At 39.8% G+C, this 288358-nt stretch overlaps 2 protein-coding genes and 1 pseudogene across 2 annotated transcripts in view; 1 reads left to right on the top strand and 2 right to left on the bottom strand.

Moving 5' to 3' along the window:
• Positions 1-10009, bottom strand: part of LOC124620367 (molybdenum cofactor biosynthesis protein 1-like) — an 83104-nt gene extending 73095 nt beyond the window's left edge. The window contains exon 1 of the mRNA XM_047147037.1: positions 9998-10009. Coding sequence (XP_047002993.1) covers positions 9998-10009 — 12 coding nt within the window. The remainder of the gene's footprint in view (positions 1-9997) is intronic.
• Positions 10010-40598: 30589 nt separating this feature from the next.
• On the top strand, positions 40599-41033 carry LOC124620366 (molybdenum cofactor biosynthesis protein 1-like). Its single transcript, XM_047147035.1, has one exon. The coding sequence runs from the start codon at positions 40599-40601 to the stop codon at positions 41031-41033; it is 435 nt and encodes a 144-aa protein (XP_047002991.1).
• Positions 41034-64006: 22973 nt separating this feature from the next.
• Positions 64007-187529, bottom strand: LOC124620365 (annotated as a pseudogene).
• Between the last annotated feature and the right edge of the window lie 100829 nt (positions 187530-288358).

Here is a 288358-nt window from a genome sequence, read left to right as displayed (position 1 = left end):
GCAAAACGGTAGCAAGGACCGGGTCAGCAGCTGTGGCTGTAGCTACACGACGAAAATCAATCGGAAACGATTTGACCACGTAATCGGTTTCCGAATCAATGAGCATACAAGCAAGTTCAGAAGAGTCGAATGCTCTATCCTCAGCAACAGGCAAACGGGACAAGGCATCGGCGTTTCCGTGCTTAGCAGTGGACCGATAAAAGATATCGTAGCGGTAATGCGAGAGGAAAATAGACCAGCGAATGAATTTCTGCGCTGTACACGGAGGTACAGGCTGGTTCACTGATAGGTCCTGATTTACTATAGACATGTTAAACAACCGAAATAAATCTAAACCAAACAAGTTCACTGCAGTAGAAGAACGAAGAACGTAAAATGACACAAGTTTTGTTTGTCCCTTGTATGTTGCAAGAAGGGTGCACTGTCCTAACACAGGGATATTCTGACCTGAATAACTATTTAACTTAACATTTGCGGCACGCAACAGAGGTTTGCCCAGTTGTTTGTACGTGTCATGATTGAGCAATGAAACTGCAGCTCCGGTATCAAGCTGGAATGGTATGACCTTGCCATTTAAGTCCAAATCTACAAAAAGTTTATTGTCCTGGTGACGACATGAGCGACTGTCTCATGCAATTTGAACTGACACTGGTACAGAAGCACTTGCGACTTGACGCGAGTTCCGGCAACGTCGACGCACAGCATTTGTGGAACGAACACAGTCACTGTTAGAGACAGTGGCACTGGACGAAGTGGAATTAACTACATGAATGTCCATGGGCGAAGGTACACGAGCCTGAGTATTCTTGGTTCGATTCCGGCGCGAAGCAAAGGGCTTGGAATGATTAAGAGTGTCTGATCTGAGCTTTTTCTGGCAAACACTTTGAACATGTCCTTTCTTATTACAGTAAAAACAAATAGCTTGGCGTGACGGGCAATTTTCACGCAAATGTCTAGTAGCACACCGCGGGCATGATTTCACTGCAGTTGTATGCTGTCACGGCACACCTGGTTTAGAGCGAGGCGGCAGCTGCGCGGACGCGTGCGAGGGCAGTTTACTGGGCCGTGCAGTGCGCCCGGCGGACGGGGTAAATACTTTTCGAAGTTGGACCTAGCAGATGCGTACTTGCAAATCCCAGTGGACGCCGAATCCCAGCGCGTCTTGGTGGTTAACACGCATCTTGGCTTGTACCGATTCAAAAGACTGCCATTCGGGTGTGCATCCACCCCTGCATTGTTTCAGCAATATTTACAAACTGTTTGTGCGTCGGTGATGATGGTAAAGTGACGACCATACAAGAAATCATGGAACTTAGTAACACCAACCACGAGAGCCAAAGCTTCTTAATGTGGTATCACCGCCAGACACCACACTTGCTAGTCCCTAGCTACGTCGTCCGTACAACTGGGGCGAGTGCTAGTCCGCATCTCGAGACCTGCCTTGTGGTGGCGCTCGGTCTGCGATCCCTGACAGTGGCAACACGCGGGTCCGACATGTACTAATGGACCACGGCTGATTTAAAGCTACCACCTAGCAAGTGTGGTGTCTGGCGGTGACACCACATATTCCTGGTATTTCATTACTCTACATAAATTATTATTTGGTGTTGCAAATTTTTCCATCAGTGTACCTGGCCTTTCTTTAACCATCCCTGGTGCACTGCAGAACTCTCTTCCCAGTAGCGAGAAAATGCCGATATTCCAATTTTGAAATCAGATAAATTGCCTCTTCAAACGGACAGCTGTCGTCCAGATTGTTTACTCAGTGTCCTGCAAGTTACTTGAACATGTGGTTAGTCGAAGGCTGTATTGTGTCCTTGAATCCCCGGATCTTTTGGCTTCGATCCAGGGTGCTTTTCGCCAAGGGTGCTCTACTGAAGATAATTTAGTCCACTTGAAGTGTGCTATCTGAACAGCTTTTGCTCAGCATCAGTTCCTTGTTGCAGTTTTCATTGATCTGCGTGTATATCTTATGATACCACATGGTGCCATAACGTCCTTGCCACCTTAAAGGAGTGGGGCCTCCATGGCCCACTCCTGATTTTTATCCAGAACTTTCTTCCATGTCACACTTTTTGGGAACAGGTTGGTGCCTCCTGTAGAATCCCCCCCCCCCCCCCCCCCCCCTGCAGGAGAAGGGGCTTTCACAAGGTTCTGTTTTGAGTGTCACTCTCCTTTTTGTGGCTATCAATGATCTGGCGACAGCTGCATGACATATGGTGTCCCCATCTTTTCTGTTCGTCCGCGACGGCTATTGCTGGAGGCAGAATGCAGGGAGCAATACACTAAGCACAATCCTGGGCTTTCACTCATAGCATCCATTTCTTGGCTGCCATGACCTACGTTATGCATTTCTGTCATTGTGTTTTTTAGGACCGGTCTTTGATGCCTAGTTGACATGGCTTCCCCGTCTATGTCAACCAAAGCAGACATGTATGTCACACCTGAATGCTCTTCTATGCCTCAGCGACACCGACCACGGTGTGGTCCACTCTACTTTGATATGGCTGTATGCAGCACTGGTGCAGTCACACCTAGATTACAGGAATCTCTCATATGACTTTTTATCAGCTTCGACATTACATCTGGATTCGATACACTATTGTGGGGTAAGACTGGTAACAGGTGCCTTTGGACTAGGCAGCAGTTCCACTATTGTGGGTTCTGCACCATCAAAAATTGATGGCAGCTGCTCACCCATAGTACCCTAACTGTCATCTCCTCTTTCCAGATACGAGATCTACCTCCCAAAATGGCAACACAGGTCTGTGTTTACGATCGCCATGTTTGAGTCTTGGTCCAGCACACAGTTTTAATCTGCCAGGAAGTTTCAAATCAGTGCACACTATGCTGCAGAGTGAAAATCTCATTCTAGAAAACGCTTTATCTGTAATTCTCTTTACATATTGGCTATTTTCTTCACATATGGGGGACATGGTCTCATCTGAAAAGTGAAAGCAAGCCTGTAAAAGAAAAGGGGGGGGGGGGGGGCAGTTCTCAATTCTTGAGCAGTGACCCCCTTGTTTTTTTTTTTTTTTTTAACCTTTGCAATTTGGGTGAGTTTATGTTCAATCCTTGCACCCAATTTACTCTTTCATCTACCTACTTTTTGTCTCGCCAAGCAGAACGATATTTATGCACAGTGCTTAATACCTGTTTGTATCACTTACAATGCTGGTATTTATGAATTTTTTAGCATTTGACTCCGGAAAGACCATTCTTCTTTGTAGTGAGGTCTTGCCAACAGCAAATTTTCTGGATGGAAAGTCGCTCAATCTGCTCATATACTTTAAAATTTAAAAGTAAATCTAGCAATGCTAGAATGTATACAAAATACTGATATACCCATTTTCAAGTTGTTGTTTAAAGATTCGCGACTTTTAAAACTTACGTAGATTATCTTTTTGATGATAGAACTTTACATAAGAAGTTATTAAGAACATTGCGAATATCAAATGATGAACAATTGAATGACTAAAGCAATGTTATCAACCCTCATTCATTGACACATGTAATAAATTCATCGAAACAGTGAAGTTCAGAACTGTTGTAAAAATTTCTGAAATTAAAAGTATACATTGCCTAATGAATGTATTATTTTGGGGTGAAAGAACACAATAATTATTATTTTTGGAATGTTATAATTCACTATGGCTTCATTTTAATTCTAATAAGTTTCACACTGTAATGAAACATTGTCTAAATGCCTCATTCTCTCTCTCTCTCTCTCTCTCTCTCTCTCTCTCTCTCTCTCTCTCTCATTTGTTATAACTTACCGCTGTTATTTTGTATTTGTATTGCAGTCATTACATTAAAATTGGCTATATTGATTCTGCAATTTATACTATTATATTATTGCTAAGAATTGATATAAAGAATAAACGTATATATTTAATTGTAAGATATTGTAAATTTATACCACTGGAACTCTTTCAAAATATCTGATTGCGTAAAACTGCCAATAAATACAATGACTTTCTTTCATCTGTTTGTAATTGTGATAGATGTTGGACACTTTGACTCCAAGTATGTTATACAGAAACGCAGTGATTTTTTACAAAAGGCAAAACTATGTGTTCGAAGAATTGTGGAGAGGAGGGTACATGATGTATTTTAAGTAGGTTATAAAGAGTAACTATAACAACAAAAACAATAAATTATTGATAAATTTATTTAATTGAATAGATAAAAAATCTACTCACCAAGCGGCAGCAGAACATACACATAAAAGACAGTGGCTCTTCCAGACAGAAGCGTTGAAGGGGAAGGAAGAAGGGTAAAGGAAAAGGCCTGGAGAGTTCCATGAAAAGGTGTAGATTTTGGGAAAGTCACACAGAACTGCGGATCAGGCGAGAAATAGAAACGACACATGTCATATACCAGCTATTATGTAAACACTGTTCAGCTTTCTACATCTGCATGACTACCACCAAATTATCAGTTAGGATAAATTGGCGTAGTCATAGTGTATATACTGGGAACTCGCAATATCCTGTTGCAGAGCATGCTCTACAACATGGCATACATGACTTCGGCACTTGTTTCACCACACATGCCACCTGTATTCTTCCGCCAGACGCCAGTTTCTCAGAACTCCGCAGGTGGGAACTAACACTAAAACATGTCCTTGGTTCTCACCACCCACCTCGCCTCAATTTACGTTAATTTCTTCTGTCTCAGCTTTTCTTCACTGTAATTACTCTTTGCTTCACTCCGTTTTAGCTTTCTACATCTTTCATTGTCTTTCCCGTCTATTTTCACTGCCCCCTCCCACAACTGTTGCATACAATACACTTACCTTCTCACTCTTATTAACCATATACAGTTTTAGTAGTAATCTCTGTCTTGCATATTACCCTGTCTTCCACCTTTAAGCTCTCAGGTTTCCGAATCTTGCCCGATGCAGTCTCCAACAATTAGTCTTTCCTTCTCATCCTGTACGGTAAGTCACCCATGAGCCATGGTTCTGGGTAACTTTTCCCAAAATCTACCCCTTTTTTTAGACCTCTCCAGTCCTTTTCCTTCACCCTTCTTGCTTCCCCTGCAACCATTCAGCCTGAAGAAGGAGTCACTGGTTCCAAACGCTTGCCTATCACAACAGTCTTTTATGTGTGTGTTCTGCCACTGCTTGGTGAGTAGATTTTTTATCTATCCAATTAAATAATTTTATAAAGAGTATCTGTGTGTGATGTTTCTATTGGTATACAACTTGTTATAAACAAAACTTATTTTTACCATTTAATATGTTTCCAGATATTTACCAGTGGTAAAGATGATATTGGGTTGATTGTACTTGGTTCTGACAAGACACAGAATCCACTTGATTACCCAAATGTGAGTGTGGAATTTCCTCTTGCACTGCCTACATGGCAGATGACATCCTTTGTGGAGAAATCTTAACATGAAAGTGAAATAAAAACAGATTGGATAGATGGTGTTGTTGTTGGCATGCAAGTCTTGAAAGATGAGCTAGAGTAAGTATTTAAAGCTGTCTGTTTCATGACATTCCTGGAACATGTTCCAGAATGTGTGTTACACAAATCACAGTGACATAGTTGTGACTCTATAAACTTGAATCAATAGGTTTTTGTAATGAAAAAGAAACAGAAGGCACAATACCTGCGGAAATAGGAAATTTTTTTGTGCAATTTTACTGTATGAATGTTTTTTACAGTTTTTCAGCTCAATAATTAAGGAGGTATTGATACAAGGCTTTGCCAAAAATCCATCTGTCACCTACAAATCCAGCCCAGTCACTGGCATTCCCTACCCCACAATATGACTGGGCCACAATGAAAGCAGCCACATCATTGTCAAATTCACTGAAACTACTGCATAGCAATTTGCTTGAGTATGGCTGCTGTTGTGGTCTTCAGTTTGGTTTAAGCACCTTCTCTTCATAGCACACGGAGGTCGTTATCTGCGACAGTTTTTACAAATGGCAACAGAACTTTTCCTCTAGTTGCTTGTTTCTCACTGAAAGATGCAAATATTTTAGAATGTAGTGCCCTATGTATATCTGTTAGAATAGCCACAAGGTCTGAAAGTTATTTTCAAATGATTGAGCTCTTCTACAGAGTATTGAAATTCACAGATTCTTCCAACCTGGTCCACCAATGTCTTACATACTCCTCTTCCTCCATGGATTGTTTCCAGTATTTGGAGATGAAACATTAGGCAGCAAAACGTGCCTTATAACCAAAATCTAATGAACATATAATTAAATTAACCAAAGATGTAATGTTGCACTCTCAGGTAAGACTGATCTTGAATGCAAAGCCAAAGTGGAAATTAAATGTACGCTGCAACATTCATCTCACTTTTTGTTATTGAAATTATTCACAGTGACATAGGGAGAACTGCGTTTATGTGTTTTATAGAGTCAGATACAAGCTGTGGCACAAGGTGCTATCCGTTATTCTCCTGACTATGATGTCCAGGAATGGTAGTCTTCCCTCTTCTTTGGTCTCCATTGTGAATTTGATTTTGTGGCGTGTGGAGTTCAGATGTACAAAGAAGTCAAGAAGTTTGTCTCTTCCATGAGGCCAGATGACAAGTGTGTTATCCACATAACAGAAGAAGAAGAAGAAGATGGATTTCCATTTGGATGACATCAGGGCCTCTTCTTCGAAGCGCACCGTAAACATATTCACAATCTCTGGTCAGAGTGGGCTGCCTATTGCGACACCATCTGTTTGCAGGAGGGAGGTGTGCCACAAGTCAGTGAAGTGGGAAAGTTGACCAAGTAATATGCGTGATGTGTCATACCTCGACCGATATTGAGAACAGAATAAAAAATTCAGAGGCATTACTTTTCAGCACTCCCATGCATACTCTGTATGCAAGAAAAGCTTATGGAGCAGGTTTCTCATTCAGAAATTCTATTTCAGTGTTGGTTGTTTACACGATGACCGTGTTAAGCATAATGGAAGAAGGAGAAATGTTTATCAGCATTCCAGATTTGGCAGTTGCAGGCTCATGGTCTGGTGAGACTCTGGTTTATTGTTTCACTATATTGCTGCTTGCATTGCTCAGAATCTCAATTTGTGTGAACATAGAATTGGTAGGTTCAGGAGGGCCATGCTAAATGCCTTGCAGGGCCTCCGTAGTGCCATCCAACTAGCACCTGAGAGGGCAGACAAGTGTTCGCTCATGCGTACATGATCCTGCAGTGAAGTTGTGTACATTTAGTCAGGAAGTGGGCTTGTATACAGTGAGACAAGTATCCACACATACAATGTGATGGCATCTGGAGCAGCACAGACTGTCAAGCCATTAATGCGTCTCTAGAGAGAGTTGAACTGACAGCAGTGCAACTGACAACAATGCCAGACACAGGAATGGCACTGTGTCATCGTATCAGATGAGTCTCGGTTCTGCAACATCGTCACAATTGATGTACTTGTGTGTGGAGGCTCTGATGCTAACAGACCTGGCCAGATTGTACCTGTCATTCTCATGCGGGTCCAGCATGTGATGTGATGGTATGGGGTGCAACTGGATACATGTCACAACCTCGGGTTCACATAGCCAGTAATTTGGACAGCAGCCATTGCATTTGTGTTTTGTTAAGGCCTATTGCTGTGCCCTATTTTCAAGGGCTCCGTGATGTTATCTTTTAACAAGATAATGCAAGACTACACATCACCTGAGCTGTACTGAGCTACCTCGATACAGAGAGTGTTCCACTGTTGCCGCATCCAGCATTTTCTTCAAATCTGTCACCTGTGGAGAACGTCTGTTCACAGGATGCCAAGAGATGGGTATGCCACCAGTCGCCAGCCACCAGTCGCCAGCCACTACAGTTGAAGAACTCTGACATATGACATACAGTTGAGTAGCATGAAATGATGTACCCATGGCTGTAATCCAACCTCGATTTGATATCCAGTGTGATGAGAACTGTTCTGCTGTTCCAGTTTCAATACTGAAATTCATATATTATTTTTATGCTGTCCTAACCAGACTGGACTGTGGTGTCATACAGCATAAAATATCTTACAACGTGTTGAATCAATGATGAGAAGTGTAGAACAGCCAGCAGGGGAAAGATGTTGGCAATGAGACAGCTTTTATGTAGAACAGCAGTACAGTGTTTCACAGTGCATAATGCTTCCGCAGATTGAGAACAAAATGTGTGGTTTGCTTTCATCCATTTTCACAAACATAGCCTTGAAAAATAATGTTGACATTACTGTGCATTTCACTCTGAGGCATATTGCACTCTGAGAATGTTCATCAAATTCAGTTACTTTGTATTATATTTCAGTAACAGTGACATAATAGCAAATTGGACTGTATGAGTTTTTACGGATTTTTTTTCCAGACACACACTACCATTTCTTCAGATTTATTTAATTTGGGTATAAATCCTTTCCAGCATATATGCTGTACACAAAATGTTGAACATAAAATGTAGCTATCTGCTGATTTAACATCTTGCTGAGTATACCGGTACAATATTTTGTTGTAACAAATAGTTCAATGTATTTTACACACTTATAAACTTACTTATACAGTTATAGTAATTTATACCATTACATTTATGTTGTAACTTAATGTTCTGGAAGACGATATTATAAGGAACCTCATACTTTTCCTGGATGATAGAGTTGTCTATAATGAACTATTGCCTGAAAAAAATCTGCACAAATTTGAGTCAGATCATAACATTTCAGTTTGGTCCAAAGATAGGCAACTGAGTTTAAGTTTTCAGAAATGTAAATTGGAGCACATCACAAAACAAAAAAAAGACAGTATTGTATGACTACATTATCAAATAATCACAGTTTTAATTGGTCAACTAATACAAATATCTGGATGAAATGAAATGGTGACATAGACTCACTTGTAGGCAAAGCAGAATGCAGACTTCAATTCATTGGTAAGATACTGGAAAATGCAATCAGTCTATAGAGGACATTGCTTACAAAATACTTGTGTGGCCCATTCTAGAATATTGCTTAAGTACGACCCATAACAAATAAGGCTAATGGCAGACATTGAATGTATACAAAATAGTGTAGCACGATTGATCATAGATTTATTTGATGCATGGGAGAGCATCAAGAAGCTACTAAAAATTGGAAATGCCAGACAAGTGAAGATAGACGCCAAATATATGACAAAACCTAACTTATGAAATTTCAGGAACCTGTATTAAGTGAGGTATTTAGGGATTATGCAATAACCGCATATGTATCACTCCTATAGGGACCATGAAGGCAAGATTAATTACAGCATGCACAGAACCATTTAAAGAATCATTCTTCCCACACTCCACATGAGCATTGAATGGGGAAAAACCGTAATGTGTGGTACAACAATGTACTTTGTCGTACAACCCACAGTGGTTTATACAGTGTGCATGGAGACATGGAATGAGTTGACAGTAGATGGGTAATGGTTCATATTGATTCCCATTTCCCTGTTGCAGTAGGTGATCTTATGCCTCTAATTATTTTTTCATTGCTATCTTAACTTGCATTCTTCACTTCAGTTTATTTACCCTTCATATCTCTTGGTATTAGGGCAAATGTACAGTTAACTTTTAAGGAATTTGTATTTTCAATTTATCAACTGGAGTTTTGTTTCATATGCAGCAGCAATGTTACAAATTATTTGTTTCAGTTTCTTTAGAATAATTTGCTGTTTCACAGGTGCCTTGAAGGAAATGAAAGATCTCAAAAGTGTCTTAATGACAAACGATGGCCTCATGTTGACAAGACAGCTGGTTGCCTTGCAGAGGGCAGGGCTTGACGGTCTGAACATCAGCTTAGACACCCTGCAGACCCGACGCTACAACCAGATCATGAGGAGGAAAGGCTGGGAGCGTGTCATGGCTGGCATAGATATAGCCTTGCAACTTGAATACAACCCTGTGAAGGTATTACTAGTGCGGCTGTCATCGCATGCAGACTTTCATAAGCAAAAGATATAAATCTGTTGTTAAGAATATCAATACAATAATCACCATTTTAAAGCAGTACGCCCTCACCCTCACCCCCATCCCTGCTCCCACCCTCACCCCTGTCTCCACACTGCAGCTGTAGGTGAAGGAAGGTATATTAAGACAGAAGAAGTAAATTTTAGCTGACGATGCTAACAGTTTCATAGTTTATACAACATAAAAAAGTATGCCTTGCAAGTTTACCAATTAAATATCTTATATTTTCCTCCCAGGAGAGTCTTATGAGACTCAAGATCTTTACAGTTTCTCTTTTTTTCTTTTGTGTCTTTAGTTTAAAATAAGTTTCCTCTATTGTGGTTCTGATTTGAAAAAAATACTCCATAGTTTGGAAAAATTATTCTTAATTCTGTAGTCACATTTTTGTTGTGTCTAAGTACTACTGGTTTCAGTAGCGAGTACCAGCATCAGTTCATCTTATTATCAAAAATTTCTTTGCAAAATAAAAGCTGACCACTGTGGCCAAGCGGTTCTAGGCACTTCAGTCCGGAACCGTGCTGCTGCTACGGTCGCGGGTTCGAATCCTAACTCAAGCAGGGATGTCCTTAGGTTAGTTAGGTTTAAGTAGTTCTACGACTGGGGGACTGATGACCTCAGATGTTAAGTCCCATAGTGCTTAGAGCCATTTGAACCATTTTGCAAAATAAAAAGCTTCTGTACAACTGCAAACTAGACATACCATTTTCAGGGTGCAGTTCACATCTATTGAAAGCACAACAGTGACCTTTACTTTTAGTAGATAAGACACCTACTGGGGTAAGAGACTAGATGACTGCACACAAGAAGTTGTCATTTATTCCATATGTAGCTACCATGCAGACTCATATTTTGTATTAGTTTGTCCTTACTCTTCCAAAAGGTTAAACCTTGTCTCTGCAGCCACAGCTCCCTCTCTCCAGCAGTTGTCTTCATCTCCATGAGTGATGAAAATACCATTCATTGATCATATTGTTTAAGTAGGATGTTCTCAGTCATCCCCTTGTTTTCTTACCTACAATCTTGCCTTCAGAAATGTTTTTTAAAAGATTATCATCTCCAGTTAAGTGTTCAGTGTATTTTGCTTTGCCCTGGATTATAACTTTCTTCTCTCCTATTTCCTTTGATTTTTCTGTCAATGCAGCTAGTTCTTGTATTTCTCCTCCAGAACCACATTTCAGCAGGTTTGAGGCGAGCTTCCTTTGGCTTTTCTAATGTACAGATTTTGCATCTGTGTGTCAGAACACTCCACACAAAGGTCTTTACAAATATTTTGTTAATGTGGAAGCTGATATGTTTATTCAGTTGCAGATTCTTCTTATTTTGGAAGGAACTCTTCACCTGTGCTATTCTTTTCTTGAATGCTTTGAAATATTGATTGTTTTCTTGCAAAATGCTACTGAGATACTGAATTTCAGTTCCTTTCTTGAGTTGCTCATTGCCTGTTCTTGTGTCAGTTCTACTTCCACCTCCTTTCTTGTCCGTAGCCATAACTTTTGTCTTCTTTGTATTCATTTTTAGCTTTAGTTTTACCACTTCTTGATTTAAGGCCTGAAACATTTTATTTAGTTCCTACTTTGATTTACTATTGTGATGTCATCAATCTGCAGTGTATATGCATGCAATTAAATTTCCATATCGACATCATGCTCCAAAAACCACCTAACTGTGTGTGGCAGGGGGTACGTCTCATGCCACCAACTGAACCCCTCTGCCTTGTTCCACTTGTGAACAGTGCTTGGGAAGAATGACTGTCAGTACGCTTCTGTATTATCTCTAACTTCTCAAATTTTCTTCTCGTGATCATTTCGTGAATTGTATATGAGAGAAACTATTATGTTGTCAGACTCTTCTCAGAAACTACTCTCTCAAAATTTGGGTAGTAAATCTTTCCGTGATGCACAACTGCTCTCTTATGGCATCTACCACTGGAGTTTGCTGAGCATCTCTGTAATGATCTCACAGTGACTAAATGATCCTGTGACTAAACACTCCGCACTTCATTGGATCTTCTTTCTCTCTTCTGTCAGTCCTACTGGGTAAGGACACGGGGGTAATTTACATTCACTTAAGATTCTTCCTGAGAATCTTAGTCTGGCATCTGCTTTTCTATTGCTGTTTTATGTCGTCATTCCACTTTAAGGTTGCTCTGGATAGTTACTTCTAGATATTTTATGGTAGATTCTGTTTCCAGCAAATTGTCATTAATAGTGTAGTTGTACAGTATTGGATTTCTTTTCCTGTGTGTGTGTGTGTGTGTGTGTGTGTGTGTGTGTGTGTGTGTGATATGTTACATTTATTTATGTGAAGGGTCAACTGCCAGAGCCTGCATCATTCACCAATCCTCTGCAGGTCATTGTGCTAATTGATACTGCCATCTGTTGTTGCTACTTTCTGATGTACCTGTGAACAATATTAAGGAGCCTCTGACACTTTCTACTGGATCATTTATATACATTGTAAATGTAATGATCCTATCACATTTCCTTGGCGTATTCCAGAAATTACCTTTTGATTCTGGTCATCTTTTCTTTGTTGTTGTTATTACTTCCTTGATGAAAATATTAAGGAAGTAAGGTGATAGAAGGCACCCGTCTCTCACTGCCCTTCTGATGTTCCTTCTTTCATATCCGGTTCAGTACTCTGACTTTTGTATATACTCAAAATTAATCATCTGTCCTTCCACTTTGGACATTACTTTAAGGAATGATGATATAATGGTAATCTGTTTAATAAACAATATTTTAACGATACACTTTGCTTTCCAATCATATAGTGGCTTGATGATGGAATTTGATACTGAAATTAGTAATCATTAGACAAAATAAAAGTGAAGCTATAATAAAAGAAAGTAATATTTTGGATCATGTCAGTTGTTGTTCCAAACAACAGCACGTCAGGAATAGGTTCGAATGGCTCTGAGCACTATGCGACTTCTGAGGTAATCAGTCGCCTAGAACTTAGAACTAATTAAACCTAACTAACCTAAGGACATCACACACATCCATGCCCGAGGCAGGATTCAAACCTGCGAACGTAGTGGTCACTCGGTTCCAGACTGTAGCGCCTAGAACCGCACGGTCACTATGGCTGTCCAGGAATAAGTACTAAATTATTTGTCCACTGATGACCTCACAGCTTAGAACACTAAAACACAAATGTTAATTGTTTGTTATGTGCCCTGGTAGAGTTTACAACTGTTTACAGTTCACGATTGGTTGTTGGAGATTGGGCGTTACTCACATAGTGTATTTAGTGCACAGTGCAGAAAAAGGCAGTGTCCAGAAAAAAAAACAAGTGTAAAGGCAAAAGTTTCATGACAGGATGTTGTGTCACCATACTTGGAAGACAATTATAGCCAAAGACAGAAATTTAAAAGAAACTGGCTCATTTGAGCTGCGGAGACCTAGTTGAGGATTCTCAGTAGATAATTGTTAGCACAGTAGAATTTATAAAGAGACAATGTCAGTTCATGTGAGGGAAGGTTGATTGGTAAGTACCTATCAGCTTTCTCATAAAACTCACAATTTGAAGAATACACATCAAGGAAAAGGTATAAGTCCAACAGTGTCAAATCTAGACAATAATATCGATCATCCAGCAGTTTTGCAAAATCCCCAGTTGTACTTACTTTACTTACTTACTTACTTACTTACTAACTTACTCAGATTTGCTGTGTACCATACAAGGAACTGGTTTCACAGAGTTCACTCGATCAGCTGCCAAGTTCTCACCTTCCTCCAAGTTTGTGTCCATGCATTGAAGATTCATTGCAAAAGTTCCAGGTGTTAAAAGGTCTTCCTGTACATCTGTATCTGTCCATTGATTTCCACAACAGTGTTGATTTTGGGATTCTTCCACCTTACATGCGTAGAACATAACCTGCAATCTTCAGTCTTCTTTCAACAATAATTACGTGCAGGCTGTGTAGACCTCGTATTCTCAGCACTTCATCGTTTGTAACTTGGTTGGGTTAACATCTTCAGAATTCATCTATAGCATTGTTGGTGAAAAATATGGAGACTGTGTGCTGATTTTACTGACATTTTCCAAGTCTCACACATATAAATGATAAAGGAGTACAGTCAAAGCTTTGTTGACATATTACAGACCTAATTGCCATATGGACCGATTTTCCAGTTCTGCTGGTGATTTCTGCATCTGTGACCTCATTATTACATATAAAGCTACCGAGATATGGCAATCTGTCAACATCTTGTAATATCTTCTATTGCACTGTAATCGGGGAAGAGACGAGTAATTTCCACTTACTTTGCACATTCTGTTTGCCTTATCTCTATTAATTTCCAGCCCTACACAATAAGGCATTTAATGAGAAAGCAGATAAAAATTAACTTGATGCCTTCCAAGAAGACGGTCTCTACTAAGTCTCTACTCCTTCAAGTCTGACTATGTAAGTGTAGACCAGAGATGGTTTAAATTCAGAGAAATAGTATCGACATCAATTAAGAGATGTATACCAAATAAATTGAAAGGATACCAAATAAATTAAAAGGGTGGTGCACAAAATATGTCAAAACTCAGCTGCAGAAGCAATGAAAAACAGCATGTCAAAATTTAAAAGAATGCAAAATCTCCAAGATTAGCAATGTTTTACTGAAGCTCGAAACTTAGGGTGGGTTTCAGTGCAAGATGTGTTTAATAGTTCCCATAGTGAAACTTCGTTTTGAAATCTGGAAGAAAATCCAAAGAGGTTCAGGTTGAATGTGTAGTACACCAATGTCAAGACACAACCAATACCATCACTGTGCAATAGCTGTGGTAATGTTACTGATGGCAGTGCTACTAAAGCAGGGTTACTAAACACGGATTTCTGAAATTTCTTCACCAAAGACAACAAAGTAAATATTGCAGTATTCAAATCAAGAACAACTGCAACTGTGAGTAACTTAGTAGTAGCTCTCCTCAGTGTCATAAAGCAATTATGTTTCTTTCAGAGAATGCTGTTACAATAGCTCCATTAGAAATCATATATAGCCGCTCATTTGATAAAGATCCATACCTAGAGACTGAAAAGTTGCTCAGGTCACACCAATGCTCAAGAAAGAAAAGAGGAGTAATCTACTAAATAACAGACTCATATCACTAATGTTGATTTGCATTAGGATTTTGGAACATATATTGTGTTTGAATATTTTGAATTATCTCAAAGATAATGATTCATTGATAAATAGCCAAGATAGATTCAGAAATATCGACCTTTTAAAGCACAGCTAGCTCTTTAGTCACACAAAGTAATAAGTGCTGTCGACTGGGGATCTCAAATTGATTCCATATTTGTAGATTTCCAGAAGACTTTTTGAAACAGTTCCTCACAAGCATTTTCTAATCATATTGTGTGCCTATGGTGTATTGTCTCAGTTGTGCAACTGGATGTGTGGTTTCCTGTCAGAAAGGTCACAGTTCATATTAATTGATGGAAAATCGTCAAGTAAAACAGAAGTGATATCTGACATTCCTCAAGGAAGTGTTATAGACCACCTGCTGTTGCTGATATTCATTAACAATTTAAGAGAGAATCTGAGCAGTCCTCTTAGATGATGCTATCATTTACAGTCTTGCAAATCATTTACTGTCTTGTAAAGCGATCAGATGATCAAAATGAACTGCAAAATGATTTAGGCTACCTATCCATATGATGCAAAAAGTGGTAACTGACCTTAAATAATAAAAATTGTTATGTCATCCCCATGAGTAGTAAAAGGCATCTACTAAATTTTCACTAATGTTGATTTGCATTAGGATTTTGGAACATATATTGTGTTTGAATATTTTGAATTATCTCAAAGATAATGATTCATTGATAAATAGCCAAGATAGATTCAGAAATATCGACCTTTTAAAGCACAGCTAGCTCTTTAGTCACACAAAGTAATAAGTGCTGTCGACTGGGGATCTCAAATTGATTCCATATTTGTAGATTTCCAGAAGACTTTTTGAAACTGTTCCTCACAAGCATTTTATAATCATATTGTGTGCCTATGGTGTATTGTCTCAGTTGTGCAACTGGATGTGTGGTTTCCTGTCAGAAAGGTCACAGTTCATATTAATTGATGGAAAATCGTCAAGTAAAACAGAAGTGATATCTGACATTCCTCAAGGAAGTGTTATAGACCACCTGCTGTTGCTGATATTCATTAACAATTTAAGAGAGAATCTGAGCAGTCCTCTTAGATGATGCTATCATTTACAGTCTTGCAAATCATTTACTGTCTTGTAAAGCGATCAGATGATCAAAATGAACTGCAAAATGATTTAGGCTACCTATCCATATGATGCAAAAAGTGGTAACTGACCTTAAATAATAAAAATTGTTATGTCATCCGCATGAGTAGTAAAAGGCATCTACTAAATTTTGGTTACACGATAATTCACGCAGATCTAAAGGCTGTGAAGTCTACTGAATACTTAGGAATTACATTTACAAATAACTTAAATTGGAATGCTCACATAGATAATGAGGTGGGAAAGCAAACAAAAGACTGTGATTTAATAGTAAAACATTTAGAAGATTAGGATTACTAAAGAGACTATCTACAACTATACTTGTCAGTCCTCTTTTGGAGTATTCTGCATGGTGTGGGATCCTTACCAGATAGGACTGACAGAGGACATCATTTAAAAGTTCAAAGAAGGGCAGCTCATTTTGTATTATTAGCAAACAGGAAAGTGCATGCCACAGATATCGCATGTGAATTAGGGTGGCAGTCAATAAAGCAAAAGCATTTTGCTGGAGCAGGTTCTTAAAATTTCAATCATCAACTTTCTTTGTTTGGCACGGCACTTGGAGGGCGACGGTTCAGTCTACACCCATCTGTCTCTTTTGTCCCATGTCCTGATTATTTTCTCCTCATGCCTCACTCCTGTCTTTACTTTGAACAGTTCATAGATCTCTCCCATGAACTTCACTTTCGATATTGCATTTTTCATGTTTCTTGTCATATTAACATCAAAGATAATGATAATGTGCCAGAATAATGTAAGGCTAGCATCTTTTTAGTCACATATTTCTGCTGATACAGCTTATATTGTACACCTGGAAATACAATGTCAATTTTGTTCCGATGACAACGTATGTCACCTGGGAGTAGTAGATGTACTGGCAATGGTTTCAGTGTCATCCGCCAACAGATAGTGTAATGGCATAGCTATCAGAGTGCTATATGTGTCTACCCTTTAATAGGAAATGCTCACAGCCAGTGTGATGCAGACATGTGAAGCAAGCAGGCAACCATGCCAGGAAGGCACACTCGTGATTCTTATAGCCAACGAGTGAGTTTAAAAAGGGGTAAAATTGTGGGTTTCCGAGTGGCAGGATGGTCCTTTCGGGGGAATTTCCACACAAGTTGGATGTGCTGCATCAGTTATTCTCACACACGTAATCGAGGTTCTGGACATCCACACAGCACAGATGCTCACTAGGATTGTTGTACTGAAAGGGCAGCAGTTGCAGATCGTACGGCTACCACAGCACAGATAAAAGGTCTTGTGAGCCCCAGATGTGTCAACACAAACTGTTGCGAAGCAGTTATTGCCAGTTGCGTTACGGACGTGCACACATCTATCCTGTCTTCCAATCGTGCCTCAGCACTGACATGCATGGTTCGAGTGGTGCCATTAGACGATCTCTTTGAGGATGGCATGGCACGCCATGGTTGTAAGTGATGAAAGCAGATTCCGCTCACACACAAGTGATGGTCGTATCAGCAAATGACATAAATCTGGTGAGCACTCTCTTGTAGAGTGCATTTGCCCAAGATACAGTGGCCCCACCCCAGGCCTTATGGTCTGTGGTGCGATAAACTACAACTCTCATTCATCTGTGGTGTTTCTGCACTTGGTACATGCAGAATGATGTTACACCTGTTATTTTTGCATTCTTGTAACTGGAAGGTAATGTACTGTTCCAACAGTATAGTGAGGACCCACACGCTGCCCATGAAACTCAGTGTTCTCAGAAAGATTAGCAGTGACTTCCCGGTCCAGCATGTTCTACGAGTTTGTCTCCAACCGAGCACATGTGGGAACATGGGATGAGAAGTGACTCGTGCAACTTGTCAACCAACAACTCTTACATAACTATCTGAACAGATTGAGCATGTGTGACATAATTTATCTCAGGACAGTTTTTGCCATCTGTACTATCGACTGAATGCCGTAGTCAGTGCCTGCATTGTCACCAGTGAGGCCTACACCACGTACTAATGTGTGTGTTTTGGCACGGGTCGATACATGCTAGCTGAGAAGCATTTGCAGTATTGATCTGTAAATGTGATCATTTCATGTACTCCATATGCACTGTTGCAACATTAAATCTAGAGTGAATTTTCTTCTGGCAGTGGGCACAGACTTTTACCTCACAACTTTGATACATTTTACTTTTTCTTTTTCTTAGTCTTTATCCCCTGCTATCACAGTCTCAGCATGTTAATGTGGATTTGGCAGTATTAGTGGTAAATTGTGGCCAGATGCCCTTTCCATGCCACCTCCCCCCCCCCCCCTCCCCCCCTTCCAACCCACACCAGAGTGAAAGTTATGTACCCTGTATCTGTATGTATCTAATATTATCGTGTGTGAAAGTGTGAGAATGTTTTCAAAATGTTTGAGGATCATGTAACTGATGTGGGGTGTGCATACCAGTCTGCTATTCATCTAGTCGGATGTGGACAACAGCCTAAAAACCATGTCCACACTGGCTCTAGCTGCATGCTAACGTTGGCATCTACCCAGGAGTATTACAATTTCGATAGAGTACAGTAGAGTTTTAATGATTTATACAATACTTTTATGTCATGAATTTTAGAGAATTGATTGAAGATGTCTTTCTGCTGTTGTTTAATTTATGATATAGCCACAACAGAAAATCCAACAGAATATGTTAATTATTCTGGTCTTGTTCATTTCCGTATTTGTTCTGTGTTAAAGTAATTGTTCAGATGCATACAACATAAAAGTAAAAGTAAGGTCTATGATGACAGGCAGTGACTGGGCTGTTGTCCTGACAGCAGGTAGGGTGCAGCCTTTGTTCACTGTGGCACTAGGAGGGAGAGGGTTAATGGCCTATCACCCCAGCTTCCTTTTACCCCTGGGAAATATCCCCAGGAGTCACCTGATAGCAGGTTGGCGTCACCTGGGGGCCATCCTGCAGTCACTGGAACAAGGAAAATTCCCCACCTTATATGTTTTATGGGGAATCGAGCCCAGGACCTCCTGATTGGAGTCTAGTGCGCTACCCACTAGACCTCCACAACCACCGTGCTTATGGGATATGAAATGTCTGCATCTATATGACTACTCTGCATTTCACAGCTCAGTGCCTGACAGAGGATTTATCAAACCACTTCCATACTGTTTCTCTACCGTTCCACTCTTGAACAATGTGTGGGGAAAAGTAACACTTAAATCGCTCTGTGTGATCTCTGATTTCTTGTGTTTTATTATAACGATCATTTTTCCCTATGAAGGTGAGTGCTATGAAAATTAAAATGTTTTTGCATTTGGAGGATGAAGTTGGAGACTGGAATTTTGTGAAAAGATCTTGCCACAGCAAAAAAGTATTTCTTTTTGTGATTACCATCTCAACTCGCATATCATGTCTGTGACTCTCTCTCTCCTAATATTTTACAATAATACAGACTGAGCTGCCCTCATTTTGACTTTGATTTCCTCCATCATTCGTATCCCATGGTGTACTTGTGCATTGTCATCTTGAAACACAACCAATGATCATCCAAATGTCGACTATATGACAGGACAGTAGGTTCGAGGATCCTATCATCATATTGCACAGCCCTCAAATAGCCTTATTAGAAATGAGATGTGTCAGACATCTGTATACCATACTGGCCCAAAACATGACCGATCCATCTGCCTGCTAAACTTAAAAGACTGGACTGCAGGTCTGAAACACATTTTTCACTGGAGCGGACACAAATGAACAAGAATTATCTATGGCTCTGAACAGTAGCTGAGCACAAGCAGACACCATTCTGTTGCATTTGGTTAGCATTCACAGGTGTTCACTCATGTTCTGCCCATTATCAGTCCTTCGATGAACTGTCAAACGAAGTCTCCATCATCTCTGCATTGGTGAGAGCAGGAGAGAAAGAGCTAAATTCTGGTGTTTCATCAGTGAACTTTTGTCTTCAACTCAAGATCTTTGAGCAGCAGAATGGTCTGAAGAGAATGTAATGTTTCTGATAACAGAATAGATGCTCGTGAATTCCAAGATGTCCACGCCATAAATGCCAAATAAAAAGAAATACAATTGACAGAGAGTTTCCGAGGTACTGGGAACATGAGAAAGATGATAATTACATTAGATACTTTCATCAGCCAGGAATGGAGTGAATAAGCACGAGCTTTGTATTTGTTTTTATTAAAAAAGAACAGCACAACAAAGTTCCTTGAAAGTAAACATGTACAAAAATGCATCTATCATGCTGATTAAAATTATGTACATACCCCACACGAGCTTTGTATTTGTTTTTATTAAAAAAGAACAGCACAACAAAGTTCCTTGAAAGTAAACATGTACAAAAATGTATCTATCATGCTGATTAAAATTACGTACATACCCCACAAGCCACCTTAGTAATTTCTTGTCCTGTTCCACTGACAAATAGTGCTAGGAAAAGCAATAGTCTATATGCCTCTGTACAAGCCCTAATTTCTCTTGTCCTTGTGGCCTTTACATTAATTGTAAATTGGTGGCTGTAGGATCATCCTGCAGTCAACCTCAAGTATGAGGTACCTAAATAGTTAAATAGTGTTTTGTGAAATGAATATCATCTTCCCTCCAGGGGTTCCTATTTGAGTTCATGAAGCATCTCTATAATACTTATGTGCTGATCAAACTTACTGGTGATAAATCTCTGAATTGGTTCAATGTCTTCCTTTAATCCAATGTCATGCAGATCCCAAACACTCAAGCGATGTTAAAGAATGGGTCACACTAGTGTTGTGTCCTTTACAGATAAGCTACACTTTCCTAAAATTCTTGCAATAAAGCTATTTGGCCATTTGCCTTCCCTACAACCAATTTTGCTTGTTTCATGTCTTACTGCTTTGCAACATTATGCCTAGGTATTTAATTGACGTGACTGTCAAGCAGCATACTACTGATGCTGTATTCAAACATCATGGGATTTTTTTTCCTTCTCATCTGCATTAACCTACATTTTTTTATATTTACAGTAAGCTTCCATTCATCTCACCAATCACAAATTTTGTCTAAGTCATCTTATATCCTCCTATAGTCACTCAATGGCGACATTTGCTCATACACAATAGCGTCATCAGCAAACAGCCTCATAGTGCTGGCCACATTGGCTGTCAGATCCTTAATGTACACTTATTAGCCAAAACATTATGACCACTGCCCACTGCAAGTTGGATGCTGCCTGGTGGCATTGCGGGCATGTGATGCGGTAACAAAAATATGTAAATAGAGCAGAGGGGGGTGGGGGCTCACTTAGGTAAGATATGGGCTGCAAATGGGGAAATCAGTTGAGATAAGTGATTTTGATATATGGCAGATTATTATTATGCTAAGCCTGTGACACACATCTCAAAAGCGGCAATGCTGGTCAAATGTTCATGTGCTATCTATCACTAGGTGCTAAATGGTTAGACATCCATGACTCTTCACAGTACTTGGGGTTTGGCGGCATGTCTGGCTGCAATGTAGGATAGACGGTGATTTGTAGCAACTCTGCTGAAAGAGCACACTGCTAGTGCACGCACAAGTGTTCCATAGCACACTGTTCATTGTAAATTCTGGAACACGGATCTCCGCACCAGACCACTCCTACATGTTCACATGTCTACCCAACAACATCATCAGTTGTGATTGCAGTGGGCACAGGACCATTCGGATTAAACCATCAATCAATGGAAATGTTGGCTCTTTGGGTGAATCCCATTTTGCTACACTAGGTTGATAGGTGTCTCCACAAAAACCATCATTGAGGTGAATGGCAGCTCCAAATGTGCAGCACACCACGGATGCTGGCTGGTGGGAGCAGCATTATGCTTGGGAGACATTCTCCTGCACTTGCATGTAGTAATCAAAGACATGCCGACAGCTGTGAATCACCTGTGTCCCTTCATGCTTGATGTCTTCCCCGACAGCGATGTCATCTTTCAGCAGTGTAAATGTCTGTGTCTCAGAGCCAGAATCATGCTACAGAGGTTTGAAAAGCATTATAGTGACGTCACGTTGATGTCTTGGTGGCCAAATTTGCCTGATGTAAACCTAAAAAACCCATCTGGATCACTATCGGGCATCATTACCACGTATGCAAATCAGTGAATTACAAGACCTGTGTGTAGACATCTAATGCTTCATACCTCCTCAAACCTAACAACAAGCTGTCTGATCCCTGATACGCAGAATCAGTGATGTATTTTGTCCCAAAGATGGACAAACAAGCTATTAAGCAGGTCATAATGTTTTGGACCACCAGTCTATACAGGATGTTACAAAAAGGTACTGCCAAACTTTCAGGAAACATTCCTCACACACGAAGAAAGAAAATATGTTATGTGGACATGTGTCCGAAAACGCTTACTTTCCATGTTAGAGCTTATTTTATTACTTTTCTTCAAATCACATTAATCATGGAATGGAAACACACACCAACAGAATGTACCAGCATGACTTCAAACACTTTGTTACAGGAAATATTCAAAATGTCCTCCGTTAGCGAGGATACATGCATCCACCCTTCGTCGCTTGGAATCCCTGATGCGCTGTTGCAGCCCTGGAGAATGGCGTATTGCATCACAGCCATCCACAATATGAGCACGAAGAGTCTCTACATTTGGTACCGGGGTTACGTAGACAAGAGCATTCAAATGCCCCCATAAATGAAAGTCAAGAGGGTTGAGGTTAGGAGTGTGTGGAGGCCATGGTATTGGTCAGCCTCTACCAATCCATCGGTCACCGAATCTGTTGTTGAGAAGCGTACGAACACTTCAACTGAAATGTGCAGGAGCTCCATCGTGCATGAACCACATGTTGTGTTGTACTTGTAAAGGCACATGTTCTAGCAGCACAGGTATGAAATCATGACAACATGCTCCATAGAGCGTAGGTGGAAGAACATGGGGCCCAATCAAGACATCACCAACAATGCCTGCCCAAACGTTCACAGAAAATATGTGTCAATGACGTGATTGCACAATTGCGTGCAGATTCTCATCAGCCCACTCATGTTGACTGTGAAAATTTACAATTTGATCACGTTGGAATGAAACCTCATCCGTAAAGAGAACACTTGCACTGAAATGAGGATTGACACAATGTTGGAGAACCATTCGCAGAAGTGTGCCTGTGGAGACCAATCAGCTGCTGATAGTGCCTGCACACGCTGTACATGGTACGGAAACTACTGGTTCTCCCGTAGTACTCTCCATACAGTGACGTGGTCAACGTTACCTTGTACAGCAGCAACTTCTCTGACGCTGACATTAGGGTTATCGTCAACTGCACGAAGAATTGCCTCGTCCATTGCAGGTGTCCTCGTCATTCTAGGTCTTCCCCAGTCGCTTAGTCATAGGCTGGAATGTTCCGTGCTCCATAAGATGCCGATCAATTTCTTCAAACGTCTTCCTGTCGGGACACCTTCGTTTTGGAAATTTGTCTCGATACAAACGTACCGCACCATGGCTATTGCCCAGTGCTAATCCATACATCAAATGGGCATCTGCCAACTCTGCATTTGTAAACATTGCACTGACTGCAAAACCACTTCCTGACGAACACTAACCTGTTGATGCTACGTATTGATGTGCTTGATGCTATTACTGTAGAGCAATGAGACGCATGTCAACACAAGCACCGAAGTCAACATTACCTTCCTTCAATTGGGCCAACTGGCGGTGAATCGAGGAAGTACAGTACATACTGACGAAACTAAAATGAGCTCTAACATGGAAATTAAGCATTTCCAGACACATGTCCACATAACGTATTTTCTTTATTTGTGTGTGAGGAATGTTTCCTGAAAGTTTGGCCGTACCTTTTTGTAACACCCTGTATAGAGAATGAGAGTGGTGCTATCATACTTCCCCGGGGCACTCCTGAGAATAACCCCAATACCCCTGCCTCTGATGAACACTCACCATCAAGGACGACATTCTGGCTTCTGCTACACAAGAAGTCATCTCGAGCCATTTACATATCTTGAAACCTAATCTGTAATTTCAGACCTTAATCAACAGTATGCAACTGTGGCAAACACTTTCTGGAAACAGCAATGTGGAATCTGCCTGTTCCCTTCATTGCTGATTTGCAGGATATCTTGTGAGAAAGGAGCAAGTCGAGTTTCACACGAACGATGATTTCTAAATCTGTGCTGATTTGTGAACAGAAGCTTTTCTGCCTCGTGGAAATCAAAGTGAAAATACATTCAAGAATTCTGCAGCAAACCAATGTTAAGGATATTGGTTTGTAATGTTGTGGGTCCATTTTTTTACTCTTCTTATATACAGGAATTACCATGCTTTTTTCCAATTGCTTATGACTTTGCATTAAGCAGGAAATTACAATAAATGCATGCTAAGAACAGGACCTATGCCATAGTGCACTATTTGTCGAGAGATCCATTGCTGAAATTTTGACATTTTGTTGGCTAAACAGTAGGTTGGAGGATTCAGTTCTGATACTGCACAGCTCTCAAATTATACTTACTAGTTATTAGAGGCATTTGATATCCATAGGTGACACAAGACCAAAACCAGACTGACTCAACTATGTGCTGAATCTGTGGGTCTTCACACTTGAGACATGCATTGGTACCTGGCCATTTCCGCACCCTTCTACAAGGATCATCAGGTATCAAAGAAATGCTTCACTTATTGTGAAAGGAATACAATACCACTGATCCAAGTTCCGCTGGAGGACACCCTGTATCACCACTAGTAATCTCCTTTCCTGTTGCACCACAAACAGAGTGAGGGCAAAATGACTTGTCTATATGCCTCTGAATGAGCCCTAATCTCTCTAAACTTGTCTTCATGGCCCTTACATGGAATGTACATTAGTCACAGTAGATTGTTCTGCAGTCAGCGTCAACAGCCATTTCTCTAAATTTTCTCACTAGTGCTCCTTAAAAAGATTGTCGCTTGCCATCCACCGGTTTCCATGTACACCACGATTCTTTGTGCACTACATTCCCTGGGGGTTTGTACTGTAGTACATAATGGACACCTAGAGACCCCACTGAATGTGTCGAGATGGTTGTGTACCGTGTGAGTCAACACAGCTCTCCCCATTATCTGCAAAAAAGTCACAGTGCAGTTACAGTAAGTTCCTGAGGTACTACCTGTCAGCTATAATTTGAAGTTAGCAGTCGTCAGTCGTTGTTGGCTCTGAGCAATCTCTGTAGTGCCGATTTTTAACATTTTGTTACTGCAAAGGCTGTGGAATGTTCATATGACGTCGCTGTAGCTTTTGCCAATTGTGTGGTAACTTTGCATGCTGACAAACATTCTCACTGTAAAGTAACAATGCTTGGGCAGTCTTTAAGCATTAACGCTTTAATCCCATTGCAAAGTCAAATTTTTTGATGTTATATTTGACATGTGATCAGTTTGTTTATTTATTTATTTTTGTAATTTTATTTTTGTGGTTTAGTACAAAAACTGTAGTGGTAGTGTATTTCTCCTAGAGCCCTTTTGTGGGCTGCTATTTTCCACTGTGAAAATGAGGCAATTTTTTTTTTCCAACTACACAAGTGACGATAGTAGTGATCTGACAACAAACAAAAACTGTTTGTTGTAGCAATTTTTATGCATCTGGTACAGTGTACTATCACAAGATACCAGGTACATCAACAGATGGTAATATATATTCCCAAAAGCTTTGTAAAACCACTAAGTGGTTGGCAAGTGTGCTTCCCGAGATTCACAAAAGACATAATTGTGTAATACCGTATTTACTCAAATCTAAGCTGCACTTTTTTCCGGTTTTTGTAATCCAAAACACCACCTGCAGCTTAGAATCAAGTGCAAAGTAAGCGGAAGTTCTGAAAAATGTTGGTAGGTGCCGCCACAACTAACTTCTGCCGTCGAATATATGTAGCACTACACAGGCATGCTTTGCAGGCACAAAGATAAATACTGGCGCCAAAACCTCTGCGTCAGTAAACAAATTAAAAAAAAAACGGTGGAGGGTGGTGGGGGGGGGGGGGGGGGGGGGGGTGGAAGACGAGCTTTTTTCTCTGCCCCGAGTTTCGACCACTGCATTTTCATACTTTATCCAACAAAGTAAATACAAATTCCATATTCTTCATCTCTGAATGTTGCAGCCTTTCAATGTACTATGAAAATCCGACTGGAAGACTGTTTGGGATGTTTGTCAATATGGCCAAGTCTACGTTCTGAATTTTTGTCCTACCTCTGACAAGAGATGGTTGTTAATAGCAACTTTTATGAATTGTGAATCACATGCAGTATTCTCTTCACCATAGGAATAATACGAATGTAAACATTTTGCCATGTATTCCTATGTGATTCCTGCTATCTCATTTAAATCCTGTCTTCCTAATAAACTATGAAACTAGAGTGAGACAACAGCAAACGCGGAAGAATATATATATCATGTCATGTTTATATTCGTATTATTCCTATGCTGAATAGTGATACAGTCAGAAATGAAGCACGGCAACTGACTAGATTTTTAAACCTAAGATGGCTCTAATTTCTGTGCAGAATGTAATGCACTAAAGAGGCGTCTGCAAAAATTTTCAAACGGAGAAAATTTTTCGCTAAACTTTCGTTTGGAACATCTATCATATGCAGTCTATTATATGGTTCTTGTTGATCATTATCAAAGAAACCAGCAGTGTAAGTAACAACAAATAGCAGTCTCTTGCCATTGTCTCACTGATGAGGCGATTCCTCTCTCTTTTTTTTTTTTTTTAATTGTAAGCGGCAGTAGCGTGCGCAAAAGCAAGCCATCCCGCGAGCGGCGACAGGCCGTAAACACGCATAATCAAAATGCGACAAACAATGCATGGCACAGTCCTATAATGCATTTTGAGCTTAGAGTGATGGAAACACCTATACATCTACATCTACATCTACATTGATACTCCGCAAGCCACCCAATGGTGTGTGGCAGAGGGCACTTTACGTGCCACTGTCATAACCTCCCTTTCTTGTTCCAGTCGCGTATGGTTCGCGGGAAGAACGACTGTCTGAAAGCCTCCGTGCGCGCTCTAATCTCTCTAATTTTACATTCGTGATCCCCTCGGGGGGTATAAGTAGGGGGGAGCAATATATTTGATACCTCATCCAGAAACACACCCTCTCGAAACCTGGCGAGCAAGCTACACCGCGATGCAGAGCACCTCTCTTGCAGAGTCTGCCACTTGAGTTTATTAAACATCTCCGTAACGCTATCACGGTTACCAAATAAGCCTGTGACGAAACGCGCCGCTCTTCTTTGGATCTTCTCTATCTCCTCCGTCAGACCGATCTGGTACGGATCCCACACTGATGAGCAATACTCAAGTATAGGTTGAACGAGTGTTTTGTAAGCCACCTCCTTTGTTGATGGACTACATTTTCTAAGCACTCTCCCAATGAATCTCAACCTAGTACCCGCCTTACCAACAATTAATTTTATATGATCATTCCACTTCAAATCGTTCCGCACGCATACTCCCAGATATTTTACAGAAGTAACTGCTGCCAGTGTTTGTTCCGCTATCATATAATCATACAATAAAGGATCCTTCTTTCTATATATTCGCAATACATTACATTTGTAATGTAACAAAGAGAACGGCACTTATCAGATCAAAGAAAAATAAGCAATCAATTCAAACCAGACGAAGCACTTGAAAAAGACTCTCTAGTATAAATGCGGACGGAGAGCCTGACGCATAGCAATGACTACGTGGTAAAGCTTAACTGCTAAGTTCACCACACGCACCAAACTACTGTAGCTGTATCGTCATTCATTCGACCTAAATGGACCAACTTTGTTTCGGTTTGGAGATGTGGTCTAAAACGTTTCTCCCCCTTGAATTTCGAGTCACAAATTTCAAGTGGGGCTTAGATTCGGGAAAAATTTTTTTCCTTGATTTCGAGTCTCATTTTTCAGGTGCGGCTTAGATTCCAGTGTGGCTTAGATTCGGGTAAATACAGTAAGTGTACTTCCCAAACCATTTTGAGAAACTATTTTGATGGAAAGCATATTTTCCAAGAGCCATTAAAACACTGTTATTTGGTGGGCTGTATACTTCTCACAGCCCTAAAAGCTATATTTCATAACAAAAAGAAAGTAAACTGGTGCAGCGGACTATCACTGGATGCCAGGAGCATGCAGAAGTGGTTCAATGTATTCCCATAAATGCAGTAAAGAAACACAGCTACTGCTAAGTATATCTCTCATGACCAGTAAAAGCCTTAAGTGACTCTTTGCAGCAGGTCGACAGACTGTACAGCCCACGTGAGTCACACTGTCCCATTAACGAATGGAGACACAGTGCACTCTGCTAAAGTAAATGAGAGTGCAGGTTCGCTTTCACCTACATTACACAGTCAGTTGTACTTAGTGATTTCTGGTGGACAAAAGAATATTGAGAAAGGAGAAATGAAGGAAGATAAGTGTTTAATGTCCCATAAACACTGAGGTCTTTAGTGTCTGAGCACAAACTCTGATTGTTTCAAGGATGGGAAGGCTATTTATTGTGCCCTTTCAGAGAAACCATCTCGGCATTTGCCTGTACTGATTTAGAGAAAGCTCAGGAATCCCAAGTCTGGGTGGACTAGATGGAGCTGTAGAGAGCAAAAACTGTAGAGGAAAACAGAGATTGGAATACATCCAGCAGATAATTGAGGCTGTAGGTTGAAAGGGCTACTCTGAGATGAACAGGTTGCCACAGGAGAGTAATGCATGGACTTTAACTGTTAGTCGCCCTGAATGTGAGTCCAGTGAGCTCACCACTGTGCCACCTCGCTCGATATATTTTGAGAGAAGTTCCTGATTTTACCATTTCACAGGATGTGGGACATGTACTTACCATCAACTGTATTTCTTTACTGTATTCCTGAGAACACATCATACGAGCTCTGTATGCACCTGGCACCTGATGTTAGTTTGCTGCACCAGCTGAACTTTCTGTCTGTTATGAAATGTAGCTTTTAATTGTCATTAAATGTCACTTGTTCCTTTCAGAAGCAGTTGCAAATATATGTGCCACCAAATAATGTTGTTTTGAAGGCCACTGGGAAGTATGCTTACTACCAAAGTAATTTTTCCATGATACAAGAAGAATATACTTACCACAAAATTAATTTCTTTTTTGGACTGCAGAAAAGATACTTACCACCAACTGACCATACTTACCACTAATTTAGTTGTTTTACTATGCTCTTGGGAAAATGTTGTACCTCCTCTGGACGTGGTTGATCTTTTGTGATAATATGCTAAACCACTGGTGCCTGTTTGTCATGACATCAGTGCTGTTGTCACTTGTTACAACAGAACACATTGTTTCATTCTGCAATATATGCTATTGTGACTTGCCTCAGCTCGTTTCTTTAAGTAGTGTTAAATGAAGTTTCTAGGATTGTAAAATAGATAGTCAAATAAAATCAGAAAATTCCTTTTTTTCACATGTAGTAGTAACTCATAACAGCTTACTAAAGACAGTGGGAAGTATACTTACTACTATAGTTTTTTGCTCCTAAATCACAAAAATAAAATAATCAAAAATTAAATTTAGTTGAAACTTCTAAAATGATACCAAAACAATTAACTTTACAGGGCTGCTACAAAAAATGTGCCCACAAATGGGTTAAAAACAAAGTTTGCAAGCTGTGGGGGCAGTGTGAAACTTTTTTAAGCACTGTATTTGAAAAATATTATTCATTTTGTTCCACTTCTAGAATGTTAGGTTTTGTGGATTTTTGCCTGTACATTAATGGGTGTGGATGCGTTCAGTGGAAGCAAGTGTGTCGTGTATGATTTTTCTCAGTAAATATGTCTTACTGACTTTGCAGTATATCTCCAATGTTCTGGATGCATCAAATGAAGTTTAAAAGACAGCTAAATGCTGTTGCTGGTATGTCTCTTCATGTAAATGTCAGAGTTACTATTATTATTCAATACAGAAAGGAAGATTACCAGCTTAGCAATTTGCTGAAAATGGGTTCAATAAAGGGAATATTACAATTAACATCCTGTTAACGACAAATTAATTAGAGATGGGAAGCAGCCTCAGATTGGAGAAGGAAATTGGACGGATAGCTGACTCCATAAAAATTAATACATTTCATACTGTGCTCGAGCACAGGCAATAAAAAACAGTGAGCAAACATGATGCGTGTACTTGTTGCCTCAGGGTCTCCTGCGAAACTGAGGTCCTTGAATAAGCTACATCACACTGCTTCATTGTGTACTTGTTGTCAAGCCAGTTTATGAAGTACACATCCCTCTTCATTTTAAATAACTTTGTTTTGAATGCACTGTACAAGAATATTGAATACCTTGAAAATTATCGAGTTCAGCCATTCATTCACATGTAATATTCCAACAGCTCCATCACCGATGAGAGCCTTCAGGGGTGTAAAACGAGTAAGTGAGAAGTGCCACTGAACTACTAACAACCATTTTCATCTACTACTAATCTGCTCACATTAATCATTATTCAAGGGGATCAGTTCTACATCATTTTATTTTTATAAATATACAGAGAAGCAACTACTTGAAAAAAGCCAATGCTCTGCTACTTAAACTGCTCTGCCACTATTTTGATTTAATACTTCATGCTAAATGGGCATTTAATTTTACACAGGACACTGTCATCTAAACTTATTCTGATAAATTCATATACTTCCTTCTTGTGCAATGCCCTTTATGCTGTCAATGCCACGTTGGGACCGGTACAGTAGTTTCTGTTCCGTGGAGGACCAACCGTACCTGCACATAGGCTATTATCATGATGTAATCACCACTTCAAAAGGCATTCCTGTCTGCTCCTAGAGAATATGTTGCATGGCTAAATATGGTCTTCTGTTAGAAAGTGTTTGTGTGTTGTGTATTTGAGGTGGGACAGGTAGGTAAATTCACATATCCAGGTAAATTATTGGTGTACTGGCTAATAAAACATTTTTTACTTTAATTTTGAATATTTGGGGATTTCCCGACTGCTCCTAATGTCGGCTGGCAGATGTTAAAAGGGTGTTGCACCTGAATATAAAACAGTTTTCTTAACCCTAAGCTTCAATGCATATTCTCTATGGAAATTATTTATATTGTGATTGTTATGGTTGCAAACTTTGCAATTAATGCTAAATTCTCTCTTGTCCATTTCAGCAGCTCAAGGTCAGCATATCTTGCTGCTATGTGGAGGACCCAGGTCCAATTCGTGGTAATGCCTTTTTTTTTAAGGGGCGAAGCTACTCCACACCCACACTGACATGGTGACCATCACCAAAGTTCTACCATCACCTCCGTTTGCTTCGTTACAATTGAGAAGTGCACAGGATGTGGGGTCATGATGTTGTCCGTAGGATTACCCACTAATACAGGCACTTTGAGGCGATAGAAGTGGTCGAGAAGTGAGCAGAACATAGCAGTTTTAAGGGCAGAGGGAGAAAAGTGCCGAGGCAAGCACCAAAGGAAAAGAACTTCTGCAATAGTCTGGACAGATAGTAAGAGCAGTAACAGTTTCTTTCTGTCTGCAAGGGTGAGGTTGTCGTTAGTTTTGGGTATCATGCGATGCTCGATACCATTGTCGCAGCTTAAAACACTCTTTACGAGTGTCAGTCCTATTGAGGAGGGGTACTCCTGGGCTGTGCACCTCAGTGTCTCCTGGGCCACCTGCAGCATCTGTACTTGTAACATGCCAAGGTCGTTATACGAGTGGTCAATTGGCCATAAAGAGGTTTGGTTGGATATGTTTATGTTTAGTGTGCAATACTGCTTTCCCGTATTGCCAGTTGGTCAGCTAGATATTTGCAGCTGGCAATGCCATTTAGTTTTGCTGTAATGCAGGGATTCACCAGTGTTTATTTTGTCTGTGAGCTTGTGCTGTCCACAGGTGATTAATTGTCCCTAGATAGAAGTGTTTTTCAGCAGTTGTGTTTTCACCCATGGTTGTGGTCGTAGTTTCCCAGGTTAAGAATGAAATAATTGTCAGAGTGTCTCAAGTTCCTTTACAGTCGTGTGGTGAGTTTTTTGAATATCTGTGTGTGAGTCTCAAGGCAGTATTCTCTGTGAAGATCGACAGTGTGTGTGGACTGTGGTGCACTTCGTTGTGTATCACCTGTAGGCGGCACAGGCGGTCAGAGCCACATAACCCCAGACTGCAGCTGCATGTATCATCATGGATCTAATCAGTATCATGTACACAGACCTCGATACCCTCCTATTCAGTGTGCTTTACCTGTTGAGCTTAGAGTAACACTGTTTGAGCCTTGCATTTGCTCAGTTGGCCAGTCACTGAAGTATTTGACTTTCACACTGAAACGTATTGGGCGTGTGTGTAGCGTTATTTGTCTTCAGTCTTAATGTGGGGTCCTGCCCACTCATCTCATATAGGGTGCCTAAAGGATGCTGCATTCTCAAAATGCTATACAACAATTCAAGCAAACAACATTAATAGTTTTTATTACAAATAAGAAGTTTGACAATGCTTAACCTGGAATTTACAATGGTGTCGCAAGCAATAGGCGACATGCAGTATAAATCCGAGTCCTTTGCTATATACAATGTTCGTGCAAGTTTGACACACAGTTTGTGGATCACTAATAACTGTTATTGTAGCATTCAGCGCTAGGCCTGTCCGTATACTGTCCTAATCCTGTCCAAATACTGAGTGGCCGAGGCTGGCAGGAGCGGCACTTATATTCTCTTTGTCTAGGGGCCTGCTCCCGTCGTGGTGTGGTCCTTGCCAGTGGGCTATTGGCTGACGGTGTGTTCACTGCCTTCTTAGCTCTTGCAATCTTAATTTTCATTCCAGAGCTTGTGGGTATGCCAGAACACTTAATGTTTGTGCAGTTGTTATGGTTTGTCAGTGAACAGAACTGATTCACACTTGTCAGCATTTGCTTTAACACACTGTCGTTCCAGCTAGGCAGTTTTGTTTGCAGTTGCGAATTATGCCTGATGGTTTCCAGTCTTGCACTAGGATGGTAATGTCGTCTGCGTAGATGGTTGCCATTGTGTTTTGTTCAGTTGGAAAGTCATTGACGTAGAGATTAAACAAGAGGGGCCCTTGGATGCTGCCTTGGGGTACTCCCACTTGTATACTGTGTTGTGTTGACTGTTTGCCCTGAACGTCGGTGTTGAAGCTTCTGTGGGTGAGATTGAGTGTGTAAGATGCATGAACTCGTTGGAGAGACTAGCAGTGCAGAGTTTGCGAATGAGACGATTGTGCCGTAGATGACTGAAGACCAAGAACAGCACTCCTGTAGCTTTGTTGGTGTTGGGGGTGTGTGTAATATGTTCTACTACACCGAGGAGTTGTTGTGTTGTGGAGTGGTGATTGCAGAATCCAAATTGCTCCAGTCTCAGCGAGTGATTGGTGTTGCAGTGCATAGTAAGATGTTTGAGAATCATCTTCTCAACAATCTTATTCAGGGAGCTCAGCAGGCTGATGGCTCCATAATTTTGTGGTAGGGAGTGGTATTTCCCTGGCTTCCTGAACATCAGGACAGGGAAGTGTTGATGTTGTAGAATGGTATTCGTCATATGTGTGAGATGCTCTATAGCTTTATTTGTGAACTCCTGGGTGACATGGTTTTGAAAGTGATTGGGACCAGGAGCTTTTCTAGCTGTTTTGTGCTTAATAACCTGTGTAATTTCATGTGTAGCAGTATGTATTGTTACATTGCACGTGGGCTGGGTTACAAGCCATGTAACCTCCTGGTTCATTTCAAGTAGCAGTGCTGGATTGGAAGGAGCCAGATTCAGTGTGAATGATGTTGCTAGTGTTCTGGTCATCAGCTCATGCTTCTCCTCCATGGAGTATGCTGGTCTGTAAGGCGGTGGTAAGGGCTTTGACAGCTTCAACAAGTTTCCTGCTTTGTGTAATTTTGGGAATTTGTGGGATATGACTTTTCAAGCATTTCCTTGAACAATGCCCAATTCACACGCTTGTAGCTCAGTATCCTGTGAGATTCATCATACTGCTGTGTTTCTTCCAAGTAAAGTATTACAGGTGTTTGGTGAGGCCAAATCATGTATAATTTCAATGTTGATTGTGACTATAATGCCAATCACATCTAATGTCTATCACATTTAGTCTCTGTTCCCTGTTTTAAGTGTCACCTCAGCTGGCACTAGTGTAATGTAGTTTGGGCGCAGTGCATGTTCGCATAGTTTTTTTGCTAATGGTGTTTGATCTTTGTTAGTTCCAAGCAGAGTGTTTAGCATTAAGATCACCAGTGGCTATTAGTCACTATGCTATGTTGAGTATTGTGCTGATATCGCTTGTTATGATATTACCAGATCAATTGTATATCGATATCAATGTAGTGTTCACTCAGTTGACTTGACCCTAACAGCTGTGGCTTCTAGTCTTGCAGGTTCAGGGATCTTAATATTTGTGTATTCTTTGTCTCAATATATGATGATTGCTTTTCCACCCACAGTTGTGCCTTCAGGTGGTCAGTTCAGTAGATGTAATATCTTGGGAAGAGTAGTTGTTCGTGTGACTGGAGTTAAGCTTTGTTCATGAGAGCATTCCAGATTCCCTTCTCCTCCATAAATGCAGCTAGCTCTGCCCTTTTGTTGCCAATCCCATCTGCATTCCAGAATAGCATCTGAGTCAAAGTACTGTTGTTTGTGTTTTGTGGTGTATTATCTATGGAAGAGTGTGGGCGGTGTGGTGATAGCAGTTTGTATAGCAGCCATGCAATGGCTGGGTGTAGCCGTCATGAGTTTGTGCATGCGTTATGATGAAGAGCCTCAAGAGGATCTTAAGCCACGTGAGTGGGGAATAGTGTCTCCACTATGCCTCTGATTGTGGTGAGAATGTTTGTTATGTCAGCCAAAGTGTTGGCGGTGGTGTTGGTGGCTGGTGGTCCTTATGTTGGTGTACTGGATGGGCTGGCTTGTGTGTTATTCATGGTTTGTATTTCATCTGGGGTCACCTGTGTTATTGCTGTGGTGAGGGGGGCAAGAGTGTGAGTTACGGTTACATTGTTCCTTTTAATGTGTTCCTATGTTTGTCTGGTCTGTTGTTGGTGTATTTGTTGTGGTGTGATAGTGTCCCCTCTTTTGTTTTTTGGGTACCTCTGTTTCATTTCGTGTGTTTGTGGTTGCCCTAGTTTGGGTGTGTCTTCTGTGATATCACGAGTGTCACAATGTGGCCTAGACAGAGTTGACTTGGTGTTGTCTGGGACCGGCAGTGTTGTCATCAGTACAGGGGCAGTTTCTAGCATTGCAGGTGTGGGTTGTGGTTCTGTTGTTGTGCGAGTGTGCCATGAGTTTGTGGAGCTCTGTGCATCCTCAGTTCATCCACTTCCACTGACAATGCTAGTAAAAGAGATTCCACACCTTACTGGTTGGGGGGTGGGGAGTGTCTTGGAGCTGTTCTGGTTACCACTTGTCTGTCTTTGGCACTTTTGCACCTTAGAGCTTCTTTGTATGCTGCACACCATCTGTAGTTTGCACATGGACCCCTCCACATTTGGTACATTTGATAGTTGTACCAAGTTTAAAGTGTCGTGCTACATGGTTACCAGTGCATTTGCAGCACTGTGTGCCAGTTCACATCGGGTGCCGCACGGCCAATCTGCTGGCAGTGGTGGCACTGTTGGGGGACACACGGAAGTGTGTATATTTCTACTACGACCATGTGAAGCAGGAGCATCTGCGTCAGAAAGTTGCATGAGTAAGCTGTGTCGTCCAAATCCACTAAATAGTTTGGCTGCAGTCTGTGTGTCACGAATCCCAGAATTCATCTCATGCTCTCACAGTCCCAGCTGAGAGCTGTGATTATACCATGAAGAATGTCATTGAGGGTTGTGGTGTCAACTCCTTTCATGATGTACATTCGAGTTTTTCCCCCTTGGGTGCTATATTTATGATACTCAATTCCCCCAGCTTTGACGAATTTCAGGAGATTTGTGCAATCTGTTTTGTTGCATACATACAGTGATACATGGTCCCTTGTGAGTTTTGTGTTTGGTATATGGTGGGGAGTGACATTCTACAAATGTCTTGTTTAGCTTGCCGAGGCAAGTGTAATTGTGTATTATGACCAGTGGGAAGCCAGTCGGTGTAGTGTTCTGCGTAGCGGCTGGGTTAGTGTTGTGTAGTTGAGGTGCTGCAAAATTGTTTGTATGGGCGCTCGTATTACCGATGCTCAGAACTGCTGTTGGTGAAAGCACGCTGCATTTGCCATGTGAGTCAGTAGGCTCAGTTGTTCGTGTATGTTGCTGCTGATTCCATTTTGGACCCACCAGCTTCGAAGGTCCATCTTTGTTCCACGGAGCTGTCACTTCCAGCTCGAGGACTCCTGCGGTGATATTGAGGGCCTCTCTAGTATATTCACTGGTGGTGTGACTGGTGTTGGTGTTGCTGTTGCTGTTGCGTTGCTTCCACCCGTCAGTTGGACAATGAGCTCATGCTGTCTCCGAGCCATTGCTTCTTGATTTGTGGCAGCAAAGTCCAGATTTAGCTGGTTCATCACTTACTGATAGGTGGCAAAGCAAGACAGAAACATTGAAGGGAACAGATGGCACTCCTGCCTCTTGTGCTGCAGTCTTGCTACGGGTCGTTGGGTGGGATCTGCTCGGTGGATCTGCCGTCTCCCAGACATAAGGATACTTTTAAGGATAGAATGTGGATATGAGACAATTTTACTTTTTCGTCTGAAAAGACAATTTTGCTTTTTTAGTGTACATACAGAAGAGGGGAGTCCTTATGACTCACTTGTGCAAGATGCAATGCACAGTGCAAGAGAGCACGGGTGGTAGACAGCAGGCCTGTACTGGAAAGTGTTGTCCAATGTGAACGTGCCCCGGACACTGAAATACCCTATTAAAGAATGGGAGAGTCACACTGGGGAAGTTCCAACCACAGTTGCAGGAACTTTGAGCCAGAACTCTTGGCCACCTAGCACTGTCAAGTGTGTAGCAGCGTGTGCTTATTAGTGACACTCCAAAGAGTGTCCTGTGGCATCTATGCCAGTTTTAGCGTATATGTAACACAAATATCCTCTCGCAGCTACTGCAGGTACAGAGGGAAGGCAGCTGCTCAGCTGCGACTCACCCGTAGTACTGCCCGTGGTTTTCCTTGGTGGGAGGACTGGAACGAGGTGCACCAAGCCTTGTGATGCCCATTGAGGAACTGTTGGACTGAGGCGTAGTGACTCTGAGGTCAAGAAAGCTGGCAGTGACCAGAACAGGGTGTGCTGACTCACCCCCCCCCCCTCCCCCCCACTATACTGATTTCAGTGATGCCATTGCAGAGGATTACACTGTGGTTGGTCATCTGGTTTTGATGTGGGCCAGAACATGAAGCTTTCCTTTGCCTTTTTTTGCTAAATTGACTCTTACTTCTGGGCACAAACACCTATACAGAGCAAATGTATTGGCACCCAGGGTTTGGTTATTTGGGGGGGGGGGGGGGGGTTGGGGGAGTGATGGTTTGTTATTGTTTCCACCCCCCTCACCCAGCTTCCCTCAAAAATGCAACTCGCTAGCAACCTCACTGTTAGCATATGACAGACATCTACAATTTTAATAATAATAATAAACACACAAAAATATATTAAATTATTCAATATAATAGTAACAATACAAATAGGTGGATCAAAGAAGGAAGAAAACATAGGACAAACAAAAGAACTTCAGAAAGTGTACAAACTGACATGGACACACTATAATAAAAGAAACATTTCAGTACAAGGCAAACACATGCGCTACAATACAGTTATAGTATCAGAAGCACTCTTCGCATCAGAAATGACCACAATCTGAGGACCAGGCACCACAAAGCAGAAAGAATGCAATGCAAAATCCTCAGAAAATTTTTTGGAGCAGTGTACAGAGATGGCATATGGATGAAGAGATCAACCAGAGAATTATAAGAACACAGAGGCAGACTCAGTCACAATCAGAAAACACCGACTAACATTCTGTGGACACATACACACAATGAACAGCAACAGATTCACAAAGGGATTTAGGATGTAGTAAATGCCTAAATCAAAAAAAACCAGTTGGTTTCAAGAAATAGAAGAAGGCTAAAACGAGCAGGAATCAGAATGGAAATGATGAATGAAAGAGACAAATTCAGAATCAAAATTATGAACATAAAACTTGAAGTAAAGGGAAGGAAGAAAACAGAGAAAATATGTACATATCAAAGGAAACAAGAACACAGTCAATGAATGAAACGATTTTGGGAAGAGAAAAGGGAGGAGGAAATAAGGAAAAATCTGAACAATCACGTAACAACCAAGTTGAACTCTGTCAAAGTGTGTGCTCACCATCATCATTTCAATAAACATTATGACTGAACAGAGGTCTGCAAACACATGTGAATGAGGGGAATACTGTTTCTATCAATGATTTCCAACTGTGTTCGGGAAGTCATTCTTTCTGTTGTTGTTGTACCGGATCTGTTGTTGACACCTGGTATGTTCAACCCAGTGGTGTGCAGCTTTACCCGGCTGGAATGTTGTCAATCAGACCAAAAGCATGTCCTTGTGGGCAGACCCTAGCACGAGCAACTGAAAAGTGTCCTTTATTACATGTAGCTTGTCATTGCTGGAAGAACTTGGCATTTTTGACACACTTCTGTTTCCATGCTACCTCCTTCTCCAAAAGTTATGTGTGCATTTGGAAATTGGTGAAGTAAAAAATATAAAGACATCGTGTTGTTCTGCCACATCTGTCTGTAGTGTGCATTTTGGGGTGCGTGTACGATACAAGGCATTTAGGTATGGTGAGGTTACTTAGCCATTAGTGTTCACAATGGCTGGCATAAAGGAAACATGACAAGTATTACATTAGAAAGCAACAGCGATAGCTTTCCGACCGCATAAATTCTACTAGGCAGAGTCAGAAGCAGACACAGTGGCCTGTGCCAGATACGAGGGTTGGAAGTGGCTGAAATGTGAGTCGTGGGACAGAGAGAAAGAGAGAGAGAGAGAGAACACACAGACAGCACCATAAAGCATTCCCCATCTCTTTCTGCACGGAATGAACCACACTGCTGCCTTCTTAAGGGCACCCCAGTATAATATGTTGTTTGGGAAGTGGGTGGTAGTTATCATCATTGCAATGACCTCCCCTTATATCCACTCCTGCAAGATTGTGAAATCTACAGCCACTGAGGAGATTTATGTGAGATGTTCCTATCAACTTTGTGTAACATTCATATTGCACACTTCTGCAGACAAAACAGATTTTCGACCTTAGCTTAGGAAAGAAAAGAATCATCACAGATCATTAAGGTTCAAAGAACTTGTCTTGAACACTGTAAGGGATCCGTGATCCCACAAACATAGATTCTAGTATCTGACGCCCAGGTCGATAGCGGACAGGAGTCGATTGTCGAGCACTGCAGTAGGCAGTGAGACTAGTGCTGAGTGCGCAGTAGTATGGTAGAGTGTCGAGTGAGAAGTAGAGTGGGAAAGACGGCCAAGAATGGTGGTCTAGTGAGTTGTAAACGGTAAAATTCACTGGAGTATGACGAGTGAGCACGTCCCCCTGATCGTCGTGGGGTTGACTCTCACTAATGCCGATTCGCGAGTGATATGAAACAGAAAGTGACAAGTGCCAAATTACGTGTTTCGTGTCAACCGCGTCAGCCAGCAACAACCATGGATTGCAGTGAGGATTGTTGTGAATGTTAACCATCAGCATTGCCTGTGACAAAGTGCTGAAAATCAGCAATCAATAAAAAGAGATAACCACAATTAGACGTGTAAGGCAAAGGTAGCAACAGCCTCAGAATTTGTGTGTTAGTAGGAAATATATATCAGTTGTACATCGCAACCTTTGTGATACTTAATAATAGACAAACTTTCAATCATTAGCTATTCCGTCTCAGAACAGCCGCATTCGGTTGAAATACTCCCTAAACCACAGCAGAACAACGCAGAACAACCAATAGCCTTTCATGCAGTAAGCACACGGTCATATATCATAATAATTAACTGTTTTGTGGCTTTGGTAAATTACCCAAAATCCAGTAAAGGAATTAATCGGGGGTGTTTCAACACGAATCCTTAAAAATTCTTTTGTAGTTAACCTATTTTCAGATTATGAAGAGTTCTTTGTTACAGCTTGTATTTTTATTCCAGGTGGCACTGAACTTGATGGCTGTAGTGATGTTGTGAAGGCACAAAGTCGGAAGTTGTTAAACCTTCAGAAACAAGATTTTCAAAAGTACTTCTTCTCAGATACCAATATTTCGCCCCTGTTTGTGTTGGATACACAGATGTCTCAGTTGTTGTCACATAATTTGAGTGTAGTGACTGAATCTAGAAAACAGTTTCTTTTGCTTCCCTGTACCCCAAGCATTATGTGCAATACAGGACTCCTAACAAGACAAACACACAGAGCACTGCCCTCTGTCTTCTCTTGCCGTTTCTGCAGTTTGGGAGCACAGTCCGGAAGTCTGACTCATGTTGACCGGACCAGCAGGGCGAAAATGGTCGACGTGGGTTCGAAGCTGGTGACAGAACGGACTGCTGCAGCACAAGCAAAGGTTTTTGTGGGACCCGAACTGATGAAACTCGTACGAGAAAATGGCCTGAAGAAAGGTGACGTACTTAGCGTTGCTCGCCTGGCGGGAATTGTGGGGTCCAAGCAGACGTCCAGCCTTATCCCTCTGTGTCATAACATATCTTTATCCTCTGTGGCTGTGGACATTGAACTGGACTCTGCTCTCAACTGTGTGATTGTAACTGGCACAGCAAAGTGTAGAGGACAGACGGGTGTGGAGATGGAAGCTCTCACTGCTGTATCGGTGTCTGCCTTAACAGTGTACGATATGTGCAAAGCTGTGAGTCATGACATTGTGATATCTGAAATAATGCTTCTGGCCAAAAGTGGGGGAACTAGAGGAGACTTCCACCGGACATGAGCATCTGTGTGGGGCAGTGAAATAAGTTAAGTATACCTGGTGTGATGTAGGCAAATTTCAAAGTCTGTTCATAGTTATCATAAATTATATACACATCGAATTGGCCTGAATATAAGTTGCACCTTTAATTTCGAAAAAGAGAGAAACTTAATTAAAAATAATTTGTCAAGTTGCCCATTTACAAAAGCTTTTCAAAATGTGATTTACCCTTAACCAGTTTTTTTGTAGTACACTGTAGATAAATTACACACAAAAACAAAGCTTTCAGTTGCAGTTTTCATGTAAGACACTCTTAACTTCACTAACATTCATTGTTTTGTCACTGTCAGTATTTTTGTCACTCTCCTCCCAAAGTACAGTGGCGTCGCTACAATCCTGGGCATTGCATGTGCAGCATTTCTTGAACCGTACCTTTAAAAAGCACATCTGTTAGATGAATAACTGTGAGTTTGAAATTTGCAACGTAACTGTACCGAATTCCAAATCTCTCTCTCTCTCTCTGTGCCCTCCCCCAGCTGTGTGGTAGTGTCCTCTGTGTTGCTCTATTGTTTCAATTTTTGATGGTCCCATGCTGTGAAAGTTGAGGTGAAGTGTTCATTCTTAAATAAATAGTGTGTATCAGCTCTTTTCTCCTAGGATCAGGTTGTCATTGCTGTGTTCATTGATGTAAAATGACACTTTTTTAACAGTTCCTAAAAGGTGCACCACTTCATTGACACTTTTGCTCAGGTGTAGAGCATATTGGCCAGACTAATTTACATGTTTCAGCTTTACACTGTATGGTATCCTCTTTTTTAAAGGCCTATTATCTTTCTTGTGTGTGACTTGTCCAGAGATTGAAAATGTTTTATTTTGTAAGTTACCAATCCAGAACAGATTTCTGTCAATTTAATTCTTCAGGTTTTTCCAGAAGTTTGCTGAAATTCCCGAGTTGTCCTTTGCACAGTCGGACATCATTGTCTTCCTCGCATATTTCGGTGACATTAGTTGTTGCTTTCACAAAGTGCTACTTGAGACTGACCGTCAGATGGAGCAGGTCTGTAATTTGTTCCCTCTGCCTTCGTGCTTCATCTGCAATCTGCTCTGACAGACATCATCCTCGGGTATCCGTGTTGCGTGATATTCCGAGTGTCATCTACACTCACGGGCACGATTCTTGTGTGTTATGTTTTCAGTCCAAGCTGGTTGGTAGAATTCTGTTTGCGGGCTGTACCTGTTTGGGGACAAGGATCGGCAGGGCATGAAACCCTAATCTTTCATCTTTCAGTTAACTCAAATGTCGAGTGTCACTTTTTTCATGTACTGCGGTTACAAATATAAGAAAATACAAAATGAAAATTTCTCAACATAGTCATGTTTCTTTTCAGTATGTTTCTCAGATCAGTACACTGCAATGTAAATATTCCATTAAAAGAATATATTTTTGATTGTTTCTTCAGTCAGAGATGCATTGCCTTTTTGACTTAACAATCAATGTCAAATCATTGTCCCTCAAACAATCCTGCAGGGGTTTGACAATGTGAGACCATGGCTTTATGGAGGATCACCTAGAATTAGCTGCCGTCTTTTCTGACATGATTTTAAATCAATGCTATCATCACTGTTTCTTTTGCTTAGGGTTTTGAGTCTAGGAATGATGCAAACAATCAGCAGTTTATTTCTTTGTTATGTGATCTTTTTTCTCCTCCCTAGCCCCCTTTCTTCCTTCATTTGGTAGCCTTGAGCAAATTGAATATTCCTGCTTTTGTTTGTATTTATTAATCTGTTTGTGCCTCTAATTCTTAAAAGACTTCATTATGACACTAATAATCTGAAGCAGCAAATTTGGGGAAAAAGAGCTGCATTCATTTATGCTGTTGTAAAATGGAGGAATTGGTTGTAGTTGGAAAAAAATCTGCCTTTTACAGCTGCTGAATTTTGTCATTTATTTTACGTAGCCCACCCATGATCTACAATCAGGTCTTCTTCTTTATGTTGTATTTTTTATGAGAATGTTGAAACATAGATGATTGTTATGCATCTTTGCAGCACCTAAACTTGAATATTGTACTTAAAAATGTTATTTGTTATCTTTTTTAAATTAAATTGTTATGTTAAAGAAGTGAATTAAATGATTGTTGCCTGTGACATAATTTTGTAGCAGCTAAAATTAAATGCTGGTCTTCAATATTTTAATTGTTATAGTTTGGGGTATGATTGTTGTAATTAGAAAATGAATATGTGCCTTGTGCACTATGTTGTTACAGTAATTTGGAGTTTATTTTGTACATCATCTGGTGTAAATTATAAGAATTTAAGCAAAAACTTCTGTCTCTCAACAGATTTCTTAATAACACTATTCCAGTAACTGGATATGCATATTGAAATATTTGTGTTGTATATTAGATTCTATGACCTGTACCGAGGCAATATTTTGCGGTTGCAAATTTTCTTGACTATTATTAAGTGTGTGTGTGTGTGTGTGTGTGTGTGTGTGTGTGTGTGTGTGTTGCTTATGCCCTACATACGAGTCCTCCAAGGTTCTTATGATCTGACCAATGTACGACATGCCAAAATGCTACAGCTGCATGGGGAGATACAATTAAATCCCATCCCCCCTCTCCCTCTCTCTCTCTCTCTCTGTCTCTCTCCCTCTCTCTCTCTCTCTCAAAGATCGGCAGGTTCAGGAATCTAACACAGAAAGAATTTAATCACAGTTTCTTTTTCATCTCTATCATACAATGTAGTCCAATTTTTTGCTAATACAGATATATCATTTTGTGATTTATGTTGTGTACTCTTCAAAAGATCTAATGATGTCCTCATTCCTTTCTTATAAACAAAACAAAAAGAAACTAACAATAATTGTCATTAAAGTAAAACACAGAACAGTGTCTCCATAGCATCAATGAGCACATCCTTTCAGCACCTTTGACCCAGGCAGTGAACACAGCAGCGGTCAGTCTATGACTTGCAGCAGGTGAATCCCAGTCAGCTGCATTGCTCATGCACCCCACGTAAATAATAATAAACAAAATCTAACAATACACATAACCAAGTCTTGATTTGTGACAGTATACCGCTGATGACGAAAAAAATTAGACCCAAAGATTTTGAGATGTGGTACAATAGAACTATTGCTCTAGTTGAAGCGGTAAGACACAAATGTTGTATTCACACTTTTAAAAAGCTCAGAAAAGTGTTATAACTTTTTCAGAAGTCTAAATCAAACTATGGAAACTCTCGGTAGGAACTTAGAAATATAGGAAATGATAGAGTGCTACTTACCATAAATACATGTTAAGAAGTCTATTTTTTTTTTCTTTTAACAAATCTAGCACTGCATGTTACTGCCAAATTAGTCATTACCTATGATTGCCCCAGTGGCAGAAATATGTATAATAATGTCAAAACGTTTGTGACACTACACACTAGGACAAGCTCAAGTTTCAGATACACGTTGATTGCGTTCTGGATGATGCTATCTACATGTTCATCCACACTCTGCAAACCACTATGAAGAGTATGACAGAGGGTACATCTCACTGTACCAGATATTAAAGCTTGTTCATGTTTCAAGACCATTTAAATCTTTCTCTGCATGCTGTAATTAATCTAATATTGTCCTCACGGTCCCTATGGGAGCAATAGTTACAAGGTTGTAACATATTCTAGAGTCGTCTTTTGGTAAGCATACTTTCTTAGGATAGTGTACATCTTATCTTGAGGCGTCTGCCAATTCAGTTATTTCAGCATCTCTGTGACACTCTCCCTTGGGTCAAACAAACCTGTGACCATTTGATCTGCCCTTCTCTGCATGCGTTCAAATCACCCATTAATCCATTTTGATACGGGTCCCACACATTTGAGCAAATGATTTGTAGAATGACTGCATTTCTATGGTATTCTAGAGTGCTACTTACCATAAATACATGTTAAGAAGTCTATTTTTTTTTTCTTTTAACAAATCTAGCACTGCATATTACTGCCAAATTAGTCATTACCTATGATTGCCCCAGTGGCAGAAGTATGTATAATAATGTCAAAACGTTTGTGACACTACACACTAGGACAAGCTCAAGTTTCAGATACACGTTGATTGCGTTCTGGATGATGCTATCTACATGTTCATCCACACTCTGCAAACCACTATGAAGAGTATGACAGAGGGTACATCTCACTGTACCAGATATTAAAACTTGTTCATGTTTCAAGACCATTTAAATCTCTCTCTGCATGCTGTAATTAATCTAATATTGTCCTCACGGTCCCTATGGGAGCAATAGTTACAAGGTTGTAACATATTCTAGAGTCGTCTTTTGGTAAGCATACTTTCTTAGGATAGTGTACATCTTATCTTGAGGCGTCTGCCAATTCAGTTATTTCAGCATCTCTGTGACACTCTCCCTTGGGTCAAACAAACCTGTGACCATTTGATCTGCCCTTCTCTGCATGCGTTCAAATCACCCATTAATCCATTTTGATATGGGTCCCACACATTTGAGCAAATGATTTGTAGAATGACTGCATTTCTATGGTATTCTACCAAAAAAAATCTAAGTCTTTCGCCTGCCTTAGCCTGAGTGGGCCTATATGACTGTTCCATTTCATATCCCTACAAAGTGCTCCACCCAGGTAATTGTATGAATAGACTTAATCCAAGCAAGACACCCTGATACTGTAGTCATACCACACTGCGTTTTCTTCATTTTGCAAAATGCACGATTTTACATGTCTGAACATTTAAAAGAAAGTTTGAAATTATCAAGATCTGACGAATGTTTGTACAATTTCTTTCAGACTGTGCTTTATTCTAGATAAATGCACTATCTGTGAAAAGAGTGCTTTACTATTAATATTGTCTGCAAAGTCATTAATGTACATGAACATGAACAGCAATGGTCACAACATACCTCTCTATGACACATCTGAGGTTACTTCTACATCAGATGATGACTCCCCAGCCAAGATAACATGCAAGTCATTCCTACCAAAATATCCTCAATTCCAGTGACAAATTTCACTCGATACCCCTCACAGTAGCAATTTTGATAATAAGCATCAATCTGGCACTAAGTCAAAAGCTGTTCAAAAATCGAGAAATACTGCCTGCACCAGTCGAGCCAGGAAGACGAAAGTTTGAAGGTCAGGTTGACAAAACAGATTTTTAATACTCTTGGTAACAACCTTTAAGTTTCTGACGTAGTTCAGGGGAATGACAAAGGGATCTTTGACAGGCTGGATTAAATCTAGGCGGCGTCTCAGACCGACCAGAGTTACAACTTTAAAGGCTTCTACGCTGAGCAAATACAACGGGCTGTTGGAGGAAGAATGCAAAGGCAGCTTCTAGTAATGTGCAATTGCTATTCTGCATGGTCTTTAATGGCCATTATCAAATTTTAAAAAATTAAGAATAACAATAACACAGTACACAACAGGAAGGGTACAGCAGACTTTCCCTGATTGTTCCTTACATTATCTTTCCTTGATTTTTTTTTTTTTTAATGATAATGTTTCTAAGTCTTTCCTGGTTTCCATTGAAAGGTTTGGATTGTTTCAAAGATTAATTTACACATTTTTTAATATTTTAATGTATTCTAGGACAGGAACTCAAAGAGCACAAGTATAAAATAACTGCATGTAGGACATTCATGTAAAGCTTCCCATTTTTAACTGCAAGGTAATGGCAATCTATTTTGTTACAAGAAAATGAATTGGGACTTAGTTCTCCAGAGCTGATACTATTATAAGGAGTTGTGATGGAAGAACATGAGTTCCAAACAATGGATGCCTTGGATCTGTTTGCTGCTGCTTCTTTTTAATCTCTGCTGCTAATCCCATGAGTGAAAGATCTCTACCAATGAAAAAGTAGATTTGAATGACATTAAGTTTCTTCTCTTGTCAATAGTTGTTTCTACTGAAGAGAAATGAGTCTGGTCATCTTTGTCCATTTGCAGTAATTCAAAGGTGTCGTAGCACCTGACATGTATGCTTGAAAATAACAAACGATCAAAAATGTAATTAACAGAAGTATTGACAGCAGTAAGCTGTATTTATCACATTCAAAAAGTTTGTAATAGCTGTGGACCCTTGTTTTATCATGTCAATCCATTTGTGCCAATGGCTAACAGAGTACCATTCATCATCATGTCAAGTGGCAATAACAGTTTGCTTGCATCATAAATATTGAGTGTCAAAAGATAATTCTAACAATATGAAATAGGACAGATTGCTACTCACCAGTTAGAGCAGGCAATGGGCAGCAGACAAGCATACTGAAAAAAAAAGAAACTGTCAGGTACTATATACTCAAAAAAACACTTAGGTACTGAAGGAATTATCGAAATACCAAATAGGGCTGAAATCAGTAAATGTGACATACATGTGAAGACGGAAAAATAATTACAGTTTCAGAAAAAACTGGATGATTTATTCAAGAGAAAGAACATCACAAATTGGATGAGATGGTCCACCTCTGGCCCTTATACAAGCTTGGCTCTGGCTGATAGAGTTGTTGGATGTCCAACAGAGGGACATCATGAAAAATTCTATTCAAATGTCACTGTAGATAGTCAAAATCCCGAGGTGGTCTAACGGCCCTGCCCATAATGCTCCTTACATTCTCAATTGGGGAGAGATCCAGCAACTTTGCTGGCCAAGGTAGGGTTTGGCAAGCATGAGGACAAGCTGTGTGCAGACAGGCATTATCTTGCTGAAATGTAAGCAATGTATGGCTTGCCAAGAAGGGAAACAAAATAGGATGTACAGTATTGTCAACAGACAACTATGCTGTAGGGGTGACATCCATGTCACCCTTACAGCATAGTTGTCTGTTGACCAAAAGTGATCTGTTACGAAAAGAAATCGCACCCCAGATCATCAGTCCTGGTAGTTGGACCGTATGGGATGTGTCATTCACGGTGGTATCCCACCGTCTGGGGCATCTTCAGACGCATCTGTGATGATCATTGAGGCTCAGTTCATAGTGGGACTCATCACTGAAGCCAATTATATTCCAGTCAATGCAATTCCAGACCAGGGACGTGCCTGGGGACACACCAGATAGCAGTGCGATACCAACCCGGCTGCTGGCTGCCATACAGCCAAACGAGGACTGATGGTCTACTGTGCCATTTCTTTTCATAACAGGACCTCTTTGGTTGTCATCTGTGTCACCATTACAACACAGACATCTGTTGACGATATTATAAACCCCATTTTGTTTCTCGTCATGACAAGCCATCATTTGCTTACATTTCAGCAAGATAATGCCTGCCCACACGCAATTTGTCTTCATACTTGCCACACTTTATCTTCGCCAGCTAGGTCACGGGATCTCTCCCCAACTGAGTATGTCTGCGGCATTATGGGCAGGGCCACCCAACCAGCTCATGATTTAGACAATACAATGTGCCACTTGGATAGAATTTGGCTTGATGTCCCTCAGTAGGACATCCAACAAATCTATCAATGCCAAAGTTGCTCAAGAGTCAGAGGTGGACCAACTTGCTCAATTTGTGAAGCTCTTTCTCTTGAATAAATCATTCAATTTTTCTGACATTGTAATTTTTATTTTATTTATTTATTTTATTTTTTTTTTTGTCTGTGCACGTACATCACATCTACATATTTCCATCCCACACAGATAATTCTTTCATGCTGCATAATGTTTATTTTCATCTTACGAGTGTAATCTAATGGACAGAGCCCACCTCAGCATAGGGAGTCTCTGCTGGTTGGGAGTGTGGAGGTGGACAGACAGAGAGAAGTGTACTAGGGGGACGTAATAGTGTGTGAGATTGGAATGGGAGCAGGGGAGGGCATTGAGGTGTGGGGCCACAGGAACGAAGCCTAGAAACTCTAGCTGCGACATATTCTTCACTCCTGTAAACCCCGTTACCTAAACCTTTGCTAGTCTCTCTGTCTCACATATCTAGGCCTTTACCTGCTCCCACCCCGGCCTCACACCACCACACCTGCTAGATGAGGACTGTCCCATACTTTCTAATATCTAAAAATCTTCCTTCAATGTGCCAGTCTGCCACTCAGTGTCTCCTCTAGGTGGGGAGCAGAAAGCTATCCTATTCCATATTATTGTTATTCCATCCCAGATATCCCAATGCTTAAAAATTAATTTTAGGCTTGCCGTAAAGTATTACACAAACACTAATTGGTTATTTTTTCTGATATTCAAATTATATTTTGCTCTCATTTTTGTCCCTTTATCTAATCAACTTTGCATTGTGACATTTCTGACGAAAGTACGAGTTATTTAGAAATTAGGTAAAAAGTAGTGAATTCTTCCTTTGAATCACTCTCACTTTGTCTCAGGCACGAGCAAATGTGTGTACCCGTATATGCATTTAGCTGTATCAAATTATCTTCCCCAACACACAAAATGGGGGTCATTATTCAATTTATCTTGAAAGTATGTGTGAAATGCACTTTCCACAAAAATGCTCAGATGCATAACTCTCAAAATATGTGTTTGAACAATAGGTCTGGAATTTTTAAAGACAAGGTGAAGAAACCATTGGATTGTATAATTTTTTTATTAATCACAAAGAAACAACATGATTCAAAGACATCAACAACAGCAATGGAAGTTCAAGTGAATTGTCTGCCTCCAATTCTGATCACAGAGAAACACTCCAATAGGAAAGAGGGCACAACATCCTGCTCCATTTTTAAAAGCTGCAATGTCAAATATTACAACCTGTAACAAAAAAAGGTCATGTGATAAATATTGTTTACATATCGATTACAGTAACAGAGGCATATATGGTCTAATAGGAAGGGTGAACACAAGGGCAGGACATGGGGAACAATGAACAGATGAGATGTGAAACCACGGTAAGTTAATAGTGGTGATAATGCCAGTTAATTACATGGGTGGGAAAAGCAACCACTCTTGCAACTCAGAGCTACTCTTTTTTCTGCAACTGATCTTCCGTTCCTTCATTGTTCCTATTTTTCTCATATTAATAATTCTAGTTATAGAAGGTTTTCTAACTAAAAGCTTATTAGCATTTTGTAATGAAACCGATAAACAATACAGTCTCATTCTCTAATGGAAGAACACAGTACATCGCGTTCGTAAATAACTTGATCCAACAAAACAGTGGACATTCATTACATGACATTTAATTTTAAGTATCAATACAAACACTTACATAAAACATTATTTACACTCAAAACCCATTATTCAAAACTGATGTCCATATGTGTAACTGTTTACAGTAGCAATTATTAATATAGTTACTATTGCTAGCTTTAATATGGATTGTTAAAAAGTTTAGAAATGTTAACTTAAAAATGAACTGTAAGCAAAATCTTTTCTGTTAAAAAGTTAATGTTGAAACCACTGGAGAAACATTATAATGTATTATTGTAGTCATCATGTACACTGAAAAAAAAAAAAAAAATTTGCAACACCAAAAAGTAATTAACGTAGAGTAATGAAATTTCAGGAACATATATGTCTAAGTAACTTATTTAAGTGATTAACATTGCAAGATCACAGGATAATATAAGTGCGAGATACACCATTGCAAATGTGATACACTAATGCATTGAAATCCAGTGTAACTGCCCGAATGTAAGCATGCAAACGTGCATGCATTGTGCTGGTTATGAGTTTGTGGGATGAAGTTCCATGCCTGTTTCACATTGTCATCAAAACAGGGATGGTTAATGCTGTTTTTGGGAGACACTGGAGTTGTTCGATGATGTCCCGTGTGCACTAAATTGGAGCCAGACCTGGTTATCAAACAGGTCAAGGCAACATGTTGACATACTGTAGAGTATACACCCATGCCTCCATCTTTGCTACCCTCCCTGTTTACCTCTACCCTGTTGCTTCATAACCTGGTTTGTGAGTAACTGAATCCACTTTCTCTTCTTCCCCTTCTTTCCCCTCTCTCCTCCCTGACGAAGGAACAAAGTTCCAAAAGCTAGGATACGTAAATTTTCTGTTATGTTTTGTGTATCTATTGGCTGTACTGGCCAGCCCCTCTATCTCTTTGTTAGTATTTGTTTCACGTCTTTATATGAGATTTTCCATCATCACAGTAATGTTAGTTTATAATTTACGGACAGCCTAATCCATTATTTCCTGTCAAGGTTTGAAACTTTAGAAAATCATAAATTTTGTCTTGGTAAAATAAAGGTGATTAGATGTTTCCCTTATGCACATGTAAAAGACTGTCAGTTCACATCTACGTTTATAATCTGCAATCCACCAGGAGGTGCATGGTACAGGGTAAGTCCCATTGTACCAGTTATCAGGGTTTCTTGCTGTTTCATTCATGTATGGAGCATGGAAGAATGATTGTCTGAATTTGTCTGAATGCCTCCGTGTGAGCAGTAATCATTCTAATCTTATCTTCACGACCCCTGTGAGAGCAATATGTGGTGGCGGGGGGGGGGGGGGGGGGGGGGGGGGGGGTTGTGGTATATCCCTAGAGTAATCATTTAAAGACAGTTCTTGAAACTTTGCTAATACACTTTCTTGGGATAGTTTACACCTGTCTTCAACAGTCTGCATTTCAGTTCCTTCAGTATCTCTGTGACACTCTCCCATGGATTAAGCAAACCTGTGACCATGCTGCCTTTCTTTGTATACATTCAATGTCTCCTGCTAGTCTCATCTGGTACAAGTCCCACACACTTTAGCAATAGTCTAGGGGGGGTGGGAGGGGGGGGGGTCACACGAATGACTTGTAAGCATCTCTTTAGTAGACTGATTGCACTTCCCCATTATTATACCAATACACCAAGGTCTACAACCTGCTTTACCCACAACTGAACCTATGTGATCATGCCATTTCATATTCCTACAAAGTGTTACACACAGGTATTTGTACGAGTTGGCAGATTCCGACAGTGACTCACCAATATTATAGTCACAGGATACTAAGTTTATACATTTCTAAACATTCAGAGCAAGTTGCCAATCACTGCACCATGTTGCAATCTCATCAAGATCTGACTGAATATTTATGCAGCTTCTCTGAAATAGCACTTCATTACAGATAGCTGCATCATCTGCAAAAATCCTGATTTACAGCAAGGTCATTAATGGACAAGAACTGCAAGGTCCCCAACACACTTCCCTGGGGCACACCTGAAGTTACTTCTACATCTGATGATGACTCTCCATCCAAGGTAACATGCTGTGTCCTTCTTATCAAAAAGTCCTCAATCCAGTCACGTATTTCACTTGATACCCCATATGATCGTACTTTTCACAGTAAGTGTAGGTGTGGAACAGAATCAAATACTGTTAGGAAATCAAGAAACACAATCTACCTGTTGCCTTGATCCAACGCTTTCAGCAAGTTATGTGAGAAAAGTGAGAGTTGGATTACATATCATCTATATTTTTGAAAACCATGCTGGTTGATTCGAGAAGGTAGTTCCGTTCGAGATACCTCATTATGTTTGAGCTCAAAATATTTTCTAAGAATCTACAACAAATTGATGTCATGGCTACTGGATGGTAGTTTTGTCACTCCTACAACCCTTCTTGTAGATGGGTGTGATCTGTAACTTTTTCCAAAAACTAGGTAAGGTTTTCTGGATAGATTACAGTGAGAAGAGAGGATAACTCAGCCACAAATTCAATATAGAATCTGACTGTGATTCCATCGGGGTCTGGAGCTTTGTTTAATGATTTCAACTGTTTCTCAACACAACTGACACTAATACCTATTTCGTTCATTTTTTCAGTGTACGAGTATTGAATTGGGGCAGTTCTCCTGGGTTTTTATTTGCAAAGGAACATTTGAAAATCGAGTTCAGAATTTCAGCTTTTACTTTGCTACCCTCAATTTCAGTTCCTGTCTCACTTGCTAGGGACTGGACACTAACTTTTTTGCCACTAACAGCCCTTACATACGACCAGAATTTATTTGGATTTTGTGAAATGTTATTTGACAATATTCTGCTACAGTAGTCATTGAAGGCTTCATGCATTGCTCTCTTGACAGCCAAACATGTTTCATCCAGCGTCTCTCAATCTATAATCCTACACTTTGTTTTACACCTATTATGCAGTAATCTCTGTTCCTTTAAAAGTTTTCTTTACAGTGACTGTATACCACGGAGGTTCCATCCCATTATGAACTGTTCTACTAGGAACCTATCTACTCAGTGCGTGGTCAACTGTTCTTTTCAAGTAGAGGAAGAGCACCTCTACATGCTCCTGACCTGTGCTGAAAGTTTCAAGTTCCTCACTGAGATAAGATATTACTGATTTCTACTTAGTTAACTGAACGCATAATAAGAGGGAAACATTCCATGCAGGAAAATATATCTAAAAACAAAAATGATGTGACTTACCATACGAAAGCACTGGCAGGTCGATAGACACACAAACAAACACAATCATACACACAAAATTCTAGCTTTCGCAACCAACGGTTGCTTCATCAGGAAAGAGGGAAAGACGAAAGGATGTGGGTTTTAAGGGAGAGGGTAAGGAGTCATTCCAATCCCGGGAGCGGAAAGACTTACCTTAGGGGGAAAAAAGAACAGGTATACACTTGCACACACACCCATATCCAACCACACATACACAGACACAAGCAGACATTTGTAAAGGCAAAGAGATTCGGCAGAGATGTCAGTCGAGGCAGAAGTACAGAGGCAAAGATGTTGTTGAAAGACAGGTGAGCTATGAGCAGTGGCAACTTGAAATTAGCAGAGGTTGAGGCCTGGCGGATAACGAGAAGAGAGGATATACTGAAGGGCAAGTTCCCATCTCCGGAGTTCTGCCAACGCAGAAAATCTTTTTGGTTTCAATGCCTTTCGCGTTTTTGGGTTCTCCATAGTTGACTCTGTCAATATTGTCTCTGACGCTATTCCTTATGCTCAACTGGATTCCTTGTCGACTACATTTTCGTCCCTTTTTTCTCCCCGTTTAGGCTGTGCGAACGACTTTGAAGCTCATATCATGCTCAAACCCACGGCTCGGCCTACGTTTTTTCGGGCTCTGCCCATTCCTGTGGCCCTTCGAGATCGGGTAAAACGGGAGTTGGATCGTCTCACTGCGTCAGGGGTCTTACTTCCTGTCACTTCCTGTGATTGGTCCTCCCCTGTTGTTGTAGTTGCTAAGGCCAATGGTGATATTTGTCTCTGTGGCGATTTCAAAGCCACTGTAAATGCTCAATGCCTCATTGACACTTACCCTATGCCCCGTCCTGAAGAACTGTTCACTAAACTCGCTGGAGGACAGTATTTTTCTAAAATTGACCTGTCAGAAGCTTATCATCAACTTCCTCTCGATGCTGCTTCCTGGCAGTTTCTGGTCCTTAACACGCCTTTCGGCCTCTATCAATACCAACGCTTGCCATTCGGGGTTGCTAGTGCCCCTGCTCTCTTTCAGCGATTCTTGGAACAATTATTGCTCCCTGTCCCTGGGTGTATCAATTACATGGACGACATTGTTGTCACTGCCTCCACCACTGACGAACATCTTCAAAATCTCCGCACACTTTTTAATGTCTTACAGACTGCCAGTTTTAAATGTAATCTAAAGAAATCACAATTTTTTCAGGCATCTATAACGTACTTTGGGTTCCAACTCTCTCGCGATGGTATTCAACTGTTTCAACACACTGTCGCTGTGATCGATGCCCTTCCTCGCCCTACATCTGTTAAGGAACTGCAGGCCTTCTTGGGGAAAATAGCATACTATCACAAGTTTTTACCATCTGCGGCGTCGGTGGCTCAGCCGTTGCATCCCCTGTTGCATAAAAACGTGCCTTTTCACTGGTCCGCGTCATGTGACGCGGCTTTCCAGAAATTAAAGACTATGCCTGGCTACTTATTGACCTGGCCAACATCTTGTTCTTGCCACAGATGCCTCTCAATACGGGGTCGGTGCAGTCCTTGCACACCATTTTTCTGACGGTTCAGAACAACCCATCGCTTATGCCTCCAAAACGCTCACGGATGCCCAACAAAGGTATTCCCAAATTGAGAAAGAAGCTTTGGCCATTATTTATGCTCTTCATAAGTTTGGTGTTTTTCTCTATGGCTCAAAATTTCATCTTGTTACAGATCACAAACCACTTGTTTCCTTGTTCCATCCATCAACGTCACTTCCCGACAAGGCTGCACACCGCCTCCAGCGTTGGGCTCTTTACTTGTCCCGTTTCAATTATGAGATTCATTTCTGGCCAATGGCTCAACATGCGAATGCTGATGCTTTGTCTCGCCTTCCCATGGGTCCTGATCAGGCATTCAATAGGGACGAACTTTTGTGTTTCCACCTGGATGTTGCCGAGCAGCGGGTTGTGGACGGGTTCCCCATCACTGGGGACAGGCTGGCAGCTGCTACGGGTTCTGACCCTACCCTCTCCCGGGTTTTACGCCGTATTCAGGAGGGTTGGCCAGATCGCCCGTCCGCTAAGACTTCTGATCCGTTGCGGAACTACTACACTTTGCGCTACCGCCTTACGGCTAGGGATGGTATTATCCTCCTCTCCACTGACAATGCTTCACCGCGTGTAGTGGTACCTGCATCTATGCGTGTTGCGGTCTTGCGCCTCCTTCACCAGGGGCACTGGGGTGTGTCTCGCACAAAATCTCTGGCGCACCGTCATGTGTACTGGCCTGGCGCTGACTCTGAAATTGCACACATGGTGGCTGCCTGCGGCCCTTGTGCGTCACAGGCCGCTGCCCCGAAGTCATCTTTGTCACCGTGGCCTTCACCTGAGAAGCCCTGGGAGTGCATTCATGCTGACTTTGCGGGACCTTTTTTAGGTACTTATTGGCTCCTTGTAATTGACGCCTACCCTAACTTTCCTTTCATTGTCCGTTGCACGTCACCTACCACCGCGGCAATCACCAGTGCTCTCACCCGCATTTTTTCTTTGGAAGGCCTCCCCTCTACTCTTGTTACTGATAATGGTCCGCAATTTGCCTCTTCCGACTTTGCAGATTTTTGTGCTCGTCACGGCGTTACTCATGTCACGGCCCCGCCGTTCCATCCACAATCCAACGGTGAGGCTGAACGGCTGGTCCGCACATTTAAGGCTCAGATGCGGAAACTTCTGACTTCTTCTGCTGATGATGATGCGCTTCTCCAGTTCCTGGCGTCTTACCGTTTCACCCCCATGGGCGATCACAGCCTGGCTGAGCTCTTACATGGTGACAGCCCCGCACGCTACTTCATCTTCTGCGGCCTCCCTCCTCATGGCCGCGGGTGCCTTCCCTTGGCCGGTTCACCGCCGCCGACCTTGTCTGGGTACGCGGATATGGCAGGCGGCCAAAAAGGAGCCCGGGCCGCATCTTACGACACCGTGGTAGACGCCTGTATGAAATCCAGATGGACACGGGTGTTGCAGTGCGTCATTCGGACCAGCTTCGGCCTCGGGTGCCAGCAACGCTTGTTCCGAATGCTGCCACACCACTTTTGGCTCTACCTGATGCCCGGGATCTTGGCATCTCTCAATACTCACAACGCAGCCCTCTCACCGTCATCGCGATGCCAGCACCAGAACGGACGCCACCAGGAGACGTGCCCATGCAGGAACCGGAGGATCATCCTCTGTCAGAGTACATCTACTCGCCTCCTCCTTCAATGGATGCCGACACATCACCCACGTCTCCTGTCATCTCGACCCGTTATCATCGGGGACACTTCCGTCCGTACGGGAAGCCTCCTCCTCGAGACTTTACATTAGCCATCTCCAGGACACCTCCATCAAGACCAGTGCAACAATTTCAAAGGGGGGAAAAATGTTGTGACTCGCCGATTATTCAAAGTGCTGCCGCGCAATTACACGTGTCCTCTACGTGCGGCGCTGTCTGCCAGCCATGCAGCAGCTGCGACACCTAAGCGGCCAGCCGAGCAGCGGCCGCTAGACTGAGACTCAGTGTTGAATCGAATGCCGACTTGTACACAGGTCAACTTACTCAGTGACTTATATGTGTTGTTGTGTTGTTCCTAAATATATGTGTTAAACTTGAAGTTCTAACACTTCTCTTTGGCAGTAATCTTTTATACAATTCTATTCTACTAGAATGATCCTGCAGTTAATGAGGTCCCAAATGTTTCATTGTATCCTCAATTGACTGCTCTCTTTCTTGATTTTAGTTTCAATATTACATTTCTCCCCCCCCCCCCCCCCCCCCCCCTCTACCCCTCTCCACCCTCACTCCATCATTTTCTATGCCGATCACTTCTGCTTTGCAGTCAATATTAGAGGCGAAACTGGTGACAGAAGACATGCAGAAAATGCAAGTCTTTATGTCTGTCAGTTTCAATATTTTACAATAAAATACGAGCCTAAAGTATGCTTTGTGAGAAAAAGCTATCAGAAACATAATAGTATGTAAAATAACTACCTCTATGTTATTTATATGAAATCAAATAACAACACCAAAACATTTGATGATGAGCACTGTAAACAGAAATTGTAAATGGAAACCACTGAAATTGTAAGGTACCAAAAATGTTGTCTTACACTTGGGACTAAGAGAACTATGTCTACTCTAAGTGACGTTAAAAGGGCAATATCACAGCCCTTGACAATTTGGTACCTCAAAGATTTCCAGTTCTTTGCCCACATTCTCTGCCAACTGAGAACATGAAGGGTGGATTTCACTTCATGGTCTTCTTTCCTGCATTTAGCTTCCAAACATCAACTCTCACATATAATTTCAAATCAACAGTACAGGATGTCAACAGCATAGAAACAAAACCAAATACACACAATTATAATGTTGTTTTCAGACTTAGGCCTGTAAGTTCAATATTATATTCTCTTACTTTTTTGTTCTTTTCGAGGGTTTTGAATGGATTTAAGAACACTAGAAACACACGATTCTATGCCTTTAGCAAACTCAAGTGGTCCACTTTTAACTAAATTTGAGTTTTCTTTTACACTGAATAAGATGCTGCACATTGTTCCCAATTTATTTCTTGGGTTGGTAATAAAATATTTAACCAATGGTGGTCCAAAATTTCTATACAGTTATTTTCTAGTTTCTGTTTTTAGGACTTTTCCAATTTAGGAACACAATAAGGATCTGTTGAACCACATGCTGAAAACTATAAATTTCTACATCAATTCTTTAAGTCTGAAGACAACATAACCATACCATTAAACAGAGACTCACATTACACAGGACTGAAAGAATATGCACATAAAAACACACATCACTAAAAATAAAAATAAAATTATATTTATACACAGGTACTACTCAGGACAGTAAAATGTTATCATAAATGAATCAACCAAAAAGAAGACATCAGGGGTAACATGAGAAACTAAAAAGGTTTTCAGCTAGTGAAGGAGGCAAGTTGAAAGTATATTTTACAACAACAAGCATTTTTGGTTACATTCAAAACATTAGTGGTACATTCAAAACATAAATAAATAATGAAGCTAGTTGTTTATCTCACCATTTTTTCAAGTTGTGTGAAAATTGCACAAAAGTAGGGAACACCATTTGTGCCGTAACAAAGAGCAGAGCAGCATTAAATGAAATATAAAATAATCCATTAACTGTTCAATAAAAAATATTAGATATTTATGGCAACTGAGTTTAAATTCACACTAACCACAAAAGCAAATCAGAGTAGTTAGAAACAGGATAAGTTTAAGGAAGAAAAGTTGAAGTACAAGATGGAGGAAAGGAAACATGAACAAGCTTTAATATCTGGTAGAGTGAGATGTACCCTCTGTCATACTCTTCATAGTGGTTTGCAGAGTGTGGATGAACATGTAGATAGCATCATCAAGAACGCAATCAACGTGTATCTGAAACTTGAGCTTCTCCTAGTGTGTAGTGTCACAAACGTTTTGACATTATTATACATACTTCTGCCACTGGGGCAATCATAGGTAATGACTAATTTGGCAGTAATATGCAGTGCTAGATTTGTTAAAAGAAAAAAAATAGACTTCTTAACATGTATTTATGGTAAGTAGCACTCTATCATTTCCTATATTTCTAAGTTCCTACCGAGAGTTTCCATAGTTTGATTTAGACTTCTGAAAAAGTTATAACACTTTTCTGAGCTTTTTAACAGTGTGAATACAACATTTGTATCTTACCGCTTCAACTAGAGCAAAAGTTCTATTGTATCACATCTCAAAATCTTTGGGTCTAATTTTTTTCGTCATCAGCGGTATACTGTCACAAATCAAGCCTTGGTTATGTGTATTGTTAGATTTTGTTTATTATTATTTATGTGGGGTGTATCAGCAATGCAGCTGACTGGGATTCACCTGCTGCAAGTCATAGACTGACCGCTGCTGTGTTCACTGCCTGGGTCAAAGGTGCTGCAAGGATGTGCTCATTGATGCTATGGAGACACTGTTCTGTGTTTTATTTTAATGACAATTATTGTCAGTTTCTTCTTGTTTTGTTTATAAGAAAGGAATGAGGACATCATTAGATCTTTTGAAGAGTACACTACATAAATCACAAAATGTTATTTCTGTATTAGCAAAAAATTGGACTACATTGTATGATAGAGATGAAAAAGAAACCGTGATTAAATTCTTTCTGTGTTAGATTCCTGAACCTGCTGATCTTTGAGAGAGAGAGAGAGAGAGAGAGAGTGAGAGAGACAGAGAGACAGAGAGAGAGAGAGAGGGGGGGGGGGGGGGATGGGATTTAATTGTATCTCCCCATGCAGCTGTAGCATTTTGGCATGTCGTACATTGGTCAGATCATCAGTAGCTTGGAGGACTCGTATGTAGGGCATAAGCAACACACACACACACACACACACACACACACACACACACACACACACACTTAATAATAGTCAAGAAAATTTGCAACCGCAAAATATTGCCTCGGTACAGGTCATAGAATCTAATATACAACACAGATTTTTCAATATGCATATCCAGTTACTGGAATAGTGTTATTAAGAAAGCTGTTGAGAGACAGAAGTTTTTGCTTAAATTCTTATAATTTACACCAGATGATGTACAAAATAAACTCCAAATTACTGTAACAACATAGTGCACAAAGCACTCATTCATTTTCTAATTACAACAATCATACCCCAAACTATAAAAATTAAAATATTGAAGACCAGAATCAAAGTTTAGCTGCTACAAAATTATGTCACAGGTAACAATTATTTAATTCACTTCTTAAACATAACAATTTAATTTAAAAAAGACAACAAATAACATTTTTAAGTACAATATTCAAGTTTAGGTGCTGCAAAGATGCATAACAATCATCTATGTTTCAACATTCTTATAAAAAATACAACATAAAAAGGAAGACCTGATTGTAGATCATGGGTGGGCTATGTAAAATAAATGACAAAAATCAGCAGCTGTAAAAGGCAGATTTTTTTCCAACTACAACCAATTCCTCCATTTTACAACAGCATAAATGAATGCAGCTCTTTTTCCCCAAATTTGCTGCTTCAGATTATTAGTGTCATAATGAAGTCTTTTAAGAATTAGAGGCACAAACAGATTAATAAATACAAACAAAAGCAGGAATATTCAATTTGCTCGAGGCTACCAAATGAAAGAAGAAAGGGGGCTAGGGAGGAGAAAACAAGATCACGTAAGAAAGAAATAAACTGCTGATTGTTTGCATCATTCCTAGACTCAAAACCCTAAGCAAAAGAAACAGTGATGATAGCATTGATTTAAAATCATGTCAGAAAAGACGACAGCTAATTCTAGGTGATCCTCCATAAAGCCATGGTCTCACGTTGTCAAACCCCTGCAGGATTGTTTGAGGGACAATGATTTGACATTGATTGTTAAGTCAAAAAAGCAATGCATCTTTGACTGAAGAAACAATCAAAAATATATTCTTTTAATGGAATATTTACATTGCAGTGTACTGATCTGAGAAACATACTGAAAAGAAACATGACTATGTTGAGAAATTTTCATTTTGTATTTTCTTATATTTGTAACCGCAGTACATGAAAAAAGTGACACTCGACATTTGAGTTAACTGAAAGATGAAAGATTAGGGTTTCATGCCCTGCCGATCATTGTCCCCAAACGGGGATGGCCCGCAAACAGAATTCTACCAACCAGCTCGGACTGAAAACATAACACACAAGAATCGTGCCCGTGAGTGTAGATGACACTCGGAATATCATGCAACACGGATACCCGAGGATGGTGTCTGTCAGAGCAGATTGCAGATGAAGCACGAAGGCAGAGGGAACAAATTACAGACCTGCTCCATCTGACGGTCAGTCTCAAGTAGCACTTTGTAAAAGCAACAACTAATGTCACCAAAATATGCGAGGAAGACAATGATGTCCGACTGCGCAAAGGACAACTCAGGAATTTCAGCAAACTTCTGGAAAAACCTGAAGAATTAAATTGACAGAAACCTGTTCTGGATTGGTAACTTACAAAATAAAACATTTTCAATCTCTGGACTAGTCACACACAAGAAAGATAATAGGCCTTTAAAAAAGAGGATACCATACAGTGTAAAGCTGAAACATGTAAATTAGTCTGGCCAATATGCTCTACACCTGAGCAAAAGTGTCAATGAAGTGGTGCACCTTTTAGGAACTGTTAAAAAAGTGTCATTTTACATCAATGAACACAGCAATGACAACCTGATCCTAGGAGAAAAGAGCTGATACACACTATTTATTTAAGAATGAACACTTCACCTCAACTTTTCACAGCACGGGACCATCAAAAATTGAAACAATAGAGCAACACAGAGGACACTACCACACAGCTGGGGAAGGGGAAAAAAAAGAGAGAGAGTTTAATGACCTACTTACTCACTTTTTACTGGCAACAAGATAAGAGTGCAGGTGGTGTCATATCAAAATTGTAGAGAACATGCACGAGAAAAAGTTTTAACAATAGCAAATTAACGTACTTGCTAGTGCTTATTTTTTTTTTTTAAATATCTCTCTCAAACTGATCAGGTATTGGAAAAAGAAAGATAAATATTTTGAATTAAGACTTAAAACAGGATGGAAACGGGTACCATATTGGCCTGAATATAAGATACACCATTTCTACAAAAAATCTCCCATAAAAACTGGGACTTTTATGAATCATAGAAACCTCAACTCTAGTGCTTTTTCTTAAGTTTGAAATGAAACAAAAATATCACTACAGTTTGTAAATCAATTGTTGTGTATGAGGTAGCAATGCAAACATTCTCTTTGTTGCTATCCCATTTAGGTAGTGACTACAGAGGGATCCAGAAAAATGTAGACATTCTCTGATAGTTATTACCTTTGGAACAAAGTGTTATATGGCTGCAATTTTGAGTAGTAGCATAAACCACTGTTTTCCCAACAGATCTTGTCGTGTGGGTTTCCAGCAGATGACAATGCAGCACTGGATGAAGTACAACTATTGTTTGAGCAATGCAAGGCTGTACTGAAACAACAATTTATTGTATTTGGTATAAATTTTAAGCCGACAATGCTGTTTAAAATGTGCACAAGGAAACGTCCTCTGAACAACAACATCAACCTCCAGGTTCCAGCACTGCTGTATTGCAACATTTTTCTAGATCATCTCAAAAATCTATGAAGCATTGTGTATGGGGAAGTGGGATAAGCTGATCAAGTGCATGATAAATTCTGAAGACTGCAAAGTGGAAAGTGTACATTCCAAGATTGTTTCACACTATGAATGAGGACAACTCGAATCGAAGGATGGAGCACTTCGAGTGGTCTGAAGGCATGCTTCACGAAGATGAATGGTTTGCAGGGAAGGTTATCTGGCCTAATGAGGCACAATTCAACCTGAATGGTAATGTAAACTGTCATAGCTGCGTGTATTGGGCTGCTGAAAATCCTCATGTTCACATGGACAAACATGTTACTTCACTTGGTGATAATGTGTGGTGTGGTCCGTCATAGTATTGTTTCTCTGACCCATTCTTCTTTGAAGGTACATAACTGGTGAGGTGTATCATATACTGCAAACATTGATTTTATTAGCCATCCAAGTGGTGTTTGGAAACAAAAGATTTTTACCTACAAGACTGTACTCCGCCTCACCACCACAGAGATATCAGATTCTACTTAGATGAAAATATACCTGGACGACAGATAGGACGAAGAGGAACTGTCAAGTGCCCACCAAGTTCATGGGACCTTACAATTCTCGACTTCTACCAATGGGGGACCTCGACAAACAAAGTTTACCAACAGAACCCAGCTACACTGAATGAGATATGAGAAACCATCAAGACATCCTGTGCAGCTACCACACTGGCAACATTGACAGCTGTATTTCAGTCAACAATTCAGCAACATTGATGTTGCTTGGCTGCTAACAGGTGTCACTTTGAACACACAAAATGATCTTCCTCCCATGCAAGAATTTTGACACTATGCCATTTTGTTCCATCAATATTGACTATCAAAGAGAGTCTACATTTTTCTGGACCCCTCTGTATTCCCATTCTCACAGTTTCACTATTTTAGACAGTGGAACAGGCACAGTTTTTCTCTAACTAAAGAATATAATTTATTCTTCACCAATGAAGCACAACATTGAGAGAAAATTTTGGAATTCGGTACAGTTATGTTGCAAATTTCAAACTCACAGTTATTCATCTAACAGATGTGCTTTTTAAAGGTACGGTTCAAGAAATGCTGCACATGCAATGCCCGGGATTGTAGCGACGCCACTGTACTTTGGGAGGAGAGTGACAAAAATACTGACAGTGACAAAACAATGAATGTTAGTGAAGTTAAGAGTGTCTTACATGAAAACTGCAACTGAAAGCTTTGTTTTTGTGTGTAATTTATCTATAGTGTACTACAAAAAAACTGGTTAAGGGTAAATCACATTTTGAAAAGCTTTTGTAAATGGGCAACTTGACAAATTATTTTTAATTAAGTTTCTCTCTTTTTCGAAATTAAAGGTGCAACTTATATTCAGGCCAATTCGATGTGTATATAATTTATGATAACTATGAACAGACTTTGAAATTTGCCTACATCACACCAGGTATACTCAACTTATTTCACTGCCCCACACAGATGCTCATGTCCGGTGGAAGTCTCCTCTAGTTCCCCCACTTTTGGCCAGAAGCATTATTTCAGATATCACAATGTCATGACTCACAGCTTTGCACATATCGTACACTGTTAAGGCAGACACCGATACAGCAGCGAGAGCTTCCATCTCCATGCCCGTCTGCCCTCTACACTTTGCCGTGCCAGTTATAATCACACAGTTGAGAGCAGAGTCCAGTTCAATGTCCACAGCCACAGAGGCTAAAGATATGTTATGACACAGAGGGATAAGGCTGGACATCTGCTTGGACCCCACAATTCCCGCCAGGCGAGCAACGCTAAGTACCTTCAGGCCATTTTCTCGTATGAGTTTCATCAGTTCGGCTCCCACAAAAACCTTTGCTCATGCTGTAGCAGTCCGTTCTGTCACCATCTTCGAACCCACGTTGACCATTTTCGCCCTGCCAGACCGGTCAACATGAGTCCGACTTTCGGACTGTGCTCCCAAACTGCAGAAACGGTAAGAGAAGACAGAGGGCTGTGCTCTGTGTGTTTGTTTTGTTAGGAGTCCTGCATTGCACATAATGCTTGGGGCACAGGGAAGCAAAAGAAACTGTTTTCTAGATTCAGTCACTACACTCAAATTACGTGACAACAACTGAGACATCTGTGTATCCGACACAAACAGGGGCGAAATATTGGTATCTGAGAAGAAGTACTTTTGAAAATCTTGTTTCTGAAGGTTTAACAACTTCCGACTTTGTGCCTTCACAACATCACTACAGCCATCAAGTTCAGGGCCACCTGGAACAAAAATACAAGCTGTAACAAACAACTCTTCATAATCTGAAAATAGGTTAACTACAAAAGAATTTTTAAGCATTCGTGTTGAAACACCCCCGATTAATTCCTTTACTGGATTTTGGGTAATTTACCGAAGCCACCAAACAGTTAATTATTGTGATATATGACCGTGTGCTTAATGGATGAAAGGCTATTGGTTGTTCTGCTGTGGTTTCAGGAGTATTTCAACCGAATGCGGCTGTTCTGGGACGGAATAGCTAATGATTGAAAGTTTGTCTATTGTTAAGAATCACAAAGGTTGTGATGTACAACTGATGTATATTTCCTACTAACACACAAATTCTGAGGCAGTTGCTACCTTTGCCTTACACGTCTAATTGTGGTTATCTCTTTTTATTGATTGCTGATTTTCAGTACTTTGTCACACGCAATGCTGATGGTTAACATTCACAACAATCCTCACTGCAATCCATGGTTGTTGCTGGCCGACACGGTTGACGTGAAACACGTAATTCGGCACTTGTCACTTTCTGTTTCTTATCACTTGCGAATCGGCATTAGTGAGAGTCAACCCCACGACGATCAGGGGGACGTGCTCACTCGTCATACTCCAGTGAATTTTACCATTTACAACTCACTCGACCACCATTCTTCCCCGTCTTTCCTGCTCTACTGCTCACTTGACACTCTACCATACTACTGCGCACTCAGCACTAGTCTCACTGCCTACTGCAGCGCTCGACAATCTACTCCTGTCCGCTATCGACCTGGGCGTCAGATACTAGCATCTTTGTTTGTGGAATCAGGGATCCCTTACAGTGTTCAAGACAAGTTCTTTGAACCTTAATGATCTGTGATGATTCTTTTCTTTCCTAAGCTAAGGTCGAAAATCTGTTTTGTCTGCAGAAGTGTGCAATATGAATATTACACAAAGTTGATAGGAACATCTCACATAAATCTCCTCAGTGGCTGTAGTTTTCACAATCTTGCAGGAGTGGATATAAGGGGAGGTCGTGGCAATGGTGAAAACTACCACCCACTTCCCAAACAACATATTATACTGGGGTGCACTTAAGAAGGCAGCAGTGTGGTGCATTCTGTGCAGAAAGAGATGGGGAATGCTTTATGGTGCTGTCTGTGTGTTCTCTCTCTCTCTCTCTTTCTCTTTGTCCCACGACTCACATTTCAGCCACTTCCAACCCTCGTATCTGGCACAGGCCACTGTGTCTGCTTCTGACTCTGCCTAGTAGAATTTATGCGGTCGGAAAGCTATCGCTGTTGCTTTCTAATGTAATACTTGTCATGTTTCCTTTATGCCAGCCATTGTGAACATTAATGGCTAAGTAACCTCATCATACCTAAATGCCTTGTATCGTACACGCACCCCAAAATGCACACTACAGACAGATGTGGCAGAATGACACGATGTCTTTATATTTTTTACTTCACCAATTTCCAAATGCACACATAACTTTTGGAGAAGGAGGTAGCATGGAAACAGAAGTGTGTCAAAAATGCCAAGTTCTTCCAGCAATGACAAGCTACATGTAATAAAGGACACTTTTCAGATGCTCGTGCTAGGGTCTGCCCACAAGGACATGCTTTTGGTCTGATTGACAACATTCCAGCCGGGTAAAGCTGCACACCACTGGGTTGAACATACCAGCTGTCAACAGATCCGATACAACAACAACAGAAAGAATGACTTCCCGAACACAGTTGGAAATCACTGATAGAAACAGTATTCCCCTCATTCACATGTGTTTGCAGACCTCTGCTCAGTCATAATGTTTATTGAAATAATGATGGTGAGCACACACTCTGACAGAGTTCAACTTCGTTGTTACATGGTTGTTCAGCTTTTTCCTTCTTTCCTCCTCCCTTTTCTCTTCCCAAAATCTTTTCATTCTTTGACTGTGTTCCTGTTTCCTTTGATATGTACATATTTTCTCTGTTGTCTTCCTTCCCTTTACTTCAAGTTTTATGTTCATAATTTTGATTCTGAATTTGTCTCTTTCATTCATCATTTCCATTCTGATTCCTGCTCGTTTTGGCATTCTTCTATCTCTTTAAACCAACTGGTTTTTTTGATTAAGGCATTTACTACATCCTAAATCCCTTTGTGAATCTGTCGCTGTTCATTGTGTGTATGTGTCCACAGAATGTTAGTCGGTGTTTTCTGATTGTGACTGAATCTGCCTCTGTGTTCTTATAATTCTCTGGTTGATCTCTTCATCCATATGCCATCTCTGTGCACTGCTCCAAAAAATTTTCTGAGGATTTTGCATTGTATTCTTTCTGCTTTGTGGTGCCTGGTCCACAGATTGTGGTCATTTCTGATGCGAAGAGTGCTTCTGATACTATAACTGTGTTATAGCGCATGTGTTTGCCTTGTACTGAAATGTTTCTTTTATTACAGTGTGTCCATGTCAGTTTGTACACTTTATGAAGTTCTTTTGTTTGTTCTATGTTTTCTTCATTCTTTGATCCACCTATTTGTATTGTTACTATTATATTGAATAATTTAATATATTTTTGTGTGCTTATTATTGTTATTAAAATTGTAGATGTCTGTCGTATGCTAACAGCGACGTTGCTAGCGAGTTGCATTTTTGAGGGAAGCTGGGTGAGGGGGGGCGGAAACAATAACAAACTGTCACTCCCCCCCCCAAATAACCCAACCCTGGATACCAATACATTTGCTCTGTATAGGTGTTTGTGTCCAGAAGTATGAGTCAATTTAGCAAAAAAAAGCAAAGGAAAGCTTCATGTTCTGGCCCACATAAAAACCAGATGACCAACCACAGTGTAATCCTCTGCAATGGCATCACTGAAAGCAGTATGGTGGGAGGGGGAGGGGGGGGAGTCAGCACACCCTGTTCTGGTCACTGCCAGCTTTCTTGACCTCAGAGTCACTACGTCTCACTCCAACAGTTCCTCAATGGGCATCACAAGGCTTGGTGCACCTCGTTCCAGTCCTCCCACCAAGGAAAACCTCGGGCAGTACTACGGGTGAGTCGCAGCTGAGCAGCTGCCTTCCCCCTGTACCTGCAGTAGCTGCGAGAGGATATTTGTGTTACACATACGCTAAAACTGGTGTAGATGCCACAGGACACTCTTTGGAGTGTCACCTACAAGCACACGCTGCTACACACTTGACAGTGCTAGGTGGCCATGAGTTCTGGCTCAAAGTTCCTGCAACTGTGGTTGGAACTTCCCCAGTGTGACTCTCCCATTCTTTAATAGGGTATTTCAGTGTCCGGGGAACGTTCACATTGGACAACACTGTCCAGTACAGGCTGCTGTCTTCCACCCGTGCTCTCTTGCACTGAGCATTGCATCTTGCACAAGTGAGTCATAAGGACTCCCCTCTTCTGTATGTACACTAAAAAAGCAAAATCGTCTTTTCAGACGAAAAAGTAAAATTGTCTCATATCCACATTCTATCCTTAAAAGTATCCTTATGTCTGGGAGACGCAGATCCACCGAGCAGATCCCACCCGACGACCCGTAGCAAGACTGCAGCACAAGAGGCAGGAGTGCCATCTGTTCCCTTTGACGTTTCTGTCTTGCTTTGTCACCTATCAGTAAGTGATGAACCAGCTAAATCTGGACTTTGCTGCCACAAATCAAGAAGCAATGGCTCGGTGACAGCATGAGCTCATTGTCCAACTGACGGGTGGAAGCAACGCAACAGCAACAGCAACACCAACAAAAGTCACACCACCAGTGAATATACTAGAGAGGCCCTCAATACCACCGCAGTAGTCCTCGAGCTGGAAGTGACAGCTCCGTGGAACAAAGATGGACCTTCGAAGCTGGTGGGTCCAAAATGCAATCAGCAGCAACATACACGAACAACTGAGCCTACTGACTCACACGGCAAATGCAGCATGCTTTTACCAATACCAGTTCTGAGCATCGGTAATATGAGGGACCATACAAACAATTCTGCAGCACCTCAACTACACAACACTACCCCAGCCGCTACGCAGAACACTACACCGACTGGCTTCCCACTGGTCATAATACACAATTACACTTGCCTCGGCAAGCTAAAAAAGACATTTGTAGAATGTCACTCCCCACAATATACCAAACACAAAACTCACAAGGGACCATGTATCACTGTATGTATGCAACAAAACAGATTGCACAAATCTCCTGAAAATCGTCAAAGCTGGGGGAATTGAGTATCATAAATATAGCACCCAAGGGGGGAAAACTCGAATGTACATCATGAAAGGAGTTGACACCACAACCCTCAATGACATTCTTCATGGTATAATCACAGCTCTCAGCTGGGACTGTGAGAGCATGAGATGAATTCTTGGATTCGTGACACACAGATTGCAGCCAAACTATTTAGTGGAGTTCGATGACACAGCTTACTCCTGCAACTTTCTGACGCAGATGCTCCTGCTTCACATGGTCGTAGTAGAAATATACACACTTCCGTGTGTCCCCCAACAGTGCCACCACTGCCAGCAGTTTGGCCATGCGGCACCCGATGTGATCTGGCACACGGTGCCGCAAATGCACTGGTAACCGTGTAGCACGACACTTTAAACTTGGTACAACTATCAAATGTACCAAATGTGGAGGGGTCCATGTGCAAACTACAGATGGTGTGCAGCATACAAAGAAGCTCTAAGGTGCAAAAGTGCCAAAGACAGACAAGTGGTAACCAGAACAGCTCCAAGACACTCCCCACCCCCCAACCAGTAAGGTGTGGAATCTCTTTTACTGGCATTGTCAGTGGAAGTGGATGAACTGAGGATGCACAGAGCTCCACAAACTCACGGCACACTCCCACAACAACAGAACCACAACCCACACCTGCAATGCTAGAAACTGCCCCTGTACTGATGACAACACTGCCGGTCCCAGACAACACCAAGTCAACTCTGTCTAGGCCAGATTGTGACACTTGTGATATCACAGAAGACACACCCAAACTAGGGCAACCACAAACACACGAAATAAAACAGAGGTACCCAAAAAACAAAAGAGGGGACACTATCACACCACAACAAATACACCAACAACAGACCAGACAAACATAGGAACACATTAAAAGGAACAATGTAACTGTAACTCACACTCTTGCCCCCCTCACCACAGCAATAACACAGGTGACCCCAGATGAAATACGAACCATGAATAACACACAAGCCAGCCCATCCAGTACACCAACATAAGGACCACCAGCCACCAACACCACCGCCAGCACCTTGGCTGACATAACAAACATTCTCACCACAATCAGAGGCATAGTGGAGACACTATACCCCACTCACATGGCTTAAGATCCTCTTGAGGCTCTTCATCGTAACACATGCACAAACTCATGACGGCTACACACAGCCAGTGCATGGCTGCTATACAAACTGCTATCACCACACTGCCCACACACTTCCATAGGTAATACACCACAAAACACAAACAACAGTACCTTGACCTAGATGCTGTTCTGGAATGCAGATGGGATTGGGAACAAAAGGGCAGAGCTAGCTGCATTTATGGAGGAGAAGGGAATCTGGAATGTTCTCATGAACGAAGCTGAGCTCCAGTCACACAAACAACTACTCTTCTCAAGATATTACATCTACTGTACTGACCACCTGAAGGCACAACTGTGGATGGAACAGCAATCTTCATATATTGAGACAAAGAATACACAAATATTAAGATCCCTGAACCTGAAAGACTAGAAGCCACAGCTGTTAGGGTCAAGTCAATTGAGTGAACACTACATTGATATCGATATACAATTGATCTGGTAATATCATAACAAGCGATATCAGCACAATACTCAACATAGCATAGTGACTAATAGCCACTGGTGATCTTAATGCTAAACACTCTGCTTGGAACTAACAAAGATCAAACACCAATAGCAAAAAAACTATGCGAACATGCACTGCGCCCAAACTACATTACACTAGTGCCAGCTGAGGTGACACTTAAAACAGGGAACAGAGACTAAATGTGATAGACATTAGATGTGATAGGCATTATAGTCACAATCAACATTGAAATTATACATGATTTGGCCTCATCAAACACCTGTAATACTTTACTCGCAAGAAACACAGCAGTATGATGAATCTCACAGGATACTGAGCTACAAGCGTGTGAATTGGGTATTGTTCAAGGAAATGCTTGAAAAGTCATATCCCACAAATTCCCAAAATTACACAAAGCAGGAAACTTGTTGAAGCTGTCAAAGCCCTTACCACCGCAGTTCAGGATGCAATAGCAGGTACCATTACAGTACTTATACCACAAGAATGCTCAATGGCCCTGCTCCCAGAAATACAGGGGCCAATGTCAATGAGAGATCATCTCGGGAGATACTGGATGTACAAACAGCATATTAGCAGGCTCCAGGGGATCATACAGGCTAAATTAAAACTTTTAAAACCACAAACTGGGACAATAGACTCGCAGGGCTGCACACCACATGACCTGGAGTGTGGCAAATAGCTGTCCACTCCACCAAGAAGAAATACTACACACCAAGTTTACAAATACCTTACAGACCAGCATACTCCATGGAGGGGAAGCATGAGCTGATGACCAGAACACTAGCAACATCATTCACACTGAATCTGACTCCTTCCAATCCAGCACTGCTACTTGAAATGGACCAGGAGGTTACATGGCCTGTAACCCAGCCCAAGTGCAATGTAACAATACATACTGCTACACATGAAATTACACAGGTTATTAAGCACAAAACAACTAGAAAAGCTCCTGGTCCCAATCACTTTCAAAACCATGTCACCCAGGAGTTTACGAATAAAGCTATAGAGCATCTCGCACATATGATGAATACCATTCTACAACATCAACACTTCCCTGTCCTGATGTTCAGGAAGCCAGGGAAATACCACTCCCTACCACAAAATTATGGAGCCATCAGCCTGCTGAGCTCCCTGAATAAGATTGTTGAGAAGATGATTCTCAAACATCTTACTATGCACTGCAACACCAATGACTCGCTGAGACTGGAGCAATTTGGATTCAGCAATCACCACTCCACAACACAACAACTCCTCCGTGTAGTAGAACATATTACACACACCCCCAACACCATAAAGCTACAGGAGCACTATTCCTGGTCTTCAGTCATTTACGGAACAATCGTCTCATTCGCAAACTCTGCACTGCTAGTCTCTCCGACGAGCTCGTACACCTTACACACTCATATCTCACTCACAGAAGCTTCAACACCGACATTCAGGGCAAACAGTCAACACAACACAGTATACAAGTGAGAGTACTCCAAGGCAGCATCCAAGGGCCCCTCTTGTTTAATCTCTACGTCAATGACTTTCCAACTGAACAAAACACAATGGCAACCATCTACGCAGATGACACTACCATCCTAGTGCAAGACTGGAAACCATCAGGCATAATTCGCAACTGCAAACAAAACTGCCTAGCTGGAACGACAGTGTGTTAAAGCAAATGCTGACAAGTGTGAAGCAGTTCTGTTCACTGACAAACCATAACAACTGCACAATCATTAAGTGTTCTGGCATACCCACAAGCACTGGAATGAAAATTAAGATCGCAAGAGCAAAGAAGGCAGTGAACACACCGTCAGCGAATAGCCCACTGGCAAGGACCACACCACAATGGGACCAGGCCCCTAGACAAAGAGAATATAAGTGCCACTCCTGCCAGCCTCGGCCACTCAGTATTTGGACAGGATTAGGACAGTATACGGACAGGCCTAGCGCAGAATGCTACAATAACAGTTATTAGTGATCCACAAGCTGTGTGTGAAACTTGCACGAACATTGTATATAGCAAAGGACTCGGATTTATACTGCATGTCGCCTATTGCTTGCGACACCATTGTAAATTCCAGGTCAAGCATTGTCAAGCTTCTTATTTGTAATAAAAACTATTAATGTTGTTTGCTTGAATTGTTGTATAGCATTTTGAGAATGCAGCATCCTTTAGGCACCCTATATGAGATGAGTGGGTAGGACCCCACATTAAGACTGCAGACAAATAACACTACACACACGCCCAATACGTTTCAGTGTGAAAGTCAAATACTTCAGTGACAGGCCAACTGAGCAAATGCAAGGCTCAAACAGTGTTCCTCTAAGCTCAACAGGTAAAGCACACTGAATAGGAGGATATCGAGGTCCGTGTACATGATACTGATTAGACCCATGATGATACATGCAGCTGCAGTCTGGGGTTACGTGGCTCTGACCGCCTGTGCCGCCTACAGGTGATACACAACGAAGTGCACCACAGTCCACACAGACTGTCGACCTTCACAGAGAATACTGCCTTGAGACTCACACACAGATATTCAAAAAACTCACCACACTACTGTACAGGAACTTGAGACACTCTGACAATCACTTCATTCTTAACCTGGGAAACTACGACCACAACCACGGGTGAAAACACAACTGCTGAAAAACACTTCTATCTAGGGACAATTAATCACCTGTGGACAGCACAAACTCACAGACAAAATAAACACTGGTGAATCCCTGCATTACAGCAAAACTAAATGGCATTGCCAGCTGCAAATATCTAGCTGACCAACTGGCAATACGGGAAAGCAGTATTGCACACTAAACATAAACATATCCAACCAAACCTCTTTATGGCCAATTGACCACTCGTATAATGACCTAGGCATGTTACAAGTACAGATGCTGCAGGTGGCCCAGGAGAAACTCAGGTGCACAGCCCAGGAGTACCCCTCCTCAATAGGACTGACACCCGTAAAGAGCTTAGGGTTAAGAAAACTGTTTTATATTCAGGTGCAACACCCTTTTAACATCTCCCAGCCAAAATTAGGAGCAATCTGGAAATCCCCAAATATTCAAATGTAAAGTAAAAAATGTTTTATTAGCCAGTCCACCAATAATTTACCTGGATATGTGAATTTACCTACCTGTCCCATCTCAGATACACAACGCACAAACACTTTCTAACAGAAAACCATATTTAGCCATGCAACATATTCTCTAGGAGCAGACAGGAATGGTAGATGGTTTACTCCACAGAGGGAAGCTGGCAGCAGCTTTGGAATGCCTTTTGAAGTGGTGATTCCATCATAATAATAGCCTATGTGCAGGTACGGTTGGTTCTCCACGGAACAGAAACTACTGTACTGTTCCCAACGTGGCATTGACAGCATAAAGGACATTGCACAGGAAGGAAGTATATGAATTTATCAGAATAAGTTTAGATGACAGTGTCCTGTGTAGAATTAAATGCCCATTTAGCATGAAGTATTAAATCAAAATAGTGGCAGAGCAGTTTAAGTAGCAGAGCATTGGCTTTTTTCAAGTAGTTGCTTCTCTGCATATTTATAAAAATAAAATGATGTAGAACTGATCCCCTTGAATAATGATTAATGTGAGCAGATTAGTAGTAGATGAAAATGGTTGTTAGTAGTTCAGTGGCACTTCTCACTTACTCGTTTTACACCCCTGAAGTCTCTCATCGGTGATGGAGCTGTTGGAATATTACATGTGAATGAATGGCTGAACTCGATAATTTTCAAAGTATTCAATATTCTTGTACAGTGCATTCAAAACAAAGTTATATAAAAATGAAGAGGGATGTGTACTTCATAAACTGGCTTGACAACAAGCACACAACGAAGCAGTGTGATGTAGCTTACTCAAGCACCTCAGTTTCGCAGGAGACCCTGAGGCAACAAGTACACGCATCATGTTTGCTCACTGTTTTTTATTGCCTGTGCTCGAGCACAGTATGAAATGTATTAATTTCCTTCTCCAATCTGTGGCTGCTTCCCATCTCTAATTAATTTGTCGTTAACAGGATGTTAATTGTAATATTCCCTTTAATGAACTCATTTTCAGCAAATTGCTAAGCTGGTAATCTTCCTTTTTGTATTGAATAATAATAGTAACTCTGACATTTACATGAAGAGGCATACCAGCAGCAGCAGTTAGCTGTCTTTTAAACTTCATTTGATGCATCCAGAACATTGGAGATATACTGCAACGTCAGTAGGACATATTTACTGAGAAAAATCATACATGACACACTTGCCTCCACTGAACGCATCCACACCCATTAATGTACAGGCAAAAATCCACAAAACCTAACATTCTAGAACTGGAACAAAATGAATAATATTTTTCAAATACAGTGCTTAAAAAAGTTTCACACTGCCCCCACAGCTTGCATACTTTGTCTTTAACCCATTTGTAGGCACATTTTTTGTAGCAGCCCTGTAAAGTTAATTGTTTTGGTATCATTTTAGAAGTTTCAACTAAATTTAATTTTTGATTATTTTATTTTTGTGATTTAGGAGCAAAAAACTATAGTAGTAAGTATACTTCCCACTGTCTTTAGTAAGCTGTTATGAGTTACTACTACATGTGAAAAAAAGGAATTTTCTGTTTTTATTTGACTATCTATTTTACAATCCTAGAAACTTCATTTAACACTGCTTAAAGAAACGAGCTGAGACAAGTCACAATAGCATATATTGCAGAATGAAACAATGTGTTCTGTTGTAACAAGTGACAACAGCACTGATGTCATGACAAACAGACACCAGTTGTTTAGCATATTATCACAAAAGGTCAACCACATCCAGAGGAGGTACAACATTTTCCCAAGAGCATAGTAAAACAACTAAATTAGTGGTAAGTATGGTCAGTTGGTGGTAAGTATCTTTTCTGCAGTCCAAAAAAGAAATTAATTTTGTGGTAAGTATATTCCCCTTGTATCACGGAAAAATTACTTTGGTAGTAAGCATACTTCCCAGTGGCCTTCAAAACAACATTATTTGGTGGCACGTATATTTGCAACTGCTTCTGAAAGGAACAAGTGACATTTAATGACAATTAAAAGCTACATTTCATAACAGACAGAAAGTTCAGCTGGTGCAGCAAACTAACATCAGGTGCCAGGTGCATACAGAGCTCGTATGATGTGTTCTCAGGAATACAGTAAAGAAATACAGTTGATGGGAAGTACACTTCCCACATCCTGTGAAATGGTTAAATCAGGAACTTCTCTCAAAATATATCGAGCGAGGTGGCACAGTGGTGAGCTCACTGGACTCACATTCAGGGCAACTAACAGTTAAAGTCCATGCATTACTCTCCTGTGGCAACCTGTTCATCTCAGAGTAGCCCTTTCAACCTGAGACAATGTAGGTCGAATGAATGACGATACAGCTACAGTAGTTTGGTGCGTGTGGTAAACTTAGCAGTTAAGCTTTACCACGTAGTCATTGCTATGCGTTAGGCTCTCCATCCATATTTATACTAGAGAGCCTTTTTCACGTGCGTCGTCTGGTTTGAATTGATTGCTTATTTTTCTTTGATCTGATAAGTGCCGTTCTCTTTGTTATAGGTGTTTCCGTCACTCTAAGCTCAAAACGCATTATCATACTGTGCCGTGCATTGTTTGTCGCATTCTGATTATGCGTGTTTATGGCCTGTCGCCGCTCGCGGGATGGCTTGCTTTTGCGCACGCTACTGCCGCTTACAATTAAAAAAAAAAAAAAGAGAGAGGAATCATCTCATCAGTGAAACAATGGCAAGAGACTGCTATTTGTTGTTACTTACACTGCTGGTTTCTTTGATAATGATCAGCAAGAACCATATAATAGACTGCATATGATAGATGTTCCAACGAAAGTTTAGCAAAAAATTTTCTCCGTTTGAAAATTTTTGGAGACGCCTCTTTAGTGCATTACATTCTGCACAGAAATTAGAGCCATCTTAGGTTTAAAAATCTAGTCAGTTGCCGTGCTTCATTTCTGACTATATCACTATTCAGCATAGGAATAATACGAATATAAACATGACATGATATATATATTCTTCCGCGTTTGCTGTTGTCTCACTCTAGTTTCATAGTTTATTAGGAAGACAGGATTTAAATGAGATAGCAGGAAACATGTAGGAATACATGGCAAAATGTTTACATTCGAATTATTCTTATGGTGAAGAGAATACTGGATGTGATTCACAATTCATAAAAGTTGCTATTAACAACCATCTCTTGTCACAGGTAGGACAAAAATTCAGAACGTAGACTTGGCCATATTGACAAACATCCCAAACAGTCTTCCAGTCGGATTTTCATAGTACATTGAAAGGCTGCAACATTCGGAGATGAAGAATACGGAATTTGTATTTACTTCGTTGGATAAAGTATGGAAATACAGTGGTTGAACCTTGGGGCAGAGAAAAAAGCTCATCTTCCACCCCCACCCCTGTTTTTTTTCAGTTTGTTTACTGACGCATAGGTTTTGGCGCCAGTATTTATCTTTGTGCCTGCAAAGCATGCCTGTGTAGTGCTACATATATTCGACGGCAGAAGTTAGTTGTGGCGGCACCTACCAACATCTTTCAGAACTTCCGCTTACTTTGCACTTGATTCTAAGCCGCAGGCAGTGTTTTGGATTACAAAAACCGGAAAAAAGTGCAGCTTAGATTCAAGTAAACACAATATGTCTTTTGTGAATCTCGGGAAGCATACTTGCCAACCACTTAGTGGTTTTACAAAGCTTTTGGGAATATATATTACCATCTGTAGATGTACCTGGTATCTTGTAATAGTACACTGTACCAGATGCATAAAAATTGCTACAACAAACAGTTTTTGTTTATTGTCAGATCACTACTATCGTCACTTGTGTAGTTGGAAAAAAAAATTGCCTCATTTTCACAGAGGAAAATACCAGCTCACAAAAGGGCTCTAGGAGAAATACACTACCACTACAGTTTTTGTACTAAACCACAAAAATAAAATTACAAAAATAAATAAATAAACAAACTGATCACATGTCCAATATAACATCAAAAAATTTGACGTTGCAAAGGGATTAAAGCGTTAATGCTTAAAGACTGCCCAGGCATTGTTACTTTACAGTAAGAATGCTTGTCAGCATGGAAAGTTACCACACAATTGGCAAACGCTACAGCGACATCAAATGAACATTCCACAGCCTTTGCAGTAACAAAATGTTAAAAATCAGCACTACAGAGATTGCTCAGAGCCAACAACAACTGATGACTGCTAACTTCAAATTATAGCTGACAGGTAATACCTCGGGAACTTACTGTAACTGCACTGTGACTTTTTTTGCAGATAATGGGGAGAGCTGTGTTGACTCACACGGTACACAACCATCTCAACACATTCAGTGGGGTCTCTAGGTGTCCATTATGTACTACAGTACAAACCCCCGAGGAATGTAGTGCACAAAGAATCGTGGTGTACATGAAAACCGGTGGATGGCAAGCGACAATCTTGTTAAGGAGCACTAGTGAGAAAATTTAGAGAAATGGCTGTTGACGCTGACTGCAGAACAATCTACTGCGACTAATAGGCATATAGACAAGTCATTTTGCCCTCACTCTGTTTGTGGTGCAATAGGAAAGGAAATTACTAGTGGTATTGTATTCCTTTCACAATAAGTGAAGCATTTCTTTGATACCTGATGATCCTTGTAGAAGGGTGCGGAAATGGCCAGGTACCAATGCATGTCTCAAGTGTGAAGACCCACAGATTCAGCACATAGTTGAGTCAGTCTGGTTTTGGTCTGGTGTCACCTATGGATATCAAATGCCTCTAACAACTAGTAAGTATAATTTGAGAGCTGTGCAGTATCAGAACTGAATCCTCCAACCTACTGTCTAGCCAACATAATGTCAAAATTTCAGCAATGGGTCTCTCGACTAATAGTGCACTATGGCATAGGTCCTGTTCTTAGCATGCATTTATTGTAATTTCCTGCTTAATGCAAAGTCCTAAGCAATTGGAAAAAAGCACGGTAATTCCTGTATATAAGAAGAGTAAAAAAATGGACCCACAACATTACAATCCAATATCCTTAACAATGGTTTGCTGCAGAATTCTTGAATGTATTTTCACTTTGATTTCCATGAGACAGAAAAGCTTCTGTTCACAAATCAGCACAGATTTAGAAATCATCGTTCATGTGAAACTCGACTTGCTCCTTTCTCACAAGATATCCTGCAAATCAGCGATGAAGGGAACAGGCAGATTCCACATTGCTGTTTCCAGAAAGTGTTTGCCACAGTGCGCCACTGCAGACTGTTGATGAAGGTCTGAAATTACAGATTAGGTTTCAAGATATGTGAATGGCTCGAGATGACTTCTTGTGTAGTAGAAGCCAGAATGTCGTCCTTGATGGTGAGTGTTCATCAGAGGCAGGGGTATTGGGGTTATTCTCAGGAGTGCCCCGGGGAAGTATGATAGGATCACTCTCATTCTCTATACAGGATGTTACAAAAAGGTACGGCCAAACTTTCAGGAAACATTCCTCACACACAAATAAAGAAAATACGTTATGTGGACATGTGTCCGGAAATGCTTAATTTCCATGTTAGAGCTCATTTTAGTTTCGTCAGTATGTACTGTACTTCCTCGATTCACCGCCAGTTGGCCCAATTGAAGGAAGGTAATGTTGACTTCGGTGCTTGTGTTGACATGCGACTCATTGCTCTACAGTAACAGCATCAAGCACATCACTACGTAGCATCAACAGGTTAGTGTTTGTCAGGAACGTGGTTTTGCAGTCAGTGCAATGTTTACAAATGCAGAGTTGGCAGATGCCCATTTGATGTATGGATTAGCACTGGGCAATAGCCATGGCGCGGTACGTTTGTATCGAGACAAATTTCCAGAACGAAGGTGTCCCGACAGGAAGACGTTCGAAGAAATTGATCGGCATCTTATGGAGCACGGAACATTCCAGCCAGACCTAGAATGACGAGGACACCTGCAATGGACGAGGCAATTCTTCGTGCAGTTGACGATAACCCTAACGTCAGTGTCAGAGAAGTTACTGCTGTACAAGATAACATTGACCACGTCACTGTATGGAGAGTGCTACGGGAGAACCAGTTGTTTCCATACCATGTACAGCGTGTGCAGGCACTATCAGCAGCTGATTGGCCTCCACGGGTACACTTGTGCAAATGGTTCTCCAACATTGTGTCAATCCTCATTTCAGTGCAAATGTTCTCTTTATGGATGAGGTTTCATTCCAACGTGATCAAATTGTAAATTTTCACTGTCAACTTGAGTGGGCTGACGAGAATCTGCACGCAATTGTGCAATCACGTCATCGACACATATTTTCTGTGAACGTTTGGGCAGGCATTGTTGGTGATGTCTTGATTGGGCCCCATGTTCTTCCACCTACACTCTATGGAACATGTTATCATGATTTCATACCTGTGCTGCTAGAACATGTGCCTTTACAAGTACAACACAACATGTGGTTCATGCACGATGGAGCTCCTGCACATTTCAGTCGAAGTGTTTGTACGCTTCTCAACAACAGATTCAGTGACCGATGGATTGGTAGAGGCCGACCAATAGCATGGCCTCCACACACTCCCAACCTCAACCCTCTTGACTTTCATTTATGGGGGCATTTGAATACTGTTGTCTACGCAACCCCGGTACCAAATGTAGAGACTCTTCATGCTCATATTGTGGACGGCTGTGATACAATACGCCATTCTCCAGGGCTGCATCAGCGCATCAGGGATTCCATGCGACGGAGGGTGGATGCATGTATCCTCACTAATGGAAGACATTTTGAACATTTCCTGTAACAAAGTGTTTGAAGTCATGCTGGTACATTCTGTTCCTGTGTGTTTCCATTCCATGATTAATGTGATTTGAAGAAAAGTAATAAAATAAGCTCTAACATGGAAAGTAAGCGTTTTCGGACACATGTCCACATAACATATTTTCTTTCTTCGTGTGTGAGGAATGTTTCCTGAAAGTTTGGCAGTACCTTTTTGTAACATCCTGTATAGACTGGTGGTCCAAAACATTATGACCTGCTTAATAGCTTGTTTGTCCATCTTTGGGACAAAATACATCACTGATTCTGCGTATCAGGGATCAGACAGCTTGTTGTTAGGTTTGAGGAGGTATGAAACATTAGATGTCTACACACAGGTCTTGTAATTCACGTAAATAACATATCACTGATTTGCATACGTGGTAATGATGCTTGATAGCGATCCAGATGGGTTCTTTAGGTTTACATCAGGCAAATTTGTCCACCAAGACATCAACATGACGTCACTATAATGCTTTTCAAACCTCTGTAGCATGATTCTGGCTCTGAGACACAGACATTTACACTGCTGAAAGATTACATCGCTGTCGGGGAAGACATCAAGCATGAATCAGAGGCTGAGACGGTTCTGCGACCGTGTGGGCTGCAGATTCCTCGACTTGCGCCATAGGGTGGTGGGGTTTCGGGTTCCGCTGGATAGGTCAGGAGTCCACTACACGCAACAAGCGGCTACACGGGTAGCAGGGGTTGTGTGGCGTGGGCTGGGCGGTTTTTTAGGTTAGATGGCCTTGGGCAAGTACAGAAAGGGCAACAGCCTCAACGGGTGCGGGGCAAAGTCAGGACATGCGGGGACCAAGCAGCAATCGGTATTGTAATTGTCAACTGTCGAAGCTGCGTTGGTAAAGTACCGGAACTTCAAGCGCTGATAGAAAGCACCGAAGCTGAAATCGTTATAGGTACAGAAAGCTGGCTTAAGCCAGAGATAAATTATGCCGAAATTTTTACAAAGGTACACACGGTATTTAGAAAGGATAGATTGCATGCAACCGGTGGTGGAGTGTTCATCGCTGTTAGTAGTAGTTCATCCTGTAGTGAAGTAGAAGTGGATAGTTCCTGTGAATTATTATGGGTGGAGGTTACACTAAACAACCGAACTAGGTTAATAATTGGCTCCTTTTACCGACCTCCCGACTCAGCAGCATTAGTGGCAGAACAACTGAGAGAAAATTTGGAATACATTTCACATAAATTTTCTCAGCATGTTATAGTCTTAGGTGGAGATTTCAATTTACCAGATATAGACTGGGACACTCAGATGTTTAGGACGGGTGGTAGGGACAGAGCATCGAGTGACATTATACTGAGTGCACTATCCGAAAATTACCTCGAGCAATTAAACAGAGAACCGACTCGTGGAGATAACATCTTGGACCTACTGATAACAAACAGACCCGAACTTTTCGAATCTGTATGTACAGAACAGGGAATCAGTGATCATAAGGCCGTTGCAGCATCCCTGAATATGGAAGTTAATAGGAATATAAAAAAAGGGAGGAAGGTTTATCTGTTTAGCAAGAGTAATAGAAGGCAGATTTCAGACTACCTAACAGATCAAAACGAAAATTTCTGTTCCGACACTGACAATGTTGAGTGTTTATGGAAAAAGTTCAAGGCAATCGTAAAATGCGTTTTAGACAGGTACGTGCCGAGTAAAACTGTGAGGGACGGGAAAAACCCACCGTGGTACAACAACAAAGTTAGGAAACTACTGCGAAAGCAAAGAGAGCTCCACTCCAAGTTTAAACGCAGCCAAAACCTCTCAGACAAACTGAAGCTAAACGATGTCAAAGTTAGCGTAAGGAGGGCTATGCGTGAAGCGTTCATTGAATTCGAAAGTAAAATTCTATGTACCGACTTGACAGAAAATCCTAGGAAGTTCTGGTCTTACGTTAAATCAGTAAGTGGCTCGAAACAGCATATCCAGAGACTACGGGATGATGATGGCATTGAAACAGAGGATGACACGCGTAAAGCTGAAATACTAAACACCTTTTTCCAAAGCTGTTTCACAGAGGAAGACCGCACTGCAGTTCCTTCTCTAAATCCTCGCACAAACGAAAAAATGGCTGACATCGAAATAAGTGTCCAAGGAATAGAAAAGCAACTGGAATCACTCAATAGAGGAAAGTCCACTGGACCTGACGGGATACCAATTCGATTCTACACAGAGTACGCGAAAGAACTTGCCCCCCTTCTAACAGCCGTGTACCGCAAGTCTCTAGAGGAACGGAGGGTTCCAAATGATTGGAAAAGAGCACAGATAGTCCCAGTCTTCAAGAAGGGTCGTCGAGCAGATGCGCAAAACTATAGACCTATATCTCTTACGTCGATCTCTTGTAGAATTTTAGAACATGTTTTTTGCTCGCGTATCATGTCATTTCTGGAAACCCAGAATCTACTATGTAGGAATCAACATGGATTCCGGAAACAGCGATCGTGTGAGACCCAACTCGCCTTATTTGTTCATGAGACCCAGAAAATATTAGATACAGGCTCCCAGGTAGATGCTATTTTTCTTGACTTCCGGAAGGCGTTCGATACAGTTCCGCACTGTCGCCTGATAAACAAAATAAGAGCCTACGGAATATCAGACCAGCTGTGTGGCTGGATTGAAGAGTTTTTAGCAAACAGAACACAGCATGTTGTTATCAATGGAGAGACGTCTACAGACGTTAAAGTAACCTCTGGCGTGCCACAGGGGAGTGTTATGGGACCATTGCTTTTCACAACATATATAAATGACTTAGTAGATAGTGTCGGAAGTTCCATGCGGCTTTTCGCGGATGATGCTGTAGTATACAGAGAAGTTGCTGCATTAGAAAATTGTAGCGAAATACAGGAAGATCTGCAGCGGATAGGCACTTGGTGCAGGGAGTGGCAACTGACCCTTAACATAGACAAATGTAATGTATTGCGAATACATAGAAAGAAGGATCCTTTATTGTATGATTATATGATAGCGGAACAAACACTGGTAGCAGTTACTTCTGTAAAATATCTGGGAGTATGCGTACGGAACGATTTGAAGTGGAATGATCATATAAAACTAATTGTTGGTAAGGCGGGTACCAGGTTGAGATTCATTGGGAGAGTGCTTAGAAAATGTAGTCCATCAACAAAGGAGGTGGCTTACAAAACACTCGTTCGACCTATACTTGAGTATTGCTCATCAGTGTGGGATCCGTACCAGGTCGGGTTGACGGAGGAGATAGAGAAGATCCAAAGAAGAGCGGCGCGTTTCATCACTGGGTTATTTGGTAACCGTGATAGCGTTACGGAGATGTTTAATAAACTCAAGTGGCAGACTCTGCAAGAGAGGCGCTCTGCATCGCGGTGTAGCTTGCTCGCAAGGTTTCGAGAAGGTGCGTTTCTGGATGAGGTATCGAATATATTGCTTCCCCCTACTTATACTTCCCGAGGAGATCACGAATGCAAAATTAGAGAGATTAGAGCGCGCGCGGAGGCTTTCAGACAGTCGTTCTTCCCGCGAACCATACGCGACTGGAACAGGAAAGGGAGGTAATGACAGTGGCACGTAAAGTGCCCTCCGCCACACACCGTTGGGTGGCTTGCGGAGTATCAATGTAGATGTAGATGTAGATGAAGGGACATAGGTGATTCACAGCTGTCAGCATGTCTTCGATTACTACATGCAAGTGCAGGAGAATGTCTCCCAAGCATAATGCTGCTCCCACCAGCCAGCATCCGTGGTGTGCTGCACATTTGGAGCTGCCATTCACCCCGATGATGGTTTTTGTGGAGACACCTACCAACCTAGTGTAGCAAAAATGGGATTCACCCAAAGAGCCAACATTTCCATTGATTGATGGTTTAATCCGAATGGTCCTGTGCCCACTGCAATCACAACTGATGATGTTGTTGGGTAGACATGTGAACATGTAGGAGTGGTCTGCTGCGGAGCTCCGTGTTCCAGAATTTACAATGAACAGTGTGCTATGGAACACTTGTGCGTGCACCAGCATTGTGCTACAAATCACCATCTATCCACATTGCAGCCAGACATGCCTCCAAACCCCAAGTACTGTGAAGAGTCATGTATGTCTAACCATTTAGCACCTAGTGATAGATAGCTCATGAACATTTGACCAGCACTGCCGCTTTTGAGATGTGTGTCACAGGCTCAGCATAATAATAATCTGCCATTTATCAAAATCACTTATCTCAACTGATTTCCCCATTTGCAGCCCATATCTTCCCTAAAGTGAGCCCCCATCTGCGTCTGCTCTATTTACATATTTTTGTTACTGCATCACATGCCCCCAATGCCACCAGGCAGCATCCAACTCGCAGTGGGCAGTGGTCATAATGTTTTGGCTAATAAGTGTACATTAAGGATCTGACAGCCAACGTGGCCAGCACTATGAGGCTGTTTGCTGATGACGCTATTGTGTATGAGCAAATGTCGCCATTGAGTGACTATAGGAGGCTATAAGATGACTTGGACAAAATTTGTGATTGGTGAGATGAATGGAAGCTTACTGTAAATATAAAAAAATGTAGGTTAATGCAGATGAGAAGGAAAAAAAAAATCCCATGATGTTTGAATACAGCATCAGTAGTATGCTGCTTGACAGTCATGTCAATTAAATACCTAGGCATAATGTTCCAAAGCAGTAAAACATGAAACAAGCAAAATTGGTTGTAGGGAAGGCAAATGGACAAATTGGTTTATTGCAAGAATTTTAGGAAAGTGTAGCTTATCTCTAAAGGACACAACACTAGTGTGACCCATTCTTTAGCATTGCTTGAGTGTTTGGAATCTGCACGACATTGGATTAAAGGAAGACATTGAACCAATTCAGAGATTTGTCACCAGTAAGTTTGACCAGCACATAAGTATTATAGAGATGCTTCATGAACTCAAATAGCAACCCCTGGAGGGAAGATGATATTCTTTTCACAAAACACTATTAAACTATTTAGGTACCTCGCACTTGAAGCTGACTTTAGGTCGATCCTACAGCGACCAATTTACAATTCATGTAAAGGCCACAAAGACAAGAGAAATTAGGGCTTGTACAGAGGTATATAGACTATCATTTTTCCTAGCACTATTTGTCAGTGGAACAGGGCAAGAAATTACTAAGGTGGCTTGTGGGGTATGTACGTAATTTTAATCAGCATGATAGATACATTTTTGTACATGTTTACTTTCAAGGAACTTTGTTGTGCTGTTCTTTTTTAATAAAAACAAATACAAAGCTCGTGTGGGGTATGTACGTAATTTTAATCAGCATGATGGATACATTTTGTACATGTTTACTTTCAAGGAACTTTGTTGTGCTGTTCTTTTTTAATAAAAACAAATACGAAGCTCGTGCTTATTCACTCCATTCCTGGCTGATGAAAGTATCTATTGTAATTATCATCTTTCTCATGTTCCCAGTACCTCGGAAACTCTCTGTCAATTGCATTTCTTTTTATTTGGCATTTATGGTGTGGACATCTTGGAATTCACGAGCATCTATTCTGTTATCAGAAACATTACATTCTCTTCAGACCATTCTGCTGCTCAAAGATCTTGAGTTGAAGACAAAAGTTCACTGATGAAACACCAGAATTTAGCTCTTTCTCTCCTGCTCTCACCAATGCAGAGATGATGGAGACTTCGTTTGACAGTTCATCGAAGGACTGATAATGGGCAGAACACGAGTGAACACCTGTGAATGCTAACCAAATGCAACAGAATGGTGTCTGCTTGTGCTCAGCTACTGTTCAGAGCCACAGAGAATTCTTGTTCATTTGTGTCCGCTCCAGTGAAAAATGAGTTTCAGACCTGCAGTCCAGTCTTTTAAGTTTAGTAGGCAGATGGATCAGTCATGTTTTGGGCCAGTATGGTATACAGATGTCTGACACATATCATTTCTAATGAGGCTATTTGAGGGCTGTGCAATTTGATGACAGGATCCTCGAAACTACTGACCTGTCATATAGTCGACATTTGGATGATCATTGGTTGTGTTTCAAGATGACAATGCACAAGTACACCATGGGATATGAATGATGGAGGAAATCAAAGTCAAAATGAGGGCAGCTCAGTCTGTATTATTGTAAAATATTAGGAGAGAGAGAGTCACGGACATGATATGCAAGTTGAGATGGTAATCACAAAAAGAAATACTTTTTTGCTGTGGCAAGATCTTTTCACAAAATTCCAGTCTCCAACTTCATCCTCCAAATGCAAAAACATTTTAATTTTCATAGCACTCACCTTCATAGGGAAAAATGATCGTTATAATAAAACACAACAAATCAGAGATCACACAAAGCAATTTAAGTGTTACTTTTCCCCACACATTGTTCAAGAGTGGAACGGTAGAGAAACAGTATGAAAGTGGTTTGATAAATCCTCTGTCAGGCACTGATTTGTGAAATGCAGAGTAGTCATATAGATGCAGACATTTCATATCCCATAAGCACGGTGGTTGTGGTGGTCTAGTGGGTAGCGCACTAGACTCCAATCAGGAGGTCCTGGGCTCGATTCCCCATAAAACATAAAAGTGGGGATTTTTCCTTGTTCCAGTGACTGCAGGATCGCCCCAGGTGACACCAACCTGCTATCAGATGACTCCTGGGGATGTTTCCCAGGGGTAGAAGGAAGCTGGGGTGATAGGCCATAACCCTCTCCCTCCTAGTGCCACGGTGAACAAAGGCTGCACCCTACCTGCTGTCAGGACAACAGCCCAGTCACTGCCTGCCATCATAGACCTTACTTTAACTTTTATGTTGTATGCGTCTGAACAATTACTTTAACACAGTACAAATACAGAAATGAACAAGACCAGAATAATTAACATATTCTGTTGGATTTTCTGTTGCGGCTATATCATAAATTAAACAACAACAGAAAGACATCTTCAATCAATTTTCTAAAATTCATGACATAAAAGTATTGTATAAATCATTAAAACTCTACTGTACTCTATCGAAATTGTAATACTCCTGGGTAGACGCCAACGTTAGCATGCAGCTAGAGCCAGTGTTGACATGATTTTTAGGCTGTTGTCCACATCCAACTAGATGAATAGCAGACTGGTATGCACACCCCACATCAGTTACATGATCCTCAAACATTTTGAAAACATTGTCACACTTTCACACACGATAATATTAGATACATACAGATACAGGGTACATACCTTTCACCCTGGTGTGGGTTGGAAGGTTGGGGGGGAGGGGGGAGGTGGCATGGAAAGGGCATCTGGCCACAATTTACCACTAATACTGCCAAATCCACATTAACATGCTGAGACTGTGATAGCAGGGGATAAAGACTAAGAAAAAGAAAAAGTAAAATGTATCAAAGTTGTGAGGTAAAAGTTTGTGCCCACTGCCAGAAGAAAATTCACTCCAGATTTAATGTTGCAACAGTGCATATGGAGTACATGAAATGATCACATTTACAGATCAATACTGCAAATGCTTCTCAGCTAGCATGTATCGACCCATGCCAAAACACACACATTAGTATGTGGTGTAGCCCTCACTGGTGACAATGCAGGCACTGACTATAGCATTCAGTCGATAGTACAGATGGCAAAAACTGTCCTGAGATAAATTATGTCACACATGCTCAATCTGTTCAGATAGTTATGTAAGAGTTGTTGGTTGACAAGTTGCACGAGTCACTTCTCATCCCATGTTCCCACATGTGCTCGGTTGGAGACAAACTCGTAGAACATGGTGGCCCGGGAAGTCACTGTTCATCTTTCTGAGAACACTGAGTTTCGTGGGCAGTGTGTGGGTCAACACTGTACTGTTGGAACAGTACATTACCTTCCAGTTGCAAGAATGCAAAAATAACGGGTGTAACATCTTTCTGTATGTACCAAGTGCAGAAACACCACAGACGAATGAGAGTTGTAGTTTATCGCACCCCAGACCATAAGGCCTGGGGTGGGGCCACTGTATCTTGGACTAATGCACTCTACAAGAGAGTGCTCACCAGATTTATGTCATTTGCTGATACGACCATCACTTGTCTGCGAGCGGAATCTGCTTTCATCACTTACAACCATGGCGTGCCATGCCATCCTCAAAGAGATCCTCTGATGGCACCACTCGAACCATGCATGTCAGTGCTGAGGCACGATTGGAAGACGGGATAGATGTGTGCACGTCCGTAATGCAACTGGCAATAACTGCTTCGCAACAGTTTGTGTTGACACATCTGGGCCTCACAAGACCTTTTATCTGTGCTGTGGTAGCCGTATGATCTGCAACTGCTGCCCTTTCAGTACAACAATCCTAGTGAGCATCTGTGCTGTGTGGATGTCCAGAACCTCGACTACGTGTGTGAGAATGTTCACGTGACTACTGATACTAGCAATGTTGCATAACTGACGCAGCACATCCAACTTGTGTGGCAATTCCCCCGAAAGGACCATCCTGCCACTCGGAAGCCCACAATTTTACCCCTTTTTAAACTCACTCGTTGGCCATAAGAATCACGAGTGTGCCTTCCTGGCATGGTTGCCTGCTTGCTTCACATGTCTGCATCACACTGGCTGTGAGCATTTCCTATTAAAGGGTAGACACATATAGCACTCTGATAGCTATGCCATTACACTATCTGTTGGCGGATGACACTGAAACCATTGCCAGTACATCTACTATTCCCAGGTGACATGTGTTGTCATCAGAACAAAATTGACATTGTGTTTCCAGGTGTACAATATAAGCTGTATCAGCAGAAACATGTGACTAAAAAGATGCTAGCCTTACATTATTCTTGCACATTATCATTATCTTTGATGTTAATATGACAAGAAACATGAAAAATGCAATATTGAAAGTGAAGTTCATGGGAGAGATCTATGAACCGTTCAAAGTAAAGACAGGAGTGAGGCATGAGGATGGCCATCACCCACTCTATTTAACTCAGTTTTGGAGAAAATAATCAGGACATGGGACAAAAGAGACAGATGGGTGAAGACTGAACTGTCGCCCTCCAAGTGCCGTGCCAAACAAAGACTGCACTCTACGTGTAGTCAGATCATGTCACACACCACACCATGACTTTCGAAATATATATGCACATGTAGATAAAATGTCTGGCCTTTGCTGATGATATAGCCATCATAACAAATAACAGAAAAGAAGACAAAAAAGCTCTACAAACTCTTTATCAAATCTCAATCAAAACGGGACTACAAATCTCAAATGAAAAAAACTTGTACATTGACACAATGTAAAGAGACAGACACCCACTGGTAACAAAGTATGGGAAGATATCACATGAAGAAAGTTTCCAGTGCATGGAAGAGATTACACAGAAAATAAGACTGAACTCAACATCCAATGAAAAAAGAATCACAAAACTACATAAGGTATTCAGACTTATATGGAACAATTATAACAAAAGAAGTTTTTCCATCAATGCCAAATTAAGACACTGTAGTACAGTAGTTACCACAGGCCTTGTACACCTCAGAACAACAGCCATGAAGGGAAGAACAAAAATCAAAGAGATGGAAAAACAGAAGGAAAGATCTACAGGCCAGTTCAGAGAGAGGGGATCTGGATAAACATATTGACAAAAGAACTGTACAAATACAAACAGAGGATTAAAAACAGCACCAGGTAAAGAAGGACAAGGTTCTAGAGACACATACAAATTATGCACAAAAACAGACTTACCAAGAATATTTTTTATATAGTTATGACTAATAAAGTGAAAACCAACTGGGTATAGGAAACCATGGAGGACCTCAAGAAACAAAACATCTCCACAGAAGACATCACAGACAGGAAAAAATACAGAGTAAAAAACTGGAAAACAGAGATTTCAGCAGATATTGAAAGAGAAGAAAATGGGGAAGAACGGTACAGAAGAGAGGAAGAGGAATCACAATGAATATATGAGAAGTTTTTGAAAGACAAATGAAATAGACAAAAAAAAAGCCTTGAAAATTGATGGTGCTCTCCTTAAGGGGGTATTAATTAACAATAATTCAATATAATAATAATAATAATAATAATAACAATAACAATAATAAGAAGAACTAAAAGAAAAATATAGACAAAGACTAACAGAAATACTGAAAACAGAATTGACAGCAAGAAACAAGACAAAAGCTATAAATACTTATGCCATACCAATATTGACCTACTCATTTGTAGTAGTGAAATGGAGTAACACAGACCTAGAAGCACTCAATACACTTACACGATCACAATGCCACAAATATAGAATACATCACATACATTCAGCAACAGAAAGATTCACATTAAGCAGAAAGAAAGCAGGAAGGGGATTTATCGACAGAAAAAAACTACATTATGGACAGGTAGACAATTTAAGAAATTTCTTTCTAGAATGAGCAGAAACTAGCAAAATACACAAAGCAATCACTCATATAAATACATCGGCTACACCACTGCAACTTCATAACCACTTCTACAACCCTTTAGATCACATAACATCAACAGATACGAAGAAAGTAAATTGGAAAAAGAAAACACTTCATGGCAAGCACCCGTATCATCTAACACAGCCACACATCGATCAAGACGCATCCAACACATGGCTAAGAAAAGGCAATATATACAGTGAGACAGAAGGATTCATGATTGCAATACAGGATCAAACAATAAACACCAGGTATTACAGCAAGCATATTATTAAAGATCCCAATACCACAACGGATAAATGCAGACTTTGTAAACAACAAATAGAAACAGTAGATCACATCACAAGCAGATGTACAATACTAGCAAATACAGAATACCCCAGAAGACATGACAATGTCGCAAAAATAATACATCAACAGCTTGCCTTACAACATAAACTTTTAAAACAACATGTTCCTACATACAAGTATACACCACAAAATGTACTGGAGAATGATGAATACAAATTATACTGGAACAGAACCATTATAACAGATAAAACAACGCCACATAACAAACCTGACATCATACTCACCAATAAAAAGAAGAAATTAACACAACTAATCGAAATATCCATACCCAATACAACAAATATACAAAAGAAAATAGGAGAAAAAATTGAAAAATACATCCAACTGGCTGAGGAAGTCAAAGACATGTGGCATCAGGATAAAGTTGACATTATACCAATTATACTATCAACTACAGGAGTCATACCACACAATATCCACCAGTACATCAATGCAATACAGCTACATCCAAACATATATATACAACTACAGAAATCAGTAATTATTGATACATGTTCAATTACCCGAAAGTTCCTAAATGCAATATAACACATACCATACAGTTGAAAGGAAGTGACGCTTTATCAAGGTCCACGTCACTTTCCATTTTTAACCAGACTTAACGTCTGAGGAAGTAAAGAATAACAATAATAATAATGACACTGTCTCTGTCTCAAGAAATTGATCTTCGAAGATCAGCTGAAGTTATCTCCCATGTCTTACTCTGCCTCTGTCCATGTGAATAATAGTAAAATTTAGGCTTATTTGGGAAAACAGCATCAAAGAAATTGTTTATTACAAATGGAACAACAGTATTATAGATTGCACATGACAAAGATTTATTGTCACAAATTGATGTTATCACCACTCTTGATAAATCCTGTTAATACAGTACAATAAAAATAACAACACCCGATAAATCTCTGTACACACGCCACATTACCACAAGTGAAAACTACATGGAGTGGAAACAGGGAGATACTACGATGCAAAATTGTTTCCATCTTATGACCTTTTTGTTGTTGCTGTGGTAGTCTGAAGATTGGATTGCTGCAGCTCTCAATACTAATCTATCCTGTGCAAACCTCATCACCTCCACCTCTACATATCTATTACAACACCCACCCGTTTAAACCTGCTAGTTGTCGTGAAGTCTTGATCTATTTCTACAGTTTTTATACCCCTTCCCTTCCAACACACACACACACACACACACACACACACACACACACACACTAGCCACCAAGGAAGAGCCTACAGCTTTGATTCAACCCCCCCCCCCCCTCCCCGTCGTACCCTCATACCTCCCTAACTATGCTTTGTTCGATACTCCATCTTCCACCATCGCAACGAATTCCTCCATCCTCCATGAGATATATACATCCTAAGCACCAATCCTGTAAAACTGTTGTCAACCTTTCTGCCACAACTCTTAGCCCTGCAGACGTCTTGGTACTTTCTAAAGGCCTCACCTTTAGCCCAAAACCTAAATTCAAGTGTGCTGGACTTGTAAAGGACCTTCTTTCCTTACCTAATCTCTGCAGCTGAAATTTCTTCAATGTGCGTTACGGAGGTATGAGGGTATGACTGGAAGAGGCGGGGGGGGGGGGGGGGGGGGGGGGGTTGAATCATAGTTGTAGGCTCTTCCTTGGTGGCTAGTGTGTGTGTGTTGGAAGGGAAGGGGTATAAAAACTGTTGAAATAGATCAAGACTATGCTCCAGACTGAATGCGGAAAGGCATAATCAGTCTTAAATGATGATGATGATGCATCCCACTAATAACAGCCAACAAAAACCTCACATAGAACCTTGCTTAAAACAGTTCCAGCCTCCCTCCCACCCTGAACCTCCCATTCCAGCCAGTCATCTCTTGGTTATCTTTCAGGAATTCATCACTTCTAACCCGGCCTTACTTTCCTTTCCTAAATCCTCCCTAGTGAGACCAACATCACTCCTATCTAACACACAGCTACCCATATCCTTAAAATCAATCCGTGCCTTATCATCTTTCCTACAGATAAAAGCTTCATCACAGTGTTCATGAATCATAGTGACTATGTGGCTGAGAGTCTTCACCAACTTTCTAACACCTCTGCATACAAACCTTACAACCATGATCACATCCGTGAATTCCAACAAGACTCCAGCAGGTCTCCAAGACCTTAAGTCCATCCCATAACCTGACTCCTGGATCTATCTCCCTCCTCACACCACTCCTTCCTTTTTACCTATTCGCCAACCCAACTACACAGGTCTCTCCACTTGCCCAACTGTGGCTGGGTACAATCCTCCCACTGAACATCACATGCAAACCATTGTCTGTAACCTCCCATCCTACAGTGAAGACAATGCTTACTTCCTTCACCGCCTTTCTGCAGTTCTTGTTTTGCTACCACATGACTCCTTGCTGGTTACTATGGATGCAACATCATTTTACAACATCCCCCATGCCCATGGCCTCACTTTCCAAACATCCTCCTGATACCAAACCCACCACCTCTTTCCAAATCCCCTTCCCCAAACACATCCTGACTCACAATTATTTCACTTTCATAGACCAAGTCACAGGGTGAAATGCCTAAAGCTCGCACCACAAGTATGAAGTGCTATTGATTTGCGGCTTTGACTGAATGGATTGGTAGACAGGGACTCATTACTGTTACCCAATCAACAGATTGTAAAAATCCTTTCTTGTGCAGATGTACACTTTTTAAATGAAACTGTGCTTACTGACATTAACAAACTAAAAATATGGTAAATCAGAATGTCAGTGGGGTTTGTTGCAGGATTCTAGTACAGGTTGTCAATGAGATACAGTATTTTTAAAAGTTTCCACACCAATACTAGTTTGTGCCACTCAATCTGGGTAGTTGCTAGGTATGATGTTGTTTGCTTACAGTGTGTTTGTGTGTGTGTGTGGGTAGTTGCTAGGTATGATGTTGTTTGCTTACAGTGTGTTTGTGTGTGTGGGTAGTTGCTAGGCAACCTCTTCAACCAGTTATGTGGAAGTCATAGCCTAACTCTTAGCAACATAACAGATGAAACAAGTAGTTGATCCACATGTTACCTCTTGCACAATCGCATGTGGAAATGGCATTAATCGGGCAAGTGTCCTATGCATTCTCCATTGATATAGGTGTATCCCTTTCTATAAAGAGCTGCATGGAATTGATCAAGAGAATTGTGTTAACTTCCATACATGGGCATTAAGACAGGATACTCCAGATGTATCATGTATCTTGTTTAGCGGTGAAGGAAATTTTAACAATCGTGGCCTGGTAAAGTGCTGAAATAAGCACAATTGGTCTGTTAACAATTGTCTTTGGCTGTGGCAGGTGGAATCTCAGCATCTTTGGAGTGTAAATGTGTGGTGTGAGGCAGTGAACCATCAGCTCATAGGCCCGTTTTTCTTAGAAAGAACACTGAATGCGCACAAGTATCACAGCCTCCTAACAAATCATCTTCCACGGATGCTAGAAGAGATTCCTCTGCAGACTAGGAGCAACTTGTGGTACCAATACGATGGCTGTACAACTCACAGTGCACGAAGTACAACATGGCTTCACAAACTGTTTACAAATCATTAGATTGGATGCAGAGGACCTGTATCTCGGTTGATCCATTCGCCAAATTTCATGCCTGGAGACTTTTTTTCTATGGGGAAAGCTGAAAGACTGTCTACAAGGGCATACCAACTACATCTGATGATATGCAATGATGTATTACTGCAGCCTGTCAGATTGTCCCTGCTGAAATACTGGTATGTGTGCAGCAGTCTTTCCATACCAGAATGGGAGCATATACTGGTGCTGCCAGTGGTCATTTTGAACACAGCCTGTGATGATCAATTGTCTCATTACTGGTCACAATCCACATAACTAGTGTATGGACTTGGACTGTTCTTTGGTGTGTGCTACCGCAGCTAATGTACAAGTGTTGGTGTGGGAACTTTACAGCTAATGTACAAGTGTTGGCGTGGGACCTTTTCAAAATATGATATCTCATGAATGGCTCACACTAGACTCCTGCAACAAACACCGCTGATAGACTAATTTACCCTACTTTTAGTTAATACCGATAGGCATAGTTTCATTTAAAAAAGTTTATGTTTGCACAAAAAATGCACTTTCTAATATCACTACAACCTGTTGGTTGGTTACTAGCATAAGCCCCCAACTACCAATCCATTCTGTGAAAACCACACATCAATAGCACTTTCCATTTCTGCAATGTTTGTGGTGCAGGTTTTAAGTGATTATCCCTGTATAAACAAATCTGTAGTACTGCCATGGGTACTCGCATGGTGCCATCCTATACCAGCTTTTATATTGGCCATCAGGAGAAGTCCTTCCTATCCTGTCAACACCTAAAACCCATTGTCTGATTCAGAGTAATTGAGACATTTTCATGATCTGGACTCATGGTATAGACTGCTTCTTCCATAACCTAAAAACCTACTCCCAAATCATCTTAACCTGATTATTCTCAACTCAATGCGCCATATCACTAGACATCGATATCCATAAATACATGTCAAGTGGACCAACCACCAACAGTACCTCCCTCCACTTTGACAGCCGTCACCCATTCCATGTCAAAAAGGCTCTTCCATGCAGCCTTGTCACACGTGGACTCACTATCCCCAGTGGAAAGCAGGAGTTGTCTAAATATGGCAATAGCACTACCAGAGCCACAGTATCCTATCCGTCTCATTCATAAATAGACCTCCCGTGCCATCTCCTCATTTCACACCTGTAACCCTGCTAACCAGACAATGGTCAGCACTCATCTAATCACCCAGGCCTTGAAAAGCTCAACCACATCCTTCACTGGGGCTTTGGCTATCTCAGATGGGGTATACTGTACTCAAGATACTACCCTATTCCTGCAAAGTAATGTTCCACTGCCCACACAATCTAGAGAACATCCTTGTCCGCCCCTAATCCTGTGAGTGACCCAGGTGCAAGACCTGTCCCACAGATCCACCCACCACCTCCTACAGCAGTCCAGTCGCAGGAATCTCCCACCATATAAAAGGCACGATCATGTGCAAAAGCAACCTGTTAAAAATCAGCTATGCTGCAATTACCATACAATTTTCCATGTAGGGATGACAAGTAACCAACTGTTCACTCGCAGTAATGTCTAGCACCAAACTGTGGCAAACCACAGACTTGACATTGCAGTTGCCAAGAGGCTGTACACCACTTCAACAACTGCTTCACTAGACATACCATTTGGATATTCCCTTCCAGTGCAAGTTTCTCTGACCTACGCAGGTGGAAATTGTCTCTCCAGCACATCTAGTGCCATCCACCTGACCTAAACCTCTGCTAATTTGTTTCCCACTGTATCACTTCACCTCTTCCCTTCTCTCTTCTGTACCCACCAATCTTTTCCCATTCAGACAATGTACTGTCTTCTCCAATCACTCTGCCCCCCCCCCCTCCCCCCCCCCCCCCCCCAACCCCCCCACCCCACCCCGTGCAGCTACTGCGGGTGTGTACATTTGGGTGTTTGTGTGGTTTCCAAACTAAACCATGTGCATTTTAGATATGTTAGATCCATATACTTTACCTGAAACTAATTCTCTGAGGTACTGAGACTACTGCTTCCTGGCTCTATTTTCAGCTAACACAGAAGTATTGTCTACAAACAAAAGTGTATGGGACAGGATATTTACCAGTGAATCATTTACACGGGACACCAAAAAGACTGTTGTGTGGCATGTAGACAACCCCCGAGATGGTCCACCAAGGCAGTGTGACTGCAGGAGCATACAGCAAAAACTCTACACAAAAGATGGTCCAGCACTTCTCAGAGCTTACAGTCAAAACTTATCAGGCAAGGTGTCCATATTATGCAAATAAACGTAGGATTAACAAGTGACAAATGCAGTTACCAAAGCAAATTAGATGATGAGCATGCCATCAGTATTATAGCTCTATAGGAAATGCATTTAGGTGATAATTCAGAAGCTACTTGCAAGATTACGCAATATAAAGCAATATCAATACTCCTCTCAATTGTTAGGTGCTACCACAATAAATGAAAAAAGAAACAGCTCTTGGATTATGCTGGCTTAAGCTGTCAGAAAATTAGTGATGTAGAAGTAATTAGAATAAAACTCAAAGGCCTGGTTATTACATCAGTCCACAAATCACCTAACGGAAAGTGTCTGACACTAGTCTTACACACAGCAACTAGACAGCACGTATATGTTTAAGATTTTAATTCCAAAACACAACCCGGAGATACATAAATAGAGACAAACATAGAGAACCATTGTTCGAATGGATCAACACACAAGAAATTATCTAAGTTTGATGCCAAGGAATTTAAAACGTTTTGGGCAGGCAGATGGAAACTGATACAAAACCTTACCCATCCATCTTTTCCACTGATGAGAACAAATTACCACTGAATCACTCAATAGTGGGTACTGAAACATTTTTCAAGGAGTGTACATTGGCTCACAAAAGTTATCATTGGTGCTGAAATATCAGTTACAAAATACATTGATAAACCCACATGGAAATTTGAAAAAGCTAACTCGATACAATACACCCAGGAAGTGGCGTCGAGTATGCAAGCAGTAGTAAATCGTGCCGTAGAAAATCGTACTACATTTAGTTTAAAGTGCATAGTCTGCCAAAACAGTATTCATAGCGGTATTTGTTTGTGCTCTTTTTCACATATATGGATCCATCTATCGTGTATGAACAACAGAAAAGTGATAAATCCGAATTGTGTATGTGGCTTTGTTAAGTGCAGTGGTCGAAAAAGTGCAGTCAAGATGTATAATGCTGGTACTGAAGAACTCATCTCTGATGTGCTGAAAGAAGAACTTGCAATAGCTAAAAAATATATGAATGACATCGAATCATTAATTAATTCTTTGAATGTCGATTTTAATCCTTTTGTGAAAAATGTACAAAGTGAAAACTACAACACTCTCAAAGAAACCGTTACTGAAATTCAAAGTGCTCCAATATCTGCTATAGTTACGAAAAACTCGTTTGCGCCCATTGCACAAGAGAAACACCGACAAATGAAATTATTGAGAGAAGACGAGACAAAACCAAAAGTTTATATCTTTGCAGACAGCCATGGACGAGATTTAGCCACTATTCTTACGAATATGCAATCTAAATTTTCCGTTACTGCCACAGTAAAACCCGGGGCTCCTTTCCAGCAAATAATTAAAGATTTAAGCCCTCAACCAAACGATGTTTGTGTAATTATTGCTGGAGCTAACGATGTTTATAAAAATGAGTCGAAAAATGCAATCACAGCATTGCGAAATGCACTGGAAAGAATCTCGCCAAGAAAAACAATCATCGTTAGCATCCCATATAGACATGACCTAATAAACAGTTCATGTGTAAATAATGAAATCAAATTCACAAACAGAATGTTTCAAAAGGTATGCAAAGCATTCAAGGACGTGAAGTTTTTGGACAGTAATTCCGAAGAGAGAAACCATTTTACTCGGCATGGAATGCACAGGAACTGGCTAGGAAAACGTGTACTCGCTAAAGCATTATTAGCAGAAACATTCAAACTATTTGAAAACACCACTCCTCCAATCATTCTAAAAGCACCTGTGCCCATTGAAACTGTACCATTGGAAGAAACACATACAGTGTCGTCAAAATACTCCTTCAAACCTAATGGAACAGCTGAAGGGAAGACTTCATATGCAGCAGCACCTGTATGTGAATCAACACAAACAGGTCCTTTATACAAAAGCAAGACAGCACCATCAGTTACAACTCAAGTGGGAAACGTTAGTCCACCGCCAACTTGTGAAGCAGCAGCATTTAAGGAGGAAGAACAGTCATCAATAGCAGAAACAGCAACACCAACCCCCACAGGATCAAGTGTACAAGCCGACAGTGTAGAAACCTCACCAACAGGAGATCCACCCTCTATGGCAAAAAGGAGCACAGTAGTGACTGCAGCTGCTCCACATAGGATGTGCCTGAGATCAAGAAAGTCCTCAGCTGCAAATGGGGATTTTTTATGGTACTGGGGCAGAAGGGGGAAGGTTCCAATCAGAATGTAAGTAATGTAGTTAATAACAACAAATGTGGGTGTTACCAGCACAACAGCTCCCTCTTCCCTGCAGAAAACTGTTCCTGTAATACTGGTATGTCAAAAGTAATAAAACTCAGTCCTAGCAATGGTAACACCACAACTAATCATGTAATTAAAAATGAGCTCAAAATTTTTCACCAAAATATTCAAAGCCTGCTCTGTAAGTTAGACCAATTTATTGTAAATATTGATGAACCAACAGGCGCAAATTGTGCTCATATTCTCTGTCTGACAGAACACCATATCACTTTTGGCATTGAAATGCTCAATATACCAAATTATGGTTTAGCTACCTCATTTTGTAGAAAGCATATGTGCAAAGGTGGGGCAGTTATTTATGTGAAAAACAGCCTGTCCTTTGATACAATAGATGTAGAGAAATATTGTGTAGAGAAAGACTTTGAGGCATGTGTCACAGAAATAGTAGAAGGTAACAAGAAACTGGTAATCGTAGCAGTATACAGGGCTCCATCTGGTAATTTTAAAGTATTCATGAAACAATTAGATTCTGTGCTATTGTATCTCACAAGAAAAAATAGGGACATTATAGTGACTGGAGATTTTAATATAGATTTCCTAGGAAGCTCATCTTCTAAGACAGAGTTTGCAAACTTAATGCATACCTACAACCTTGTCTCCACTGCCAGTTTTCCCACAAGAACTACTGACACTTCCAGCACTCTAATAGACAATATCTTTGTAGATATGAGTAAAACTAATCACATCAAAGTTGAAAAAGTCATAAATGGACTCTCTGATCATGATGGGCAAATACTCACAATTGACAACTTTAATACAAATCAGAACAAAGCTAGTGCACAGTGGAAAACCATTAGTAACATGAATGAGGAAAATATCCAAAAATTCAAATTATGCATTCGGGAGACTGACTGGAGGTATGTTTATCTTGCAAATGATGTTAATACAAAATATAATTTATTTACTGATGAATTATCAGATATATTTGAAAATGTCTTTCCAAAAAAGGTCTGTAGACTACAGAACAGGCAATCAAGCAAAAAACCATGGCTCACCAAGGGCATGCCAGAGAAAAAGGGAACTGTATATAATATCTAGACAATCCAATAATCCCCTGCAGATGAAATATTATAGGACATACTGCAAAATCTTAACTAAAGTCATTAAAAAATCTAAAAGTATGTGCATGCAATCTAAAATTAACTGTTCAAACAATAAAATCAGAACGATTTGGAATGTAATAAAGAGGGAAACAGGTACTTCACCATCTGACAATGAAAAATCTGCTGTCCTAAAAATTAACGATTTGGAAATAACTGATAGTAAACAGATAGCAGACACATTTAACAACCACTTTCTAAGTGTCACCTCTCAAATAGGTTCAGTGGTGACCTAAGAGAAGCTTTAGATATTCTGAAACTTAACCTCCCACAATGTTTTAATGATACAAATGTAACACCCATAACTGTTAATGAAATAAAAAAAATAATTCACTCATTGAAAAGTAAAGGATCTTCAGGTATAGATAACATCTCTAATAAACTGTTGAAAGCCTGCAGTAATTATATAAGTGTAGTACTTGCTCACATTTGCAACATGTCTCTTTATGAGGGAGTTGTTCCAGAGAGAATGAAATATGCCACTGTGAGACCTCTTTTCAAGTCTGGCGATGCTACAGTTGTAAAAAATTATCGTCCTGTCTCTCTCTTAACAACATTCTCAAAGGTTCTTGAAAAGGCAGTGTATAACAGGATTGTGGCACATCTTGATAAACTTAATATTATTAACCACAGACAGTTTGGTTTTCAAAAAGGGGTTTCCACAGAGTGTGCCATATATTCACTCACAAATGATGTCTTGGAGTCTATTAATAGTAAGAAGTCACCAGTTAGTGTCTTCTGTGATATTTCCAAGGCCTTTGATTGTGTAAACCACAAGATACTCTTGGAGAAGGTCTATCATTACGGAATCAAAGGGCCTATAGGTAACTGGCTAAAATCATATCTTCAAGACAGGAAACAAAAGGTGGTTCTACATGGCTGCAACAAAGGATCTCCTAATCTAGTGGATTCTGAATGGGGCAAAATTCAGCATGGAGTTCCCCAGGGATCTGTCCTTGGACCCTTGCTGTTTTTAATATATGTTAATGATTTACCCCTGTCCATTAGTAAAAATTGTGAATTCACAATGTTTGCTGATGATACAAGCATTGTCGTTGATGGTCAGTCTACTGCTGATATGGAGACTGATGTTAATGATATACTCAGAGAAGTTACAGCTTGGTTTTCAATTAATTCTCTTTCAGTTAATATTAAAAAAACTAATTTTATACAGTTCCACACAAAAATAAAACTCTAGAAAGTATAGTAATTGCTCATGACAACCAGGAACTAGAACAGGTGCAATCCACTAAATTCCTGGGGGTTCACATTGACAGTAGGCTCAACTGGGAACAGCATGTGTCCCTTACTCTAAAAAGGCTTTCATCAGCAACTTTTGCTCTAAGAATAATTACTCATTTTGGGGACATCAACATTTTAAAATCGTCTTACTTTGGGTACTTTCACTCATTAATGAGTTACGGAATAATATTCTGGGGTAATTCACCAGCCTCAAAAAAAATCTTAAATGCTCAGAAGAGAGCAGTCAGAATCATGTGTGGGGTTCCTCCACGAACCTCATGTAGAAAACTTTTTATACAGTTAGGTATTCTGACCACAACATGTCAGTACATATACTCTCTGATGAATGTAGTTAATAAAGACTATGCTCAGTATGAAACAAATTGTTCGTACTATAACTACAATACTAGAGGTAAAGATGATCTACATGTTGAACTAAAAAATTTAACACTTGTACAGAAGGGAGTAAAAAATGCGGCTATAAAGACTTTTAATGCATTGCCTAATTATATTAAATGTACAATAGAAAATGAAACGCTGTTCAAAGGTATGTTAAAAAAATACCTGCTCGACCATCCACTGTACTCGTTAGATGAATTCTTTTCCAGAAGTAATGCCCTCCCTTAATAATAGATGTATTTAGTCTCTTAGTTATTAGATGGATGATACAATATTATGTTAATGTTATAGTGTTAATGTTATAGTTATAATGTTATGTTGAGAATTGCTATACTAGTTTAATGACAGCTTTTAATATCTATATCATTGAATTATATTACTATTCTGTAGCATTAATTGTATTTGTACAATTGTATTGACACGTTCCACATCCAGGCGAATCACTCGCATGTATGGATCTATGGAATACGCATATCAAATAAAAAATAAAAACAACCCGCACTGGACACCTCAAAAGGCAGAACATTGGGAATTATTGTAGATGTAGCTAAATGGAATATCTGAAGGGAGGTAACAAAATAATGTGTACTAGGATGGGACAAACCTGCCCAAGTCCTCTACAAAGGATACCAAGGGTCTAAATAATGTTTTGATAACATTTTGTATTTAAAAATATTTGTGTGTATAAATTGTTCATGTTGATGTAAATTTGACAATTTAAGAAATGGTCATGCTTAGGAACAATGTAAGAAATAGGTGTTATGTAAAAGCCAGTGTGCTTTTGTTTGAACGATGTGGGGAGTGGAAAAGGTGCGAAAGGCGAATTGGCGTGCTACCTTGAGCAAGTGTGGGAAGTAAGTCACACAGTCTGTAGGCAGCAGTGATTGAGGTAACTCCTTTGTGGAGCAGAAGCTTTGCCTGCAAATTTTCATAAAAATGCCTTGGTTGAAGACTGCAAACAGCCTACAGCATAGCTGCGAGTTGTTGAGCTACTTTATGTAAAACTGAATGAAGCCAAGAAGAGAAATTGAGCCCATACAGCAAGAAACTTGCAGGCCATAGTGTGGGTAGTGTAGCCGTCATAACTGTTCGCCAAACCCAAGCCTATAGCCACCAGATAAGATTTTTTTCTATTTTTACCTTTGTACAGCATGAACCATTAATTTAAACTGTGATTTAATAATCATTCTTGAAATTTACAGAAACTGGCTCACCCTGTCATTTCATCCTAATCATACATCTGTATAGGGTTCCTTCCTGGTGTTTGATTGATCCGAGTGTCCTGTTTTACGGACTTATGAAGTGCCAAGTTAATATAAAGAGGAACCATTTAAATTGCTTTAGTGTAAATAATAAAAATGTTTTCTTAACTATTGCAAAGTGTTATAGTTTGCTTACATAAAATTCAATCAGAGTGAAGTGCCAAGTTAATATAAAGAGGCACCATTTAAATTGCTTTAGTGTAAATAATAAAAATGTTTTCTTAACTATTGCAAAGTGTTATAGTTTGCTTACATAAAATTCAATCAGAGTGAAGCCAAGTTACTAGAACCTGTTAGATGGCTATACAGAATTAGTTCAAAGAATAATAGCTTTTGAAAGTAAATTCCACCAAGAAAGAGGTTTTCTTTAAGTGAAATGTTCAGTTAAAAAGTGTGTGCTTTAGTGTCTAAGTATTTAAGTTTCTTGATTATGGAAAGTGCTTTTCTAAAGGTTGTTCCCCCCATCCCCGGCTAATTTTTTTTACCTTCCTTGAAGTTATCTACTGGGCTTTTTCTTTTTTTAAATCATAATGTATAAAGATGTAGCCCAAAATTGTTTAAGTGGGGTAATTTATTCGAAGAGCCAAACTAAACAGTAGCAAGAAAGTAGGCAAAATTCACATTCCTGCTTCTCCAATACTTCACTATTTCATTGCCAGGATAGGTTGGTGACCATTAAGTACATGTTTTAAACCACTAAATGAACTTGGAAATGAGTTGTCCTAGCTTCAGTATATTATTATTCATACTGTGTTTCTATCTAGCCACTGGGTAAGATCTTAGGAAAAGAAGTGAATAGTCCAATTTACTTATCCATTAGATGCAACACACGGTAAATCCTGTAAGAAGGATAACTCTATTGATTATCTTTTCCTATAAACAGGACTATCCGTCCACAGTGTATTTTATTTGGAAACTAAACTAAATTTTAGTAAGAGGGTTATACGTGGCAACATAGGGACAGGGTTTCTGTTATTTACATAAAAGCATACTAATATCATAATGGTAGTGTTACAAGGTCCTATTAATGTGTGGTCATCACATTTGTTAAATGTCTCACCACATTCCTATTGAAACTATTTACTCTTCTTGTAAATAACACCTATGACAAATTTATACAAATGTCCACTAAGACTTTGCTCGTCAACTTTCATTTAGGTAACAGCGATCTTTTAGATGTATTTAAATCAGTACTGTTAAGAAATACTGACTAGCTTTATTTTCAAGAATCTCAAGTTTAAGTTATACATACTGTTACCCTCCAATAAGAATCATTGGCCGATTCTTCATCTTTGACAGGTTCAGCATGCCTGCAATGCAAAACATTACCTTTTGTATTAACACATGAAATCCAATTTTTAAATTTAATAAATGCTTATACAAACATAAAGTTTCTTCAAAAAATGTATTTCTGACAACTTCCTGTCACAGATAATTTTCACTGAATGTTTCAACCCAGTTATATTGCTGATGAGAAGCAAATGTTGATCTTTTCCCTCTCTTCCTTCACCATCTCCTGTTTTGTTCACCTTGACATATTTCTACCAAAAAGACTACCCCAATGGATCCACTGCTTATATTTAACACACAGTAAATTCAGTGCAAATATTTCCTTAACACAGGATGTGCATTGACGAGCTTGAATTAATCAGAAAAATATAAACAGATACTAACCATTCCACAGCTCTTACAAAATACTTGCATTAAGTAATCATCAAAGCTACTTTTTGTACAGCAAGAGGACTAACAGTCAAAATGGTGCTACATGCTACAGGCAGTGCAATACAATTTATTTTACTCATTGCTACAGCAATAAATGTACTTATAAAAATATTCAGACTTAGACTATAATCAAATACAGAGAGAGAAAATATTCTAACTAAAGAGATATAGCAGCCATAGGCAGAAACAAATAAAAAAAGTGATACTAATCTTAGCTTTGAGGACCAAAAGTTTCTTCATCTGGAAAATGTAAAAAGAGAAATGAGACTGTTCAAGAAATAAGGATGAAAATTTAGGATCTTGAGTCATGGAAGATGGATGGTTAAATGAATGAAAAAACTAGACTGGACATGATGAAATTCAGATGCGAAAGAGCAGCAGATGATGTAATTTTAAATGCTGAGAAATAAGATCTCTTCAAGAGGAGCCACCAAAAGGTCAAATAAGTGAAGAACAAGCTGAAAATACCGGTAAATGGGCTAAAATGGCGGCAAATAGATAAACGAAACAGAAAGATAGTGCTGAAGAACAGGCAACCAAACAACAACAACAACAACAACAATAACAATAACAGCACATTGTAGCAATATATAATAGCAGTCCCACAACATCTGGAGGAAGATTTTCCACTAACAGAACAATAAATTCATGAAGCCATCAAATCATTCCAAAACTTCAAAGCAACAAATGAAGACTCCACTACAGCAAAATTATTGAAATAGTCAGAACACACAAATGATCTACAACTGCTGTTTGAGAACATTTGGAAAGCTGAAGAGATTATTGAAAGCATTAATCCACAGCTATGAAAAAAAGGGGACACACAAAATGTCAACAATTGCAGAGATGCCTGACTTCTGCCAGTGGTATACAAAATATTATCAAAAATTCTCTGGACAGAGTTGTAGAAACTTTAGACAAATAACTGGGAGAATCTCAAGGAGCTCTAGAAAGGGAAGACCCTGCACAGAACAGATGTTTATTAGAAAATTGATAATTCTCCACAGACTGTTAATCACCAAACCAATAATAGTATCACGTATTGGTTTCAAGAAAACATTTGATTTGGTAGGCAGAGAAATTATGGGTAAAATCATCAAAGAATTTTGTGTTAAAGCAAACATAATCCTCAAAACACTAGCAAATAGGGTGACTGAAGCTAAATTTATGGGAGAAGTATCTCAACCATTTGAAATAAAAACTGGTGTTAGACAAGGGGACAGTTTATCACCTTTACTGTAACACTACATTCTAGAAAAAATAGAAAGTTATTGGAATTTGGAGAAAAAAAATCACAAAATTGAACCAATAGTTTTAGGACGAAAAACAAATGGAATTAAGGTAAACTGCCTGGCTTCTGCAGATGATTCTGATATACTTTCAAAAAATCTGACAGACAGTTATTAAAAGAAATCTTTTGGAAGAAATAGCAAAGAGAGCTGGTCCCAAAATTTCAGACGAAAAAACAACATTGATGACAATTTCAAACAATGCATCAACATTCTTAGAAAAACAAAAATGTAAAATAGCATTAGTAAGTAAATTTAAATATATTGGACAAACTGTACAACAAAATGGACTAGAAGAATTAACAGTAGATGCAAGAGTCAGCAAACTGGACAGAGCAAATCGTTTGACAAAGGATATTTACAACAAGAAATGTACAACTAAAAAAAACAAATTTAAACACTATCCCACAGTGGTATGACCAGGATGCTTACATGGATGAGGATGCCTAATGATGAACTATAAGCTGGACAGAACAGAGGTTCCACAAAGGAGCATTATTAGAAAATAATGGTTGCAATACAAGCTACAGATGGCTGGAAAATGAGAAGTAATGAGGAGATATACAAAAATTTTGAGAAAATATCAGAAGTAATGGCTAAATTTTTAGAGACCTCTACTGAATGAGTAGTTCTGGAAGAAGGAATCAATGATAGCATGGATTACAGAAATAAGAAAGAAACAACATCAAACAATCAGAAATAATAGAAAGAAACCTTTTTACAGATAACATACTGAATGTAAAAGGATCATCACCTCTCCAAGATCAAAATTAATTTCATCCCTCTCAATAAGACTGTGAAAACCGGAAATAAATTTCATAAATATGATACTGCGAAGCTCAAAATCAATCAAAACGTAATGGAACAATGCCACCAGTAACTCACAGTTGAATCCCATAAATGGGCAGACATTGCCTCCATGATCCAACAAGCAGCTAATACTACAATCCTGACAGCTAAAAAGAGGAATCATACATGGTGGAATGAGGTTTGTGGTGAGGTGGTGGCCCAAACAGCAAGTGCATGGAAATAGTGGAACTCTACCAGGAGACCTGATGATTTTGATGTATTCCATGAAGTTCAAAAATATGCAGCCAGAACTCTACTGCATGAGAAACAGCAGTTAGAACAGATCGATCAGCGTATCCAGATAAACAATGTCAGAGACTTCTATCAGACGTTCAAATCGAATTTGAAAGGATACCAAGCCCCTAGTTTTTGTTTTAGAGACGAAAATGGAAAGCTCAGTGTTGTGTACATAGTTCCGCGTATTCAGCGCGTACACAAATTTCCCACTAGAGTGCGCCCCGCTAAGCACAACAGCGCAGGCGCAGCACTCGTCCATCTCCCCACTACGAGATGGCGCTGCCATAGAGACGGACCAAATTCTGCTTCCGCCGATCCGCGTATTAATATGTAACGCAGCCAATGAGATTGCTGCTAACATAGAACACTTTCTCCTCGCGCATCACACTCACGCAGTGATACATGAACGTGCGAGGTATTATAACGGGTGTAAAGACCTTCGATCAGTCAGTCTGCATTTGTCTGCACCAGTCTGCATTAGTCTGTACCAGTCTGCATTAGTCTGTACCAGTCTGTACGAGTTCTACAATTGTCTGTGCCAGTCCATAGTCAAGATCCAGTCTGCGCCTAATAAGATTACCATATTCCTGTACATAGCCATGAAGATAAATGTATAGACACTTTTGTCAAGTATCCGAGATATATGTAAGAATAAGATTAACGTACCAATACCAAAGGAACTTCAGATTGTCAATTGTAAATAGCATCCAGAACCAAGTTAAATAATTTTTATATTTGTTATTATTTTAATAAATGTGTGTGAAAATTAATCAAGTTCTATTTAAAGTTGGTCACCATCAATCTGCTACTCTAAGTGTGCAAGTGGCATTTCTATCGTCTGACCTAATGGCAGAAGATAAACATGCCATGATAAGACCACGAGACATATTGCTGACACTCGCTTACTTCGTTAGAGCAACAAGTCAAATAATCTGATGGTGTGTGTACTGAAGGTCTTACAGTACGCACACCACACTCGGCCTGACCAACAAAGAGAACTGCAAGATAATGTCTCGTTACTTTGAAAACCTACTTAATTGTGATGAACCGAAAGAAAGATTCCCTGTATGTGCCCCAATCCACAAACTACCCCTCATCTCCATCTGGTAAAGAGGAGACCAAAGAGATCATCAACAACTTTAAGAATAATAAGGCAGCTGGAGAGGATTCAATAGTGGTGGAACTACTGAAGCTGGCAAATAATGAAACTCTAGATATACTAGTCCAACTTTTTGAGGAGATCTGGAGAGCTGGGATGATACCAACTGAATGGCAGTCAGCTTTAATCCATCGTATACACAAAAAAGGTGATAAATAGAATGTCAATAACTATAAGGGTACCTCATTAGTATCTGTTACATATAAGATTCTCTCCAAAGTGATACAGAATAGAATAGAAGATCATTGTAACCAACTGATTGGGGACTATCAAGCTGGTTTCCGAAAGGGCGATTCTTGCGCAGAACAGATCTTTAACCTGAAGAGCATGATCAGGTACAAAAAAAATTGGAAAAATAACTATGTGGTCATATTTGTTGATTTTCAGAAAGTATATGACTCCATCGACTGACAGGCAGTAATGAATATTTTGGAAAAGAAAGCTGATCAAACAAACTCTTACTAACACAGTGTCAAAAATTAAATTTATGGGTGAGGTATCTGAACCTTTTCAATTGTGTCTTGGAAAAGGTCATTCAAGAGTGGAGAAAGTTATTAGCCCAAGGAGAAACAAATGAAGAGTGGTTCAGACTTGGTCCTAAGAACAAAGGGGTGTGCATTGGCTGCTTAGATTTTGCGGCTGACCTAGCCATTTTTGCTAACAACATAGAGTCAGCAGTCAACAAGATAAATAGGCTGTCAGAAATTGCTGAAAAAAGTTAGACTCCAGATCTCTATTCAAAAGACAAAACATATGACGAACATCTGTGATGGACCTGAATGGATGATAACCAACCTCGGAAAAAATTGGATGAGTTAAGAATTTCAGGTATCTTGGTGAAGTCATCCACCTGGAGAATGGATTAAAAGAAGAAGCAATTGTCGGGATGAGGAAGTTAGACCAAGCATACCAACTGACAAAGAATACTTATAACAAAAAGTCTATGAGTATATGGGCCAAGTTCCAACATTATAATACAGTTGTAAAACCTGAGGGCTTATAAGCATCCAAATCTTTGACCACGAATAGACAAGGTAAGCTGAGCGGCTGGAAAAGCGTGAGTGTAGGATATTAAGGAAAATCCTAAGGTAATAGATGGGTCGATGGACAATGGCGAATGAGAGCAAATGAGGACTCGTGCAGCAAGACAGAACCTATCACAGCATCCATTACGAAGAAATGATTGTTATTTTATGGTATCTCATGAAAATGGACGGTGATCGACTAACAAAAAGAATATGGAGTTTCATCCCATCTAAGAAAACGAGGCCGAGATGGTTCAAAGAATGTGAAAAAGATCTTAAGCAGATTGGTATCTCAGAGAGAAATTCCTGAAAGGAACAAATTTAGAAGATTGGTGACCAACTACCAAGGTTTTAACATGGCATCAACATCCGAAAGACAGTGAGGACCATTATCTGAAGAGCATAAAAAGGCACTTCTTGCAGGGGCTCAGAAGATACTGGCAGGAAGTCAAAGCTGGAGCAAGAACAAGACCTGGACACTAGAGTGAAGTCGGTTGTTACCACACAGTCCGTAGAGACTCACCTCAATAAAAAAAAATAAGTAAATAAAAATAAAAGGCTTTCAATGCAGAAGAAATAGGGGATTGAGAACAACACGAATAGAATAAAGGGGGAAAAACATGAGGAGGAGATGGACGAGTACTGGAAAAACAGGAGACGACAAGGGAAGAAGAAGAAGTGAAGTTATTACATGATGAGAGATGGTGATTGGATTTGATTTGATTCAGTTTTCATTACATACACCGAAAAAATGAGATGATTCTCGAGGGTGTGGAACATGTCAGAATGTATAACACAAAACATTTTAATATAATGAATACTACCCTGATCATTTGTCATGAGATTGTCAAAATAGGTGAATACAATACAATAAACTGGAAAAGCTAATATTTACAGAATTAATACGCTGTCAGAATGAAACATTGTTATGCACTATTAATAAATTTATCATACACAAAATACCTAATTTTGACTGTTGCAACCAAGTGCTGTCAAAACTTATATCTAACATATTTTTACTTAAGCTGGCCTAACAGTCTCTGTTAGGATATTCATCTATAGAGTAGAAGGCATTGCCTATCAAAAAGTCATTCAAACTCTGTTTAAACTGTGCTTTATCTGAAACCAAGTTTTTAATGGTTGCTGGTAATTTATTGAAAATGTGTGTTCCTGAATATTGGACCCCCTTTTGGACCAGCATAAGTGATTTTAGGTCTTTATGTAGATTTTTCTTATTCCTAGTATTGATAATATGTATTGAGCTACTTGTTGGAAATATAGATATATAACTTGCAACAAATTTCATTAAGGAGTAAGTATACTGAGAAGCAATGGTTGGAATTCAAAGTTCCTCGAATAGGTTCTACACGATGTTCTTCAAAGACTGGTCCCAGATACTCCATTGCACCATTCACCGAACCTGATAACCACGAGCCGTCAGTAACAAAAATTAAGTCTTGCTTAAGAGATTTACAACACTACATGCACTTGTTACCAAAGTCTCATTTACTTTTAGAGCTATCTGTTCCACTTCCTTTTTGGCCCCACTTCTCTCTGTCTTCACTATATCTGAAACAGTTCTTATTTTGTTGCCCGATACAATTATCATTTTCTCTTAATAAAGCTACTTCGATTTCTGGATTACTTGATTCAATATTTTGCAGTATTCTTTGTAATGCATTACAATTCTAATATCAGAAACGTTCCTAGATAGTAGATACAGTCTCCTTTTTGCCCCACATGATATCTTTATTCCTTGTATAATCCATGGTTTATCTTTTGACTTCTGTGTGATCTGAGTTACCTTTAGGGGAAAACAATTTTCAAAAGAGGAGGTAACTTTATTAATAAATGCTTTGCATTTTCCATTTGAGTCAGGTAAACATCTCTCCAGTTCATGTCTTTGAGCAATTTCCTGAATTCCTCAATTTCTGGCTTATTTATTATCCTCCTGTACTCAGATTTAATATTTTTTTATCCTGACAAGTTTCAACATTTAACACAAGATGCTGCACGTCGTGATCAGATAGTCCATTTACTATTGGTTTTGTGATATGATGTTTTTCCCCTAGATTTGTTCATAAAGATATTATCAATAGCAGTCTCAGAGCATTTACATATCCTAGCTGCAAAGTTCACAATAGGAACTAAATTGAATGATAGTGTTAAAAACACCAGCAACCACTATTTCCCCTTCTTTTGTTTTTTACACAAGCTATTCCTTTCGCTTTGTGAAATGAAGCACTGCCTAGTTCCAAAACACAGGACTACTATGACAAGGTGAAATGTTCTCAGAGTGCTACATGTATGATAGTAAATGTAATCAGCACTATAGTTGTTTTCTGAGTAGTTATGCTGTGTGTGTTTCATTCAATCAGATGAAATGGAATAAAATCATCAATTTATTTATTTGGGCTCTTTATCACCAAGATACATTCAATGTTGGTTGAGGTTTATCTTTTGAATTCACTCCAGTGTAGATTGTCAAAATTTTATCAGTTGTCAATGTACTTGTAACACAGTTTCCGAATTTACTGCCATCCAGGAAAGTATCGCACTCAAATTATTCTCAGAGACTGAGAGATGGCTGAAACCGAGAGCAGAAAGCTCTGACATATTTAGTGATTAATGGAATATATATCAGAAAGGCAGGTTAGACACTGTAGGAGAGGGAGTGTCCATTGTCTCTATTGAGGTCAAAGCTGATTGTGACAGTGAAGTTATCTGGTTGCGTATAACAAGTCTAGGTGAAATCACGTTAATTAATGGATAATCAGCCACCCAGTTCTGCTATGACAGTTTTGGAGCCATTCACAGAAAGTCTACAGACAGTAGCACATAAATACCTAGATCATGCAATACTAGTTGGAGGTGAATTTAGCCTACTGAGTATAGATGGTAGCCTATGGCTTCATCGCAGGGGGTGCAGTCAATCTTGTGAAGCACTTTTGAATGTGGTTTTCGAAAATTGTCTTGAGCACCTAGTTTGCCATGCCACATGCAATGGAAATATCTTAGACCTTGTAGTTACAAACAGGCCAGATATCATCAATGACTTCAGCATAGAGATGGGGATTAATAATCATGATAACATAATAACAACTAAGGTTACAAAAATTAATAAATCAGTCAAGAAGGCTAGGAAAATGTTCATGCCAGAAAGAGCAGATAAGCAGATGTTAGCATCTTACTTAGACAGAACTGACATCACTTAGTTCCATTAAGATGGACGTAGAGAGATTATGGTCAAAGCTTAAACAGATCGTGAATTGCACTCTCAACAAGTCTGTACCTAGTAAACGAATTAAGGATGCAAAAGAGCCACTGCGGTTTAACAATGAAATTTGGAAAATACTGAGGAAGGAAAAGCTACTGCACTCTTGGTTCAAAAGAGAATGCCAAATGGCAACAAGGAAAGGTTACTACCACTGTCATACCTCAGCAAAAGATCTGGCTGAGAAGCAGGGGAATTTATTGTCCTATGTAAAATCACTAAGTGAGTCAAAGAATTCCATCAAGTCACTTGACCAGTCTGGTGTGGCAGTAGGAGATAAATGTTTTAAATTTTGCATTTAAGAAATCATTCATGCAAGAGAATCATATAAACATACCGTCATTTGACAATAGCACAAAGACACCTAACAACAATCACCACAAGAGGCCAGCACTAGCACAAGTTGTTCACATGATATTCGTTGGACTGTTGCCTGTAAACCCGTCCCATGTCAGTGCTCTTGGAAGAGAGCTGTGGCAGTGACACGGCTCTGTTGTTGTTCCTGTGCAGTGATCTGCAAAGACGCGACGGTACGGGACGGGGGGTCGGGTCGAGATTCAAGCAGTGATTAAATACTTCATAAAGAAAGGTATGAAAGTGAAGGACATTCATGCCGATTTCCAGAAAACACCAGGGGACTCTGCTCCTTTGTCTTCAACTGTTGCCAAGTGGATAAATGAATTTCAATTTGGTCAGGAGAGCTTAGATGATGATCATCCATGAATAGGTCAGCCAAAACGTGTCACTACTCTAGAAATCATTGCAAAAGTCCGCATAATGATCAAGGAGGATCACCAATTTAGAGTGCATGAAATTGCTCACGCTTGCCAGATGTCATCTGAAAGGTATTCACAAGATGGGTGCCGCGACTCTTGACGCTGTGTCAAAAACGAATGAGAATGGACATATCACAACAATGTTTGGCCTGTTTTAGGAGAAACAAACAAGATCTTTTGTGCTGGTTTGTGACCACGAGGAAACTTTGGTTTACTACTATACCCCAGAGACAAAGCAACAATCAAGGCAGTGGAAACATGCTGAATCTCCGCCGCCAAACTCCTTCAGCGGGGAAGGACATGGCGTCAGTGTTCTGGGATGCGCCACCAAATTCCTTCAGCGGGGAAGAGCATGGCATCAGTGTTCTGGGATGAGAAGGGGATTCTGTTTGTACATTATCTCCCCACTGGGCAAACAATTACTGGAGAATACTATGCTAACCTTCTGGACAAATTGCAACAAATGATATGCGAAAAAGGCCAGGTTTAATAAGGAAGAAAGTCGTCTAGCATCAAGCAAATGCACGCTCGCATGCATGTACCATCGCCATGGTAAAATTACACAAACTAAGGTATGAATTGTTGCCACACGTGCCTCTTCCCTAAACTTAAAATTTTTCTTTGCGGATGAAGATTCACTTAAATGAAGAATTGATAGCCTGAGTTGACAACTATTTTATAGGCCTGGAGGAAAATCATTGTCGAGATGGGATCGAGGTATTGGAACACTGTTGGACCAAGTGAATTAATCTACAAGCAGGGTACATTGAAAAACAAAAAAGTTTCAGTGACATAAGTACATTTTTTCTATTCTGTTTCAAGAACTTTTCAAACCACCCTCGTAAGCATCCCCGACGCCTGAAATAATTAAAAACAAATAAGTCGCCAGTTGCAGATGGAATCTCAATTTGGTTTTACAAAGAGTGCTATATGGCACTGGACCCTTACTTAGCTTGTATTTATTGTGAATCTCTCACCCAGCAGAAAGACCTAGCAACTGGGGAAAAAAATACAGAGGCGTCTCCTGTATATACGAAGGGCGAAAGAACAGACCCTCGAAATTACAGACCAATACCCGTAACATCAGTTTGCTGCAGAATTCTTGAACATATTCTGGGTTTGAATCTAATCAGTTTCATAGAGACCAATAAGTTTATGTCCACAAATCAGTACAAAGCATCGCTCATGGGCAACTCAGCATGCCCTTTTGTCATACGACGTCTGTTCAAAAAATTCCAAAACTTTGTCCACAAAATTTTCTATGCTTATCTTTTAATTACTATGGATTGTCTCCTTCGAAATACTCTCCTCCACAATTGATACACTGCTCCCAATATCATTTCCACTTCCAGGAGCAGTCTTGACACACATCTTGCTGGGTCGCATAAAGTGCCGTCTGCGAATTTTCTTTTATCTCATCTACCATTGCAAAACTTCATCCTTTTCAACTTTGGAAATAAAAAGAAGTCTGCAGGGGTCATACTATTCTCGCAAGGAACATCTCATTCTCATTTGTGAGATCCAAAAGTTTTTTTGGTCTTGACTCATGAGCCGTGGAATGAACTTGGCGGCAACACAATGCATTCCAAGATGCTGTGTCATTTCATAACATGATCCAATTGAAATGTTACATTCTTCTACAATCTCTCAGACAGTGTATCTTCGACTGCCACACACAATTTCTTTGACGTTCCTGACACAAGCGTCATCAGGGGACATCTAAGAGCATCCTGAACAAGGATTATTTTTGACTTTTGTAAAGCCATTTTAAAACGTGTGAATAATACATAACACCAAGTATGGCTTAAGCACTCATCGCTATAGGCTCCCTGCATCATTTGGTGTGTCTGTGTAAAGGTTTTCTTGAGTTTCACGCAAAATTTAATGCAGATGCATTGCTCCTCTAACTTTGCCATCACAAAATTCACAAACCCAGATTCCATATTTCTTGATTTCCGAGAAGCATTTGACATAGTGCCTCACTGCAGACTTTTAACAAAGGTACAAGCACATGGAATAGGTTCCCAGACATGTGAGTGGCTCAAAGACTTCTGAAGTAATAGAACCCACTACATTATCCCGACGGTGAGTGTCCATCAGTGACTAGGGTATCATTAGGATCATTCCAGGGATGTGTGATAGGAGCGCTATTACTCATATTTTCTATGTGCATAACTGATCTGATGGACAAAGTGGACAGTAATCTGTGGTTGTTTGCTGATGATGTTGTGGTGTATGGAAGGTGTCATCGTTGAGTGATTTAGGAGGATAAAAGATGACTTGGGCAAAGTTCCCAGTTGGTGTGATAAATGACAGCTAACCCTAAATGTAGAAAAATATAAGTTACTGCAGATGAGTTGGAAAAACTAATCCATAATGCCAGAATCCAGCATTAGTAGTGTCATGAATGAAGTCACATTGTTTCAATATCTGGACATAACGTTGCAATGTGATATAAAATGGAACAAACTTGTGAGGGTCATGGTAGGGAGGGCGAATAATCATCTTTCGTTTGTTGGGTGGATTTTACTACAGTGTGGCTCAGCTGTGATGGACATCACATATAGGATGCTAGTGTCTGGGATCCACAAGGGGTCGAATTAAAGCAGACATTGGGGTAATTCAGAGGCAGGATACTAGATTTGTTAACAGTAGGTCGAAACAACAACATACAAGTATTATGGAGATGTTTCTGGAACTCAAATGGGAATCCCTGGAGGGATTTTGAGGAACACTGTGCTGACTGCAGAACAATTCTGATTGCACCAACATACATTATGCGTAAGGACCACGAAGATAAGAGACGACAAATTAGGACTCATAGAGAGGCATATAGACATTCACTTTTTCCTCAATCGATTGGCAGATGGAACGGAAAAGGAACTGACTACAGTTGAAATAAAATTACTTGATAGTTGGCACTTCAAACGCCAATAAGAGTAGTCAGCGTCACACTTGAACTGTCTGCTGTTGCCAAACTCCACCAAAATTGGCCAGTCACTTCCAATTCCTGGTTCAGCATTCTTTCTTGATGTATTTGTATCCCAAATTACGAGCCCGACACTTTTATTATGTATTTCATGACACGCGATAGCTACACCAAAAACAACACACATTAACAATGCTAATGAAAGACACACATTTCATTCATAGCACTAACCAAACACTACCGAATAACTCAGCACAAGGTGTAATTCAGTATCATACATATAGTTATCATATTCACAGAGATCATCTTACATTAGATAAGCTTTTCACTACATTGTGTGAAACTGAAATTTTTAAGGTTGCAGTTCATAGTTGCAACTGGGTCACTACATTCACATATATAAATACTTCATGCAGTGCTGTGGCATAGCACAATGGTTGGCAGATTAATCTAATGTGTAGCATGTCGTAGGTTTGAATCTCATCAATGTAGCAAAATTTTTATTTCTAAATCTAACCAAAAGAGTGTGATTATTATTTTCATTCAATTAATTGGTTTAAATGTATTTTTTTATTTTTAATACTTTGCTGCATCATTTTTCATCATTGTTTTGACTGTTCTATTTGGTCTTATTTTTCTTCCTGTCACTATTTCTTCATTTGGAATCTGCCTCAGTCATCTATAATCCACGAACAAGTGCCCACATGGACTGTTCACTGGTTTCTAACATGGCAGCATGTGCAGCTAGAGTAAGGATAGTTACAGGTAACAAATGAAACGGAGAAATTTTAATTTGCTTTCAGCCCTGAAATTGAGTTTTTGTTGTCTTGAGTTTACCCTTAAGCGTTAGCTTTAATCGCCATGAACAAAGCGATCATGATATTAGTACTGCTGCAGACTGTTGACCACAATTTTCTCGGCTGGGTTAGGACACAAGTTTACAGTCAGGGATACAAAACGGGTCGTCTTCCCCAGTTCAGTCACTGGTCACTTTAAATCAATAGTCGACAGAGTATCCAACATTTCTGACATACCTTGCACCAGCCACTAGAAAAATTGCTCTGTGTTAAACGTTTAACATAATTTGTGAAGTGAGCCGCTTGTTTGTTGTCACCTGTAACCAAACGGTAGCTGGTAGCCATTGTGGCAACATTGTTGCGGCAAGTGATTGATGTCAACTATCAAGTAATTTTATTCAGACTATTGTAGTGAGACAGGGTACCTTCTGCCATGCACCATATGGTGGCTAGTGGAGTATGTATGTAGATGTGGAATCAGTCTTTCCTTCTCATCCCATCTGGAAAGTCTCCCCTGATCTGCAGTTCTGGGTAACTTTCTCAAAATCTACAATTTTTCCTAGACCTATCCTTCACCCCTCTTCCTTCCACTTCAACCCTTCTGCCTGAAGAATGAGCTACTGGCTCTGAAAGCTTGCCTAATTATAATCTTCTTTTATGTGTGTGTTCTGCCGCCACTTAGCAAGTAGATTGTTTATCTATCCAATTCAATTATCATGTAACCAAAAGCTGCATTTAACACACCAAGTCTCTTTTACCAATCACTTTTAATATGTCCTACAGAATGTACTGTCTATCCTGTCCTTTTTTGAGATTACTGTTTTGTTGTACTTTTCTACAGGCATCGTCTTACTTATTAGGAGTCAGTTCCTTCATGTTGTTGTTGTTGTGGTCTTCAGTCCTGAGACTGGTTTGATGCAGCTCTCCATGCTACTCTATCCTGTGCAAGCTTCTTCATCTCCCAGTACCTACTGCAACCTACATCCTTCTGAATCTGCTTAGTGTATTCATCTCTTGGTCTCCCTCTACGATTTTTACCCTCCACGCTGCCCTCCAATGCTAAATTTGTGATCCCTTGATGCCTCAAAACATGTCCTACCAACCGATCTCTTCTTCTAGTCAAGTTGTAGAGCTGCATGTACTCGGGAAAAATTACGGCTGTAGTTTCCCCTTGCTTTCAGCCGTTCGCAGTACCAGCACAGCAAGGCCGTTTTGGTTAATGTTACAAGGCCAGATCAGTCAATCATCCAGACTGTTGCCCCTGCAACTACTGAAAAGGCTGCTGCCCCTCTTCAGGAACCACATGTTTGTCTGGCCTCTCAACAGATACCCCTCCGTTGTGGTTGCACCTACGGTACGGCCATCTGTCTCGCTGAGGCACGCAAGCCTCCCCACCAATGGCAAGGTCCATGGTTCATGGGGGGAGTTCCTTCATAGTCAACAGTTAAGGAATGGGTGGCTGAATTCATATGTGGCATATGTCTCTGTAAGATGACTCATGAACTACTTCCTAGAATTACAATCAAATATGAAAATGCTGAGAAAGAACACAGTGTGATATTGCAAGATCAGTAATTAAAAAGATGTGCAAAACAGTTGATGCCGTGGCCATACCAGAAAGTGAGTGGCATGTCTGTTGAAGCCTGACTACAACCTAATGTGAAAAACAATTTGGGACAATCTGACACACAACTGATTCTATGCACCAATCTGTTCCCGTGGATGAAATGAAACAGCAGTTGCACAAAAATAGCCAAGGTGACTTAATCGGAGAGAAAGAGTGGTCATTGTTTTCTAGGATGCAAAAGGGATTTCTATTTTAGATTAGCTTGCAAGACTGAAACAATACCTCACAAATACAATGCAAGTATTCTGACTCAACTGGATGAAAAAATATGGAGCCAAGACCCAGGGGGAAAAAAAAAGTTTATTGTCAGTGAAATGCATATGGTCACAAAGGCACTTTCACAATAGGAAAACTGGGAGTTTCAAGTGTGAAGTCTTCAAATATCTATTCCATTCTCCAATTTTTTCACATTCTGACTTTAGCTTCTTCTTCTTTTCTTTTTGTATGAATGATTCACTTAAGACTACATGCGTCACAGCTCAAAACCGTTTTGTGAGTCAACAACTGGATATGTTTTCACTGGTCTGTCTCTTGTAACTCCGTTGGACATGGAGGTAGCAAATGAGGATGTAGGATGTCCATGACATACTGCTGTGCTGTCAGAGTGACCTAAAGTCATATCCGATGCTGCCCCACACGCCCTCTCCCTATGTCGTTGTCATACTCACTGACAACTGTCATCGCGGGTCTTGCAGAATGTCTCACTGCTGGTCACATGACAGGTGCAGGTGTGAAAGGGTTACTATGTGCTCGGCGTACATTACAGCAATTCTCCCATGGGCTCGTCAGACACGGTAAACCGGAAGCTTGCTGACAAGCACACCACCCTTACGTTCCCAAGCAGTCCAACATGGGGCCACTACCACATCTGAATGACTCACAAATCTGCATATTGCATAATTCAATCAGCCTGGCAAATGGAGACACCCAATTAGGCCCCTTCAAATTTTGTTGCGTGCTGATAATGCTGACTCACAGAAGTACAGGGCATCTGTGTCCTTCACAGGGATCACTCAACATCTTACACTCTTCACATCTCTTATAGCTCCTACCATTCTTGGTAACAATCCGAGACACAAACAAAGCTAATGCAATCTGGTGGCCTTTGTATCCATTTCAGAGAGTTGCGACTCTCATAATTTACCACTGGTATGCACACTCGTGAAACTACGTTGCTTCAGGGAGCTTCCCTTTTTTTTCTTCAAGCTGTTTAGTTCTTTGAATCCATTTTTCTTGTAGCTCAGAATAATTATTTTATTGTGTAGCAAACTTACAGACTAGCATTCTGGTCTGAGCTGTCGGAGTTGGCGGTCATGTGTGTGTGAGGTGTGCTTGCTTGTGTGAATGAATGGTGTGTATTTCTATTTCTTTTTCTGATGAAGGTTGTGGCCAAAAGCTTATGTGTAAGTGTCTTAACTGTGCCTGTCTGCATTTTAACGTGCCATCTTTATGGTAATTAACACTCTATCTTTTCCTACACTGCTGATATTCCAACCTGGAGTTTCCATTGTTTGAACTTACGGTCTACTGTTTTATGTTGCAGTGCACTTCTACAAGTGTAATACACAAATGTTGCCTTAGGAAAGAGTCACAATAACATCCATGTCTACCGTTTGCTATTTTTTACGAAATAGCACATCACACTCGAAATTTAACTTAGCCAATGAAATAAGTTTGAAGATTTATTGTGTGTAAGAGACACGAGGGCCCACTGTGTGGGAAATGTGGGAAGTTCTGTGCAGAGATGGAGTTATCCACAGACGCAGTAAGTCTTGGCAGCTATACGGGTGTTTAAACATCGACACCTGCTGGGATGAGGGGCCACTTACTCTGAGGTGGCGCTGTGCCAGCAACGAGCTCGACCCATTGATTAGCACCACACATGACAATGAGCAACCAGCTGCTTCTCTGTGCAGAGATATAAAATTTATCGATTTTGGACATCGGGTGACAATCTGTCACATGGAGAACAATGTTTACTCTGGCAATTTTAACACTAATCTAGTGCTCTGCAACATATTAATGTGAAATGTTGTCTATGATGTTGAAGAGTTTAAGTTAAACTGATATCTGAGAATTTGTTGTTTTTGTGGCACTATCCGGAAAATGGCCTCTCTTGCAGCTCCAAGCATAAATGTATAGTGAAGAAGAATAATTAGCACAGCACACTGGAACCGAGTAGGGATCCGGTTTACTGCTCGGCCACTAAATTAGCATATCGTGAGTACACCAGAAGAGACGCTGTACACACTTGCATATACTACATACACAAGTACAAGCATCGATCAAGCTACTGCGAAACTGCACTCTGTGTGACTCATCACTACATCATAATACTGTAAATGTGGTGATTCCAATTTCTTAAGGTCTCTTCCTGTTTGTTTTCATCAGTAGGATCTTATTTTTCAAGTATGTGGGAATCCAATGAGCTGCCTGTTTGGATACATTCTTTCTGTATGTCCCTCAAGTTGGATTCCTTGGAGACACATTGTAACAAGAGCTTTTAGGAATTTGCCTGGAGATTTCACACTGGGTTCTGTGTGATGTATCCCATCCTTTATTCTTGGACCTAAGATTTTTACTACAATTTTACATTCTTCTAATTCAGTTTGCTGTTTTCATGTCTTGTGTTGGACAAAGAGTCTCTCTCATGCATAAAGAAATTCTAATTTGATCACTGTTGTACAATGTTAGATTTTAGAGTTCCAGGAAAAATACTTTTAGTTAACTGAGAGACAGTTTGTACTTTCTGAAGTCTGGATTCTATGGCCTTCTTTTCATTATGATGTTCAGTGGTCTTTTTCACCAAATTATTTAAACTATTTAACACCGAATACTATGTCATTGCCTATATAAGTTCACCCAGTGCCATTTTGGTATCAGCCAAGAATTTTTTCTCCAGGTGAAATTAGTAGTCCAATTTTCCTAGCTTGCTCCCTTAATATTTCAAATTGCTTTAGCATATCAGTGATGTTTTTGTCAATTAGTATTATGTCATCGGTATAGGTTACACAATATAATTCTATCTTTAAGTTTACGTTCTAGTCAGTGTAATAGTGCACCTGCTCTTCTCCATTATCTTACAATTTTCTTCGGGGCATAGTTGAATAGCAATGTGATATGCCATCCCATTTTCATATTCTTATGTCTGTCTTAAATTACACTGCTTGAAAAAAAGTGAGACACTCAGAAGGTGGGGAGAAAACAAATTGAAACATAGCTAATTTAGAGGGTATGTGATGTTATTTCAGTGATAACAAAACAGAGTCAAATTTACACAGAACTTATCAGTTTGAGCCCACTTATCAATACAGCAATGCACCCTGTCTGGCCTGGACAGTGCGGGAGGATGTCGTAAAGCTGCTGCATACCCTCCTGAGAAAGGTGATCCACAACTGTTGTAACTGGACATTGCAATCATGGATACAGGCAGTGGGATGGAGTTGACGTCCATGTTGGTCCCATAATGTTATATCGGGGACAGATATGGGGATTTTACTGGCCACAGGAGTATATCAACATCACACAGACAATTTAAAGAGACACATACTACATGTGGACAAGCACCGGCCTGTTGAAAAATAGCACCACAATACTATTACACACTGCTGTACCATCAGCGTTCCCACGGCCATTACAAGCCGTGACCTGAAGTCATACCCAATGGCTCCCCACACCATGGGACTCCTTTGTGACCCACCCCCCCCCCCCCCCCCAAAATGTGGAAGAATGGGACCTCTCCCCATCTCCCCGGGTCACTGTCAAACTTCTCCACGATAGTCATTTGGAGCAGTGCAGGACTGGGACTCATCAGTGAACATAATGTGACGCCATTCATTAGCAGTCCATACTTCTTGATCATGGCACCACTTCACATGCAGTCATTTGCTTGGGTGTTAATGGCAGCCTATGCGCAGGACGGCAATTCCATAGTCTGGCTGCTCCTAGCTGTATGACACAGCATGTTGCAAGGAGACTATTACAGTGAACTCCTGTTTATCCGAAATGATCAGGACGGTGGTCAGTTCCGATAACGAAAATTCCAGATAAATCAAAGTCCCCCTGTTTTCACATGTGAACACTCCAAATTGCGTCAATATTGCGAAATACGATCGTAAAACGTGCGTAGGGTATGTAAAACATTACTGATATGGTTGCAAATAACCCTACACTTTTTTACTGAAAAAATTGTGTTGACATGTTAAAAAGGCACCAAACTATGATTGAAAACTCAAAGTTTTTAAATGCTGTATAACAAAGCTCGTTTATTTTGCATTCTTACAGAAAAAATCTCCCTTATTTGGCAGCAGGAAAAAACAGGAGTTTTAATTTTATTACCTACTCTTTTGAATAAAAAATAAACTACTGAACAAAATTATGAAACAAATCTAGAGATTACTCAAAGGAATGAAAAGTCTGTCCAGAGGAACTTTCAAGAAAAGTAAAAAAAAAAAAAAAAACTTTTTAAGTTATGGACATAGAAGTTCTAGGATGCTTCATTAGAGTTTATTTTTTGGTAACGAAGTCACGAATGTCTTTTTTTCTTTTTTTTTTTTTGCTTGAGAAACTATTGCTGCAACAATACATCTCCAACGTTGAAATCAAACTATTTCAGGATAAATCGTCTCCTCCTGTTGGCTGATGTACTCCAGGGCAGTTTGGATCACTTCGTAACAGAATGTGTGAGGAATATTTTTCTCTGATTCATCATCAGAAACATAGTCTTCTAACGCTTTATGATCGGTCACAATTTGGACGATTTCATCCTCAGTCACATGAAAAAATGCCATTTTCCATCCACTCTTCAATGTCTTCGAAGTGTGTGTCTTTACAACCAGCTTCTCCAGTAAATTCACCAAAATTATGTCAGCTTGAGTTTCGGTGTTGTCTCCTCCTTCCCACCACTTAGGTTGCCTTACGATCTAAGAGTTTTTTCCAAGACCTAACAAGAGGAACTGGAGGAATTAGATTCCAAGCTTCAGCAATCAATGAATGACACTTAAAACATCAATTTTTTTAAGAGCTTCCACAAAATCATCTGCAGCATCAATCACACCTATTAAGTATTCCAGCATCTTGTGTCTGTAATGTTTTTCCATCGCCTCAAGAATACCTTGGTCCATCGGTTGACATAGAGATGTGACATTTTGTGGAAGAAATACAACTTTGATATCCCCATCTTGCAGATCACCTGGGTGAGAAGGAGCATTGTCCACAAGAAGTAGCGCTTTTCAAGGAAGTCCTTTTCCTTCCATGTAATTTACTACAGCTGAAACAAACTCTGCCTGGAACCACTCTCTGAAGATGGCACGGCACTGTTCATACATGCCTTAAGACTGATTCGTGTACCTCAGTGGGAAAGCTGGTTGGTTGGTGTCTAAATGCTCTTGGTGTTTTGGATTTGCCAATTAAAGTAAGACACAGTTTATGATTGCCAGTGGCATTACTGCAAGCGAGGACAGTAAATCTTTCTTTGATTTTTTTGTATCTGGAAGCCATTTCTTCTTCTTTAGAGGCAAGGGTTTTCGTTGGCAGCATTTTGTAATTCAACCCAGTTTCATCACATTTGTAAAGTTGATTGTCAGTATAACCTCCTTTGTCAATGATTGTGTGCAGTTTCTTCTTAAAATCAGCATAGCAGCTTCATCCCCAGATAATGATTTGGCACTGATGGCAATTTCATGGATGCCATGCTGCTTCTTGAAATGATCCTGCCAGCCATTACTTCCGAGGAATTCTTGCTTCTTTCCTTCTATCAGCTCATTAGCTCATTTTGACAAATTAGAGGACCTGAAACTGACACACCTTTGGCTCTTATTTATTCGTGCCACAAAAATAATGCCTCTTCTAACTGAGGATGTGCACCTTTTCTCATTGTTTTTCAAGATTTCACTGCGCTGCCCAATGCTTGGATGGAACAAAAATTTTTCAATTCCTGATCGATTTGTCTTCCGATCAGTAATTGTACTCCTACTCTGCAGCAACTTTTGTGGGTGGCTCACCAGCATCAATTCTCTGCAAAGTGTGATGATCTTTTTCCAACAAGATCACATTCATTTTATGTTACGTGCCCGTAGTCACGTTCAGTGTTCTTTTTACAGACACTCGACTGAGTCCTTTATGGTTTTTGGCCCCTTTTATCTCTGGACACTTTAAGGCACATAGTGGGAGCACAAAACCTCAAATCAGAAACACACAAATGCACAACTTGACAACACTCGAGATGCACTTGACAAACTTTTGATTTTTGAAACCAGGCTGTGGCAGCCATCAAATGAAAGCATTCGATACATCTATGCCATTTCCTCTGTTCTACCCAAGCCCACGTGGCAACACAACAGGGTGTTGTACGTTCACTGTTAAACACTCAGCTTTGATGTACCGACAACAAGTGGAAAGTGTTAGGTGGCGCACTCTAATTGTCAGTTTCGACAGGCCTACGTTGCGCTCCATAGAACAATACTGTATGTACTGTACTTCCAAGGAGTTCCAATAGATGGCAGTGGCATGAAACCATGCAATACGAATAAGAAACGCACTAGAGCTTCAACCAACACACGCACGAATTGACGATACTTGGACTTTTGACACGCACCAGTGCACTGATTAGCAGTAGATTGCCAAAAAACACCAGCAAATGCTTGGCTCCAGGTGCACGCAAATTGAAACTTGTCAAGTGTCAATCTAGCTAGCCAAAAGTGTAGCTGCACGAGAGTTTACTGTACTTGTTCTCAGATGGCAGTCACAGACGTGAACAGGTTACAATGTACTCAGTACACTACACAGTGATGCTCCCTTGTAGTGGTCTGATGTAGTCAACTGGAACATTGATGATGAGTAAGCCCTTACTTTCCAACATCAGGCCACTGTCAGATCCAAATACTCCAAAAATACAGATGTTGCAAGGTTTAACCAGGGGACCAAATGGACATCCACAATGAGGTTTCTTTCAAACTCTCATCAGATAATGCTGTCTCACACCAATATGCAGCACCTTCATATCCTCCAGAGTGATGATTCAACATCTGACGCTATTCACATCCCTTATATACCACACGATGCTTGCTAAACAGCAATAAAAAAAAAGAACACTAATGAATAATGAAGGAAAAGACAGACTGTTACTTACCATAAAGAAGATACCTTAGGCTGCAGATGGGCAGAATTAAAAGACACTTACATAAAGCTTTCAGCCACAGCCTTCATCAGTAAGTAGTAATCTGTCTTTTCCAACATTGTTGATATTCCTACTGGAGTTTCCATTGTTTCAAGGACACTGATGCTTTTCTGTGAGTGTTTGCTTTATGATGTTTTCTGCATTTTAGCTTTTTTTAAAAAAAGAAAAAAAAAGAAAGAAAGAAAGAAAAAAAAAAAAAAGATTTGTTGCTGGAAAACTTCTGAAGTCCAATAAAGGAGTTACAACAGCCATATATGGTTATCTGGTGGACCTTGCAGAACCAAATTCTAGGGCTGAAATATACTGTTGACCAATGGGCATTAATCAGAATGAATACTAAATAAAAAATTAAATCCAAGTTTACACAAAAAACACAGGTTCTATCACTGTTGCTTTTCATTCTATTTTGCTCTTATGTTTGCTATGACTTGTTAAGCAGAAATTTTCTTTCTATCTACAGAGTTACATTTGCTGTAATGTATCTTACCTCCATGTTGTTTCTTCTTTCTTCTCACTGCTGCCCCAATCATGGCAAGCAAGTCATCCTCACTGCATTTGCTTCGTATTGCATCTCTGAAACAACAGTTAAAACACCCGTTAAACAGTACCAGGCAATTACCACACAGTGAAATGTTGGTACACTAAAACGGAAGAAAAACTTTGCAGAAATCTTCAACAGTAATCTTGTAGTCTGCAGTAGGCAACAGCAGGATAACAAACCCACTGGACAAGAATGGGAAAGTCATGATAGAAGTTACTTTCATTTTTATAAATAAACAGGTATCTTACACAAATGCTCAAGAGTATACATAGGATCTCGGGCTGAAGAGGTGGAGCAGAAACTGACATTAGTTTTGTTGAAGAGGGAGTACTGGAACACAGCACAATTTCTTGCAAAATGAAGCCAAATTTATTGATAAACTCTTAATTAATTGCCAAGCTCACTAATGTGACCATTTTATAACAGGTACTTACTGCTTGGAGTATATGTGACTTTTCAGGCTTGCCTAATAGATCTGTTGCAAAAACACTTTGGGTTTCCCACCAGATAACATTATGCAAGTCCCTCCCTCAATATTTCAGTGACACAACGTTTTGGCATCTTCAGGTGGTGGTGATTTCCACCATCACTGCTGCAAGATGCAACTGGCAATTTCCACGTGACAGCTTTGAAATTTATCATGTGGATGACTATGACCATCATATTTAGAATTCAGAGGATTTCATAGAATACCTGAAGATGCTTAAACTAGAACTTTCAGATCTTTTAGTTAGCTCAAATGTTATATCATTACTTACAAAAGTGCCCCTGCAGCCCTCATTAGAGGTTATTAGCAGCAAGTTTGAGAAAGAAATTGTGATGCTGTTTAAACATGTGCATACCTCATCCTATTTCTTATGTAACACCAACTACTTTAATCAAGTGGACAGTGTTCCCATGGGAGATCCTCTATTTCCCTTAGTAAATATCCAACATTCCTCCTTCTGGCAGAATGCTGAAGAGACATTTGTGGTGTGGCCCACATAATACAGACACTACCTATGTCCCTGCAGCATTTGCACTCGCTCCATCTGAATATTCAGTTCACTGTGGAAGTACAAAAAGATAGCAGCTTACCATTCCTGGATGTCACGGTTAGAAGAAAAGCTGACATAGCACTGGGGCTTAGTCTCTACTGCAAACTGATACACGCAGAGTTATATTTGGGGTCCAAAAGTTGCCGTCACCCTGCACAATGTGGTAGTGTCTTACACTCCCTGGCACATAGAGCACACGTGATTTCAGATACCGACAGTCGGCCTGGTGAACTGTAACACCTAAGAACAGTGTTCCAGCAGAATGTTTATTCTTGTAAACAGATTTGCAATGTGTTCTGAGCAAAGCAAGTTCAGTGTAGGGATGTAAATGAAGATACTTAGACAAGCACTGCAAATGGCTTTCTTGCCATATTTCAGTGGCATGTTTTCAAAATTAAAAGAATCGCTAAGAGAAACAGAATCAAGTGTGTTTTTCGTCTACCAGCAAAACTAAGGAATTGTTTGTGTTCAGTTAAAGACAATCTTGACCTTAGAAAACACAGATCATATATAAGATCTGATGCCATTATGGGAAACCTTATATAGGGCAGACACCTCACATTGTGCAAGAACACTGTGTTCAACAGCGCTGACAAAAATGCCACCCAGTAAATTAATGGTAGCAGAGCACTGCCTGAATACAGGGCACCACACGTTTCCCAAGAGGACTGAAATTTTATCCTCAGCATCATCACTCTAGGACTGTGTTTTTAAGAATGAGGCATGTATCCATACGGTGGGCAATCTTACCAACAGGAATATGGAATTTTGACTAAGCACTGCCCAGAATCCAGCACTGACTGCCATGAAATTAAAACAGTAGAAACCAGATCCTCCGATGTATGACCTGATGCAGTACCTTGCAGAGAGTTAATTCAGCTCTTAACCACACGAGTGTCCAGAAGTGCAGTCATTGCCCACAACACATAAGCAGAAGGCTACTATGAATGGCATTTACATCCAACTGGGAGTGCCTGTCCACACATTCGTACTCCTGCTTCTAGCCTGACAAATTTCAATTCTGCTGTGCGAATATCACCAGCCACATCTTGCAGCAGTGATGACAGGACCCACCACTACCTGAAGATGACGAACAGTTGTGTTGGTGAAATATTGTGAGGCTTGGACAAAGTTATTCAGTGGCAAATCTGAGAAGATTTGTATACATTATTTTTCTGTGACGCAGGTAATGTGCAGCAAAATGTGATAACTTTCTGCATTTTCCTTTTTGTACATTTCAAAATACCCCAAAAATTGGTGAGAAACACTGAACATATGACATAACCAGATGACACACCCCACAGCACGTGCAGCAGTCGGGGTTGAGTGTAAATGAATTATTGAGCAGTGCAATACATTCATTTGAGCAAACAGAGCAAATTTCGAAAACATTTTGTAAATATGATCTGTTGTAAATGTAGATGTTAAAAATTATTGTCCCTGCTGTAATCAAGCAAAAGCAGTTCTGATTTTGTGTTTATTGCTTCTGTCCCTTCTCTTGTTAGTAAAGAAAACATAGGTCATTTAATGGCGATGATGCTATTCTGAAGTTTATACTCATCTACTTGTTATGCAATATGGTAGGTTTTCATTGTACTGTACTTTGCAAGAAATCAAGGAAACTGCAAGACCGGTAAATAAAATAATAAACTTCTATATATAAAAATAAAGATGAGGTGACTTACCGAACGAAAGCGCTGGCAGGTCGATAGACACACAAACAAACACAAACATACACACAAAATTCAAGCTTTCGCAACAAACTGTTGCCTCATCAGGAAAGAGGGAAGGAGAGGGGAAGACGAAAGGAAGTGGGTTTTAAGGGAGAGGGTAAGGAGTCATTCCAATCCCGGGAGTGGAAAGACTTACCTTAAGGGGAAAAAAGGACAGGTATACACTCGCACACACGCACATATCCATCCACACATAAAGACACAAGCAGACATATATATATCTGCTTGTGTCTGTATGTGTGGATGGATATGTGCGTGTGTGCGAGTGTATACCTGTCCTTTTTCCCCCTAAGGTAAGTCTTTCCGCTCCCGGGATTGGAATTTTACTATCATTACTTTTTTTTTTTTTTTTTTTTTACTTGTACCACACATATTCCACACGGTTCATGCTCACTCCTTCAATGATACTGCCCATCCTTCTCTAGTGTGTGAGTTGTCCATGCTTTCCTGCGTGTTTGTTGGTTTAAACACCCTTGTTTCAAAAGAGAGTGACAGCTTAGATACAGTCTTGTCAACATTTTGTATTTTTATTTAGCAATTATTGTTTGAGCCTTATAGGTGAATGTCACAAGATATTGTCAACCACTGCATTCACTAGATGGGAATGGGGTTCATGGGGTTCATTTTTTAAGTTGCTGTTATCTTTTTCATCCTATCTTGGACTAGCTTTTCCATACTCCCACTCTATTTTACGTAGCCAAACAGTTATCTGCCCTTGCAAACTTGCTCCTTTACTACCAAGTCAACTAATACTGGGCAGCATAACAGAAGTTCCAATATCCAGTCTTTCACCACAGTTCACCTACACACACTTTTCACTCACTGATTTTCTTTTTTCAATGTCATAAATATTTTGCTTTCACAGGCTGCTGTGCTTTGAACATAAAATTGTAGGAACATCTGCCTCACATGTCTTTTTTTTTTCTTAATTAAAGAATATGTTCCTTGCTTATTCCTATTTTCTTCTGATACATTTCCATTCTCACTTTTATTTTGTTTTGATCCATTTCTTTTTTCTTTGATAGACAAGTCAAACAACAATGGCAATATGTTGCAGCCCCCTGTGTTTCACCCCAACTTACTATGAACTTACTTTTCTTAGCTTCCAATTTTATTAGTCATTTGGTTTTTAAGATACTTAAATTAATTGTTTGACCCTGTATTTTTATATCTTATTTTACCTTCGGTTGATAAAGGATTTCTGGTATGCTCACAAAGAGAGAGCTGATTCTTCCCACCCCTCACCCCCCTTACCATGTCCTGAAACAAACTTATCGCCAAGTCTTCGTCTAGTCATCAATTTAAAAGTGTCAGTTGTTGGTCCCATTGTCTAATAATTTGTACATTTATACACATGAAGTTCCAATTTTTATTTGGAACATATAGACTCTGATAATCATGAATCACAGTTCAAATGGCTCTGGGCACTATGGGACTTAACATCTGAGCCAAGGCAGGATTCAAACCTGCGACCGTAGCAGTCGCGCAGTTCTGGACTGAAGCACCTAGAACCGCTCGGCAACGGTGGCTGGCGAATCATAGTTACCATCACATGGACAGAAATACTATGTTAACTTTAATACAACACAGGGACATAGCCAAAAATGTCTTTACATAATTTCCAGTTCTGATTACTTTCCTTTAATTTAATCTCACAAATAGGTTAGTGTAACATGATGTTGACAGAGGCAAATTATATATACTCACAAATTATTTAGCTAGAGGTATCTGGTTTGTATGTCTGGGAGGGAGGAGGGTGCAAGCTGAAAACTTCGAGAAAAGATTACTCATTTCATACCTGCTGGATTTAACTGCAGTTTATCTCTTCCATATACCAACCACATACCTAATGTGCATGGCAAACAGTTTGAAAGTATTATTCTATACTCAGCATTTGGAACTATCAGTTCCTTCATGAGAGAGGAAAGAGGGATAAGTTTCTGAAGGTCTCAAAGGTCACTCAGACTCCATGACTAACGTGAGGACAAGAGGAACGAATGTGTCTATAAGAAGTTTTGGAATTTCACCTCCTGAAGGTAAAATACTGATCAGTCTGTCAGTCTTCTAGTAATTTTATGGTTTCCTCGCATGAATTTTCACTTGGACATGATTATTCTATGTTTCATCACTCACCTGAGAGATATCTCTGAATACCCAAAGAGTCACACCTCCAAATTGCCATCAGCTGTTATCTGTAAACGGTTGCACGTGCCACAGAAGTGTTCACTCATTGAGGTAATAAATCCCACACGTCCCTTGAAGCCCGGGACATGGTATGCCTGCAAAAAGAAATTGTAAGAAAATAGCTACTGCTGTTGTGTAAATACTATAAATGTGTTGCTCACCAAGTGGAGGAAGGAGAAAATGTGCATTAAGGGGAGTTTGAACGCCCTATCCTGACAATGTTAAATTTGGTGACTTAACTTCCCCGTATTTCAGGAACAACTGTAGCCATTGACAAGAAACTTTTACAGGACATTAAACTATATGTTCTGAGTCTTACAATAATTGCATTTCAGCCACTGCTTTTGGAAATGCAATTTTTTAATTACACAGTTAAAATTTTGTGTACTTTTTTGTATGTTATTCTAAATAATTTTATTTATGCATAATATTATGTTCTTCTTTTAGTTCAGAAGACTCAGAATACGTATGTTATTACTCCCTGAAAATTTTAATTCGCTACTCGAAGTAGTTTCTGAGATTTAGGGAAAAATGCAAGAGAAAATCTAAATTTTCAAGAAGAGTTTTTAAAGTTTTAATAGACTGTAACTCAATATATGCTTAACATTTTATTTTTAGTCACTCAGAAGCACCCTGCACCATACTGTATATCATCCTCTTGACCTTTTTTAAGTTTTTTCTTGTTTTCTTCTTTCTGGACTCCGTAGTGGCCAACTGTGCTGCATATAGTGCTTTACCATTGCAAACCTTGTCCATCCATTCAAATTCTCTGATGCAGTTTGCTCCAGAATTAATTCCCATATGTTGTAGCACTTTCACGCTACCAATGTTGCCATCATTAAAAGCAATAACAGCATGACTCACCCCCACTTTAGTGTCTTCATTACAAGAAAAACATTTTTTGGTCTACATCTACATCTACATCCATACTCCTCAAGCCACCTGACGGTGTAGGCTACCTTGAGTACCTCTATTAGTTCTCCCTTCTATTCCAGTCTCGTATTGTTCGTGGAAAGAAGGATTGTTGGTATGCCTATGTGTGGGCTCTAATCTCTCTCATTTTATCCTCATCGTCTCTTCGCGAGATATACGTAGGAGGGAGCAATATACTGCTTGACTCCTCGGTGAAGGTATGTTCTCGAAACTTCAACAAAAGCCCATACAGAGCTACTGAGCGTCTCTCCCGCAGAGTCTTCCACTGGAGTTTATCTAACATCTCCGTAATGCTTTCATGATTACTAAATGATCCTATAACGAAGCATGCTGCTCTCTGTTGGATCTTCTCTATCTCTTCTATCAACCCTATCTGGTACGGATCCCACACTGCTGAGCAGTATTCAAACAGTGGGCGAACAAGTGTACTGTAACCTAATTCCTTTGTTTTCGGATTGCATTTCCTTAGGATTCTTCCAATGAATCTCAGTCTGGCATCTGATTTACCCACGATCAACTTTATATGATCATTCCATTTTAAATCACTCCTAATGCATACTCCCAGATAATTTATGGAATTAACTGCTTCCAATTGCTGACCTGTTATATTGTAGCTAAATGATATGGGATCTTTCTTTCTATGTATTCGCAGCACATTACTCTTGTCTACATTGAGATTCAATTGCCATTCCCTGCACCATGCATCAATTCGCTGCAGATCATCCTGCATTTCAGTACAATTTACCATTGTTGCAACCTCTTGATATACCACAGCATCATCCGCAAAAAGCCTCAGTGAACTTCCGATTTCATTCACAATGTCATTTATGTATATTGTGAATAGCAACAGTCCTACGACACTCCCCTGCAGTACACCTGAAATTACTCTTACTTCGGAAGACTTCTCTTCATTGAGAATGACATGCTGCATTCTGTTATCTAGCAACTCTTCAATCCAATCACATAATTGGTCTGACAGTCCATATGCTCTTAAATTGTTCATTAAACGATTGTGGGGAACTGTATCGAACGCCTTGCGGAAGTCAAGAAACACAGCATCTACCTGGGAACCCGTGTCTAAGGCCCTCTGAGTCTCGTGGACGAATAGCGCGAGCTGGGTTTCACACGATCGTCTTTTTCGAAACCCATGCTGATTCCTACAGAGTAGATTTCTAGTTTACAGAAAAGTCATAATACTCGAACATAATACATGTTCTAAAATTCTACAACTGATCGACGTTAGAGATATAGGTCTACAGTTCTGCACATATGTTCGACGTCCCTTCTTGAAAACGGGGATGACCTGTGCCCTTTTCCAATTCTTTGGAACGCTACGATCTTGTAGAGACCTACGGTACACTGCTGCAATAATGGGGGCAAGTTCCTTCGCATACTCTGTGTAATATTGAACTGGTATCCCATCAGGTCCAGCGGCCTTTCCTCTTTTGAGTGATTTTAATTGTTTCTCTATCCCTCTGTCATCTATTTCAATATCTACCATTTTGTCATCTGTGCGACAATCTAGAGAAGGAACTACAGTGCAGTCTTCCTCTGTGAAACAGCTTTGGAAAAAGACATTTAGTATTTCGGCCTTTAGTCCATCATCCTCTGTTTCAGTACCTTTTTGGTCACAGAGTGTCTGGACATTTTGTTCTGATTCACCTACCGCTTTGACATAGGAGCAAAATTTCTTAGGATTTTCTGCCAAGTCAGTACATAGAACTTTACTTTCGAATTCATTTAATGCCTCTCGCATGGCCCTCCTCACATTACATTTCGCTTTGCGTAATTTTTGTTTGTCTGCAAGGTGTTGGCTATGTTTATGTTTGCTGTGAAGTTCCCTTTGCTTCCGCAGCAGTTTTCTAACTCGGTTGTTGTACCACGCTGGCTCTTTTCCATCTCTTACGACCTTGCTTGGCACATACTCATCTGACGCATATTGTACGATGGTTTTGAACTTTGTCCACTGATCCTCAACACTATCTGTACTTAAAACAAAACTTTTGTGTTGAGCCGTCAGGTACTCTGAAATCTGATTTTTGTCACTTTTGCTAACCAGAAAAATCTTCCTACCTTTTTTAATATTTCTATTTACGGCTGAAATCATCGATGCAGTAACCGCTTTATGATCACTGATTCCCTGTTCTGCGTTAACTGTTTCAAATAGTTCAGGTCTGTTTGTCACTAGAAGGTCTAATATGTTATCGCCACGAGTCGGTTCTCTGTTTAACTGCTCAAGGTAGTTTTCAGATAAAGCTCTTAAAAAATTTCACTGAATTCTTTGTCCCTGCCACCCGTTATGAAAGTTTGAGTCTCCCAGTCTATATCCGGCAAATTAAAATCTCCACCCAGAATTATAACATGGTGGGCAAATCTACTCGAAATATTTTCCAAATTATCCTTCAGGTGCTCAGCCACAACAGCTGCTGAGCCAGGGGGCCTATAGAGACATCCCATTACCATGTCTGAGCCTGCTTTAACCGTGACCTTCACCCAAATTATTTCACATTTCGGATCTCCGTCAATTTCCTTCGATACTATTGCACTTCTTATTGCTTTAAACATGCCTCCCCCTTCACTGTCCAGCCTGTCTCTGTGGTATACACTCCAATCTGAGTTTAGAATTTCATTACTGTTTACATCTGGTTTCAGCCAACTTTCTGTCCCTAGTACTATGTGGGCATTGTGACCGCTTATTAATGAGAGCAGTTCTGGGACCTTTCTATAGACGCTCCTGCAGTTTACTATTAGCACATTAATATTGTTATTCCCTGTTGCATTTTGTCTACTCCTACCTTGCCGCATCTCAGGAGGTGTCTTGCCGGGCCTAGGGAGGGAATTCTCTAACCTAAAAAACCCACATGTGCACTCCACATATACTCCGCTACCCTTGTAGCCACTTCCTGCATGTAGTGCATGCGTGACCTATTCAGGGGGACCCTACATTTCTCCACCCGATAGCGGAGGTCGAGAAATTTGCACCCCAGATCTCCGCAGAATCGTCTGAGTCCCTGGTTTAAGCCTTCCACTCGGCTCCAAACCAGAGGATCACTATCGGTTCTGGGAACGATACTACAAATAGCTAGCTCAGATTCCACCCCGCGAGGCTTTCCGCCTTCACCAACTCCGCTAACCGCCTGAACGAACTGAGGATGACCTCTGAACCCAGACGGCAGGAGTCATTGGTGCCGACATGAGCAACAATTTGCAGTCGGGTGCACCCAGTGCTCTCTATCACTGCCGGCGCGGTCTCCTCCACATCTCGGATGAGACCCCCGGCAAGCAGACAGAGTGAACACTGACCTTCTTCCCCGACCTTTCCGCTATTTCCCTAAGCGGCTCCATCACCCGCCTAACGTTGGAGCTCCCAATAACTAATAAACCCCTCCCCCCATGTGCCTGCTCGGACCTTGCTGAAGGAGTGGCCACATGTCCACTCACAGGCAGAACGGGCGATGCCACACGGCCAGCCTCCACACTGACCCTCCACCTCGTGCGCCGCGAACGCCGCTGAACCCGCCACTCCCCTTGGGAAGAGGGTGGCACAACCGCGCCCGGTATCCGCAAAGATGTGTCGACAGCAGGGTCAGTGGGTGAAGCATGTAACACCTGGGGTGTACCATGCAACGCACCAGACTCACCACTGCCTGAAGACGGCTAACCGCGGCCATCAACACGTTCAGCTGTTTGCGAACAGTGGCCAGCTCCTCCTGTGTCCGTACACAGCAGTCTCACATCCTATCCATCTTAAGAAATCAATTTACTGTAGAGAGTTAATCAACTTATAACTAGACTGCTAATTCACTAAAGGCGGCTGATAGTTGACTAAACTGTGGTTACTAGACACTTCCTGTAGAAAACAATGAAAATAGCACTACCTGTCTCTGGACTGTATTGAAAACAAACACTAGCACTACTGGCACTATGGCTGACTAAACGGACTTTCTCTGACTGTATTCAAAACAAACACAAAATCTATGGAACACTATTAGTAGCACTCGACAATTAAAGTTTCCTAAAAGCAAAAACACACGGAAGAAGAAGTTACAAGTAAGAAAAATAGAGTTAATACTTAAATCAGCATAGCTCGCTGCACAGCAGACGTGACGCAGACGGCAGTTACGATGACACTGACGCTATAAGATTATTGAACGACTCATTGGGATTTTGAGTCTGACAATGCAGACACTTCTTCAATAATTCAGGATTGCCAGGTCTCTGTAAACAGGTTTTATGATATCCACAACTGCTGCTGGGATATAATGTTTATGGCTGTATGACCTGTTTGAGTACTGGGCATTGCGGTAATTGCACCATGAACCAGATCCAGGAGGGCATGACCAACACATTCCAGTTCTGTGATAAGCTTCTCACCATAAGGCTGAGTGGCTACTACACTGTTATATGCATTTGAGTCTGCACAACCTAAGAACTTAGTGTAACACACTCCCCTTTAGTTTACAGATCGATTATAAATTTCAACAGCTGCACAGGCCTCCGTATGACTAGTTGTCCTTCATAATTTCTGTCACAGATATGCCCTTCTTCATTCCCTGATTTATACTTATAAGAATGTTTGGTTAAAATCTGGAAATCTATTAGCTTTCCAGTATCCACCACTGGTCACTGTAGCAACAGAATTCTTAGAACTTCAGCTGCGCTTCTACCAAGTGCCCCAAAAGCTACTGATATGTCAATCATACCATCGTTTATTTCAGCAGCTTCATTTGCAGCACCCTTAATTGACTCACATGCAGTGGATTTCACAGCAGCTCCAATAAATCCTGCATACTTGTCTATTTTACAAAGTGGGCGTGGCATATACATCACGACACACATTGTTTCTGCTGCAGTGTGTCTTTTGCCAATAGCTCTCAATCCATAAAACCACCTAACATTTATTTCAAAATAATTATCTTTACACTTATCAGAACTCCAAAATGAATGAGTATATTTACAACTGGCAGAACTAATGATAAGTTTCCTGGCTAGTCCATTTGATACCTCAATGTCTTCATGTAAACTAACTGGCCCACCACATACATACAGCACACACATTCACATAACACCCCTGTTACGATGTGTAGATGTATCAGAATATAACCTAACCTACCATTTACATGAGTTTTGTTTTGAGATAACTGTGTTATCACTATGTTTTATTTTAATCTTCGAAGCACTAATGGGTGTTTCTCTAGATACTCATGAGTTTGCGAGTATTCCATTGTCTGTAACTTCACACACCACATGCTGAACACAATGTTTCTCTTTATTCAAAAATTTATTACCATGAAACCCACATTTCTTAAAAACACTTCATTTTGGAGTCATACTTTTTGAGAGATTTACCAGTCTATTCGTCACTATTCCTCAGAAAAATGTTAGCACTTCGATATACAAAGCATGTTTATACTATGAAAAGATACGATACTATTTTTGACAGTGCTACCAATACAAACACATAATTTAACCTTTATAACACAGCAATCCACAGCTTTCTACAGGGTGGTCCATTGATAGTGACCGGGCCAAATATCTCACATAATAAGCATCAAATGAAAAAACTACAAAGAACGAAATTCGTCTAGCTTGAAGGGAGAAACCAGATGGCGCTATGGTTGGCCTGGTAGATGGCACTGCCATGGGTCAAACTCATATCAACTGCATTTTTTAAAAATAGGAACCCCCATTTTTTATTACATATTCATGTAGTACGTAAAGAAATATGAATGTTTTAGCTGGACCACTTTTTTCGCTTTGTGATAGATGGGGCTGTAATAGTCAAAAATGGTTCAAATGGCTCTGAGCACTATGGGACTTAACTTCTGAGGTCATCAGTCCCCTAGAACTTAGAACTACTTAAATCTAACTAACCTAAGGACATCACACACATCCATGCCCGAGGCAGGATCGAACCTGCGACCGTAGCGGTCGCGCGTTTCCAGACTGTAGCGCCTAGCACTGCTCTGCCACTCCAGCCAGCTGCTGTAATAGTCACAAACATAGAAGTATGTGGTATCACATAACATTCCGCCAGTGCAGACGGTATTTGCTTCGTGATACATTACCTGTGTTAAAATGGACCGTTTACCAATTGCGGAAAAGGTCGATATCGTGTTGATGTATGGCTATTGTGATCAAAATGCCCAAGGGGCGTGTGCTATGTATGCTGCTTGGTATCCTGGACGACATCATTGAAGTGTCCAGACCATTCGCCGGATAGTTACATTATTTAAGGAAACAGGAAGTGTCCAGCCACATGTGAAACATCAACCACGACCTGCAACAAATGATGATGCCCTAGTAGGTGTTTTAGCTGCTGGGGCAGCTAATCCACACATCAGTAGCAGACAAAAAGCGTGAGAATTGGGAATCTCAAAAACGTCGGTGTTTAGAATGCTACATCAACATCGATTGCACCCGTACCATATTTCCATGCACCAGGAATTGCATGGCGATGACTTTAAACGTCATGTACAGTTCTGCCACTGGGCACAAGAGAAATTACAGGGCGATGAAAGATTTTTTGCATGCATTCTATTTAGCGATGAGGCATCATTCACCAACAGCGGTAACCTAAACCGCCATAATATGCACTATTGGGCAACGGAAAATCTATGATGGCAGCAACAAGTGGAACAGCAGCGACCTAGGCAGGTTAATGTATGGTGTGGCATTAAGGGAGGAAGGATAATTGGCCCCCATTTTATCGATGGCAATCTAAATGGTGCAATGTATGCTGATTTCCTGCATAATGTTCAACCAATGTTACTACTACATGTTTCACTGCATGACAGAATGGCGATGTACTTCCAACATGATGGATGTCCGGCAAATAGTTTGCGTGCGGTTGAAGCAGTATTGAATAGCATATTTCATGACAGGTGGATTGGTTGTCAAGGCCCGCACGTTCACCGGATCCGACGTCCCCGGATTTCTTTCTGTGGGGAAAGTTGAAGGATATTTGCTATCGTGATCCACCGACAATGCCTGACAACATGCGTCAGTGCATTGTCAATGCATGTGCGAACATTACGGAAGGCGAACTACTCACTGTTGAGAGGAATGTCGTTACACGTATTGCCAAAGGCATTGAGGTTGACAGACATCATTTTGAGCATTTATTGCATTAATGTCGTATTCACAGGTAATCACGCCGTAACAGCATGCGTTCTCAGAAATGATAAGTTCACAAAGGTACATGTATCACATATGGAACAACCAAAATAAAATGTTCAAATGTACCTACGTTCTGTATTTTAATTTAAAAAACCTTCCTGTTACCAACTGTTCGTCTAAAATTATGAGACATATGTTTGTGACTATTACAGCGCCATCTATCACAAAGCGAAAAAAGTGGTCCAACTAAAACATTCACATTTCTTTACGTATTACATGAATATGCAATAAAAAATGGGGTTCCTATTTAAAAAAACACAGTTGATATCAGTTTGAGCTATGGCAGCGCTTTATAGCAGGCCAACCATTGCGCCAGCTGGTTTCCCCCTTCGAGCTAGACAAATTTCGTTCTTTGTAGTTTTTTCGTTTGACACTTATTTCGTGAGATATATGGCCCGGTCACGATCAATGGACTACCCTGTATATAAAAAATTACCGATTTTATTAGGTCTTGAAGTAATGCGTGTAAAAATTTTAACATTTTCAACTAGTGTAGATTATATTTTAGAAAATAAAATAAAATACTTCCCACGCAAGTTTATAAGTAATATACATATCATTTTATTTGGAAAATTGCAAATTTTATAATCAGGTAAAAACCCGAAAAAGTGAAAAAGAATGTTTTCCCCTTGTAACTCCCCTTAAAGTTATGGAAATGTGCAAGCTTTCGGAGCCAGTGGCTTCTTCTTCTGGCAGAAACAATAAGGGGACGGAAAAGGGAAGAAAGAAAAGGATTGTCAAGGTTTAGGAAATGGGGAGAGTTGTAGAAAAGCTGCAGAGAAACCCAGGCCAGGACAGACTTACTGAATGGGATGAGAAATATGTAACTAAACCAGTCCATCTCTCATACCACCAGCAGATGTGAAGAATTATTGTGATTGGTAGTAAGTCATAAACATTAAATTATTTTCAATGTATGTTCATATGTAATACTGCACGTACCTTTGAGGTATCATTGGGCCCATTGGGCAGAGGATCAAAATTAGGCCACTGCTTTCTAATTATTTGGACCATTTCACTAAATGAGACCATCTTCCCATCATTCCATTTGTTGCCGCTGAAAGGCATGTACTCGATAAATCTTACATCAACATTTTTCTCTTTTGTTAACTCCACAAAACTGCACACTTCATCTTCATTAAAACCTCGCATTACAACACAATTTATCTGTGGAAGAAAGACACCATTAAAAACTTGGTATCAGATAAAGCATGGTTTAAACAGAGTTTGAAAGACTTTTTGATAGGTAACTCATCCTACTCAATAGATGAATATCTTAACAGTGGCTGTTAGGCCAGCTTAAATAAGAATGTCTGTTAGATTTCAGTTCTGAGAGCACTTTGTCATAACAGTCAAGATTATGTACTTTTTGTTTGATAAATTTATTAATAGTGCATAACAATGTTTCAGTCTGACAGCGTATCAATTCTGAAAATATTAGCTGTTCCAGTTTGTATTGTATTCACCTAGTTTGACAATCTCCTGACAAATGATCAGGGTATTCAAATGTTTTATATTTTTTATGTTATACTTTCTGGCATGTTACTCACCCATGAGAATCGTCTCATGTTTTGGGTCTTGGAACAAAAGCTGAATCTAATCTAATCTAACCTACAAAATAATGGTTCTACAAGTCTGTTGTTATATTTGTATACCTCACTGATTCTGTTAAATTAATCTTTTTCTCTCTTTTTAGAGAATGTGGGAATTTATCTTAGCATGCCAAGCTGTTAACCTTCTTAACAATTTATGAAAATTAAACTACATACATCTCCAATCTTTTTCCCCACTCCAACGCACACATCTTTTGCTGAAAGTGTTATTTTAACAATTACATGAAACTGTGCTGCCATTTGTGAAACAAAGTTGAAAGTGTTCTCAAGATAAAAGGTCTTCAGAAAAGGAGCATTTAGTATCTGTGCAGGTGGTAATACTGACAGCCATCATATAAACAAGCCCATATGGTAGAACATCCCGCTTTACACATACACGCAATGCCAGAAAAAAGGAAAAGAGCACACCTTTCATTCAAGCATTGAATATATAAACTGATGAGACAAAACACTATGACCTCCTGTTTGATAATGTGTTTGTCCACTGTTGGAACACAATACAGCAGTGATTTTGTGTGGGACAAGTTCAACAAATTTCAGGTATGTTCCCAGCATTATGTGAGGTATGTTCCCAGCATTATGCAGCACCGCATGTCTAAGCACAGGTCATGTAATTCCCATAAATTGGAGATCAGTGGTTTCTGGGTGCAGAACTGGTATCTGATAGCATCGCAGATGTATTCCATCAGATTCAGAAGGGGTGAATTTGATTCTGGCCTCGTGACACTGAAAGTCATATTGTTGAAACATGTCACCTTCATTAGGGACAGGGTGCGGACAGTGCACAATAATGTTCACACAGAACAAAGCTGTTATGGAGCCTTCAGTTACTACCACAGGACCCATAGAAGACCAGGTGAATGTCCTCCATAGCATAATATTGCTCCCACTGGCCTAAGTCTGTAGCAAAGTGCACCTTTCAAGCACCAATTCACTCTGTTGACAGTGTATGTGCACAAAACCGTCAAGTAGGTGTAATGCGAAACTCGAATGATTCAACCAGATGACACATTTCTATTGATTCACTGCCCAATCTCAATGCTCCTGAGCCACAGAAATTGTAATTCAACTGTGTTGTCAACATGGGAACATACAGGGGTTGTCTGCAGCAGAGCCCTATGTTTAACAATGTGCAATGAATGGTGTGCTCTGAAATACTCGTGCTTCCACCAGCACTGTGTCATCAGACATGCCACAGAAATTAGCTTCCTCAGCCGAATGTCATCTTTTTCAAAGGAACCATCCCAGCATTTGTCTTAAATCATTTAGGGAAATCAAGGAAAACCCAAATTTTGATGGCCCGATGGGATTCGGGTCCGTTGTCCTCTGGAAGTCAAGTCCACTGTCTGACCACTGTGGTGGCATGACCTAGTCTTAATTAAGCCAGAAAATCCTGGGAAATGCTGACATACTTATTGATTTAAGATATAACAATTTAAAACAATCCTCTCATGAATTTCACTACAATTTTCCGCTCTTTTGAAAAAAAATTTCTTTTGACTGTTTTGATGTTGTTTAGTATGTTTAAATAATGATGGCAGTCTCTATAAAAGGGCAGTTTGACTTTTAAGTTTAGTTATACTGTTTTAAACTACATCCTTCATCTATTTGTCCACCCAGAAGTGCTATAGGATATAACTTGAAGACTATGGTGAGGTGGTGGGGGACAGTCATGTGTTGAGAAGGAGGTGCTGCCAGAAATGAAGTGTGTGAGGTGACGTTATTGACACTGCATACAGGGAGAATAAAAATACTCTATTCCATATTCATTTACAATCTACGTCTGGCCCCCATATGGTTTTACTTTTCTCCAATAAGAAAAAAGAAATTGTCAGTAACTGTCTTTATAAGGTCTTAAAAGGAAACAAACAATAGAAATCTAGGCTGGAGTAATGACCATATTATAAAAAAGATACATTGCTATTCACTGTATACAGGAGATGTTAGGTCACAGACAAGCACAACAAAAAGACTACTAAACACGTAAGCTTTCCATCAGAAAGACTTCTTCCAAAGTGGACAAAAAACACACACACACACACACACACACACACACACACCCAACCGTTGTTTCTCCCATGATGCACAGTTGCTCCCAGTCTGGCCCTAGCAGCCGGAGACAGTGGTCATGTATGTGTGATCTGCATTTGCGCGCATGTGTGTGCGTGTGCGTGTGTGTGTGTGTGTGTGTGTGTGTGTGTGTGTGTGTGTGTGTGAGGGAAGGGGGGGGGGGGGGTTTGCACCAAAAGCTTACGTGTTTAATAATAGGTGGTGTTCCTTTCCCCCCACCCCCACCCCCCCCCCCTGCCAGCAACACATTTACACTATACAGTGAGTGCCAATCTATCCTTTTCATAATACTGTCGTTACCACCTTGCCAAGAGGCATATTGTGGAGTAATCCGAAGGGCTCTACTAATTTGTACAAGAGGAAGGAGAGCACAATCTCAATGTAAGTTTTTAGAAAACTGGTATGTGCATTACTTCTGCAAACCTTTCAGAAAGGATACGGTATGCACTTCATTCAGCAAGATGAGTAATAAACAATATTAGCAATACTGCATCAAACTTGTTCACTTTCATCTTTGGATTAAACATTCGATTTCAGAGAGTACAGAATTTGGCAGAATCAAATTTTGGGGATATGTGGAACTGGGACAATGGCATATTTTTTACCCATTCAACAAACTAAGCACTGCTGATTGCTACTTTTATTGTGTCTGCTGCTGCAATGCATATATGAAACTATAAGTGCAGCATCTATGATGGAATAAAATGTTATACAAATGAAACATACAGGTACAGTGAAATAGAGTAGTATGGCTCATCATTTCGGTCTCACAGATTAGCAGGTGTTGACTTGAAATATAATACTTAAGAAGTTGAATCCAAAGGAGAGGATGTACCGTATTTACTCAAATCTAAGCCGCACTTTTTTTCTGGTTTTTGTAATCCAAAAAAAAGCATGCGGCTTGGAATTGAGTGCAAAGCAAGTGGAAGTTCTGAAAAATGTCAGTAGGTGCTGAAACAACTAATTTCTGCCGTCGAATATATGTAGCGCTACACAGGCATGCTTCGTAGGCACAAAGATAAATACTGGCGCCAAAACCTCTGCGTCAGTAAATAAATTAAAAAAAAAAAGGTGGAAGACAATTTTCATACATTATCCAACGAAGTAAATACAAATTCCGTATTGTTCATCTTCGAATGTAGCAGAACTTCAATGTATTACGAAAATCCGACCGGCAAGACTGTTTGGGATGTTTGTCAATATGGCCAACTCAATGTTCCGAATTTTTTCCTACCTGTGAGAAGAGACGGTTGCTAATAGGAACCTGATGAAATGTGAATCACATGCAGTATTCTCTTCATCATAAGAGTAATACGAATATAAACATTTTGCCACGTATTCTTTCGTGTTTGCTGCTATCTTATTTAAATCCTGTCTGCCTAATAAACTACGAAACTAGAGTGAGACAACAGCAAACGCGGAAGAATATACGTATCGTGTCATGTTTATATTCATATTATTCTTATGCCTAATAGTGATACAGTCAGAAATGAAGCACGGCAACTGACTAGATTTTTATATCCAAGATGACTCTAATTTCTGTGCAGAATTTGATGTACTAAAGAAGCGGCCGCAAAGATTTTCAAATGGAGAAAAATTTTCACCTAACTCTCGTTCAGAACATGTTCTATCATACGCAGTCTATTATTTGGTTCTTGTTGATCATTATCAAAGAAAGCAGCAGTGTAAGGAACAACAAATAGTAGTCTCTTGCCATTGTTTCGCTAATGAGATGATTTCTCTCTCCTTTTTTTTTTTTTTTTTTTTTTTTTTTTTTTTTTTTTTTTTTTTTTTTTTTTTTAAAATTGTAGGCAGCGGTAGCGTGTACAAAAGCAAGCCATGCCACGAGTGACGACAGGCCGCAAACACGCACTATCAGAATGCGACAAACAATGCATGACACAGTACAGTAATGCATTTTCAGCTTAGAGTGACATAAACGCCTATAACAAGGAAAACGGCACTTATCAGATCAAAGCAAAATAAGCAATTGATTCAAACCAGATGAAGCACATGAAAAAGGAAGGGTACCAGTATAAATACGGATGGAGCGCCTGACGCATAGCAAAGGCTACCTGGTAAAGCTTAACTGCTAAGCTTACGACTCGAACCAAACTACTGTAGCTGTATCGTCATTCATTCGACCTAAATTGTGTCTCATATTACAATGGACTGACTTTGTTTCGATTTGGAGGTGCGGCCTAAAACTTTTCTCTCCCCTTGAACTTCGAGTCTCAAATTTCAGGTGTGGCTTAGATTCGGGATTTTTTTTTTTTTTTCTTTCCTTTATTTCGAGTCTCATTTTTCAGGTTTGAGTGCGGCTTAGATTTGGGTAAATACGGTAGGTGGTATTTCAACTAATTCTGACTATGAAATAAAACAAAGTACAGCAGGGAGCTCTGACGAATCAAAGAGCAGCGATGAAGATTCTGATGAATAGTAAAGTATGAGTTAAGACATAAGATGCTACTGAGATTGTAAATTTTTGTTGTGTTGATGAATCTGTTAACAAACATATTCAAAAATGCACTGAAACATTGGCACATGTAGTGTTGGGAGGTGATAAACTGTCATTACTGTTAGAGGAGCTACGTATTTCTTGCTGTTCTACTCCTAAATGACACTGTATCTGAAGGTATAGAATGAATCTTCACTGGCTAGAGAAATGGGTAACACAATTTTACAAGTCTCTGCTGTCATGTAATCTCTTCAGGGAAATCATGACTGTACTAAGATTCGGTTTGTGGTTGACAAGGTCAGAGTCATTAAGAAATGCAAGGCAGCTACCATGTCAGTCCTAGAAGAGAGAGACGTAGCAAACTGTCAAAGCATGTACAGTCCCGGTCCATATGTTTGTGGTGATGTACTAACCAAGTAATACTGTGTGTCAGGCAGCGCATTACTCAAGAACCATCATGGAAAAAGGTGGAGTGGTAATTTATGTAAAAAACAACATATTTTACAATGCATTAGATTTAAAGAGCCATTGTATAGAGCAACAAATTGAAGTATGTGGTGTTGAGATTACTGTAAATGACTTCACGGCTGTAGTGTTAGCACTGTATAGATCTCCCTCAGGGAATTTGAATGTATTTCTTAAGCACTTAGATTCTTTATTATCCATACTGTACTCAAAGTCCAAGAACTTGATAATTACTGGTGACTTTAATGTTGATTTCCTAAATGAGAGCAATAGTAAAGCTGATTTAGTACATTTAATGGAGTCTTATAATCTGATGACAATAGTAGATTTCCCAACTAGGGTTGCTGTTAACAGTAAAAGTCTGATAGATAATATATTTATAGATAAGTCTACATGGAATGAGATCATTGTACATCCAATCCTTGGCCTTTCTGATCATGGTGGTCAATTGCTTAGGCTCAATTACATCAGTGTGTGCAACAGTTCCGAGCATTCTTGGAAATCTTTTAGGATAATAAATGAACAGGGCCTTAAAAAATTCAGTGATAGCCTAAAAGAGATAGACTGGAGCCGAGTTGATAGGGAAACAGATGTAAACAAAAAGTACAATTCATTTTTAAATGAATTCATGTCTGTATTTGAGTCCATCTTTCCCAAAAAAAAGTAGTTAGAAATAGTCATATAGGCAATGCCAAGAAGTCTTGGATCACTACAGGGATAACAACATCTTGTAGAACAAAAAGGATGTTATACAGTTCTCTCAGGACTTGTAATGATCCAAAGAAATGACAACACTACAAACTTTACTGTAGCATTCTCAAGAAGGTTATAAATAATTCTAAAAGTATGTGCATAAAATCAGAAATTGAAAGCTCAGAAAATAAAATTAAAACTATAAGGAATGTAATAAAGAGGGAAACTGGCAGGACAACAGGGAACATGTCTCAGGTAGAGATTAAAACAGGTTACAGTATCATAAAGAAACCTGAGTTGGTTGCAGAAATATTTAATAACCACTTTTTGAGAGCAGCAGAGAAGACAAGCTGTAATGGTTCTATGGAAGAATCATTGTCCCTCCTACAGAAAGCTATTAGCAACAGAATCCCACAGTTATCCTTATCTCCATTTACTGTAAGCGAAGTCATAAGAGTAATTAGATCATTAAAAAACAAAAATTCTGCTGGTGTGGACAATATTTCTAGTAAAATACTGAAACACTGTTATAAATTTGTTAGTCCCACCTTATGCAACATATACAATGCATCCCTAGAAGATGGGATTGTCCCTGACAGACTTAAGTTGGCTGTAGTGATTCCTCTCTTTAAAAAAGGGGATAAAAGCATTGTTACAAACTATCGCCCAATATCCCTATTAACTACCTTCTCGAAAATTCTAGAAAAACTCATGCACAGGAGGATTGTAGACCATCTCAAATTCCATAGTATCTTAAGCAAAAATCAGTTTGGTTTTCGTGCCGGTCTTTGTACTGAACAGGCAATATTCTCTTTCAGCAACCAAGTTTTGGAAGCCATTAACAAAAAAATGTCTCCAGTGGGTATTTTTTGCGATCTTACGAAAGCCTTTGACTGTGTAAACCACCAAATTCTTTGGAAAAAGGCAGAATACTATGGTTTAGGTGGTACTGTTGGCTTGTGGGTACAATCATATCTACAGGATCAGAAGCAGACTGTAATGCTAAATGGCTCTTCTGGAGAACCTGCCTCGTCTGAATGGGGCATGATAACGTGTGGTGTGCCTCATGGCTCCGTTTTGGGCCCACTGATTTTCCTCATCTTTATTAATGATCTTCCTCTTTGTTCTGAGACAAACAGCAAATTTACCCTGTTTGCCGATGATACCACAATTCTAATTGACGATTTGACTGATCATGATCTTGAAAAAACTACAACTACTGTTTCTAATGACATCTTAAATTGTTTCTCCTCAAATGGTCTCTCACTCAATGCAGATAAAACTCATTATATGAGGTTCCATACATCACAAAGTAATCCCAATGAAATTGACATAAAATGTAGAGATCAACCAATACAGAAAGTTGAAGAAACAAAATTCCTGGGTGCTTACATAGACAGTAAATGTAATTGGTCAGTTCACATTCTTCATCTATGTAAAAAACTTAGCTCGGCAACATTTTCACTACGGGTAATTTCTTCAGTGGCTGAAGTTGACACTATTAAGGTTGCCTACTTTGGCTACTTCCACTCATTGATGTCATATGCTATCATATTCTGGGGGAACCAACCACTTGCAAAACAAGTTTTCACCATCCAAAAAAAAAGCAATCAGAATAACGTGTGGGGTTAATCAAAGACACTCTTGCAGGCATTTGTTTCGGAAGATAGGTATCCTAACAACTGCCTCACAGTATATTTTTTCCTTGCTGACCTTTGTGTGCAAAAATTATTCCATCTACCAAGACAACAGTAAATTCCATGGTTATAACACTAGAAACAAAAACAATCTACATTTAGAAATGAAACGTCTCACTCTGGTACAAAAAGGAGTTTACTACTCCAGCATTAAGCTGTTCAATGCTCTACCACTACATATCAAATGTGTTCATACAGAACTGCCAAAATTTAAACGAGTTCTCAAAGATTACCTGACAGAGAAATCTTATTATACTGTGGATGAATACCTGAAAGAAAATGTATACCATCACTAAACTTATTGTGTCTAGAAGTAGTTCAATTGATTTTATTGTGCATTTGGGAATTAGCTCACTTTTTGTAACAACAGATTGGCTATACATGTATTTACTCTTGTAGGCCTAATATCTGATTTAACTTTGTGCTCTTGCCTTTAACCTTTATTTGAAACTCCTTTTTCTGTCAAATGGTTGTTATGTTATCTAGCTGATATTGTATCTGTTACTGTATTTATAGTATGTCTTACTTAAACTATGTACAATTTGCCATTGAATTGCCCTTGTATAGTTTAAATTGAAACCTGTACAATTTGACACGTTCCATATCCTTGTGATTGACTCACTAACTGGATCTATGGAACAAGAAATAAATAAATAAATAAATAAATACTGAAGTGTGATCCAAGTCACACAAATAAGGCTTTAATAATAACCTCCGAACAATGTGCCTCTAAGGACTCAACAAGACACAGAACACTGATGTGCACATTACAAACTAGAATCACACAGAGAGTCAGTCAGCACTGTTCCACACTAATATATGTGCGAGTCACCAGCAGATGGCACGGCAGGGACCGCACGGCACGCTTGGCTCCCAGAGACGGCCTCCAGCAGCCAGCCTGCAATGATCAGTCGGTGACCAATTTAAAGACGCATGTACGGCAACACCACTCTCGGTGCACTCACACTGACATGTACTAGTAGCACGATACAGCAGTGATGAGTAGTAGTACCCCTCCTGTCTTGTGCGCCTTTTATCTGGCTCTACAATTTACTTTCCTAGACCCACACAAATGCCTGATCCTCCTAATTCAATTTGCTCTGCAGACTATTTAAAACTTTTAAAGAAAAAGGAGCCACAATTGCACTTTGTGTGCCAGTTACTTTCCAATACATTGGCACCAGCTGATCTTATTTAAGAATACTCAACTTTCGTAGCCATACTTACAGCACATCCTTTGCTTCCTGGCCTAAATCCAAGTTAACTCCCAGCCCCCCCCCCCCCCACACACACACCCCTCTCTCCCCCCTCGCAAATCAGCTAGTTGTGTGCTGTTATCTCACGTCACACCCTAGTCTATGAGTGCCCAGCTGTCTGGCACCTGACCCCTCTACCTGCACCCCTAGCTAGCCCACAGATGGCTCCCCACTCTCCCACGAGCCACTAAATGCTTCCCTCCAAACCCCTCCCATCTCTCTCCATCTCTCACATTGCCTCAACCCACCCCATCCTACCCCACTCTAAAGCCCCACCTCACTCCAGAACACTCACCATGGGCCAGTAAAGAGCTGGCAGTTGAGCAACCACAGCATAAGGAGACATGCATGCGCATGTGAGAGAGTGTGTGTGTGTGTGTGTGTGTGTGTGTATGTGTGTGTGTGTGTGGGCGCGCGCACATGTTTTCCCTACAGCTAGAAAAAGAAAGTGCATTCTGGAAGCTCGTCAAGTAACGTACCTTTTAGTTTGGAAGGTAGAAGACGAGGTACTGGTGGAAGTAAAGCTGTGAGGATGGGTCGTGAGTCGTGCAAGGATAGCTCAGCACTTGCCCACGAAAGGCAAAGGTCCCAAGTTTGACTCTTGGTCCGGCACACAGTTTTAATCTGCCAGGAAGTTTCATATCAGTGCACACTCCACTGCACGGTGAAAATCTCATTCTACATACCTTTTGTTCGTGTGCCTATCGATGAGACAGTGCTTCTGCCTTTTGGTGAGCCATCTCCTTTATTCCTAAATAATTCGTAATTTTCAACAGAAACTTTCTGTACCTTATTGTTGCATCCTACATTACAATATGCAATTTCCACAATATGTGGTCATCTGTGAATATAATGGGGGTAACAACTGTAGGAGACCAAAAACTGACTGCAGTAAGCAAGTTCAAGTTATTGTACGCTGCAGTAGTTACCCAGAGGTGAAGAGGGTCACAGAGGATAAGCTAGCATGGGCAACTCCATGAAACCAATCTTCAGATGGAAGATCACAACAATAAAAACATTTGATTCAGCATACAACAAGCTCCAAACAGCATACACAACCTGTATGCTCAGAAACACAGAAAATCATATTGGTTCCATCAGCAGGAAACTTCAGCCCGTAATTGTTATGGAACACTGCGGCGATTTTGTTCATTAATAAAACCCAAAACTGGGGAGTAATAAGAGAGTATTGTTGTAACTTCTTATCAACCTGGTTACCAAAATACATATTAAGAAGACTGGTAAAGTGTTATTTTGAAGGGGTCACTCCAAAGCGCCACGAAAGTATTTGAGCAATGTATAAAATTAGAGAATCAGTGCACAATATTGAAAGCCTATCTACATTATCTATATCTGCATGACTAGTCTGTAATTCACAATTAATTGCTGGCAGAGGGTTCAGAGAACCACCCTCAACCTATTTATCTACCATTCCACTCCCCTACAGCATTTGAGGAAAACCAAACACTTCAATATTTCCGTACAAGCTCTGATTTCTCTTATTTTATTACAATGATCATTTCTCCCTATGTAAGAGGGCTCTAACAAAATATTTTCACATTCGGAGGAGAAAATTGATGATTGAAATTTTAAGAACCTGCTCCAGCAAAATGCTTTTGCTTTAATGACTGCCACCCCAATTCACATGCGATATCTGTGGCATGCACTTTCCTGTTTCCCAATAATACAAAATGAGCTGCCCTTCTTTGAACTTTTAAATGATGTCCTTTGCCAGTGCTATCTGGTAAGGATCTCACACCATGCTGAATACTCCAAAAGAGGACAGACAAGTATAGTTGTAGATAGTCTCTTTAGTAATCCTAACCTTCTAAATGTTTTACTATTAAATCACAGTCTTTTGTTTGCTTTCCCACCGCGTTATCTATGTGGGCATTCCAATTTAAGTTATTTGTAAATGTAATTCCTAAGTATTCAATAGACTTCACAGCCTTTAGATCTGCGTGAATTATCATGTAACCAAAATTTAGTAGATGCCTTCTACTACTCATGCGGATGACATAACAATTTTTATTATTTAAGGTCAGTTACCACTTTTTGCATCATATGGATAGGTAGCCTAAATCATTTTGCAGTTCGTTTTGATCATCTGATCACTTTACAAGACAGTAAATGATATGCAAGACTGTAAATGATACCATCATCTAAGAGGACTGCTCAGATTCTCTCTTAAATTGTTAATGTAGATCGGCAACAGCAGGTGGTCTATAACACTTCCTTGAGGAATGTCAGATATCACTTTTGTTTTACTTGACGATTTTCCATCAATTACTATGAACTGTGACCTTTCTGACAGGAAACCACACATCCAGTTGCACAACTGAGACAATACACCATAGGCACACAAGATGATTAGAAAATACTTGTGAGGAACTGTTTCAAAAAGTCTTCTGGAAATCTACAAATATGGAATCAATTTGAGAGCCCCAGTCGACAGCACTTATTACTTTGTGTGACTAAAGAGCTAGCTGTGTTTTAAAAGGTCAATATTTCTGAATCTATCTTGGCTATTTATCAATGAATCATTATCTTTGAGATAATTCATAATATTCAAACACAATATATGTTCCAAAATCCTAATGCAAATCAACATTAGTGATATGAGTCTGTTATTTAGTAGATTACTCCTCTTTTCTTTCTTGAGCATTGGTGTGACCTGAGCAACTTTTCAGTCTCTAGGTATGGATCTTTATCAAATGAGTGGCTATATGTTGTTGTTGTGGTCTTCAGTCCTGAGACTGGTTTGATGCAGCTCTCCATGCTACTCTATCCAGTGCAAGCTTCTTCATCTCCCAGTACCTACTGCAACCTACATCCTTCTGAATCTGCTTAGTGTATTCATCTCTTGGTCTCCCCCTACTATTTTTACCCTCCACGCTGCCCTCCAATACTAAATTGGTGATCCCTTGATACCTCAGAACATGTCCTACCAACCAATCCCTTCTTCTGGTCAAGTTGTGCCACAAACTTCTTTTCTCCCCAATCCTATTCAATACTTCCTCATTAGTTATGTGATCTACCCATCTAATCTTTAGCATTCTTCTGTAGCACCACATTTTGAAAGCTTCTGTTCTCTTCTTGTCCAAACTATTTACCATCCATGTTTCACTTCCATACATGGCTACACTCCATACAAATACTTTCAGAAATGACTTCCTGACACTTACATCTATGCTCGATGTTAACAAATTTCTCTTCTTCAGAAACGCTTTCCTTGCCATTGCCAGTCTACATTTTATATCCTCTCTACTTCGACCAACATCAGTTATTTTGCTCCCCAAATAGCAAAACTCCTTTACTACTTTAAGTGTCTCATTTCCTAACCTAATTCCCTCAGCATCACCTTACTTCATTCGACTACATTCCATTACACTCGTTTTGCTTTTGTTGATGTTCATCTTATATCCTCCCTTCAAGACACCATCCATTCCGTTCATCTGCTCTTCCAAGTCCTTTGCTGTCTCTGACAGAATTACAATGTCATCGGCGAACCTCAACATTTTTATTTCTTCTCCATGGATTTTAATACCTACTCCGAATTTTTCTTTTATTTCTTTTACTGCTTGCTCAATATACAGATTGAATATCATCGGGGAGAGGCTATAACCCTGTCTTACTCCCTTCCCAACCACTGCTTCCCTTTCATGTCCCTCGACTCTTATAACTGCCATTTGGTTTCTGTACAAATTGTAAATAGCCTTTCGCTCCCTGTATTTTACCCCTGCCACCTTTAGAATTTGAAAGAGAGTATTCCAGTCAACATTGTTAAAAGATTTCCCTAAGTCTACAAATGCTAGAAACGTAGGTTTGCCTTTCCTTAATCTTTCTTCCAAGATAAGTCGTAAGGTCAGTAATGCCTCACATGTTCCAGTATTTCTACGGAATCCAAACTGATCTTCCCTGAGGTCGGCTTCTACTAGTTTTTCCATTCGTCTGTAAAGAATTCGTGTTAGTATTTTGCAGCTGTGGCTTATTAAACTGATTGTTCGGTAATTTTCACATCTGTCAACACCTGCTTTCTTTGGGATTGGAATTATTATATTCTTCTTTAAGTCTGATGGTATTTCGCCTGTTTCATACATCTTGCTCACCAGATGGTAGAGTTTTGTCTGGACTGGCTCTCCCAAGGCCGTCAGTAGTTCCAATGGAATGTTGTCTACTCCAGGGGCCTTGTTTCGACCCAGGTCTTTCAGTGCTCTGTCAAACTCTTCACGCAGTATTGTATCTCCCATTTCATCTTCATCTACATCCTCTTCCATTTCCATAATATTGTCCTCAAGTGTATCGCCCTTGTATAGACCCTCTATATACTCCTTCCACCTTTCTGCTTTCCCTTCTTTGCTTAGAACTGGGTTTCCATCTGAGCTCTTGATGTTCATGCAAGTGGTTCTCTTATCTCCAAAGGTCTCTCTAATTTTCCTGTAGGCAGTACCTATCTTACCCCTAGTGATATAAGCCTCTACATCCCTACATTTGTCCTCTAGCCCTCCCTGCTTAGCCATTTTGCACTTCCTGTCGATCTCATTTTTGAGACATTTGTATTCCTTTTTGCCTGCTTCATTTACTGCATTTTTATATTTTCTCCTTTCATCAATTAAATTCAATATTTCTTCTGTTACCCAAGGATTTCTACTAGCAGTCGTCTTTTTACGTACTTGATCCTCTGCTACCTTCACTACTTCATCCATCAAAGTTACCCATTATTCTTCTACTGCATTTCTTTCCCCCATTCCTGTCAATTGTTCCCTTATGCTCTCCCTGAAACTCTGTACAACCTATGATTCTTTCAGTTTATCCAGGTCCCATCTCCTTAAATTCCCACCTTTTTGCAGTTTCTTCAGTTTTAATCTACAGGTCATAACCAATAGATTGTGGTCAGAGTCCACATCTGCCCCTGGAAATGTCTTACAATTTAAAACCTGGTTCCTAAATCTCTGTCTTACCATTATATAATCTATCTGATACCTTTTAGAATCTCCAGGGCTATATATGATTTCTAATGGAGCTATTGTATCAGCATTCTCTGAAAGAAACATAACTGCTTTATGACACTGAGGAGAGCTACTACTAAGTTACTCACAGTTGCAGTTGTTCTTGATTTGAATACTGCAATAATAACTTTGTTGTCTTTGGTGAAGAAATTTCAGAAATCCGTGTTTAGTAACCCTGCTTTAGTAGCACTGTCATCAGTAATATCACCACAGCTATTGCGCAGTGAAGGTATTGGTTGTGTCTTGCCATTGGTGTACTACACATGCAACCAGAACCTCTTTGGATTTTCTTCCAGATTTCAAAACGAAGTTTCACTATGGGAACTATTAAACACATCTTGCACTGAAACCCACCCTAAGTTTCGAGCTTCAGTAAAACATCGCTAATCTTGGAGATTTTGCATTCTTTTAAATTTTGACATGCTTTTTTTCATTGCTTCTGCAGCTGAGTTTTGACATATTTTGTGCACCACCCTTTTAATTTATTTGGTATCCTTTCAATTTATTTGGTATATATCTCTTAATTGATGTCGATACTATTTCTCTGAATTTAAGCCATGTCTGGTCTACACTTACAAAGTCAGGCTTGAAGGAGTAGAGACTAAGTAGATACCATCTCCTTGGAAGGCATCAAGTTAATTTTTATATGCTTTCTCATTAAATGCCCTATTGTGTAGGGCTGAAAATTAATAGGGATAAGGTAAACAGAATGTGCAAAGTAAGTGGAAATTACTCGTCTCTTCCCCGATTACAGTGCAATAGAAGATAATACAAGATGTTGACAGATTGCCATATCTCGGTAGCTTTGTATGTAATAATGAGGTCACAGATGCAGAAATCACCAGCAGAACTGGAAAATCAGTCCATATGGCAATTAGGTCTGTAATATGCCAACAAAGCTTTGACTGCACTCCTTTATCGTTTATATGTGTGAGACTTGGAAAATGTCAGTAAAATCAGCACACAGTCTCCATGTTTTTCACCAACAATGCTAGAGATGAATTCTGAAGATGTTAACCCAACCAAGTTACAAACGATGAAGTGCTGAGAATAAGAGGTCTACACAGCCTGCACAAAATTATTGTTGAAAGAAGACTGAGGATTGCAGGTTATGTTCTACGCATGTAAGGTGGAAGAATCCCAAAATCAACACTGTTGTTGAAATCAATGGACAGATACAGATGTACAGGAAGACCTTTTAACACCTGGAACTTTTGCAATGAATCTTCAATCCATGGACACAAACTTGGAGGAAGGTGAGAACTTGGCAGCTGATCAAGTGAACTAGTGGAAACCAGTTCCTTGTATGGTACACAGCAAATCTGAGTAAGTTAGTAAGTAAGTAAGTAAGTAAAGTACAACTGGGGATTTTGCAAAACTGTTGGATGATCGATATTATTGTCTAGATTTGACACTGTTGGACTTCTACCTTTTCCTTGATGTGTATTCTTCAAATTGTGAGTTTTACGAGAAAGCTGATAGATACTTACCAATCAACCTTCCCTGACACGAACTGACATTGTCTCTTTATAAATTCTACTGTGCTAACAATTATCTACTGAGAATCCTCGACTAGGTCTCCGCAGCTCAAATGAGCCAGTTTCTTTTAAATTTCTGTCTTTGGCTATAATTGTCTTCCAAGTATGGTGACACAACATCCTGTCATGAAACTTTTGCCTTTACACTTGTTTACTTTTCTGGACACTGCCTTTTTCTGCACTGTGCACTAAATACACTATGTGAGTAATGTCCAATCTCCAACAACCAATCGTGAACTGTAAACAGCTGTAAACTCTACCAGGGCACATAACAAACAATTAACATTTGTGTTTTAGTGTTCTAAGCTGTGAGGTCATCAGCGGACAAATAATTTAGTACCTATTCCTGGACAGCCAGAGTGGCCGTGTGGTTCTAGGCGCTACAGTCTGGAACCGAATGACCGCTACGTTCGCAGGTTCGAATCCTGCCTCGGGCATGGATGTGTGTGATGTCCTTAGGTTAGTTAGGTTTAATTAGTTCTAAGTTCTAGGCGACTGATGACCTCAGAAGTTAAGTCGCATAGTGCTCAGAGCCATTTGAACCTATTCCTGACGTGCTGTTGTTTGGAACAACAACTGACATGATCCAAAATATTACTTTCTTTTATTATAGCTTCACTTTTATTTTGTCTAATGATTACTAATTTCAGTATCAAATTCCATCATCAAGCCACTATATGATCAGAAAGCATAGTGTATCATTAAAATATTGTTTAATAAACAGATTACCATTATATCATCATTCCTTAAAGTAATGTCCAAAGTGGAAGGACAGATGATTAATTTTGAGTATATACTAAAGTCAGAGTACTGAACCGGATATGAAAGAAGGAAAACCAGAAGGGCAGTGAGATACGGGTGCCTTCTATCACCTTACTTCCTTAATATGTTCATCTAGGAAGTAATAACAACAACAAAGAAAAGATGACCAGAATCAAAAGGTAATTTCTGGAATACGCCATGGAAATGTGATAGGACCATTACATTTACAATGTATATAAATGATCCAGTAGAAAGTGTCAGAGGCTCCTTAATATTGTTCACAGGTACTACACTTGTCCACCAGAAAGTAGCAATAACAGAAGACAGTATCAATTTGCACAATGACCTGCAGAGGATTGGTGAATGATGTAGGCTCTGGCAGTTGACCCTGCACATAAATAAATGTAACATATCACACACACACACACACACACACACACACACACACACACAGGAAAAGAAATCCAATACTGTACAACTACACTATTAATGACAAATTGCTGGAAACAGAATCTATCATAAAATATCTAGAAGTAACTATCCAGAGCAACCTTAAAGTGGAATGACCACATAAAACAGCAATAGAAAAGCAGATGCCAGACTAAGATTCACAGGAAGAATCTTAAGTGAATGTAAATTACCCCTGTGTCCTTACCCAGTAAGACTGACAGAAGAGAGAAAGAAGATCCAATGAAATGCGGAGCGTTTTGTCACAGGATCATTTAGTCGCTGTGAGATCATTACAGAGATGCTCAGCAACTCCAGTGGTAGATGCCATAAGAGAGCAGTTGTGCATCACGGAAAGATTTACTACCCAAATTTCGAGAGAGTAGTTTCCGAGAAGAGTCTGACAACATAATAGTTTCTCTCATATACAATTCACGAAATGATCACGAGAAGAAAATTTGAGAAGTTAGAGATAATACAGAAGTGTACTGACAGTCATTCTTCCCAAGCACTGTTCACAAGTGGAAAAAGGCAGAGGGGATCAGTTGGTGGCATGAGACGTACCCCCTGCCACACACAGTTAGGTGGTTTTTGGAGCATGATGTCGATATGGAAACTTAATTGCATGCATATACACTGCAGATTGACGACATCACAATAGTAAATCAGAGTAGGAACTAAATAAAATGTTTCAGGCCTTAAATCAAGAAGTGGTAAAACTAAAGCTAAAAATGAATACAAAGAAGACAAAAGTTATGGCTACAGACAAGAAAGGAGGAGGAGGTAGGACTGACACAAGAACAGGCAATGAGCAACTCAAGAAAGGAACTGAAATTCAATATCTCAGTAGCATTTTGCAAGAAAACAATCAATATTTCAAGGCATTCAAGAAAAGAATAGCACAGGTGAAGAGTTCCTTCCAAAATAAGAAGAAGCTGCAACTGAATAAACATATCAGCTTCCACATTAAGAAAATATTTGTAAAGACCTTTGTGTGGAGTGTTCTGACACACAGATGCAAAATCTGTACATTAGAAAAGCCAAAGGAAGCTCGCCTCAGACCTGCTGAAATGTGGTTCTGGAGGAGAAGTACAAGAACTAGCTGCATTGACAGAAAAATTAAAGGAAATAGGAGAGAAGAAAGAACCACTGAAAGTTATAGGCCAGGGCAAAGCAAAATACACTGGACACTTAACTGGAGACGATAATCTTTTAAAAAACATTTCTGAAGGCAAGATCGTAGGTAAGAAAACAAGGGGATGACTGAGAACATCCTACTTAAACAATATGATCAATGAATGGGATTTTCTTCACACATGGAGATGAAGACAACTGCTGAAGAGAGGAAGCTGTGGCTGCAGAGACAAGGTTTAACCTTTTGGAAGAGTAAGGACAAACTAATACAAAATATGAGTCTGCATGGTAGCTACATATGGAATAAATGACAACTTCTTGTGTGCAGTCATCAAGTCACTTACTTCAGTAGGTGTCTTATCTACTAAAAGTAAAGGTCACTGTTGTGCTTTCAATAGATGTGAACTGCACCCTGAAAATGGTATGTCTAGTTTGCAGTTGTACAGAAGCTTTTTATTTTGCAAAATGGTTCAAATGGCTCTAAGCACTATGGGACTTAACATCTGAGGTCATCAGTCCCCCAGACTTAGAACTACTTAAACCTAACTAACCTAAGGACATCCCTGCCTGAGGCAGGATTCGAACCCGCGACCATAGCAGCAGCACGGTTCTGGACTGAAGTGCCTAGAACCGCTCGGCCACAGTGGTCAGCTTTTATTTTGCACAGAAATGTTTGATAATAAGATGAACTGATGCTGGCACTTGCTACTGAAACCAGTAGTACTTAGACACAACAAAAATGTGACTACAGAATTAAGAATAATTTTTCCAAACAATCGAGTATTTTTACCAAAACAACACCACAATAGTGGAAACTTATTTTAAACTAAAGACACAAAAGAAAAAAAGAGAAACTGTAAAGATCTTGAGTCTCATAAGACTCTCTTGGGAGGAAAATGTAAGATTTTTAATTGGTAAACTTGCAAGGCATCCTTTTTATGTTGTATAAACTACGAAACTGTTAGCATCGTCAGCTAAAATTTACTTCTTCTGTCTTAATATACCTTCCTTCACTTACAGCTGCAGTGTGGAGACAGCGGTGAGGGTGGGAGCGGGGATGGGGGCAAGGGTGTGGGCATACTGCTTTAAAATGGTGATTCTTGTATTGATATTCTTAACAACAGATTTATATATTTTGTTTATGAAAGTCTGCATGCGATGACAGCTGCACTAGTAATACCTTCACAGGGTCGTATTCGAGTTGCAAGGCTAGATCTATGCCAACCATGACACGCTCCCAGCCTTTCCTCCTCGTGATCTGGTTGTAGCGTTGGGACTGCAGGGTGTCTAAGCTGATGTTCAGACCGTCAAGCCCTGCCCTCTGCAAGGCAACCAGCTGTCTTGTCAACATGAGGCCATCGGTTGTCATTAAGACACTTTCGAGATCTTTTATTTCCTTCAAGGCACCCATGAAACAGCAAATTATTCTAAAGAAACTGAAACAAATAATTTGTAACATTGCTGCTGCATATGAAACAAAACTCCCGTTGATAAATTGAAAATACAAATTCCTCAAAAGTTAACTGTACATTTGCCCTAATACAAAGAGATAAGAAGGGTTAATAAACTGAATTGAAGAATGCAAGTTAAGATAGCAATGAAAAAATAATTAGAGGCATAAGATCACCTACTGCAACAGGGAAATGGGAATCAATATGAACCATTACCCAGCTACTGTCAACTGATTCCATGTCTCCATGCACACTGTATAAACCACTGTGGGTTTGTCTGACAAAGTACATTGTTGTACCACACATTATGGTTTTTCCCCATTCAATGCTCATGTGGAGTGTGGGAAGAATGATTCTTTAAATGGTTCTGTGCATGCTGTAATTAATCTTGCCTTCATGGTCCCTATAGGAGTGATACATATGCGGTTATTGCATAATCCCTAAATACCTCACTTAATACAGGTTCCTGAAATTTCATAAATTAGGTTTTGTCATATATTTGGCGTCTATCTTCACTTGTCTGGCATTTCCAATTTTTAGTAGCTTCTTGATGCTCTCCCATGCATCAAATAAATCTATGATCAATCATGCTACACTATTTTGTATACATTCAATGTCTGCCATTAGCCTTATTTGTTATGGGTCATACTTAAGCAATATTCTAGAATGGGCCACACAAGTATTTTGTAAGCAATGTCCTCTATAGACTGATTGCATTTTCCAGTATCTTACCAATGAATTGAAGTCTGCATTCTGCTTTGCCTGCAAGTGAGTCTATGTCACCATTTCATATCATCCAGATATTTGTATGAGTTGACCAATTAAAACTGTGATTATTTGATAATGTAGTCATACAATACCGTCTTTTTTTTGTTTTGTGATGTGCTCCAATTTACTTTTCTGAAAACTTAAACTCAGTTGCCTATCTTTGGACCAAATTGAAATGTTATGATCTGACTCAAATTTGTGCAGATTTTTTTCAGGCAATAATTCATTATAGACAACTCTATCATCCAGGAAAAGTATGAGGTTCCTTATAATATCGTCTTCCAGAACATTAAGGTACAACATAAATGTAATGGTATAAATTACTATAACTGTATAAATAAGTTTATAAGTGTGTAAAATACATTGAACTATTTGTTACAACAAAATATTGTACCGGTATACTCAGCAAGATGTTAAATCAGCAGATAGCTACATTTTATGTTCAACATTTTGTGTACAGCATATATGCTGGAAAGGATTTATACCCAAATTAAATAAATCTGAAGAAATGGTAGTGTGTGTCTGGAAAAAAAATCCGTAAAAACTCATACAGTCCAATTTGCTATTATGTCACTGTTACTGAAATATAATACAAAGTAACTGAATTCGATGAACATTCTCAGAGTGCAATATGCCTCAGAGTGAAATGCACAGTAATGTCAACATTATTTTTTAGGCTATGTTTGTGAAAATGGATGAAAGCAAACCACACATTTTGTTCTCAATCTGCGGAAGCATTATGCACTGTGAAACACTGTACTGCTGTTATACATAAAAGCTGTCTCATTGCCAACATCTTTCCCCTGCTGGCTGTTCTACACTTCTCGTAACTAATTCAACACGTTGTAAGATATTTTATGCTGTATGACACCACAGTCCAATCTGGTTAGGATAGCATAAAAATAATATATGAATTTCAGTATTGAAACTGGAAAAGCAGAACAGCTCTCATCACACTGGATATCAAATCGAGGTTGGATTACAGCCATGGGTACATCATTTCATGCTACTCAACTGAATGTCATATGTCAGAGTTCTTCAACTGTAGTGGCTGGCGACTGGTGGCTGGCGGCTGGTGGCATACCCATCTCTTGGCATCCTGTGAACAGACGTTCTCCACAGGTGACAGATTTGAAGAAAATGCTGGATACGGCAACAGTGGAACACTCTCTGTATCGAGGTAGCTCAGTACAGCTCAGGTGATGTGTAGTCTTGCATTATCTTGTTAAAAGATAACATCAAAGAAAGACTTGTAAGGGATAGAACAATTTATCAGCTTCCTGAACATCCTTCCAACAGCGAGGAAAACAAAATAAACAAGAAAGAAGAACAAAAATACAACGCTGATGACATTCCTAATTTAAACTAGAGGTATGTGATGCTGTAAATATGATTCCCAATTACCAAATTGTGAATACGCCCGATTTAAAAATTTATCACCATAATGTGCAATCCCTGTGTAATAAGATCGATGAAATTAACGTTCTATTAACACATGAACTTAATGATATCTCAGTGTTATGCATTTCTGAGCACTGGCTTAACCCAGAATTAATCCAGAATACTAAAATAAACAAATTTGTCTTGGCTGCTTACTACTGCAGGAAAAACAGCAAACAGTGTGGGATAGCAATTTACACAAAGGATAATGTAGATTTTATTACACTACCTGACTTAACTAGGGCAAATGTCGAAAAGGATTATGAAATTGCAGCTATAAAAATTACTCAGTTCAACCTGGTTATTGCTACAGTTTACCGATCACCGTATGGGAATTTTGAACTTTTCTTAAACAAAATGGAGTCATTGCTAATTAAAGTAAATAAAATGGATTGTGAATTTATAATCTGTGATGACTTCAATATTGACATTTTGAACCTTGCAACGTCCTTCAATTTAAAGACTGAAGTAAAAGCAGCTACCCGAGTATCAGAAACTTGTCAAACAGCTCTTGATCAGTTTCTAGTAAATAAGAGTTTACACAACACCTCACTAAAAATTTTCAATGCAGGTTTTAGTGATCATCTTGCTCAAATATTAAGCATAAAAGTACAAGGCAGTATTATTAACAACATGTCTTTTAGAACAGCATATCGAAGCTATAATCAGCATAATGTGAACTACTTCAACAACTTATTACACAAAGAAAAATGGCTAGGAGTGTACAAAATGAATGATATAAATGAAAAATTCGACACTTTCATTGATACATTAACCCATTTCTTTGAACTTGCATTCCCACTGAAAACATTAACCATACGGGGAAACTCTAGAACAAACAGCTGGATCACAAAGGGAATAAGGGTTTCATGCCAGAAGAGAAGACTACTTCATGAAATATGTAACTCGAAAAATTCATCACCTGTAGTACGCGCATACTATAAAAAATACTCCAAAATATTAAGAAAAGTAATAAAAGCAGCAAAAATAATGCATAATGATGAAATCATTTATAATTCAGCTAATAAATCAAAGGCTATGTGGAGTGTTATAAAAAAAGAATGTGGAGAATACAGACAACCTTGGAAAAATATAACACTATCACATAAAAATAAAAAAGTAACAAACCCCTTAGAAGTAGCTAACACATTTAACAACTTTTTCACAGGTGTTGCTGAAAATATGTTACAATCAAACTTTAAGAGCATCCAGGCAAATGAATATAAAATAAGTACATGTAGAGGATCAATGTACATCGGTTCTGTTTCACAAGATGAAGTAGCTAAAGCAATAAAAGGACTAAAAAATTCCAAATCGGCAGGTATTGATGGTATACCTGCAACAGTGTTAAAGGAGAGCGCATCAAACCTAACTGAAGTACTCACACATTTATGCGACTGCTCACTTCAGGCAGGCACTTTCCCTGATGTGTTAAAAACATCAAAAGTTATTCCTGTATATAAAAAAGGGGATAAAGACAATGTAAATAACTACAGACCCATCACAATTTCCTCCTGCATCTCTAAAGTACTGGAAAAAGTTATGTATGAGAAACTTATGAAATTTATAAATAAAAACAGCATCCTATGTAATGAACAACATGGATTCAGAAATAAGAGGTCAACGACAACTGCTGTCTATGAGTGCATCAATTTCATCCTAAACCTGATGGACAAAAAACAGGAAACAATAGGAGTCTTTATTGACTTGTCAAAAGCTTTTGACATGGTGGACCATAAAATTCCGCTATCAAAGCTAGAAAGATATGGTATTCGAGGTCTGTCCAACAAGTGGATCAGTTCCTGCCTGACAAATCGTATGCAGGCAGTGTGTGTCAAGCACACAAATATTGAACTAAAAACTGTATCTAATCACTTATCTGACTATAAACAAATAAAATGTGGTGTACCCCAAGGATCTGTATTGGGACCCCTTCTGTTTCTTCTGTACATAAATGATCTAAGCTTAAATATTGATGCACACAAATCAATCATATTTGCAAATGACACCACGATTCTACTAAAAGGAGACGACGATGAACAGTTACAGCAGACAGTAAACACAGTCACAAAACAACTTAGCAGCTGGGCACAGAGTAATCGGCTTGTAATAAACAGTAAGAAAACTGTTGCTCTAAAATTCCACAATGTTCCTAACAAGGACATGTTTATCCCATCAGTCTCTATCAATGACGAACCAGTTGGTAACAGTACTGAAACCAAATTCTTAGGACTTTGGCTGCAGAGTAACATCAGATGGAACAAGCATATTGAATGTCTCAATACAGAACTGACCAAAACACGTTATCTTCTTTGTTCATTAAAATCATGCTGTAGTGAGAAAACAGTATTGAATGCATATCATGCGTACTTTCATTCTCGTCTTAGATATGGGGTCACCTTCTGGGGAAACTCTAAAATAGCTAATAGCACTTTTAAACTACAAAAAAAGGGCCATTAGAATCTTGTTTGGGTGCAAGCCTAGAGACTCTTGTAAACCCCTGTTTAAGAAATCTGGTATTCTCCCATTACCGTGTATATACATTATGGAAACCCTTTTGTTCTTTAAATTAAATGTAACAGGCAAGGACCAGAGGCTAAAAAAAACTGTGATATACATGAGCACTTTACCAGACAAAACAGGAACTTACATATGACTCAAATCAGCATAGCACTGTGCCAAAAAGGTACTTTTCACATGGGAGTTAAGCTTTATAACAAACTTCCTGAAAACATAAAAGCTATCACTGAGGTCAATACATTTGGAAAATCTCTAAAGTCATATTTACAGCATCACTGCTTTTATTCCATTGAAGAATATTTAAATTTATGAAATGTGTTATATAAATACTTGTGTGTAAAGTGTATTATTGTAAGCTTAAATATGTATGCTTTGAAATTACTTTCAGCCTGTATATTTATAACTTGACTTGTCCAATGTCTTATGCATAAGCTGCTATGTAGACAACAGGACCAATAAAATACAATCTACAATCACGGAGCCCTTGAAAATAGGGCACAGCGATAGGCCTTAACAAAACACAAATGCAATGACTGCTGTCCAAATTACTGGATATGTGAACCAGAAGTTGTGACATGTATCCAGTTGCACCCCATACCATCACATCACATGCTGGACCCGCATGAGAATGACAGGAACAATCTGGCCAGGTCTGTTGGCATCAGAGCCTCCAAACACAAGTACATCAATTGTGACGATGTTGCAGAACCGAGACTCGTCTGACATGATGACACAGTGCCATTCCTGTGTCTGGCATTGTTGTCAGTTGCACCGCTGTCAGTTCACCTCTCTCTAGAGCTGCATTAAGGGCTTGACAGTCTGTGCTGCTCCAGATGCCATCACATTGTCTGTGTGGATATCTGTCTCACTGTATACAAGCCCACTTCCTGACTAAATGTACACAACTTCACTGCAGGATCACGTACGCATGAGCGAACACTTGTCTGCCCTCTCAGGTGCTAGTTGGGTGGCACTACTGAGGCCCTGCAAGGCATTTAGCATGGCCCTCCTGAACCTACCAATTCTATGTTGGCACAAAATGAGATTCTGAGCAATGCAAGCAGCAATATAGTGAAACAATAAACCAGAGTCTCAGCAGACCATGAGCCTGCCACTGCCAAATCTGGAATGCTGATAAACATTTCTCCTTCTTCCATTATGCTTAACACGGTCTTCGTGTAAACAACCAACACTGAAATAGAATTTCTGAATGAGAAACCCGCTCCATAAGCTTTTCTTGCATGCAGAATATGCATGGGAGTGCTGAAAAGTAATGCCTCTGAATTTTTTATTCTGTTCTCAATATTGGTCGAGGTATGACACGTCACGCATATTACTTGTTCAACTTTTCCACTTCACTGACTCATGGCACACCCACCTCCTGCAAACAGATGGAGTCGGAATAGGCAGCCCACTCTGACCAGAGATTGTGAATATGTTTACGGTGCACTTCGAGGAAGAGGCCCTGATGTCAACCAAATGGAAATCCATCTTCTTCTTTTCTTCTTCTTCTGTTATGTGGATAACACACTTGTCATCTGTCCTCATGGAAGAGACAAACTTCTTGACTTCTTTGTACATCTGAACTCCACACGCCACAAAATCAAATTCACTATGGAGACCAAAGAAGAAGGAAGACTACCATAGCTGGACATCATAGTCAGGAAAATAATGGACAGCACCCTGTGCCACAGCGTGTATCTGACTCTATAAAACACATAAACTCAGTTCTCCCTATGGCACTGTGAATAATTTTAATAACAAAAAGTGAGATGAATGTTGCAGCTTACAATTAATTTCCACTTTGGCTTTGTATTCAAGATCAGTCTTACCTGAGAGTGCAACATTACATCTTTAGTTAATTTAATTATATGTTCATTAGATTTTGGTTATAAGGCACGTTTTGCTGCCTAATGTTTCATCTCCAAATACTGGAAACAATCCATGGAGGAGAAGGTATTGACGCAGTGCTTAAACCAAACAGAAGACCACAACTGCAGCCATACTCAAGCAAATTGCTATGCAGTAGTTTCAGTGAATTTGACAATGATGTGGCTGCTTTCATAGTGGCCCAGTCATATTGTGGGGTACGGAATGCCAGTGACAGGGCTGGAATTGTAGGTGACAGATGGGTTTTTGGCAAAGCCTTGTATCAATACCTCCTTAATTATTGAGCTGAAAAACTGTAAAAAACATTCATGCAGTAAAATCACACAAAAAAATTTCCTATTTCTGCAGGTATTGTGCCTTCTGTTTCTTTTTCATTACAAAAACATATTGATTCAAGTTTATAAAGTCACAACTATGTCACTGTGATTTGTGTAACACACATTCTGGAACATGTTCCAGGAATGTCATGAAACAGACAGCTTAAAATAATTACTCTAGCTCATCTTTCAAGACTTGCATGCCAACAACAACACCATCTATCCAATCTCTTTTTATTTCACTTTCATGAAAAGATTTCTCCACAAAGGATATCATCTGCCATGTAGGTAGTGCAAGAGGAAATTCCACACTAACATTTGGGTAATCAAGTGGATTCTGTGTCTTGTCAGAACCAAGTACAATCAACCCAATTTCATCTTTACCACTGGTAAATATCTGGAAACATATTAAATGGTAAAAATAAGTTTTGTTTATAACAAGTTGTATACCAATAAAAACATCACACACAGATACTCTTTATAAAATTATTTAATTGGATAGATAAAAAATCTACTCACCAAGCAGTGGCAGAACACACACATAAAAGACTGTTGTGATAGGCAAGCGTTTGGAGCCAGTGACTCCTTCTTCAGGCTGAAGGGTTGCAGGGGAAGCAAGAAGGATGAAGGAAAAGGACTGAAGAGGTCTAAGAAAAGGGGTAGATTTTGGGAAAGTCACCCAGAACCATGGGTCATGGGTGACTTACCGTACAGGATGAGAAGGAAAGACTAATTGTTGGGGACTGCATCGGGCAAGATTCGGAAACCTGAGAGCTTAAAGGTGGAAGACAGGGTAATATGCAAGACAGAGATTACTACTAAAACTGTGTATGGTTAATAAGAGTGAGAAGGTAAGTGTATTGTATGCAACAGTTGTGGGAGGGGGCAGTGAAAATAGACGGGAAAGACAATGAAAGATGTAGAAAGCTAAAACGGAGTGAAGCAAAGAGTAATTACAGTGAAGAAAAGCTGAGACAGGAGAAATTAACGTAAATTAAGGCAAGGTGGGTGGTGAGAACCAAGGACACGTTGTAGTGCTAGTTCCCACCTGCGGAGTTCTGAGAAACTGGTGTCTGGCGGAAGAATCCAGGTGGCATGTGTGGTGAAACAAGTGCCGAGGTCACGTATGCCATGTTGTAGAGCATGCTCTGCAACAGGATATTGTGAGTTTCCAGTATATACACTATGCCTATGCCCACTTATCCTAACTGATAATTTGGTGGTAGTCATGCAGATGTAGAAAGCTGAACAGTTTTTACATAATAGCTGGTATATGACATGTGTCGTTTCTATTTTTCGCCTAATCCGAAGTTCTGGGTGACTTTTCCAAAATCTACACCTCTTCCTGGAACTCTCCAGGCCTTTTCCTTTACCCTTCTTCCTTCCCCTTCAACGCTTCTGTCTGGAGGAGCCACTGGCTCCGAAAGCTTGCCAATCACAAATAATTTATTGTTTTTGTTGTTATAGTTACTCTTTATAACCTACTTAAAATACATCACGTACCCTCCTCTCCACAATTCTTCGAACACATAGTTTTGCCTTTTGCAAAAAATCACTGCGTTTCTGTATAACATACTTGGAGTCAAAGTGTCCAACATCTATTACAATTATAAACAGAAGAAAGAAAGTCATTGTATTTATTGGCAGTATTACGCAATCAAATATTTTGAAAGAGTTCCAGTGGTATAAATTTACAAAATCTTACAAATAAATATATATGTTTATTCTTTAAATCAATTCTTAGCAATAACATAATAGTATAAATTGCAGAATCAATATAGCCAATTTTAATGTAATGACTGCAATACAAATACAATATAACAGCGGTAAGTTATAACAAATGAGAGAGAGAGAGAGAGAGAGAGAGAGAGAGAGAGAGAGAGAGAGAGAAAGAGAGGCATTTAGACAATGTTTCATTACAGTGTGAAACTTATTAGAATTAAAATGAAGCCATAGTGAATTATTACATTCCAAAACTAATAATTATTGTGTTCTTTCACCCCAAAATAATACATTCATTAGGCAATGTATACTTTTAATTTCAGAAATTTTTACAGCTCTGAACTTCACTGCTTCGATGAATTTATTACATGTGTCAATGAATGAGGGTTGATAACACTGATTTAGTCATTCAATTGTTCGTCACGTGATATTCGCAATGTTCTTAATAACTTCTTATGTAAAGTTCTATCATCAAAAAGATAATCTACGTAAGTTTTAAAAGTCGCGAATCTTTAAACAACAACTTGAAAATGGGTATATCAGTATTTTGTATACATTCTAGCATTGCTAGATTTACTTTTAAATTTTAAAGTATATGAGCAGATTGAGCGACTTTCCATCCAGAAAATTTGCTGTTGGCAAGACCACACTACAAAGAAAAATGGTCTTTCCGGAGTCAAATGCTGAAAAATTCATAAATACCAGCATTGTAAGTGATACAAACAGGTATTAAGCACCGGGCATAAATATCATTCTGCTTGACGAGAAAAAAAGTAGGTAGATGAAAGAGTAAATTGGGAGCAAGGATTGAACATAAACTAACCCAAATTGCACAAAAAAAAAACATGAGGGTCACTGCTCAAGAATTGAGAACTGCCCCCCCCCCCCCCCCCCCCCACCTTTCTTTTACAGGCTTGTTTCACATTTCAGATGAGACCATGTCCCCCATATGTGAAGAAAATAGCCAATATGTAAAGAGAATTACAGATAAAGAGTTTTCTAGAATGAGATTTTCACTCTGCAGCATAGTGTGCACTGATATGAAACTTACTGGCAGATTAAAACTGTGTGCTTGACCAAGACTCAAACTTGGTGATCGTAGCCCCAGACCTGTGTTGCCGTTTTGGGAGGTAGATCTCATATCTGGAAAGAGGAGATGACAGTTAGGGTACTATGGGTGAGCAGCTGCCATCAATTTTTGATGGTGCAGAACCCACAATAGTGGAACTGCTGCCTAGTCCAAAGGCACCTGTTACCAGTCTTACCCCACAATAGTGTATCGAATCCAGACGTAATGTCGAAGCTGATAAAAAGTCATATGAGAGATTCCTGTAATCTAGGTGTGACTGCACCAATGCTGCATACAGCCATATCAAAGTAGAGTGGACCACACCGCTGAGGCATAGAAGAGCATTCAGGTGCGACCTACATGTCTGCTTTAGTTGGCAAAGACGGGGAAGCCATGTCAACTAGGCATCAAAGACCAGTCCTAAAAAACACAATGACAGAAATGCATAACGTAGGTCATGGCAGCCAAAAAAGGGATGCTATGAGTGAAAGCCCAGGATTGTGCTTGGTGTATTACTCCCTGCATTCTGCCTCCAGCAATAGCCGTCGCGGACGAACAAAAATGATGGGGACAAAATATGTCATGCAGCTGCCGCCAGATCATTGATAGCCACAAAAAGGAGAGTGACACTCAAAACAGAACCTTGTGCAAGCCCCTTCTCCTGCAGGGGGGGGGATGCTACAGGAGGCACCAACCTGTACCCAAAAAGTGTGACATGGAAGAAAGTTCTGGATAAAAATCAGGAGTGGGCCATGGAGGCCCCACTCCTTTAAGGTGGCAAGGACATTATGGCACCATGTGGTATCATAAGATATACACGCAGATCAATGAAAACTGCAACAAGGAACTGATGCTGAGCAAAAGCTGTTCAGATAGCACACTTCAAGTGGACTAAATTATCTTCAGTAGAGCGCCCTTGGCGAAAAGCACCCTGGATCGAAGCCAAAAGATCCGGGGATTCAAGGACACAATACAGCCTTCAACTAACCATATGTTCAAGTAACTTGCAGGACACTGAGTAAACAATCTGGACTACAGCTGTCCATTTGAAGAGGCAATTCATGTGATTTCAAAATTGGAATAACGGCATTTTCTCGCTACTGGGAAGAGAATTCTGCATTGCGCCAGGGATGGTTAAAGAAAGGCCAGGTACACTGACGGAAAAATTTGCAACACCAAAAAATAATTAATGTAGAGTAATGAAATACCAGGAATATATTTGTTGAGACAACGTATGTAAAGTGATTAACGTTGCAGGATCAATGGGAGTGTGAGACAAGCCACTGCAAATGTAAATGCAAATGCTGGTACGCTATTGTACACGTGTCATGTGTCAGTTTGTGGGATGGAGTTCCATGCCTGTTGCACTTGGTTGGCCAATATAAGGACAGTTAATGATGTTTGTGGATGGGTTGAAGCTGTCATCAGATGATGTCCAATACGTGCTTGATGGGAGGTAGAGCTGGTTATCGAGCAAGCCAAGGCAATATGTTGACACACTATAGCATGTTGGCTTACAACAGCAGTATGTGAGCAAGTGTTATCCTGTAGGAAAACACCTCCTGGAATGCTGTTTGTGAATGGCAGCACAACAGGTCAAATAACCAGACGGACATACAAATTTGCAGTCAGCGTTCGTGGGATTCATACAGACAGTTTTGTCAGTGGAAAAGCGAAAGCCATTGTTGATGCTCCACGAGTAAAGACAATCAAGACATTGCTGAAGATGCCACTAAGTGAGACAGGTTCATAGAGAATTGCAATAGAAGGCAAAATCGTCAAAAAAAAAGAGAGCCGGAGATGCCCAGTGGGAGACAGGCCATTATGGGGTTTATGGTGATAGCAAAGAGAATGACACTCAGAATGGAACCCTGAGACACACCATTTTCCTGGATAAAGGTGTCCGACAAGGCAGACCCTTCATGCACCTCGAAAACTCGGTCTTTTCAAAATGTCTGAAGGAAACATGGTAGGTGGCCATGGAAGCCCCACATGTGAAGAGTATGGACGTTACTAGCTCTCTAGCAGGTGTCATAGGCCTTCTCCAAATCGAAAAACACAGCGACAATCTGGGATATCTGCAGAAAACCATTCATGACATGGGTGGGCAAAATAATGAGATGGTCCACTGCAGAATGCCGTGTTGAAAGCCACACTGTGCATTCATAAAAAGTTGTGAGACTCGAGCCACCATATCATCCGGGCATGAATCATATGTCCCATCACCTTGAGAACACACTGGTAAGAGAGATGGAGTGGTAGCTAGAAGGAAGTGTGTGTGTGTGTGTGTGTGTGTGTGTGTGTGTGTGTGTGTGTGTGTGTCAGAGAGAGAGAGAGAGAGAGAGAGAGAGAGAGAGAGAGCTAATTTCGGCAAGAGCTAGATTTCCATCAATAAACTGAGTTGAAGCTGCTGTTGTGGTCTTCAGCCAACTACTGTTTTGGTGCAACTCACCAGCCTATTCCTGCCTTTGTAAGCCTCTTCATCTCTGCATAGTATTTCAACCTAAATCCACTTAGAATGGTGAACCACCATTCAGAGAATAACTTTTTAACAACACAGTTTGACTTCTGTAAAGGCTTCTATACTGAGAATCCAACATAATATCTCACAAATTCAATTCCAGTAGAATTAAATAGTGGAAATTATCCCCTCTGTCATCTTGCCAAAGCCTTTGACTGTTTAGATTAAAAAATTCTGAGAGGGGAAGCTAAAATAGTATGGCATTAAAAGTCTTCCCCTTGCATGGATTGAGTTGTACTTTAACTGCAGAAAATGGAAGGTCACATTAACAAATGATAAGACAGGAATAAGATTAAACTCAGAAAGGGAGAACATAAAATATGGTGTGGCACACAGTGTTTGCTGCCAAGTCCACAAAAATGATTTACTTGGGGCACTGGAGGGCTTTGGAAAAACTCTAATGTTTGCAGTGTCACAAACTTATTGATACAAGATCTAAACTCATCCATACCAGAAACATCCAGGATAATAACAGAACAGGCTTGTATAGATCCACAGGTACCAGCTTAATGCCTAAAAACTTGTATTGTGCAGTTCTAAAGAAATAAAAGCAACTTACAGATACGAATATCAAAAGTAGGGATAAATGGGCAATTAGGCTCCCGTGTTCTAAGTTCCTGGGAATGCAGATACCAATCACGTGTGAGACCAGCATGTGGGTCAGTTAACCGAGAAGCTCAGTTCCGCCCAGTTTGTGCTTAGAAATCTCTTACTGTATCAAACTGGACAAAGGATTGCTAACACACTTTCACTCAGTTTACTCATATGGCTTAGCCTTCTGAGGTACTTCAGCTAAGCGGAAAAAAATTATTTATTCTACATCTTGAAAAAGCTTCTTCAGGGACCCATGGATTCTCACACTTACATGCCTATAGAAGTTATATTCCCTAATGGTATATGTGATTAATAACAAGATTTAGTTTAAGATGAACTCAGCAATTCAGAACTGCAATACTAGAAGCAAAAATAATTTCCATATATAAAAACCTAAAATCAGGTTTGCCACAAGTTTCTCCAAGTGAAATTCCCTGATATTTCTCTGATTCCACAGACACGTTTTAGAATTTTTCCCCGACAAATTTTGAGGTCTCAAGGGGAGGTAAAGACATAAGTCGACAAAAGAATGTAAGGGCTTTGTATTTCTCCCCCATTTTGTTTTAGGGCGCAAAAACAACTAGGGTCATATGTGTCCATGCCAAAACTGTGAAACACAAAGATGAAGAGAGGAGTTAAAAATGATTACATGTCAACGTTTAATGACGGAAGATAGGACAGCTAGAAACAGGGATGTGGAGAAAGGTCTATGAAGTACGCAATAGTGAAATGGAGGCCCAGAACTAAAAATTAAATGGCCTTCACTATATTGCTACAACTGATAAAAAGTAAAACAGAGTCGACAGCCCACGCGTTGTTCACTAAAATGGCCAATAACTCAGATGGCAAACCCAAAAGGGAATGTAAACTCTAAAAAAAAAAAGGGCATCCCCTCAGGAAACGGCAGACAGTTAAAAGTTGGGTGCAATGTGCACAAAGTAGTAGGGGAGCACCACTTAACAAATGGTGATGGCTAAAAAGGCAGTGCCCAATATGCAACCTAGTTAAAATGACCTCCTCGCCACAGGAGGACTGAGAGGAGGTTGTCCAAGCCACTGGGAGAGGCTTAATAACCCAGAGCTTATTCCTATGAATGGAGGACCAGTGGCGATGCCAAAGTGACACCACCTCTTGACAGAAAGTAACAAGAGATCATCAGAGGGAATGCAAGAATTATTGGGCTGAAGTACGAGGAATGCAGCTTTGGCAGCAGTGTCAGCAACCTCTTGGACCGATATGACCTGGAACCCACATAAACATCACAGTGGCTCCATAAAAAGTGAGCAAGTGGAAGCTTTCCTGGAACCGGTGCACTAAGGGATGGACAGTCTACACTGCACAGAGGCTTTGAAGGGTGCCAAGAGAGTGTGAGCAGTGACACAGTGAAAAGAGTATGTCAGCAGATGTACTCGATGATCTGATACAGGGTGAAGAGCTCTGCTGTAAATACTGAGCAATATGAAGGACGTCAGTACCAAAAAATGTTGGTTGACGTTGAAGGCACACCCGACACCATGGTCAGTCCAAGAGCCATCAGTGTACACAAAGATACTACTGCAAAATTCCGTGCATAGGTCGTGAAACTGAAGGCAATAGACCGAGCCTGGTGCAGTGTCTTTAGAAAGTGAATGAAGGTCAAGGTGAAGATGGGCTGCCGCACGAAGCCAAGATGGTGAAGGGTTCACACCCATCGAAAAAGCTGCAGGGAGCATGAAGTGGGAGGACCAAGATAGTTTTGTATAAAGCAGGAGCCCCAGGAATTTTGTAGTTTCAATGAATGGAAGAGCAACAGGCCCAAGATGTAAAATTGGTGGGAGAAACCAGCTGTGCTGCCAGAAATTCATACAAATGTTTTTGTCAGTAGAAAAACTTAAGCCACTGTCCATGCTCCATAAGTAAAGACGATCAAGACATTGCTGAAGACACCACTCAATGAGACAGGTTCATGAAGAGCAGCAGTAGATAGCAAAATTATCAACAAAAAGAGAGCCGGAGATGCCCGGCAGGAGACAGGCCATTGTAGGGTTAATGGCGACAGCAAAGACGACGACACTCAGGACAGAACCCTGAGGTACACCATTTTCCTGGATAAAGGTGTCCGAGGAGGCAGACCCCATACGTACATCGAAAACTCGTCTTTTAAAAATTCCTCAAGGAGATGGCGCAGTTGGCCACATGTGTAGAGAGTACAAACGATACCAGTCCTCCAACAAATGTCGTAGGCTTTCTCCAAATTGAGAAACAAAGCCAGTCTGGGATTTCCACAGAAAACCATTCATGACATGGGTAAACAAAGTGGGTGATAGCCAGAAGGAAGTTGTTTGTCCTTACTGGGCTTAGGTGTGGGTATGACAGTGCCTTCACAACAGTGGCTGGAAAACATGCCCTCTGCCCAGGTCCGGTTGTATGTATTAAGCAAAAAGTGCTTGCCCACAAGAGAAAGGTGCTGCAACACTTGAAAGTTAACAGTGTCTGGTCCAGGGCGGAGGATTGAGATGAAGTGAGAGCGTGGTCTAGCATCCTCATAGTAAAGGCAGCACAGTAACACTCAGGATTCTGAGAAGAGATGTTATTGCCCGAGTCTTCTCTGCTCATCTCCTATAGAGGTAGGCAGGATGATAGTGGGAGGAGCTCAAAATTTCTGCAAAATGGCGACCCAAGGTGTTGGAGATAGCAATAGGGTACACGATGATATTGTCTGCTACTGTCAGGGTGAAAATTGGGGAATGGATCTTGCTCCCAGAGAACCGTCGGAGGTTGGTGCACACGATGGAAGAGGGGGGTGAAACTGTTAAAAGAACTAGTGAATGAAGTTCAGCTGCCTGTTTGGTTATCCCAAAGAATGCGAATTACATCACAGCAGGCTTCAGTCCACCAAAGGACTGGGACACAGCATGGTAAAGAGGAAGTGTGAGGAATGGAATGTTCTGCGACGGTAAGGATAATGTTTGTAAGAAATTCCACCTGGTCATGACAACTGCGGAAATCGTGTTCGTTGAAGGTCGCCAGGGAGGAGTAAAGTCTCCAGTCAGCCTTGGTCAGCTGCCATTTCGATGTGCACGGAGGTGGGGTAGGAGTTAGCAAATGGATAGCACACAGGAAATGGTCGCTCGAGTAGGTGTCAGAAAGAACGGACCGTTCAAGATGATGTGCAGCACAGGCAGTGAAGAAGGAAAGGTCCAAATGGGAATAGGTGTGTGACGAGTCTGAAAGCAACATGGGTGCTTCTGTGCTAAAGAAGAAAAGGTTAAGTTGATTAAGAATGGCAGCGAAGAGGGCACCTCTCAGATAGGTTCTGGAAGAGCCCCAAGTGGGATGGTGTGCATTAAAGTCCCCAAGCAGCAGAAATCAGCAAGGAAGCTGTCCAATAAGCTGGAGGAAGTCGAACCTGGTGACATCGAATGACGGAGGGATGTAAATGGTAGAAAGGGAAAAGCTCAAGTGAGGAAGGAATAGACAAACTGCAACAGCTTGATGACAGGTAGTCAGGAAGATGGATGGGTTGACTATGAATGTCATCCCATAAGAGCAGCATGACTCCCCCATGAGACAGAATGCCAACCTCGAGCGGAAGGTCAAAACAGACCAGGAAGAAATGTGAAAGCTCAAAGCAGTCGTGACGATGAATTTTGTTTCCTGAAGGCAGAGTACAAGTAGAAGCTGCAATTCTAAAAGCAGTCATAAATCCTCTTTGTTGGATCAAAGGCTGCAAAAGTTCCATTGGAGGACAGTCACGATGAGGACAATAGGAAGGGGTGTCACCTCGGCAGCTGCCGAGTGCCAGTCTGTGAAAACTCACTGCTACAGGGCACAGAGGCAAGAGGATCCTGCTCCATGTGGTCCTACAGAAGTGTCGGCTTTCTTCTGCTGTCGACATGAGGAATCCAGGGCACAAGAAAGGTTGGTGGGGCACACTGGCGAAATGGTGGCCGGCCAGGAGAAGGTATCACATGGCGACACCGTCAAAGAGGATCTTTGGGTCAGCGAAACAGAAGACCATTTGCCTTTGTTGGACTTTTTCGAGCCTTTCCAGTTGGCAGAGGGAGACTCATGTGTTGATTGGCTGGAGGGATGTAGCAAGTCTTCAAGGGAGTCTTCCTTCTGTCCTTTCCGGCCTGCCGGTTGTGTAGCTGGTGAGTTGCACAAATACTCTGAGAATCAACGCTAATGAGGATAGTAGCAACTCACGGTAAAGATGATTGCTGAGCCACATCCAGGCATGTAAAAAAGACAATAACATTCTCACAACTAAACTTCCGCCATACCCTTTGTCAGAAAACAAGAGCACACAGATATTCAGACAGTCACCCAGACACAACTCATGTATACGTGATCACCACCTCTGGCTGCTGCGTCAACAATCTCTGAGAATCAGATTCAAATAACCACTCCTCCTGCCTCCCTGTCTCTTGTCGATAGCTGCTAGGCTAGTGGCAAGAAGTGGTGGTGGTACTGATTGCAATTCGAGGGGAGTGGTATAAAGGGGAGAAGCAGTAAGAATAAGGGAGTACGGAAGTTACGCACGTACTCAGCTGCACCCAGCCAGTGATGACACATGACATCTCAGTAAACAAACCATTTCATCTACTGAGACAAAAACAAGATTTTTCCAGTGCTCTTTTCAAAATTCCCTGATACATTTGAAATTCCCTGATTTCCAGAACATGTGGCAACCCTGGAAATACACATGATTGATGTGCCATAATAATATTTATTTCATATTAATAACCATCTAAGCTGTATTATTACACATTTATTGTGTTATGACCAGATTTGTTCACTAAACATATTCAGGTGGCCTACATGTGTAAAGTCATGACACAAATGGGCAATTTGAAGATGTTCAGTCAGTGAAACCAACTGCAACATGATAAATATGTAATAACACATATAATCATTAATATTGGTCTCAGCTGTGGTGCTCAGCATGATCAAAGTCATTTATTTTACAGTTCGTTATGAATCAGATTTTGGCTTTTTTGGACATCATCAGAAATTGTCTGAGGTTTATAACTGACTATAAAACAAATACCATTGTGGAAAATCAATGATGTGAATTTAAGCATTAATATATCTATGTTCCCTCAAGTACCAATGGCATATTTCCATGTAGACTGTGCACCTCTCCGTACGGTTCAGATTACAACTTTATATTCTGCTAGAAAAGTGTAACAGTATGACAAGAGACGGACAGGCAAACAAAAATCCCCAAATCCTTAAAAATGAAGTAAAAAAATACCCCATGAGACAAGGTGTCCATAATTTATAAGAATACCTGGGCTCCAGAACGTAAATTCTGCATACTAATACTATTATATAGATCCTGACTTTACCCATATATAGAGAGCTGACAGTAGTCTGCGTCCCATTACATGAATGTTTTGTTTGAAGTATTATATAAAAATAGCAGCTAAATAGTATAGGACGAGCAGTGGATATTTTCAAAATCGCTGTTTTACCCCTGACATAACAAATCTACAAGTAATTTCATAATTATCAATTCGAGCAGAGTAGCACTAGCCATAATTTGTTGTTAGCATATTTTACAGACATAGGCAGCAGGGGATTACCAAAAGTTCTTGTTCTCTTATTTGCTTTAACCCGTGGCATCTTCAAGATGGTGACACTCCTATTTCAAGCGTTTTCAATATGGAGACCACGACATCTATCACTACACCCATGAACAAACATAAACAGGCCCTAACAAGTGGAATATTTAACACCAGAAATAAAGTGAAACTAATGGGGGAACCGCTCGAAGTAGGGGTTTTGGGCAGTGTCAATCACCACACACAACAATAAGGATGATGACACCATTCCAAAATAAATATCAAACCAAAAATTATGCACACAAAATCCTCAACAAACCCTCAACAATCATCCCACCCCAAAACTGCGAATAACAGCTATTGGTATCATACATTTTGCCTGAACTAAACAGCTCCAATGAAGACAGTGATACTAGAAACCCACACATACACTGAAACTTTCACTTGGTCTATACGGCTCAAACATAGCCAGAGATACCATGAAACCAGACACAAAAACCTGGTACTGCAAATTTCACTTGACCTATATAGCTCAACCAAGGTGCACAATACTACCAACTGCCACAAATCAACAACACCAGACCACACTCCATAAAACCCACCGATATAAGCAAATAAATACCCCCAAAAAATAATACCAAATTAATCAAACATAAATTACCTCAATGAACCGTAAACAAATCCACTACATTACAAAAAGGAAATAGGTCTTACCAACCACAGTTTCCCCCCCTCCACTCTCTCTCTCTCTCTCTCTCTCTCTCTCTCACACACACACACACACACACACACACACACACACACCTAAGCACCACTTACCAAACAACTGATGCCCATCCCATACATACATACATACATACACACACACATCAAAAAACGTTTTGCATCCCCTCGGTTCCTGAACCTGTGCAGAAATTTGCAATAGAGATCAACATCGTTTCCGCCCTCTCTATTGATCATGAAAACCACACAGTGCATGTTGTACCACCATACAGCGAGACTCTCAGAGGTGTTGGTCCAGACTGCTGTACACACGGGTACCTCTGATACCCAGTAGCACGTCCTCTTGGATTGATGCATGCCTGTGTTCGTCGTGCCATACTATCCACAAGTTCATCAAGGCACTGTCAGTCCTGATTGTCCCACTCCTCAACGGCGATTCGGCGTAGATCCCTCAGAGTGGTTGGCAAGTCACATGCCCATAAACAGCCCTTTTCAATCTATCCCAGGCATGGTCGATAGGGTTCATGTCTGGAGAACACGCTGGCCACTCTAGTCGAGTGATGTAATTATCTTGAAGGAAGTCATTCACAAGATGTGCACAATGGGGATGCGAAATGTCATCCACAAAGACGAATGCCTCGCCAATATGTTGCCAATATGACTGCACTATTGGTCGGAGGATGGCATTCATAAAACTTTGAACATAGCTGCTAAGGTTCAGTGCCCGTGTCAGAATTATATTAGAACAAATAAGCCCTCGGTCACAAATATTAAGTCAAAATTGACCAGGTTTCGATGCTACTATGAGCGTCGTCTTCAGAATTAGCCTGACTGTTCTAAAACATATTAGGTATATAATACATTCATAAAATTAAAGTTTGTACTTCATCTTTTCCAGTCAGTACAAACTTTAATTTTATTAATGTATTATATACATAATATGTTCTAGAACAGTTAGTGTAATTCTGAAGACGACACTCATAGTAGCGTCGAAACCTGGTCAATTTTGACTTAATATTTGTGACCGAGGGCTTATTTGTTCTAATATAAGGATGGTATTCACTTATAGCACAGCTGTCATGGTGCCTACCATGACCACCAACAGTGTGCATCAGCCCCCCATAATCCCACCCAAAACAGCAGGGAACCTCCACCTTGCTTCACTCATTTGACAGTGTGTCTAAGAGTTCAACGTGACCGGGTTGCCTCCAAACACATCTCTGACAATCGTCGGAAGGCATATGTGACTCATTGGTGCAGAGAACGTGATGCCAATCCTGAGCAGTCCAATTCAGCTTGTTATTGGGTTCATCTGTACCGTGCTGCACGGTGTTGCAGTTGCAAAGATGGACCTCGCCATGGATGTGTGGAGTGAAACTGCACATAATGCAGCCCATTGCACACAGTTTGAGTCGTAATGTGATGTAAGGTGGCTGCACGAAAAGCATTATTCGACACAGCGGCATTGCCGTCAGGATTCCTCAGAGCCATAATCCGTTGGTAGCGTCACCCACTGCAGTAGTAGCCCTCGGGTGGCCTGAGCAAGGTATGTCACTGACAGTTCCTGTCTCTCTGCTTCTCCTCCATGTCCAAACAACATTGCCATGGTTCACTCCACGATGCCTGGACACTACCCTTGTTGAGAGCCCTTCTTGGCACAGTGTAATAACGCAGATGTAATCGAACTGCAGTACTGATCATCTAGGCATTGTTGAACTACAGACAACATGCCCTGGATTCCTCATGTCGACAGCAGAAGAAAGCCGACACTTCTGTAGGACCTCATGGAGCAGGATCCTCTTGCCTCTGTGCCCTGTAGCAGCGAGTTTTCGCAGACTGGCACTCGGCAGCTGCCGAGGTGACACCCCTTCCTATTGTCCTCATCGTGACTGTCCTCCAATGGAACTTTTGCAGCCTTTGATCCAACAAAGAGGATTTATGACTGCTTTTAGAATCGCAGCTTCTATTTGTACTCTGTCTTCAGGAAACAAAATTCATCCTCACGACTGCTTTGAGCTTTCACATTTCTTCCTGGTCTGTTTTGACCTTCTGCTCGAGGTTGGAATTCTGTCTCATGGGGGACTCATGCTGCTCTTATGGGATGACATTCATAGTCAACCCATCCATCTCCCTGACTACCTGTCATCAAGCTGTTGCAGTTTGTCTTTTCCTTCCTCACTTGAGCATTTCCCTTTCTACCATTTACATCCCTCTGTCATTCGATGTCACCAGGTTCGACTTCCTCCAGCTTATTGGACAGCTTCCTCGCCGATTTCTGCTGCTTGGGGACTTTAATGCACACCATCACATTTGGGGCTCTTCCAGAACCTATCCGAGAGGTGCCCTCTTCGCTGCCATTCTTAATCAACTTAACTTTTTCTTCTTTAGCACAGAAGCACCCATGTTGCTTTCAGACTCGTCACACACCTATTCCCATTTGGACCTTTCCTTCTTCACTGCCCGTCCTGCACATAATCTTGAACGGTCCATTCTTTCTGACACCTACTCGAGCGACCATTTCCTGTGTGCTATCCATTTGCTAACTCCTACCCCACCTCCGTGCACATCGAAATGGCAGCTCACTAAGGCTGACTGGAGACTTTACTCCTCCCTGGTGACCTTCAATGAACACGATTTCCGCAGTTGTCATGACCAGGTGGAATTTCTTACAAACATTATCCTTACCATCGCAGAACATTCCATTCCTCACACTTCCTCTTTACCATGCTGTGTCCCAGTCCTTTGGTGGACTGAAGCCAGCTGCAATGCAATTCGCATTCTTCGGGATAACCAAAAAGGCAGCTGAACTTCATTCACTAGTTCTTTTAACAGTTTCACCCCCCTCTTCCATCGTGTGCACCAACCTCCGACGGTTCTCTGGGAGCAAGATCCATTCCCCAATTTTCGACCTGACAGTAGCAGACACTATCATCGTGTACCCTATTGCTATCTCCAACACCTTGCGTCGCCATTTTGCAGAAATTTTGAGCTCCTCCCAATATCGTCCTGCCTACCTCTATTGGAAATGAGCAGAAAAGACTCGAACAATGCCTTTCTCTTCTCAGAATCGTGAGTGTTACTGTGCTGCCTTTACTATGAGGAAGCTAGATCATGCTCTCACTTCATCTCAATCCTCCGCCCTGGACCAGACACTGTTAACTTTCAAAAGTTGCAGCACCTTTCTCTTGTGGGCAAACACTTTTTGCTTAATACGTACAACCGGATCTGGGCAGAGGGCATGTTTCCCAGCCACTGTCGTGAAGCCACTGTCATACCCACACCTAAGCCCGGTAAGGACAAACAACTTCCTTCTGGCTATCACCCACTTTGTTTACCCATGTCATGAATGGTTTTCTGTGGAAATCCCAGACTGGCTTTGTTTTTCAATTTGGAGAAAGCCTATGACATGTCCATCCCTTAGTGCACCCGTTCCAGGAAAGCTTCCACTTGCTCACTTTTTATGGAGCCACTGTGATGTTTATGTGGGTTCCAGGTCATATCGGTCCAAGAGGTTGCTGACACTGCTGCCAAAGCTGCATTCCTCGTACTTCAGCCCAATAATTCTTGCATTGCCTCTGATGATCTCTTGTTGCTTTCTGTCAGGAGGTGGTGTCACTTTGGCATCGCCACTGGTCCTCCATTCATAGGAATAAACTCTGGGTTATTATGCCTCTCCCAGTGGCTTGGACAACCTCCTCTCAGTCCTCCTGCGGCAAGGAGGTCATTTTAACTAGGTTGCATATTGGGCACTGCTTTTTTAGCCATCACCATTTGTTAAGTGGTGCTCCCCTACTACTTTGTGCACATTGCACCCAACTTTTAACTGTCTGCCGTTTCCTGATGGGATCCCCTTTTTTTTTTACCGTTTACATTCCCGTTTGGGTTTGCCATCTGAGTCATTGGCCATTTTAGTGAACAATCCGTGGGCTGTCGACCGTGTTTTACTTTTTATCAGTTGTAGCAATATAGTGAAGGCCATTTAATTTTTAGTTCTGGGCCTCCATTTCCCTATTGCGTACTTCATAGAGCTTTCTCCACGTCCCTGTTTGTAGCTGTCCTATCTTCTGTCATTAAACATTGACATGTAATCATTTTTAACTCCTCATTTCATCTTTGTGTTTCACAGTTTTGGCATGGACACATATGACCCTAGTTGTTTTTGCGCCCTAAAACAAAATGGGGGAGAAATACAAAGCCCTTACATTCCTTTGTCGACTTATGTCTTTACCTCCCTTTGAGACCTCAAAATTTGTCGGGGAAAAATTCTAAAACGTGTCTGTGGAATCAGAGAAATATCAGGGAACTTCACTTGGAGAAACTTGTGGCAACCCTGATTTTAGGTTTTTTTATATGGAAATTATTTTTGCTTCTAGTATTGCAGTTCTGAATTGCTGAGTTCATCTTAAACTAACTCTTGTTATTAATCACAAATACATTCTTTTGTCGACTTATGTCTTTACCTCCCCTTGAGACCTCAAAATTTGTCGGGAAAAAATTCTAAAACGTGTCTGTGGAATCAGAGAAATATCAGGGAATTTCACTTGGAGAAACTTGTGGCAGCCCTGATTTTAGGTTTTTATATATGGAAATTATTTTTGCTTCTAGTATTGCAGTTCTGAATTGCTGAGTTCATCTTAAACTAACTCTTGCTATTAATCACAAATGCCATTAGGGAATATAACTTCTATAGGCATGTAAGTGTGAGAATCCATGGGTCCCTGAAGAAGCTTTTTCAAGATGTAGAATAAATATTTTTTTCCGCTTAGCTGAAGTACCTCAGAAGATTATGCCATATGAGTAAACTGAGTGAAAGTGTGTTAGCAATCCTTTGTCCAGTTTGATACAGTAAGAGATTTCTAAGCACAAAATGGGCAGAACTGAGCTTCTCGGTTAACTGACTCACATGCTGGTCTCACATGTGAGTGGTATCTGCATTTCCAGGAACTTAGAACACGGGAGCCTAGTTACCCATTTATCCCTACTTTTGATATTTGTATCTGTAAGTCACTTTTATTTCTTTAGAACTGCACAATACAAGTTTTTAGGCATTAAGCTGGTATCTGTTGATCAGTACAAGCCTGTTCTGTTATTCTCCTGGATGTTTCTGGTATGGATGAGTTTAGATCTTGCATCAATAAGTTTGTGACACTGCAAAACATTAGAGTTTTTCCAAAGCCCTCCAGTGCCCCAAGTAAATCATTTTTGTGGACTTGGCAGCAAACACTGTGTGCCACACCATATTTTATGTTCTCCCTTTTTGAGTTTAATCTTATTCCTGTCTTATCATTTGTTAATGTGACCTTCCATTTTCTGTAGTTAAAGTACAACTCAATCCATGCAAGGGGAAGACTTTTAATGCCATACTTTTTTTGCTCCCCCTCACAGAATTTTTTAATCTAAACAGTCAAAGGCTTTGGCAAGATGACAGAGGGGATAATTTCCACTATTTAATTCTACTGGAATTGAATTTGTGAGACATTATGTCGGATTCTCAGTATAGAAGCCTTTACAGAAGTCAAACTGTGTTGTTAAAAAGTTATTCTCTGAATGGTGGTTCACCATTCTAAGTGGATTTAGGTTGAAATACTATGCAGAGATGAAGAGGCTTACAAAGGCTGGAATAGGCTGGTGAGATGCACCAAAGCAGTAGTTGGATGAAGACCACAACAGCAGACTTCAACTCAGTTTCTTGATGGAAATCCAGCTCTTGCTGAAATTAGCTCTCTCTCTCTCTCTGACACACACACACACACACACACACACACACACACACACACACACACACAAAAACACACACACACACACACTCTTCCTACTAGCTACCACTCCATCTCTCTTACCAGTGTGTTCGCAAGGTGATGGGACATATGATTCACGCCCGGATGATATGGTGGCTCGAGTCTCACAATTTTTGATGAATGCACAGTGTGGCTTTCAACAGGGCATTCTGCAGTGGACTGTCTCATTATTTTGCCCACCCATGTCATGAATGGTTTTCTGCAGAAATCCCAGATTGTCGCTGTGTTTTTCGATTTGGAAAAGGCCTATGACACCTGCTAGAGAGCTAGTACCCTCCATACTCTTCACATGTGGAGCTTCCGTGGCCACCTACCCTGTTTCCTTCAGACATTTTTAAAAGACCGAGTTTTCGTGGTGCATGAAGGGTCTGCCTTGTCGGACACCTTTATCCAGGAAAATGGTGTGTCTCAGGGTTCCATTCTGAGTGTCATTCTCTTTGCTATCACCATAAACCCTATAATGGCCTGTCTCCCACTGGGCATCTCCGGCGCCCTTTTTTTTGACGATTTTGCCGTCTATTGCAATTCTCTATGTACTTGTCTCACTTAGTGGCATCTTCAGCAATGTCTTGCAGTGGCTTATCTCACACTCACATTGATCCTGCAACATTAATCACTTTACATACGTTGTCTCAACAAATATATTCCTGGTATTTCATTACTCTACATTAATTACTTTTTGGTGTTGCAAATTTTTCCATCAGTGTACCTGGCCTTTCTTTAACCATCCCTGGTGCAATGCAGAATTCTCTTCCCAGTAGCGAGAAAATGCTGTTATTCCAATTTTGAAATCAGATAAATTGCCTCTTCAAACGGACAGCTGTCGTCCAGATTGTTTACTCAGTGTCCTGCAAGTTACTTGAACATATGGTTAGTTGAAGGCTGTATTGTGTCCTTGAATCCCCGGATCTTTTGGCTTCGATCCAGGGTGCTTTTCGCCAAGGGCGCTCTACTGAAGATAATTTAGTCCACTTGAAGTGTGCTATCTGAACAGCTTTTGCTCAGCATCAGTTCCTTGTTGCAGTTTTCATTGATCTGCGTGTATATCTTATGATACCACATGGTGCCATAATGTCCTTGCCACCTTAAAGGAGTGGGGCCTCCATGGCCCACTCCCGATTTTTATCCAGAACTTTCTTCCATGTCACACTTTTTGGGTACAGGTTGGTGCCTCCTGTAGCATCTCCCCCTGCAGGAGAAGGGGCTTGCACAAGGTTCTGTTTTGAGTGTCACTCTCCTTTTTGTGGCTATCAATGATCTGGCGGCAGCTGCATGATATATGGTGTCCCCATCGTTTTTGTTCATCCGTGATGGCTATTGCTGGAGGCAGAATGCAGGGAGCAATACACCAAGCACAATCCTGGGCTTTCACTCATAGCATCCATTTTTTGGCTGCCATGACCTACGTTATGCATTTCTGTCATTGTGTTTTTTAGGACTGGTCTTTGATGCCTAGTTGACATGGCTTCCCCGTCTTTGCCAACTAAAGCAGACATGTAGGTCGCACCTGAATGCTCTTCTATGCCTCAGCGGTGTGGTCCACTCTACTTTGATATGGCTGTATGCAGCATTGGTGCAGTCACACCTAGATTACAGGAATCTCTCATATGACTTTTCATCAGCTTCGACATTACTTCTGGATTCGATACACTATTGTGGGGTAAGACTGGTAATAGGTGCCTTTGGACTAGGCAGCAGTTCCACTATTGTGGGTTCTGCACCATCAAAAATTGATGGCAGCTGCTCGCCCATAGTATCCTAACTGTCATCACCTCTTTCCAGATACAAGATCTACCTCCCAAAACGGCAACACAGGTCTGGGGTTACGATCACCAAGTTTGAGTCTTGGTCCAGCACACAGTTTTAATCTGCCAGGAAGTTTCATATCAGTGCACACTATGCTGCAGAGGGAAAATCTCATTCTAGAAAACTCTTTATCTGTAATTCTCTTTACATATTGGCTATTTTCTTCACATATGGGGGACATGGTCTCATCTGAAAAGTGAAAGTAAGCCTGTAAAAGGATGGGGGGGGGGGGGGGGGAGGGGGGGCAGTTCTCAATTCTTGAACAGTGACCCTCTTTTTTTTTTTTTTTAACCTTTGCAGTTTATGTTCAATCCTTGCACCCAATTTACTCTTTCATGTACCTACTTTTTTTCTCATCAAGCAGAACGATATTTATGCCCGTTGCTTAATACCTGTTTGTATCACTTACAATGCTGGTATTTATGAATTTTTCAGCATTTGACTCCGGAAAGACCATTTTTCTTTGTAGTGAGGTCTTGCCAACAGTAAATTTTCTGGATGGAAAGTCGCTCAATCTGCTCATATACTTTAAAATTTAAAAGTAAATCTAGCAATGCTAGAATGTATACAAAATACTGATACACCCATTTTCAAGTTGTTGTTTAAAGATTCGCAACTTTTAAAACTTATGTAGATTATCTTTTTGATGATAGAACTTTACATAAGAAGTTATTAAGAACATTGCGAATATCACATGACGAACAATTGAATGACTAAAGCAGTGTTATCAACCCTCATTCATTGTCACATGTAATAAATTCATCGAAGCAGTGAAGTTCAGAGCTGTAAAAATTTCTGAAATTAAAAGTATATATTACCTAATGAATGTATTATTTTGGGGTGAAAGAACACAATAATTATTATTTTTGGAATGTAATAATTCACTATGGCTTCATTTTAATTCTAATAAGTTTCACACTGTAATGAAACATTGTCTAAATGCCTCTCTCTCTCTCTCTCTCTCTCTCTCTCTCTCATTTGTTATAACTTACCACTGTTATATTGTATATGTATTGCAGTCATTACATTAAAATTGGCTATATTGATTCTGCAATTTATACTATTATGTTATTGCTAAGAATTGATTTAAAGAATAAACGTATATATTTATTTGTAAGATTTTGTAAATTTATACCACTGGAACTCTTTCAAAATATTTGATTGCGTAATACTGCCAATAAATACAATGACTTTCTTTCTTCTGTTTATAATTGTAATAGATGTTGGACACTTTGACTCCAAGTATGTTATACAGAAACGCAGTGATTTTTTGCAAAAGGCAAAACTATGTGTTCGAAGAATTGTGGAGAGGAGGGTACGTGATGTACTTTAAGTAGGTTATAATGAGTAACTATAACAACAAAAACAATAAATTATTGATAAAATTATTTAATTGAATAGATAAAAAATCTGCTCACCAAGCGGCAGCAGAACATACACATAAAAGACTGTTGTGATTGGCAAGCTTTCGGAGCCAATGGCTCCTCCAGACAGAAGCGTTGAAGGGGAAGGAAGAAGGGTAAAGGAAAAGGCCTGGAGAGTTCCAGGAAAAGGTGTAGATTTTGGAAAAGTCACCCAGAACTGCGGATCAGGCGAAAAATAGAAATGACACATCTCATATACCAGCTATTATGTAAACACTGTTCAGCTTTCTACATCTGCATGACTACCACCAAATTATCAGTTAGGATAAATGGGCATAGGCATAGTGTATATACTGGAAACTCGCAATATCCTGTTGCAGAGCATGCTCTACAACATGGCATACGTGACCTCGGCACTTGTTTCACCACACATGCCACCTGTATTCTTCCGCCAGACACCAGTTTCTCAGAACTCCGCATCTGGGAACTAGCACTACAACGTGTCCTTGATTCTCACCACCCACCTTGCCATAATTTATGTTAATTTCTCCTGTCTTAGCTTTTCTTCACTGTAATTACTCTTTGCTTCACTCCGTTTTAGCTTTTTACGTATGTCATTGTCTTTATCGTCTATTTTCACTGCCCCCTCCCACAGCTATTGCATACAATACACTTAGCTTCTCACTCTTATGAACTCATGTACAGTTTTAGAAGTAATCTCTGTCTTGCATATTACCCTGTCTTCCACCTTTAAGCTCTCAGGTTTCCGAATCTTGCCCGATGCAGTCCCTAACAATTAGTCTTTCCTTCTCATCCTGTACGGTAAGTCACCCATGACCCACGGTTCTGGGTAACTTTCTCAAAATCTACCCCTTTTCTTAGACCTCTTCAGTCCTTTTCCTTCACCCTCCTTGCTTCCCCTGCAACCCTTCAGCCAGAAGAAGGAGTCACTGGCTCCAAACGCTTGCCTATCACAACAGTCTTTTATGTGTGTATTCTGCCACTGCTTGGTGAGTAGATTTTTTATCTATCCAATTAAATAATTTTATAAAGAGTATCTGTGTGTGATGTTTTTATTGGTATACAACTTGTTATAAACAAAACTTATTTTTACCATTTAATATGTTTCCAGATATTTACCAGTGGTAAAGATGAAATTGGGTTGATTGTACTTGGTTCTGACAAGACACAGAATCCACTTGATTACCCAAATGTTAGTGTGGAATTTCCTCTTGCACTGCCTACATGGGAGATGATATCCTTTGTGGAGAAATCTTTACATGAAAGTAAAATAAAAACAGATTGGATAGATGGTGTTGTTGTTGGCATGCAAGTCTTGAAAGATGAGCTAGAGTAAGTATTTAAAGCTGTCTGTTTCATGACATTCCTGGAACATGTTCTAGAATGTGTGTTACACAAATCACAGTGACATAGTTGTGACTTTATAAACATGAATCAATATGTTTTTGTAATGAAAAAGAACCAGAAGGCACAATACCTGCAGAAATAGGAAATTTTTTTGTGTGATTTTACTGTATGAATGTTTTTTACAGTTTTTCAGCTCAATAATTAAGGAGGTATTGATACAAGGCTTTGCCAAAAATCCATGTGTCACCTACAATTCCAGCCCTGTCACTGGCATTCCCTACCCCACAATATGACTGGGCCACCATGAAAGCAGCCACATCATTGTCAAATTCACTGAAACTACTGCATAGCAATTTACTTGAGTATGGCTGCTGTTGTGGTCTTCAGTTTGGTTTAAGCACTGCGTCAATACCTTCTCTTCATAGCACTCGGAGGTCATGATCTGCGACAGTTTTTACAAATGGCAAGAGAACTTTTCCTCTAGTTGCTTGTTTTTCAGTGACAGATGCAAATATTTTAGAATGTAGTGCCTTATGTATATCTGTTAGAATAGCCACAAGGTCTGAAAGTTATTTTCAAATGATTGAGCTCTTCTACAGAGTATTGAAATTCACAGATTCTTCCAACCTGGTCCACCAATGTCTTACATACTCCTCTTCCTCCATGGATTGTTTCCAGCATTTGGAGATGAAACATTAGGCACCAAAACGTGCCTTATAACCAAAATCTAATGAACATATAATTAAATTAACCAAAGATGTAATGTTGCACTCTCAGGTAAGACTGATCTTGAATGCAAAGCCACAGAGGAAATTAAATATCCACTGCAACATTCATTTCACTTTTTGTTATTGAAATTATTCACAGTGCCATAGGGAGAACTGAGTTTATGTGTTTTATAGAGTCAGATACACACTGTGGCACAGGGTGCTGTCCGTTATTCTCCTGACTATGATGTCCAGGAATGGTATTCTTCCTTCTTCTTTGGTCTCCATAGTGAATTTGATTTTGTGGCGTGTGGAGTTCAGATGTACAAAGAAGTCAAGAAGTTTGTCTCTTCCATGAGGCCAGATGACAAGTGTGTTATCCACATAACAGAAGAAGAAGAAGAAGAAGAAGAAGAAGAAGAAGAAGATGTATTTCCATTTGGATGACATCAGGGCCTCTTCCTCGAAGTGCACCGTAAACATATTCACAATCTCTGGTCAGAGTGGGCTGCCTATTGCGACTCCATCTGTTTGCGGGAGGGGGGTGTGCCACGAGTCAGTGAAGTGGAAAAGCTGACCAAGTAATATGTGTGACGTGTCATACCTCGACCGATATTGAGAACAGAATAAAAAATTCAGAGGCATTACTTTTCAGCACTCCCATGCATATTCTGTATGCAAGAAAAGCATATGGAGCAGGTTTCTCATTCAGAAATTCTATTTCAGTGTTGGTTGTTTACACGAAGACCGTGTTAAGCATAATGGAAGAAGGAGAAATGTTTATCAGCATTCCAGATTTGGCAGTGGCAGGCTCATGGTCTGCTGAGAATCTGGTTTATTGTTTCACTATATTGCTGCTTGCATTGCTCAGAATCTCATTTTGTGCGAACATAGAATTGGTAGGTTCAGGAGGGCCATGCTAAATGCCTTGCAGGGCCTCAGTAGTGCCACCCAACTAGCACCTGAGAGGGCAGACAAGTGTTCGCTCATGTGTACGTGATCCTGCAGTGAAGTTGTGTACATTTAGTCAGGAAGTGGGCTTGTATACAGTGAGACAAGTATCCACACAGACAATGTGATGGCATCTGGAGCAGCACAGACTGTCAAGCCCTTAATGCAGCTCTAGAGAGAGGTGAACTGACAGCAGTGCAACTGACAACAATGCCAGGCACAGGAATGGCACTGTGTCATCGTATCGGATGAGTCTCGGTTCTGCAACATCGTCACAATTGATGTACATGTGTGTGGAGGCTCTGATGCCAACAGACCTGGCCAGATTGTATCTGTCATTCTCATGTGAGTCCAGCACGTGATGTGATGGTATGGGGTGCAACTGGATTCATGTCACAACCTCTGGTTCACATAGCCAGTAATTTGGACAGCAGCCATTGCATTTGTGTTTTGTTGAGGCCTATCGCTGTGCCCTATTTTCAAGGGCTCCGTGATGTTATCTTTTAACAAGATAATGCAAGACTACACATCACCTGAGCTACCTCGATACAGAGAGTGTTCCACTGTTGCCGTATCCAGCATTTCCTTCAAATCTGTCACCTGTGGAGAACGTCTGTTCACAGGATGCCAAGAGATGTGTATGCCACCAGTCGCCAGCCACTACAGTTGATGAACTCTGACATATGACATACAGTTGAGTAGCATGAAATGATGTACCCATGGCTGTAATCCAACCTCGATTTGATATCCAGTGTGATGAGAGCTGTTCTGCTGTTCCAGTTTCAATACTGAAATTCATATATTATTTTTATGCTATCCTAACCAGATTGGACTGTGGTGTCATACAGCATAAAATATCTTACAATGTGTTGAATCAGTGATGAGAAGTGTAGAACAGCCAGCAGGGGAAAGATGTTGGCAATGAGACAGCTTTTATGTATAACAGCAGTACAGTGTTTCACAGTGCATAATGCTTCCGCAGATTGAGAACAAAATGTGTGGTTTGCTTTCATCCATTTTCACAAACATAGCCTTGAAAAATAATGTTGACATTACTGTGCATTTCACTCTGAGGCATATTGCACTCTGAGAATGTTCATCGAATTCAGTTACTTTGTATTATATTTCAGTAACAGTGACATAATAGCAAATTGGACTGTATGAGTTTTTACGGATTTTTTTTCCAGATACACACTACCATTTCTTCAGATTTATTTAATTTGGGTATAAATCCTTTCCAGCATATATGCTGTACACAAAATGTTGAACATAAAATGTAGCTATCTGCTGATTTAACATCTTGCTGAGTATACCGGTACAATATTTGTTGTAACAAATAGTTCAATGTATTTTACACACTTATAAACTTATTTATACAGTTATAGTAATTTATACCATTACATTAATGTTGTACCTTAATGTTCTGGAAGACGATATTATAAGGAACCTCATACTTTTCCTGGATGATAGAGTTGTCTATAATGAATTATTACCCGAAAAATATCTGCACAAATTTGAGTCAGATCATAACATCCAAAGATATGTAAATTGGAGCACATCACAAAACAAATAAAAGACAGTATTGTATGACTACATTATCAAATAATCACAGTTTTAATTGGTCAACTCATTCAAATATCAGGATGAAATGAAATGGTGACATAGACTCACTTGTAGGCAAAGCAGAATGCAGACTTCAATTCATTGGTAAGATACTGGAAAATGCAATCAGTCTATAGAGGACATTGCTTACAAAATACTTGTGTGGCCCATTCTAGAATATTGCTTAAGTATGACCCATAACAAATAAGGCTAATGGCAGACATTGAATGTATACAAAATAGTGTAGCATGATTGATCATAGATTTATTTGATGCATGGGAGAGCATCAAGAAGCTACTAAAAATTGGAAATGCCAGACAAGTGAAGATAGATGCCAAATATATGACAAAACCTAACTTATGAAATTTCAGGAACCTGTATTAAGTGAGGTATTTAGGGATTATACAATAACCGCATATGTATCACTCCTATAGGGACCATGAAGGCAAGATTAATTACAGCATGCACAGAACCATTTAAAGAATCATTCTTCCCACACTCCACATGAGCATTGAATGGGGAAAAACCGTAATGTGTGGTACAACAATGTACTGCGGTAGCACACACCAAAGAACAGTCCAAGTCCATACACTAGTTATGTGGATTGTGACCAGTAATGAGACAATTGACCATCACAGGCTGTGTTCAAAATGAGCACTGGCAGCACCAGTATATGCTCCCATTCTGGTATGGAAAGACTGCTGCACACAAACCAGTATTTCAGCAGGGACAATCCGACAGGCTGCAGTAATACATCATTGCATATCATCAGATGTAGTTGGTATGCCCTTGTAGACAGTCTTTCAGCTTTCCCCATAGAAAAAAAGTCTGCAGGCATGAAATTTGGCGAATGGATCAACCGAGATACAGGTCCTCTACATTCAATCTAATGATTTGTAAACAGTTTGTGAAGCCATGTTGTACTTCGTGCACTGTGGGTTGTACAGCCATCGTATTGGTACCACAAGTTGCTCCTAGTCTGCAGAGGAATCTCTTCTAGCATCCGTGGAAGATGATTTGTTAGGAGGCTGTGATACTTGTGCACATCCAGTGTTCTTTCTAAGAAAAATGGGCCTATGAGCTGATGGTTCACTGCCCCACACCACACGTTTACACTCCAAGGATGCTGACATTCCACCTGCCACAGCCAAAGAGAATTTTTAACAGACCAATTGTGCTTATTTCAGCACTTTACCAGGCCACGATTGTTAATATTTCCTTCACCACTAAACAAGATACATGATACATCTGGAGTATCCTGTCTTAATGGCCATGTATGGAAGTTAACACAATTCTCTTGATCAATTCCATGCATCTCTTTATAGAAAGGGATAAACCTATATCAATGGAGAATGCATAGGACACTTGCCCCATTAATGCCATTTCCACATGCGATTGTGCAAGAGGTAACATGTGGATCAACTACTTGTTTCATCTGTTATGTTGCTAAGAGTTAGGCTATGACTTCCACATAACTGGTTGAAGAGGTTGATAACATCATACCTAGCAACTACCCAGATTGAGTGGCACAAACTAGTATTGGTGTGGAAACTTTTAAAAATACTGTATCTCATTGACAACTTGTACTAGAATCCTGCAACAAACCCCACTGACAATCTGATTTACCATATTTTTAGTTTGTTAATGTCAGTAAGCACAGTTTCATTTAAAAAGTGTACATCTGCACAAGAAAGGATTTTTACAATCTGTTGATTGGGTAACAATAATGAGTCCCTGACAACCAATCCATTCTGTCAAAGCCGCAAATCAATAGCACTTCATACTTGTGGTGCGAGCTTTAGGCATTTCACCCTGTGACTTGGTCTTCAAAAGTGAAATAATTGTGGGTCAGGATGTGATTGGGTAGGGGGATTAGGAAAGAGGTGGTGGGTTTGGTATCAGGAGGATGTTTGGAAAGTGAGGCCACGGGCATGGGGGATGTTGTAAAATGATGTTGCATCCATAGTAACCAGCAAGGAGTCATGTGGTAGCAAAACAGGAAATGCAGAAAGGCGGTGAAGGAAGTGAGCATTGTCTTCACTGTAGGATGGGAGGTTACAGACAATGGTTTGCATGTGATGTTCAGTGGGAGGATTGTACCCAGCCACAGTTGGACAAGTGGAGAGACCTGTGTAGTTGGGTTTGTGTAGTTTGGCGAATAGGTAAAAAGGAAGGAGTGGTGTGAGGAGGGAGATAGATCCAGGAGTCAGGTTATGGGATGGACTTAAGGTCTTGGAGAGCTGCTGGAGTCTTGTTGGAATTCAAGGATGTGATCATGGTTGTAAGGTTTGTATGCAGAGGTGTTAGAAAGTTGGTGAAGACTCTCAGCCACATAGTCACTATGATTCATGAACACTGTGATGAAGCTTTTATCTGTAGGGAAGATGATAAGGCACGGATTGATTTTCAGGATATGGGTAGGTGCGTGTTACATAGGAGTGATGTTGGTCTCACTAGGGAGAATTTAGGAAAGGAAAGTAAGGCCGGGTTAGAAGTGACGAATTCCTGAAAGATAACCAAGAGATGACTGGCTGGAATGGGAGGTTCAGGGTGGGAGGGAGGCTGGAACTGTTTTAAGCAAGGTTCTATGTGAGGTTTTTGTTGGCTGTTATTAGTGGGATGCATCATCATCATCATTTAAGACTGATTATGCCTTTCCGCATTCAGTCTGGAGCATAGTCTTGATCTATTTCAACAGTTTTTATACCCCTTCCCTTCCAACACACACACACTAGCCACCAAGGAAGAGCCTACAGCTTTGATTCACCCCCCCCCCCCTCTTCCAGTCATACCCTCATACCTCTCTAATGCACATTGAAGAAATTTCAGCTGCAGAGATTAGGTAAGGAAAGAAGGTCCTTTACAAGTCCAGCACACTTGAATTTAGGTTTTGGGCTAAAGGTGAGGCCTTTAGAAAGTACGAAGACTTCTGCAGGGCTAAGAGTTGTGGCAGAAAGGTTGACAACAGTTTTACAGGATTGGTGCTTAGGATGTATATATCTCGTGGAGGATGGAGGAATTCGTAGTGATTGTGGAAGATGGAGTAATGAACAAAGCATAGTTAGGGAGGTATGAGGGTATGACTGGGGGGAGGTTGAATCAAAGCTGTAGGCTCTTCCTTGGTGGCTTGTGTGTGTGTGTGTGTGGGTGTGTGTGTGTGTTGGAAGGGAAGGGGTATAAAAACTGTAGAAATAGATCACGACTTCACGACAACTAGCAGGTTTAAATGGGTGGGTGTTGTAATAGATATGTAGAGGTGGAGGTAATGAGGCTTGCACAGGATAGATTAGTATTGAGAGCTGCAGCAAACCAATCTTCAGACTACCACAGCAACAACAAGAAGGTCATAAGATGGAAACAATTTTGCGTCGTAGTATCTCCCTCTGTTTCCACTCCATGTAGTTTTCACTTGTGGTAATGTGGCGTGTGTACAGAGATTTATCGGATGTTGTTATTTTTTATTGGACTGTATTAACAGGATTTATCAAGAGTGGTGATAACATCAATTTGTGACAATAAATCTTTGTCATGTGCAATCTATAATACTGTTGTTCCATTTATAATAAACAATTTCTTTGATGCTGTTTTCCCAAATAAGCCTAAATTTTACTGTTATTCACATGAACAGAGGCAGAGTAAGACATGGGAGATAACTTCAGCTGATCTTTGAAGATCAATTTCTTGAGACAGAGACAGTGTCATTATTATTATTGTTATTCTTTACTTCCTCAGACGTTAAGTCTGGTTAAAAATGGAAAGTGACGTGGACCTTGATAAAGCGTCACTTCCTTTCAACTGTATGGTATGTGTTATATTGCATTTAGGAACTTTCGGGTAATTGAACATGTATCAATAATTACTGATTTCTGTAGTTGTATATATATGTTTGGATGTAGCTGTATTGCATTGATGTACTGGTGGATATTGTGTGGTATGACTCCTGTAGTTGATAGTATAATTGGTATAATGTCAACTTTATCCTGATGCCACATATCCTTGACTTTCTCAGCCAGTTGGATGTATTTTTCAATTTTTCTCCTGTTTTCTTCTGTATATTTGTTGTATTGGATATGGATATTTCGATTAGTTGAGTTAATTTCTTCTTTTTATTGGTGAGTATGATGTCAGGTTTGTTATGTGGTGTTGTTTTATCTGTTATAATGGTTCTGTTCCAGTATAATTTGTATTCATCATTCTCCAGTACATTTTGTGGTGCATACTTGTATGTGGGACTGTGTTGTTTTATAACTTTATGTTGTAAGGCAAGCTGTTGATGTATTATTTTTGCTACAATGTCATGTCTTCTGGGGTATTCTGTATTTGCTAGTATTGTACATCCGCTTGAGATGTGATCTACTGTTTCTATTTGTTGTTTGCAAAGTCTGCATTTATCTGTTGTGGTATTGGGTTCTTTAATAATATGCTTGCTGTAATATCTGGTGTTTTTTGTTTGATCCTGTATTGCAATCTCGAATCCTTCCATCTCACTGTATATATTGCCTTTTCTTAGCCGTGTGTTGGATGCGTCTTGATCGATGTGTGGCTGTGTTAAATGATACGGGTGCTTGCCATGTAGTGTTTTCTTTTTCCAATTTATTTTCTTCGTGTCTGTTGATGTTATGTGATCTAAGGGGTTGTAGAAGTGGTTATGAAATTGCAATGGTGTAGCCGATGTATTTATATGAGTGATTGCTTTGTGTATTTTGCTAGTTTCTGCTCGTTCTATAAAGAATTTTCTTAAATTGTCTACCTGTCCATAATGCAGGTTTTTTATGCCAATAAATCCCCTTCCTCCTTCCTTTCTGCTTAATGTGAATCTTTCTGTTGCTGAATGTATGTGATGTATTCTATATTTGTGGCATTGTGATCGTGTAAGTGTATTGAGCGCTTCTAGGTCTGTGTTACTCCATTTCACTACTCCAAATGAGTAGGTCAATATTGGTATAGCATAAGTATTTATATCTTTTGTCTTGTTTCTTGCTGTCAATTATGTTTTCAGTATTTTTGTTAGTCTTTGTCTATATTTTTCTTTTAGTTCTTCTTTAATATTTGTATTATCTATTCCTATTTTTTGTCTGTATCCTAGATATTTACAGGCATCTGTTTTTTCCATCGCTTCTATGCAGTCGCTGTGGTTATGCAGTATGTAATCTTCTTGTTTAGTGTGTTTTCCCTTGACTATGCTATTTTTCTTACATTTGTCTGTTCCAAAAGCCATATTTATATCATTGCTGAATACTTCTGTAATCTTTAGTAATTGGTTGAGTTCTTGATTTGTTGCTGCCAGTAGTTTTAGATCATCCATGTATAGCAAATGTGTGATTTTGTGTGGGTATGTTCCAGTAATATTGTATCCACAATTTGTATTATTTAGGATGTTGGATAGTGGGTTCAGGGCAAGGCAGAACCAGATAGGACTTAATGAGTCTCCTTGGTATATTCCACGCTTAATCTGTATTGGCTGTGATGTGATATTATTTGAACTTGTTTGGATATTAAGTGTGGTTTTCCAATTTTCCATTACTATGTTCAGGAACTGTATCAATTTAGGATCTACTTTGTATATTTCCAATATTTGTAGTAACCATGAGTGGGGTACACTATCAAAAGCTTTTTGGTAATCAATGTATGCGTAGTGTAGCGACCTTTGTTTAGTTTTAGCTTGATATGTCACCTCTGCATCTATTATCAGTTGCTCTTTACATCCTCGTGCTCCTTTGCAACAGCCTTTTTGTTCTTCATTTATAATTTTGTTCTGTGTTGTATGTGTCATTAATTTCTGTGTAATGACTGAAGTTAATATTTTGTATATTGTTGGTAGGCATGTTATGGGGCGATATTTTGCTGTGTTTGCTTGATCTTTAGGTTTCAGACAAGTTATTCCACGTGTAAGTGTATCAGGGAATGTGTATGGGTCTGCAATGTAACTGTTAAATAATTTAGTTAGATGTGAATGTGTTGAGGTGAACTTCTTTAGCCAGAAATTTGCTATTTTATCTTTTCCAGTGGCTTTCCAATTGTGAGTAGAATTAATTGCTTGGGTGACTTCATGTTGCAAAATTATCACTTCAGGCATTTGTGGTATCATCTTGTATGTGTCTGTTTCTGCTTGTATCCACCGTGCATGCCTGTTATGTTGTACCGGGTTTGACCATATGTTGCTCCAGAAGTGTTCCATGTCTGTTATGTTTGGTGGATTGTCTATTTTAATGTGTTTGTTATCTATTGTCTGGTAAAATTTCTTTTGGTTTGTGTTGAATGTTTGGTTTTGTTTCCTTCTATTTTCACTTTTTTTGTATCTTCTGAGTCGTTTGGCTAATGCTTGTAATTTCTGCTTCTTTTCGTCTAATTGCTCTGTCGCTTCTTGTTGTGAGATTTTACCCAACCTTTTTCGTTTTCTTTCCGAGATTTCATTTCTTATAAATTGTGTTAGCTGTCCGATGTCTTTTCTCAGTTTTTCTATTTTGATCTGTAGCCTGTGTTGCCATGCTGGTTTTGTGGGTTTCTTGTGTGTGTTGGTTGGTTCTGATCTCTGCCTAGTGTGTATATTTAGTGTAGTGAGTGCTCCTGTATAAACCAGTAGTTGTAACTCTTCCATAGTTGTGTTTTCATTTATTTTGTTGTGTATGATTGTGTTGATAGTTTTTAACGTTGTTTCGACTTGTGGGTTATTTGGCGGTCTTTGCAAGAATGGTCTAATGTCTGTATTTGTGTCTTTGTATTCTATATATGTCAGCTGAAAGTTTTCTTCTATATCTAACATGTGTGTCACTTCATGTTCTATTTGTGCTTGTTCTGGTGGCTGTCTTAAGATTTCGTTTTCCTCTGATTGTTTAATTGATGCGTGTTGTTCTTTGTTTGTTTGCTCTGGGATGTTTGAGTCCATTACTGTATTTTCTTCTTCTTCTTCTGATTGCACATTATTTTGTTCCAGTATTTTTTGTACTTGTTGTTTGATGTTTTCTAAAGTACAACAAATATTATTATTATTATATTGAATTATTGTTAATTAATACCCCCTTTAGGAGAGCAGTAAAGCACCATCAATTTTCAAGGTTTTTTTCTGTCTCTTTCATTTGTCTTTCAAAAACTTCTCATATATTCATTGTGATTCTTCTTCCTCTCTTCTGTACTGTTCTTCCCCGTTTCCTTCTTTCAATATCTGCTGAAATTTCTGTTTTCCAGTTATTTACTCTGTATTTTTTCCTGTCTGTGATGTCTTCTGCGGAGATGTTTAGTTTCTTGAGGTCCTCCACGGTTTCCTATACCCAGTTGGTTTTCACTTTATTAGTCATAACTATATTAAAAATATTCTTGGTAAGTCTGTTTTTGTGCATAATTTGTATGTGTCTCTAGAACTTTGTCCTTCTTTACCTGGTGTTGTTTTTAATCCTCTGTTTGTATTTGTACAGTTCTTTTGTCAATATGTTTATCCAGATCCCCTCTCTCTGAACTGGCCTGTAGATCTTTCCTTCTGTTTTTCCATCTCTTTGATTTTTGTTCTTCCCTTCATGGCTGTTGTTCTGAGGTGTACAAGGCCTGTGGTAACTACTGTACTACAGTGTCTTAATTTTGCATTGATGGAAAAACTTCTTTTGTTATAATTGTTCCATATAAGTCTGAATACCTTATGTAGTTTTGTGATTCTTTTTTCATTGGATGTTGAGTTCAGTCCCATTTTCTGTGCAATCTCTTCCAGGCACTGGAAACTTTCTTCATGTGATATCGTTCCATACTTTGTTACTAGTGGGTGTCTGTCTCTTCACATTGTGTCAATGTACAAGTTTTTTTCATGTAAGATTCGTAGTCCCGTTTTGACTGAGATTTGATAAATAGTTTGTAGAGCTTTTTTGTCTTCTTTTCTGTTATTTGTTATGATGGCTATATCATCAGCAAAGGCCAGACATTTTATCTACATGTGCATATATATTCCGCAAGCCATGGTGTGGTGTGTGACATGATCTGACTACACATAGAGTGCAGTCTTTGTTTGGCACGGCACTTGGAGGGCGACGGTTCAGTCTTCACCCATCTGTCTCTTTTGTCCCATGTCCTGATTATTTTCTCCTCATGCCTCACTCCTGTCTTTACTTTGAACGGTTCATAGATCTCTCCCATGAACTTCACTTTCGATATTGCATTTTTCATGTTTCTTGTCATATTAACATCAAAGATAATGATAATGTGCAAGAATAATGTAAGGCTAGCATCTTTTTAGTCACATGTTTCTGCTGATGCAGCTTATATTGTACACCTGGCAATACAATGTCAATTTTGTTCTGATGACAACACATGTCACCTGGGAATAGTAGATGTACTGGCAATGGTTTCAGTGTCATCCACCAACAGATAGTGTAATGGCATAGCTATCAGAGTGCTATATGTGTCTACCCTTTAATAGGAAATGCTCACAGCCAGTGTGATGCAGACATGTGAAGCAAGCAGGCAACCATGCCAGGAAGGCACACTTGTGATTCTTATAGCCAACGAGTGAGTTTAAAAAGTGGTCAAATTGTGGGCTTCTGAGTGGCAGGATGGTCCTTTCGGGGGAATTGCCACACAAGTTGGATGTGCTGCGTCAGTTATGCAACATTGCTAGTATCAGTAGTCACGTGAACATTCTCACACACGTAGTCGAGGTTCTGGACATCCACACAGCACAGATGCTCACTAGGATTGTTGTACTGAAAGGGCAGCAGTTGCAGATCGTACGGCTACCACAGCACAGATAAAAGGTCTTGTGAGCCCCAGATGTGTCAACACAAACTGTTGCGAAGCAGTTATTGCCAGTTGCGTTACGGACGTGCACACATCTATCCCGTCTTCCAATCGTGCCTCAGCACTGACATGCATGGCTCGAGTGGTGCCATCAGAGGATCTCTTTGAGGATGGCATGGCACGCCATGGTCGTAAGTGACGAAAGCAGATTCTGCTCCCACACAATTGATGGTCGTATCAGCAAATGACATAAATCTGGTGAGCACTCTCTTGTAGAGTGCATTCGTCCAAGATACAGTGGCCCCACCCCAGGCCTTATGGTCTGGGGTGCGATAAACTACAACTCTCATTCGTCTGTTGTGTTTCTGCACTTGGTACATGCAGAATGATGTTACACCCGTTATTTTTGCATTCTTGCAACTGGAAGGTAATGTACTGTTCCAACAGTACAGTGCTGACCCACACGCTGCCCACGAATCTCAGTGTTCTCCGAAAGATGAGCAGTGACTTCCTGGGCCAGCATGTTCTACGAGTTTGTCTCCAACCGAGCACATGTGGGAACATGGGATGAGAAGTGACTCGTGCAACTTGTCAACCAACAACTCTTACATAACTATGTGAACAGATTGAGCATGTGTGACATAATTTATCTCAGGACAGTATTTGCCATCTGTACTATCGACTGCATGCCACAGTCAGTGCCTGCATTGTCACCAGTGAGGGCTACACCACATACTAATGTGTGTGTTTTAGCACGGGTCGATACATGCTAGCTGAGAAGCATTTGCAGTATTGATATGTAAATGTGATCATTTCATGTACTCCATATGCACTGTTACAACATTAAATCTGGAGTGAATTTTCTTCTGGCAGTGGGCACAGACTTTTACCTCACAACTTTGATACATTTTACTTTTTCTTAGTCTTTATCCCCTGCTATCACAGTCTCAGCATGTTAATGTGGATTTGGTAGTATTAGTGGTAAATTGTGGCCAGATGCCCTTTCCGTGCCACCTCCCCCCCCCCCCCCCTTCCAACCCACACCAGGATGAAAGTTATGTACCCTGTATCTGTATGTATCTAATTTTATCGTGTGTGAAAGTGTGAGAATGTTTTCAAAATGTTTGAGGATCATGTAACTGATGTGGGGTGTGCATACCAGTCTGCTATTCATCTAGTCGGATGTGGACAACAGCCTAAAAACTATGTCCACACTGGCTCTAGCTGCATGCTAACGTTGGCATCTACCCAGGAGTATTACAATTTCGATAGAGTACAGTAGAATTTTAATGATTTATACAATACTCTAATGTCATGAATTTTAGAAAATTGATTGAAGATGTCTTTCTGTTGTTGTTTAATTTATGATATAGCCGCAACAGAAAATCCAACAGAATATGTTAATTATTCTGGTCTTGTTCATTTCCGTATTTGTTCTGTGTTAAAGTAATTGTTCAGATGCATACAACATAGAAGTTGAAGTAAGGTCTATGATGGCAGGCAGTGACTGGGCTGTTGTCCTGACAGCAGGTAGGGTGCAGCCTTCGTTCACCGTGGCACTAGGAGGGAGAGGGTTATGGCCTATCACCCCAGCTTCCTTTTACCCCTGGGAAATATCCCCAGGAGTCATCTGATAACAGGTTGGCGTCACCTGGGGCCACCCTGCAGTCACTGGAACAAGGAAAAATCCCCACCTTTTATGTTTTATTGGGAATTGAGCCCAGGACCCCCTGATTGGAGTCTAGTGCGCTACCCACTAGACCACCACAACCACCGTGCTTATGGGGTATGAAATGTCTGCATCTATATGACTACTCTGCATTTCAAAGCTCAGTGCCTGACAGAGGATTTATCAAACCACTTTCATACTTTTTCTCCACCGTTCCACTCTTGAACAATGTGTGGGGAAAAGGAACACTTTAATTGCTCTGTGTGATCTCTGATTTGTTGTGTTTTATTATAACGATCATATTTCCCTATGAAGGTGAGTGCTATGAAAATGAAAATGTTTTTGCATTTGGAGGATGAAGTTGGAGACTGGAATTTTGTGAAAAGATCTTGCCACAGCAAAAAAGTATTTCTTATTGTGATTACCATCTCAACTTGCATATCATGTCCGTGACTCTCTCTCTCCTAATATTTTACAATAATACAGACTGAGCTGCCCTCATTTTGACTTTGATTTTCTCCATGATTCGTATCCCATGGTGTACTTGTGCATTGTCATCTTGTAACACAACCAACGATCATCCAAACGTCGACTATATGACAGGACAGTAGGTTCGAGGATCCTATCATCACATTGCACAGCCCTCAAATAGCCTCATTCGAAATGAGATGTGTCAGACATCTGTATACCATACTGGCCCAAAATATGACCGATCCATCTGCCTGCTAAACTTAAAAGACTGGACTGCAGGTCTGAAACTCATTTTTCACTGGAGCGGACACAAATGAACAAGAATTCTCTGTGGCTCTGAACAGTAGCTGAGCACAAGCAGACACCATTCTGTTGCATTTGGTTAGCATTCACAGGTGTTCACTCGTGTTCTGCCCATTATCAGTCTTTCGATGAACTGTCAAACGAAGTCTCCATTATCTCTGCATTGGTGAGAGCAGGAGAGAAAGAGCTAAATTCTGGTGTTTCATCAGTGAACTTTTGTCTTCAACTCAAGATCTTTGAGCAGCAGAATGGTCTGAAGAGAATGTAATGTTTCTGATAACAGAATAGATGCTCGTGAATTCCAAGATGTCTACACCATAAATGCCAAATAAAAAGAAATACAATTGACAGAGAGTTTCCGAGGTACTGGGAACATGAGAAAGATGATAATTGCAATAGACACTTTCATCAGCCAGGAATGGAGTGAATAAGCACGTGCTTCGTATTTGTTTTTATTAAAAAAGAACAGCACAACAAAGTTCCTTGAAAGTAAACATGTACAAAAATGTATCTATCGTGCTGATTAAAATTACGTACATACCCCACAAGCCACCTTAGTAATTTCTTGTCCTGTTCCACTGACAAATAGTGCTAGGAAAAACGACAGTCTATATGCCTCTGTACAAGCCCTAATTTCTCTTGTCTTTGTGGCCTTTAAATGAATTGTAAATTGGTGGCTGTAGGATCGTCCTGCAGTCAGCTTCAAGTACGAGGTACCTAAATAGTTTAATAGTGTTTTGTGAAAAGAATATCATCTTCCCTCCAGGGGTTACTATTTGAGTTCATGAAGCATCTCTATAATACTTATGTGCTGGTCAAACTTACTGGTGATAAATCTCTGAATTGGTTCAATGTCTTCCTTTGATCCAATGTCATGCAGATCCCAAACACTCAAGCAATGCTAAAGAATGGGTCACACTAGTGTTGTGTCCTTTACAGATAAGCTACACTTTCCTAAAATTCTTGCAATAAACCAGTTTGGCCATTTGCCTTCCCTACAACCAAATTTGCTTGTTTCATGTCTTACTGCTTTGCAACATTATGCCTAGGTATTTAATTGACATGACTGTCAAGCAGCATACTACTGATGCTGTATTCAAACATCATGGGATTTTTTTTCCTTCTCATCTGCATTAAGCTACATTTTTTTTTTTATATTTACAATAAGCTTCCATTCATCTCACCAATCACAAATTTTGTCTAAGTCATCTTATATCCTCCTATAGTCACTCAATGGCGACATTTGCTCATACACAATAGCGTCATCAGCAAACAGCCTCATAGTGCTGGCCACGTTGGCTGTCAGATCCTTAATGTACACTTATTAGCCAAAACATTATGACCACTGCCCACTGCGAGTTGGATGCTGCCTGGTGGCATTGCGGGCATGTGATGCGGTAACAAAAATATGTAAATAGAGCAGACACAGATGGGGGCTCTCTTTAGGGAAGATATGGGCTGCAAATGGGGAAATCAGTTGAGATAAGTGATTATGATAAATGGCAGATTATTATTATGCTGAGCCTGTGACACACATCTCAAAAGCAGCAATGCTGGTCAAATGTTCATGTGCTATCTATCACTAGGTGCTAAATGGTTAGACATCCATGACGCTTCACAGTACTTGGGGTTTGAGGGCATGTCTGTCTGCAATGTAGGATAGACGGTGATTTGTAGCAACTCTGCTGAAAGAGCACAATGCTGGTGCACGCACAAGTGTTCCATAGCACACTGTTCATTGTAAATTCTGGAACACGGAGCTCCACAGCAGACCACTCCTACATGTTCACATGTCTACCCAACAACATCATCAGTTGTGATTGCAATGGGCACAGGACCATTCGGATTAAACCATCAATCAATGGAATTGTTGGCTCTTTGCTACACCAGGTTGATAGGTGTCTCCACAAAAACCATCATTGAGGAGAATGGCGGCTCCAAATGTGCAGCACACCACGGATGCCGGCTGGTGGGAGCAGCATTATGCTTGGGAGACATTCTCCTGCACTTGCATGTAGTAATCGAAGACATGCCGACAGCTGTGAATCACCTATGTCCCTTCATGCTTGATGTCTTCCCCGACAGCGATGGCATCTTTCAGCAGTGTAAATGTCTGTGTCTCAGAGCCAGAATCATGCTACAGAGGTTTGAAAAGCATTATAGTGACGTCACATTGATGTCTTGGTGGCCAAATTTGCATGCTGTAAACCTAAAGAACCCATCTGGATCGCTATCGAGCATCATTACCACATATGCAAATCAGTGAAATGTTATTTACGTGAATTACAAGACCTGTGTGCAGACATCTAATGCTTCATACCTCCTCAAACCTAACAACAAGCCGTCTGATCCCTCATACGCAAAATCAGTGATGTATTTTGTCCCAAAGATGGACAAACAAGCTATTAAGCAGGTCATAATGTCTTGGACCACCAGTCTATACAGGATGTTACAAAAAGATACGGCCAAATTTTCAGGAAACATTCCTCACACGCAAAGAAAGAAAATATGTTATGTGGATGTGTCCGAAAACGCTTACTTTCCATGTTAGAGCGTATTTTATTACTTTTCTTCAAATCACATTAACCATGGAATGGAAACACACAGCAACAGAATGTACCAGCATGACTTCAAACACTTTGTTACAGGAAATGTTCAAAATGTCCTCCGTTAGCGAGGATACATGCATCCACCCTCCATCGCATGGAATCCCTGATGCGCTGATGCAGCCCTGGAGAATGGCGTATTGTATCACAGCCGTCCACAATATGAGCACGAAGAGTCTCTACATTTGGTACCGGGGTTGCGTAGACAAGAGCATTCAAATGCCCCCATAAATGAAAGTCAAGAGGGTTGAGGTCGGGAGAGTGTGGAGGCCATGGAATTGGTATGCCTCTACCAATCCATCAGTCACCAAATCTGTTGTTGAGAAGCATACGAACACTTCGACTGAAATGTGCAGGAGCTCCATCGTGCATGAACCACATGTTGTGTTGTACTTGTAAAGGCACATGTTCTAGCTGCACAGGTATGAAATCATGATAACAAGCTCCATAGAGCGTAGGTGGAAGAACATGGGGACCAATCAACACATCACCAACAATGCCTGCCCAAACGTTCACAGAAAATATGTGTCGATAACGTGATTGCACAATTGCGTGCGGATTCTTGTCAGCCCATTCATGTTGACTGTGAAAATTTACAATTTAATCACGTTGGAATGAAGCCTCATCTGTAAAGAGAACATTTGCACTGTAATGAGGATTGACACAATGTTGGAGAACCATTCGCAGAAGTGTACCCGTGGAGGCCAATCAGCTGCTGATAGTGCCTGCACACGCTGTACATGGTACGGAAACAACTGGTTCTCCCGTAGCACTCTCCATACAGTGACGTGGTCTACGTTACCTTGTACAGCAGCAACTTCTCTGATGCTGACATCAGGGTTATCGTCAACTGCACGAAGAATTGCCTCGTCCATTGCAGGTGTCCTCGTCGTTCTAGGTCTTCCCCAGTCGCTTAGTCGTAGGCTGGAATGTTCCGTGCTCCCTAAGATGCCGATCAATTTCTTCGAACGTCTTGCTGTCGGGACACCTTCGTTCTGTAAATTTGTCTCGATACAAACGTACCACGCCATGGCTATTGCCCCGTGCTAATCCATACATCAAATGGGCATCTGCCAACTCTGCATTTGTAAACATTGCACCGACTGCAAAACCATGTTCCTGACAAACACTAACCTGTTGATGCTGCGTATTGATGTGCTTGATGCTATTACTGTAGAGCAATGAGTCGCATGTCAACACAAGCACCGAAGTAAACATTACCTTCCTTCAATTGGGCCAACTGGCGGTGAATCGAGGAAGTATAGTACATACTGACGAAACTAAAATGAGCTCTAACATGGAAATTAAGCATTTCTGGACACATGTCCACATAACGTATTTTCTTTATTTGTGTGTGAGGAATGTTTCCTGAAAGTTTGGCCGTACCTTTTTGTAACACCCTGTATAGAGAATGAGAGTGGTCCTATCATACTTCCCCGGGGCACTCCTGAGAATAACCCCAATACCCCTGCCTCTGATGAACACTCACCATCAAGGACGACATTCTGGCTTCTACTACACAAGAAGCCATCTCGAGCCATTCACATATCTTGAAACCTAATCTGTAATTTCAGACCTTCATCAACAGTCTGCAGTGGCGCACTGTGGCAAACACTTTCTGGAAATAACAATGTGGAATCTGCCTGTTCCCTTCATCCGTGATTTGCAGGATATCTTGTGAGAAAGGGGCAAGTCAAGTTTCACACGAACGATGATTTCTAAATCTGTGCTGATTTGTGAACAGAAGCTTTTCTGTCTCGTGGAAATCAAAGTGAAAATACATTCAAGAATTCTGCAGCAAACCAATGTTAAGGATATTGGTTTGTAATGTTGTGGGTCCATTTTTTTACTCTTCTTATATACAGGAATTACCGTGCTTTTTCCAATTGCTTAGGACTTTGTATTAAGCAGGAAATTACAATAAATGCATGCTAAGAACAGGACCTATGCCATAGTGCACTATTTGTCGAGAGATCCATTGCTGAAATTTTGACATTTTGTTGGCTAGACAGTAGGCTGGAGGATTCAGTTCTGATACTGCACAGCTCTCAAATTATACTTACTAGTTATTAGAGGCATTTGATATCCATAGGTGACACCAGACCAAAACCAGGCTGACTCAACTATGTGCTGAATCTGTGGGTCTTCACACTTCAGACATGCATTGGTACCTGGTCATTTCCGCACCCTTCTACAAGGATCATCAGGTATCAAAGAAATGCTTCACTTATTGTGAAAGGAATACAATACCACTGATCCAAGTTCCGCTGGAGGACACCCTGTATCACCACTAGTAATTTCCTTTCCTGTTGTACCACAAACAGAGTGAGGGCAAAATGACTTGTCTATATGCCTCTGAATGAGCCCTAATCTCACTAAACTTGTCTTCATGGCCCTTACATGGAATGTACATTAGTTGCAGTAGATTGTTCTGCAGTCAGCGTCAACAGCCATTTCTCTAAATTTTCTCACTAGTGCTCCTTAAAAAGAATGTCGCTTTCCATCCATCGGTTTCCATGTACACCACGATTCTTTGTGCACTACATTGCCCGGGGGTTTGTACTGTAGTACATAATGGACACGTAGAGACCCCACTCAATGGGTCGAGATGGTTGTGTACCGTGTGAGTCAACACAGCTCTCCCCATTAGCTGCAAAAAAAGTCACAGTGCAGTTACATTAATTTCCCGAGGTACTACCTGTCAGCTATAATTTGAAGTTAGCATTCGTCAGTTGTTGTTGGCTCTGAGCAATCTCTGTAGTGCCGATTTTTAACATTTTGTTACTGCAAAGGCTGTGGAATGTTCATATGACGTCGCTGTAGTGTTTGCCAATTGTGTGGTAACTTTCCATGCTGACAAACATTCTTACTGTAAAGTAACAATGCTTGGGCAGTCTTTAAGCGTTAACGCTTTAATCCCTTTGCAAAGTCAAATTTTTTGATGTTATATTGGAGATGTGATCAGTTTGTTTATTTATTTATTTTTGTAATTTTATTTTGTGGTTTAGGACAAAAACTCTAGTGGTAGTGTATTTCTCCTAAAGCCCTTTTGTGAGCTGCTATTTCCCACTGTGAAAATGAGGCAATTTTTTTTCCAACTACACAGGTGACAATAGTAGTGATCAGACAACAAACAAAAACTATTTGTTGTAGCAATTTTTATGCATCTGGTACAGTGTACTATCACAAGATACCAGGTACATCTACAGATGGTAATATATATTCCCAAAAGCTTCGTAAAACCACTAAGTGGTTGGCAAGTATGCTTCCCGAGATTCACAAAAGACATAATTGTGTAATACCGTGTTTACTCGAATCTAAGCTGCACTTTCTTCCGGTTTTTGTAATCCAAAACACCGCCTGTGGCTTAGAATCAAGTGCAAAGTAAGCGGAAGTTCTGAAAAATGTTGGTAGGTGCCGCCACAACTAACTTCTGCCATCGAATATTTGTAGCACTACACAGGCATGCTTTGCAGGCACAAAGATAAATACTGGCGCCAAAACCTCTGCGTCAGTAAACAAATTAAAAAAAAACGGAGGTGGGGGGGTGGAAGACGAGCTTTTTTCTCTGCCCCAAGTTTCGACCACTGCATTTTCATACTTTATCCAATGAAGTAAATACAAATTCCGTATTCTTCATCTCCGAATGTTGCAGCCTTTCAATGTACTACGAAAATCCAACTGGAAGAGTGTTTGGGATGTTTGTCAATATGGCCAAGTCTACGTTCTGAATTTTTGTCCCACCTGTGACAAGAGATGGTTGTTAATAGCAACTTTTATGAATTGTGAATCACATGCAGTATTCTCTTCACCATAAGAATAATTCGAATGTAAACATTTTGCCATGTATTCCTACGTGTTTCCTGCTATCTCATTTAAATCCTGTCTTCCTAATAAACTACAAAACTAGAGAGAGACAACAGCAAACGCGGAAGAATATATATATCATGTCATGTTTATATTCGTATTATTCCTATGCTGAATAGTGATACAGTCGGAAATGAAGCATGGCAACTGACTAGATTTTTAAACCTAAGATGGATCTAATTTCTGTGCAGAATGTAATGCACTAAAGAGGCGTCTGCAAAAATTTTCAAACGGAGAAAATTTTTCGCTAAACTTTCGTTTGGAACATCTATCATATGCAGTCTATTATATGGTTCTTGTTGATCATTATCAAAGAAAGTGGCAGTGTAAGTAACAACAAATAGCAGTCTCTTCCCATTGTTTTGCTGATGAGACGATTCCTCTCTTTTTTTTTTTTTTTAATTGTAAGCGGCGGTAGCGTGCGCAAAAGCAAGCCATCCCGCGAGCGGTGACAGGCTGTAAACACGCATAATCAGAATGCGACAAACAATGCATGGCACAGTATGATAATGCATTTTGAGCTTAGACTGACGGAAACACCTATAACAGAGAGAACGGCACTTATCAGATCAAAGAAAAATAAGCAATCAATTCAAACCAGACGAAGCACGTGAAAAAGGCTCTCTAGTATAAATACGGACAGAGAGCCTGACACATAGCAATGACTACGTGGTAAAGCTTAACTGCTAAGTTTACCACACGCACCAAACTACTGTAGCTGTATCATCATTCATTCGACCTAAATTGTCTCATATTACAATGGACCAATTTTGTTTCGGTTTGGAGATGTGGTCTAAAACGTTTCTCCCCCTTGAATTTCGAGGCACAAATTTCAAGTGCGGCTTAGATTCCAGAAAATTTTTTTTCCTTGATTTCTAGTCTCATTTTTCAGGTGCGGCTTAGATTCGAGTGCGGCTTAGATTCGGGTAAATACAGTAAGTGTACTTCCCAAACCATTTTGAGAAACTATTTTGATGGAAAGCATATTTTCCAAGAGCCATTAAAACACTGTTATTTGGTGGGCTGTATACTTCTCACAGCCCTAAAAGCTATGTTTCATAACAAAAAGAAAGTAAACTGGTGCAGCGGACTATCACTGGATGCCAGGAGCATGCAGAGTGGTTCAATGTATTCCCATAAATGCAGTAAAGAAACACAGCTACTGCTAAGTATATCTCTCGTGACCAGTAAAAGCCTTAAGTGATTCTTTGCAGCAGGTCGACAGACTGTACGGCCCACGTGAGTCACACTGTCCCATTAACGAATGGAGACACAGTGCACTCTGCTAAGGTAAATGAGAGTGCAGGTTCGCTTTCACCTACATTACACAGTCAGTTGTACTTAGTGATTTCTGGTAGACAAAAGAATATTGAGAAAGGAGAAATGAAGGAAGATAAGTGTTTAATGTCCCATAAACATTGAGGTCTTTAGTGTCTGAGCACAAACTCTGATTGTTTCAAGGATGGGAAGGCTATTTATTGTGCCCTTTCAGAGAAACCATCTCGGCATTTGCCTATACTGATTTAGAGAAAGCTCAGGAAACCCAAGTCTGGGTGGACTAGATGGAGCTGTAGAGAGCAAAAACTGTAGAGGAAAACAGAGACTGGAATACATCCAGCAGATAATTGAGGCTGTAGGTCGAAAGGGCTACTCTGAGGTGAACAGGTTGCCACAGGAGAGTAATGCATGGACTTTAACTGTTAGTCGCCCTGAATGTGAGTCCAGTGAGCTCACCACTGTGCCACCTTGCTCGATATATTGTGAGAGAAGTTCCTGATTTAACCATTTCACAGGATGTGGGAAGTGTACTTCCCATCAACTGTATTTCTTTACTGTATTCCTGAGAACACATCATACGAGCTCTGTATGCACCTGGCACCTGATGTTAGTTTGCTGCACCAGCTGAACTCTCTGTCTGTTATGAAATGTAGCTTTTAATTGTCATTAAATGTCACTTGTTCCTTTCAGAAGCAGTTGCAACTATATGTGCCACCAAATAATGTTGTTCTGAAGGCCACTGGGAAGTATGCTTATTACCAAAGTAATTTTTCCATGATACAAGGGGAATATACTTACCACAAAATTAATTTCTTTTTTGGACAGCGGAAAGGATACTTACCACCAACTGACCATACTTACCACTAATTTAGTTGTTTTACTATGCTCTTGGGAAAATGTTGTACCTCCTCTGGATGTGGTTGACCTTTTGTGATAATATGCTAAACAACTGGTGTCTGTTTGTCATGACATCAGTGCTTTTGTCACTTGTTACAACAGAACACATTGTTTCATTCTGCAATATATGCTATTGTGACTTGTCTCAGCTCGTTTCTTTACGTAGTGTTGAATGAAGTTTCTAGGATTGTAAAATAGATAGTCAAATAAAAACAGAAAATTCCTTTTTTTCACATGTAGTAGTAACTCATAACAGCTTACTAAAGACAGTGGGAAGTATACTTACCACTATAGTTTTCTGCTCCTAAATCACAAAAATAAAATAATCAAAAATGAAATGTAGTTGACACTTCTAAAATGATACCAAAACAATTAACTTTACAGGGCTGCTGCCCTTTATGCTGTCAATGCCACGTTGGGACCAGTACAGTAGTTTCTGTTCCGTGGAGAACCAACCGTACCTGCACATAGGCTATTACTAAGGTGGAATCACCACTTCAAAAGGCATTCCAAAGCTGCTGCCAGCTTCCCTCTGTGGAGTAAACCATCTGCCATTCCTGTCTGCTCCTAGAGAATATGTTGCATGGCTAAATATGGTTTCTGTTAGAAAGTGTTTGTGCGTTGTGTATCTGAGGTGGGACAGGTAGGTAAATTCACATATCCAGGTAAATTATTGGTGGACTGGCTAATAAAACATTTTTTACTTTAATTTTGAATATTTGGGGATTTCCAGATTGCTCCTAATGTCGGCTGGCAGATGTTAAAAGGGTGTTGCACCTGAATATAAAACAGTTTTCTTAACCCTAAGCTTCAATGCATATTCTCTATGGAAATTATTTATATTGTGATTGTTATGGTTGCAAACTTTGCAATTAATGCTAAATTCTCTCTTGTCCATTTAAGCAGCTCAGAGGTCAGCATATCTTGCTGCTATGTGGAGGACCCAGGTCCAATTCGTGGTAATGCCTTTTTCTTTAAAGGGCGAAGCTACTCCACACCCACACTGACATGGTGACCATCACCAAAGTTCTACCATCACCTCCGTTTGCTTCGTTACAATTGAGAAGTGCACAGGATGTGGGGTCATGATGTTGTCCGTAGGATTACCCACTAATACAGGTACTTTGAGGCGATAGAAGTGGTCAAGAAGTGAGCAGAACGTAGCAGTTTTAAGGGCAGAGGGAGAAAAGTGCCGAGGCAAGCACCAAAGGAAAAGAACTTCTGCAATAGTCTGGACAGATAGTAAGAGCAATAGCAGTTTCTTTCTGTCTGCAAGGGTGAGGTTGTCGTTAGTTTTGGGTATCGTGCGATGCTCAATACCACTGTCGCAGCTTAAAACACTCTTTACGAGTGTCAGTCCTATTGAGGAGGGGTACTCCTGGGCTGTGCACCTGAGTGTCTCCTGGGCCACCTGCAGCATCTGTACTTGTAACATGCCAAGGTCATTATACAAGTGGTCAATTGGCCATAAAGAGGTTTGGTTGGATATGTTTATGTTTAGTGTGCAATACTGCTTTCCCGTATTGCCAGTTCGTCAGCTAGATATTTGCAGCTGGCAATGCCATTTAGTTTTGCTGTAATGCAGGGATTCACCAGTGTTTATTTTGTCTGTGAGCTTGTGCTGTCCACAGGTGATTAATTGTCCCTAGATAGAAGTGTTTTTCAGCAGTTGTGTTTTCACCCATGGTTGTGGTCGTAGTTTCCCAGGTTAAGAATGAAGTGATTGTCAGAGTGTCTCAAGTTCCTGTACAGTCGTGTGGTGAGTTTTTTGAATATCTGTGTGTGAGTCTCAAGGCAGTATTCTCTGTGAAGGTCGACAGTGTGTGTGTGGACTGTGGTGCACTTCGTTCTGTATCACCTGTAGGCAGCACAGGCGGTCAGAGCCACGTAACCCCAGACTGCAGCTGCATGTATCATCATGGGTCTAATCAGTATCATGTACACGGACCTCGATACCCTCCTATTCAGTGTGCTTTACCTGCTGAGCTTAGAGTAACACTGTTTGAGCCTTGCATTTGCTCAGTTGGCCTGTCACTGAAGTGTTTGACTTTCACACTGAAACGTATCGGGCGTGTGTGTAGTGTTATTCGTCTGCAGTCTTAATGTGGGGTCCTGCCCACTCATCTCGTATAGGGTGCCTAAAGGATGCTGCATTCTCAAAATGCTATACAACAATTCAAGCAAACAACATTAATAGTTTTTATTACAAATAAGAAGCTTGACAATGCTTAACCTGGAATTTACAATGGTGTCGCAAGCAATAGGCGACATGCAGTATAAATCAGAGTCCTTTGCTATATACAATGTTCGTGCAAGTTTGACACACAGTTTGTGGATCACTAATAACTGTTATTGTACCATTCTGCGCTAGGCCTGTCCGTATACTGTCCTAATCCTGTCCAAATACTGAGTGGCCGAGGCTGGCAGGAGCGGCACTTATATTCTCTTGGTCTAGGGGCCTGCTCCCGTCGTGGTGTGGTCCTTGCCAATGGGCTATTGGCTGCCTTCTTTGCTCTTGCGATCTTAATTTTCATTCCAGAGCTTGTGGGTATGCCAGAACACTTAATGTTTGTGCAGTTGTTATGGCTTGTCAATGAACAGAACTGCTTCACACTTGTCAGCATTTGCTTTAACACACTGTCATTCCAGCTAGGCAGTTTTGCTTGCAGTTGCGAATTATGCCTGATGGTTTCCAGTCTTGCACTAGGATGGTAGTGTCATCTGCGTAGATGGTTGCCATTGTGTTTTGTTCAGTTGGAAAGTCATTGACGTAGAGATTAAACAAGAGGGGCCCTTGGATGCTGCCTTGGAGTACTCCCACTTGTATACTGTGTTGTGTTGACTGTTTGCCCTGAACGTCGGTGTTGAAGCTTCTGTGGGTGAGATATGAGTGTGTAAGATGTATGAGCTCGTCGGAGAGACTAGCAGTGCAGAGTTTGCGAATGAGACGATTGTGCTGTAGATGACTGAAGACCGGGAACAGCGCTCCTGTAGCTTTGTTGGTGTTGGGGGTGTGTGTAATATGTTCTACTACGCGGAGGAGTTGTTGTGTTGTGGAGTGGTGATTGCTGAATCCAAATTGCTCCAGTCTCAGCGAGTCATTGGTGTTGCAGTGCATAGTAAGATGTTTGAGAATCATCTTCTCAACAATCTTATTTAGGGAGCTCAGCAGGCTGATGGCTCCGTAATTTTGTGGTAGGGAGTGGTATTTCCCTGGCTTCCTGAACATCAGGACAGGGAAGTGTTGATGTTGTAGAATGGTATTCGTCATATGTGTGAGATGCTCTATAGCTTTATTCATGAACTCCTGGGTGACACGGTTTTGAAAGTGATTGGGACCAGGAGCTTTTCTAGCTGTTTTGTGCTTAATAACCTGTGTAATTTCATGTGTAGCAGTATGTATTGTTACACTGCACTTGGGCTGGGTTACAAGCCATGTAACCTCCTGGTCCATTTCAAGTAGCAGTGCTGGATTGGAAGGAGCCAGATTCAGTGTGAATGATGTTGCTAGTGTTCTGGTCATCAGCTCATGCTTCTCCTCCATGGAGTATGCTGGTCTGTAAGGTATTTGTAAACTTGGTGTGTAGTATTTCTTCTTGGTGGAGTGGACAGCTATTTGCCACACTCCAGGTCATGTGGTGTGCAGCCCTGCGAGTGTATTGTCCCAGTTTGTGGTTTTAAAAGTTTTAATTTAGCCCGTATGATCTCCTGGAGCCTGCTAATATTCTGTTTGTACATCCAGTATCTCCCGAGATGATCTCTCATTGACATCGGCCCCTGTATTTCTGGGAGCAGGGCCATTGAGCATTCTTGTGGTATAAGTACTGTAATGGTACCTGCTATTGCATCCTGAACTGCGGTGGTAAGGGCTTTGACAGCTTCAACAAGTTTCCTGCTTTGTGTAATTTTGGGAATTTGTGGGATACGACTTTTCAAGCATTTCCTTGAACAATGCCCAATTCACATGCTTGTAGCTCAGTATCCTGTGAGATTCATCATACTGCTGTGTTTCTTCCAAGTAAAGTACTACAGGTGTTTGGTGAGGCCAAATCATGTAACTAAAGGATGTTCTGAAATTCCCGCTTTTTTCCATGCAGTTGCTTCTTGTGATAATCAGAGGCTGATTTTGACTAGTTAGAAATACTGCCAACTCCCCAATGAAATGTTGGTTGTGGTCAGATTTATATGTAGCGTAGCTAGAGTATGGGTTGCTCCAGAGTGGTTAATTTTGTTTTACCTTGTACGGAAGCAACAAAGAGCGTCCAGTGGAGTTAAATACCCTTGGCAGCAGAAATAAGTTTCACATGAAGTACACACAGCCTATCCTGTCTCAAACGCTTGACAGCTACACAGCGAACATTATTCAAATGTAGATGGCAGCTGTACCTTGAAAGTAAGCGTACCTCATGAGTATATCAGCAGTACATCTTCTGACATGCTTGATGTGAATGTGAACATAGAATAATAGTTAAAAACAACTATAGAATTGGTCAGCAGAATCACCATTTGAGGTTCCGTAAACGTCCCCATTGGTTGTTTTCATGTCAGGTCTCCAGGTGGAACACATCGTCATCTGGTCACAATACTATGGCTGTGAGCCGTCACACTATCAGCCGGAACACAAATATCCATCGACCGTGGGTCCACCGCGCGTGCGCGAACACAACTGCCCTCTAGCGACAGGCACAACAGCGCACAGGTGGTGAAAGCTCGTGGGAACAATAGATATAAAAAACTGACAGTTTCTGATGACCGAAACAGGGACCATTGTGTTTCTTAACATCAAACAGAACAAGGTTCTAATTGTTAGTTAAAGGGTACCTCTTATCTCAATTCAGAGTATTGTTAGATAGCGGCATTCCAATGGCTTCTTCCACTACACAGTCCCAATACAGCGACGCAGGGTCAACCACTTGTCTCATCGTACAACATTTCATATTTTTCAGTAAGACAATGTTCAGACACTCAGATTTTTCTGGCTGAATTAAATGTGCGTGCCGATCGTGCTTCACGCAACGATACTGGAGCGTACGAATAGTTAGTCCAATACAGGCTTTCCCGCAACTGCGGGAATTGTGTAGATCCCGGGCTTTCTCGAACCAAAGTTATCCTTCACTAAGCCCAGCAGAGCTGTGGTCTCAGGTGGTGGACGGAAAATACTTTTAATATCAAACTTCTTTAAACTTTTTCCTGTTTCTGAAGATATGCTCCCCGCAAAATGTAGGAATTCCGCAGATTTGCTTGTATCTTCTGTTAGTTCCCGCGAATGTCCAGTCTCCAGTTCTTGCGTCAAACTGTCTGCATCTCAGATAGCGTAAACCCTTTTCACCAATGTAAGTAGGACCTCGTTGCGTTGGTAGGATTGATAACTGCCTGATGGATAAAGATATCTGTTCGTATGCGTGTGCTTCAGATAAACTGTCCTAATGTCCCATCACCCCTCCTGTGGACCAAGACACCTAAAAACGGATGTTCGCCGTCCTCTTTGACTTCCATAATGAACTCAATATTGGGATGCACACAATTAAAATGATACAGAAAACGATCCAGAACATCCCTCCCAAATGGCCATCCCATAAACGTATGGTCGACGTATCTCCATGAACAAGTTGGTTTAAAGAACCATGTTGCAATGTCCTCAATCTTCCACAAATTGGCGACCACGGGGGATAATGGACTCCCAATAGCCACTCAGTTTGTTTAAAACTTTTGTCATTAAGTAAAAAAATACGTCAACGTCAACACATGGTGACAAAGCTTGTTGTTTCTTCGTCCAATTTTTCACAAATTAACTGCAAAGAATCCTCAAGAGGAACTTTGGAAAACAGAGACGCAACATCAAAACTAAAGAGCCAATTCTTGGGATTGAGACTCAGAAGTCATATGTTGAATAAAAACCAGAGAATTGGAAATAAGATTATAGCAATTTCCGACAGGGGGACTGAGCATGGACGCTAGATACTTAGCCAACTTATAAGTAGGAGTGCCCAAATTTCTAACAAAAAGCCGAAGAGAAAGTACTTCCTGTCTACCTTAGGCAAACCGTATAATCTCGGCTGGACTGCAGAACCAGGTCGACGTTTTTCCCAGAACTTCATCAGATAATGAAGTCTCTTTTAATGACTGGAAGAGTCTTGAGAGTCTTGGGTTTTATACGGTGAGTTGGATAGTTCTGCAATCTTTGGTATGCCAAGTGTGCAAGAGAGAGATAAATTTTAAGCACATAATTGTCCCGCAAAAGAAGAACCGTTGAACTGGCCTTGTCCGCTGGAGGAATTACGAAATCTTCTCTGAAGGACCGGATTGCGGCTCTTTAAAGCGAGATGTTACCTCGCGGGGGTGGCACCTGACACAGCTGAGACACCTCTTACCTAACCTCATCAGCTAGATGGTCGGGAAACCTGGACACGACTTGTTCAACGGCAGAAATGTATTCCGTAATTGGAACATCACTGGGTGTATGGGTAAAATTGAATTCCTGTTCCAATACTGCAGGCATAGCATCGTTCACTCTTTCATTGTGAGACTGATCACATGTCGACGGGTGTTATCAGTGTAGACTGCGAAGAAAACCGTTGAATTTTCGAAGATTTCCTACTGACGGCGTTTGCCTACACCCAGTCTGATATTGCCCAGGACGAACTGTCGACCCAATTCCAGGATGCAGCGGAAGCAGCGCTGAAACTGCCAAATGCAGATAAAATAAATCTTTGGATATGAAATCCAGTTGTGCGCGTATAAAACTATTGCGCTCCCTTAGTAAGGCAAAACCAGCACGCTTCTTAATGGTGTTGGCCATTCTTGTCTCAATGTAATCAACAATTCTGGCAAATTTAGGTATTAAAACTTCATTCCAGCATCTCAGCCAAAAAGCGAGGTTGCTCAGTAATTTCCCCTTCTTACGAAGTTCATGAAATACCCTTGAAAGTTGAAACGTCCCCTCACCGTAGAGGATCTTCATGTGATTCCGTAATCTCTGCCGGCGTAATAATTGGTTGTATTCATGTCGGGGCTCCAGATTCAAAACATCATCTGATCTGGCTGGAGAGCCGACATGAATACCCATAATCACGTATCAAAGGCCAATGATGCAAACAAAATGGTCTTCGTCTCTTCGGTTTGGAGTGATCATGTGTACATGCATGAACTCGAGTACACAAGTTATGTGACTAGAAGTGAGACAGGGTCATACAGCGTATAAATTCTCAACCATGCAGTTGAGAAAGATCCAAACACCATTTCAACCTCAATATTCACAATTTTCCATCGTGTTTAGCCTAGGATTATTGTTTGCCCTCAGATAAACCAAAAGTAAAGAAACACATAGTATAGGATGTTATGTTGTCCATACTGCAAATGAAATAAATCTTCGGATATGAAATCCAGTTGTCTGCTGTTAAAGTCTCAGCAAGCCTTAACAGGTAAAGTTCAGACATTTTGTTAAGGTCACGATGTCCAGAAACGAAAGGGCTGTTCTTAAAATTTCGGACAGTTGTCAGACAGGTATACACGGTGCTAAGTCGGAACTGTCCATTACCGCAACTAATTTCCAGCTGTATGAGGGGGCGAAAGAAGCAGCACAAGGTACTTTGTTTCAGCAGTGTTCCGAAACGACAGGCAAATGATGTATTTATTATAACGAATGAAACATTGCACAAATAACTGACAGGACACTCAATATTTAGTCTGTCACGAATTACATGCGGGACACATCCAGAAATTAGTGAGAATTCTTAAATGGATGAAGTTTATCGCAGATGCTCATGGTGGGGAGGGAGGGGGGGGGGGGTTGGTGGCAAGTGCAACTCCTTGCTGTCTGTCCCCTGACGTCCCCCTCCTCCCTCCCCCCCCCCCCCCCCCCCCCACTTCTGTAGCCTATGACTAAGTATAAATCTACGAAGTGCGACACACTATGAATTAAATTTCAAAATAGGATATAAAAAAGTTTGCTCAAATGCGATTGCACAGATTAGAAATGGAATTCCTGAAAAACCACCCATGCTTTCTGAAAACCGGGGAAAGTATTTTAACAATATAGCTATGCTACTATCTGGGGAAAATCGAACGCATTTCTCGCAGTTACAGTGGAAAATTTACTCACAGAACATCCAGTAATATGCAGGCAGCACTGTGTGGTGGAAAAATTTCATAATTCACACAGTACTTACATGAAACTAAGTTTATTACTGTCTGCCAGCACTGAACCAGAAAAAAAGATGGTTCAGCACTAATCTTGATAACCACAGAGAATACATGCAACTATCTAAATATGTTCCTGAGCTGTCCAGAATGCTGTGTTCCAATAACAGGTACATGGCTGTCCGGACCTCACTGCTGCTCCGTCCCAACACACGACGACCCGGAAATACTAGCGGTCGCTCTAAAGATAGTACGACAGTCCTCTTATCGATAAGCACCGCTGGTGCCACTCACGGGCAGGCAAGCCAGCAACTTAGTGACGCCAGTAAATCTAATAAGAAACAGGACGGCAGTACCGCAAAGACAAGATGTTAAGCAATAAACGGCACTAACACGAGCCGCGCACGGCTCAATCAGGGTATGGTATAATGCAGGACAATATAATTACATGGTTTTCAGTGTATGTAGTATTGCGATCTTCGATTTGCTTCCTTACTTTATACCACTTTATAAAGTAATAACGTAGTCCCGAAACATGTTCTGGTTATTATATCACACATTTAACAATTGACGCGAAACATTGTCAGTACTGATTCATGAACCAGTTGTACGTTGCTTGACAATACATATACAAGCTTAGAATTTAGGACCTTAGCCACAGTCTTCCCACGTGGTATTGCTTCAGTTTATCCTGGTGTACAGCTGTGTATCCAAAGTACTGTCTGTTTTTTTAATTCATCTGTCTTTCGACTGGTTTGGAGTCCTACATCGCTTCCTATCTTCTGCACTACTTTTCATCTCTACAGGGTGTCCCCGAAATGTTGCGACAAAATTCAAGGAGTTGTAGAGGGTGTCTTGAGGAACAAATGGAGGATAGGAGTACGTGTCTAGAAATTTCATCCAACGAAGCTACAGAACGTCGAAGTCATAGAAGCCTATGTCTGCCACTAGGGCACCCTTTCGGCAGCAAATTCACATTGTACACTGACGAAATGTAAGAGGAACGCCTCGCAATGTTATTTCTTATTCAGTGATCACAACTGATTGCCATGATCGCCATTGGAGAGGATGGAGCTAGCTGCTGCGTAGACAGGCCTTGTCTCCAATGAATGCGATGTTCTGTTGCCTTGGTGGATGACTGTTTCGGACACGGGTTTCCATCTGTAGTTTATTTTTCTCCTGTATTTTAGAGGGTTCCAGGAGAAAAATAAACTGCGGGTGGATACTCGTGTCAGAAACCGCCACCAACCGAAGCACCAGAGCATCGTATTCATAGGAAACAAAGCCGTTCTAAGCAGCAGCTAGCTCCACCTTCTCCACTGAAGGTCGCGGTAATCAGTCGATCAGTGAATAAACAAACAACATTAAGAGACTTTCTGCCTACCGTCCTTCAGCGTGCAAAGTCACGTTTGCTGCCAGCGCCTATAACATCGGCGCGCTCTAGCGTCGTTGAACGACGTTCCCCAACACGGGTTTCTACCCGCAACGTATTCCTCAAGATACCATCTACAACCCCTCGAAGTCTGTTTCAACGTATCTAGAACACCAAGTTTATAATTTCTTTGTACTAGGACGCGTGTTCTAGTATCTGTCTACACCTACATTACTTTTTTCCATTTCTAATTCCTTCCAGCGCAAAATTAATTTTAGCGGCCTGCGTGGCAAATGTTCCATTAACGTAACCATTCTACTGGTAAGGCTTTCCCATAGATTTAATATAGGGCCTATTTGTTTTTTCAAAATGGTTCAAATGGCTCTGAGCACTATGCGCCTTAACATCTGAGGTCATCAGTCCCCTAGAACTTAGAACTACTTAAACCTAACTAACCTAAGGACATCACACACATCCATGCCCAAGGCAGGATTCGAACCTGCGACTGTAGCGGTCGCGCGGTTCCCGACTGTAGCGCCTAGAACCGCTCGGCCACTGCGGCCGGCTGTTTTTTCAGTACCTCCTTGTTTCGTATCCCGTCTCTCTACTTTACTACCTTCTTCGATAGTACCTCATCTGAAAGGATCAAATTCTCCCCAACTTCTGATCGTTTGAAGTGGCGTAGTGATGAAGGTAAGGGTCTTGTACTGGGGAGGACGGTGGATTCAAATACTCGCCCCACACTGAGATCAGATTTTCGTGGCTTCCCTGAACCACTTCAGGTCACTGCATGGATAGATCCTTTGAAAAGCATACACCGATTTCCCTTCACACCCTTCACACATCTCAGTTTATGCACAGTCTCTAGTCATGATGATGCTGAAAGGAAGCCAAATCTTCGGTCCTTCTAATTTATACTTCTCAAATTTTCGCTTGGTATATATTTCAGTTCCACACAATGATATGCTCCAGAACTTTCTTCAGGTATGCCACATCCACTTGACGAATCCACCCCTGCAAGAGCTGTCATCTGCAGAGAGGAGTGAGAGTGTTTGTCATACCAGGAACATAAGAATACAACCCTGTGAAAATGGCTGCTGTCATCCTGGAAGACGGGAGGGTCCACAGCATATCCATATCAAAATGTAGAGGGGTAATGCTTAATTACAGATAATGTAGAGATGAACATCGTGGTTAATTTTCATGGCAATGAATGGTCGCAAGTCACGGTGCGAAAACTGCCCCAAAACATCACAGAACCACCTCCGGCCTGATCCACAACTTCCACTCTTCAGTATGGCATGATTGCACTCCAGTCAACTACTGCCCAGATACTGTGTTGTTTGTCCAATTAAAGACGTCCAACTCCACATGCCGCTGAGAGCAATGACCTTTTGCGAAGTACCTCGTTTCGAAAGTCCATGGCATGCAGTTCCATTCGCAACGTTGGTTCGCTGGAAACTTGTTGCATTCTTTCAGTCCTGGATCCTTCCGGTGGGAGAGGTGAGAAAGTAAGAAACTGAGAGCCCCCCCCCCCCCCCCCCCATTAGGATCCTACTGTGGATCCGTGTCTGCATTGAATGACTGCAGCAATTTCTGTCGGGTTGGAAAAATATTGTCATTGGCGAGGTGTGACATCCGTCACTAGTCACTGTCGGTTAGGGTGTTTTAACAATGGCTGCTCTTAACATGTGTTACATGACTGTGAGTGGTCCACCATTCCTTGTAGACAATCCACAATGATACACCAATCAACCTCTTCATCTCAGAAGAACAATGTCCTCAATTATTTGGTGCATATATTCCAATCTCTGTTTTCACCTACAGTTTTTACCTTCTACAGCTCCCTCTAGTACCATCCAAGTTACTGCCTAATGTCTTAACACATGTACATGTCCTATTACCTCGTCAACCTATCTTACAGCGCAAATTTCGGATAATTGAGTGGCACATACACAGAATTTCATTGTAAAGAGGCACTGTCCTGAATTAGGTCAGCAGTGGAGTGTCACACAACCGTCTGGTATCAGTTCTACGTGACTTAGAGCGATCCAAAGCATTCGCTGTGAGCAGCAATTCCTTGTCATGTTTGAAACCAATTGTATCTGGTAGTGTATGACAATTGTCTCTGGTCCATGTCAGCTAAAGTCTTCTTACTAGTGTTGCTCCTACGCCGTACTACATGGCTGCGAGAGATCTACCATTACTGTCTTGATACATCAACAAATCGGTGGACTGCACTCACGATCTGATCACAGGAGAGTCCAAACACGATTACTACTAACTGCAATCCTGTCACTTCTCCATGTAGAGCCTTCTTTCTGCGGTGTTCCTTATAACTGACTGGCACATAAACCATCTCATCAAAAGTATCTGGACACCGCTATGTGATGCGGAATTGGCGACTATATGTCACGAGAGGTAGACTTGACAGGGTAACTGGAGGTGGGAGCCATTGTCTTATTAGCAGAGAAACAGTACTGTAAAATGGGTTGTTCACGAGGGCTCGGTGATCTCGAACGTAGTGACTGGATGTCACCAGAGTAACAAATCCATCAGGGTCATTTCAGACGTTCTAAAGCTGCCCAAGTCGACTGCTAGCGATGGGAGTGTGCAGTGGAAGTGGAGAGGAAACTTAACAGCTAAACCTAGATGAAGCAGACATCATGTACTGACGGACAGGACCTCCAACCCTAGCAGACGGTGGTTGTAAGAAACCACACGAAATGAGTGGAAGGGATCACTCGTGTGTTCCAAAGTACTACCAGTAGTCCAGCTAGCACAATGAATGAGAGTTAAATGGAATGGAGTACGATGGTCACGCAGCTTCTGTCAAGCCACAAATTTCTGTAATTAGTGCTAAGCAAAACATGGGGTGATGTAAAGAATGACGCCATTGGGCAGTGTATCACTGGAAAGGGGTGATTTGAAGTGAGGAACCACGCTACATACTTTGGAAATCCAATGAAAGGGTTTGTAGAATGCCTGCCATCATGCGTAATTCCAACACAGAAGTACAGAAGAGATGATGTTACAATATGGGGCTGTTTATCGTGCTTAGGGTGTCGTTCCCTCATTGCACTTAGGAAAACGCTATATGCAGAAGTATATGAAGACATTTTGTGGAGCTTTAGGCTGCATTCAGCACAGGACGTTTTCGGAGACTATAATTGTTTCAGCGTGATAGTAAACCCTGTTGTGCGGCAGTATCTGTGGTTTGTGAATAACAATATTCCTGAAATGGACTATGCTGCCCAGTGTCCCGACCTGAACCCAATGAAACTCATTTGGGAAGTGTTAAAAGATCGACTTCGCTCCAGAATCCAACATCACTACCACCTCTGGTTTCAGCACTTGAAGAAGAACAGACTGTCATTCCCTCACTGACATTCATGCACCTCACTGGAAATGTCCCCAGCAGAATTCCAGCTATCATAAATTAAAGGGTGGTCATATCCCATGAGTAATAAAGGGACACACACACACACACACACACACACACACACACACACAGCCAACAGCCGACCCACCAGCCCTTCGCATGATCTCCGTCACAATTTCACCCAACCCCTCCCTCCCCCAATCACTCCACCCAAAAAATTATGTTATGTGTAGCGCTGCCCTGCCAGCCGACCAACAGAAGTTCATCTTTTGTCCCTGTAGTCACTCAGTAAAGTAGGTCGTAAAGTGTGTAGGCTGTACAGGAAATTGGTCGGTCGGTTGGTGTGTGTGCGCAGTGCCCTTTATGTCCATTACTAGATGCTGGACACTTTTGATCAGAAGGTGTACCCACCACTTGGCCGGCATGACATACTTCAGAGCGGTGGAGGGTAACATGACAGCTTGGCAGAAGTCCTACACAGGTTGTTGTTGTTGTGGTCTCCAGTCCTGAGACTGGTTTGATGCAGCTCTCCATGTTACTCTATCCTGTGCAAGCTTCTTCATCTCCCAATACCTACTGCAACCTACATCCTTCTGAATCTGCTTAGTGTATTCATCTCTTGGTCTCCCTCTACGATTTTTACCCTCCACGCTGCCCTCCAATGCTAGATTGGTGATCCCTCGATGCCTCAGAACATGTCCAACCGATCCCATCTTCTAGTCAAGTTGTGCCACAAACTTCTCTTCTCCCCAATTCTATTCAAAACCTCCTCATTAGTTATGTGATCTACCCATCTAATCTTCAGCATTTTTCTGTAGCACCACATTTCGAATGCTTATATTCTCTTCTTGTCTAAACTATTTATTGCCCACGGTTTCACTTCCACACATGGCTACACTCCATACAAATACTTTCAGAAACGATTTCCTGACATTTAAATCTATACTTGATGTTAACAAATTTCTCTTCTTCAGAAACGATTTCCTTGCCATTGCCAGTCTACATTTTATATCCTCTATACTTCGACCACCATCAGTTATTTTGCTCCCCAAATAGCAAAACTCCTTTACTACTTTAAGTGTCTCATTTCCTAATCCAATTCCCTCAGCATCACCCGACTTAATTCGACTACATTCCATTATCCTCGTTTTGCTTTTGTTAATGTTCATCTTATACCCTCCTTTCAAGATACTGTCCATTCCGTTCAACTGCTCTTCCAGGTCCTTTGCTGTCTCTGACAGAATTACAACAATATCGGCGAACCTCAAAGTTTTTATTTCTTCTCCATGGATTTTAATACCTACTCCGAACTTTTCCTTTGTTTCCTTTATTGCTTGCTCTGTATACAGATTGAATAACATCGGGGATAGGCTACAACCCTGTTTCACTCACTTCCCAACCACTGCTTCTCTTTCATACCCCTCGACTCTTATAAGTGTCATCTGCTTTCTGTACAAATTGTAAATAGCCTTTCGCTCCCTGTATTTTACCCCTGCCACCTTCAGAGCTCCAAAGCGACGAGTTGAGCTTTTTTGAGGGGGTGGCTGATATTTTGTCCTGTGAGATTGTCTGTAGTGACGGGTGCCGGCGATGTGCCCGCAGGGCCCGACGTGGGAGTGGAGCGGCGAGCTGCCGCATGTGGCGTAGACGATCCAGCACCAACACGCGATCCAGGGCGACGTGACGGAGCTGCAGCTGGCCGCTGTGCGCTGGACGTCCTACTGCCGGCAGGCGCTGTCTTCGCCGCTGGACACTCGCATCCTGCTGCGCCTGCTGCAGGACCTGGACACGCGCTGGCCACACGAGACGCTGTCCCGCGAGGAGGTAAGCGCTAAGCGGCCCGCGCGCGCCCGCATAGCTCGCCAGATACCGGAGGCCCATTTTCACTATCATATTCACACGTTGTCTAATTCGGCTCTGCTATTCTGATCAAATATCGGTTTTCCGAGCGTCAGTTGTTATACACCATGGTCGACCAAGTCGTGCAAAATTTCACTTTTGCACAATGTGCTGCTTCCAAGCACTCCGAGGTTCGGTCTGTCTCGTCACTGTTTGGTACGTCTCGCCTTTGCTCGGTTCCTCTCGGTATAGCGCCACATTTCATACAGCAGAGCGATGCGACACTTCCTTCCAGCATTTGATGAGGCTTCTTTTGATCGACACGGCTTTCTTCAGCTCGCCAGGGTCTTGGTGTAAGCACTGTTTATCCTTCGCTATTTGTTCGTGGTATAAAGGAAGTTGGTCCAGTGGTTATTCGCACAAAAACAGGCAGTCTAGTGATCTATCGTCACAAGATGTGGATGGGAACGAGAACAGAAGGTTGAAATTTTCCATATCCATTATGCAGTCGCAGTAATATATGAGTAGCAGAAATTTCCTATGGAACATTACACACCACTCAGATAGAATTTAAAGATTTAGTTGACGGGCTGGCCGGGGTGGTCGAGCGGTTCTAGGCACTACAGTCCGGAACCGCGGGACCGCTACGGTCGCAGGTTCGAATCCTGCCTCAGGCATGGATGTGTGTGATGTCCTTAGGTTAGTTAGGTTTAAGTAGTTCTAAGTTCTAGGGGACTGATGGCCTCAGAAGTTAAGTCCCATAGTGCTCACAGCCATTTGAACCATTTTTTTAGTTGACGAGGAAAGAACCAGAAATTACAAAGATTAGCAGACGAGATTCTGTGTTCTGTACATCAAAAAGCACTTTGTTTTAAATTAGCAGACATAGCTGACATGATGACATTGATGGATCAAGTAGCAAATATTCGGAAGTAGAATACATTACTATGCCGTCAGGTATAACTGTTTCAGTGAAACTGTACGAAGAGTATGGAGACTAATCCATTTCGCAGAAAAAGTTCCAGGACAGGCTTTTTTTTATTTCTGAGCTTGCAATACCAAAAGGGAACAAATGTTGCTTTCATGTTAATGTGTGTGTCCTCGAAATGACCTTGCACGTGTTTCCGTGAAACTCACTATGTGGCAAGGCTGTGCTTAGCAACACCCTGTCTGGATTCTTGGCGCATTAGTTTTGGTGACACAATCGATGCTGATTCTGAGCAAAGAGTGAAAAATAAGATATGCGTTAAGCTGGGAAAACCCTAGTGAAATGTGGACGATGATTAAGCAACTGCAGCGAGGCCCTTTCAAGAATGCAACTGAAAGAAAACTCCATCAAGATATCACATACATACGACAGCCTGTGACAAATGAGCTTACAAGCATAGAAGTTGAAAATTTCCCTGCTTTCTTTCAAGACCTCCAGAAACGTTGGTAACTGAAGTACAATTTTCTATATTTTTTTTAATCTGTCCTGTAACATTTCTGACAAAGGGAGTATATTCAGGATGAGTCATGCACGACGTAATACCCCTTTTATTTCGTGAATGATTTTAGATACCGAAGCTAGGTTTTGGGCCAACGATAGCATGCTAAGGGACACGTAATTTGGTGTGTAATACAGAATCTTCACTTTTGTATCGATCGTGAATATGAGGCAAGTATAATTTTTTAAAGAGAATGATATACTTTCTTAACGGCATCCGAAAGCGCATGAGAAGACGACTGCAGTGATACAATGCTTGTTAATTTTGTAGTAGAAACTCCTTGCAAAAGAATGAGAGAAATATTCTAAAACTGAGTCATCCGGAATCAGATATTACATTGTAAACATGGTCATGCCAGTCTACATCGTTGTATTAAGCTTTTCGACTGTTTACTTCTCTGTGCCCCAGAACTAACAAAACTGTGTTGTCTGTCAGCAGATCATTTATGATTCATAATTTCTTGCATGCTGACATGTACACCAATGTGCAAAAGTTAGACACGCTATTATGAGACGAATGTCAAGAAAATTCTGTGAAAATAGTAATGAAAAACTGCTCGAAAAACTGTAGTTGTTCCAACAAAAACCTGGAAAAGTACGTACAATTGAAACAGCTTTCCTTAGTCCCATCTGATACGCCAGAAACTAGCATATGCCATAGTCTCACAAAAAAAAATCGTAGGTGTTTCTAGGTCGTATACAAAATGAGGTTTTATTTTAGTAGCGAAGGCGTGCCTTGCTGCATCGGCATATAACGGCTGAGTCTGGTCTGAGAGCTTGGTGTTATTTCACAGCAATGGCCTACTCTCGCCTCATTGCTTCCCAGTTTTAGTGCATTTCTCGGATTCTCTTGCGAAAGGCTTCAGTGTCAGTAATAAAAGCGCTATATCATCGCAACTGCCTTTCCAAGACCTACTGAATATAGTTATGAAAAGTATACATTTCCATTAAAAAAAATCATACTTGTATCAACATCTCGGTTGATGCCTGATATCAGGGCATTATCCATACAAAACAGTGCCCCTCAGGGTACTATCAATTGCACGAAACCTCGTTTCGATATCTGTAACCGTTCAGGAAATTAAAGGGGTGTCAGGTCTTTTGTAACTGGACTATATTATTTCAAAGTACGTTGGTTAAGTCAAGGGGCATGCCTGAAACGATTTTTCAAATTGAAACCCGCTATTGTTAAATTTATGAAAGAAAAATGAAAGGAGGAAAGAAAATTGGAACACCCAGGATGGGCTGAAGACTTTGCATTTTACGTGGATTTGACTGCACACTGCCCACAGTAAGATATTGCAAGGTGAGAAATAATCTATTTTGGATATGACGGGGATATGTTTAAAAAAATAGCATTGTGCGGGTGATAAATTATGAAAAAAAAACACCGTCCATTTCCCTAAACTCACTGGTGTTAAAGAAAACATGAATTTGAACAAACTTCTGTCTCGTTAAAAGAATTACAGAAATAGTTTTCCAAACATTTGAGCGCACTGCCAGTTCTAAATTTCCTTGTGATCTCTTTTAGAGACCGTTTTGCATTTAATTTTAAAGCGCCCCTGGGCAACTGCAGATGGAGCTTATCGATCTGCAACGTATTTCCCGTTTATAAGCCAAATCCATCTGTGTTGAAACTGTCCCGAAGCTCAACATTCCACGTCCATATAATGAGATTGCAAACGTGATAACAATGTTTTGATCAACATAAATGCATGAAAGACTGCTTTCGATTATGAAACTAAATAAGTCACGATTACGTGGCAGCCTGTGATGTAATGTAGAGCTGAATATAACACCAAATATGCAATGAACATTTTATGAAGGTTTGAAACTCGCAATTCAATGGTGTGTTCCTGTAAAAACCGTGTGCCAGTGCTGAAGAGTATCAAACATTAGTATCATCAGTGGACTTGAGTATCGACAAAGCATTCTACCACAGACGTGGTATGGAAAAGAATAAGGGCATTGGAGACTTACGTTGAATCCATTCAATTGCCTCAGAATGCTGACAGCGTGAGCTTGGTTCAACCACTGAAACATGTGGATTATGAGAGGAACAAATGCCTGGGCCATAAATGATGAACCTCCTCACCACAGTATCAATGGTTCCACTATGCACAAGCCTCAGCACACCATGTTCCAGCAAAGGGATGAACACTTTTATTGACTTTGGTAAACAAGTGAAACTGTAGCACATTCATGGACAGTTCAACTTAACAGCAGCATTAACAAACTCAAGTGCGCCTGCACCATATTTCATGTGAGGTGAGCACTCTGGACGATGCCGCAATAGCAGCAGTTAAATTCCAATAATCAAACTACAGACTCTGAATTCAAATGTGCCTGTTGATGCAACCTTTATTTATTCATTTATTATTTTGTAAATAGCGGTAGTAATAATGTGTAAAGTGTACATTAAACAAAATTAGATACAAACATTATGTAATGGCATGTTCTGAGAGTACATGAGGTAAACTTGGGCACAAATGAAGGTCTCAGTACAATGGCAGGCCAAGAGTTTAAAGCACAGAAAAGTTAAATGGTGTTAATGCACCACCACTGCATACTGACATCCAGCGACCAGTGATATGGATCACTCCAGTATACAATAAATGGGGAGGGGTAAGGGGTAAGGGGTGGCAAGGGAGGGGGGGGGGGGGGGTTGCAATTGTGTAGGTTCTTTAAATGACCTACACATATCAATAAAAAGTTGCACCATCCCCACGTGGCAGAGATATCATAGGGAGGTATGATTACATCTACGTTGACAGAAAATTTTAAAAACAAAACTATCGATTTTTATGTACCTCTTTATGTATATATGTCTGCTTGTGTCTGTATATGTGCGGATGGATATGTGTGTGTGCGAGTGTATACCTGTCTCTTTCTCCCCCTAAGGTAAGTCTTTCCGCTCCCGGGATTGGAATGACTCCTTACCCTCTCCCTTAAAACCGACATCCTTTTGTCTTTCCCTCTCCTTCCCTCCTTCCTGATGAAGCAACTGTGGGTTGCAAAAGCTTGAATTTTGTGTGTGTGTTTGTTAGTGTGTCTATCAACATACCAACACTTTCGTTTGGTAAGTTACATCATCTTTGTTTATATATATACGAGGGCCGTTCAGAAAGTAACCTCCGGTTGATTTAAAAAAATACACCAAGTTAAATAAAAATATTTTAATATATACATCTTACAACTACATCTTTGCACTATTTTTCTACATAGTCTCCATAGCGATTGAGGCACTTATCGTATCTCTTCACAAGCTTTGAAATTCCTTCTGCATAAAAATCACCTGCTTGTGCCTGGAGCCTGCCTGTCACCGCATCTTTGAGCTCTTCGTCGTCATCAAACCGCTGTGACCCGAGCCATTTCTTCAAATGCATGAAGAGGTGATAATCACTTGGCGCCAGGTCTGGGCTGTAAGGTGGATGGTTGATAACGTCCCACTTGAAGGACTCAAGAAGGGCCGTTGTTCTGCGAGCAGAGTGAGGACGGGCGTTATCGTGCAAAAAAATGATACCGGAAGTCAGCATACCACGGCGTTTGTTCTGTATAGCCCGTCGTAACTTTTTTATTGTTTCACAGTACACGTCTTGATTAATGGTCGTACCACGTTCCATGAATTCAACCAACAACACCCCTTTGGCATCCCAAAACACCGTTGCCATCAGTTTTCTGGCAGAAAAAATCTTGCGAGGCTTTTCTTGGTTTGGTAGGTGAATTTGAATGTGCCCACATCTTTGATTGTTCTTTTGTCTCAGGGTTCACGTACTTAATCCAGGTTTCGTCACCGGTCACGATTCTGTTTAACAATGGTTCTCCTTCGTCCTCATAACGTGACAGAAAGTCTAATGCAGAGGCCATTCTTTGAGTTTTGTGGTGGTCGGTAAGAATTTTGGGCACCCATCGTGCACAGAACTTACGGTAACCCAATCTTGCTGTCACTATCTCGTACAAGAGAGTCTTAGAAATCTGTGGAAAACCAGTAGACAACTCTGACATTGAGAAACGTCGATTTTCACGAACTTTTGCATCAACTGTCTGAACGAGTTCGTCAGTCACCAATGATGGTCAACCACTCCTCCCTTCATCATGAACGTTTTCTCGTCCACTTTTAAATAAACGTACCCATTCACGGACAACTCCTTCACTCATAACTCTTGGTCCGTACACGGCACAAAGCTCACGATGAATAGCTGCTGCAGAATATCCTTTGGCTGTAAAAAACCTTATGACAGCACGCACTTCACATTTGGCGGGGTTTTCTATTGCAGCACACATTTCAAACTGCCACAAAAACTAAACTAGTGCAGGTACGGCGTTCACTCGACCACGGCTTGGTGCCAACTGACCTGTTGAGTGCGTGAACGCACAGATGGCGTCGCTACTCCCCCCACAACCCGCACTGTGACCAATCGGAGGTTACTTTCTGAACCGCCCTCGTATATATATCTCGGTGTCTTGTTGGTCTTTTGAGCTGGTGCAATAAAGACGTATGTAATTGCACTCTACCAGTATTCTTTTAATTAAAAGTTACAATATGCAGAAGACACAAGTTTTCATTCTCGTACCTAGCTACACCTTATTTTCTACTTCCCAATGTGACAAGGGCTTGCATTTTTAAATGGACCTTTTTGGAGAAGAAGTCAACCTGAAGAGAGAATAGCCGCCGCAGTCATGTCGTTGTACATCGTTGGGGAGAAAAGGTAAATACCACGACGCGCACCCAAACTAACAGGAATTAACATTTATTGAATGCCACAATGTTCTTAACGTGTACGCATCTATACCTGTGCGCATTTATGGACAAGTTTTGTTGCGGCTAAATGATAATTACTTCAGATCTGGACAATTCACATCATCTCTCCCCCCAACCACTATAATTTTAAAGAATTGTGATAAGTAATTCTTTTTTACACACAGTGATTTACATTCAACTACAGTAAAACACACACACACACACACACACACACACACACACACAAAATATAAACTTACATTTTTTTTTAAATTCTATGTAGTAGAAGCAGTTGTCAATCAAGTATAGCAATTTTGGTTTCTGCTTGAAGTTAATCTGGTTGTTACTACATTTTTTACTAATAATATTGTTCAGTTTTTACTAAAATGATAAACACTGTAACCAATTTTGATGATTGTATCGTTAGACGATCATTTTTTTGAGAAAAATTGTACTTAAAAAGTCTTCACAAAGCCGCATCAGCTGTTTTCACCTTCTGCCGTCACAGAGGTTATAGCTGTGGAGCAACATACACAACATAGTCAGCTCATGTCTCGTGTAGACGACTAATGGAAAGAAATTACTAGCTGAAAAAATATGTACTCGCATCTCAAAGAAGAGTGAAGAAAAAAGTATAAGTGACAAACAAACGGAGATTAAGAAGTGCTTTAGACAAGTTACAAGCTGTGCCATCTGCCAAACAGTGTGGTTTAAACCGATTAGGTGAGAAACAAACAATCAAGTCATCAGCCAAACGAAAATTACGAAATGGTTTAAACTGAAGAGGTCAGATGTGGATGAAGCAAAACTTATACAAGCTCCAGAAGTTAACTAACCTACTGATTGCCACCAGAAAACAGAAGCCATACACAAGAAAGGTACTGAAAATTTTTAGGGTAAGTGCTGTATTAGAAATGCCATTGGATAAAGAATCAGAAACCATTTCCACTAAAGTTACTAAATACCCAGGGTTTGCTATCGTACACCATAATGTTCAGTCACTCACAAATAAAATTTCCATGTTGGAAGCACTACTCCAGTATGCACTAAATGTAGATACAATTTGCATTACTGAACATTGGCTATGAAATGCCGAAGTAAAATTAACCTCAATCTCAGGATATAGATTAGCAAGTCATTTTAGCCGAGAGTTTTCCAAACATGGTGGCTCTGCTATCTTTGTGAAAAAAACAAATAAAGTTCTGTGATGTCAGTAAAAGTTATATTGACCCGATTGATCATTATTACTGATTATTCAAAAGCCTACAAAAGAATCTATGGTAGAGTAGTCAAAGAGGCAAAAATTATGTGGAATGACAATTTGATAAGAAACTCATCTAACAAAATGAGATCCACGTGGAGAGTTATAAAGAAAGAAACTTGTAGTTCAGCTCCAAAGAAAAAGAAAGTATCATTAACACTAGAAGACTCAAAAGTCACAGACCCAAATTTGATAGTGGAAAAATTCAGTGAATACTTCACTTCACTGGCTGAAGACCTCATTCAAGTACACTATCAAGGACCAGTCCCAAGTTTCTCCAGCAAGTCAGTGATCTTGACTGCTTCTATGTATGTTTATGAAACAAACCCCAATGAAATTATAAGTAAAATTAAATCATTAAGCAATAAAATGTCAAGTGGTCTTGATGAAGTACCTGATTTCATATTAAAAACATGTGCTCACCACATAGAAAACCCCTTGGCAAAAATTTTCAACCTCTCTTTAAAAACTGGTGTATTTCCAGATGTTTTTAAAATAGCAAAAGTTACACCAATGCTAAAAAAAAGGGTCTTCGGAAAAAAATATCAAACTACCGACCCGTGTCACTGTTAAGTTTCTACTTAAAAATTCTAGAAAAACTCTTCTATGACAGGCTTCTAAGTTTCATAAATAAATATGCACCACTTACAGTACAACAACACGGTTTTAGAAAGTCTAAATCTACACAGACACCAATTTTCGAATTCTTAGACTGCATTTTAAAATCCCTTGATCAACATAAATTAGCTGCAGGTATTTTTCTAGATCTATCAAAAGCCTTTGATATCCTGGACCATAACATTCTGCTCGAAAAATTAGAAAGCGAGGAGTAAGAGGTGTAGCACATAGCTGGTTGTTTTCATACCTAAAAAACTGCAGGCAGAAAGTATCACTTCAGTATGAATTCAACAAAATTAATAAAATAAGAAACAACTCCTTACTTTCTAGCGAATTAACAATAAAACTTGGTGTACTGCAGGGCTCAATCTTAGGTCCATTACTCTTCTTGATTTATGTGGATGGCTTAGTTGAATATACGAGTCCCACAAAAACCATCCTGTTTGCCGATGACACCAGCATATTGCTCACTGGATCCAATCCAGAAACTTTGCAGTCCACAGCAAAAAGTTCTATGGAAAGACTTTCTGAGTGGTTCACAAAAAAACAAACTCATTATAAATAGAGAAAAAACTGTGTGTGTCGATTTTCATTTAATTCCTCCAACTAATCAAATGTCTATTCAAGCACAATTAAAAAATGATACCCTAGAAAATGTAAGTGTCACAAAATTTTTGGGTCTATTGGTTCAGCAGGACTTAAAGTGGGGCACACATATAAATAACTTGTCTAGAAAACTATAATCTGTGTGCTATGGCCTAAGAATTTTAAAGGCTACAACAAGCAAAACAACAATACTGCAGGCATACTATGCACAGTTCCACTCACTAGTCCAATATGGGATCGTTTTCTGGGGATACTCAATTCATAGTATAAAGGTTTTTAGAATGCAACAAGGGCTCTAAGAATAATTTGTGGCCTTAAAAAGATGGACTCCTGTAAATCCCATTTTACTGAGCTTAGTGTTCTAAATGTTCCAAGTTTATTCATTTATGAAACTGTCTTGTTCACTAGGGACTACCTCCTGAAAACAAGCAAACTGCTACAGAACAAAAATGTACACAACTATGGTACCAGAGGGAAATCAAATATACATCAAAAATATCACAGAACAACCACCTATTAGAGGAGCATAATTAACATTGGTGTAATACTACATAATAAGATAACAGAGGAAATAAAAAATGCTACTCATCCAATATTTAAAGCTAAACTAAAGGCATTTCTAATAAAGCACTGTTTCTATTCTGCCAGAGAATTTCTGAATACGTAACAAAATTAATTGTAATAGGTACCTATTTTTAATTTGCCTACTATTTTGCTTATACTACGTATTATTGTAACTTATATTTGACCTGTCCAATATCAATTGTACAATTTGTGCTGTATGATAAAACTGGACCAATAAAAAATCAAATCAAATCAAATCAGATTTTAAAATTTGTTGTTCCACTCACATATTTGAACACATCATCAGTTTTACTTGCTATCTGAGGCAATGTAGGAAGGGTCTCACCCAGATGTAGATGAATGTAGGTTGAAGCAGAATATTAGCTTAAAGGAAAAAACAGGTTGGGATTAAATTAGAATAGGAAAAGAAGAATTCTGCTTCTAGGTAGCAGTCATGGGAGGGGTGTAGGCCAGCGGCTTCAGGACGAATTAGGCGCAGGGTAATAGGTCACAAGTTTTGTGAAACCATGTGCTAGCCTTAGCCAGGTGACAGCAAACTTAGGTCAGTTATGCAGGAACTCTGAGAAGGAACATCAGGTTATTATAATTGGAGGAGCAGGAGACAGCCTGGCTATGAATCCAAGATAAATCATTAGGAGTGACCTGGATAAAACAGGAGCAGAAAATGGGAACACAAATGTGGGGTTTGTGGAGCTCTTTCTATGCCATGATCGGCTCTGGATAAACACTGCTATAAGGCACGACTGGACAGGATGCCCCAGACACCGGCAAAATCTCATGTAAGTGTTGTTCCAGTTGATGCTATTGGTAAGTGGGAATACACCTGCACCTAAATATGAAGGGGAAAGACAAGGTCGCTTCTCTATTAGTAGATACTGTAAGGAGGGCCACAGTTACACATGGGACGATCGCTGTGGTTAATGGGACCAGATAACGGGTTCTTTAGATTAAAGCCAAAGTCCAGACAGACAACAATCAAGAAAAATAGTACAAATGAAGCCATATGTACAGCAAATAGAGATAAAGCTATGGGTACTATCAACTTACTTCACCAAAATATCAGGGAAACAAAAAATAAAGTAGATGAGCTATTAGTGTGTTTAGATGATCTCAAAAATAAGAATGTGATTGATATACTTTGTCTGTCTGAACACCATGTAACTGTGGGGATGGAAAGTGTCAGTACAAATGGGTATAATTCAGCATCTTACACTTGCAGATCTAGCATGGATAAAGGAGGAATTGCCATTTACACAAAACAAGGGTACAAATACAGAACTGTAGAAGTAAGCAAATTTTGTGTTGATCAGCACTCTGAAGTTTGTGCATGTGAACTACAGCTAGCTAGTGTATGTTGATATTAGCAACAGTGCACAGGTCCCCATTAGGAGAATGGGAGCTATTCATAAAAAACGTTTGACTTCCTATTATGCTGTCCGTCAGACAGAAAGAAGAAGTTATTAATCTGTGGTGATTTCAATATAAACTTTCTAAGCAACTCTGATAGGAAAAGGGAACAAGAAGTGTTATTAACGACATGTAACTTAGAATCAATGATCAATTTCCCTACACATATAGCTCAAGACAGTAGCACTCTAATAGATAATGTATTTGTAAAGCAAGAGGATGCAGAACTAACACATGCTTTCCCTGTGACAAATGGATTATCAGACCATGATGCACAATTGATTAACTTACAAAACCTAGCAGGGTGTACAGTTCAGAAACCATTAAGCAACAGTGTAAGGTTGCTCAGTCCAGTACCTATATAATGAGCCAAATGCTAATGATAAATGCAACATATATCTTGATAGGTTTATATCCCCTTCTGAACATTGTTGCCCAAAAAAATTACTAAATGTAACACCATTTTTCAAAGAAACCTTGGATTGCTAAAAGTATTAAAATGTCTTCAGAAAGAAAAAGAAAACTGTATGAGATAGCAAGAATTAGTATAGACCCAGGAGTAATTTTACACTATAAAGTTATTGTAACATAGTGAAAGAAGTTGTCAGAAAATAAAGAGATACATATGTTAGAGATGAAATTAACAACTCGGGCAATAAAATCAAATCAATATGGAATGTTGTTAGAAGGGAGACAGGAAAAGTAACCACGGGGGTATGTAGTATTACTATTAAGGGGAATGAGACTATTTTAACCAACAGTACACAAGCAGTTAATGTATTTAACAACTACACAAGCAGCTAATGTATTTAACAACCATTTCTTAAGTGTAGGTAAAAAACTTGGTGAGAACAGCTCAAGAAAAAAAAACAAGCAGCACGTGGAAGAGTCAGTTTGGAGAAATCTTAAATTAATTTTCACCAAACAACCTCTTATGAAATAAGGAAAATCATTAAATCTTTGAAAAATAAATGTTCAGTTGGAGTAGATGACATCTCTAACAAGATATTAAAACAATGTGGAGAATTTACAACTGATGTTCTGAGTCACATATGTAATGCATCACTAACTCAAGGTATTTTCCCAGACAGTTTAAAATATGTCATTGTCATAGCCTCTCTAGGAAAAATGGGACACCACATATGTCAATAATTACTGGTCAGTATCCTTGCTTACAGCATTTTCAAAAATCACCAAGAATGTAATGTACTCAAGAATGGTTAGCCATCTCAACAGTAATGGGATACTTAGTAAATCACAGTTCGGATTTCAAAAATGCTGTTCTACTGAGACAGCTATATACAATTTCACTGTCCATGTAATAGAGTCTTTAAATAGTAAAATATCGCCAATAGGAATTTTCTGTGACTTATCCTAAGCATCTGATTGTGTGAACCATGACATTATATTACAGAACTTGCAACTCTACAGTATAAATGGAACAGCATATGAATGGTTTAAGCCATATCTACAAAAGAGGAAACAAAAAAGTTTCTTTCTATGGTTTAGATGATTTAAGGAAGTTTGCCACTTCATGTAACTGGAGTGAAATTACATTAGGTGTTCCACAGGGTTTGATCCCGGGTCTCCTTCTGTTCTTGATATAAATGAATGATCTTCCTACCTTCTCTGAAACAAGAAGCTAACCTGACACTATTTGCTGATTATGCAAGCATCATTATTTATCCAGTAAAAGAAACTCCAATAGAAAATGATACAAATAATGAATTTGCAAAAGTTGTTCATTGCTTTTCTGCAAATGGGCTTGCTCTGAACTTAAAAAAAAAAAACACAGTACATCCAATTTTCTGCCACAAGGAGTACAGTTCCTTCAATAAAAATAACACATCAACAGAAGTCAGTAGACAGGGTAGAGCATACTAAGTTTGTAGGTGGACATATAGATGAGATTCTTAATTGGAAAAATTCATATTTTGGATCTCCTAAAGCGACTAGGTTCAGGAACTTTGCAATCAGAATAATTGCCAATTCTGAGAATATAGAAATTAGTAAGCTAACATACTTAGCACAATTTCACTCTCTGATGTCATACGGAATTATATTTTGGGGTAACTCAACACTTGGGCAAATGTATTCACTGTTCAGAAGAAAGAGGTTAGAATAATTTGTGGGACTCATAGTCGCACATCTAGGCATCTGTTTAAAAGGTTAGGAATTCTTACAACAGCCTCATAGTACATTTACTCACTAATGAAATTTGTTCTCAATGACATGGACCATTTTAAAAACAACAGTGACATTCATGATTATGATACTAGAAGGAAGAAAGACTTACACTCTCCTCTTCTTTACCTATATTTGGCACAGGAAGGGGTAAAATATGCTGCTGTAAAACTTTTTGATAAATTACCAGATGAAATAAAATGTTTGACAGACCATACATGAATTCTTGAATAGGAATAAATAAATTTATAGGTATAATATATGAGTTTTGTGCCATTTAATAATATGGGGTACATGATAAAAATTTTAAGCATAAAAAAATTGATTCATGTATGCATTTATTATGCACTTGACACATTCCACATCATAATGGTTACTGTGAGAATGATCAATGGAACACATAACCAAAACAAATGAAACTGATTGTTGCCCACAGCAACAAGGTCTTGCAATGCAGACTTTGTCTGCCCACTCTCTACTGCCTTTCTTATGTAAATCTTGTCCCCTCCACACTTCTCTACTGCTCCACTTCACTGTGTGATAACACCTTCCTACATGGGCTATAGTTTCTGCAAAAATACTTAACAGCTATTTAAGAAGCATAAAAAAATCGAAAAATTGTGTAATTTAAGACAGAAATATAGTGAATACACATCTTTTATGAGTTTTTATTGTTTTTAAAAATTTAAGTGAAGGTACTCTATTTTGCAGAAACATACAGACAGAATAAAAACATTCTTGTATTCAGATTTGGGTCTGTTCGCTACTTAATAAATTCATGAATTTCATTTACAGTTCGGCACTGGAATAGACATTCCGGACATTTCTTTTGAAATCTGCCTTTAACGTTAAGGACTTTTGAATCACAGAAATTATTCAATACTCGAGATGAGAGTGAACTCAAGCACAGTTTTATAAAAAATGTCAATAATCCACTCACTCTGCTACGGTCTGCTATAGGAGGAGATCAGTACAAGGAATCAGCTTCAGTTATATATTTGGCAGGATCTAATATAGATTAAGGCATGCATGGCAGTTAAAGTTGAAAAAGTCAATTTGTTTTCACATTGAAACAATAAGAGGAATTTATAACCCACTGCCTGCCATATTGCCATATAACAACAATGGAAATTTCTGGATGAACTAAAACATAAAATAAGGACTGTAGAGGACTGATGTATCACACATGTAAACACGCAACAGAAAACATTATTCACACTAGTTTTTGAGCTCTTTACCTTCCTCCAGCAAAAATGCACATATTCACACACACAACCACACAAACTCCCAAGCACACTCTCAAACAACTATAGAAAGGTTGACTAATGATTATTGATTATTGAGAGCAGTTGCCTGCACAGCTGCAGGTGCTGAGGATGTAGAGAAGGACACACAAGGCAAGGAGGGATAGTGGGATTAATGTGGGGAAGATCTTTCGACAGATGACTCAGTGGCTGCACACCAAGACAAAAGTAGTGCAGAAGATAGAGGGGAAAGGAAAGGGGGGACAGGGGTGAGAGAGAGGGGTGAAGTGGGAAGATGGGGAGGGGTGAGAGAGGGGAGGATATAGGAGGGGGAGGGAGTGAGAGAAGAGGGATAGGGGCAAGAGAGGGAGGGGGTGGGAGGGGAAGGGGGAGAGAGGAGTGGGGAGGGGAAGGGGAGTGAGGAGGGAAGTGGAGAGGGTGCGGGTAAGAGGAGGGGAGGGGAGGTGGCAGATGGGGGGAGGTAGACTGGGAGGAGAGGGGGAGGGAGAGGGGGAGGGAGAGGTGGGAGTGAGAGAAGGGGAGGGGAAGAGAGGGGGAGGGGAGAGAAGAGGGGGGAGAGGGGAGGGGAGAGAAAAAGGGGAGGGAGGGAGGGGAGAGGGAAAAAGAGAGGGGGGAGGGAGGGGGAGAGAGAGAGCCCACTTGACACGACACGAGGCAGGAGGAGGGGGGGAGGGAGCAGCAGGACATAATCTGGACAGGAAACGAATGCTGTAGACAGATGAGAGAAGGGAAAAGGTCAGGTGAGGCAGTGGTAGACAGTTAAATGGAGGTTTAGGCCAAGGGGATTGTACAAGTGCAGGATATGGTGGAGAGACAATTCCCACCTGTGTAGTTATAAGAAACTAGTGCTGCCAGGGAGTATCCAAATGGCTCCCTTAGTGAAATAGTTGTGGGAGTCACCTGTGTTGTGGTGCACAAAATGTTCGGCAACTGGTTGGTCATATTTGCAGTTTGCCATAGTTTGGAGGTAACTATTCATGCGAGTAGATGGTTGATTACTTGTCATGCCCACATAGAACACTGGGTAGTAACTGCAGCATAGCTGACACAAAACATGGTTGCTTTTAAATGTGGCCCTGCCTTTTATTGGCTAGGAAATGCCAGTGAGTGGACTGTGATAGGAGATGGTTAGGTGTGTGGGACATATTTTGCACTGGAGTTAACCACAAGGGAATGACCCATGGGGTGCATTCGGAGTAGGTTTGGAATAGGGACGGATAAGTATACTCTGTAAACTGCGTGGGCAGTAGAACACTGCACGATGTGAACAGGATACTGTCTGTCAATAAGGTTTTATCGAGCTAGTCCACAGACAGATCTGCTGTGTCATCTCCTGAAACACCAGTAAACCTGTTAACCAGCCACCGACCAGCACTCCTCTGATCTGCTAGTATCACCTTGGCCTTGAAAAGATCAACAAAAAGCTCAACCACACCCTTCACCAGGTTTTCAACTACCTCTCATTACACCCTGAGATGAGGGACATTGTACCTTAAATCATACCCACATCAACCAAAGTAGTGGTTTGCCAAGCACCAGACCAACAGAATATCCTTGCCATACAGCTCCCAATCCTGCACCCCATGGGTCATTTCCTTCTGGTCAACACAGGAGAAAGACACTTCCATACACCAACCCACCATCCACCACCTCGTACTGCAGTCAAGTCATATGCATTGTAATGTTCTGATATAGGCTAGATGAAGTGTATGAGAACTTTAGGGGAGTTTCAGGTGAGACATAGTTTTCGAGCAGTCAGGAGCAAATGCCGAAAGACAAAAATCCAGTGATAGCAGGTAGCTCCTTGGGTCAGCACCAAACACTGTCACAGGGAGCACCTACAAGTGGTGTGGATTTTGCGACTCTTGGAGGATACTTGTAGGAGACTCAAACAATCGAAAAGTCAGGATGGAATGAAGACAATATTATGAAAAGGATAATTGCTACTCACCATATAGCAATGATGCTGGGTCAAAGATGTGGACAACAAAACAACTTTGCGACAGTCTTTTTGTTGTGCCTATCTGACTCGGCATCTCCACTATATGGTGAGTAGCAACTATCCTTTCACAATATTATAGGAGACTCAAGGAATTCTAGAGTTTCATAACAATCAATTACTTTATTCCAACTTAACTACTACACTGAAGACCATTTATAAACATAGATGAGAGAGAACAGAAGAAGAATCACCCAGTGCTTCATTAAGTACAAACATTTGAGAGCAACATTAAAAGTGAGAAAACAGACTTAAATTGGACATTACCCAAGGTTGGTGTTGAGCAACACGTAATCCCAACACTCTGACTGACAAATACTTGGAATACGAAAACCTGAGGCTTTAGAAAGTATTCTGACAGCACAATGTTTCTGCAGCCACCCCACTAACACTACTGGAATGTCACAGTCATTTGCCAGTCTAACATGGGGCTTTTCTCCTTCATGGTGCCTCCAACCAACTCCATTTTGCATCCTTCCCCTTCTTCTTCTCTGCTGGATGACTGCTTCTAGCATTCAGACTAATAAGCTGTACATTTGGTAGCAACAGCATCCAGCTGAAAGCTAAACATCACTGCCCTTCTTAGTACGGTAAGGAACAACAGTGTTTTACATCGCCATGCTTCACCCTGCAGACGCAGGCTTCTATCTCATGAGCAGAGGCCTCTACTTCAGCAGTTTTCTTCATTTTCCCTCTCAATCTAACTTCTGTGAAACTACTGATGCGGCTATTCTTAGGTGTAATGGTCATTCTTGCTGCATGTGCTAAGAAATGCCTGTTTATGATTATCGCCTACTTACAACAACATGTAGATGGTTGTGGAGATACTAATTAGTTCTCTTTATCATGACTTATACCCTGGGACAGCTGTCCAAGCATTTGCAGTTCGTAAGTTTCCTCCATTACTATTTCCCTAGAGTAACCTAAAAGCTACGATTTACGCCTGTACCTACAGTGTGTCTCTGGTTTCTTGCCTCGGAGCACTCTTGCTGACTCTCAACAGTCTCAAGCTTAACAGTGAATGATTCAATAAGTTGTTAATATATGACAGCATTTCCTTTCCAATGGCCAATGGCCTTGCCACACTGATAATACTGGTTCCCATCAGATGACTGAAGTTAAGTGCTGTCAGGCTTGGCTAGCACTTGGGATGTTGGTAAGCGGGATGCACTCAGCCGTTGAGACAACCATGTAAGGAGCTACTTCATTGAGAAGTAGTAGTTACGGTCACAAAAACTAACAATGGCCAGAACAGCAGTGGGCTGACCACATGCCCCTCCACAATCACATCCCGTGACGCCTATAACCTGCTGTGGCAATCACTTGATACCATTTGGGCCCCCCAGGGCCCATCCAGACAGAGAATTTCCTACCCAATAAAAGGCAAGGTCATGTGTAAAATCCGAAAAGTTTACATCAGCTATGCTGCAATTACTCTGCAGCATGCTATGTGGGCATGACAAGTAACCAATTGTCTACTTGCATGAGTGGCCATCGTCAAACTGTGGCAGTCTGCAAACTTGATCATCCAGTTCCCGAACATGCTGTGTACCACAGCACAAATGACTTCAACAGCTGCTTCAGTAACTGCGCAAATGGATTCCCCTACCAGAATAGTTTCTCTGAACTACATAGGCGGGACTTCCCTCTCCAACACATCCTGCACTCACGCAATTCCTCTGATCTAAACCTCCGTTAATCAGTTCCTCATTACCTTTTCCCTTCTCTCTTCTGTCCTCACCACTCCTTTTCACTCCAGATCATGTACTGTCTTCTCCCAGCACTCTCCCCCCACCCCCAGAGGTGGCATGCATTCTCTCTCTCTCTCTCCCCCCCCCCCCCCCCCCCCTCCCTTCTACCCTTTTCCATCCTTCCTCCTTCCTTCGTGTCTCCCTCTTCATCTCTACCTTCCTCTCCCTTCCTCCCATCCCTTTCAACCCCACTTCCTTTCTCTATCTCTTACAAACTCTACCCTCTGAATTTCTTTTGTCTTGTTGTGCAGACACTGAGTCATCTGTCGAAAGACCTCCTTCACACTATCCTACTAACCCCTCAGTTCTAGTGCATTCTTCTCTCCTCCCTCCCCACCGCCATCTGCGCAGGCAAGTGCTCTCAATAAGCGATAATCAACAGCCAGTCTCACTGCAGGAATGTGGTTGGGTGTCTGTCTGCCTAAATATGTGTACTTTTTCTAGAGAAAGCGTAAGAGCTCGAAAGCTAATATGAATACTGTTTTCTACTGCATGTTTCTATATGCCACACCTCACTCCACTGGTTTCTCTTATATTATACTGTTGTTTAGATCTAGCAAGTACACATTAAAAAGGGTTTGAGCCTATTCCTCGAGCCAATATGACATTTAAAGTTAGATGTAGCAGTTTAAATAATAAAATGTGTATTAAATAAAACACTCATACTCAAATGTTTACAAGGAAGTAATCAGTTTATTTTAACTTCGAGTCTCTACATTACATAACTTACCCCACCATCTATTATGTATAATCCTTTGTCTTTCTTCACAATATTGCAGTGAGACCTTGACACATACATTGATAGGCAATTGATTTCATTATATCGTGCCCTTCCAACTCTGTACTGTAAACAGAATTTCAAACTGTTATCATATCTGTGTTACATGATATGGAGTATGTGAACTTACACTACATCTTACTTGTTGAACATGTTATACTTGTTGGATAATAGATGAGAAGCAAATATGCCTAAAATGATTGGAGTTATAAATAAAGATGTTTTTGGTTAAAATGAAAGCATGTACTGGAGATGTTATGGTAATAAAACAGTGAGACCACATGACCTAGAGAGAGACGTAAACAAATAAGAATTGTTTCTTCTCTGTAACATCTGAGATTTATAACAAGGTGCACATTTATAAGGAACTATTATCTCAATTAGATATTTTAGCTGTTGTTCTTGTTGTTGTTGTTATCTTCATTCTGAAATATGTCACAATTTTGTACAATAATAGAGAAGCAGATGTGCCTAAACAGAATGGAGCTTTAAATGAGGATACATTTGCTGAAAATAAAACCATATTTACAGAACTTGCTAATAGTGATAAAAGGGCAGGATCATGTGACACACAGAGCTATGTAAACAAATACGAAATGTTTCTTCTCTGTAACATTGGGGATTTATATTGTTACAGCTATTATTTTTGCTCATGTATAAGGCTCCCCACTGTTTCAAGAAAATTCCAACTTGACAATTAGGAGCAGCTGCAAAAGTTACAAAGTGTAACATAAAACAAACAAGGTATCTGGCCTTGTAAGTAAGATATGGACATAATGTTGAAGGAAATCACGAGTTTACACAGCACACAACATTGTCTTCACTGATAATGATAAAATATTTTGATAAGCTAGATGTTAAAATGATTAAAATAAACAAATACGCCAGGATGTAAAGATCACGATAAAAAGAAAAAGCTTAGCATTGCATGAAACTCTCTCTCTCTCTCTCTCTCTCTCTCTGTCTTGTAAATTCTTGATTGCCTTCATCATGGTGTCCATATTCTACCTACTAGGTCCAATGGCCTATTTGTTTTTTCTTATACTTCATAACTTTTGTTGCTGCTGATTGTGAAGTTAGGATTATTTTTTGAAACAATTGGAGCCTTAAGTGAGCAAAAATAATGAGTGCAATAATGGGTCCCTATAAACATCCACCATGTTATAAGTCCCCGATGTCAATGAGAAGAAACAGTTCTTATTTCTTTACAAATCTCTCGGAGTCACAAGGTCTCACTCTTTTATCCCTACAGCATGTCCTGCAAATACATTCTCATTTTTAGCAAAAACACCCTAATTTAGAATTCCACCCTGTATACATTTGTATGTGTGGCAATCAACATCAGACAAAACAGAGATGAGCTAAGCACACTGAAAAACATTAAAGCATCAGCTTTGAAAGACTGAGAAATCAATCAGGCAAAATACAGTTTTAAAAAGAGATCCACAGCAGCTGCATCAACCATAAAAAAAAAGAAAAATATAAAGAAAGAAAGAAAGAAAAATAAAGAAAGAAAGAAAGGAAAGAAAGAAAAGATGTGATCTCCGTTTATCACAATTCCCTTGTCTGTTGTCTGAAAACAGAATGCACCCAGTAAAATGTAATGCACTAACTGTAGAGGGAGAACAAGGCTTGTATACAGTAAGCAGATTAAAGTGGATATAGGTTGCAGTGGTAATGCAAAGATGAAGAGGCTTGCACAAGGTGGTCCATGTGGAGAGCTACATCAAACCAGTCTGAAGATACATCATCTTCATCAAATCATCATCATTGTCAACAACAATTAAAACATAAATAGACAGACCAAGGCTACTGTATTTTCTCTGTCTGAGTGTGCAGATGATATTACATCATGGCAGCAGTATATCTACATGCACACCATAAGCTGGGTGTTCCCAAGTTAGATGACAACCAGCATCCATGTGAAAGTGGAAGTGTCTTTTTCATGACAAGTTATGCAGATTATCATCATCTTGCCTTTCGTTGCTGTGGGTGTGTATACATGCCCTGCTACATTGCTGCTCAGGTGAATAAAGAGCTAGTTGTGTTTCACAGGAACGATGTTTTCTGAACCCATGTTGACTGTGTGTCAATAGGCATAGTGTTGTGGAAAACGGTGGACAGTATACTGCACATGTTTTGCGCCAGTCACATGGAAATTAATAATATGATTTGATTTTTATTGATGCTTTTTATGTGCTTTTTTGCTTCAGGACAATTAAAAACCGATGTGATTGATCCTTTTTATGCGGTTTTTGGCTTCAGGACAATTAAAAACCGATGTGACTGATGCTTTTTATGTGGTTTTATGCCTCAGAACAATTAAAAACCCATGTGAGTGATGCTTTTTATGCGGTTTTGACCTCAGGACATTAAAAATAGATTTTTCCCATCTTATGAGATATGACCTTGCCATGGTGGATGGGCTTACTTAACTAACAGTATCACAACTGTACACCCATGCACACTGAGTAGTACAGTTTGTTTAAAGTCAAACATACACCTTAGGTATCGTTGTATGATTCATTCTTCATTTTTAGTTGACCACTATTAAATCATGATGCTTACAGCGCCCTCTTTTGCTACATTTTGTAACTATTTGTTTTTCTTCTGCCATAAGTTTTCCCCCTTCTCCGATAATATTCCATATCAATTTGAAGTTATTCTGACCAGTGGTGTTATTTCTACAGTGGTTTGAAAGTTGAACTTTAATTATAATGTTTCTGTATTTTTAATTATTTCTAGTTCATATTCCACATCATGGTCTCTATCCCATCTCCTTGGATTATCATTAACATAAAATTAGGTAGAAGCAGAAAGTGTGAAAAAGCTATCTATGATGTTAATGTTACTTAACACAAATTTAATCTTTCATTTTGTTGTCACAATGCTACAAAGGCCAGTTCCCCTGCTCTTGGTAATCAGAAGTCCATACCTGGCTCTAAAGCTGGGTTTCTACTGGCATGAATTTCTTACAAGTAGATCCCCTGCTACCACTCCCATAATTCAACATACGTGTGGAAACATGCAATTTGCATGTTGTTATACCAACTTACACCTAACTTTTGAAAGTTAAGTGGCGTTCTACCTCCTCCACCATCATCTACAAGTTTCAGCAACTATGATTAGTGGATCTGCTCTCATTCTACTCTGATTCATTCAACAGCACAGATCTAGAATTGTTTGTTTATTTACGTGAAAAGTTAGTATCATACCAAAATAATGTGCTTGTTCTTCAACTAAGTTAATGAATACCTTCTAAAGTGACAAAATATTCTTAAACTATGTGACAGGGACATCTTTTAACATTCAACAACTCTTTATAATCATTTATTTGTATCAGAGTAACATATCATCTTTCAAAGCGACGAAATGATTAAACAGTATCGTTACTGGCAGAATGGACTTGTCGAAGTTCATATTACAGCAGAACACTCAATACTGTAAAGGTATTTTTTATTTCAGTATAGTGATAATAAGGTCTTGCTTTAGTCATTGAGTGTAAGTATTATGGCGAAATAGAAGTTTATTTTTAACTTTAGAGAATTAAAACTACTCTTGTCCATCATTAAAATCCTATGCAAATATGACAGTGTTCATATTGGCGCTGTTACTGAGTGATTACTTTTCTCCACAGCTTAATAAATTCTGATTACAAAATAAGTGCTGCACCAGTGAAAGAAACATATACAAATATTGCAGTGACATCAGTTTGCCAGATGTGTCAGTGTTACTTCTAATTTAATGTGAGGTGGCATGACAGCTTGCATACGTGTACTAGATCTTGCTACAGAGCCACAAATATAGCTCAAAAAAGATTTCAAAATTGATGTTACTCATTCAAAAATGATTTTAAAATGAATGCTGTCTCAAGCAGATAACTTCCTCATTAGCATACTGGATGTTCCCAAGTGATTGCTACAAGATGTTCACTCCCATACCCAACTTTAATAAAAAAAATATGACCTTTTAAGTTGAAAAAACTTTTTGAGTATCCCATTCATCAAAAAACAAAGTTCATTGTATATTTTATTTTTAGTTTCAGAAATGTTGATGTGCGAAATCAGATGATTGTTTTTATACACACTGTTTATAATTCACTAGGTCTCAGTGTGGTTTCAGGCCCCAATGGTTCATATTCAAAGATGTGAAAATGTTATTTCTTTCGTGCAAGCTTCTTTTGAATCAAAAACATCTACTGAAGGCACTCTAGCTGATCTGATTAATGTATTTGATTTAGTAAACTGGAGATACCAAGGCATTATGGCATCCACGACTTGGAACCTTTGCCTAAGGATCAATTCTTCAGTCACTGTCATTTGCAATGTTTGTTAATGATCTTCAGAGTAATTTGTCATGTATATCTGTACATGATGCAGATGACACAATGACTGCAAATTCTGGAAAAGATGTGAACAAACTGAAACTACAAAACGGTGAGTCCTTCAAGTTATCAAATACTTGGTTTAATGCCAATGAATATCTGGTAAACTACTTGGCATGTATATGGATGCAGATTTTATCTGTTGAGTAAACTACATAAATGTCTTTCTGAAAAACTGTACATTTGTTCATATTGTGCATTCTTTCACTTTTACATAAGATTTGGTTTTGTTGGGTGGGGTGATTCTCCTGGAGAAAAAAAAATGTAGCAGAAGTAGAGCATTAGCTGTTTCCATAACTGAAACATCTTGTGGGCCTAATTCCAAACAGTAAATTGTATTAATAGTTACATGTCTCTTCATACAGAGTTGTCCCTTTGCTTTAAAAGAAAACCACCACCAGTATAGCCTAAGGCAGCCTGTGCACAAACATAATACTTATCAAATATTAAAAACAGATACACAAACAACTAGAGAAAACGCAGTGTAGTTACAAGTGTCTAGTTACAAGATGTTTTAGTATATTACCTTCATAGGTACCACAGGTCTCACTAAAGTGGCTGAAAGAGAAGGTCTATCTTAAACTTGAAGAATATGAGAATTGTGTAGCGGTTGATCTTAATTAATAATTAATTAACAAAGTTTACAGCTTCCACCACCTGAGGAGGTGCAGTGGGGAATTAGTCCACATTAAAGAAGAATTACATGATTGTCAGAACACTCAATAAAGAAGTAGATCAGAAATTGAAATAATGGCCGTAATCTAAACATACTGTCTCACAAAAGGGAAAACACTTCATCCTGACAACTCATTGAAGAGCCCAGACTACTTCTGTGCTGTAAATCTGAATAAGAAAAATAAACAGAAACCCAGGAAAAAATAACGATTTTGAAGGGGGTTTCATCGAAAAATATTGTTGTTGTTCTTAACTATGTGACCAATAGTTGAGATTATAGTAGCACACGAGCCATTACCAGCAATTCAATAAAGAAACTTTAGAATACCTGCTTGGTTGATGAGTAATTATTAAAGCCATCAACTCTGCTGTTGAAGAATGAGTGGGAAGATCGTCAATCACAATTTCTAAGGACTAAAACTGTTTCATTGGTTCCACAACTATGTCATAGAATTGAGAAGCAATGGAGTCCACCTGGCACAGTGATCCAGCTCGCCATCAGTGTCCGCTACACACCATGCTGCACAGCAACTGTGGTGAGCTGTACTTAATTCATACTACTTTCTTGTGACAGTAGTACCTACTGTGAAATAATTTAAAAGTGTCTACATCCAAAAACAGAGACGTTGAACGAAATATATATACGCCAGCTTGACAGTTCATGGGGTCGCGGGTAAATATTCAAATGGTCATTTCTTTTGTTATGTAGTTATGAATAAGCACTTAAATTTTGTGTGCATGCTTTACACCTTCCTTTGATATTTACAAGAGCCTGGAAACTACTTTTGCAGTCTGGCAGAAAGTAGTGGAGAACATACTGAGCATAATTTCCAGTCTGCAAGTCCAGATTCCTCTTTATGCTCACTGAAAGAAAATGTGCCTCTTTGCTGTTTACACAGCAGGATCAGGAACTACAACTATTAGTAAAACTTTTGAGTTTTAACTGATTGCTATATTCTGTAAAAGTTCACATGTACAAAATATAATAATATCCCTGATAATAATAATAATAATAATAATGGTAACGACACTGCTAGCCAACTGGAAAATGATTTAAATCCAAATAGAGGTGTTTTGCAGGATATGCTTCCTGCAACCACCCTAGAAGGAAAACAAAGACAGAGGATGAGATGGTCAGATGAAGTTAATCTGTTATTACCAAGCAACAAACCTAGGAACCAACACAACTGGATACAGATCACAAGTATACACAACATTTATTACCAGATACCCAGAATTAAAATTTTTAACAGAACAACGACTAGCTGATCAGATCTGTGTAATAATAAAAAATAACAGGATACCCCAGTCAGAATTAGAAAACATCAAACAACAAGTACAACAAATACTGGAACAAAATAATGTGCAATCAGAAGAAGAAGAAGAAGAAAATACAGTAATGGACTCAAACATCCCAGAGCAAACAAACAAAGAACAACACGCACCAATTAAACAATTAGAGGAAAACGAAATCTTAAGACAGCCAACAGAACAAGCACAAATAGAACACGAAGTGACACAGATGTTAGATATAGAAGAAAAATTTCAGCTAACATATATAGAATACAAAGACACAAATACAGACATTAGACCATTCTTGCATAGACCACCAAATAACCCACAAGTCGAAACAACAATAAAAACTATCAACACAATCATACACAACAAAATAAATGAAAACACAACTATGGAAGAGTTACAACTACTGGTTTATATAGGAGCACTCACTACACTAAATATACACACTAGGCAGAGATCAGAACCAACCAACACACACAAGAAACCCACAAAACCAGCATGGCAACACAGGCTACAGATCAAAATAGAAAAACTGAGAAAAGACATCGGACAGCTAACACAATTTATAAGAAATGAAATCTCGGAAAGAAAACGAAAAAGGTTGAGTAAAATCTCACAACAAGAAGCGACAGAGCAATTAGACGAAAAGAAGCAGAAATTACAAGCATTAGCCAAACGACTCAGAAGATACAAAAATAAGTGAAAATAGAAGGAAACAAAACCAAACATTCAACACAAACCAAAAGAAATTTTACCAGACAATAGATAACACACACATTAAAATAAACAATCCACCAAACATAACAGACATGGAACACTTCTGGAGCAACATATGGTCAAACCCGGTACAACATAACAGGCATGCACGATGGATACAAGCAGAAACATACACATACAAAATGATACCACAAATGCCTGAAGTGATAATTTTGCAACATGAAGTCACCCAAGCAATTAATTCTACTCACAATTGGAAAGCCCCTGGAAATGATAAAATAGCAAATTTCTGGTTAAAGAAGTTCACCTCAATTCATTCACATCTAACTAAATTATTTAACCATTACATTGCAGACCCATACACATTCCCTGATACACTTACACACGGAATAACATATCTGAAACCTAAAGATCAAGCAGACACAGCGAACCCAGCTAAATATCGGCCCATAACATGCCTACCAACAATATACCAAATATTAACTTCAGTCATTAAACAGAAATTAATGACACATACAACACAGAACAAAATTATAAATGAAGAACAAAAAGGCTGTTGCAAAGGAGCACGAGGGTGTAAAGAGCAACTGATAATAGATGCAGAGGTGACATATCAAGCTAAAACTAAACAAAGGTCGCTACACTACGCATACATTGTTTACCAAAAAGCTTTTGATAGTGTACCCCACTCATGGTTACCACAAATATTGGAACTATACAAAGTAGATCCTAAATTGATACAGTTCCTAAACATGGTAATGAAAAATTGGAAAACCACACTTAATATCCAAACAAGTACAAATAATATCACATCACAGCCAATACAGATTAAGCGTGGAATATACCAAGGAGACTCATTAAGTCCTTTCTGGTTCTGCCTTGCTCTAAACCCACTATCCAACATGCTAAATAATACAAATTATGGATACAATATTACTGGAACATACCCACACAAAATCACACATTTGCTATACATGGGTGATCTAAAATTACTGGCAGCAACAAATCAACAACTCAATCAATTACTAAAGATAACAGAAGGATTCAGCAATGATATAAGTATGGCTTTTGGAACAGACAAATGTAAGAAAAATAGCATAGTCAAGGGAAAACACACTAAACAAGAAGATTACATATTGGATAACCACAGCGACTGCATAGAAGCGATGGAAAAAACGGATGCCTATAAATATCTAGGATACAGACAAAAAATAGGAATAGATAATACAAATATTAAAGAAGAACTAAAAGAAAAATATAGACAAAGACTAACAAAAATACTGAAAACAGAATTGACAGCAAGAAACAAGACAAAAGCTATAAATACTTATGCCATACCAATACTGACCTACTCATTTGGAGTAGTGAAATGGAGTAACACAGACCTAGAAGCACTCAATACACTTACACGATCACAATGCCACAAATATAGAATACATCATATACATTCAGCAACAGAAAGATTCACATTAAGCAGAAAGGAAGAAGGAAGGGGATCTATCGACATAAAAAACCTACATTATGGACAGGTAGACAATTTAAGAAATTTCTTTCTAGAACGAGCAGAAACTAGCAAAATACACAAGGCAATCACTCATATAAATACATCGGCTACACCACTGCAATTTCATAACCACTTCTACAACCCTTTAGATCACATAACATCAACAGATACGAAGAAAGTAAATTGGAAAAAGAAAACACTTCATGGCAAGCACCCGTATCATCTAACACAGCCACACATTGATCAAGACGCATCCAACACATGGCTAAGAAAAGGCAATATATACAGTGAGACAGAAGGATTCATGATTGCAATACAGGATCAAACAATAAACACCAGGTATTACAGCAAGCATATTATTAAAGATCCCAATACCACAACGGATAAATGCAGACTTTGTAAACAACAAATAGAAACAGTAGATCACATCACAAGTGGATGTACAATACTAGCAAATACAGAATACCCCAGAAGACATGACAATGTCACAAAAATAATACATCAACAGCTTGCCTTACAACATAAACTTTTAAAACAACACGTTCCTACATACAAGTATACACCACAAAATGTACTGGAGAATGATGAATACAAATTATACTGGAACAGAACCATTATAACAAATAAAACAACGCCACATAACAAACCTGACATCATACTCACCAATAAAAAGAAGAAATTAACACAACTAATCGAAATATCCATACCCAATACAACAAATATACAAAAGAAAACAGGAGAAAAAATTGAAAAATACATCCAACTGGCTGAGGAAGTCAAAGACATGTGGCATCAGGATAAAGTTGACATCATACCAATTATACTATCAACTACACGAGTCATACCACACAATATCCACCAGTACATCAATGCAATACAGCTACATCCAAACATATATATACAACTACAGAAATCCGTAATTATTGATACATGTTCAATTACCCGAAAGTTCCTAAATGCAATATAACACATACCGTACAGTTAAAAGGAAGTGACGCTTGATCAAGGTCCGCGTCACTCCATTTTTAACCGGACTTAACGTCTGAGAAAGTGAAGGAAATAATAATAATAATAATAATAATAATAATAATAATAATCGTTTCAGAAACAGCACTATTAACAGTGCAGAGATGACCACTGTGGGAACTTCCAAGTAAAATGGTATATCATCCTGATTTCTAATCACCAAAAGTTACTTCCTTGCCAATATAGCGGAAAAATAACTTCCTCACTTGCCACGTGGTTTTGTCAGCATTGTGGGCGACACACAGTTACTTCTGTGAAATTTAAGGGAACCAGGATAGTGGAATATCTTCACAGGTTCACTTCCAGCTTTTATGGAAAATCGCATTCAACTCTGCCAAGCTCTGACGTCGTCCAAGACACCAGGCAAGCAGGCAATTGACTGACATGAACATATTGATATCCTGGTTCAAAGTGTCTCTCCTAACTGCCTCTCAGGCCTTATTTATATATGGCCACAGTGGACCACCAAAGGGAACATCTGCTATCAGTCGTCCTAGGGACAGGGTCAGAATCTAAAAGGCCCATTTCTCGGACACGTATTAATTAATAATAATTGTTTAACAATTTGTAATCTTCTCAATTTGTATATAAATAGAATTAAGTTTGGTTTAGTTATTAAAATGTTTTAGCTGGCTACAATTTTTTAAAGCGGAATCGACAGTAGAACATGACCTCTGAACTGCCTTTTTAAGATTCCTTGTTCTCATAGTTATTTATGAACTGTCCCGAAACTTGCTATAGCTGTATTACTGCACTATTGCAATCGCGTACTGTAAGTACAACCTTCTATTACAAATACAAATGATAATCAATTATGAGTAAGGACTTCATTTCAAATTTGGTTTTTAGTAAATAATTTGAAAACCAAAAGAGGTAACTTATTGGTGCTACATATAGAAGAAGTTTACATCTTACTGAGGATGTTTCTAAGTCTAGTATTTAGAGCCTTTAATTTTTCATAAAAACCCAAATAACTTTTGATTGTGATGTACATGATGTGCATTTGTATATTATGACCAGTTTTTAGCTCTCTAGTTCTATTATTTAGTGCCACTATTTTTTCTTAAGGTCGTATATTTTGCCTGACATATGGAGGGCTTATTTCAATAGTATAATTGAATATTTCTGGTATCTCAACTGCAGATTTTTCAGCGCTCATTTAATTTTAGGACTCTGCATCTCAGAATGAACAAAAATGTACTTGTACGACTATTGAAATAAGCCCTTCATATTCATTTGATCATTCTGAGACCTTAAAATGTTAAAAATAATATACTTAAGCCTACACTGATCAAGTTTGGAGCATTTATTTTAGATTTAATGTCACAATTATATTATGGTGTAATCCTTTGTATGTTAAGCACAGATGTTATGATGATGTGACATTGGTAGTAGTGAATTGGAGTAAACCCCTGCACACTAGCTTTCCCCTATGCCTCTTATAACGATACAGCACTTGTTTAGCCTCAAGTTAGCAGCAGTAGAATATTAGGTGCAAACTCGTTATGGTTTTACCATATGCCAATATGAGATGGAAGAGCTATTCAAGATTTTTGCAGAATTAAAATCTGACTTTAATAATAAATTGGATACTACTTATGCAAATATTGAAACTGGAGGTATTAAGTTAAACCCAGAGGCAGATGTACATTCTACATGTTTTTAAAGATATTTTATAAGTCCCTGCTTAAGTGTTGTGATGAATCCAAAAAACTGATTTTTCCCTGAGTTATTTGGAAGAGGATGATGCTAAATGAGGAACTGGTCATTCGAAGAATTCCCTTCTTGGAATGATATTCAGGAAATGTTTAAGAAGTACTGGTTGTCCAGCACACAGGAAAAGTTAATGCTAGAGTTATTTGGCCCAAAATATTATAGTAATAGTTGGCATCCTGGTAGCTATAAGAAATACAGAATGTCCCAAAATAATGTATACATTCTTTGAAACTGAACATCTCTTTAATGAAAGGGGTTAGAAATACAATTTTAGTGGTACTAGGTGCCTCATGGCCCGACTTAAGATGGTAAATGTTCAAAGTGGTGTCTGTCCATCGCAATACACTATCGACAAAGACTTACAACTGAGCGACATGCCAATGTTATTGTTTCCAACGGAATAGCAGCACAGACTTGTTTAATTTGCTCTCTAAGGTCATCCAGTGTGTGTGGTCTCACAGTGTAAACTGTATTCTTGAGAGTACCCCAAAGAAAGAAGTCTAGAGGAGTTAAATCTGGAGATTGAGTGGGATACTCCACACTCCATCTTCGTCCTATCCATGTGGTACGGAATGTATGATTGAGAAATGTCTTCACATCCAGGTGAAAGTGAGGTGGCGCCCCATCCTGTTGAAAGTAATAATCTTCCATTCCAGACACAACGCTAAGACCAGGAGTTATCATTTACAACATTTCCAAGTACGAGTCACCCGTGACAGTGTTGTTGAAGACGTACAGCCTGATTAACACTCTAGAAGACAGACCACACCAGACTGTTACTCCTAGTAGATTAACATGCCCTTGCTCAGTTACGTATGGATTCTCCCTGGCCCAGTACACGCAATTATGGTTGTTAATTGCTCCATCAAGTTCAAACGTCGCATCATCTGACCAAATAATTCGATCTTGGAAACATTGCTCTTCTTCACATCTGTTAATGTGCCACTCACAAAATTCGCTTCGCCTATCAGGATCATCCTCGTTAAGAGCATGGAGAAGTCTTGGAATGTAAGGCTTAAAGTTCTGAGATGGCAAAATTGTATGACCCCTGCTTCTGCAGATCCCAGTCCCATGAGAGCATTGCCTCACATATTTCTTCGGGGATCGTGTGTATGCCTGGATTACTGCATCAAAACCCTCGTTGTCTGTTGAACTTCTCTTTCGTCCGCTATTTCTCTTCTTCTCATTCTGCACTGTTTCTTCGATTTCAAACTTATCTCTGATTATTAGAATTGTTACTCTTGTTGGTGGTGGTATTCCAAATTCAGCTCTCCAATGTCTCCAATTTTTCCCGAGGACATGCAGCTTTACTGTATGATTAAATGATGATGGCGTCCTCTTGGGTAAAATATACCAGAGGTAAAATAGTCCCCCATTCAGATCTCCAGGTGGGGACTACTCAAGAGGATGTCGTTATCAGGAGAAAGAAAACTGGCGTTCTACGGATCGGAGCGAGGAATGTCAGATCCCTTAATCGGGCAGGTAGGTTAGAAAATTTAAAAAGGGAAATGGATAGGTTAAAGTTAGATATAGTGGGAATTAGTGAAGTTCGGTGGCAGGAGGAACAAGACTTTTGGTCAGGTGATTACAGGGTCATAAATGCAAAATCAAATAGGGGTAATGCAGGAGTAGGTTTAATAATGAATAAAAAAATAGGAATGCGGATTAGCTACTACAAACAGCATAGTGAACGCATTATTGTCGCCAAGATAGACACAAAGCCCATGCCTACTACAGTAGTACAAGTTTATACGCCAACTAGCTCTGCAGATGATGAAGAAATAGATGAAACGTATGACGAGATAAAAGAAATTATTCAGGTAGTGAAGGGAAACGAAAATTTAATAGTCATGGGTGACTGGAACTCGTCAGTAGGAAAAGGGAGAGAAGGAAACATAGTAGGTGAATATGGATTGGGGGGAAGAAATGAAAGAGGAAGCCGCCTTGTAGAATTTTGCACAGAGCATGACTTAATCATAGCCAACACTTGGTTCAAGAACCATATAAGAAGGTTGCATACCTGGAAGAATCGCGGAGATACTAAAAGGTATCAGATAGATTATATAATGGTAAGACAGAGATTTAGGAACCTGGTTTTAAATTGTAAGACATTTCCAGGGGCAGATGTGGATTCTGACCACAATCTATTGGTTATGAACTGCAGATTGAAACTGAAGAAACTGCAAAAAGGTGGGAATTTAAGGAGATGGGACCTGGATAAACTGAAAGAACCAGAGGTTGTACAGAGTTTCACAGCATAAGGGAACAATTGACAGGAATGGGGGAAAGAAATACAGTAGAAGAAGAATGGGTAGCTCTGAGGGATGAAGTAGTGAAGGCAGCAGACGATCAAGCAGGTAAAAAGACGAGGGCTAATAGAAATCCTTGGGTAACAGAAGAAATATTGAATTTAATTGATGAAAGGAGAAAATATAAAAATGCAGTAAATCAAGCAGGCAAAAAGGAATACAAACGTCTCAAAAATGAGATCGACAGGAAGTGCAAAATGGCTAAGCAGGGATGGCTAGAGGACAAATGTAAGGATGTAGAGGCTTGTCTCACTAGGGGTAAGATGGATACTGCCTACAGGAAAATTCAAGAGACCTTTGGAGAGAAGAGAACCACTTGTATGAATATCAAGAGCTCAGTTGTCAACCCAGTTCTAAGTAAAGAAGGGAAGGCAGAAAAGTGGAAGGAGTATATAGAGGGTTTATACAAGGGCGATGTACTTGAGGACAATACTATGGAAATGGAAGAGGATGTACATGATGATGAAATGGGAGATATGATTTTGCGTGAAGAGTTTGACAGAGCACTGAAAGACCTGAGTCGAAACAAGGACCCCGGTGTAGACAACATTCCATTAGAACTACTGACAACCTTGGGAGAGCCAGTCCTGACAAAACTCTACCATCTGGTGAGCAAGATGTATGAGACAGGCAAAATACCCTCAGACTTCAAGAAGAATATAATAATTCCAATCCCAAAGAAAGCAGGTGTTGACAGATGTGAAAATTACTGAACTATCAGTTTAATAAGTCACAGCTGCAAAATACTAATGCGAATTCTTTACAGACGAATGGAAAAACTGGTAGAAGCAGATCTCGGGGAATGATCAGTTTGGATTCCGTAGAAACGTTGGAACACGCGAGGCAATACTAACCTTACGACTTATCTTAGAAGAAAGATTAAGAAAAGGAAAACCTACATTTCTAGCATTTGTAGACTTAGAGAAGGCTTTTGACAATGTTAACGGGAACACTCTCTTTCAAATTCTGAAGGTGGCAGGGGTCAAATACAGGGAGCGAAGGGCTATTTACAATTTGTACAGAAACCAGATGGTAGTTATAAGAGTCGAGGGGCATGAAAGGGAAGCAGTGGTTGGGAAAGGAGTGAGACAGGGTTGTAGCCTCTCCCCAATGTTATTCAATCTGTATATTGAGCAAGCAGTAAAGGAAACAAAAGAAAAATTCGGGGAAGGTATTAAAATTCATGGAGAAGAAGTAAAAACTTTGAGGTTCGCCGATGACATTGTAATTCTGTCAGAGACAGCAAAGGACTTGGAAGAGCAGTTGAACGGAATGGACAGTGTCTTGAAAGGAGGATATAAGATGAACATCAACAAAAGCAAAACGAGGATAATGGAATGTAGTCAAATTAAATCGGGTGATGCTGAGGGAATTAGATTAGGAAATAAGACACTTAAAGTAGTAAAGGAGTTTTGCTATTTGGGGAGTAAAATAACTGATGATGGTCAAAGTAGAGAGGATATAAAATGTAGACTGGCAATGGCAAGGAAATCGTTTCTGAAGAAGAGAAATTTGTTAACGTCGAGTATAGATTTAAGTGTCAGGAAGTCATTTCTGAAAGTATTTGTATGGAGTATAGCCATGTATGGAAGTGAAACATGGACAATAACTAGTTTGGACAAGAAGAGAATAGAAGCTTTCGAAATGTGGTGCTACAGAAGAATGCTAAAGATAAGGTGGGTAGATCACGTAACTAATGAGGAGGTATTGAATAAGATTGGGGAGAAGAGAAGTTTGTGGCACAACTTGACTAGAAGAAGGGATCGGTTGGTAGGACATGTTTTGAGGCATGAAGGGATCACAAATTTAGCATTGGAGGGCAGCGTGGAGGGTAAAAATCGTAGAGGGAGACGAAGAGATGAATACGTTAAGCAGATTCAGAAGGATGTAGGTTGCAGTAGGTACTGGGAGATGAAGAAGCTTGCACAGGATAGAGTAGCATGGAGAGCTGCATCAAACCAGTCTCAGGACTGAAGACCACAACAACAACAACAACATGTCAGCATACGACACTCACATTCTCTGTTTTCCAGTAACACTATAGCATCCATTTCCTTTGTTCAAACGATAACGCCATGTTCGCTGACAATCCTGAAACAGAAGAAATCATTGTTATGTTTTTCACCGCCTTCTTAATTATTACCCATAAAAATTGTACTTCTGTCTCCTGTAATTAACGATATTCTCTGTTTCAAAGAGCGTATACATTATTTTGGGACACCCTGTATATTGAGTGGTAGCTAAAAAGCTCAAAATACGTGGACAATCCTATAGAGGACAGCCTGTAACTAAAGTGTTGGTGCAGAGGATACCTTACTATGTCAAGAAAGATATATAATATTTTAGCAGATGACGGCAAACTGTTTATTGACATTTATCAAAGGTATTGATATCCTGAACAAAGAATGAGGAGACTACGCACAAGGTGACAACTGCCAACCAGACAATAATGAAGAGAAAGGTAAATGTGATTTGAGACTTTCTCGGCGTATTCCATTCGTGAAATCTTCTCGGGTGATCAGCCGAGTAAAGGCGTCGTCTTCTCGCAACGTTTCGAAGGGTTTCGTACCCATCATCTTCAAGCGAAGATGATGGGTACGAAACCCTTCGAAACGTTGCGAGAAGACAACGCCTTTACTCGGCTGATCACCCGAGAAGATTTCACGGAAGAGAAAGGTATCCACACACATTTTAATGAAAAAGTAATACGAAGTATTGTGAAGTAAGGATGTGGAATAGTAATAGGAGAAATAATCAAGGAAGTAACGAGGCATAGACAATTCATTCTAGTAATGTAAACAACATCATCAGGAACTAGGTTGACACTTAGTGTGGTGGCTGATGTGAAGGTATCTCCAGCAGCTGTCGCTCCCATCAGCCACCGTGCCGAGTGTCAAATTGTTGTGTGAACAGTAATGTAAGTACTAATATGCTGATTGACTGGAGAACACCTTGCAGTTTGTTGTTCACTTTATTGATCAGATGAACACGAGCTCAATGCAACTCACTTTGCTTGTGTTGCACAATAGACAGGGCATCACACAGTTGAGTACCATCAGCTTACAGTCATGTGATGCCTTTTGATACCACTGGAAAGTTGGCGTTGTTTTGCAAACTCACATCACCAGTTTTGTAAAGGGCTCGTCGATACTGTTGTGGAGGCCGAGTTGCCACCGTGTTACGGCAGGCCGAGTTTGAGAGTTTGTGGAATGGCTTCTGGTGCAGTACACCGCTAAGACAATTTGTCCCTGCCACTACTACACAACTGTGCCCCAGGGTCAGGTGACAGGATAGGTGAATGAAGGTTCAACAACACTCCAACAAATTAGCAACAAAGTCACACAAATGAGTTAAAAAGGTTTACTTGTCTTTGTGACTTGTTGAATGATTAAGTCTGCAATACTGCATGTAATATAAGACAAAAGAGGCCCTCAATGGCTAAGTGCAAATGATTGAAGGTAAACTTCACAGTACATAGCAAATGAAATTTTTACAAGAACTGTCTGTTCACTTTTAAGAGTTCACTAAATGACGTTCCCTGTCCAAGTCAGCCCTGGACGATGATCTATAAACAAGTGGGCGAGAGCTGCTCTTCTATCGTCCGAGCGGGCTTCTTTCCGTTGTCGTCTGGTCATTGGCGGACGGTAATCGGTCAGCAATTGGCTGAGGCGAGGACGATATCTTTACCCTCAGCGCCATGGAGGTAAGAATAAGGGGAGATGGCGCTACGTATCCCAGCCGTACTACGTTTTGAAGCCATGGGGGCGTGGCTCACTGCCATGACACTCTGACCAAAACATTGTCAGTGTGCTATAGCGCTGCGTGTATTACAGTCGCTAATTGCACCATATACGCATGTAACATCATCAGATTGGTTGTTTCAAAGTTTTTGTTTAAAATAAAATCTCGTAAAGGCGAAATTCCGCATTTCTTCTGATTAAAAATAGTTTTTAATGTAATATTACGAACAGCTAGCCTTCAATGTAAACGATACAATGTTGTTAATTCAGTAATAAACGTGTATCACAAACTAAATAATAGAAACTGAAAACTAAGTTAGCTATACCCTCCCTCCAAAGACCCATAAATACATCTTGTTTGTAATACATGCTGGGACATTTCAGTTACGTTACACTACTGGGAAACACTCTTCATTACCACCAATATTTACTGAAATGAGGTACATAGAATGGCAAATCTACACAGTGTCCTGTTTAGGACAGTTAATGTAGTGTTAGCTTTTAATTTGGTACATCATGAAGACAAAGTGAGTTACTCAACACTTTGATTATCGACGATACGTACGTATTATACTGAAATGTGAACTTGAAAACTAAGAATTTAATTCTTTGAATTAACATACCTTTTGCAAATGTTTTGGGTGTGTAGGGAAAACTGATGGTACAGCATTTTCTCGGAGCCTTACTGTTGAAACGGAAGTTTGGTCTATGTCCTCTTCTCGGAAATGCTGAGAACATATAGTGCTCCATTTCGACGCACACCAATTCTTCCTCCTCACGGCATTCTCCCACAGAGCTTTCCGACTTTCATTTTTAGGAAATCTACAGGAGAAAAACACGCTATAGTACAAGTACCAATGTAGCACACGTTCATTCACAATGAAGTTGTAAAATCACACTTAACGAGACAACTTACACATGAAATGTTATTCCCTTCGATTTCGCATCACAATCAGAAAGATTCGTACATCCGAACACCACACAAGTCACCATAATAGCGCAAAATCCTTCCAAAAGTGAGCGACAAGCCTATGCACACAAGTTTACAGCAGCAATGTTTTGGTCGGATTGAGATGGCTACCCTCGGCTTCACATAACTTCACAGCTGTGACATCACGGCGTCTCCCTCTATTCTTACCTCCATGCTCAGCGCCGACAGTGGCACAGGTGGAACTCGCGCAAGTGGAGAGTCTCTATGGCACTGGCACCAGCTCGCATCTTTGCACCTGTGTCTTGTTCGGATGACACAGCGCGTTGATGTATGTCAAGTTTAGAGACAACGTATCTGTAAAGAACTCTTTGGCAGTTCTGATAGCACTTTATTAATCACTATCAGGCTCAGAAAAGATCGTCTTGTTTTGGTGTAATAGGTACAGTAATACTTAACAACATTAACCCAAGAACCTCATTGTGTAAGTACAAGCTGAGGGGGAAATGGAGGGAAGCTCCCTGTTCTTTAATTTTTGTACTCTTAGTGGAGCTTTCACATAGATTTTCTTGCTAGAGGAGATCGGTTGGCTCACATCAGTGCAATTTAATTTCACCTCTTCTACAGCTCTGTACAATGCGTGTGCAAGGCAAGTGATGTGTGCCACACTGGGATAGAGACTCTGAAGTCTGTAGGCTGCTACAGCCATGTATGAAGCACCATTTATTGGTCTCTATTCACACCAACAGTGACAGTAGCTTCATTGAGTTGTCAAACGCAAAGGCAGTTGTCGAGCTGTTTATTCTGCTGAGAGCTTCACACCCTTAGGAGAAACATTTCTCCAGGTCCGTCAACTTTAAGGACACCAACAAAAGTATTTACAATTTAACCCCTATCCAAATTGGTGATTTCCGATAGACGCCCTAATCTCTTGGTCAACAACTTTAGTTCGTATTTTGTCGAGCACTTCCTCGTAGCACACAGATAAATAGTCGTTTCTCAGCGTAGCTTCATCTGGAACTGGATTTATTTTGTACTTCAAGAACTGTCTGAAGCGGGGATTCTTCAGCTTCTCCAATAGGACATTGCAAGACACCACCATCTTAAACAAGTTCTTGCACCTCTGAAGATGGACATGTCTACTCAAATAACAGCGTTCGTCTGCTGTCCTTCTCAGCACTTATCTTCATGCAGCTACTGTGTTTGGAGGTGTTGCAGTGTTTTTACACGTTAAAGCCATTTCCCCCATTAACCTTAACTTCATATAGTTTATAAAATAATATTTCCTTGTCATTGCTGAAGAATTTCTCCCCTGGTTTCGTCGAATAGGACTAAGTTTGTATTCAAACTGAATGGGGCGACTACTTGTGCTATGTTTATTGTGCCAGAAGCCACCCTTGTTGGCTTCGAGAATGTTTTGTAGACTCTGTGCAACAATCTTTATATCAGTGAACGGACTACATAATGTGTTACACTGCTTGTCTACTATAAACCCGATAAATAAATCTTTGTAGTAATTGTGTTTAATTGTGACAACATTACCTCAAACATTGTCATGTGAGTAAAATTTTCGTGTTTATATTCTTGTGTACTTAAAAATACGACAAACATTTGGATTTCTGGAAAAAAATTTGGTCGAAATATGATTCATTATGGAAAAAGTTGTCCGAAATTTGACCTATTACTAAAAAAGATATAAACATAATTTTTGCTACATTAAAGCCTTGTGGATGAATTGCTGTAAAATTCACCCTAAAGTTCAGGAAAAAGATTTGACACTAAGATCCATGCCAAACTAATAATAGAATAGTAGGCCCTCATTCAGAGAAGACAGTAATCCTCACATGGCTGAGACCTATTCTTGAGTAGTTGTTTAAAGAAGGAAAAGTAACAGCTAAGGGAGAACATTGTAAACCAATAGTAGTGAGTGACATTTTTGGAAATAAAGTTGATGTTCACCTATATTCTGTGCATAAAATATCATTAATCTTACACCATGGCTAGCGCTAATGAGGAATATTGTTGCCTCCTAGTACCAGTAATGGGAGTGTGTGTTACCGGAACCACCTGTAATAAAGGGAAGCAAATTAAAAAAGAAACATGACTACCAGTTACGATTAAAAAGTGGAACTTCCATCAAACATTGTTGCTAGTGCCATAGATCCTGTTAGGATAAGATTGGTTACTTGATAATTATTATCGATTGGATTTCAACCAGAAAATATTTGTGTGGAAAATAGGTAAAAAGGTAGCTAGCATAGCTTTCCAAAGTAATCCATTGAAATCTAAGCAAGGCCCATCATCAGAGGAGCATATTCATTTAGTTGTGTTTACTGATATTATTGCAACAGATGAAAATAAACAAGAAAAAGAAGGGAAGTATTAAAACAAGAGGAGTTGGCATTAAATTGATAGAAAGAGAATCACCTGTAGTGCCAGAAGAACAGAAATCTTAATTAGAAGGTATTCTGTTAAAACATAAAGATGTGGTCACAGATAACTTGGGACTAATGAAGGAATACTTCTGTAAGTTTAAAGTAAAAGATGACACAGTTTTTTTCCTTTTGCAAGTCGTATCCACTACCAATAAACCTTCGAATTGCAGTGAGAGATGAAATATGAAAGGAGATAGACAGCAACATAACTCAATGTATTTTTAGGGTCTGTTGTGGGTACTTAAGAGACTTGTGGTAGGTGTTCATTTAGTTTTAGATTCATGATCACTCCATAAACACAAAGAGACAGAAAGGGTTAGAACCCTGAGTACAGAAGTGATGTTATCTAACTTTGATGAAGCAGAATTTCATATTTCCATAGATTTCATGGAAGGATACTGGCAGGTAGCATTACATGACCACTCAAGGCCATACACAGCCTTCTTATTTGAAAGAAAATCTTTTCAGTTTAAAGTAAATGCCATGGAAGTATTACAATTCGCCTTGGGTTGTGAGCTGTACCAAGGAGAATGGAATCCAGGAGAAGGTGATCACAGAACAACAGCTTTCATTAGTTGAAGTCTTGGCAAGCATGATTGAATTACTCCATTACCGAATTGGACATTCCTGTGTCAGTTTTCATTCCTGCTCAATATTTATTAGGGAGGGAATTAGTGCAAGAATTAATAATGTATGTCAATGATTTATTAATAGTCTACAAGACTTGGGAAGACTGTTGACAATTATTGATATATATTTTGAGGTGACTGGAAGAAAAAGGGTTACTAATAAAAGTTTCTAAAACATACTTTTGGTGACAAGAGTTGACTTTTTGGGACACAGTGTGAGAATAATGGGAATACAACTATGTCCAGAAAGAATGCAAGTTATAAAAGACTGTCCAGAGACTAGAAATATTAAGCATCTATGATCACTTAGATTTGGCTGGATTCTATAGGAGCTTTGTAAGAGGCTAGGCTATGAAAGATGCTCATTTATCGAACTTATTGAAATAGAAAACTATCTGGAACTGTGATGAAAGTACAAAAGAAGACTTTAGCAATATTAAGCAAGCTAAAGCAAAAGCATGGAAATAAGACAAGTCACTATTTCGCACTGACTATGAACTTCACTACATAATAGATGAGAATAAATATTTTATGAGTAATATCTAGATAAGTATGCATGAGAAGATAGCATTTACTATTAAGGAATTACTCATTACTCACAGAAGTCACCATAATTTACCACAGCCCACATTTAAAAAGAACAAGAGATCAGAAGAGACATCAGAACTGAATAGATTCTCTCTTACATGCATAGCCATCACCACATAGAGAGATGGTAATAAATGGCAAGAATATCCAGATTACATTCTAAGTCCAAAAAGGCTACTCTGTAAAAGGAACAACATATATTTTGTCAAGGACAACCTTGTTCTGTAAGTTCTAAGCTTTTCGATCTCTGATAGTGGCAGGAGCTGAAGTGGTGTAATAAATGAAGAAAATTTAAATATCGGTCTAGACGACTTTACTCAAAATAATGTTTCTTGCTCATGCTGAGTTGAACAAAGAGTAGTATATTTAAGAGACAGTAGTATATTTAAGAGGAAGCTCAGTAATAAGGTATGGGTTCAAAATACAATAGAATTAAGGTAACTAAAGTTATAAGAGGGAAGACGAGAAAGTAGCAGTTTAGTGGGAGTGATGTAATAATGAACAGGCTATGATACGCATATATACATGAATTATATTATGAATAGTGCAGGTGGGATAAAGGGAGTATTACTTAAGTTTAAATGGAGGAAAAATGGAGGCATATATATAGGGCCAATATAGCTATAAAATTTGAATGGTCTTTATGAAGGATTTTTCTGTAGGAGGAGGAGTATTTATGGGTTTCTGCAGAAGTAGGATACTATTAGCTTTGAGGATTACTATAAAGTTGCAAAATACAGGAACGAACCTGAGTTTTGTGGTCTAATTCTTATACTCATTTCAGAAATGGATAACTAGGACAGAATTGTCTTAACTTTGTGTGCTGCTCTTAACACAGAAAGTAGGAAGTTAACGAGTTCACTACACTAGTTGTTCTCAACATTTATTACATTTGATTGTTTGAAATTGACAGATTAATATATAAACTCCGAAAAGCTCGAAGTGTCTATGGAAAACTATAATTTGCTGTCAGAACTGAATGGATACATCCAACGACTTGGGATGTTTGCATGTTTCACAACTATTCCTTAGAATTTTTTGTACTTTTCTCATGGTTAGCAGTACCTTTGTTTGCTAGGAGCTTTTTACGAGGGGAATTTTTACTTATTTTCGATGGTTAAATCACATGATTTAGTTTATACACATTTTTAGGGAATGTTAGCTTAACTTAGAATAAGTAGGTTAACTGCCTGCTTACCTTATCCTACTTGAAGGATGTGTAGAGGAAATAAGAAATGAGGCTCCTAAGCCTATGTTTCCTCACAAGTTTAGTTGGTAATCCAGATGAAGATAGAACTATGATCAATTCATAATAGGAATTAATAATTACTCCATGTCCAGTCAGCATGACTAGGCTACGAATACTCCCTGTGTCTGAATAGACCATTGATAATTAAAACAGAGGTACAGCTGGTTTACCAGCCACCATTGTGGCTGGTCCACATACATAGAGAAATAGAGACAATGAAAAAATAATATATGGTCATAACATTTTAAGACTATAACTTACTTCAAGAATTCAAATTCCTATTGAAGAATGGTTACTTTGCACCAGTGTTTATCCGACCTCAAGCAAAGTATTTGAGATCAGATACATTGAAATGATAAATTTTTACTGAGTCTTTGTAAGTAATCCACAAGTAATCATTAAGTAACGTTAGGGCTATGTCATGAGTAAAGATGTTTTGAAATGGAATTATATGAAATATTACTTAGTTCAAATACCATAAGTAAAGGGTTTTTATTTTACAAAGTTTTAACAATTTTCGTTTCTGAAGACAAATGTACAATCTGAACTAGCAGTATTATTTATTTCTCTACGTCCTGTGGTTGTGATGACATCATTTACATACACAAAAAGGTGGCATACAGTATAACATACCACTTGGGTAAGGCAATGTGTTGCACAATGTCTACCAGGCCGACAAATGATGAGTATCATAGTGAGCATACCGGTCTTTTATAAGTTTGTTGTTCTAGAATAGCATGTTGTTTGGAAGTTTATGACTGTCTGTGCATGTACATGGGTAAGGATGGGCGCCACATGTCTGCAAGGTGGAATGACGGCAGCTGCTTTACTATACTTTTGTGGTACTTGCTGGTTCGGCTGTTTATTCCATCGGAGATGTGACTTGCCATGAAACTGCATACTCTGTGACAATATGAATTATTGCATGCAGAGAAAAAAACAAAACAAACATTTTTTATACGTCAAAATGGATTAAGATAACTTTCATTAAGGTTAAGCAGAATGCATGTAACGTTACAGCTCATATTTGAAAACAAACCTTTATGAAGTTTTTTTGCATCATATATGAATGGTCAGTACAATTGTACTTCCAAAGAAATGCTATTTCCTAATTAGCAGAAAGTTACTAATTTGAGAAAAATATACAGCTTACAGCACCAGAAAAGTTACAGTGAAGAGAAATCCATATTAACAAATAATTACACAGACCAACAATGGAAAACTTTTTGGTGAAAATACCTTATTCTTTTTATTGTTAGGGTGGGAAATCTAAATATGATACTTCAAAAACTGTATCACCCACCATTTCTTCACACTTTACAGTTAAATTTATTAAAGTAAGTGATTTTTTAAAGAATTTAACAGCTTTTGTATAGTTAAAATAATTTAAAATGAGGTGTAATAAATGTAGATGAGAAACATTTGCTGGCACAAAAGGTCAATTCTATTTTTGTGTTAACAGATGGTGGTTCGTATACTGTCAATCTAACTTCACTTTCTCGTTTCCTGTACATGTGCTCAATACAGTGTTTAATCGTGGTTGTAAAAACTCTGCTGACAGTTTTTGTTATATTTGTGTTGAATTTGTGATTAAAAACACCAAAGAAACATTGTTGACTTTTTGAAAAAGGTTTATTTATCATACTTTGGATCTAAACTTGGTCATCAAGATAAATTTTAGGCGCCACACAAGGTATATTGTGTGTGTGTTGGAGACCTGAGAAAATGGTTGAAAAAGGAGAGAAAAGCCTTTAGATTTGCTGTTCCCATGATATGGAGGAAGCCAAGAAATCATTCCGATGATTGTTACTTTTGCAGTGTTGATATTACTGGTCATTATGTGGAAAACAAAAAAGGTAATAAGCTACTCTAACCTTTCATCTGCCATCCGACCAGTAAGGCATGGTGTAGATTTGCTGTTTCCTGACCCACCAGATGATTTAAATTCTGTTCTAACAGAAGTATTTTCTGATGCACAATGTGATTTAGATGAACCAGACGATGATGAATTCCAATGTAATACAGAAAGTCTAGAGCCCAAATTGTTTACTGAGACCGAGCTTAACGATTTGGTTAGGGATCTGGGCTTAATGAGAGAAAAAGTTGAATTGCTTGGCTTTAGATTAAAAGAAAAGAACTTATTGGCAGTTGAAACCAGCATATACATGCATAGAAAGAGTGAGCAGCAATTTTCCAACTTTTTTCAACAAGAAGGTGATTTAGTGCACTGCTCAGACATTCCAGGTCTGATGAATGAGTTTGGTACTGAATACAACAAGGAAGACTGGAGGATGTTTATTGATTCATCCAAAACTAGTTTTAAGGCTGTTTTATTAGACAATTGTAACATGTATGCATCTATACCTGTTGGACATTCTGTACACATGAAAAAAAGCTATGAAAATCTAGAAATAATGTTAAATGAAATAGGCTATTCTGCTCATGGTTGGATGAAATGTGGCGATCTAAAAGTAACATGCATGCTCCTTGGTCAGCAAGGTGGCTTTACCAAATTTCCATGTTTCTTGTGTGAATGGGACAGTAGGGCTAGGGATGAACACTGGTACAGAAAGAACTCGTCTGTGAGGAAGTCTTTAAAACCTGGTGAGAAGAACATTCTACACAAAACCTAGTAGATCCAAATAACGTCCTCCTGCCACCTCTACATATAAAGTTAGGCATAATGAAATAGTTTGTAAAGGCTTTGCCTAAAGATGGACTACTTCTTTTTCTCGATCAGTCGATAAAAGCTGACGTCGAGAGATTGTGAGTAAGATATTGGCCACGCCTTCTTTGCCAGCCTCCTCCACTTTCGTCTCGCACACCACTGCTACGTAAGACCACCATGCAGCAGCGAATACTCGATCGCTGCTGCCCTTCGTTTTACAACTTACTGTTAAACCTAAATCGCACTACACTGACTTGTGTCCGCTTTGAGTTTCCCGTCGTTTCGCCTCAGACGAAACTCACACACTGGAGTGGGTATGATGACAGTTTTTCATACCGGAAATTATCAGATTTCTAAATTACCACGATTAGTCGTAATTTTTTCTTCATACTTTGTGTTTCTTCACTCATGCCGTAACCACGGCTATAATGGTTCTGCAAACAAATATGCTGCATGAGTGTGGAAAACCACAGGATGGTTGTTGTTTGTCATGATTAACATTTTTTTAAAAAACTTTCGAGAAATCGTGTTTTCACTAATAGAAGCAATAGATTTCTTTTATGTTGCCTCATTTGGTAAGAGGGTTTGAGTTGATTTGGGGTGAGGGGACCAAATAGCGAGATCATCGGTGGTCGCATCGGATTAGGGAAGGACGGGGAAGGTAGTCAGCCGTGCCCTTTCAAAGCTGTCACCCCGGCATTTGCCTGAAGCGATTTAGGGAGATCACAGAAACTTCAATCAGGAAGGCCGAACGTGGGTTTAAACCGTCGTCCTCCCAAATGCGAGTACAGTGAGCTAACCAATGTGTCAGCTTGCCCAGTCGTATGGCAAGAGTATTGCGCAAAAGAAACAGGAAGGACAAAGTCCCGTAGGCTGCCGTCATTCCGTCGGTCACGTGGCGACGTGCTGACACGGGATTGGCTGCCTTGAAGTGGCGTGATACTCTCATAGCAGTACAGAGCAGGGTGTGGTCGCATCCACATCATCTCAGCACACAGATTGTTGGAAAGAGTGATATTGTATTTCTCTAAACACAATTTTAATAACATTCTCGGATTAACACATCAATTCAAAAATGCAAAATTAGCCTCTCAGACAGTGCAATCTTTATGGTTAAAGCCTAACACAACTGTGAAGCTAGTAGCGGTATCCATTCCCTTTGTTTCCAGCGTCTCAAGCATAGTAATAAGGAAAATATAATAATAATAATGCTACCAATAAAACGTGATGTAGTTGTTGATGTGGTCTTGAATGAAAGACTGGTTTGTGCAGCTCTCCACTTTACTGTATCCTGTGCAAGCCTCCTCATGTTGGCTAAATACAGCAACCTCTATTTGAATCTGCTTAACTGTATTCATCGCTTGGCCTCCCTCTACAATTTTTACTCAGCACACTTCCCTCTACTATCAAACTACCGCTACCTTCATGCCTTAGGACATGTAGTACCATATGGTCCCTTCTTCTAGTCAAATTCTTCTATAAATTTCTTTTCTCCCCAATTAGATTCAGTACCACCTCATTAGATACTCGATCTACCTATCTAATGTTCAGCATTATTCTGTAGTACCACATTTGGAAAACTTCTATTCTCTTCTTATTTGAACTGCTTGTAATCCACATTTCATTTCTGTAGAAGGCTACACTCCACACAAATAGCTTCAGAGAACACATCCTGACACTGAAATTTGTATTAGATGTTAACAAATTCTGCTTCTTGAGAAATGTGTTTCTAGCTACAACCAGTCTGCATTTTATATCCTCTCTGCTCCCGCCATCCTCAGTTACTTTGCTGTCAAAACAGCAAAAATCAACTAAAACTTTTACGTGCCTCATCAGTAAACCCATCACCCAATTCTTTAAAGATTCAAACTCATATGTATGAAACACCTTCAAACGTCTGATAAATACGAGAATGAGGTAAGGTGTTAAATATTCGACACTAACCATGTAAGGGAGAAAAAATTTAACGAAGATTTAAAATTACGTTTAAAGTTGTGTTTCATGCTCTTCGATTTGGGAGCTTAGAATGCTGACTGTGGGTTGCACATTATCCAAACAAACCAAAAAAGAAGCTTCATTTTACTTTAATTATGCAGGTCAGCCCTAAACACTGGATGGTGTGAAAATAATCTAATAAATCCATTCACATGATCAGACTTTACATTTTGTAAGCCAGATGACTTCAAAGTTACTATTTTAATCAGTCACTTTTTATTGTTAGTTTTGTGATAGTCAACAAGGTTTATGTAGCCTGTCTGACTTTTTCGTTCTATTGCAGTATTCAGTGACAATCAAAACATTATAACTATATGAATGAAAATATCTTTAGTGAATATTGTCTGCCATAATTTCCCGATTTGTTGAATCATATGCAGATGTCATTTTTGATCGTTTAATTGAAAAGAATGTATCCATATTCATTATTACTAGTACAAAAAGATTTACTTTGCATTTATTTATGAAATATGCTTGCCTTTTGGGTTATGAAAGTAGTGTGTTCTTCAAAATATACTGAGTCAACTACCAATGCTTTGAGATACAATAAAACTGATAATACCATGTTACAATTTATTCTTAGGGTATAATTGTCTGCTGAGGACCATATCAAATACAAAAATTTTAAAACCTTGACCACTCCTGAATAAATTTCTGCAAACATCCACGTTTGCTGCATTTAAATATGGCTGCCATCAATGTTTGCACCATATCATAGCTCAAAATAGAAAATACACACTGTCATCTGAAGCTGTCAAACCAAACAAATGTGTCCCTTATTAGTTGGTTAGTAGATAACTGCCTATAACAGCTAATTTTACAATGGTGATGTGTAATGTCGTTCTTATGGCGTCAGGTTAGAATTACACAATGACTTTTCAATCGAATTATCGTTTAAACAATTTCAAAGACAACCAAAATGATGTTCAGGTATCCTTACACTCTGTCTCTGTTGTTTCGAGGCAAATCGTGTTTGTAATATATTGACTAAACTGGTTTGGTGTGGGGACAGAAGGGCTAAAAGTTACAAAAACAATAATTACTACAAAATCAAAATTGTACATAATTTAATTGGTATATTAAAAGACTGTATCTGATTAGCACATTACGTATTAGGCGTCGGATTTTGTAAGGTTGAGTTATCTCGAAATTTGCTGCTACATCCTTATTTCTGCTTTAGTTAATTAATAATGACTAAAACATCTTCTTTTAGATTAATCAGATCACTTCCATCACGGCATTTTGACCTCACAGTTTGATCAATCTATCTCATATGCTTCAAAACTATATTTAACGAAAGTACCAAAAAGCAAAGTGAAACACACTTTCGTATCAGAGTTAGTGGGATTAGTCCATAGAAGCCATCCTCCACACACATAATGTTACTGTGGGTGGTTCTGATATCCACTAAGTGTTAGTAATGCTGATGATAGTTTCTAAATAAGAAAACTTAAATTACAAAGTGAAAGCTGATAAAGTAGATATAAGTGAAAAGATTTATATGAAAAGACACAATAACTGATAGCATTTTTATGTTGTATTAGGGACTGTTTCTTATGCTATGAGTGACTGAAATCAGGAAGTACCACAGTGTGTGACTGGCATTTGCATGAAATCAGACTGTGACATGATGTCTTTCTCCCAGTGTAATGTGCTCTTTGTCTTGACTACCACATTTATGAAAGCGCTGCTAAAGATTCGATCATAACTAAATATTTATGACAAAATGTTCAAATATGTGTGAAATCTTATGGGACTTAACTGCTAAGGTCATCAGTCCCTAAGCTTACACACTACTTAACTTAAATTATCCTAAGGACAAACACACACACACCCATGCCCGAGGGAGGACTCGAACCTCCGCCAGGATCAGCCGCACAGTCCTTGACTGCAGTGCCTTAGACCGCTCAGCTAATCCCACGCAGCATTTATGACAAGCAAAACTACAAATATGATTGCTGCTCATTTCATTTGCACCAATTTAAGCTGTGCTCTTAGGTTTGTGTATAACCACACTCTCAAAAATCGTGGCTTATTTCAAAGAAATCACAAAGCATTGGTAACAAGCAAGACTATACATATGATTGCTGCTCGTTTCACTCGCAGTAACTTAAGCTTTACTTGTAGGTTCCCACCTAACCACACCCTCAGGAATCATGACATATTAAAAAAAAGTCAATTATTTGTGATAAGAAAAAATGTAAATTTCATATGATGTAAATGTCTTTACTGCTTGTTTCACTAGCAGCAGTTTCATCGTTCATTTTTTAAGCTTGAAGCCATGAAAGAGAAGAAACTCATTTCATGTAAATAACATCGAATATTGTGGGACATGCTTCTATTACATAAATAAGAAGACCCAGAATGTGTTACAAAAGCAAAGCTGGAGAGAAAAGGTATTAGTGTGTTCTAGGATATTATCCTACTTCTTTCAGTTCTGTAACACTACGTCTCTAACCACAGTGAATGCATTTCATCTTGAAATCTCTTAAGGACTGATGTGTCTAAGAGATATTTAATTATAACAAATTGTATATAGAGTGATGTGTTTGTGATAAATCTTCTATTTGACATTGCCTACAAATTGCATACTGTCAAAAAATCAAAGTTATAACATGGAAACAACGAAATATGATGGATACAATACTGTGTCTCAAAATTAGTGAGTGAGGAATGTCACATGACCGATTTCTGATTTCAACCAAACACTAGCCACTAATTTCTGATTTCAGCCAAATGCCAGCCACATAACATAATACTTCCTAATTTTAGTGACTCACAATACGTTATGTCATAACCAGTGATTAGTATGTGAAAATTTATGTTATGATGGTACCACTTTTGTTCCAGCTGGTAAAAATTGAGGAGCATTAAAGCAGTAAAGTAGGGATCATTTCAGAGCAGCCAGTAAGTGGTTCCATCTCACTGAATTTTGTATTAATACTGACAAACTGTAAATATTCTCTTTACCTTATCAATTAAAGAGGATGGCAATAACTGCTTCAGCTAAACTTCTTGACTTCTGTCTTCACACGAAATTAACATGGAAGAATTATACCAAATATATCTCTACTAACTTAGTATGTGCTACATATTTGTTAGGTAAACTAAGGTCATGTGTTAATGATAAGCTATTGCTAAATGCATACTATACCTTTTTCCAAGCACAATTGACATGCCATTGTGTTATTGAGGAATTTCCCTGGAGCAAAGAAAGATCACATTTGGCAAAAATAAGGAGTTCAGATGCATCTGTGGGGCTATAAATAATGTCTTGGGAACCCTATTTAAAAAATATATATATATAAATAAATAAAAATACCCACAGCTACATTCCTCTTCATATTAAGTTGTCTAATACATACAAAAGAAAACTAGCATTATTACAAACTAAAACACTCTATCCATTGATGTTATTTTGGAAATTTGTGGTACGTTCCTATTGGGACAAACTGCTGAGGTCATGAGGTCATTGGTTTACACACTACTTAATCTAAAACTATCTCACGCTAAGGATAACACACCCATCCACGCCCGAGGGAGGATCCGAACCTCTGATGGCGGGGGGGGGGGGGGGGGGCGGGCGGGGAGGTGCGGGGGGGGGGCGGGTTCTGCAGGAACTGTGACAAGGTGCCTCGACCCCGCGGTGGTGTAGCCTCGTGGCCCGTCAATATAATACACACCTAAAACAGAAGACAGACATCACAGTCGCTAGACTTAAGGAAACTCTAGACAGTTACAAATACATGAGGGTAAAACAGTTTAATATGTTGTCACTACAGGTACACAATGTGTCACCAATATGTTTAAAGACGTCGCACAGTTGTGGCTTTGAGAGAAAAAGCATTTTATACAATAGAAGAGTTCGAAATAGGCTTTAAAAATTATCTCAGACAGTAATATAGTTTCATTACATTAAACTTATGTATGTGATTCTACATAATACATCATGCGCAGTATGATGGACAATTTAATGTCGAACAGTAATTACGTAAAATATTTTTTAGTCTGTGCGTGTTATTTATGTAATTGTATTGCTACGTCTGTGTACACAAAAGATTATGTTGGTTGCATTTTTAAAGGTGTATAATAAATAAATAAATGAAACATCCTTCATCTGAAGCACTTGATTAGATAGAAAGTGTGTATTTGTAATTGACCTTGATCTTTTTTCCTTTCAGATAATTTTGCAGTTACAGTCATCTCGAATACAGGCTGCTGTGGCAGACTTATATCCATTTATGGTATTTACCAAACTATTCTATTCGTTATGTTCGGCTGACGTAGAGACCCATAAATCTTCCTGTCTATTCCAGAAATTGGGAATCTAGCACTTTCTGCAGTGTTTGCTTATTTTTACATGACATCCATTTTCTCACTGTCGTTTCTTGGGGTGGTAGATTTTATATTGCCACAATATTATTTTCCAACTAATGAGAACTAATCAAGTAGATATATATGCAAAACAGAACTAACAGCCCCTTGGTTTCCAGAGCTCTTACTTCCATAACATAAGGTGTGCAAAGTTAACGTATCTATAGAAATACCAGTAACTTGATGTTTTTAATTTCTGGATCTGTGTCGTTTACCAGTCATGATTGGACAGACTGTGTGAAGATTAAATATGCAAGAGTTATTTATCATTTTTCATATATATAAGGAAATATATATGATACACACACTGAAGAGCCAAAGAAACTGGTACACCTGCCTAATATCGGGTAGGGCCCCCGCGAGTATGCAGAAGTTTTGCAGCATGACGTGGCATGGACTCAACTAATGTCTAAAGTAGTCATGGAAGGAATGACACCATGAATCCTGCAGTGCTGCCCATCAATCTGCTAGAGTAGAAGGGGGTCGAATCTGTACTGAACAGCTTGTTGCAAGGCATCCCAGGTATGCCCAAACACGTTCATGTCTGGAGAGATGGAGGCCAGCGGAAGTGCTGGACGTGTGGGGTGTTGGATTGACCTGCTGGATTTTTCCAAGTCTGTCGGAATGCACAATGGACATGAATGGAGGCAGGTAGACATGATGTTTACATATGTGTCACCTGTCAGAATCGTATCTAGAAGTATAAGGGGTCCCATTTAATTCCAACTGCACACGTCCCACACCATTACAGAGCCTCCACCAGGTCGAATTGCGTGAACATAGGCTTGCAGTGCTGCAGTCTTTAGCTTGATGCAAAGATTCTGACTGCTTTTTTTATGTAGCACTGCCACATACTTGCAGCCTTCAGAATATCCCCATAACAGTAGGCCATGATTGATGTGGCTATTAAATATTGCATAATGCACTGTTATAAGGTATGGGTCAGCTAATACACCTACTGTTCTCCTCAGAAGGTATATTACTGTACACACAAACTAAGTTGACACTCGGCGCGGTGGCTGAAGCGAGTGACAGTGGAGGCATCTCCCATTTACAGTCATTCCCATAAGCCACGGCGCTGAGTGTCAACTTACTTTCTGCAGACAGTACATCGGAGAGCTGGGAGCACACATACACTGTTTGTTCATTCATTATTAATTTGCTGTCAATCAGGAATCCCAGCAGTTTGATAGCCTCCATATTATCGGGGTATGCCACATTTGTAAGCCTGCATGTAAAATTTTGTTGTGTTATTTCTTCATTCGTTTTCATTTTATTGTCAAAGAACCATTGTTTGATGTTTTGTAAGATCACATTTGTTGTTTGCAGAGCTTGTGCAGCAGTTTTTGTTTTCGCAGATACTAACAGTGCACTGGCAAAAAATAAGTTAAAATCTATGTGAATGATCATTGCTCCGGTATGTCTGTACAAACAAAACACAGAAGGAAACATATACTGGAGACTGCCCAACCGAATGAACTGCTGGACAAGGAAATATGCATGTGTGGTTGGACATTTAAAAAAGTCAAATTCGTAATGTCCTGTTGGTGCCGAATTCACTGAAGACATGATACATGCACGGATTGGAGAAGGATAGAACTGTCTCTGTTATTTTCCTTGAGTTATTTAGTGAGATTACAGAATGCATAAATCTGGCAAATGAGTCAAGGATTATACACTTCAGAAAAGTTGCAGTAACATTTTCAGGGATCAGACCACCGCTATTGTCGCAGGTTCGAATCCTGCCTCGAGCACGGGTGTGTGTGATGTCCTTAGGTTAAATAGGTTTAAGTAGTTCTAGGGGACTGATGACCTCAGAAGTTAAGTCCCATAGTGCTCAGAGCCTTTTGAACCATTTTTTTAAACTAGTAAAGAGTATAGGAAGGTGTTTTGTACTGAGTGACTAAATCAGTCAAACAACACTTCGAAAATGTGCTTCTGTTTAATGGTTTCGTTCAAATTTAAATAAGAAACTCTCGTATTACAACGAGCCAATAATAGCAACCAAAGCATTAAGCCGTAAAAATCATATGCAAAACTTACGATAAAGATAGTGACATTTATAATAAGTATCCTTTACTTCCAAAGCAATTCGTATTTTCTCCTTGAGTTTCATTCTTCTACACATTTTTCTAACGCACACTGTGGACATTTTTATAAGCGGAGGTAAGTTTCTGGAAATTTCTTGTTTAGTTATTAGTGTAAGATCTACGGTCTCTATTGGATTGGATTGGCTTTGTCAATAATGATTTTTAATTCTGTCATAAAATGCCCCCACTTTCGAAGTCAGTACTTTAATCTAAAAAGCCATGGATTCATGTCAGCAAATAACAAAACATTTTAAATTAATCAAATAAACTGGCTTGTTCTAGTGCGTAGTTCAGTTGCTTTGTTGTCTTTGGTTGTCGGTATTATTAAAATCCACTGCTCCGGTATGTCTTCATTTATTAAAATACAATCTCTGAAAAGCAGTTTGTTTGGAGGCGTACAAAAACCGGTGCTGTGTTCATCTAGGTTTGTTATTTTGAGTATGCGTATGGTGTCCATTGTCATGTAATCGTATCGTGTTAAGAAGTTATTTGTGTGTTCGAAGTTTGGTTGCGCGATTACTTGCTAGTTGCAAGCAGTTATTTTTATCGGTGTACTGCTACAAATTATTCGATTGTTGTAAAAGACGTCTCCAGGGCTATTACGAGTCATAACATCTCAAAATTGATGAAAATACATCCTCAAATAATCTCCCTTCATTGTCTCATACCATTATTATATATACTGTCTGATGTTTTGGATTCCGGGGGAGAAAAACCGGTAAATTAAGTTTGTAATCATTTATTTGATGGTTTCAGGTGCATTAGTAACATCCAGTACCGGTATGTAATTTCACTGATAAAATAAAACCATTACTGTCACACCCCTCCGGTTCTGTAGGACTACGGTTTTGTTGAATACACATTTTTAATATTGAACTGTATTAATCATCCCTTTTATGTGTAATCATGCTTATTTCTAGACCTCGGTATATTTATTTTATTACGCATTTTATCGCAGTCATGTTTTACGTGAAGTTTCATTGCTCACATCGAAATAATTGTGACGCATTGGCATTATTTCACCTAAACCAAGTACGTAAAGATCTGTATTTACGAAAACCGGTACATGAAATGTGTAGCTATTGTAATTGGAATTGTGAATAAGTTTTGTTTTAATTGTAGCGTAAATCATTGGTAAGGTTGAAATATGGCATCCCGGCTAAGACACAAGTTGAAAATATGATCACTATTTTTTATTTACTTAAATTTGCCATATTTCGTGACAGTGCCTTTTCCGTTAGACATTTGCAAGGCGAAATTAGTCTTGGCTTCAGTTGTCTAAGTATGATTCTACAATGCATCATTGTCGGCTGCAGAAAAGACGTGGTTCAACGTGTTTCTCTCATTTTGGTGTTTCAAATACAGTTTCTTCAAATGTAGTTACTTCTTTTTAGTTAATACAAAAATAATAGTAACATAATTCAAAATTATTTATGATGGCGACCTTCACATTGTTCTTCCGTCAACATACACCAAGAGTTAGCTGCCGACTAACTATAGTCGAAGACGACGCCAATGTCAAAGATATTTTACACAATTCACAAGTTTCCACTTGTAATCAGTCTCTTTGCTATTCTTCGATACATTTTCTAATAGTAATCAATATGCTTTTACTCTCAAAAACAGAAGTAAATTAACATATAATAAGACAAATTATAATAAATTCTGACAAAAATATAAGAAAACATTTACAATTCGGTATCGACAAATACGGTAAAAAAATAACATCTCCCAGATCCATTAAACTGCTCCCCAGGGCTTTTGTTGTTATGGACATATACAACAAAATCCCGACAACACTCAGTGATGGATCTGTATTACACAATTAGTACATTAATGACGCAGTCTGATAGCCTCTTCCAAATTTGGACTCTTTGAATCTGTGGACTTATTACTGGCTGTTGTTGCAATGATACTTCCCCATCAATCCCATACACAAAATTTTCAAGTAAAGAAATTATTTAACATGACAAATATACATGGTATAAAACATACATGAGAAATATTCTAACATACAGCATGCAGATTGAAAATAATAGAAAGGTAAAACTCATTTCCTAGAATAAGTTTTAATTTTTTTTAAAATATTAATGTTAATTTCATTATGCTTACATATTGTACAGTAAAAATGATATTGGACATATATAGTGTAATGTGTTTTTCTCTATATTTGCCTTATATATATATATATTTTTTTAACATCTGATTTTTTTTTAAATTTTTATATTTTTTTATTAGTCATGGATTTTTTGTTTTTTGTATATTTTTTTTGCTTATGATTTTCTTTTTAAATTTTTTTACTTAGGTTTTTTTTATTTTGTATTTTTTTATGATTTTCTTCTTTTAGTACAGCTAAAGATATATCAGTATTATCTAAATTTTTTGCAATTATTTATGTACACTTTCCTCTCTACTACAATATTACTACAAGTCACATTCTTGTGAAGAGTACTTTTGCTCCCCACAACATCAGTATAAACAACAATAAACTGCTCATATATCATGAGGCTTTATCTAAAATTGGTTTTGAAACTTATACCTTTGCATGCATGTCCTCACATGCATGCCTTCACCCACAGGGAAGACTTAGCTTCCAAAAATTAGAAAAATTCAGAAATGCTCACTATGGAGACTTTTTTTTGTAAAAAAGTAAAAATAAATCTTTCTCTCATTCTTTGTTAGAACAGTGTTTTTCATCAGTTTCAATTAATATGTGACTTCAAATTATTAATTTATACATGCAAATATACACACTTCGTTGTACAGGCAGTTTTGTTCTAACAAGCGTATTGCAGTGGAGAACTTTTGTTTTAGATGATAATAGGTTATTTAAATTTTGAAATTATGATTTCTGTTTATACAGTTTTTAAGAGACAACATTCCTGAGACCAAATAATTTCTTTGACTTAGGATACACCAAAAGATAAGCATTAGGGTGTGGATTTTCTATGACTTCAACAGGCCCAATATAGATATCAACGAATTTTTTAATTTCTGAAGTTAACATTTTTGATTTTTCATGAGATTTGACCAGAACAAGATCCCCAATTTTAAAAGTGGTTAATCTTACCCTATTGTTATATCTTTTATTCCTCTTTTCCCCTTGTTTCCTCATAGTTTCCCTGACAATATCTTCTCTCTCTTGCATAGTTAAAGGTGTACATTTAGGAAATTCAATAAGTTCTGACATAAGATTTGGAGGTCTAATATTAAACATAATCTCATATGGTGAAAATCCTGTGGAACTATGTTGTAGGCTATTCATAATATCTTCAAAATTTCGAATGTGCTCAAACCAGGTTGGATGCTTATGGCTACAATAGTTTCTACAAAGTCTCCCAATTTCCCTCATATATCTTTCTGCAGGATTGGTGGACGGAGAATAAACAGATATAAGTATATGCTTCAATTTTTATCTTTCAATAAACTTTTTCCAAATTTTAGAGGTGAACTGTGAACCATTATCTGATAATATAGCTTTTGGTTTACCCACCTGTTCGAAATAATCTCTTTCAATTTTTATTATAATTTCATGGCTAGTAGCTTTTTTCACTGGATATAGTTTAATTAATTTTGAAAATACATCTACCATAACAAATATGTAACAGTAACCACCTTTACTCTTTGGTAACATTCCATATACGTCCACTGCGATAAGATCTAAAGGTTTTTCCGGAATAATGTTTTGCATCTCTCCACCACATCTTTGATTGCTCACTTTAACTCTCTGCCATTTGTCACAGGTTGCCAATTCTTTTCTTACCTTCTTTCCAATATTGTAAAAATAAACATTTTCTTGTATCTTTTGAATAGACTTCTGTATCCCACAATGACCGAAACTTTCATGTATGTAAATGATCAGCTTATCAGCATCTGCCTCTGACCAACACAGTTTCCAATTATCAGAATCTACATCTGTTCTCCGAAACAAAATCCCCTTATGCAATTTGTAAAATTTATCAAGTTTCTCATACCCCTTCTTGCCTAAACATTCTTTGATTAATTTCCAACTCTGATCTAAATTTTGATTTTTTCTAATTTTGTTACACATAGCTCTAATTGTTTTTTCATTTTCCACCCCTTTCAAGTATCTAATTTTAAATTGCTTTTCCTCCTCTTGTTCAAAAATCTCCTTTTCTCCCCCAATTGGTAAACTTGAAAGTGAATCAGCTACTACATTCTCAGAACCTTTTATGTGTTTGATTTCAAAGTCAAACTGTTGCAGTAAAATTGCCCATCTGGTCAATCTACTGTGGTATAATTTGCACTCTTGTAAGTAACTCAAAGCTTTGTGATCCGAAAATACTATGGTTTTATGTCCAACAAGGTAAATTCTAAATTTTGTAAAAGCCCAATGAATTGCCAAAAGTTCCTTCTCTGTGACTGTATAATTTTTCTCATGCTTGAGCAACATTCTGCTTGAAAATGCTATGGTACAATGTATCTTAACTCCATTCTCTACTCTTTCTTGAAATAACTCTGCTCCAAGCCCATAATTACTGCTATCCGTGTTCAAACAAAATGGAAAACTAAAATCAGGTCTGTGTAATAAGTGTTGCTTTCTCAACTCTTGGTTAATTTTATCAAACTCTTCCTGACAACTTTTATCCCAAACCCAAACAGTGTTTTTCTTAAGTAATTGGCTTAAACATGGTGCATTCAGACTCTGATCACTTATATGTTTTCGGTAATAACCGCATAACCCAAAGAACGACTTTAATTGTTTTTTAGTCTTACAAATAGGAGTTTCTGAAATTGCTTTAATTTTTTCTGGATCTGCCAAAATTCCCTTGTCTGTGACAACATGACCCAAAAATTTCAATTCAGAAACTGCAAATTTACATTTCTCTAATTTCAATGTCATCCCCCCTTTCCTAAGTTTTTCACAAACTGACTTCAAAATCAAAAAATGTTCCTCCCAATTTTGCCCTGTAACCAAAATGTCATCTACATAAATTATCAGTTTAGACGCAAGTTCTTGCCCCAGTACATGATCCAAAGCTCTTATAAATTCAGAAACAGAAGAATTTAACCCAAATGGCACAACACAATATTGGTAACGGTAATTCTTACCATTGTACAAGAACGCAGTATATTTTCTAGGATTAACCGAAAGTGGTACCTGATGAAAACCCGAAGTTAGATCCAAACTTGACGTATATTTTAAATCCGTAAATTTATAGAGTAACTCATCAATATTTTCAGGATGGTCTATCTGTCTGAACAAAATTTTGTTTAAGTGTGTAGAGTCCAAAACCAATGTTACTCCACCATCTTTTTTCGAAACTACTACTAGAGGATTATTATATGCACTGATACTCCTTTCTATTATATTACATCCTTCCATCTTTTTCAGCTCTTTCTCAACACCAGGTCTTTTTGATATTGCAATACTGTATGGTTTTATGAAAAATGGTTCATGAGGTTTTACCTGAAGCTCACACTGACAACCCTTTACCCTTCCAGGTATGTCACTGAAAACATCACTGTATTCCCACAGCAGATTTTCTAACTGTTGTTTTCGCTCCCCAGATAAATTTCGTGTTTCTGAAATTTTCAAATTTACTAAATTCCCAAATTCAACTTCATCGGTATCAAATCTATGAGTTTCAATATTCTCCAATCTTTTTTCTTTTAGTAAATTGATACTGTCAAAATTCCATTACTCTGATCACCAAGTGTGTTCGCAAAATTTGTCTGAATGTACTCCCTTTCACTAGTTTCTACAAAAGTTTTTTTCCAACCCAATCAAATGCTGTATTTGCTTCTACTATCCAATTCATACCCAAAAGAAAATCCTCATTAAATTCCTGAATTACGAAACATCCATGTGTGAACAACTTGCCTCCAATTAAAAATGTCACTAAAGCCTGGCTTTTTACCAATTTACTGCTCTTCCCAGTAGCACCTTTTATCTTTACCCCAACAACTGGCATTTCAACATAATCTTTCCCCACTTTCAATTTCTTGCTTAACCTTTCAGATATTCCCGAGATCTCACTTCCTGTATCAATTAAACATTTACCAATCCATGACCCAATTTGAACTTTTATATAGGGACTGCAAAATTGATCACTTTTCTCAGAACCTGTATCCTCATGTAATAAATCACTTTCAATTTCCCCAAACCTATACTTATCAGAATCATATGGCATATCATTACATGTATTATTTGTCACAGTTATAAAATTTGCACAAGACACAAAATTGTCATGAGTACTCTCTATTATCTCAAATAGCCAAGAATTTTCATCCAAATCACATTGTATACTATTGAAGTACTTATCCTTCAGCTTTTCAAAAATAAAATATCTCATCTTTTTCCACCACTCAGGACATACAGTTTCACATACATTAATAAAGAAATAGTTTCACTGTTGAGCCATATATTCATAAGAAATGTGTGTGTATCATTAGTATCTGTAAAAGTTTCACTTAGGTTACAAGTTATACATGTGTCATTGTCATTTGTGTAGTCAGATTCTTTATCAACAACATCAACATTCACACTTTCACATACATCCAGCTTGTGAGCTTTATTCATCCTGGTAACATCCCTGGGAATTTCTATAATATTCTCACTATTTAATCCATTTTCAACCATGTATATACCCAATTCCCTATTTAAACTAATGAAATACCTTTCCTCAACATCATCATCAATACCATTACCATCATTATCAACTTTATCAACAACATCATTATCATTACACATATTCAGGTCATACACATTCAAATTATTCCCCAAAATATTATTTCCCCTTTCTAAAGTTACCAGATCCCTTTCACCAACATTTTCATTCTCGCAGCATGCATTCTCTCTTTCATTCACACACATCTCTGAACTACTACAAATTACATCATCTGACAAAGTGTTGATCTTTTCTGCCCGAGTGTAAAACTCTGTTAAATTAAATGAATCACAATTACTTTTATCTACTGTATGTTCTTGTGTACTGAAAATTTTATCTTTATCAATATTATTTTCCTCTTGAAATTTTTTCAATAAGTAACAACTAATAACCTCATGTGATAGCTTAGGTTTGGAACTGTCATGTTTGGGTTTATGATAGTCACATCCATTGGTCCTTTCATCATGCTCACCTTCTGCCTCAACCTTGCGGACCTTCAAGGGGGCGTCTACTCGTTTTTTATTTCCAGTTCCTGTATGAACTGGTGATGTGGTTCTGCCAATGTCTCTGATCAACATTTCTGGTTGGTTGGTTTCGGGGAAGGGGACCAGCCAGCGAGGTCAACGGTCTCATCGGATTAGGGAAGGATGGGGAAGGAATTCGGCCGTGCCCTTTCAGAGGAACCATCCCGGCATTTGCCTGGAGTGATTTAGGGAAATCACGGAAAACCTAAATCAGGATGGCCGGACGCGGGATTGAACCGTCGTCCTCCCGAATGCGAGTCCAGTGTCTAACCACTGCGCCACCTCGCTCGGTTCAACATTTCTGATCCCATTCCTATGCCAAACATTACCTGATTGTTGGTAGTTCCTATTGTACGGACCTCTATCAAAATTTCTGTGATTTTGATCCCTAAAGTGTTCTCTATTTTGTTGATTATTAATGTGAAAATGTTGTTCTTGTTTTGGATAAAATTTATGGTCCTTCTTTTCAAAATTGTTATATCCCCCTGAATTTTGACTGACGCCATGATAATTGTTTTGTTCCCTTTTTTGAAAGTTGTCATTTCCCCAATTTTGACCATTACCTTTCTGAGTAAACCCATCAGGACAAT

The sequence above is a fragment of the Schistocerca americana genome, chromosome 6 (genome assembly GCF_021461395.2).
Source record: "Schistocerca americana isolate TAMUIC-IGC-003095 chromosome 6, iqSchAmer2.1, whole genome shotgun sequence".
NCBI classification, from domain to species: domain Eukaryota; kingdom Metazoa; phylum Arthropoda; class Insecta; order Orthoptera; family Acrididae; genus Schistocerca; species Schistocerca americana.
Note: the sequence above shows the minus strand (reverse complement) of the source record. Positions and strands in the feature narration are given on the sequence as shown.

Coding starts and splice junctions, on each gene's coding strand:
- LOC124620366 (XM_047147035.1), top strand. CDS start 40,599: ATGGTCGACGTGGGTTCGAAGCTGGTGACAGAACGGACTGCTGCAGCA.